The sequence below is a fragment of the Rhipicephalus microplus genome, unplaced genomic scaffold (assembly GCF_043290135.1).
Source record: "Rhipicephalus microplus isolate Deutch F79 unplaced genomic scaffold, USDA_Rmic scaffold_24, whole genome shotgun sequence".
Taxonomy (NCBI): domain Eukaryota; kingdom Metazoa; phylum Arthropoda; class Arachnida; order Ixodida; family Ixodidae; genus Rhipicephalus; species Rhipicephalus microplus.
The window spans coordinates 1,214,106-1,502,463 of NW_027464597.1; the positions used below are offsets into that span (position 1 = coordinate 1,214,106).

At 46.0% G+C, this 288,358-nt stretch overlaps 1 protein-coding gene across 5 annotated transcripts; it reads left to right on the plus strand.

Annotated features, from left to right (window-relative positions):
• The first annotated feature begins 45,615 nt into the window (after nucleotides 1–45,615).
• LOC142786438 (ELAV-like protein 2) lies at nucleotides 45,616–240,569 on the plus strand. Of its 5 annotated transcripts, none has more exons than XM_075884113.1 (6): nucleotides 45,616–46,056; nucleotides 145,755–145,985; nucleotides 195,480–195,503; nucleotides 200,564–200,667; nucleotides 229,862–230,247; nucleotides 239,783–240,569. In XM_075884113.1, the coding sequence occupies exons 1-6, from the start codon at nucleotides 45,999–46,001 to the stop codon at nucleotides 240,105–240,107; spliced, it is 1,128 nt and encodes a 375-aa protein (XP_075740228.1). In that variant the 5' UTR covers nucleotides 45,616–45,998; the 3' UTR covers nucleotides 240,108–240,569. The 5 variants fall into 5 exon arrangements, with proteins under 5 accessions (XP_075740228.1, XP_075740229.1, XP_075740230.1 ...); XM_075884114.1 differs by having other exon boundaries at nucleotides 195,483–195,503; XM_075884116.1 differs by lacking the exon at nucleotides 45,616–46,056 and adding an exon at nucleotides 89,939–90,200.
• The last annotated feature ends 47,789 nt before the right edge of the window (nucleotides 240,570–288,358 follow it).

The following is a 288,358-nucleotide window of genomic DNA, read 5'->3' on the forward strand; positions in this document are numbered from 1 at the left end:
ATAGCCGAAGCATCAAAACCAATAATATGGCTTTCATTCGTTCTAACAGCCAGAACATTGTTATATCTTCATGCCACTCTTATTATATACTTCACGGGAGAATGCATTCCGCACAATCGCCGTCTGTTGGCGAGTGCTCTTTATAAGCAGAACAAATTGCCAGCAAGACAATGTGAATATTGTGGACTAGATCGTCAAGATGGCATGTTTTCGTCATAATTTTATTGTAAATCAGATTCGAAGAATAAATAATATGGGGACAATGAAAAGAGGTTCTGTAATGCGATTTCAAGTCGCTATAGAACAAGTGTGTTTGTTGCAGCTCAAGATAGCCAAGCTCTACTCTATTTCTCCTTGGAACGAACGTATGCAAGGAGACTCTTTGCAATGCAGCAAATTGGAGGAACCTGTCTAAAGCATGCTTTTGTAGCTGCTTCCTTGCTAAGCATTGACGTCAGCCAGCTGTGCCTAAATATGCTGCTCTTGAGCATCCGGAAGACCAGCTACTGTATAGCCCTCACAAGAAAATGAGTGCTTCAACAATCATGTTATTCACAGTCGCTAACAGCTGTAGAGAAGCTAAATATGGATACCTTCTTTGCGCCTTGTTTTTTAGTGTTTAGCTGATTTTTGTACAATAAAAAAATGAGCCTGATTCACTAATTCTTCAGCCACTGAACATCACTGTGTGCCGTCGAGCTGAGCGCTTACTCCCTGTTCTACGCTACAGCGCGGGGTTTCATTCGTGCTCCATGGGCCTGGGAGAAGTTGGAACAACGTTAGTTCCCCAGGAGCAAATAAATACACTCAGTGACCCCTCATGTGATCTAAAAACATCACAGCTTTGTTGCAAAGGCGAAGCAACGAACGCGATACCTACAAATTGGAAGGTCACGCGCAGAATGGCAAGCAGATCGAAACGTGTCCCGCGTTTCTCACGCACAAATCACGCACTAAACGTACGCACAGGTAAATGTGAACGTGAATAAGCGTATCCGTTGTACCTTCGCTGTGTCTGAAAAGCACGCCCTTTTTCGCAAACTCAGTGATTTTTGTGCGCCCCGTAAGTACAACAGAATCGTCCCAGTGCAAGCCCAACGCCAGCCAAGGCGTATCATCCTCACCACCGGGAGATAAGGGCACACAGAGATCGTCCACTCCTCCGCGTGCCAGAACACGTGGAGAGATGAGAGCTGACACGCGCTCATTGCAGCTTCTTGCTGATAATGCTGAAAACGCGATAGTCCCCCCCCCCATCCACGAAATGCCCACCAAGAGCGGTAAGTGGTAGATATAAATAGCTTGCCTTTAGAATGTGAATAGGTGCTCCTTGGTGGCTCAGTGGTTAACGCCCCGCGCTCACGAAGCGGAGGTCCTTCGTTCGATTCCGCGCGCCGGAGTCTTTTTTTCTGGATTTCTTTTTTCTTTCTTGCCTTTACTTTATATATATATATATATATATATATATATATATATATATATATATTGTGGGCATTTGTAACTTACATCGTCCTCATCCCTGCATAATCACAATCACCATCATCCGCTTGTCTCTTTGCCCTCATTGCCACTTTGGTTCATCATCATCGTCATCGTATGTGTGCTGGCTCTGCCCGTTCGTTTTGCGAGGTCTTTCCTCAAATAAACGCTGTCGCAGCCAAGACTACCAAGACTTCATACGTGGTGGAGGTGGATTTTCGGTCCTCTGACCTCCCGCAGCCCGCTATACCCCCTGGAGCTTCGTTCAGGCCGCCGCTTGCTCCCACAGTCAGACAGCATGTCCCAGACCGAGCCTGCCGGCACTGATGTCATCAACCACGCACCGCCGCAAGCTGCCCCTCCTACTTACATACACAGACATCAGCGGGAACCCCCGCTCTTCGCTGGTAGTCGTGGAGAAGACGTAGAAGACTGGATCGACGACTACGACCGCGTAAGTGTCGCTAATCGGTGGGACGAGGCCGCCAAACTGCGTTACGTCCCATTTTATCTGACCGGAGTCGCAAAGACATGGTATTTTAACCCCGTCATTGACTTACCCGACTGGACTACCTTCCAGCAGCAGCTGCGGCACGTCTTTGGGACACCAGACATTCGATCCGCCGTCGCGAAGAGGACACTCGATACTCGCCGACAACATCGCGGTGAATCGTACACTTCATACATCGAGGATGTCCTCGCACTCTGCCGGCGTGTCAATAAATCCATGCCGGAATCGGACAAAGTGCGCCACATATTGAAAGGCATTGGGCCTGTTGCCTTTAATGCCCTCGCTGTGCAAAACCCAGCTACCATCGCTGATGTCGTTGCGACATGCCAGCGCCTTGATGCGCTGGACTCCGTCCGCCTTCAACCAGACATCGGCGACCACCACTCCACGTCAGATGGCCATCTGCGTGACCTCATCCGGGACATTATACGCGAAGAATTGCGGTCCATGGGCTTCACACCTCCTGCACCGCGACCTACTCAGCCTTCGGGAATGCCCTTACGTGACATCATCAGGGAGGAACTTACATCCCTGACTGGCTCTGCACCCGTACAGCCACCTGCTTCTCACCCTTTAGCCACGTACCCTCAAGTTGCTGCCGTGCCTCCCAGCGACGCCCACGCGACATTGCCACGTCCATCCTACGCGTCAGTTGCTGCCGCTACCCCTGTGAACTACCATTCCGTGCCCCCTGACCCTTCGGCCCACCTGACCGTGCTATCTCCAAGTGCCCCGAATGCCTTCTATTCTCCACCGTGGCGCTCGTCTCACCCTGTATGTTTCTACTGTGGCTATCGCGGCCACATATCCCGTTTCTGCCGGAAGCGCCAGCAAGATGAGCGTCGGAACGATGTGCGTGAACGGGATTTGTACAACGGGGCGTCTTATCAAGGTCGGCGTTATTCGTCTCCCCCGCACCGGTCTCCATCTCCTCCTGCATCGACTGCACCACGAAACAGCCGAAACACGAGACGCCGCTCGCCTTCGCCCTTCCGCCGTTCCACTTCTCCACTTCGGCCCGCCTCATTCGCCTCTGATATTCGTTCGGAAAACTAAGTGATGCAGTTTGTGGAGGAAAAACTGCATTCGGAATTAGAACTGAAATTCCTCCATTAGGCCCGTGTAACATGGTTTCTGTGGAAGTGGAAGGAGTGCGAGTCGATGCTTTGGTGGACACAGGTGCGACATTGTCTGTGATACGTGCTGATTTGTGTGAACATTTAAGGAAAGTAATGACGCCTTACGATGGTCCCACGTTAGTTGCTGCCCAGGGAAACATCATTCGCCCTTCCGCGCTTTGTACTGTGCGTGTTTTCATCGACGGCATCCGCCATCATGTCCAGTTTGCTGTCCTGTCCCGCTGCTCTCACCAACTAATTTTAGGGTGGGATTTTCTATCATCTGCTTCCGCGGCGATTTGTTGTGGACAACGCGTCGTTCACCTCGCTGACACCGACTACATGCTTGACGACGATAATCAGAAGCCACTTCGTCTGGTCGCTGCGAAAGACATCGAACTCCCGCCACTACAAGAGCAAATTGTCACCATTACGTCCAACGGCATCTATCACGGGGATGTATTGGTCTCACCGTCACCACTTTGCGTTCGCAAAGGTATAGTTCTTCCGTCCGGTGTCGTTCGTTTTTGCAATGGCTCGGCACTTGTCACCGCTGTCAACTCTACACCGGAGAAGATCTTACTGCCACAGGGCACTACTGTGGCCCGTGTTGCTGACTTCGAGCCTGTACTCGTCACGCCACTTCAGGCCATCGCATCTAAAGAACCTTGCCTCGGTGAGCATGTTTCTTCCTCCGCCTTTACCACCACTATCAGCAGCGAATTGACATATTCACAGAGGCAGCAGTTGCTCGCATTGTTACAGAAACATGCAAATTCTTTCGATATTTGCTCGTCTAAGCTGGGCCGCACTAATACTACAGCACATCGAATTCAAACTGTTGGGACATCTATTGTACACCGCCGACCCTACCGCGTGTCTCTAACTGAAAGAAGAATTATAGAAGAAAACGTTGCGGACATGCTTAAACGGGAAGTCATCCATCCCTCATCTAGCCCTTGGTCATCTCCTATTGTTTTGGTCCATAAAAAGGATGGCTCTGTGCGGTTTTGCGTGGACTACCGGGCGCTCAATAAGATCACACGCAAGGACGTGTACCCTATGCCACGCGTTGACGACGCCCTTGATTCCCTACAAGGCGCGGAATTCTTTTCAAGCATCGACTTGCGTTCTGGGTACTGGCAGATCCCCATGCATGAAGACGATAAAGAGAAAACGGCATTCGCAACCCCCGACGGGCTATATGAATTCAACGTGATGCCTTTTGGGCTCTGCAACGCACCCGCGACTTTTGAGCGCATGATAGATACCGTGCTGCGTGGCCTGAAATGGAAAAGTTGCCTTTGCTACCTGGACGACATTATTATCTTTTCGTCAACGTTTCCTGAGCACCTAGAACGATTGGATCAAGTTTTGACGTGCCTTGCCGGCGCCGGGCTTCAAATAAACACGAAGAAATGCTCTTTCGCTAGCAAATCTATCAAGGTCTTAGGACACGTCGTTAGCAAAGATGGCATCCGGCCCGACCCTGACAAGATTTCTGCAGTCCTTCACTTTCCGCGCCCCGAAAAACCAAAGGAGCTTCGCAGTTTTCTTGGCCTTGCCTCCTATTTTCGCCGGTTTATCCAGAACTTCGCTTCTATTGCTGCTCCATTACACCAACTACTTGCTTCCAACGTCCCCTTTCTGTGGTCTCAAGAATGCCGAACAGCATTCGACCTGTTGAAGCGGGCACTCACGTCTGAACCTCTGCTCTGCCACTTTGACGAAGCCGCACCAACTATCCTCCATACCGACGCTAGCGGCCTTGGTATAGGAGCCGTACTTCTACAACGCGACAAGTCTTCCCCAGAGAAAGTTATTGCATATGCCAGTCGCGTACTCACCGCTGCTGAAAAGAACTACACTATAACTGAGCAAGAGTGTTTGGCTGTGGTTTGGTCGGTTCAGAAGTTCCGTCCCTATCTCCACGGGCGTCACTTCACAATCGTTACGGACCACCATGCCTTATGCTGGCTTTCTACACTGAAGAACTTGTCCGGACGCTTGGGTCGGTGGATACTACGCTTGCAGGAGTACGACTTTGATATAACTTACAAGTCAGGCAGAAAACTTCAAGACGCCGATGCTTTATCTCGTTGCCCGCTTCCAACTACCCATATGAGCGTTGGTGAGAACTCAACCACCACATCTACCAAAGTTCATACGCTCGCACCAATAACGCAACCCTTTTCGGATGACGAGCCAACATTTATCTCCCGCCAGCGGTCCGATTCATACTGCAGACGCATCATGGACCACCTTTCGGGAGTTTCTCATCCACCAAACGCGCGACTCCGTCGTCAACTCCTGCACTTTAGGCTGGACAATGGGGTTCTCCACCGCCACGTCTACCACCCTGACGGTCAGCGCTGGGTTCCTGTACTACCACGCTCTCTCCGACTTCAGGTGCTCGAAGCCTTCCACGACGACTTGACTGCTGGTCATCTTGGTTTTAAAAAAACTCTTGACCGCATTCGATGTCGTTATTACTGGCCTGGCCTTTCTTCTAGTGTAGCTCGGTACGTCGGTTCCTGCTACCCATGCCAGCGTCGTAAACTCCCCACGTCGGCACCTGCTGGACCTCTACAGCCACTTCCGTGCCCTTCAATGCCGTTCGAGGTTGTAGGTGTTGACCTTTACGGGCCTCTCCCCGTCACATCTGCTGGCAAACGATGGATAGTGACTGCCGCGGACCACCTGACACGCTACGCTGAGACTTCCTCTGTTATTACAGGCTCAGCTGTGGAAGTTGCAGACTTTATTCTTCACGCAATAATATTGCGTCATGGGGCTCCTCGTGTACTGCTTAGTGACCGCGGCAAAGTGTTCCTGTCACAAGTTGTAAATGAAGTACTGCGCGCATCTGGAACTACTCACAAGACAGCTTCAAGCTACCACCCTCAGACAAATGGTCTCACAGAAAGATTTCACCGAACCCTTGCAGACATGATAGCCGTTTACGTCCAACCCGACCACAAAAACTGGGACACTCTTTTACCATTCCTGACATTCGCTTACAACACCGCCGTTCAGCGAACAACTTGCTACTCACCGTTTTACCTCGTGTACGGACGCACCCCGACTACCTTTCTCGACGTCTCCTTCTTTAGCAGCCATGGGAATTCATGTCAGTCTTCTAGCGAAGAATACATTTCCCGCCTGGCCCAGTCTCGCCATCAGGCTCGCATCAATGCTGAAGCGAGACAGCACGAGCGGAAGATCATCTATGACGAATCCCACCGCGTTGTGTCTTTCCAACCTGGTGACGAGGTGCTGCTTTTGACACCTATTCGCACTCCTGGTCTCTGTGACAAATTCCAACCACGCTTCATCGGGCCATACATTGTTTTAGAACAGACTTCGCCGGTTAATTATCGTGTGACACCACTCGTCGCCCCAACAGACCGCCGCTACCGCAGCACAGAGATTGTACACGTTTGTCGCATGAAACCTCTCACGCGACGTTCCCCATCACTTTGACTTACGGCGGCCAGGGTGTCCGCTTTCAAGTGGGGGGGAATTAGTGTGGGCATTTGTAACTTACATCGTCCTCATCCCTGCACAATCACAATCACCATCATCCGCTTGTCTCTTTGCCCTCATTGCCACTCTGGTTCATCATCATCGTCATCGTCTGTGTGCTGGCTCTGCCCGTTCGTTTTGCGAGGTCTTTCCTCAAATAAACGCTGTCGCAGCCAAGACTACCAAGACTTCATAATATATATAAATTGTTAAGACGTTTATTGGCGGACAGTCGTTGATGATTCACGACAGCGACAGTCAATGCGGGGACCGACTCTCTGCACGAGCTGCTCTTCTTCTTATGAAAAGGGTGACCCACTAGAAGGCACTCGAGAGGACGACCCACTGTTCGAAGGCTTTGCCACAACTACCCCGGGTACGAAAAGGGAGCCGGCTGGCGACCTAACAGGTGGTTACAATGAGCGGGTCATGGTAGGCCTTGAGGCGCTCCACGTTAACAATGTCGCGTCCTCGACGGCGCATGTTCGAAAATGGTTCGATTGGTTCAATCAAGTAGTTGACAGGGGAAGTGCGTTTGACGACACGGTAGGGGCCTTCGTGTTTGTGCAATAGTTTTGAAGATAGGCCAGTTGCAGTGGTAGGGATCGAGAGCCAAACGAGCGCTCCAGGTAGGAACGTGGGCGCAGGAGTGCTGGCGTCAGCGCGAATGCTTTTTTGCCGCTCTTGATCGTGCGCAGTAAAGGTCTTTGCAAGCTCTCGACACTCTTCAGCAAGCTTGGCTGTAGCAGAAATAGGCGCCCACTCAGACGGATCTGGCCTGTACGGAAGTATCATGTCGATGGTGTGCGACGGGTGCCTTCCATATAATAAAAAGAAAGGTGAAAAGCCAGTAGTGCTCTGAGGGGCGGTATTATATGCGTAGGTGACGAAGGGTAGAATAGAATCCCAATTTGTGTGATCGGCGGCGACGTACTTGGAGAGCATGTCGCCGAGCGTACGGTTGAAGCGTTCGGTGAGGTCATTCGTCTGCGGGTGGTAAGCGGCAGTTTTGCGGTGAACAACGTTGCACTCTTTAAGAATGGCTTCAACGACTTCCGACAGGAAGACGCGGCCTCGGTCACTGAGCAGTTCCTGGGGTGGACCGTGTCACAAAATGAATCGGTGGAGCAGAAAGGAGGCCACATCGCTCGCTGTAGCCGCGGGGAGAGCGGCCGCTTCGGCGTATCGCGTGAGGTGGTCCACAGCGACAATGGCCCAGTGGTTACCAGCCGACGTCAGTGGAAGTGGCCCATACAAATCGATGCCAACGCGCCCAAAGGGCCTAGCAGGGCAATGTAGAGGGTGCAGACCTACCGGTGATAGGTGCGTTGAAGCTTTTCGGCGCTGACAATCTATGCAGGAGCGAACGAATTTCTGCCCGTAGTGGTACATGCCGCGCCAAAAGTACCGTTGGCGAATGCGGTGGTAAGTCTTCCATACCCCGGAGTCCGCACATAGCGGATCGGAATAAAGAACACGCATATGTCAGAGCGCATACTGCGAGGTATGACTAGTAGCCACTGGCGGCCGTCACCGTTGTAATTGCGCCTGTGGAGGAGGTCGTCGCGAATGGCGAAATGGTGGGCTTGACGACGCAACGCGCGAGTGGATGGAGTGGATGGATCAGCCAGCAAGTCGATCAATGAGGCGATTCATTGATCCTTGCGCTGTTCAGTAGCGATGGTATGAATGCTGATGGAAGAAATGGCAAGGTGAGACGCGGAGTTGTGGGCATTGTCGTCAGGCAAGGGAGAGCGCGACAGGGCGTCGGCGTCAGCATGTTGCCTTCCATTGCGGTACAGCACACGGATATCATAGTCTTGCAGGCGAAGTGCCCACCGGGCGAGACGGCCTGAGGGATCTTTCAATGACGACAACCAGCATAGTGCGTGATGGTCGGTGACGACATCAAATGGGCGACCATACAAATAAGGTCGGAACTTCGTAAGGGCCCAGACGATTGCCAAACATTCCTTCTCGGTGACGGTGTAATTAGTCTCGGCCTTAGTAAGCGTACGGCTTGCATACGCCACGACATATTCCGGAAACCCTGGTTTGCGCTGCGCAAGGACAGCGCCAAGGCCGACACCACTGGCATCCGTGTGTACCTCTGTAGGGGCCGTAGGGTCGTAGTGGCGGAGTATGGGAGGCGACGTCAACAAACGACGGAGCGTTGTGAAAGCGTCGTCGCAGTGTGATGACCACGAATGGAGAGGCCCGTTACTTCCAAGAAGCTTCGTCAGCGGCGATATGATAGTCGCGAAGTTTCTAATGAAGCGCCGAAAGTAGGAACACAGCCCTACGAAACTTCGCAGTTCCTTGACGGATGTCGGCTTGGGGAACTCGGCCACGGCCCGAAGCTTAGCTGGATCAGGAAGAATTCCGTCCTTGGACACGACGTAGCCGAGTATTTTCAGCTGCCGAGCTGCAAATCTGCACTTCTTGAGGTTCAGTTGCAGACTGGCGTCACTCAGACGCGTTAAAACATGCCGTAGGCGCTGAAGATGCGTCGAGAAGTCCGGAGCGAGAACGACGACGTCATCGAGGTAGCACAGGCACGTGTGCCATTTCAGGTCACGCAGAACAGTATCCATCATGCGCTCAAAGGTGGCGGGCGCATTGCACAGCCCAAACGGCATGACGTTGAATTCGTACAAGCCGTCGGGGGTGACAAAAGCGGTCTTCGGTCGAGCGTCATCAGCCATAGGTACTTGCCAGTACCCTGAGCGAAAATCGAGGGATGAAAAGAATTCTGCTCCTTGCAGGCTGTCAATAGCGTCATCTACCCGCGGTAGTGGGTACACGTCTTTATGAGTGATCTTGTTGAGGCGTCGGTAGTCCACACAGAACCGCACAGAACCGTCCTTCTTCGTAACGAGAACGACAGGAGACGCCCAGGGGCTGCTAGAGGGTCGAATAACATCACGGCGAAGCATGTCGTCGACATGCTCGTTGATTACATGGCGTTCTGTGGGAGATACGCGATATGGACGCTGTCTCAGTGGTGGCTGTGTGCCTGTGTCGATGCCATGCGTAATGGTACCCAGCACCTCCACCAAATTGTTAAGACGTTTATTGGTGGACAGTCCTTGATGATTCACGACAGCGACAGTCAATGCGGGGACCAACTCTCTGCACGAGCTGCTCTTCTTCTTATGAAAAGGGCGACCCACTAGAAGGCACTCGAGAGGACGACCCACTGTTCGAAGGCTTTGCGGCTTTGCCCCAACTTATATATATATATATATATATATATATATATATATATATATATATATATATATATATATATATAAGTTGTGGCAAAGCCGCAAAGCCTTCGAACATATATATATATATATATATATATATATATATATATATATATATATATATATATATATATATATATATATATATATATATATATATATATATATATATATAGATACGTATACATATACGGTGCATGACGGCGATGCCGGCGACGAAATCCAGCTGAGAGTGTTCATATGATTGCTATCGCAATAAAAAAAGTTGAATAGGCTTACAATCAGGCGTATGTTGCGGCGAATACGGCAGATGTGAATCTCCCCTGCATCTGGGACACTCGGTCGGACAAATGGCGGATACCTAGAGCCAGGCGCAACGCTTACTTTTTTTCAGCCTACTAATATTATGCTCCTTGTGTTTCATCTGTCATGATATGGGCTTGCTTTCCACACTTCCAATGAAAAGTTAACTCATTGTCAACACTCACTTCATTAGACACTGATTACAAGTACAATAAACTCGAAAATAATGTGCCCTCAACAAACACAAATGGCAGCGTGGGCTTCAAACTGTGTGATACAGCGAGGTGCAGCTGTGAAGGTGGAAGTCAGTGACGGCAGTGCATGCTCATTGGTTATCATTTCAGCGAAGCACTTCCAGCGCCGCGACGCGTACGATCTCTGGAACGTTCTAAAGAGGACGTTTCGGCGACTGTAGCCGACAGCGTCGACGCCAAGTGGTGCGACAGACGCCAGGTAGGAAAATGCCGGCAAAAACACTGTGGCCTTAGGTACTGTCCTAAAGTTTGTTCCTCTCAATCGAAAATGCAGCCGGGATTCGATGCCGTCACTTCCTGGTGACCAGTGTAACACCGTAACCACCAGGTCAACGTAGCGGATACCACATAATAGTGTGCAACGTAAAGGGTTCGAGCAAGCTCCCTAACTTACGTGAGCCCTGTTTTCAAAGGTGTTACTCAGTGTGAATGGTTCGCACTAGCGTGGTCGTTGCCCTTGTCCCATTTTAACATGTTCTTTCACTCGTCGTGTCACTAAGCATCGAAGTGACCAGCCGGCGCGTATCTCTCAAATTGATCGCCATATGTATAGGGGGATCCGTATGGTGGACAGGCGCCACCCGAACGCGGTGATGCACGCAACTGTAGATGCTGCTCATCATACCGTGACCTGCGCACGCGTGCAGCGAGCCGGTAAATGCGCACTCGTGCGTGCAGCCTGTTACGCCGCTTGCCGGAGGGGGCATCTGTCGCGAACAATTACCGAGAAAGCTTTCATAGAGCACAGTATACGGCCGACGCTTGTCATTCAGTGGAAAGAGAGAAGAGGGGGGGGGGGGGGACTGCTAAAGAGGTCGAAGCGAAAGCGGTAAGGTGGAACCAGCCGAGCAGCCGGGACACGAGAAGCCGAGGAACGGACGGCCTGATCACGCTTTAGAGATATGCTTACTCGCTCTGCCGCGGTTGTCTAGTGGCTAAGGTACTCGTCTGCTGACCCGCAGGTCGCGGGATTGAATCCCCGCTGCGGCGGCTGCATTTCCGATGGAAGCGGAAATGTTGTATGCCCGTGTTCCCAGATTTGGGTGTACGCTAAAGAACCCCAGGTGGTCGACATCTCTGCAGCCCTCTACTACGGCGTTTCTCATAATCATATGGTGGTTTTGGGACGTTAAACCCCACACATCAATCAATACCATGCGTAACGCTAATTTTCAGGGTAAAGAGAGCAATGTAATCGACGTCGTTTCATAGATCACGGGTTAAGGTTGCATTCTCGGGTAAAGGACACCAGCTCTCTAATTTTAGAATGTGGACCTTGGAATCTCTCATTAAGTAAAGGCGCACTGTGAAGTCGTCATACATTTATCACTCACGGCTAATCAGTCAATCTCGAGATTTCTTGTAAGTGGTCGTAATCTAGAAGACTTGATGAATATAAGCATATATCGGCTCCAAAAATCGCGAACGTGATTTGCTCTTCATTGTTAGGCAAACATGTTCGTTTTCTTCACTAAATGATAAAGGGTGATGAACAAAAGCGAAGTCACGGTGTAAAAACACTAACTTCACGTAGAGGCTATAGAGCTCTAATCTTCATAAAGTTTGATCGAAGAATACGGGTCATGCTCACAAATGATTGTCGTAGAAAACTGGCTAATGAATACAGTCGGTCTAAATTCGGACATGCTTGGCTTAAATTTTGGAAGTTTCATTTATAAACAGGTAAATAGTTGACCTCCTCTTGAAACAAAAGCATTCCGGGGGCCATTGTTTTACCTTAAAGGGGCAAGCTCTAGACTCAATGTCTCCAGAACCAACAGCGTGCTCCGCACAAATGCTGTCTTCATGATTCTGAGTAGGTTGCCTATTGCACTAATAAGTGACGGCAACTTCATTATGGCTTAACGATGCTCAGTCGTCTCTGCAGAAGAAATTTGTGAGGACCTCGAGACTGTCGGGAATCGATGTTTCTCTGAATCAGGTTGGGCTCGCCGAAGACCAGAGCAGCGTTGTGAGCGCTTTTGAATGACTTCCGAAGAGTTAGGCTGTCTTCTGATTAAGATTCAGCACAACACGGGTACGCAACAATGTTCTTCCACTCTTCACGTGGTGCGAATGTTGGCAGTACTTTTGTTTTCACTGTAGTCATCTTCACTGACCTCAGCATTGGGTGGCCGGTTTCTTTGATGTTAGATGACGCTCTCTATCGGAAGATGCGACTTTTCATGGTGCTCTTAGGTGACGATGACGACGTTGCCTGACAGTAACAGCTTGTGTGAGCGCTGAATTGTCCCCTGCCGTACGTTTGAGTACCACTCTGATTCCGCACTATGGGGCAGTCCTTACATGATGCCTCATGAGCCCCTTGACACGCAGGCCCGGAGGGAAACAAAAAAGCCGAAGTTTTTGCTTTTGCTCAAGAGCCCACGAACCAAGCAGAGCTTCGAAAGCACTCCTAATCCTTTGAAACAACCTAAGAGGAGTCCAACGAGGAGCATAACGACCCATCCAAGATGCACCCTCAAGAACTTTTTGCTAAACAGTGAGGCACGTACAAAAACACAGCGTCCCCAACAACTCATTAGAAGGGGAGAACGCAATGGAAATTTGCAGAATCCAAACGGGAGTCTTTCCCAACTTTGAATGAATAAACAAAAATTTTCCAACGCAGTATGAGCACGCCTGTCCGTGGTGTGGTGGCACGCCATCGCTCTACCATATTTCGTGGGGATGCCTAAAACAACCACCAAATGTAGATACCTTTTTAGGTCAGTACACGCTCTCTAATACTTTCGAGCAAGGGGAAGCACAGCTCACCAGCACTGTCCCAGAAGTGCAAGCTGTACTCCTGGGTCACGTCAGGCAGGTCGCGGCAGCCAGTGGAGCCCCAGACTTCGGCCCCCACTCATCGAACACCCACCCCTGACCCCTGTCCCAAACCCTCGTGAATAAAGTTTTTCCTTCCTTCCTTCCATGACAGTTTGGGCACTTCTGGGTGACTTCCGAAGAGTTAGGCAGTTTTCTGAAGATGATTCAGTGCACCGAGACCACACAACATATTTCTCACAGATGCGCCGTGCGTGTTCTATTTTGAGCATTTTTATCATTGAAGAAGCTTCGGCCTGTATGGACAGACTGAGAGTCTGACGTGATCAACTTTGACGTCAAATGGAAGGATGTCTGCTTCAAACGCTTCAAGCATCATGAGTGACTGCGTCTTCGGATGTGCGTGCTGAGGCCCCCTTATTGATTTGGCTTCAATATTACCGAAAATTTGTCAGTTTAATTAGGAGTATGGACAAATTAGGAGTAAAATTAGGAGCATTAGGAGTAAATTATTTGGGAGTTCGGACATATTAGGAGTAAATATTAAGAGAATTAGGAGTAAAACACAGCTTTCAGCAAGTTTATCTACTGCCAGAAAGAAATACTTTTTGACCACGTTGCCAAATTTTATAAAAACACAACCACAAAAGTTCTGGCGCTCTCTGGACGGCGGTAAAAAACGCTTGGCACAAATTGAACAAAACAACATCCTTATAACTCAACCGAAGACCATTGCTAATACAATGAACGAGTATTTCCATTCGGTCTTCTCTCCCCAGACTGAAACAAACGGGCTGTTCACGAATGTGACGGATATCGATCCTGAATTTATATCTTGCGAAGGCGTTTTTGCACTTCTGCTGGATATCAATGAAAAGTCATCAGAAGGGCCAGACCTAATTCCGGATGTTTTTTCGCGCCGTTATGCCGAGCCGATATCGCACATTTTGACCACCATTTTTCGTTTATGCTTGCGCCACTCAGTCTTGCCTGATTATTGGCGCCTAGCTCGCGTTGTGGCTGTCTTTAAAAAAGAAAATAGCTTGAAAATGGAAAACTATTGACTCCTCTCGCTAACATTAACAAGCTGAAAAATTTTGGAACACAAAATCGCCTCTTTTATTAACAAATTTCTGGAAACAAACAGCGTCCTTTCCGAGCTCCAACATGGGTTCCGCAAAGGCCTTTTTACCACTACTCAACTTGTTACAACCACTCATGAAATCGCACAAGCTTTAGATTCATACAGCTAAATAGATTTAGTCTTTCTTGACCTCAGTAAAGCCTTTCATTGCGTACGCCATGATAAACTACTCACTAAGCTTTCTTCTTTGAGCCTTCCTGCGTTTATAATTAACTGGATCAAATCATAGTTAACAAACAGAACACAGTTTGTGGAAGTCGACGGGTGTGCATCTGAAAGACTTGGTGTGACATCTGGCGTTCCACAGGGCAGTTTTTTGGGACCAGTTCTTTTTTAATGTACATCGAGGACATAACTTCTGCTAATGACCCGAGAGTTTCCATAAAATTGTTTGCAGACGACTGTCTTATTTTCAAGAAAATCACGGGTACCGACGACCAAGTCTCGTTAAATAGCAGTTTGACGGGAATTGGTCAGTGGTGCACTACCTGGGGTATGAGCTTGAACACTGACAAAACAGTTCTACGTCGTGTAACGAAGAAAAAACAGCCCTTTCAGTTTTTCTATTCATTAAATGATGCACCAGTGGTAGAAAAAATCCAGTACAAATACCTCGGGATAACGTTCACCAATACTCTGTCATGGTGAAAGCACATAGAAAACGTCTGCGCATCTGCCACACGCAAGTTAGGCTTTTTACGGCATAAACTCAAAGCGTCACCAACTCATGTCAAATTACTGGCCTTCAAAATGATAATAATTTCTAAACTGCAATACGCTTCGGTCGTATGGGACCCCTTTTTTAAAAAGATAAGCACCGGCTTGAAATGGTGCAAAGACGTGCTATATGCATGCTTTATTTTCAACAAATATAGGACCACCAACTTCTCTAATGCTGGCGAAGAGCATTTCAACCCTGGAAGATAGACAAAAAATCGATAGGCTGAAACTGCTGTTTGCTCTTTATACTGGTTTCACAAAGGTAAATGCGTCGGTATACATTCAGCCATTTCAATCGCGCCCCACGAGACATCGGCACACGCACAATTTGCTTCCGTATTGAGCCCGCACAAACATGTTCAAGAATTCGTTTTTCCCACGTACGGTATCGGAATGGAATTCGCTGCCTGAAGTGGTTTTCACATCTCAGTCTATTTGCCATTTAGAGCGTGCCATATTGTCTGTACTGTAGTCTGTACTCGACTTTCTTTACTGTTTATCACAATTGTGAATGTATAATAGGGAGATATACCCATCTCCGTTGTTCTAAAGGTCGTATGAACCTGTGTGTAAGCTCATCTATATATCACTGTATAATGTACTTATCTTCTGTATTTTGTGCACATCATTAATCTATCACGATTACGTGTGTTTTTCACTTATTTTTGTGCCTCTCCTGCTTGGTCTTTTCAAGACCGCAGTATGTTGTAAAAATAATAAATCATGCCGACACTGCCATCGCAGCTTGTGGGGGATCAGTGATCGCATTTTGACAAAATCGATTTACTTTACATTTCGCAGACTTCGCAGCGCGTAAAATGCAGAACATCTACTGCCAAGACATTTTTCTGCCAGTACATTTCCAGGTCTTCCATCTCATTCGGCATAATTCCACCGAGAAATAGCGAGGGGATTATTGTGTCGCAGCACTTTGTTGGGCGCATGGTCTATGCGCATTTTAAAAGCGTAGCGCGTGGCCAGAGCTGTGGTGGGTAGCCTTCAAGATTGATGCACTTCCCGACCATAATGTGGGGAGCAGTCTTCGTTTCGTATTTCAGGTCATGAAAACCGTGAAGTCATCGTCCGACGAGTCGAAGCTGTCCGTGTAAAAATGCGTAGCCTCACAGCCCGTCTCGCTCGAATTCTTCTCGTCTTTCCTGGACGATACCAGAAACGACTGTTATGCGGCACAAAGGTCCTGGGAGCCGTCTTCGTCAATTACCACATAAGGGCGTTGCAATTCACACAATTTGCACAAAAGCAAAAGGAGACAAATAAATGCAACACAGGTACGAGCGTCCTATAAAAGAATGCAGATGGAATCATCCAAATAAATGTAAGACGAAGTATGCTCCATGCTATCTCAGTTGGTAGAAGGAGACGCATCCTCTGAAGGTTTTGTGCTCGGGCCCTGCGGGCGAGTAACGTACTCTTTTGTCCAACTAATTCATTTTTATTTGAGCAATAATAGCCAAGCTACTTCTCAACACCACAAATATGGCTTCTATTCTTTCTTGGGCTTCATCTTCTGGTGGTTTTGTTTGGCAACATCATTGAAAGAAGCTAGGGTATTTTCAGAACAGCTGAGTAATGTCTGGTATTCATTTTTAGTTGTTGCAACGCCATTACTGCCCGAAAACGCGGCAGATGAAACTGAAGATTGAAAACGAAGTAGAGTGGTGTTGTTAATGCTGTTAACGGTACTACTTAAGCCCTAATCACATGCACGCGATGTCATAGCGACAGCGACAAGCCGCAGCGACAAACCTGCTCCAGCGCGCCATCACGTCCCGACGGCTGCATCCGTATATTGGCGACAAGGTGTCAGTGTTGCTTGAATGAGAACTGTTGCGTGCATACCAGTAAATTGCAAATAGAAGCTTAAAAGTTGGTCGATGGCAGCATGCCAAATTTATTACTGTCTTGCATGGCATAATGAAGGCACAAAAGCATTTCACGACCTTCCTTTATCGCAATCTTTGATTCAACCACAACAGGCTGCCGAGAAGCGTTCGCAACGACGGCTACGTCACATTTCAAAAAATGGTTTCACGTTGTAGAAAGCGACCGTATATTGTCACAAGCTACCGTCGGGACATGAAAAAAAAAAAAACCTTCTGTAACGAGATTTAAAACAAAAAACGGCCGCTCTCTCACTCTCGGCGTGAGACGTGAATGTAAAACAGGTAGTCGATGTATGCCTTGCATTCATTGAAGTAGGCGCGGATGAAAAGCATCGAGAGCAAATTTCAACCAAAGCGATGACCAGGGGTGCAGCCTTGTTGCGAGAATGCGCCGCGCTGGCTTCTGGGCAACAAGCGATCTTTTCCAGTTTTCCAGAAACGCGCGACGCGACAAGCGGCGGCGACGGATGGGCCTCCGTGACAGCAAATCTTGTCGCTCGTCACTGTCGTTTGGCGCTGTCGTAAAGAAATCGTGTGCATACGGTAAGGGCTTTACAATGAATATGATCCACAAATGATACGAGTGCAGTGACAGTTAGAATGGTGACAGTGTAAATGAGGCCGTAGTTCATTCGCTGTTTTGAAAATAAATGAAACGGAAAACCAGCCACTGCGAAGGAAGAAAATTTACGCCTGAGAATGAACGCCTGTAAAACGCCTGTGAATCGAGTAAATGGAGATGGATCACTGAATATTCGCATCTTACTTCGCTAAGAATCTCAGAAGATACCAGAAAAGATCACTGACTATTGATAACTCAATTCTCTCTAGCAAAACTGTACAAGAGCACGCCCCTGAGTGTTTTTCTGATATTGACAAAGAGTACAGCCAGTTTGCATTCTATACTCTATATAGTTGGCCCTAAAATTAAGTTTTTTTTAAGTAAGACCTACATAGTGTGACCTATAAAACCACTAGAAGCCTCCCATGCGGACAGCGCATGCATTATGAACACTTGTGCACTACGAAGCATCTCCTACACAAAATATAACAACCTAACGTTCCGAGAACACCGATAGTAATCTCGGCAGCAACTGGGCAGATCATCATTACCGGAATATTCAACAAAACAAGACAGATAATGAACGACATGCATTTAGAAGTAAGGTCACTGTAGAATCATATTTCAATATGCTACATAACAACGGTGGTAATTAGGTGGATGTATGTATTATCGACAAGAAGCCATGGAGTTAAAAAGCCCAACACCACTAAACAACGACATAGGAAGTCAACATAACCATCCATTTATTGTTTTTAGTGGGAGCTTCTACGCATTTGTTGCTTATCGTCTCCATTTAGCTTTAATTACTCGGCGCACGTGCGTATTCTCCTGAGATTTCGCCAGGTTTTGCGCGCACAAATAGACCACGTAATCTGCGTACCAGAGCTTCGTCGTTTGCAAGAGCAATTAGGCAAATGAGGACCTCCGGGGAAATACGAATGCTTGGCCTGGCTTGCAGAATGAGGGCCTTTCTTGTTTTGGCATTTCCGTTATTTTGTGCAAACCGTATCGGAACCAATTTCCCGGGTGTGATCTGACTGACGTGTATATCATATGCGTCAATCGCAATGAACGATCTGGTAAAGGTACTAGAAGGAGCAGTTGGGCGAGTTGGCTGGAGTTCATGTTTGATACAAGCACAAAAAACAAAAACAGCACGGAGACACGAAGTAGACAGGTGGACGCCTTACTAGGAACTGAAACTGCGATATATAGGTACTTCGATGGAACTTATTCTTTGGCCCAAACGACCCTGGCTGTTTTTTTCAAATTATTATACCTACCTTTGCTTTTTTTGTAACATCTCAGTATATTTTTCTACGCTTTTGAGTAAAACTTCGTTTCCTAGTAGCGCGTCCTTCCGTCTTCTCAGTGATGTTCCGTACTACGCCGAAGAATTCTTATTCAGAGACATGAAAATTCTCTGTTTCGGTGATTTTTCTCTCCCTGCAAAATGTGACGAAATTCCCAGAAAAGTTCTATGCGCAACAGTTCTAATTCCCGCCCCCATTCACACACACACATATTATATTTGCACGTATCTCATGTACTGGTGACTTTTGAATTGATGACTAGTCCCTCCCCTGTCACACAACAAGAGCATGATTTGAATCATTCATGCGCTGTTAGTACACAGGCTCCAAGTCTGACACAATTAGGGAACTAAAAATTGGTCCACGTAAATATCAGAAAACAAATTTCATAGGCCATGCTTGCTTGGCTCATGCGTCAGAACCAACTAGAGCAGATAAAGGCGCACTGTGATCGTAAATTATTGGTCGTCAAAGGAGAATTTAATCATTCCGCGAACTCCCTACAATATTAGGAATATTCCCTTTTGGTCTTCGGTTCAAAATGACGGGCCGAAATTCCCCGAAAAAAGGAAAATTCTATCCACGGAACATCACTGCAGTTTCCTTCGTGCCTCTATGTTCTGCTTTCTTCGCGCTTTTTTTTTCAAAGCAGTAAAGGTAGTTGCATGCAAAACGAAGTTGCCTCAAAATGGGCCTCTATTAGCGTATTGGCCAACCGAAGGCATTTGCTCAATGAAAAATGTTGCATACTTTGTCTTACTTTATAGAGGTGGTAAACGTAATTCTGTTCGAGCTGCGTTCTAATATACACTTGCTTACGTTATCCTCTGAAAACTTGAAGACACGTGCGTAGGATGCAAGCGAATGGAGCTCTGCACGCATAAGTGGCTTTTGCAAATATGTTTACTTATTTTTATTTTGATATTTCTAGCACTGCGGCTATTGAGCTTCTCGCTCGCTTTTATTTTGCTGCCTCTGAATTTCACTACTATCAACAAAACGAAATGCTCAGTACGCATTTTGTTATTTTCTGCATTTTTTTATTCGGATCACGCACATTCTTCTAGCTTACAGTAGACCCGAAGGCAAGGTAGCGCGCACCATAAATGACTATGAGATAACGTCATTCGCTGTCACGCGCTTTCTTTGTCATTTTTACACCTATTGAGTAATGCTTACTTCTGCGTGCGTGTGTGTGTATTTGTGTGTCTTTGTGTTTGTGTGCATGTGCGTTTTTTGCGCTGTATCCAAGAAAAAGAGCACCCATGGTAGTCTAGTGGTTATAGTGCGCGACTGCTCACCCGCAGGTCGCAGGGTCAAATTCCAGCCGTGGTAGACATAGCCTCCGAGATGGAAGGTGGGCGGCCTGTTTCTCTCCGGCCGTCCTAATCACCGCGCTTCCCAGCAAAACCAACGAGTATCGCCTCGTGCCCCCGGCTACCGCAAGACGGCGCATTGAGTGAGGGTTCCGGTGGTGGCTGAGACGATGGCATGCAAAAGAGCGCACAGGATTCCAGCATGCGCATGGTTTTTTTTATATAGACGATAGTCTTTATTGGGTACCTTCGACGCAAGAATTTCGCTCTTTCTGCCTGTGTGCCCAAAATTTTGGTTTGACAAAGCGATACTGGAAACAGCCAACGTCCAGCCACATCCGCAGTGCCCACCAATACTGCTCAACTTTCGGCGTTCATTTTTGTGCGATTGTCGAATAACAAAATTGGCCCCGTACCTGCATCTGCATGTTTCACTGCAAATCTCGTCGAAAGACGATAGTCTTGCGTCTGAAGAGAGTGATCAAAATGTTTATTTGATATTCTGTACGAGAAAATTGGTTAATTGTACTCTGGGGCTGCTGCGTAAAGTGCTTTGATGCATGCAGCGGAAGCGAACGAGCACATCGAGGCGCGTTTGGTCCCTGAAAAACAACTAAAGTAGCGCCAACCACACTCCCTCACCTCTACCTCCTCTTCCAGCTACCACAGCAGTGCCTCTAGAGCATCCACCAGGAAACTACGAACGCGAAAGCACGCGGGCGCACTGGACGTGCCAGACACTTGGGCAGCTCGGGCACTGCTGCGCCGTGTGTTCATCGAGCGGCCGTGCCTCAGATATGTTGAAAGGGTACGTTTGTAGCGTATGTTCGTGGAGCGCGCGCTCACGAAAGTAGACAAACAATATGGCGTTTGCGAAAGCTTTACAAAAGCTAGTGCGTCATGCTGCAGACTCATAGCAACGCGGGGCTTACACGAACACAAGTGGCGCTGCCATCGAGAGCGTCCCCGCTGAGCGCGTCTACACGCAAACGGTGGGCTATCGCATTGAGTATTGCGTGCTTGCGGTTATAATTTTAAATGCGACGCATTTCTTAGCAAACTTCGGCGACTTTGCGCGTATCTATCTATCTATCTATCTATCTATCTATCTATCTATCTATCTATCTATCTATCTAGCCACCTACGACTTTTAGCTCTCCTGGCCGTTTCGATAATGGTATCGATACCAAACTTGGTATGGCATAACATGACTGTATGAAAAACATGTTTGACTAGTCATATTATGAAAAGCAGGATATGTATGTCATGAATGCCATATATAGATTCTATGGTCCTGCAGCTCTTGCGGTGCTTTCGTTCACATGGCATGTTGCAAACCTAGTATGGTATGATGTGATTGCATGGTGAACACAAGCGACAGGCCCTAACAAGAAAATCATGTCATGCGTGTCATGTAACAACATGACTACATGCCACGCTCATAATGCACTCGCGGCCGTTTCGCTGGCGTCACATATACCAAATTTGGTATCATAGTACATTAATAGATGGCGAAGGTATGATACTGGTGCAAACATGATGAACATGAGATGCGTGTCACGTAACAACATGACTGCGTGCTACGCTCATGATGCGCTCACGGCCGTTTCGCTAGCTACACATGTATCAAAATTGGTATTACGCGACGCGAACGGACGACATAGGTAAATCACACATCTGAGCATGATAATCATGACATGCGTGCCATGTAAAAACATCACTACATGCCACACTGATGATGCGCTCGCGGCCGTTTCGCTAGCTTCACATATGCCAAATTTGGTATTACGTGCCGACAATGGATGAGAAAGGTATATAACTGGCGCAAACATGATAATCATGATATGTGTGTCATGTGAGAACATGAATACATGCCACAGTCAAGGAGCCAATACATTTCGACGTGACGCGGTGCGCGTGCTCGCCGGCGTTCATTTCATCGCGTCACGCTGGCGTTGCCATGCCAGGCACCGGTCCTCCCAAATACTTGCAGGCGCGCGCCGCGCTGCGTTGCTTGACGCAAGTGCGTTTCAGCTCATACAGCGTCCCTCCCTCACGAAAAGAGCGAGACGCAATGTTGTCTGGGTAACGCATCCGGCACGAAATGCCGCATGTCGCATTTCGCGTTGGTTGCCGTGGGGCCGCGCTGACGGACGCTGGTCACGCTTGGCCTCAGACTATAGAGTTCTCGCGTTTTGCTAACGTAGCGTCACTGTGCCCAGGTGCACGCGCGTCAACGCTATATTGTAGTATATTGGGCCCTTCTTGATGCGCTCGCGGCCGTTTTCCTCGCTACACATATACCGAATTCGGTGCACGTGACGGCAATGGATGGCGAAATATATGACTGGTGCAAGCATGATAAACCTTACACACGTCTCATTTAAGAGCATGACAACATACCACGCTCATAGCGTGCTCGCGGCCGTTTTGCTAGCTCCACATATACTAAATTTGGTGTCACGTGACGTGACTAGACGACGAAGGTAAGCGACGCCTCCAAACTTGATAATCATGACACGGAAGTCATGTACGGCATCATTTATCTCCACCTCGTAATGTCATACTGATTTTAAAGTGACATATCAACATTTCTAATTCGTGCTTCGCATATCATCGATACCCACTGCACGTGAGATCTGCCATTTTTTTTTTTTTTTGATTGAGGAGGAAACCCATGCACGTTATTCATAAATAAAAAGGTATATGTTTCTGATGAAATAACTTACAGAGACGAGTATTGCGGACTGAATCTCAAATAAAGTTCTCCTCGCATTTGATGCTAACTAAAAAAACTAGTATCAGAAGGACGCACTTTGAGCACTGTCTGACAAAAAAATGGCAGCATATCCATGGAGTGAATAATGGATAATGGGGCGAAGCATCTGTCCGTCCATTCGTTCTTGCTTCCGTCCATCCATGCGCGCGTTTTTGTGGCCGCCCGTGCATCCATCCACCCGTCCGGCGTGCGTCTGTTCGTGCGTACGCACATTCATCTGTGCGTCCATCCCTGCTTTCGTCCATGCATCCGCTCCTGCGTCCGTCCATACGTCCATCCGTCCGTGCAGCCATCCGCGTGTCCGTCCATGCATCTGTCTGTGTGTCCTTTCGTCGACCTATTCAACACTCCAAGTACCACCATCTCGCATCTTTTCATCATATCGTTGCGCACATGCATGAAGACGAAGAAGCGTATACAGTGAACGCACTTGTCACCCGGAGCGAGAAAGGAAGAAGAGGATCAGGAGGATCTTTAACCAGTCGACCGCTTCTCAGCTGCCCTTCACGACCTAATAAACGGCCCCTTTCAACCGCTTCCGGTCTCTTTCAAACCTAACAGAGTGGTGGAGGAGCAGGGTAAGCGCTTCAACTACGGAACGATCACTGCCACAGCTTCGACGAAGCCGTCGACTTGCGGGTCTCCCAGCATCTGCCGTGAGTGACTACGACATGCACGAAGAAGCAGGCGTTTCCAGGATGTCACCATCTGGTGCTCTTCCGTACTACCGAGTTCCACCGCCTTTCGGAGGAAAAGCCGAAGAAGATGCTGACGCCTGGCTCACCAAGTACAAACGTGTGGGCAAGTCCAACGGTTGGGATGCAGCCGCTATGCTAGCCAACGTGGTGTTCTTCCTGACCGACTCCGCACTGGTATGGTACGAGAACCACGAGGACGCACTCACGACGTGGGATCTTTTTGTTGAAGAGCTCAGGGCGTGTTTCGGCGACTCGGTTGCTAGAAAGAAGCGGGCTGAGCAAACACTATCGCAATGGGCACAGCTACCTGGTGAGACATGTGCCACTTACATAGAAGAAGTGTTAAGGCTGTGCAAGGTGGTCTGTGCTACGATGTCGGAAGAGGACAAAGTTGGGCATCTGCTCAAAGGGATTGCTGAGGACGTGTATAATTTTCTAATTGGAACAAAAAGCCTCAGTTCTGTGTCCAACGTCATTCAGCATTGCCGAACGTTTGAAACGCTCAAGATGCGTCGTATCGCGCCCAAATTTGGTCGGCTTGCTAACGTTACAACTGTTGCCAGTGTGGACACGAATCCTGGCCTCAACCTCTTTTCTACCATTCGACAGATTGTTCGTGAGGAACTGTTCCACAGAGAAATGTCGTGTTTGACAGCTGATCATCCCGAGTTGTGTCTGCCAGGTGACGCCATGGATGTGCCTCCTTTGACCCCATGGCAACCGACGATGAGCGTGGCAACTGTGGAGTACAGCCCAGCCCCACAGTCATGGTGACAACCAGAATTCTCGCGTGGCGGTATGACTGACGCTCTCAGCGCATGCCTCCTCGACACCCGACGTCTCGGTATGACGTACCCGACCAGTACATCCGTCACACAAGAGCAGATGATGACGCTCGATTCTTCGACGAGCGATGGGCGTTTTGCCCTCGGCTGGTGTGCTATTCCTGCGATGTGCCAGGCCACATATCGCGATTTTGCAACCATCGGGTGACTCCTCGGTATCACCAACCATCCGACTTTTCACGACCCTTCGAACAGCCTCATGGTGTCCGGCGGCCGGCACACATACCACCTGATGACAACTATTGGCCCAGCAACCTTCGCAACCACTCCCTGGCATCTGACAGGAGCTTAACGCCCCCACCACGACCTCGTGCTCATCGTTCTCCTTCACCACTGCATCGCAAAGCGCCCTCTTCACCTCCGGAAAACCAGCCAGCGCGGCCCATAGGGGTGAGGTCGCCGGAAACATGCTACTGACAGAAATGCCTCCTGCGTGTATGTTTAAAAACAAAGTGCGTGTTTTGGTGGATTATGTGCCTGTGTTGCCCTTGGTGGACACAGGCGCAACGATTTCCGCCATGAGTGCTTCCTTTAAAGACGTGTTAGGACGGAAAGTTGTTTTTACCTGGGATGAAACTTCGACGTTCTTTGGAGTGAGTGGAGAGCCGTTGCGCCCTATTGGTGTGTGTACTGCTGAAGTATTTTTGGGAGGCCTTATGATAACGACAGAGTTTGCAATTATTCCTCGGTCGAGACATGACGTCATTCTCGGCATGGACTTCTTGCGAGAATGTGGTGCAACTGTAGACTGTCTCACGGGGAAAGTATTGGTGAGTAGCCAGATGCCGTCAGAACTTCTGGAAACATCAGTGGATGACCAAACTACGCTGTGTGTCTGTGGCGATACGTTGATACCGGCATTGTCTACCGTAAGTGTTCCTGTTGTTTGTCGTGGCACGGATTCCGACAGCTTCGATGCGAGCGCAGAACCAATGCACATAAACTGCGGGAAGAAGAATGTGTTGGTTCCCCATAGTGTGGTGTCGATCGATGGTGGACAAACTGGCCTATGGACTGTAAACAGTTCCTCTGAGCCCGTGACACTACCCAATAGTTTGAAATTAGCTTCGATCAGCAAAGAACACGCGACCATATCAGTGTTCGAGCTCACAGACGTACCGGAAGAAAGTGACGGAACTGGTTATCAATATTTGGACGGGGCGCTTTTGGCAACGATAAATAAGTCGCTTAGCTCAAACGAGCGCCGAACTTTAATGAATGTGCTGTTGAAGCTCGTTTCGGTATTTGACTTTGCGCAGAAGGGCAAAGTTATCCCTATCCCCCTGTCACGAACACGCCATACCATCAACACTGGCGCGGAAAGTCCAATTCGCCAAAAACCATATCGTGTTTCCCCGTCAGAAGACAAATTATCAATGACCACGTGCAGGAAATTTTATTTATTTATTTTTATTTATTTATTATACCCTCAAGGCCATGGGCATTGAAGAGGGGAGTGGGAGTAACAAGATGTACAAAACATAGAAAAAACAGAGCATGTGTTTAAATAGAAAAAACATAGATTATCCTGATTATACAATATTAGCTAATGCTTGATGAAACAGGTGATTAACGCGTATGGAAACAACATCGGCGGGAAGGTGGTTCCACTCTCGGGATGTTTTTGGAATGAAAGACTCAGCAAAATATTTAGTGTTAGATGGAACAACTCCAACTTTATGATTATGGTCAATTCGACATGATATGTACTGAGGTTGTGAAAGCAGTTCAGCATGGAGAGAAGCATGGTAATAAATCTTATGAAATAAAGTTAGGCGAAAAATGCGACGTCGTGATGCTAAGGATGGGAGGTCAATACTACTTTTCATTGCCGTTACACTTGCCGTTCTGTTGTAATTTGATAGTATGAAACGGGCTGAATTATTCTGAACAAGTTCAAGTGCGGTGAGTAAGTTGTCGTGGCAAGGATCCCATACTGGTGTTGCATACTCTAGTTTTGATCTGATTAGTGTTTTGTATAGAAGAAGTTTTAAAGAAGACGGGGCTGAAAAAAAGTTTCGACGTAAATAACCTAGCATGCGGTTTGCCTTGTTATTAATGTATTCGATGTGTTTCGTCCAAGTTAAGTTGTTGGTAATATGAACACCTAAGTACTTGTAAGAGGAAACGATTTCAAGTGGTGTATTGTTCAGGTAATATATAGGCATACAACTAGTAGTTCTCGATACACGCATTACTTTACATTTGTTGACATTAAGTCAACAAATGTAAAATGATGCAAAAGGGAGTGGTACAAGAGTCAGCTAGCCCGTGGGCAGCACCGGTAATTCTTGTTAAGAAGCAAGATGGATCTTCGAGATTTTGCGTCGACTATTACCGACTGAATGCCATGAATAAAAAGGACGTATATCCGCTGACCCGTATAGAGGACGCAATAGACTGCTCACATTCGGCCTCTTATTTTTCCTCCGTAGACGTACGATCCGGTTATTGGCAAATTTCGATGCACCCAGAGGACAAGGAAAAGACTGCCTTTGTAACCCCTGATGGGCTCTTTGAATTCAACGTGATGCCATTTGGACTTTGCAATTCACCAGCAACGTTCGAGATGTTTATGGACACCACTCTGCGTGGCTTGAAGTGGAACATCTGCATGTCCTGCGTGCACATGCAGATGTGCACGCAGCACACGCAGCACATGTTCATGCAGAAGTGAACATCTTCATGAACATCTGCGTGCGGCCAAAGATGACGTCGTCATCTTTGGCCGCACGTTCAGTGAACACAACTCTCGTCTGGATACTGTTTTGAACTGCATCCGAAACGCTGGCCTAGTTTGAAACTCGAAGAAATGCCACTTCGGAGACCACCAGACGCTTGTGCTCGGGCATCTCGTTGACAAGAATGGCATCCACCTTGACCCCCAGAAGACACCAGCAGTTGAGGCGTTCAATGCACCGCGTTCCGTCAAGGAGCTTCGTAGTTTCCTGGGGCTTTGTTCGTACTTCCGCTGATTTATTCCGAAGTTTGCCGACGTTGCGTATCCTCTCACATGCCTCTTACAAAAGGGCAATTCCTTTGAATAGACTCCAAAGTGCGATTCTTCATTCCGTCAATTGAAGTTTTTGCTGACGTCACGACCCATCCTTTAGGACTTCAGTCCTTCTGCTCCAACAGAGCTTCATACGGATGCTAGCGGCGTAGGTATTGAAGCCGTCAACGTCACGGTGACAGCGAACACGTGATCGCATACGCAAGTTGCTCCCTAAGCAGGCCGGAACAAAACTACACTGTTACGGAACAAGAATGCCTAGCGGTAATATTTGTAATTCAGCGGTTTAGGTCTTGCCTGTATGGACTCCCATTCACAGTCGTAACCGACCACCACTCATTGTGTTGACTTGTCAACATTCGTGACCCTTGTGGCCGCCTTGCGCGCTAGGCACTCCGGCTACAAGAATACAGTTTTACCGTCGCTTACAAGAGTGGTCGTCGACATGCTGAGGCGGACTGTCTTTCACGTATGCCGCTTAGCACAACAGACTGTGAATCCGATGACCTTGACCAGCTTGTAGCGTCTGTGTCGCCTACGTTCCCGGGCTACCCCAGTTTCAGAGCAGAACAGCGAAAGGACGCTAAACTAGCACCACTATTCACTCTCCCATAGTAGAGTACCAAGTGCTCTAAATCGTTAACCTATTTTTCTAAACACTATTCGCCGCTGCATCCGCTTCCACTATTCCACGCCGTCTCTGTATACGTGATGGATTGTTGTTCAAAAGGAACCTCTCTAGCAGTGACACGCGTTTTTTTTTCTAGTGGTCCCGGAGAGCCTGCGAACCGTTATTGTGAGTGTCGTGCATGACGACCCTACATCTGGACATTTAGTTTTGGCGCGGACGCTTCACCGGAATAAAGAGCGCATTTATTGGCCTAGTATGCAAAAGTTCGTTGAGAGTTATGTGGCAAGTTGCATGCAATGTCAGCGTCACGAACGTCCATCAACTGGTCCAGCAGGTCTTCTACAGTCGATGCCAACTCCAAGCGCACCTTTTGAACAAGTGGGGATTGACCTTCTGGGCCCGTTTCGAAAATCGGCTAAGGGTTACTGATGGATAATTGTTTGCGTCGACAATCTTACATGCTACTGCGAGAAAGTGACCGTCCCCTCCGCAACTGCCAGTGAAGTCTCGTTGTTTTTGTTACAGTACGCCATCCTCCGACATGACCCACCTCGCCTGATTATCAGCGATCGTGGACGACAAATCACAGCGGATGTCGTGGAGTAGCTACTTTATTTATGTGAATCCCGCCTGCGTCACTCGACACCATATTATCCCCAAACTAATGGGCTGACGGAGCGTACTATCCGCACCATTATCAACATGTTGGCTATGTATGTCTCGTGCGACCACAAGAACTGGGATGACGTACTCCCGTTCATTACTTACGCGTTCAAAACCGCGAAGCATGAGATTACAGGTTTTAGCCCATTCTTTTCGCTTTATGCACGTTCGCTCCGGCACGCAATCGACACAATATTACCTTCCTGTGATCACGACAACGTCACTGTCGCCGAGACTCTCTGCCTCGCCGAAGAGGCGCGTCGCATAGCTCGACTACGCACATTGGCATCGCAAGACAAAGCGAAGGCACGCTATGACATTCACCATTGACGAGTGATTTATCGCCGTGGTGATCTGGTGTGGTTGTGGACTCCGATGCGCAAGGGCGGGTTATGCCAATTGTTTTTGGCCACTTACGATGGACCTTTTGTCATTGTCGACAGACTGACAGAGGTCAACTATGTAATAGCTCGTCTCACGGCGAGTGGTCGACGAGCTGCCAAAACTCAAGTGGTTCATGTTGCCCGCCTGAAACTGTACACTCAACGACAACTCGACTGACTCGTCCGGCAGCCTTCGTCTGCGCGGAAAGGAATGTTGCGCACATGCGCGAAGATAACGAAGCGTTAACGGTGAACGCACTTGTCGCCCGGAGCTAGAAAAAAAGAAGAGGATCAGGAGAATCTCTAACCAGTTGACCGATTCCTAGCTGCCCTTCACGACCGAACAAACGGCCCCTTTCAACCTCTACTGGTCTTTTTCAAACGTAACAATATATTCCTCATGTAGAAGCACCGCCATCAAGCGGACATTCCAAGGACTGAACGAGATGGGGCACACGCACACTTTCTTACGGCTTGCGCTTCGTGACTACTTCCCACCTTTAATCACCTCGAGTTCATGGTATATGGTAGTTCACTGTATTAATGGCACTGCGGCCCAACGCTCGCCAAACCTTTCTAAAACTTAGGAGGTTACGCCCAGCGAGTATTACGTAGCAACCATTTCTTGTCTTCTGTGTGTTGTAGAACAATAACAAAATTGCAGCGTGTGCGTTAACTAAAAGCCGAATTCTCCTGTCTCTCATTCCCCTTAGCAGCCATTGGCATGTACATTGAGCACTATCTTTTATTGTTCAACAACGCACAGAAGAAATCTCACCGGCACCACCTTGGAGGTCAAACTGTTATACTCGTTACACACTACTACAACGGCTACGAGGGACGAACGGGTGCCGCTGTTAAAAAACTTCGCCCCTAAAAGAATTGCCACGTTAAGCTCGCTGAGCGCAACCTCCTTGGCTTTAGCAAGGTTTAGCGAAGATTGAGCCACATTGCCATGAATATAGTGAACTATTGTCAGTTACAACCTAAGCATAAATATAAGCTCCACCTACAACCTTAACTTTGCCGCGCCAAGGAAATTAGCATCAAATCACAATTATTCATTTGTGTGCCGTCAAGTACCGTTATCGCAATTTACAATGGTGGTTGCTTTATGAAGACACAGGTAGGTGCCACTGGTTATTAGTAAAAAAACTCAGGCTTTTTTTCATAATTTACGCAAAGATTCCGGCATCACTCTCTGCCAAACATAGTTCTTCAAGCAAAGACGTCGAATTTTTAAAAATTATTGGGCGTATTATTTGTGTTAGCAGCAAAAAAGTACTTATCGTTGCAACGGAAGCCACGTAGCAAGACTATTGCACAGATGAATGGCTGGTGACCCGTGGTTTTCGGGGCGGCACTTGTTCTTTTATTTGTATTCGAATTTTTATTTTTAGGTTGTCACCGACTATATTATATAGCCATGAACTTGAGGCGGTCAAAGATGGGAAGTAGACACGAAGAGCAGGCCGCAAGAAAGTGCGCGAGTGCCACCTCTCATTTAGTCCTTGGAATGTCCGCTGGATGGCGGTTCTTCTATATGCTATATGCTGAAGAGTTTGGGCTGTCAAGGTGGATGGACGTGTTTTTTGAGCGCTCCGGATCGACTGCGCAGATAAGTGTTTTTGCATGTTTTGAGCTTGTCTTTATAATTATAAGGCAGCGGTTGAAATCTTCGTAGCACTTATTTTATGGTACGGCTTTTTCGGGGGCCAGTCACCAGGTATTTATTAGTTAGTGCGGGTGGGTGTGTTTGAAATTTTGTGTTGGTTTTTTTTTCTTTTGCCACCCCGTGGGGGAGGTGCGCGTACATTGAACACGCAAATTTTTGTAGTAGAGCTTAGAATTTTTTTTCTCGAAGCACAGGGCTCGAGTTTAGTAATTATCGAGTATGGAGACAATTAGTGTCAGAAAGGCATGGTTAAAAGACTGTAAAGTGTTCAGGATGTGGAGTGGGTTTGAAAGTGGACCCAAGCGTAGAAGCGGATGGAGAAGAGGCTGACGCGAAGTGTAGGCAATGTGAGGTCGAGGAAAAAATGGAGAAAATGATGGTTGCCCAGAGTCAACTGCTGATGAGAATCGCCAAGCTCGAGACTGAGTTGGCGACAGAGCAAGAGAAAACGAGGGCAATGGGAGAAAGACTGAAGTCCGCCGAGGAAGCGCTAGCGAAGCTGAACAAAGAAGCGACCTACCGAGAGAACAGTAGAGAACCGGCAACCAGAACGGTGCAGAAGGAAAAGCAAGCAAGTTTGGAAAAAACAGGTTTAGCCGGTTCAACTGTCGCAAGGCCCAGCTTCAGCGAGGTAGTGGTGGGGCAGGAAGGGAACAAAGCAGCCGGCGTCACAGGTGCAAGTAGCCCCCAGGTGCAGAACGCTCCAGCTGAAAAGTCGCAGCATGTGATAATCGCCGGGGACTCGAATTTAAATCGATGCACAGAAGCCATCAAAGAGAGGGTAAGAGGTGACAAGAGGGTGGCAGTAGGGGCGTTCCCAGGACGCAAGCTGGAAGCAGTCATGAGGCAAGCGAGCGCAAAGCTCAAAACGACAGCTGATAGACGAAACATAGTGATAATTTCAGGCGGTTTAAACGATGTCCTAAATGGAAATGCAGCAGGACTAGCAGCCACACTGGCGAAAGGCGTCGATGACATGCGCGCCACTTCTCCTAAGGTACAGGTAGTGATATGCACAATACCGGAGGTACCGGTGCGTGATAGCAACCTGCAAAGAGCGGTGGTCAACGCAAACCAAGAGATATGGCGGATGAGTCGAGAGAAAGGCTTTGAGGTGGTGGAAATAAACAGAGAGGTGCATAGGTGGGGGGGTTTTCAACGAGACAGAATTCACTTCGATGGGCGGCTAGGTCATGAGGTGGGTTGGCGACTTGCAGGACGCGCAGTAGCTTTTCTGGGGGGCAAGCGAGCCCTTCGGGGTGCAGGATAGCTAGTAACGAGGAAAACAACCAGACAGACTCTTCGACAGGTGGTATGGACAGATACGATTTCAAAGTGGCACCAATATCTAAGATAGGTAGAGTCCGGGGCATAAATAGACGTAGCCACGAGCGCCGAGCCAATTCAGACATAGGGTATATTAACATGCAGGTTGGTAGGAACAGGCTGAAGTGGGAAGAGATAGAAGAACAGCTAAGGGAAGAGAGGCCGATGGTATACGGTTTTGTAGAAACACATCTCAGGGACATGGAACAACCTCCGAACAATCCGGACTACGCGTGGGAATATTGTAATAGAACAGAAGGCAGCAAAAAGGGGGGTGGTATTGGGGCATTCATTCATAAAAGTACAGACTGGCAAAGGGTCAAGCAGGAGTGCAAGGAACATTTATGGCTAAAAGGGAAAGTGGCAGGTCAAATGACACTCCTTGGTTTCGTGTACTTGTGGACGGGAGCAAAGGCCAGAGAGGAAAACCAGACAATGGTAGAGTGTATATCAAAGGACATACAGGAGCTAGGAAGAGAGTGCGAGATAATTATACTAGGAGACATGAATGCGCACATAGAAGATATAGATGGGTATACCGACCCGACAGGCAAAATGATCATGGATATGTGTGAAAGGCTTGATTTGATCATTTGCAACAGTACCGAGAACTGTGAAGGGCAAATAACATGGGAGGTAGGAAGGCTTCAGTCGACGATAGATTATGCACTGATGTCACATAGGATGTATGATAAGCTCAGGGGAATGCACATAGATGAAGGTGGCTCCAGAAGTCTGGGTAGCGATCACAAACGTATCAGGCTAAGTTTTGGAAGAGGAGTGAAAGTGGGAAGGAGACAAGATGAGCAACTACAGGAAAATTTTTATCCAGAAAGGCAAATTGAAATAGCCACTAAACAAATTGAGAAAGTAATCACGGAGGATAATAAGACAGTGTGGACATACACGAATCTAATTAGACTCTTTGAGCTAGAGCTTGCTAAGACACGTGACAAGTCACCCCGGAAAAGAAGACACAAACCCAAAAGTTGGTGGGATGAGGAAGTTAAGAGAGCCATAGCAAAACGTCAGGAAGCCTCTAGGGAACACAGACATGCTAAGCAGCGGGGTGAACCGACAGATGATGTTGAAAGAAAATGGGCAACTTTTCTAAGCTGTAGAAGGGATGCATCCCTTCTGATCAATGAAAAGATTAGAAGGAAGGGAGCTCAGTGGCTGGCAGAAGTACATAAAAAAGATAGAAAGGCAGCTGCGAAATTTGGGAACCATCTAAACTCGCTAAGAAATGAGACGAGTCTAAAGCAGAGATTTATAACTACAGCCCAAGGTGCTAGGCTAGAAGGGGACGAAGCTATTGAATATATAAGAACAAAAGTGACAGAAAAATTTCAACAAAGAAGTACTTTATGCACCACAATAGACGAGGACGAATCAAGTGGTGCAATGGCTCCATTTTCACAACAAGAGTGGGAAAGGGCTGAGAAAAGGGTTCCTAGCAGTACATCAACAGGCGCAGATGGCATTCCAATTAGGCTGATAAAGACATTAGGTCCGAAGTCTTAGCAGGCTTTGAGAGAGGCAGTGAGCACAATAATAATCGATGGTGAAGTTCCCGATGGATGGAAACTTAGCAGGGTGAGCATGATCTATAAAGGAAAGGGGGACAAAGCTGACATAAACAACTATCGTCCTATAACAGTGACATGAGTGGTCTACAGGTTGGCGATGCAGATTATAAAGGAAAGACTGCAGGCGTGGATAGAGGATGAGGGGGTGCTGGGGGAACTGCAGAATGGGTTTCGGAAACACAGGAGGTTGGAAGACAATCTGTTCTCACTGACGCAGTGCATCGAAATAGCAGAAAAGGATCACAGGCCCCTGTGGCTAGCGTTTTTGGATATCAAGGGAGCGTACGATAGCGTGGTTCAAGAGGAATTGTGGGGAATACTGGACACACTAGGCGTGGAACATGTAGTCACTAATCTTTTAAAGGGTATCTATAAAGGTAACAAGGTAGTTATAAAGTGGGAAAAACAGGTATCCAAGCCTGCAGAGGTAAAACGGGGGCTTAGGCAGGGGTGCCCCCTGTCACCCTTATTATTCATGATGTACCTACAAGGATTAGAGGCAAAATTAGAGGGAAGTGGACTGGGCTTCAACCTCTCTTTAGTCAAACAAGGAAAACTTATTGATCAGGCACTACCAGCGTTAATGTACGCAGATGATATAGTGCTAATGGCCAGCAACAAGGAAGATTTGCAGAGATTGATGGACATCTGCGGTAATGAGGGAGATAGGTTAGATTTTAGATTCAGTAAGGAAAAATCAGCAGTCATGATTTTCAATGACAACGAAGGTAGTGAGCTTAGAATACAGGAGGTCACGCTAGAGATAACAGATAAATACAAATATCTGGGCGTATGGATAAGCAATGGGACCGAGTATCTGAGGGAACACGAAATATACGTGACGACTAAAGGTAACAGGAATGCAGCAGTCATGAAAAATAGGGCACTGTGGAATTACAATAGGTATGATGTTGTGAGAGGAATATGGAAAGGGGTCATGGTTCCTGGGCTGACGTTCGGCAATGCGGTCTTGTGCATGAGATCAGAAGTTCAAGCAAGATTAGAAATTAAGCAACGTGGAATAGGTAGGCTTGCTTTAGGAGCTCACGGGAATACACCAAATCAGGGAGTGCAAGGTGATATGGGATGGACATCATTTGAGGGCAGGGAAGCTAGCAGCAAGATAAAATTTGAGAAGCGATTGAGAGAAATGGGGGAAGAGCATTGGGCTAGGAAGGTTTTCCGCTACTTGTACATGAAGAATGTCGATACAAAATGGAGGAAGCGAACCAGGAAGTTGACTGGTAAATACTTAGAAAACAGTAGGTGGCCAAACCAAAAAGAACTATCGGTTAAGAAGAAAGTGAAGGAAACGGAGACTGACATGTGGAGAATGGGCATGATAAAGAAGTCTGCACTAGAGATCTATCGAACGTTTAAGCAGGAAATTGCCAAGGAAAGGATCTATGATAATACTCGGGGTAGTTCTCTACTGTTTGAGGCCAGAACGGGAGTACTGCGAACCAAGACATATCGGGCCAAATACGAAGGGGTAGACACAGTATGCAGTGCGTGTGGAGAGGAAGAAGAAACTGCCGAACACTTGATAATGTTCTGTAAAGGGCTTCACCCTATAGTTCAGGATGATGACGCAGAGTTTTTCAAAGCACTGGGGTTTAGGGACCGGGAGGGCAAAATAAACTTTAAGCGAGTAGACTTAACTAGAAGGAGGTTATCTGATTGGTGGCTAAAGTCAAGGCACGAGTGAAAACTAAACTCTTCACTGCAAAGTACGAATCCTCAAACTCTTTTTTTAAGGAAAAAAAATATAGTTTTTGGTTCATTAGGTATTACGGCTTGGTGGCGCTAGCCACCGCCCGATCTAAAGGGTACAGCCATATCCATCCATCCATCCATCCGAATCAAAAGATGTGGGATGGCAGTACTGGGAGTGTTCACTAGATCAACGGACGGATGGACAGACAGATGCACGGATGGACGCACGGATATACGGACGGACGAAGAGACGAAAGCTGGGACGGACGCACGGAAATATGCACGCATGGACGAACGGAAGGACAGATGGACGCAAGGACGCTTGCAGAGTGGGATGCATGAACAGATGAAAGCAAGAACGAATGTACGGACGGACGTTTCGCCCCACTCCTCATCATGCACTCTGTGGATATGCTGTGATGTTTTTTTAGGGTCCATTTGTCAAGGCGTTAAATACTTTGGTTTGATAAATATACAGGCATTCTAGTATTTCTCCTTTCGTCCACAGACTTGTATGGAGAAAGACTGAATTAACTATCGCTGTTGCAATCTATTACTCTCATATTCCGACTCACAATTTTAGTATTATATCACGCATGGATTTTTATGAGGTGGTCAACCGAAGCACAGTTAACAAATAGTGCAAATTGTCGCTGCAATTTATTAGCGCAGTTTTTCATACCAGGTGCTTGAAACTCTGAATGCTTGTTGCGTACTTGTTGAACAAGCAAAACATCTCCATGTTCGTTCTTACGTTGGCCATCGTATTCACTGAACGCTGTAAAATTCACATTGCGAGTGGGCGACCATAAGTCATCAGAACGTGCCTGTAACCAGCCCATGGTCGTCACAGAACCAGCGACGTTCAGTCTAGACGTAGTGTAAACGCATGGCGACCGCCTGCACCTTTCTTCTTGTATCCTGCTTCTGCGGCTCGACGGGAGGAATGTTTAAACGTCGTTACAATGAAAAGCAGTGATATTTCCTTCAAAGGAAAGAAGAGGCATTCCTTTTAATCGATTGAAACCCGTGAGCGTAGAACGCGGCACTCTTCTGACTTCGCTTGTTAATCAGGTTGTCATTTTTTTCTTCGCCAGTGCCCTCCAAATTATAGAGCCTGTAAACTTCTAAGTACAGTAAGTTTCCAGCACATGCAGATTTCTTGCGGAGGTATCGCACTTATAAATACTCTAATACTGGCGGCACAGATCTACAGTAAAAAATTCATTTAAGAATATATACGTCCAAGCATTGGCTTTGCCTCTCGTACACCTTGTCCCTACATTCTTAAATGAGTTCGAAGTAATCTAAAAGGGCAAAACCATTTTTTTCTTTCGCCACACGCAAGCTCCGCCATCAGTGCGGTAGCCTTTTCGACCATATGAAGCAGCGCCGCGGTGCGGAGAAAAGAGGTGGCCACGCCCACCTCTGGAAACACGCTCTCTCTGCGCGATTGGGACGGCCGGAATGAAACCCACCGCGTGCCCGCCATCTCGGAGGCCATGCGGTAGACATTGAATTTCCTAACATTAACTAGAGAGACTCTGGCGCTGCGATTGTTCAACGGTCATTGAAATGATGGGTAGTACATGAAGTTTGCCTAGTCCTCGTTCTTGCAGGCATCGAACGCAGTTGCGGCTTCGTTTCCTGTAGCGTGTCGGTTTTGTTTCATATAAAAGAACAAACCCTTTTGAACTTCGTCATCCAATTGGAATTTGTGAGCCTAGAAGATTATTGTGGTGAAGCGTAGCTGATAAACTGCTGCAGATTGTTCTTTCGTGAGAAAACAGCTTCAAGCCATTGGAAGTGAAACGAAACGCAAAGTAGGAAGGTTAGGCAAATCCATGTACTAACAATTATTCCCATGCTCGCTGAAGCGCCATGCGTTGCCGCTCTCGTATGCTGTAGTGGCAGAGAGGAAGATATATATATATATATATATATATATATATATATATATAATATGCAAGGAAAGGCAGGAAGGTTAATCATACGCACGTCCGCTTTACTACCCTGCACTGAGGAAGGGATGAAGGGGAGTAAGGAGGTTGGAGAGAGAAAAGAAAGGTACACACAATCACGAGCACACTCGGTGGAGCACACGCAGTCTTCTGGCGGTCGCTGAAGTTTGTTGTAATGTAAAATGTAGTAATGTAAATGTAATGTAATGTAGTAATGTAATGTAATGTAGTAATGTAATGTAAATGTAGTAATGTAAAAGTGCTTTAGTCGCTTTTTACGCGGTTTAGGCAGATGCCCAAGGTCCCATTATTTTCAGCCCAGAGAATAGTCTAGAGTCCAGTTGGTTCAAAACCATACGGAGCTGGTATCGGTGCACGTAGTAGCAAGCGCGGCTGCACAGGACGTGTTTGATTGTTTCTTCAGCTCCGCAGAAGCCGCATGTAAAGGTGTCTGTCATATCGATGCGAAAGGAGTACACCTTTGTGAATGCAACACCCAACCAAAGCGGCATAACAGTGTCGCATCAGAGCGGGAAAGTTGCAATGGTAGCTGTATCTTGAGCGAAGCTGGTAGACGACCAGAACGCGCGTGTAAGATCTCGAGGCAGCAAGTAAAGTTGTCTTGTTACAGCAGTCTTTGCGGTGGTGGTAACCGGATTGCTGATGGAGGCGATTATAGTCGAGGCCCATGTGCTTAGATAGAGGTGCACGTTAAAACCCCAGGTAGTCCAAATTTTCGGAGCCATCCACTACGGTGCCTCTCGGGATCCCATGACGGTTTTGGAACGTTAAACCTCAACAAGTATTGACAGCAAAAAGAGAAATTGTGCCTTTTATTTAAATGTACAGCATTAAAATAGGCGGCAGCCCCTGCGGCACTACTTCTCGCAGACTAACGAGAGAGTTCGTTGCCTTTTACTAGAGTTCAACGAATAAATTTATAAGCACGACACACTAAACGCAAAGAATAATTCAACCAATGATGTGATTGGGACGGCTTGCCATATTGCCTGGTTAAATACAGCTGCGAATAGCTTCTTTTCAAAATTTGTCACGTGAGCTTTCCGTCATGACGTGACTGAGATGTCGCAATACCTGCATTCCCGGAGTATTCAGTTTCAGTGTTACCTGGACTGGGGCTCTACAGTTCGAAGATTAACAACTACGTTTGTTTTTCTAGACGTTGAAAAAATGGACATGTCACAAATTTTCACATCCTACATCCTATGAATATGAAAACCGCACTCATGTTAAATGAATTCCAAAGGCACCTATTAAGCCGACGTTGATTGTTGAAATAGCAGTCCATAAACCTCGTAGTGTTACTGTTGTGCAAAGGACGCGCTTATTTTGAAATAAAATCATGTTTTAGTAGTCCGCATCGGGTTAGCGCAATTTGAATTATCCGCCTCAAGCAGAACGTCTCACGTCACTGTTGCCATGAGCAACGTTGCCCGGACTTACTGCGTGGTGCTGACTTGAGTAGCAGCAGGACTATCTTATCGGGAGCCACAACAGCAACAACAGCCATCCAACAATTTTACACGATTGGCTTCGAGATAGTAAACATGCTAATTCAACTGGGCCACGCTAGATGGCCGTACCTGTCTACTTTAACCAGGTGAAAATTGAGCGTTTGAAGTACCCACGTCATTCCCTATAGTAACGTCCGGTGATTATTTTTTTCATGAATCAAACAGAAATAAACACACAGCGTTTTATTACGACTTTTGATTCACAGAAGGTTCTTTATTTTGTACCACTAGTTTCGTTACTAGTGTGTAGTGGAAGACTGTAACTCTGACATCACTGGGACCATTTTGCGATTGTTTTACTGCGGCTCATGTGTTCTAGTGCACTTACCTTAATTTCTCGGTAAGTAGGGCACTGCTGTTGATAATATATGATACAAGTCATCATTAACATCAACGAATGCACCATAAAGGCGACGAGGATGACAATTGAACAAAAGCTCGTGTGGTTGATAATGATGACTTGTATCAATATTGTCGTTTTAGACATTGTCATACATTCAGCTTTCCCTTTTACGCAAATTGTTCTTTGGCTTAAGTTCCATTTACCAATTATGAAGTTAATTATTGAGTTCTCGTTCACTGCTTTCATCAGCGTAACTTTATGTTCGGCAAACCTTTTCCGCCTCGGCGTACAGTTCCTTTGTCAAGACGACAAAGACATGACTGCCATAGCATTTTAAAAGAAAAGTGGATTGTAAAAAGACAGGGAGACAACCCTGCTTACCTTCTCTTTCAGTAATACTGGTAAACTACCAATCGATGCGACCATACTTGGACATCTGAACCAGTCATTTTGGCATTCCAGAATCAGCGGCGAAAAAAAAAGTAACTCTCAAGTAGACTTACGTTTTATTGATGCCGATACATTTTTACATTTGAGGCTTAAATATGTCATCGTTGGATTTTTTTCTAGTTTTTTTTCATACAGCTTGCTTCATTGGCTTTTTACGTTTACTACCTGAGAGTAGTACCTCAGATATTGAAATATCGCATGCGTAATCACTAATCTTTCTATTTCTATAATTTTTATGCATCAGTGGAGAGAGGAAAACAGCGTTCGCCATTTCTAACGCAGAAGAAGCGGCCGCACAGAAGAAGCAATCGGCGCTGGAAATTTCACAGAGTCGGTCTTAATATCCGCGGAGTTCAGAGAACGTGGTACTTTTGAGTATTTCCTAGAATAATGGCTTAATTTTTTTTCAGTTGCTTCTTAATAATCTGCACCAATTCTTTCTTTTTTTGTTATTTATAAAAAAAGATGCGATGCTAATATAAACTGTACTTTATTTTCTCATCAGACTCGCGGTAGAGACGGTTTTGAATGAATCCCTCTGAAATATCGCTGTTTCATGAAGGACGCGAGTGTGTAAGCCTTAAGGAATTTGCGGTAAAATCTAACACACACGCAAAAAAACTAGTTTTCAAAAGTCTCTGTCGTCGGTTTATCAAATTGATATTTTGAGTTCCTTCCTTGGAAGTTAAACTACTCCTTTGAGCTCTCCAACCACCGTGACATTAAATTTCCAGGTTATTCAGATGCGAAATTTTTAATCGAACTGTTCAGCAGTCCGTGAGCGCCGCTTTCTCTTCCACTTCTACGAGTCGTGCTCCTTGCACGCCGGTATGTGATTACTCCCCACCCTTTACTTTTCTTCATAATTTCTTCTTCTTCGCTGCACCTCTTCGGAAGTCCCTTCTTTCTGGATATCATCTGGAAGCACGGCTTTAGGGAGCACATATATGTAGTCTGGGCCCTGCAAACGCGTAATTACTAGAAATCAGTTTAGTAATCTACTCGATTCGCCTTACTTTTTAAGATGGTACAGTTGTCACGGTGCTCGATGGCTGACACGAAGGACGTGCGTTCGATCCCGACCGCGGTTGTCCCGTTTGGATGGAAGCGGAATGGTAGAGGCCCGTCTAGTTAGATTTAGATGCACAGTGACTTAGTTTGGATTTACGAACTGATTGATTTGATTGATTTGTGTGGTTTAGCGCCCAAAACCACCATATGATTACGAGAGACGCCGTTGTGGAGGGCTCCAGAAATTCAGACAACTTGACGTTCTTTGTTGTGCGCACAAATCTAAACACACGGGCCTACAACGTTTCCGCCTGCATCGGAAATGCAGCCGCTGCAGCCGGGATTCGATCCCGCGACCTGCGGGTCAGCAGCCGAATACCTTAGCCACTAGACCACCACAGTGGGGCTAGATTTACGAACTGTGGTCTCAGAACCCTTATGCCCTATGTTCCAGTATCATGAGTGCGTTATTGGCGGAGAGAATCAAGGGTGAACGTCATTTTTAAAATTCACGCCGAAATCGCCATGCGTGACGTCAGAAATTGAACATGCATTTTTTTGTATTTTTGCGACATTGGCCTGATGAAAATTTTTGAAACTTCGCATGATAGCTCTATGGCACCTACAGATGACAACGTACTTTGTTTCGCTGATCAGAAGCCACGCAGGACCCAGTGTATGGCTTAAAATTATGTACTATTACGGTGTTAGGTGCGACGATCTTGAGGTAGTTTCTCAACCCACATTTTCTTTTCGCACGTTTTCTCCCATCCCTAGCACCGTCCAGCGGTAAGAGTCGTATTTTCGAGACTGTTAAACAGTACTCCACTTACTCGCAAAAAAAAAGAGATTTTATCTTTAGCGTTCCTTCAAATAGCACCGGCTAGTGTAAATTTCCGAAGCTCTCCACAGCAATAAGCCTCGCACTCCTATCGTGGTTATGGCTCACAGAAGCCCAGATATTGCTGTTATTCCTGAAGCCAACTCCCGCCGTTTTCAAAAGGGAACAATTTATGATTATCTTCATGATCAATTGTCCGCTTTTTCTAGAAGAAAAATTTATGTATGGCGCACAATTTCGTGTTGAATCACTTTCTCCGTTGATATCCCAGATGCATAATTTTTATACGCTTAATCCCAAGGACACTTTGAATTACGTCGTGTTCACCTCCGGGAAGCTTGTACTTCTGAGCTTGAAACACGCAATTTAGCTAACAGACGACGCTTCATCTTCATGAATAGTGAGGCAACGGGGGCGCCTTGATATGTCTGCCAGCACCTTTGCATTTCCCCCATTTCCAGTATCTAACATACCTGTCCAAGCGTACCGAACAACCTTATTTAGTTTATATGCCACATTTAGGTTGCAAAGTGACTGGCAACTAGCGTCAGGTGGAAAACCCGAATTCCGTTTTCACCTCGATAACTAGGCTCAAATCAGATCACTTAAGCGGCGGCATCGACAGATACGAAAACTGGCCCGTGCGTCAGCTTCTCGGCAGCACATCCTTGTCAGCGGAATTTTAAAGGCGGACGTGAAACCCCGCTACTGAAAGGCACGGTATTCTGTAACTCTACCAGTGTAGCCTATGGAGCTTCCTAAATATACACTAGAAGCAACTCCGGTGCTAGTGTCTGTGGGAGCTACAACACGTTTCGCGTCAGCGAGCATGAAAATTATGGGCTCTAAATATATATTCGCCTAGTCTTCGTACTTTACGTTCCTTCTGGCTTGGCGTAGCTGGCAGCTGTTTTGTCACGAAACATTAGTCGACAAATGTTAGGCAGTTACGGTTCACCACCTTTACCTTTTAGGAGCACAAATCAGCTCACAATGTTCAAAACCTCCTATTCTTTTATCTTAAACAAAACCAAAACACGGCAAAAAAAAAAAAACGAAACCACAAGTGCGTTTGCCGCCCGCAGGCATGAATACTAGTTAAATCATCTCATAACCAGAATTCCCATTGTTGCTTAACGATCATAGAATCAGAGTACTCTCCAGCTACTTTTAGGCAACTCAATGGCGTAGCCCTCCCCGCACCTTCCGTGGGAATAGCTGCGTCAGCCAACGCCTCCTTTATTTCAATGCTAGGGCAAACGCGCGCTCCTCACCGGGAGCAGTAGGTCCGCCTTAATTCAGGGAGTGGTCGTGATGCGGCACTATATGAGGGGTCGCGCTAGAGTTACTGTATATGCTACCTTTAGGTAGCAGAGTTGCGCCAAGGTATGCCATTCTGCAGGAAAGCTACTCAGGAAAGCTACTCACCACCCACGTAGGAGCAGCGCTCGCGCTTATAGCGTTGCTTTACTTTTTGCTTTCGTTTCTTTCTATTTTTTACGAAGGTAGGAGACAAACTCTGTTGCTCTGGTCACGCCGAGAAGCCGTGATTTTATGTCTACGTTTTTGGTAAGTAATAATGTAAAAGCGTGCGTCAGCTCATTGAACCAGCGCTACGTATGTATATTAAGAGTAGGCCACACTCTACCTTCGGCTTCTTTTGAACTGGTTTTCCCATTTACATATACAACATTATTTCTCACTCTTGATTGCTATTGAGCCAGGAGTATAATAGTTTTATCCTGTTTGGCTCATTTGCTAACTGTGTCAGTTGTCCAGCTAAAAGTTTGTAGTCTTCAGCTGAATCGAGCTGGATAGCAATTGAGAGTGGCCATTCGACACCCACGTTAAGCGCGCATATCGTACTGCAATCTTCTTACAATCGCGGCTCACGACAATTGATGTGAATCGTCGTTCAACAACCCTGTCGTGTCCAACATTCTTTTCGCTTAGGGTTTCATAGCTGCATTCTATTCACGCACTAGCAGCAACACCTTGCCGATTCAAATAGTTCTAGTTCAAATTTTCTCTTTAGTTTTAGCGTTTTAACCGCCAGACTAATTTGAACGTTTTCAGCTGACACACGCTGCTCAACTCTGCATGTATAACGTATTCCCTACTGCATCTGTGGTTAATACAAATGGATCAACTTTGCAGTGCCACGGACAGATTAAAAAAAAAAGGCCAAGCGCATGGGCGTAAGCAGAGAAGTGGAAAAGGGGCCCTTGCCCCCCTCAAGCCACAGCAGCACTTGCCCTCACCCAAGCTAGACTTGTGATCTCGTTATCCCTAAGCCATAATGCAACAATGGTTTGCACCCCGAAGAGAAAATCTTGCCGGTGACAATGGGCTATAATGTCTATTCCTTCCGACTGCACATTAATGTTTGTCTAGCAACACCCGCTGCACCCGCGTCTAATCGCATTCGCTCTACGTAGTACAATTCAGCACAGAATGCATTTGCTGCCGCATTTCTCGTGACTAACGGGCAGCACGGCTACACTACCGAAGGAGCGCGGCGAGAATGACAACAGCCGTTGCCAACCCTGCTTGATTTGCCCGGAATCTTCGTAGCGTTGGCTTCTCCACAGTGCCAATGAACCACTTATGACCACATGATGGCGATCGGCGAATAGGGACACTGAACTCCTGTAGGGGGAGCGAGCAGCACCCGGAAAACGGTGGCGCAACTCTGCTACCTAATTGTAGCATATACAGTAACTCTAGGTCACGCTGCTCGCGTCACACGTGCGTCCGGATGCTTTCCCCCGACGATTCAATAGACCTGTTTCCCACACTAATATCATACGTCTGTCAGATTCACTCCTTCATACTTCTTCTATCTGGCTCAAGACAATGCCGCCACCATGTCACAGAGCAGCGCATGCAGAAAAGTTGCAGTTACGCTTTTCCATTGGTTGCCCGCATAGCGCCACCAACGGTGACACGCTGTCTCAAAATACCGTATATTTCACAAAGCCAGCGTGACTGCTATTATTGTGAACACGAGGAATGCAAGGCGCTACTGCCATGGATCTGTACATAGCTGAACAAAAAATTACTTTATAATATTCCCGTCATGAGGCACTGCATAGGGTGATACTCTTCCCCATGACCGCGAAGCACACCCGAAGGCTAAGTGATATGAGAGAGGGGGAAAAGGCTAAAGGAGAGAGTGGTGAACAGCTGGATCGGGCGCATCTCGCTGGCATCGATGAAATAAAGAAGCCCTGCGCCAGCAGTTTTTTTTTTTTAAGAAAAAAACACACTGAGATACATAGTGTCACGAACACCATCGAAACAAGCGTCTAGTCGTTGAGCATTTCCGATTAACACTTTATCGTGGTTCGGAAACGCAAAGAGAGGCAACGAAAAAAAAATGTTGTGTTTAGCACCTGAAACAACAATTTTTCTCGTATTATCAAAATATAAAAGCTTACTTTATTCTGGCAATTGAATGCCCTTAAAGTGGTGGTCAATTTGTGGCGCAGCAACCACAAAACTACAATATTTAATTTTAAAAATGCGGTTGTAATTCTTCAGACGCACGCCTTACCAACATCACCAGATACCTTTTTTTCTTTTAATTTAAAATGTTCCCTTAGCTTCAACCATTGCACACGCAATCGTCTGGATTTGGCGCGCCGTCCCCATGACGAAGCAGATATCGGAAGCAGACGACGGTGAACAGACGGCTGTCGCGCATCCGCGCGACCGAGCCAGGCCGCAAGCTGCCTGCAATAGTCTGCAGACGAAGCGCTTTTCTCTCGCATACCATCACCGCTTTGTTCTGGCTCTTTTCTTTCTTTCTTAATTTTATTTCACCCGTCTCCGGCAAAGAAGCGTGCCTCGTGCCCAATTCTACCACTTATCGACGCGATCTCGGTTCAGTACGCAAAGCTTGCTGGGTAACGACGCGATATCGGCGGCCGCTCGCAGAATACCGCCACCCGTCCCACCCGCGCGTGTGTCCAGTTTTAGCGTCGTCGAGCATTTTTTCTACCTTTTGTTTCCGCATTCGCTTTAGCGAAAAACCGCGTACTATCTTTTAAGCTTCCATTATTAGTTGTGGCTTTTAAATCCTTTCACCCCCTCGCCATTACGCACCTTCTCCTGGAACACGTCAACTTAACTAATCTCATTATCGCCCGCGAGCTGGGCACTAATTGACGCCGGGACATTAGCCTCCAGCCGCACTCATCGGGAGTGGAAGCCATTTTTCTGGCGTTAAGCCTACCAGTTCCCACCGCAAGCGGCTTACCCCAAGGAACGTCGGCGACAAGGAGGCTTCTTCTGGGACTACGTGTAGCCTTCGGGTCGTCTGCTGTCACGTCGTCTGCTCCATCACCATGTCCTCGTGTCTGCAACAGCCTGAGGACGACGGATGCATCTTTTTCATGGATGACTGTGAGTTTTTTTACATTTCACTGTCATAGCTTGCACACTCGTATAAGGGCTACAGAATAATTAAACGGCTGTCGTCTAATAATCCTGGTTTTTACATTAGGCCTTTGTTTAGGGACTTAGTTGCCATGTACGGAGTCGAGATACATTATAGCGTGCAGACGCCGCAGTTGAACTGCACACGACGTCTCTACCGCGGACATACAGCCGTTGTCGATGTGAAGATATCGAATGTGATGCTCCGTAGCGTGCCCTTCCTTATATTACCATGGTTTAGGACAGGTGTTTAAGCAGGATAGGTTACTGTCTGTCATGTGACAAGGTCTTTTGTCAGTCATGCACGTGTGTTTATGCCTATATAGTTTCAATTTTGCGCGTGGCAACTACGGCTCTTTCTTTGTGTGTGTGTGGGCATATGTAATTATCGCGCTTGGTATTTTTTTTTTCGGATTTCGATATCGTATTGTTTTCAGTACAGGTGACAATTTACCTTGACATGCATACTTTATAAGCGGAAGATTGAAATGCGGCTTTTATTCTGTTGCATACTACTTCGCTTACCCGGCTATGTTTCGTCACTGCTCCAGATATTTTACGCCAGTGTGTGCCGCATAGCATTACCATATCTCTTGAATTTACTGAAACGTGTTTTTTTGTTGTTGTTGTTGTTGCCTCTATGACTTTTCCTTTCGCAGTACACGACATGTTTGGCCCACGAAAAGGCATTCTTTTGTTCCAGAACCAAATAAGAAAATGTGAAATATTTTGAGAGGTCCTCGCAGCGAATGCGATAAAACCTGATTTGCATAATCTATAGCATGTTGGTCCACCGTCATTAATATTCATAGTCAATGAGCTTCACTTTCATTTTTAATATAAACACACGGAGGTAATCGTGGACGTCATTATCGCAGAAAACAGGCTTGTTGTTGCCCCCTATTGTTTTGAATTTTTTGAAACGATCTTCTGTCACTGTGAAAGATAATTGAAATTCTAAACTCTGTGTACTCAACTCTCTCAGTGCTTGCATGGCTCATATAGGAGATTCTCATTACTTCAGTTGGCCTTTGAGTTCTATCAGATTTTCACACTGAGAGCCTCCATTGTGTGACGTACCTCAAGAAAAATTATTCATAGATTTTCTTTTTCCAAAGTCAAGAAAAATCGGAGTTGCCTATGGCGTGGTAACTAACCTATCATTGATTTCGGTATCTTTTGCACGTGTTATCACACTCTGCACATCCTATCAGATTCTAACAACAAGATTTCCCTTCTCTTGCTGCCGTGACAACCAGCCAATGGTAATCACGTTTAATAACGCTGACATTTGAGAGTTGGTGTTGGTTCATAGTTATGAACGGCGCACAAACACTTGGGACACAGATGGAAAAACACACACACAGACACGGGGGCTGGTGTCTGTGTGGTTTTGTTCATCTGTGTTCCATGTGTTTTTTTCTGCGCCGTTCATAACAGTGGTAATTACGTTTCGTTCCTAATCACTTGGGATAAATATTAGTTCTCTCCTTCTTATAGTACATTGTGTTTGAGGAAGGCGGAGGGTAAGAGAGCAGTATTTACAAGGTAATTTACTTTCATGAAGCCTAAATCAAATACAAACCATCAATATACAATACAAATCAGTGTTTCCCGCATGCAGTTGCACACTACATCTCCTTTCAGAGCGGGATAGTGTTTCGGTAGAATTACAACCCACTGTAATTATGTGATTCCGTCGCGAGCACGCTTGCTGAGGCGACATGTGCGTTGCCGATGTGGATGGAAATGGTCGAGCACATGGTGGTGCCTTTCCCAAATTCGCGAGCTCTGCAAAGCTTTGTTAAATAGTCTTCTTTTTCTTTTCTTCTTCAGTTAAAACTAATCTTCTTGATGATGGATGGTAGCGCAGACAACGAACACGGACAAGAGAAGGCACATAGACACAACACAGCGCTAACTTTCAACAACAGTTTATTACACGCAGATCTCCGTGGTGTATGCGATCCACCATACACCACGGAGTATTGGAACACGCGCGTTGGTTATATTTGATGGTTTTTAGAGCTACGCACGTGCGACGTTGGCGTGGTGGATCGCATACACCACGGAGATCTGCGTGTAATAAACTGTTGTTGAAAGTTAGCGCTGTGTTGTGTCTATGTGCCTTCTCTTGTCCGTGTTCGTTGTCTGCGCTACCATCCATCATCATGCAACCATACCAACAAGCCCAAATCGCCACCCTCATTAATCTTCTTGACTCCCGGTTTCTTATTAGTGACACCTGCACCTAAGTGTAAAGCTAAGGTGGCGTTGCCTTAACAAAAACACCGCCTAAATAGGAAGAGCAGTTGGTATCATCATTTCGTACAGCGTAGGAGTCGCTACCCGAAGGTTGTTGCTGTGGGACGGCAATGATACTGTTTTGTGACACTTAGTGTCATGAATATTATGCTGCAGTTAAAAAGATCAAATTATGGCAGGCTTCATCTTTGAATAAGTCAGTGTAAAGGGCTGCTCCGGAATCACTTACGAACCGTGGTAGAATGATTGATTGATTGATTTATTGAATAAATGATTGATTGATTGATTGATTATTTGATTGATTGACTGATTGCTCAAGGCTGAAAGATGTCGTAGGCCACTGGAATCTCTGTTTCGGCTTGAATGCCTTTCAGACTCCTTCGCATGCGTTGCCCCTAGGGCAAGAGCACTGCGTCTATTGGAAATGGTTCTCCATAAACCAGTATCAAACCCGTCAAGGTCGCGCATTTAACATTCACTGCTTCTTGCTTGTTGCCATTGATACGATTTTATTTAGATATTTGTTGCGATATTTGTGCTTCTCATACGGTGATCGGGAGCCTAACGTTCCATGAGTTTTTTTTCATCTTGTTTGCTTTTTTTTTGCTATTTGCTGTTTGCTATTTTACCAAGCAATGTGAAGTGGGCGGTCGCATCTACGTCCCCCGCAAGTGCGTTCTTGGTGAAACTCGTGTCTTCAATACAAGCACACACGTCCTTACATTAACGCACGCATACACAAACGCACACACTCGCACAAAACTCGTATTCCAAAACTGCAGAACGCGCGTAGCGAAACAACTGCCCGGGCCACGCACTGAATTTTCCCCTGCGTTGAGCGAAACCTACGCGGAGCATTAGCGCCTCGCCCCATATGCGAACCTTGTTTGCGGATGCGTGCAGTGTACGGCCACTGTGCCGTTGGCTGGCAGCATTCGCGTGTTCACGCCGCGTACACAACGGAGCGAGTTTGTTCGAGCGAGCCGCCATTTTCTGGCGGCGACGCGCGGAATCGCTTCGTCACCGTCGCGCGTAGCTGCACTGGCGAGCCGCCTGCTCGGAGCGCGATAGCGCAAGTGCCGATATGCTGCCGGAGCCAGTCGTCCGAGCGTCCACGTTGCTCGGGCCGAGAGATAATTGCGTGCACTGCTGAAAAGGGCAGTAGTTTTGAGGCGTACCTCTTCCGTAAGGGGTTCTGGGCTGCGCATGCTACTGTCGCAGACAGCCTAGAACTACGGGAGCACGCCTGATTGCCTCATTACAACTCAATACTAACAATATTTGTGGTTTGGCCTGCCAGAACAAACCGCGACGCGATCGCCAGCCACGCTGTACTGCAAGGGCTTCGAAAATTTTCACCATCTGGTGTTCGTTAACCCGCTCTTACATGACACAGAAGTACACGTGTCTCTGTCGCTTCGCCTTGATCGGAACGTTACGGCCACGGCAGGAATCAAACGCGCGACTTCCGAATTGCTAGCCGAACTCGGTGACCGCTACTGCAACGCGGCAGGCGGCTATTTGTGAAAGATGTGCACGAAAAAAAAAAAAAAACATATTTCACGCACGTGCCATCGTACGATCTGGCATATAAAGTTTCGGGAACCGATACTTTATTGCAGGCACCCGACTTATATTACCGTTGCATAGCCTTGTGTAACATGATATAGGAGGGACATGGGAAAGAAGGCAAATGAGGGTAAGGAACCCGGCAGGGCGTGAAGCATTGACTAGTAATGAGTAGTATATTAAGACAATGGGCGAAGAAGCGGAGATGGGAGCGTAGCATATCTATCTAGAGTTTAGTATACATAGCAAGAGGTGATAAAGGATAACGAGGGCATGGAGGAGGGTTAGATCATTAGCATCGCTGGATCCTCATTATTCGGAATAGTGTGTAACTACTCCTATTCGTATTACAATGATGGTTTAGAAACCTTAACGGGACTACCGTTTTTCGAAGCGTTTTTGGATACCGCACACTGAGTGAGCTTAACGGAAGTTCGCTGATGCTCTAGTGCCCTGTTAGGAGCCATAAGCAGTCTATGGAAGCACATCACCATTATCAATTAGCCTTGTACTACGTGACAGCGTTAGATCTGCGAGGAGGCATGAACGGAAATTGAGGGGGGATCTGAGTTGTAAACAGATAGTGTAGATTGGCGATCTTTCATCATATATCTGTACGAATACATTGTCTCAAAATGAGCATTTATTCAAAACGCAACAGGTGGAGTATGACATAGATACTTGACATAAATTTCATGAAGGAGCACAGGGTAGTCGAGAAGCACGGGTAGTGTGATCAACTTGGTGAGTTTTTTAGTGTAAAATTACACACTATTAAGTTTTGAGTAACGGGAGTTCTGATGGGGCTGGATGCTATCATTCACCTAGTATATCGAACACGCTAATTATGACGATTACCATCTCAATTGCAATGGCAGTTGCGCGCAGCACTGTCAGAGAAACGCATACGGTATACACAATCTACAGGTATAGGCAACGGGTGCGGCGCTGCACGCAATTATTGGCTAGGTGCCTGCGTTTATACGCCAGCTCTCATGTTTATAGGCGGTACAACCAAGTGAAACACAGTGCTGCCGCGCGCGCGCACGCCAATCTTGGCCGTCCGCATGATTCATGGCGGACGCCGTTCCGCGAGAAATTGAATCAGTTGGACGGCGCGCCATATGGCAGAAGTAAGAGAATTACTTTTTTCACTTCCTGGCCGAAAATGTTAAATATGGGTGAAAGCTTTTAGCGAGACACGATTCTTTCTACTTTCTCGCGCTGCTATACTCATGCGCTTGGTCTTCAGTGTTTTCATTCTTTTGACAGGGAAGTCTAAACTACCTATGGCTAGGCAAAACGAAAAAAAAAAAACGCCTGTGCCATGCGAGCAGGTTCTCCAAGCGCGCAAAAGACGCACGAATTATTTGGAGTCCTGCGCTGCGCTGTTCCTCATAATCGCATCGTGGTTTTCGCACGTAAAACTCCATGCAGGTACGAACATTAGGGCAAAATTCTCAGATCCCTCATCGTATGCAAAAACTGATAAATGGCGATGTCGGCGTGCCACGTTAGCAGCGTTAGCACGAGAGACAAAAAATGCATTCAAGTGATGATGGCCCCACATGACGTCGTCGTGACGTCGAATATCGCGACACTTTGGCACTTAACTCTAGCGTCGGCATGAATTCGGAGAACGTGACGTCACCACTTAGCCAAAAGTGACGACGACAGTCTGAAACCGCGTTAGGGGCTGAAAGCTTTCTCCGGGGAGGGCAGTGAAGAGTCACCACTGTCTTATCGTCTTAGGGGGATGCATAAGGAACAATGGGAGTAGACAGACAGACAGACAGGCAGACAGGCAGGCAGGCAGACAGACAGACAGACAGAGAGACAGATAGATAGAGAGACAGATAGATAGATAGATAGATAGATAGATAGATAGATAGATAGATAGATAGATAGATAGATAGATAGATAGATAGATAGATAGATAGATAGATAGATAGATAGATAGATAGATAGATAGATAGATAGATAGATAGATAGATAGATACCAGAGATGCAGTATTTTAGCAGTGTTTTATAGACCTAATGAAATGAAACAAAAATTATTTCTCCTCATCCAATTAAACTGTTTTCTGAAATATGTTTATTTTGTTTGTGACTTGCATGGCATATAGTTTATAGACTAACCATTGAAATCTGAGCAACCGCCCGATATTTTCCGTAGTTATTAGCGAGATATTACTCGCACACTGGAAATCACGTGTCTCGCTAGCGCTTTTGAATATTTCTTTCCTTGTTTCTTTGCGTGCTTCTTGAGGAACAACGAACTTCACGAGTGCTTGTGAATGAACACCGTGAGTCTCTATCATGTAGCTCCCAGCTGACTACTTATCCATCATTTACTTACTTTTTGTCTCTTCTTTATCATTTACTTTCTCTTATTCCCCCTTTCTTCCACCCCAAGTGTAGAGTAGCTAACCAAACGAAAGCTTGGTTACTCTCCCTGCCTATTTTATTTTCTGTCTCTCTCTCTCTCTTTGTCTCCTTCACCAGATTACATTTTCTTGATGTTGGGGCAATCGGCAATAACGCAGCCTGCCTTGCCGTAGCTTTCACGTTTAAGTGAAAATAATTTGAACGGTATACCCGATAGACACACCATACCTTTTTGATGGATGGTGCATAATTAAACAACACAAATGTTCTCGGGAAGGCTCACCCTCCTTTTATGTTACGCACAGACCTTGCTCATCAGGGATTTCGCCAATGGTTTGGTCGTCAGTTCGCTAAACGGCAGCTCAGAGAAGATTGTATCAATGGCTGCTCACTGGGGCTGAGCTCGAACAGGGTGTTTTATGCCACGATGGTCTTGCGATTATGGCGCTCGACGGCCGTCCCTGAGGTCATGCGATCCCATCTCGGTCGATGTGGCTGAATCATGAAGAAGGCACGATTCTAGAGGCCTGTGTGCTTAGACGGTGTTTACGTGAAAGAACTTGAGGTGGTGAAACTTTCTGAAGTCCTCCACAAAGGCTTTCCTTGTAACAAAATCATGGCTTCGGAACATTAAACCCCAACAATTTCTATGCAGGCTAGCCACAGAAGGCTAAGCGAAAGGGACTGTCTGTGGTCTACAGTGCTCACGGAATCCAATGTGCAGATATTCTGCTAAGTAGTGCCTGTATTTGCGTTTCCCGTTGTCTTTCGTTTGTGTCGCGTTTACGAAATACAACTTCGTACATTTACCTCTGCACCAGTATTACCTTTAGTGGACTGATTCATAGTGACGTGACGTCATTATTTTGAGCAAGTATGCCTAGCATTTGTTACGCTTAGTCTACAGAATGAGAACTAGGCTGACGCTTGACATTCAGCTTCAAGAGTAGAACGCGATTGCGTAAACAGGCCCCGTGCTAATCACATTCGAGAGTGCCGCATGAAAGCGAACGCTTGTGCCTGTAACATAGGCAGTTTCGAAGAGAGAAAGATAGAAACGAGAAAAAGGGAAGGCAGGGAGGTTAACCAGATGCTAGTAACCAGCATGCAGTTTCGAAATATGCTAAGCTCCACCATGGTGGTCCCGTGGCCAAGGTACTCGGCTACTGACCCGCAGGTCGTGGGATCGAATCCCGGCTGCGGCGGCTGCGTTTCTGATGGAGGCCGAAATGTTGTAGGCCCATGTGCTCAGATTTGGGTGCATGTTAAAGAAGCTCAGGTGGTCAAAATTTCCGGAGCTCTCCACTGCGGCATCTCTTATAATCATATGGTAGTTTTGGGATATTAAACCTCACATATCAATCATCAGTCAGTTTCGAAATATCTTAGATTGCCTACATACTGCACGCAAAGTTGCGAAGCGCCAATTTTGGAAATCAGCGATGGAACCACCTACTCGTGCGTGAGTTACCACGCACACCTGCACGGCAGCACATGCAGTTAGTAATGGCTGGTTAGGCGTGAATACCCCACTCTAGAAGCGGAGCCGGAAATTGCTTTTTTGGTGGGGGTAGGGGGCGATGCTCACGAAACTTTATGTAAGGCCGTGCGTGCGTTTGTATGTGGGCGTGTATATAAACGCAAACAAAATTAATTTCTGCAGGCAGTTGCGTTGAACTATCGCCCCCCTCCCCCCGCCACCTATTTGTCTGGCTACGCCCCTGCCTTGTTGTGCAACTTTTACGTTTGAACGCCTGGTGCAATTCTGCCATGTTGCCACGTATTACTACATGTGATAGGGAGGATCCTCGCAATACATAGAATTGAAGTGGATTTTTTTTTCTTTTTTTACGAACGAATTTCTGGCACTGGCATGTATCTGTGAGGAATAACCTCCTTGCCGAATATAAGGCCTAGGATTTATTTTGACTGCCATTCAAATATTTTATAACTTATGCATTTCCACTTATTTCAAATTTCGGCTCATGTGCGGCACCAATTTTAGCTCCCAACCAATGTAACCGACACCGACACAAGAATTTCCTTGAAATGAGCCGTTTAAGGCCGTTCTTTTATAAATGCTGCTTTTTTTAAGTCTGAAAGCCCGATATGATTTTAGTATGTGAGGGTATATCGTAGTCGACGGTTTTCGAAAATCCCACCTCCTGCGGTTTTCTAACGTACGCTTTAATCTAAGCACGTGGGCTGCTTTAATTTTGCTTCCAGCGGCCGCCACGGCTCAGAATATATCCCGTGACCTTCGGGTCAGCAATTGAGCATTGTAACCCCGAGGCCATCGCGGCGGGTCTGCTTGTTTTAGGCACCTGAGTATAAAGCCAGGGAACAGTGATCGAATGGCGAGTTTGACTTCTTCGTATACGGTAATTACGAATCTTTAGTTTCAGCCTCTGAACCCCCGAACAAGGGCCCTCGGTCAGAAAACAAGGTTCCCCTTGGGGGATACTTTTCACCAAGTTGGTTACTTGTCGTCCCCGTTAGAAGAGGAAAAATGTTTGGTCGGCTCTGTGGCTATTACAGCGAAAGCTGTTATGATATCACAACGCGGGTCACGTGCATGCCGTAGTTCTCCACCGCCGCCGGTATTCGTAAGCACCATAGCACAAAATAAGCAAAAAAAATTGTGGACCCTAACGCTTCGCCTTTAGGAGTTGAACGCGATAGCGACATGCTGTTCCTGTAGTGCGTACTTCAAACACTTAGTGCATGAAACCTGTCCGAATTTGCTATGCATGTGCACCCACTGCGGGGCTCTCAAGTGAATAGGCGCCGTAGTGTGTGTGCAATTTGCAGTGTGGTACCAGCTCTCAACCACGGAGTCATTATAATAATCACATATTTTGACGCCCGTTGCCAATGAATGCTTGTACCACGCATTATTAAAGCAATATTTCATGTTGCATTGCGAAGCATGTATACAGGACGCGTGTATTTTGTGAAGCGTGAAAGCTACTTTTACTGCATTTCCAAGCAGAGGAAGTTATTTTCATTGTTTTTACATTCATAGGCATAACTGTGTGGTAGGACACCCACTTGCCACGCAAACAACCCGGGTTCGATCTCCTTTTGGACGCAAACAACCCTAGTTCAGTCCCCATTCGGCTCTAGGATTTTTATCATTTGTTTATCAAAGACGATAGTCTTTCTTGGGGACCTTCGATGCAAAAATCTTAGTCTGTCTGTCTGTCCGTCTGTCTGTCTGTCTGTCTGTCTGTACATTTGTCTGTTTGTCCACTTTTACCGGCATCGGGTACTTGAAACGGCTGACCCCATCCAGAGCGACCACCAATGTTTTTTTGTTTGCATCGTTTTCGATTTTTTGGTCACGCATAAGATGATTTTTCGCTCACGACTAACGACGCCGACAGTAACACTGACACCGACGTCGACGCCGGAATTTCCGCGAAACGAGCTCTTGAACGCTATAACGGTCATTGAAACTACTTTGAAAAAAAGCTTTAGGCAGGCTTGGTGTCGAGAAAGGAATAGTAGCGTTAATACGAATAATAAAGCGTTTTAGAACAGCGAACGAATAACCGAATTGCGAAATGCGCAACGAGTTGGTCGTCGAATGCTCCAACAATTCATAAAAGCTTGCTTTTTTTTTCACCAAATTAAGGTCGCGCATACCCATTGCGGAGGATTGTGGGGATCGCAAAACCTTCTGGCATTATTCATCACCTTGAGACACAGCACAAAACATAGCGCAATGCCCCTTGCAAGTGTACAGCAGGTACCATGCATGTGCGAAGAATTTTGAAGAATTGCATAGTGAGTGTCCGCCTACTACCCAATCAATAATGACGTAGTGGGTACCCTGCAGGTGTGCTTGCAGCAGCTATCGGAAGTGGTAAAAACAGGTTCTGAAAGGCCAGGTTGTCTGCGTTTCGCGAAGGCCTGGCGGTTTTCTGGCTACCTTAAGCTTCCGTTTTGTGGCAATAGGTCGACAATTTTCTGATTATTTTCCTTAAAATACGCCTCTTTTTTTTAAGCTTCTCAGTAGTTTCAGACTAGTTGAGTGCGTATCCTGCCCCTGCTGCCCCACCGTGGTGGTCTAGTGACTAAGGTACTTGGCTGCTGATCGGTTGGTCTCGGTATCAAATCCCGGCTGCAGCGGCTCCATTTTTGATGGAGGCGAAAATGCTTAGGCCCGTGTGCTCAGATTTGGGTGCACGTTAAAGAACCCCCCGTTGTAAAAATTTCCTGAGCCCTGCACTTACGGCGTCTTTGAAAATATTATGGGGGTTTAGCGACGTTAAGCCCCACATATCAATCAATCCTGCTTCCGCTAGCAGGCGGGTACGCATTTAGGCTGCCTTAAGCAATGCTTGGCACGCTTGCATATCTAGCTGTAGGGAAGTAACGTGAATATGATGAAGATACGCGCAAGTTTCTACTATTGATTCTGATGCGCAGGGCATGTTGTCGTTTACACTTGATAAAAACAGGGACCTGCAACAACAGTAAGTTGGTACGTTCATCTTAAACCATGTTTTTATGGGAAGGTAGACTTGTACTATGAACTATCTACTATACAATCAAACTTAGTCTCATAAAGCAGAAAATCAAGCAAAAAATTGACGAAGCCGGCGCAGTTAAATATTGAAATAGCTAAACTGGATGTACACTAAGCTTGTGGCTGATTCCCGTTCTTAGAGCTAGGTGATGCTAGGTTGCTCGAGCATTGATTTTCAACGCAGAGAGTTTCCAGTTTAACCACATCCCGTCAGACACGGCATGCGTCCGTCGTCGTTTGCGTAGGCTTTCCAACGCTCCAGGATCTTACCGCAGTAGCCGTGGTGTTTCCCGCTCCCTACAGTATTCTGTCGTTGAACCTGTTTGGAATGCTCAGCTCACCGCCATCGTTTTTCTGCCATTTGCTGGGCTAACTGTCAGTCACTTTCTTCCTTCTTAGTGTATAGTGTAAGTTGTGAGTGTATAGCGAGATTTACCTCATTTCATTGAAGCATACCCGTTTTTAATAACGATAGTTTCTTTTGTGATAGGCCACTTAATGGCTAATATCTGACAGGCCACCAAACTATGGCTCGCCTAAACAGCTGCTCTGTTCAAACTGTTGGTATAGTTAATGGTCCTGTGCTGACTTGCCGGCTGAAACGTTCTCTGTTACTCTGTACCAGGCAAGAACTCTTTTTCATATAAAGTCTATGCGTGCTCGAGGCAGGAGCAGTCGACGCTGCAGTTCGTGTGAGAACAAGATGGTGTCCACATTGCGATATTTGACGCTAGGACGGACAAGTGAGGCGTTATGCGATTTCCGACAATGAAGGGTCTTAAAGCGGCTACTAGTCATCGCCTGGAATTTCCGCGTTTTTGGTCTCTTTGAAAATACATCTGAAATGGGAGCGCTTCGGCTCGGACGACGGACTCAATGACGGTACCTACCATCAGGTTCCGTCAGGGCCAAATGAATTCTAGGGACAAGATAGCCTTCGGCTCCATCAATTGGATTGTAGTGATGAGGCACATAGTGTACGCTTTGAATAAGTTCTTCATTTAGGCTCGCACCTTTGTTTCGTACATTTGAACACCCCTGCATTATTTATTGATTGATGCAGAAGACTTGACTCATATTATCGCTTCATTTCTTTTTGACGACTAAGTTCGTTGATGATGCAAAATGGCATGACCATTTTACTGCGGCAACCCTGTAGTACGGTCCCTGGTTACAAGAGTATGTTATATCGTAGCCCAAGCAGGCGTTGCCCCCCCCCCCCTTAAGTAACAGTTTCCAAAAGAGTAGACTGTTGGGTGAGTTGGTACTTTGAGATAGAAACCATCGCGAGAACGCAACTAAACCTGACACACAAGCACAAAGAGACGGTGACTGATGGTTGGTATATAGTGTGCGCCTGTTCTCGTCTGTTTATCCTTGTGCGGCGTGTTGGGCTCTAGCGATGTTTTCTATGTCAAAGCAGTTGCCAGCTTCCTCTTTCCTTCTTTTCCCTATGTGTCGGTGTATGCGAATCAAATAATTGCTCTCCAAGCACAATGCTAAGTGTGCAATGTCGGATGACTAGCTTTCACATCCAATCAGTAGTTGAATGCATTGTTCGTTGTGTTGCGGGCACTCTAAGATGACGTCCTGCTATGATGCGTCTGGCTTATGATGGTGGTTGCACTGTGGGAACTGTATTCGTTCAGCGTGGCGCGAGAATGGGAAATAAAGTCACAACTTATGCAGCACCTCATTTTCGCGTTTTCCTGAAGGCGTGAGTGGAGGTTGGGCTGGGGGTATCTATTGTCGAGGTTACGCTGACCCTAGCCTGTCACAACCTCTGGACGCACGATTACGGCAGCAATTATGGTGTACGTTGCCCTGCAAGAGTAGAAGACGTTAGAACGATATATGGCGTTCAGTCTGGCTTCTTCGCCAATCGACAGCCTTTTTTACATTTTTATTTCTCACAATTATAGATTATTTTCCTATGTAAAGGTTCCAGGTGCAGTCCCTGGTTTCAGTGCCACAATGTAAAGAAAGCTATTGATCGGCGAAGAAACCATACCAAATGCCGTTCATCCTTCCAACTTTTTCTTATCTTCCAGTGCTTGTCTCCACGAGTTCAATACTTTATCTTTTATAAAGCCCACTTTGCGCCGCCCAAATCATGATTGGTCTCTCCGAAGCACGTGCAGTTTGCTTGTAGGCAACAAGCAGGCATACGCCTTATTTGCTTCCTCCGGGCCTTAGGCATCAGGGCTAGCCGACCAGTCAAAGATGACCGCTGAATTAGCAGACTATTTAAACGCACACTTTTTTAACCAAAAAAATTCTGACGACGCCAACCACCATTACGAATGAGCGAAAGGTGAAAGCGTCACTCGCAACCTTCCTGAAGACTAATTTCTTGGTTGTTTGCAATTGTCCAAACTTTTTGTAGGACATACTAACTGACCGAAAAACAGCTTCTACTGTACGCTGTTAGACCTTCATAATAAAAAATTGTATGTTAATTTATGTCGCCACTTTGCACTATGCCTGAGGGCAGGCTATCCTAATTAAAAAAGAGAACAGTTAGACATGCCTACTATGCTCCTAAACATAAACGGTCCAGGAGTTGTCAAGCGTGCGGCCAATCTTCTTAGGCTACAAGCCTAAGAGGCCTTGCTGCCTTGACAGTGTTTGAAGGGAACTTGTGAAATGAAGTGTAGGTTGCACCCTATAACGTTCCGAAAGCTCAATTTTGCCGGTAACATGAATACTGGTCTCCAGCGGTGCTCGAAAGCAAAGTTTGAAGTTAAATGGCATTCGTATAGGCACCAATTAAAAAACTGGCATTATTGGGTACGTATAAAAGTTTTGGCAGGAACGGGAAAAATATAAAACTCTATAGGCACTATAAAAACACTAATAAATTTCTACTTCACCTCTAAGTCATGCTCATATAATAAAGTGGCACTATACGAAAGAAACAAAAGAAGCACTAACCTATAATCCGATGTTCACTAATGAGGCAATAAACTCCTGTACTAAAGTCATTGCATGATTATTAGATGCGAAGCCGCTCTTTAGCTAGCCTGTGTAACGATGTTCCTCCGTACGAACGCGCTGCGCGCCGGAGGTGTTGGTGCGTTGCTGAGTAGGCCACGACCCTGCTGCGAGTTGACGTCATGCTCCCCTCGCAGTGCGTGCTGACGTCACCCTCTTTCTCGCCTGTCACCCGCTCGCAGATTCGCCCGCAGCTGCCAGCTCGTCTGTTCGCCCGCGACACCTACCGCGACCGCCGCTCGCTACACCACTGACTCGTCGGTTCATGCGCAATAAACCTGACGAGCGTCTAACGTACACGTTGAAACATGTTTGTACGTGTCACCTTAAATACCTACGCCAGCCATCGCTTCAAACGAATCTTCCAGCGCTCACCGCAGCACCCACGTTATCGCCGTTCGAAACGTGACGACACCCGTGCGCAACGCTTCTGCTTCGCATCCCGTCAGGGTTCTCTTTCTGGAGATGGCCCAAGTTTTTTTTTTTTCTTGAGAAAAGTGTTGCAGGGCCTCACTAAGTAATCATGTTTAGGAACTGCCACGTCGCAACACGCCTTTTAGCCCCACTTTTTAGTACGAGTCGCATCTTAAACGATTCCTTCAGAGCATTTCTTGTGCGCACAAAACTGTGTTGCGTGAAATTCGGCAGTTAGGTTGAGCATGTTTCGTTCTTGCGAGCGGCGCTCTAAGAGAAGTGTTCTTGAAGTTATAGTTGCGTTGGCAATGGGATACAGGATATGCGAATATGGCATCATAATACGAGTGGCTTAAAGTAGTGTTCTAGTAATTTTAGTGCTCCACCCCTGGCCCGAATGTTGCGGGATCAAATTCCTGCCAGCGCGGCTGCATTTTCGATGGAGACCAGAATGGTGGATGCTTATTTACTCAAATATACGCGCACAACAAAGAACTCCAGGTAGTCAAACTAACCAAGCACTACCCTACTACTTACCTCATAGTGGCATCTTGGTTTTTAGACGCTCATCATCAACAAATATTATTAGGAATGACACATTGAAGTTCGTAGCTCTCCTTTCAGAGCAAAGACATATGAGCTTATTTCCCTAAAGAAGCGGCGAAGTGCACTAAAAGAGAGATAAGGACTCAGCCATATCTCACACACTCCGACTGACGCGAGCTTAGAGTGATAACCTAATGATAACGAGAAAGCTTACAGCGTGCAAACGCCACTCGCTGCGCACTCTTACAACGCGGACCTGCAAAGCTCCGACAATGACGACAACGTGGTGACAGTCCTGTTAATTTCCCGCCTCGTCGCTGCCCAATTAGTACGCCCATCCAACCGTTTGACTCCGCGCCATTACTTCTCTTGCGCGCGCGCCTCGTCTCTTTATTTTTCCTTTCACTTCTTCGCACACAGTCTCTCTCCATGGTTTTTGACAGTTCGAAAAAGTGATTATTTCGGGCTGTTTCAGGCACATTTGACCACGCTACGCATTGTCGCTGGGCTGTCTGCAGAGTCTGTCCTCGTTACAACGAAATTTCGCCGACGACACAACGATGATTCAGCCGAGGGATTTGTTTCGAGGGAGAGGAAATGACATTTCGTTCGCGGATAGTACACGGCTGACGTAGCACTTCAAGGTGCACGTTGGGACTAGCGTAAGTTAGAAGGAACGAAAAAAGTACGATGTAACATGAATACATAATCAGCAGATACAACAGAAAAAAAAAGAATCAACAGACAACTGGAATGAATTACGAAGGAGACAGCGACGGTCGAATCGAAATCAGCGCCATATATGTCACTACAAAATGAAAGAGAGAAACAGAGTGAAAGCATAGCCGGAGAGTCACTAGGAGACAGCGTGCCCTGTGCTCAGCCTTAATGAGAACGCGATAATGAAGTTTTCTCTCTTCTTCTCCTCCCCAGCCCGTTCCTCGGCACGCTGTGTCCATTTGTAAACGTACAAAGAGCCGTCCGTGGCTCGGGCTGTCTTCTCTCGCAAGGGGGAGCACGTGGGAACAATTCCTTATATGCAGAAGCAGTTCTGTGGAAACGCGGTAGGGAAATACTGATTGTGATAAGGGGGAGGGAGAGAGCTCAGCATTTTCATTGGCGCCAGCTGTCACTGCGGTGTCGTTCGGCTTTCCCGCTGGGCACCCCTTGCGATTTCGCTTGCGGCCGTCGCGACAGAAGGCTGGACATATAGAATTGCATCGCATGGAACGGGCGAATAGCCGCAAGGTAGCAGGAAGAAAAAGGAAAACTGTTTTTCTTTTCCTTTACTTCGTTTTGGGATTGATTCTCGACGATATAAAGCTTACAGAAGGTGGTTCTGTGCCGCGAGGTTCAATTTCGGGTCAATGAATGAAATCAAACGCTTCTTACTGAATTGTGTCAACTATAGAGAGACTGCCCGAATCACCTTGAAGCATTGCTAAAGACATTGGATTCTGGTCGTAATACGCTATGGAAATGTTGAACGCGTCTAGCAATATTTTATTATTATTGGCTGCACTAGCCACGAGTGCCACTCTTCTTCCTCCTCCAGGCACGTCCGGTCCAGCACTTAATGCCGCTTTTCCTGATATTCAGAAAAGGTCCTTTCGAGAAACAGAATTGGCAAGAAATCAATAGTTCTGGTTCGGGTGAAGTTATATCAGATGTGATACCACAGTGTTAATTTACTTGAGGTTCAAATAACTGTTAGAATAATAAATGAAACACTGAATGAGTTCATTAAAAAAGTAGACTGATTCAATTTGAGCAGCTAAGTTCAATGCAGCACTTGATATATCCCATCTTCTGAGATCTGCTATATGACAACTGAGATCATCTTAAAAATTACGACAAAGCCCAAAGTCAACTTAAGCATCACACCAGAAAATGCGAATGTTGACGTGCGAATACTGCTTCCAGTCACTGAGGTCGTTGATTATAGATCACGTTTTACTTTTCCTATTGTCTATCGCGTCTGCCTCTATACTGCGTACACCTCCACCACTCATAAGTGTGTTTATCGAATGCTGTTATAAGCGTGCACTCCGAGCAGGAGCAGCATCCATGAGCAATGCGTGGTATAAGCAACGTTAAAAATGCTGCAGTGCAAGCACCCGCAATGCTTTGCGAGCGAAAATGATGCTTGCTTTTGCCCACCAAGCATGCTCTTGTCTGGTGGTGCGCAATTGGAGTTCAAGTGGCTTTGATCTGGTAATGCAAATGGTACGTTAGTAATCCAATGAAGAATAGTTGTTCTCGACGAAATACTTCACCGAGGGTATATTTCGTGACTTAATCCCTCATAAAATTTGCCGAAAATTAGAAGCGTACCGAGGAAATTAGTTACAAAACTACATACTTCGTGCAGTATATCACCCGTAAACGTTGACAACACTTTCTTTCATGCCAAAAAAACCAGAGAGAAATCTGGCGCTATAGTTATACGGGCTACTTTAGCGGCGCTTCTATCATCATGGGAAGGATTAGAAGTGCATGCTTCGGATCTCTTTCGGAGGTATTTTGTTCTGAGATTCGCCACAGTTATTCTCCCAATGTAAAGCAATGTAACATGAAGTTATTTCAAACTCAAACTCATTTCATCCACTGTTACGTAAAACTTACAGAAAAGCCTTCCTTGAGCGCGAGATGAAAGGGAAACTTGGGCAAATTCAACCACCTGAGTATGCATTCTTCAGCCATTGGGCCTCAGTTTTGGAATCAGGTTATAACGAAATATGTTTTGCAACACTTGTAAACAAACACACTTGTCTATCCCTTGAAAGTACGCATTATTCATTTATGGAAATAACAATGCTGTACTGAGTTACAAAAACTTTACGTATCGTCTGCGGCGAAGCCAGGTGCGTCTGTCCCAGCGGCCTGCCCCGACACAGCTCTAGCTTTTTTTTTTTTAGGAAAAGAAGAGTCATGCGAGCGTGATGGCGCGTCTACTTAGGTTCGCCGTCGTTTTCGAGAGGGGAAGGAAAAAAGCCACTCCCAAACGTTCTTGACAACAATGCATGATTTCGCTTTGGTGACCCTCTTGATACCGCAGTTCGTGCTATACCAGCATTATAATTACAGGGTTTATAAGAGTAAATTAGTTCCTTTATCATTGGTCAGTTTCAGTTCAGTTTATAATTTAGTCAAACACAATGGGTGATTGTTAGTACTACTAAATGCAGAGATATTCCTGTCTCTGCATTTTAGCCGCTAGCAGAAACTATGTCCTTGTTTAATTTTATTAGCATATCTTCAGCAGCCCTTATAAGAAAATCTAATTTCTTTCCATTATATATTGCTCTATAATGCGGCCATTCTTGTTATTGTCTATGTACCCGCCATGGTTATCCAGCAGTGGTCACTCGGCTTGGCTGCTGACCCGCCGGTCATGGGGTCGAATCCCGGCCGTCGTGGCCGCATTTTCAATGGAAGCGATAGTAATCGATGCTCTTGTACTTAGATATCTATGGGGTCACGTTAAAGAACCCCAGTCGGTCTAAATTACTCAGAGCCCTCTATTATGACGTCTCTCATATTCGAAAGGCTGTTCAGAGACGGTAAACCACAGTTATTGCTAGTGCACTCGTTTTATCCGCTGCTGAATTAGGTTACTTAAGAAGAACGCTAAAGGGCGCCACAAAGGAATGCAAGCTTATAGCCTTCAAATCACTGGTCAGGCCTCTTCTTGAATATGCGTCTGTTGTGTGGTCACCACATCTTGCAATTGACATTATTAAACTTGAGGCCATCCAGCGAAAAGTGATTAGATTCATTTTTAACCGTTATGACCGTGATTTCAACCCTTTTGAGCACTACCATGCTTTATCGCTAAACTGTTTAGAACATAGACGTATGTGTGATCGGCTTACCATGCTACATAACATCGTGCACAATTCCGTCCGCATAGCCACACCCATTTCGTTCACCAATCATCCTACGAAGGTGACTCGCCGATACAATCCGTTGAACATTGTGCCATTGAGAAGTTTTATTGATTGTTATAAATACTCTTTTTTCCGTGCACAGTTCACACTTTGAATAATCTTGACGCTACTTTGAAACGACTACCGCATGCGCTGTTTGTTGCACAAGTGTCCAATTATGTAAATTGATGTTCTTAATTTTGCCGTTGTTCCTTTTGTTTGATCATTTATTGTTTGTTGAACAGGTGTCTAATTATGCAATTTTATATATTTTTTATTTATTTGTGATGTTTTTGTTTGTTTATTGTAACCACTCCTGCAATGTCTCAAACATGAGACAGCAGTATCTGTAAATAAATATATGGATGGCGCAAAAGGTAGCGCTCACATACACACCGTCTACACAACTGCGTCGTATTTGACCAGCATTGGTCTATGAAACTGTGTCACTACACAGTGTTCTCGCTCTTTCGTGGCAAGGGTGATGATTGACACTATCGTTTCAAACTCAAGCACTTCCAGTCGAGCGGTTACTTCTGTTCTAAACTTTGATCTTAGCCAAAAGGTCGTTGAAGTTTCTGTGAGCGACCCGGCTCGTCGAATGATGATGATGATGATGATGATGATGATAGTGATGATGATGATGGTGGTGTGTGTGTGTGTGTGTGTGTGTGTGTGTGTGTGTGTGTGTGTGTGTGTGTGTGTGTGTGTGTGTGTGTGTGTGTGTGTGTTTGGTTTCCTTCATTCCTCTCTTTTCTATGCCCCTTTCCCCAGTGCATGGTAGTAAACCAGATACCTGTTTCCGGTTAACCTGCCTGTTCTTGCGCATTTCGCTTCTCTTCTTTGCTCTATCGTACCTTCCGTTATTTTGAATATTCAGAACATGGAGTTAATACAGACCTTTGAAAAAAGATCTCGAACACGCAACAGGCAGACCTTCTGGCAGTGGCTCACGCCCACACATCATTGTCTTCGTTCGATCTTTTTATCACTTTGATGTGACTAAACTTTGGTGACCTTGCTCAATTGCGCTTGCATTATGTTCTCGCCTTAGTTTGGGTATGCTACAGAGACGTGATTTACCTCAAGCGGTCTTTTCTTTTTTATAAAACATTTCATGCGCCCGAGCCAGAACTCTTTTATTACAGTGTTCGTGTCTAGATTTTAGTCATTGTGCCGATTGGTATCGAAATGCTGTTCAACTTCTCCATATATGAGACATGAAAAAGGTCTAGCGTCTTTCAAATCTTTCGTTCAATCCATCCCTTCTAAGACAAGAATTAAGAGCGTTGACATGAATTTAAGGCGCCCAAAGCTGATTTTTTTTTTCGCTTCCATGGCGTGCGCTATGAACTCATACCGGATCCATACAACACGCATAAAATATTCCATTTCAGTTGAAATGCTCTTTTTTTACCCGCATCTGAAAGCCGGTCCCACTGCAATGGACATTATCACGACGAGTCAACGCACTTCACCGGGTTTGGGAAATCTTAGTCTAGCATGCCACCTAAATTGCAGAAATTGCTGTCAGTCTTTTTGCACAACCATCCACTCGTCGCTGTTCACATGATTCACATGCGACTGACAATGAGCTGACAGCTGTTGCTAGCATGTCGCGAGTTTGTTTTTTCTCGTGACGTCAAACTTGCGTAGGCACGTCATTGAGAAGCCGCCCCTTTGATGCCGAAATCAAAACTGCTTTTTTTTTTCAAGTTAGCAGTGTCAAAAATTTATTCGATGCATTTCCAAGCTATTACTATATCTTTAGAGTTCTCGCCACCCGTGTCTCGGGACCCACGCGACAACCCTAGAATATTTAAAATTGGTGTCAATACTATATTGGAGGTTGCCTCCTTGTTTTTTGAAATTAACATTATATTTACTCTGGTTGTGTAAATGCTTGTTACGCTTTGCTATTATCATTCAATATACGATCTTGACGACCAACATTGTAGTTACCAAGCTTCTATGTATCAGGGTTGAGATTTCGCCATTAGACTTCCCTTTTTCATACACTCGTAGTCAAGGGCATGAAAAAAAATATTTGAACAAGTACTTCGTAGTGGATGTAAGCGATGTGGAAGGGGAATCGCTTACATTGTCTTCATTGCGTCTATTAGGGGGTATTACTTTTCCAAGCTTCTTTCGTGTCAGATAACAGGTTGGAAGCTGTCGTCTCCACAAGCGTGCGTAAAAGCTGACACGTCACATTCACACTCTTACACTGGCGGACGCCATACGATAAGGCTTTCGATTGGTCTTCTTTTAAACGCCAAGGAAATCGACAAATAGTTCACGTACGCAGAACTGAATTCTGCGCGATATTCTCTCTCTCCTTTTTTTTCACCCGGAAGCGTGAAGGACTACGCAGTAAATGCACTTAGTCGAAATTGTCAATAATAAAAAACGATAAAGAAAATAGCTCTAAAGTTGGAGGGTTGCCTATTTGAGATGATAAAAATAAGCAAGAGTGTGTGTAAAGTCAGGCAGTATATGCTGTCAGCGATAAACGAGCCGATGCAGAATCGATGGTGAGTGCGGCAGCAACGAATCACTCCGCCTGCGCCATCTACCCTCTGTGCTCAATGTTTTTCTGGGCCACGTCTAAGTGACGCTCTTCAAGGCCGAATCTGAACGAGAAGAGCCCATCGAGAACAACGCCGCCCTCCACAGAAAAAAAATGCTATGCAACGAAAGAGTACCCCGAATTTCCCGGGAAAGGGACGAAGACTGCTCACACACACTTGGCTCTGCATGTCATTTGCTGTCCGCTATAAGATTCACATCTATCACACGGTGGGCCCGCTCTCTCGATAGTCTCGTGCAAACGATTTTTTTTTTTGGCTTCTTTATCTTCGATACCTACGCGGTACAAACTCCGGCTAGCCTTCGGGTTTCACGCCTTTTCTCACTTTTCGAGTGCACAAAATAAAGGGTAGAAAAAACGTTAACGGGGAAAAGGGGATGCGAGGAGGGGGAGGGGGGATTTAGACTCGAAGATCGACATCGTCCGGCCAGCGGGCATCTGCCGCCTTTCTACAGTCATTTATTTCCTTCCTCGTTACTCCATCCCTCCGCCCCCTCCCTCACCTCTCCACACACACACACGCACACACGCACACGCACACACACACACGCACACACACACACGCACACACACACAAACACACACACACGTTTCCTTTGGCCAGTAAGTCCTCGGCAGTGGTCGGCTCTTCGCCAAACACTCCACGTATAAGAAGCACATCTTCAGAGAGAGAAAGGGGGAGGGCGAAGACAGCGCTGAGGCCTCTGCTGGCCCCCGAAGAACTAGAACATTCGACAAGCCCGGGCGAAGGAGAGGCGAAGGGTGTTTCGAAAGAAGCGACTCTGTGCTAGGAAAACAGGAGAAGGCAGTTAGTGTGTGCCGAGAATGTGTTAGGCTCCGTTTCGGAAGAAGACTAGATAGGAGAGAGGGAAGGGAGGAGTGGGCGTGACGCCCAATCCACCGATATTTCACGCGCCGGACAATATCTCTCGCGTCACGCCCGGGACACGGTCTCCGTTTGCCCTCCGGCCAGACGTAAGCTTGGCACATCTCCCCTACCCCCTCATCATTCTGCTCCTCATCCTCCACACTCCGTCTTTACGCACTCTCATACTTGTCTTCCTGCTCCTTTCTTTTTTTTTTTCTTTTTGCACTTCTCTCCTGCCAAGCGCGCCATCTAGGAGAGTGAAATCTTTAGCGGCCTGTACCACTACAGCTCGCCTGTCTGGCATTACAGGCGTGCGGGCATTCACTTGGTAGACCCTAATGCAGGGTTGTTTTATAACTTGGTTACAGAAGTCAGGGCCAGCTGGTTCGCGCCCAAACGCTAAGAGTGTACTAAAAGCTTGCTTTTGGCATATTACAGTGTTGTGATGCAGCAATCCGACAGCACATTCTATAGAGAGCACGCAGGTTTTATTGCGGCAATAACTATACCCAGTAACAGAAAAAGACAACTGCTATAATTGAACATTTCGATACAACAGCGTTCCCAGACTCCGCTAGAATACTTTTATGTATACATTAGAAGTTTCATACAAAGAAGTCGGTAAAATGTGCAATTAATTTACTTCACTTTGTTTAAACGTCTATAAATCAAAACTCGATCTTTCATGCAATGTGTAGTCGCCGATAGGTTTATTTCTACACTGAAAGTGCCCCATCGCTACGTTAGAGTATAGAAAGCGCATCGAAGCTTAAATTAAGTACCGACTCTAGACGAAAAGCTGCGCTTATGGCCCATGCAGTAGGATTTCAAAATGAATGGCCGTTGCCATTGCCGCCATTACGTTACGTTGCGACCATCACCAGCCCGTAAAATGTGAAGCCAACTACACATAGTTTTGAGTTCTTCAGAGCAAATAATAAAACAGGGCTCATAAGTAGAGGCGTAAGTACGTGTCAATAGAAAGCGTGGACGATCACGCACTGCGACTCGTAATTCAATGAAAAGACGCGCAAGTGGCCTTAATTTCGAAATCAATTGGGTATGGAGGTGGGATCTAGCAAAAGTACCTGCAGGCCCACCTTCCTGTGCCACGAGTCTTATACACAAGAACACAGCGAGCTCACTGTTTGCCGCCATATATAGGCTTCGTGCCATCTACATGTCGTGCCATCGGTCACCAGCGCAGCGAAGCAACTCCCTGAACTGCCACGCGAGCAGAAGCTGCGCACATCAAATGCGAAACATTCCACCCTGAGTCCGCCTGTAAGCATGTTTCGAGCTTTTCCACTTGTGGAATCGCGTTTGGTTTTCTTGCGAAATGCTGTGAAGACCTTCCTCGACCGACCAGTATGCCTATAACGAGTGCATTGTAGTCTGTGGAAGAAACTTTATCAGCAGTGTACTATCCCGATGGAAACAAACAAGAACAGCGAAAAGCGAGGCTTTAAACATGGTTTTACTGTGACATGCCTTGACTGTCGCTATAGGCATAACTTGTGCTTTCTGTGGGTGTCACTCGTATGGTGGTTTTGGGACGTTAAATCCTACATGTCAATCAAGCGGGCGTCACCACAGCACTAAAATCCCGCTCCAGATAGCGCTAACGCACTGCGCGTAACATTTAACATTCATGCCGGGAACTATACTGTGCAAAAAACTCGCTGTGTGGGAGTGCTATAGCCCTAGCACGATTTTAAAGTGCTATGTTGGCGCCACCTGAAAGCACAGGTTCGCCATGTGACAGTGAAAACATTGAGTGATATGTGAGGTTTTACATTTCAAAACCGCCATAAAATTATGAGAGGCATCGTAGTCAAGGGCACAGTCAAAGCGTAGGGCAGTTCGATTGAGTCGAAAGTCATGCATTGTGGTGTTCATGTTTCTTTTCATATATAGTAAGTCGTTACATTTGTATATTGAACGTGAACAGTGTACCACTTGTCAGTCGTATTATCTCCTATTATTAGCGTGCGGCTTTTGGAAAAGTTCGACAATGATTTGGTGCAGTATATTACAGGCATACTGCACGAAAATTGCTGCTGCAAAGTGATATAGCTGGCGTCGCGCTTGAATATACGCCGCAAGTGTACTTGTATACTTTTCCTGGCTTCGTAGTATTTCCTGTTGATTTCAGTTATCCACAGGCGGCGGAGCGCAACGCTTTTTTGTTTCGGATTGAAATCTGTGCATCCTGAAGGCACCACACCAACACAATTCCCGCATCATGTTGTCGTCATCACAGACTTTGCTAAATAATATCATCCTGTAGCGCTTATTGTTTTCTCCTTCAGGGATGTCGCAATCGTGCCCAGACGTACGACTGGTTGCAAGCGCCAGTGGCGTGAATAGGCGCTTTCTCGTATTCTAAGGTCCCAGAGACACCGCTTGCCAAGTTAACTTGGTGCTACTGATACACGCCTTAGCAGTTCAGAAGCAAATGACCCTCTGAGCGCGAGAGTATTCGCTGGTTTCATAGGCGCCCGAGTGCGGGAAATGCGAGTTCAGAAATTATCCAAGTGGCGTAAATTAATGCAGAGTTTTTGTCAAAATAAACAAGAACGACTGCCGACACGTTTCCGCGATGCCTAACAATTTGCGTGTTTGAATTAAACCACTGATATGACTCGCAATGAATAACGCAAATTGAGCGAATTGTGAATATTTGCAAAGCCAACAATGACAACGTGGTATAATGGCGGCACTCCTGAGGTCTCGACGTCTCGGTCATTATTTCACTCCGATGTTTTACCTAACACTGTACAGAATACATCTTAGATAAGTATATAACTTTCTTTAAATGATGTGTCTGATAATTTTTCAAGCAGTGGCACCCGTACATCTTACATTGTGGGTTTGTAGATATCATTGTGTGGCCTAGGCTCCACCTTGTTGAAACAGTGGCTACGATGCTCGGCTACTGACCCTAAGGTCACAGGTTCAACCCCAGCCGTCGTGATTGCATATCAATGAAGGAAAAAAAGTGCCAGAGGTTCGTGTGCTGTGTGGTGTCCATGAAAGGCAGGAAGGACGTGAAAGAACAACAATTGAGAAGGCGGGGAGGACAACCAGGCACATGCCCGGTTTGCTACCCTGCGCTGGGGAAGGGGGAGAGAGAGTATAAAGATGAGAGAAAAGGCAAATGGTAGAAGAGAAAGAGACAAATTGTCAGTCAATCATGAGTATGCAGTGATGGCAGTACACAAAAGTTAAAGGCGTTCTCATAGGCCCGTAGTCCTCAAAAAGCGCAAGACGGCTTTGACGTCCTTTTGAGCCGAGAAAAAGCAAGGACGGTGCTATGGCTGTAGAAGGTATTATTTACTGGATTCCTGCTGTATAGCCTACCTGTAATACCTAACACGTGCAAAACTAACCTGCGCACACTCCAAAACATTCAAGCTCAGGCTTTTAGTATATACCTTGGTTTACCGCACTGTGCATCGACAGCAGAAACAATTGTCATTGCAAAGGACTAGCCGGTCAGGATGCACATCACCCTTGAAACGATGCCTACGTACCTTAGGCACCATTCTAAGAACCCTTACGACCACTTGGCGGGTGTCGCTTCTGAGAGGCCCTGCACGAAATTCAGTGCAATTGACTGAGCACATCGTGCATCATTTACATCGTGCATCATGTAGCTTTTGCCTCTGCGGAGAAATTGGTGTATGCTCCGTGGCGCCTGACCCTTCCACAAGTACGTGTTACCATTCCAGGAATACAGAAGAAAACAAATGTGCCTTCATCAGTCCTAAAACAATTGAGCCTGTACCTCATGCACGGAATGTACAATAACCACGTGCACATTTACATCGATGGTTGAACCACACTGTATATTTCAGGTGGTGTGGTGGTGATATCAGCTAGATGAATCACTCTGCAAATCATGCTGTCACATGCCACCACGTCTACAGTGGCAGACCTTGCGGCTTTGCATGACGCCCTAAAGTACATCACAACTCAGAGACCGAGGTAATGGGCTGTGTTTCCCGACTCGAAACCGGCCTTACCTAGCATGCAGTCAGTACTTCGATGAAGTTGCCACGAGCACTTAACGTACGAAGTTGTTAAACGTGTTCACCTTGTCACAGAAACAGGCCACAAGGTCAATTTTTAGTGGTCACCTGGTCATTGTGCGATCATTGACAATGATTCCATAGACAACGCGGCCCGCACATTCCACCAAGAAGAGCATACACTTCCGATTCCTTTTTCAAGGACAGACGCTGCTAAGCAACTTCGTCACCTGGCACGTATCCTGTGTCTGCTGGAGTGGGAACACCCCAAGCATAAGACATACGAGACTATACCAAATAAACCCTCGACTGCAACATCGACCTCCTTCCAGACTTCGTCTACGTGAAACTTCGCTTCTTTGTCGCCTTTGGTTGGTGTTTGCCTTCACAAAAACGTATACGATCCGCATTGAATTGACCGAAAGTGCAAAATTCGATATCCGCGGCAGCGAAGAAGACAGCGACCATCTGCCATGCCGTTGCCCTCAATTTGCCGCTGAGAGACGAAAACTTTCTCACGCCTTACGACAATGGAGGATCGGCCACACTCTGTGCGATGTCTATGCAGTTTAAAAAGCACCAGGTGGTCGCAATTTTCGGGAGCCTCGTCTACGGCGTCCCTTATAATCATATCACTGTTTTCGAACAGAAAATCACACAAGTGCTTATTATTGTGCCACATACAAAATTCTGACTTCTTTGACAGTGGGCATGAATGAATTCATCTCCAAGCCATAGACGACAAGAATAGTTACCTGGCGTTGTGGTAACTAGTTATCACAGCGGTAAACTATTGTGGTAACTAGTTAACACAATGCTAATCCTCGCGGAAAGCAGTGCTTAGCGGGGGTTCAGGGCAAGAATAAGTAAATTGCACCGGTTTCTGAAGTCCGCTTAAATATATTGGGCTAATGCAAGCTCACGAGCACGTTGCACCTCCCCCTCACCAAAAATGCATAGATAAGGTGTAAACCAGTCATTAGTCATCTGCTACAAAGCAGGCGCTGATTGCTGCACTATCATGAGAGATAAACTCGGCGTGTGCTTGTCACTTCGACAACGTAAACCGTCGTGGCTATGTGTGTAGTTTGAAATTTTTTGCGCCATTTTAAAGTTCTTTTGGTGGACCTAGAGTTTCGTTCATCATGGGCACCTTGCCCGACGTTAGCGTGTCATCGCAAGTGAAGCACATCATGAATTCATTGTAGTTTCTGTTGCTGTTACTCGTTCTAAACACTTTTTGGAGCACGTCATGCAGTTTCATCGCCATGCCACGTGGAAGCACGTGGGTTCATGCGCGTCTGCAAAATCTCGTTCTCCGACGCCATCACGTGATCACGGAAAGAGTGTAAAGGGAGAAGCCACAGACTCTTGCACATCCACTTATGCAGGTCCTAATGCGGTAGCGTGTGCGAGTGCGTTCTAAGATACAACGCGTTGGTGGTCGAAATTTCCGGAGCCCTCCACTACGGCGTCTCTCATAATCATATAGTGGTTTTGGGACGTTAAACCCCACATATCAATCAATCAGATACAACGCGTTGGTTCATCGCGCGTCTGCAGAATGTCGTTCTCTGACGCCATCACGTGATTGCTGAGGGAGTGTTATGGTGAGAGGCCACAGTGTGTGACCCAGCCCCTTACACACACCGAAACGTGCTAGTGTGTGAGTGCGTTTTGCCATTGATTGGGCCAGTTGTTGCGCATGCGCAGTAAGGGTGGCCACGCATGCCTGATTGAACTCCACCATAAGCTGCTTCGCATCTATAGAAACGCTTTTGTGACTGTAAGGAGGCCTGCCCTGAACGTGCGTGGTCCCCATCACCCTCTTTTTTGCTCTTGCCTTCAGCCTCTGACGACTGTCGAATTCCCCCATCTTTTTCTCCAGTATAGGTACTGCACACCGGTAATTCTAGACTGGTTAACATCCTGGTTTTTCGACTTTATTTTGTTCCTCGTTCCTTCCTACTACTCCGCACGTATGTTTCACATTTTCTTCCTTCCTGACTCCTTTCTCACCTTTCTTTCTCCTCTGATCAGTTTCCCATTACGGAATAGCGAACTGTATATTGAACTGGAGAATCAACTCTTTGACTGCAGCGGATCTTTCATCTGTCTCTTCATTTCTCTCCTAATGCAACTGATGTGGACATCTTGAAATCGAAATGAGCTCAGAGTAAGACGAAAAACCGACAAAACACATGACGACATCACCGAGGTCAGTGTGAAATGAAGGGTTGCGTGAAAAGCATTTATGAAAAAAAAACGCGGACGAAACAAGAAAATAGGGGAGACAATAAATGATCATGGGAGCGCAAGGTTATATAGCCTCTGAAAGCGGCGAGACTGATAAAAGATTAGGTATATCCTGACGGCGGTGAAGAAGGGCCATCGCTCGTGGAACCAATAACGCGGGATCCCCATATAACTCGTGCTGACGTTCTCGATGGGCTGGCGGGGCCACGAATAAGGAGGAACAGTGCACCGGGTCAAATCAATAGGCACAAACGGGAGGCTGCAGAGTCGGTGCCACACCTTCCAAGAAGACGTAGAGAAGGGCAACGGGGGCGACAACTGGCCGCTGCACACACACACACACACATCTATCTATCTATCTATCTATCTATCTATCTATCTATCTATCTATCTATCTATCTATCTATCTATCTATCTATCTATCTATCTATCTATCTATCTATCTATCTATCTATCTATCTATCTATCTATCTATCTGTCTGTCTGTCTGTCTGTCTGTCTGTCTGTCTGTCTGTCTGTCTGTCTGTCTGTCTGTCTGTCTGTCTGTCTGTCTGTCTGTCTGTCTGTCTGTCTGTCTGTCTGTCTGTCTGTCTGTCTGTCTGTCTGTCTGTCTGTCTGTCTGTCTGTCTGTCTGTCTGTCTGTCTGTCTGTCTGTCTGTCTGTCTGTCTGTCTGTCTGTCTGTCTGTCTGTCTGTCTGTCTGTCTGTCTGTCTGTCTGTCTGTCTGTCTGTCTGTCTGTCTGTCTGTCTGTCTGTCTGTCTGTCTGTGGCTTCAGTAAGTTCGCGCATCACTTAACTGGAACACAGATAGGGACGAAGTAAGCGAAAGTAGCGCCTCCCCGGTTTCACAAGACCAACAGCGCTGGTGTCGCTTTGCTTTGTCCCTACATGTCCAAGTGCTTGCGATTACACTTCGACAATGTCTTCGCTAGCTACCGTGTTGGCTCTATTGGTGCGGTACTCTGCTATGAACCCGAAGACCGCGGGAGTTTTCCCGGCTGCTAGGCAGGGTTGGGTTTGGATGGCGGCGGCATACTAGCCCTTAATGTGTGCCATCTCAGTGCACTCTAGAGAACGCAAGAAGGTCAAAATAATGTTCTCTCTACAAAATACGGCATACCGCATAAATATATCGCTCTTCTGTGGTGTACAAATTAAAAACACTGTGGGTGATATTATTCGCTCGGTGCCCTGGGAACATGCACAATTGCTTTGAACGAAGTTATCTTTGCTAATATTGTTAAAAGCATGTAGTTGCAGCAACGCGATGCTATAATTATATGCAGCATGGCTCCGTCCACGCGTAAGCAGTTAAGGACTGTCTTTTTCGCGAAAGAAGGAAGGAAGCAAGAGCGACAAGAGAGAATGCAGGGAGGTGAACCAGGCACATACCTGGTTGGCTACCTTACGTTGGGGGAATGGGGAAGGGAAGTATAATAAAGTAAGAGGAAAGACAAAGAAAAGAAAGAAACGAGTAAATATTTAATACAGATGCTGACGAGTATGCAGTGGTGGTACTATGCAAAAGTCAAAGGCGTTCACTTAGGTCAGTAGTCCTCAGAAAGCGCAAGGGGGTTTCACTGCCCTGTGAGCCAACGAAATGGCGGTGATGGTGCTCCAGCAGCATCTGCACAGAGCGGCCGGTCGTCCAATTGCCGCTAGGCATGAGAAAGTTTTAGTCGGCAGAGGCAAATAGAGGGAAATGTCACAGCAGATGATGGTGGATGTCTTATTCGGTGCCGCAGACCTTGTATGCCGCACTGTCGGTCACTCTCATTAGGACTGTATATGCTTTCGTGAAGGCAACCCCCAACTAAAGCCGACAAAAACGCGAAGCTTCGCATCGATGACGTCCAGATGCAGGTTGAAGTTCCAGTTGAGGGCTTATTTGATGCAGTTTTGTGTGTCTTATGCTTAGAGTGTTACACTCCAGCATATATGGACTTACGTCTATGCACTTAAGAACGGGTGACACCTGAATATCGGTGCAACAAGTATACGTTGTAAGGCGTGCCGAAGCAACAAAAAAGAGCGAAACTTGCACTAAGTCACACGTAGCTTGGAACAGCGAAACTACGAAACTATTCTCGTTTGTTGTTGGGTGGTTGTTAGGCTGGTGGTTGTTGGGCTCTGGTGGGGTGGTAAATTGGTAGATTATGCGTTGATTTTCAGCGAAGAGGAGTTCTAGTCAAACCAAACACAGTTACAGACACGACACAGATATGCAGTCTCCACAGATAGCAACCGGCTCTGAAACCAAGCTCGCCCACCTCTCGTAGATCTACGGGTGCGTCGTCGTTGGCATGGGCCTACTGTCGATTTGGAATCTTTAAGCAGCCGTTGTCATTTCTTTCGTTCCCCAGTGTGCTCTCGTTTTACGTACTCGGGGTTTTCAGCGCACCGCCATCGCTTCTCAGCCATTTGCCGGCTAACTACTGCAGTCTTCATATTCAGTGGACCAGTGGTCACTTGTTGAATTTACAAAATGTCTTTGCAAATACCTGAATCCCACGCATATTACGGCTAGCTTAAGCAGTTTAGATGTTGTAAAAAAACATGGCTGACCCTCTGTATAGGAGTCAGTACAACACGAAAGTGAAACATGTCGTTACATATGGTATTTTAGCGTTTATTGTACATTGTTTCAGCAACAGCAGCAATTTGCGAAGACACTTTCAAAATGGCAAGCAGCTCAAAACTTGCAGCGCACACCTCAAGCAGAACGCACGCACGAAATCTGCCTGCACAGGACAAGCACGGGCTAACAACTGTTACAGCTCCTAACTTAAAGCGCGCTGTTCAAACTGGAAGAAAGACGCACGAAGCGGGTGCAAAAGTACAGGCAGGGCAAACGCGAACAACTTCCATGATCCTTTCTGCGTCGTGTATCAGCAGCGTGCTCTTTTCGTACATGCGGCCACGGCAGCGTGCGAAGCGACCTTCGACCTCCCTCGTGTTACGATTCAGATAAGCGTGTGCGCAGAAGAGACCACGACTCTTCATGAAAACGACAACCTTAGAGCACGCCCAACGCGAGGCGTTCACGCCATGTAACCACTGGTAACAAAAAAACGCTAAAGTTTCGAAGCTCTCAGGACTGCTGAACGGTGTATGGTGTGTATATAAATGGCTCGCCATTATCACTCCAGGCAACGTACGTTTTGTGGCGTAGTGGTTATGGTCATGCGCTGAGAATCGAGAGGTTGCCGATCATATTACGTGTGACGAACGCTTGCCTTCTATTTTTCTTTTTGCAATCCCTTAGCAAAAGTTTTCTATGACACTTCCGTGACGGAAACACGTTAGTGGTGCCGTGGTGAACCCCGGCTTAAAACACTTCCGTGTTCCAAAAAAATTGCTTACGCATGCCTTTTTTTACGAAGTTGCACATATATATTGCTCGACTTTCTTGCAGTGCTCTCAGAATCAGCATAGATCTTCTAAGAATGGCGGACTTCATCAGTGAAAAATTCGTAAACTGAGTGTTGCTCTTTGTTGTGTACTGGACCGTTGTGTATTATTGAACAGGTAGGATCACATCAGTCCGTTCGCAGAGGCGAGGGAAGGGGGGCAATCTAAACTGTAGGGTTCCGTCTGTTTTCTTCATTAACACTACGGGTGACGCCTATGAACTCTTAGACGTCTGGGTTATGTGGTCACGTAGCATTTCGTTGACTTGTTTTTACGACCTCACATTCTCACGTAGAAATCTGTAGGAATCGGGCATGGAGATCTTGCTCTTTACTCTCTTATGAAGCGATGTTTCGCGGCTATATGGTTTGCCGAATTGTCGATGACGACTAAAACAGTCCTTGTATTGCGGTAGCACGCCCTTGGGCTGTTCTTGCTTAGGCTTCGGAAGGCTCGGATTGACGTCGAAAACTGCGTGAGGAGCTTGGTTCCTCGGAGTAGGCTCTGCAGAATCGGCAATGGGGAAAGTATTGGTGGCTTTCATAATTTCATCGATGTAGGCGACCATCGTACTATCGTTGAGGTGCTCTTGCTGAAGTTTGTCACTATTACCATCACTTTCTCGTGCTTCTGACAACGCAAATATGGCGGCTAAGGAACAAGTGCTCGTTGCCCTCGATGACGCTTAAAAAGTCTGTGGGTGTTTCCGTGCCGCCGAAAGCGATGACGCTTGAGCAAAGTGGAATGGTGACTTCGTCTTCCAGCACATTCAACACGCGATTCCTTGACGTTGTTGGGGTTGGCAGCGTGTCGTGGGATTAGTGTTTTTGACTCGGGCCTGAGGTCGATGACAGCGCAGTGTTGACTTGGGAAGTTCATCCCAAGTATCACATCCCTGGAGGGATGTTGTAAGACTACAAAGCTTGCAGGATAGGTTTAGATATTGATGGTGACTCTTGTTGTGCTGACTCCAGTCATCGTTAAGTGACCTCCAGTGGTCCGAATTTCGGGGCCCTGCAGTCCTCACGTTCTTCAACTTCATCGCGAAAAGCTTGCTGACAACGGAATAATCAGCTCCAGTGTCGACGAGAGTGGTGACGTGGTGGCCGTCGAATATTTTGTAGAGGTCGCTGGTTTGTTGTCATTGCGTTGCGGTTGGGTCGTGGCGTCGGATTTAGGCTAAATTTGTTTGCTCCATTGCTTCCACGTTGCGCCATAAGGTCTTCTTCTAGCCGGGAGCGGCGTACGATGTTGGAGCGGCGTACGAATTGGCCTTGATTGGTTATTGACGTTTCGTTGCGTGGTCTTTGGCGGCGGCGGCGGAGGATCTTCGGAAGTTCGTCGTACAGCAACCGCAACTCTCTCGTTTGCTGCCCTTAGTTCTGCGAGTAAGGGCTCGGAGTTGAGCGCCGAGCAGGGGCGGTGTACGGCCCACGGTTCAATGAGACGTAGCGGCCTCGCGGAGGTGATCGGAAAGGTCGTCGGGGCATACCCTGCACTCCGGTGAGGTAGTCGGCGATGTCGTGGCGTCTTGGCGCAGCGGAGGCGGTGCGCTTTCGGTGAATCCACGTAGGCCATTCTGGTGGTAGGGGCAGTGACGGTAGGTGTTGCCTGCTTCCCCGCAGTGGTAGCAGAGAGGGCGGTTGTCAGCGGCACTCCAAATGTCAGCGGTACGCCAAGCGTGCCAGGGTTTTCCTTGGCACGCTGCGCTTTCATGCGCGCGAACGGTATGGGGGTGGGGGGGCGCAGTGTCGTGTAGTGGCAAAAGCGGCTGTGCGGCATCTTCACGTTGTCGTGAAGGGGAAACGGCATGGCAGACTGCAGCAGCGCAGCTCACGGCTTCCAGTTAAGCTGGCAGTTCTTCGGAAATTCTATGCGATTGCCGAACTTCCTCGCGCACAATGTTGGCTATCGAATGCTCCTGGGGCTGCGGTGATGGGAAAAGTTTCCGTAGCTCCTCTCACACGATCTTTCAGATGGTTTCATGCAGGTCGTCGGAGTGGTTGAACATCTACGTACCTTGCGTCGAGCGGCAATGCAATGGTCGGGTGTGCATCTCAATTCATTTTTTCAATTGTTGTCACTTCGGAAATGTATTCCTGGGCAGTACTCCATGGTTTCTGCATTAAACCTACGAACGGCTCCTGCTTGACTGCTCGCATGAAGGAGCGAACTTTCTTGTCTTCTTGCGTTTGAGCGTCGGCGTGGCAGAAGAGTCTGGTCATCTATTGCCGGAACAGGACAGGTGTAGGCGGCACACGGGCAGTCATTGTCGCTTTGGTTGAAGTCAGGGTCTATGTCTTCCTGGTCATTTCAGGTGGAGGCCCGTACTCCGGAGGAAGCCTTCGCTACCGGTGGCTGGCTCATTGTTCAGCGTTGGTGTAGATTGTCCCTTCGATGGTGTGGGCTCGGCTTCTGACTTGAAGGGGGCGTTCGGTACATGGGCCGGGAAGTACCTCCACCAGATGTCACGGGGTCGCGACGTGGACGAAGGGAGCAGAGTGTAGGTCGGACATGCAACTTTATTTCGGCGAAACTTGTGGCCGGGGAACGAAAAGTCAAAATACAGCGATACAACTGGTGCTGATAACGACGAACGGAGCATCAGCCGTCAATAAACTGACGAGTGGCAAAGTGCGTCGGCATCTATACATATGCCATTGAATATTCTAGCCTTGTTCCTGGTCTTTGACAAGCTCTGGAATAATTTTGAGTGTTCATGTCTTGACTCGAAATCTTACAGAATGATCTACAATAATCGACAACCTTCTGGAACAATGATGCACCGTTTGCACTGAGCATTCAAGACATGTTCCGCGGGCGAAAACTGAATGAAACAAGAGTGAAAATAAGGAATGCGAAACTATGAAAGCGAAAAACGTATATGTAAGCCAGCTGTTTGTGGTCATTCGAAGCGGTCGTTTTAAGGGGAAAGCCGCTGCAACCTTATCTTTAAAGGAAAAACGTGGTAGGGTGTTCCCATTGTTCACAAGGGCATATCATCTAGCATGCGATTTTTATACTCGTTTTGTGATTTCCTTCATTAAAACGAATGTTGAACTCTCTGGTGTATGCCTGATTGCAAGAAAAACTGTGCTGTTGCCCTGCAATCGTTGAAGGGCTCCTAAACAAATTACAGGTCGAAATTCAGTTGTGGCATAGCAGTTGTGCACGAGTCTACAGTATACGCCAGAACACACCGAGCTGTTGCTGCCAAATTTATAATGGCCGTCACGCCATCTGTGTCAAGCGCGGTGAAACAAAACACTCTAAACTGCCACGTGAGGAGACGCTGCGCAACTCAAGCGTGAAACTTCTCACCCCGAGTCCGGCTGCAAGCATGCTTCACGCTTTTGATCTTCAAGGAGTTCGTGCTGTTTTCCTGTGAAACATCGAGAGACCTTCCTCGACAGACCGGAGGGCCTACAGCGCGTGCATTGCAGTCAGCGGAAGCAATTTTATTAGGTACTTACTATCGCGATGGAAAGAAAGAACAGCGCAATGCGAGGCTTTTGACTCAGTCGAACGGTGACATGCCTTAGCTGTGGCAAGATAAAACTTGTGCAGTAAGCCCGCGGGAACGTAGTGCTGGAATCCCGTTTCGGCTTGTGCTCATGCGCCGCAAGAATTTATCATTTCGCCAGTCATGCCCACTTGAAACACACACGCGTTACAAAGTGTCCGCGAGAGCAAGGTTTTATAGTGCTATGGTAACATTGGCTGAAAGCACAGGTTCGCCTAGCGACAGTCGAAGCAAGTCGCAGTCGAAAGCCACGGTTTTCAGTGTTCACATTCCTTTGCATTGCGATAGCACGCCATTACATTTGTACAAAACATGCACAGTGTGTGCCTGTACGCGTGAGTTGTAATCCTATACTGACATGCGGCGTGCAAAAAAGTACGGCAATCATTTTGGGCCGCAAACTGCAGGCATACTGCAGGCCCTAGAGTTTCATACAATACTATCTAGAGAGGAATCTGGCGCCGGAATCGTGTACCCTCATGGGAATTATGAGAAGTACAGGCTTCGGATTGGATGGCGTTACCAGCGAACTATCTACGGATTTTTTTTTTACAGTTTCAGTTTCGTTCTTCGCATAGAGTGGGTAATAGGTGCAAAGCACTGCAGCTGTGCCTGTCTTGTTCAAAGGAAGTGAAAACTGCTAGGCCTCTCAATTTTCTGGAACATTGGAGCTGTATAAGTCGTGTTTCACAGTTTAAACGAAGCATTGTCTATTCACCACTGCGCATAGATGTAGCGTCCCATGCCAGTGCAGGGTATTACATCGAGTTCACGTTGGTTGTTAGTACGTCTTGCCAAAAGTAATTGAAATCATCTGCAAAACGACGGCGACGCCAAGTAGGCGCACCGCCATGCCCTTCTGACTCTACTTCACAACAAAACGAGAAGTGCGTTGGGGGCGGACCACTTGAACAGACGCACCTGGCATCGGAGCCGACGAAACGACAAGCGTTTCTCACCTAATACTGTGCCGTTACTTTCGTAAATAGATATTGCATACTTTCGAGGGTAATACAACAACGTTTGTGTTGAAATTTTGTAAAGAATAAGTCATTACATCTTTAACGCAATCTGCAACGCAACGGGTGAACAAGGCCAACGCCTCTTAGAAAAAACTATGCCTGAAACGTCACTCTCTTTTCAATTGAGAGAATCCTGCCAGCACGCAATCTCAGAGGCCATGCTTCATGCCTTGTGATGCGACCAGCCGCCGCATGAGACCGCTCGCCTCCGTACCACTCAGTCACATGACATAGCCGTACCACTCCATCACGTGACATCACGGCTGCTCGGAGGCAACTGTGAGAGCATTGCTGTGTTCGCAGGGGGCGGCCGTCGGAGACGCTCGCTTTCGTACCGAAGGAGGAGGGTAAAGTCACAGAGTAGGGCACCGCGTTCGCGGCTCACGTTCCAGGCATAATTTTTTAGGAGGCGTTGGCAAGGCATACCCTGGTGGTTTCACTTCTACCACCTAGTCACAAAAACATTTCGCAATAAAGTTTCCGTACAAAAAAAAAAGGAAGCAAGTTTCAATTAGACATAACTTCACTCAATGGAGGCGGAAATGTTGTAGGCCCGTGTGCTCAGATTTGGGTGCACGTTAAAGAACCCCAGGTGGTCTAAATTTCCGGAGCCCTCCACTACGGCGTCTCTCATAATCATATAGTGGTTTTGGGACGTTAAACCCCACATATCAATCAATCAATCAATCAATCAATCAATCATAACTTCACTCATTTTGTTTTCCATTCAGCAAACAAGCGTCACGAATATCAAGAACGTGATCCATCCGAAGCAAATCCGAAGCCTGTACTTCCCAAATTTCCCATGAGGGTACAAGCACCACTGAATGAGCCCGCGCAGACACTATTGCGCCAGATTCCCCTCTAGTTATTATTGTTTGAAACCCTATGCTGCACACAAATTACTTCTGTAAGGCGAAATAGGTGGCATCTTGCTTGAATACAAGCAATAAGTGGATTTACTCATGTACTCTTACTGAGGCTCGTAGATTTTTTTTCTGTTGGTTGCACTTATCCACTAGTGTTTAAGCTCTCTGTTTTTCGTTGCGGACGGAAATCTGTGCAATCTGAAAACATCATCTGGCAAGATCCTCGCGTCGAGTTGTGATCTTTAGAGAAAGTGCTGAGTAATATCTTCCTCTTCCGCTGATTGTTTTCACATTCAACGACGGCACAGTGGTGCCCAGACGATTTCTCGTAAACTGGAGGAGCGTGAATAGGCGCTTTCTCGTATTTTAAAGCCCTAGAGACGCCGCTTGCCGTGTTAACTTGGCGCCATGAATATACGCCTAAGCAGTTCAAAACAATATGCCAATCTGCGTGCGAGAGTGTGCTGCTGGGAGATTGGGCGCCTGGGTGCCAGATAGGCGCGCTGTGGTCCGTACACTGAAGGGGTTCGTCTCCATCTCTGTGAATACGCTACCTCTGCGTCCAAGATCAGAACGCATGGAGCACCCACATTTGCTAGCAAAGCAGGACATTAGTGTTCGCGTCTGTTGGTGATTTATGTGCCTGGCGTTTTTTTTTTTTCATGACGACAAAATCATTATGAAGTAAAGGCATGCAGCTAAGTAGTAACAAGAAGTGGTTACTCAAGATAAAAAAAATAAACAATAAAAAACATATAGCAAAGTGAATCGAGTTGAAGATAACATGGTGATTTACAGTCCTTTTGCCTCGGTGTGCATTGTAATAGGGTGCACAGGCAGTCCTGTCTAGACTGTACGGACTAACACTTGAAGATATTTAAAACTGAGTGAATATTAAAATCATTCATCTTGCGAACTTGTTGACCTTCACTTTGTAGCTCATACTGACTGGAGGAGATTGGCCGATAATTGAGGGGTCCTATAAAATACTATTCTATTTTAGAGTAAACGAAGTTATAAAATGAAAACGTTAGAAGTTTTAAAACGCTTCTCTTTTTGTCTTCTTCTAGTCTTTCGCCCATAGCGCCTACTCATTAGAGAAGATTGGCCGAGTAAACGGTGAATTATTCGCTTAATAACAGTAATATGTTAACTAGTAAATACTGTAAATAGTTACTGACTTGATGTACCAACTAATGTATTGCGTGCATGACTTTAGCTGGACATTCTTTTAATCTCCGTGATATATAGGCCTGAGCGGCAAAGAAAACGTCCCTGTGGCTGTACCCCGGAGAAGTGGGCCCAAACGAAAGAAGAACATCTTCTGATAGTTCCAGTCCCAGTTTTCGAAGATGTGGTACTAGTATATTCGTCCTCAAAGCATTGAATCAGCGCCGGTATATTGAAAATGACCAATAATTTCATCCTGAATACAGAAAAGACACAAAAAGGAATTCAGTAAACCTGATCTATGGAAGTGAAAATTTAGGGTGGTAACGCGGCAACGACATTTCGTAATGGTAGCTTCCATCATCGTTGAATTAGCTCATCACTGCGCCAGGAAAATTAAAGTTCGTAATCCGGAGGTGTAGTCATGCACACCTAGGTCTGATAAACATTGCCTCTTCTCCATAAATCTGTTCTTCTCCTTTCCTCTGCCCTTGTAAGCTGATAGCTGTACAGCTAAGATAAAAAAAGATCGCCGACGATTGCGATACTTTTACTGCGAATTCTGAACGAAACTTCTTGATGGATCTAGGCCAATGGTATTTCAAGATTTGGCTATCCGAAAGATATTCGCTACACTACAAATCATAGTTTTCGTTTAGCGCGACCAGCCCCAATACGCAATTTTTCGTCTTTCTGCGGATAAGCCGAAACCACTTCATATTTGTACGTAGCGTACCTTGTTGATGCTTCAAGTGGCGGGTGACGCTGAAGAATCACGGCTAGGTCCTCCTTGACACTGGATGGGAAGCATTAAGCCCCACACTCGTGTAGCAATTAGCAATTGTGTTCTGACTGGTCATTACTTTACTACTTTGCCGCAATACATTACATAGGTTAGGGCGATTCCTTGTTCCACATGATGCCTATATATGGTCTGTTTGCAAATAAATTTCAAGCAACAGTGTTTCTTTGTGGTAGGATAATCGAGAGCAACGCAGGGGACCCGGGTTGCAATCGCGCATTATCCTGGGTATTCTTCCTCGGAATATTTGCTCATGTTTATCTGTTACTATTTTCATTTCTGTTGGTTACGCCACCAATCGTAACGGCAATGGTGAAGATGATTACACTAAACGAAAACGGCTGCCTGAACCCCCGTTTTTTTAGAACGCCCCTTTACTAAACGCTTCAGCTCGACTTGATAAAGACAAGAGTGCCACCTCTAGGCAGAGTAAATCACCGCATATCAGCGATAATATGCAGCGATTTTTGAGAAGCGCACCATAATTTTCAGCCGAGCCACGGCTCAGTGCTCAACACTGCCAAGTGAAAGAGGGAATTCGAGTCCGTTTATGAACACGATAGTTTCCACCTGTGCACTAAAATTTTCATCCAGTTCCGCGTTGTGGAAACCATCGGTACAGCGAAGCTGGTTTATTGATTGATTGATTGAATAATTGGCTGATTGATTGAATTAATGATTTATATTCAGGGTTTAGCATCCCAAAACCACCATATGAACGTGAATTTGAGCACACTGAGGCACGTGTGCTCAAATTTGGGTGCATGTTAAAGAACCCACAGCACAGCATTTTCGCCACGACTAATCGAAATATGCAGCTGCCGCAGCCGGGATTTGATCCTGCAACCTGCGCTAGACCACTGGACCACCACGGCGGCGGGTACAGCAAAGATCTAAGCCTACGATTGTATGTGGTTCACCAGCGATATCACGTATTGACGTAAATCCGCCGCTAGCATGGAGTTTTCTAAACACACTCTAGGGGAAAAGCTGGCGCTTAAGAGAGCTAAGACGAATGGTGCTACAGCCAGCACGGGAATAATGAATAGTACGCAGATTCATCAAAACTTCATTCTTCAGGCTTCGTTCCTTTCCCCGTGGACTTTCAGCTTCTTTCTCGCGAGGCGACGTTCAACAAAGGTTATGCAGTTTCCCTTTACTTCTTTAACTTTTATGGCACACAATTACGATCCGTTTCACGAAGTTTACAACGATGTGTTCTTTTATTCGAAGCAAACGCAAAAGCACAGCCAGGAGGAATGCCAAAAGTGCATTCCAATCTCCTAAGCACGGAGATTAGGCAAATCCGTGTACTACCCATCACTCCCATGGTGGCTCAGTGATCGCAGCGCCAGAGTTCCCTCTAGTAAACATCGTACGAAGCGTTACGCCCTTGCGCTTGCAAATTTTTAGCACTTTCTTAATTGAAGTGTTTCAAATGTTTATCAACTTCCACCCGCTATTCACGAGTGCGACTTTCGTGTGACGCTACACGACTGTTGTGACGATGGTACGAGTTATGGCAAAATATCTTCGCCGTAAAAGACTTTGGATGCGCTGAGACTTATACCTCCTTTTGGTCAGATAATTTGGTTTTGGGATATTGCAGCCACCTGATAGAAATGTTTCTTGTCTTTCAGACAGTTTCACGCACTTGGGCACTGGCGATATCGAAAGTAAATTTTGGTTTCTTTTCTGTGACATGTTGGTACCCCTATGTGAACTCTAAGTTTTTCTTGAAACAGCATTTTTGGAGGCTTGTGTGCTTTATGTCAAGAACTATATTACGCGATCAAACAGAAATTGTTACATGTTTTTTAGACCAAAATAAAGTGTTCATCATCTTGATCATTACCATGTTTTAGTTAGTGGGGTTTTACACCAGTGGAACTAGAAGCAGTAGCCCGATTGCATTTATAACTTTTAGTTTAAAAACAATTATAAGCGCAATTATACTACACTAGTCAGCGTAAAACAACATCGTAAATATAGTTGTTGTTTGGTTGGTTCCTATATTAGTGCCAGTTTTATAAGGCGTTTGTCACTATATATCTTCGTGCTAAATGTGAAAGCTCTGTAGAGAGCGAATTTTGAACGAAAGCTACCCATGTATAAAAACTAATAAAGAAGAATGCAAAAAACCAAACGCAATTCCAAACTACTTTTAAGCTCCAACGCAACTTCCGTATACAGTTCAAGGACCTTGCTCATTTTAAAGCGACAGGTTTTGTTACCACTGCAAAAATTTTAAATGCACGTTGAAAATATCCCCACCATAAATGTCTTAAAATGCCTGAGTAGGAATCGATAGTGTTCTGCAATGGCGTCTAGAGTAGGTCTAAATTTAGCAGCAGATAAACAATGGTAACCACACTCTACAGCACGTGGGAGTCTGTAAGCGCTAAAGAGGATGAAAACACACTTAAAGGGGCCATCTAACGCTTGAAAATGTCGCTGCTGACTTCATAACTCGTACTGGCGCCCGCCAGAACTTCTACGAGCGGATATGATGCCGGAAGGTTGTCGCCATGTGATTGGATAAATTTAATGTTAATTGTGATCGTGGCATTGCATCAGAATATATATTACTATTGGATTTATCTTTTCGTTAGCATGACTTTTCACTCAAAGCGAAAGAGAAAAAAAGCTCTCCGACTTTTCCAGCTTGAAAGCTGCAAAGCTGGTCAAAGAATGCGCCGAACGCCATGTGCTGGAGAAAACACGCAGGCGACTCTGGGTGCCGGTATTTGAAGAAAATAAAAGAAAAGAAAATTTAAGAGCGTTGATATATATACGTAATTGTAAAAAGAAAGATCAGTAAAGCTACAAAACATCATAGAAGCGTTCGCAAGCTGGCTCGTTTCACACGTGTCGGTCCCTCTTCAAGTATCACATTGTTTGTTACCATCGCAACGGCGTCCTTAATACGATGGACGTAACAGGCAATATGTCATGCGAGCCTCCTGTACGGTGGCTTTCAGTCATTTCATTGGGCAGCCTTCCGACGTCACAGTTGAGGGTGAGCATTAATTTCATTCTATTTTGATATCTCTACGCTGAATAACTTTGCACTGCGTGGCGCTATCGCTGCCGTTCTTGCGGCACTTATCTCTTAATGTACGCAACCAACAAGAAAATCATGTAAAACTATGAAGTCGTGAAAAGTGTTTCAGGGCCCTTTTAAGTGCTTGAGAGTTTTGTGAGTCCAATTTGCAGTATTGGGCAATGAGAGCTTTCGAAACACAAGGCGAAGTGACAGCCATAGACGGACCTCAGTCATAGCCAGCCGACAAGTAGTGGTCTCTATGGAGTCCGTCTAGTCGAGCGAAAAGGAAGGAACCACTCCTACCGCAACACGCGCTCTTCCGTCGTCTGCTTCGGAAGTAGCAGACGACGAACGTGATGGAACGACGCTGATGAAAAGAACTCCGAGAGGGCGCTGCGCCAGGACGGAGAGAAACGGGGGATGAATGGCGCAGGAAAAAAAAGGTGAAGAAGAGGAGGAAGTGACCAACTAGAGAGATGAGAGGAGAAAGAGCCCGATGGAAAGAGGATGAAAGATGGACGCGCGGTAGAGGAGGAGGATTGCGGGCGCGAGCCGCGGCGCGCTCTTCACCCTCTCCCGGCTACGGGCCGGTGATGCGCCACTGTAAATAGTGCGCCCGTGAAACGCTTCGCGGCTCTCACAAAAAGCGCCGTTTTCGCAAGTTGACACCTCTTGAACGCTTCTTCGTGACCCTCGGGACACCTGGAAAATTTGGCGACGAGACTTTTTGGACCAGCGAACGCCGCCACACACGCTAGCGCGGAGGGCCACCCGTGTGGCGGTGAGTGAAGCGGCTCCCCTTTTATCGGACGCCGGGCTCTCGGGTCCCGTCATTTAGTTGGTACGGTCGACGGAACGTCGGTTGTGTTGTGTTCTGCAGTAGACACGTCGGGGTACACCGGTTTCGTTTTTTCTTCTGTTTTTTAGCTCCGTTTTTTCTCTCTCTCTGTCTCTCTTCTAATATCGGCTTTTGCGTTCTTCCCGCGTGTCTGAGTTGCCTGCCTTTTTGGCGTGAAGTTTTCCACCAACATCATCAGCTCCGGGAGAAGAAGATTCAACTGAAGAAGGAAAAAAAAAAGAGTGCCCTCATCCAACCTGCCTGATTAGTTTGTCTTCGTCACGTTCAAGAAACAAAAGAAAGGAAAAAAAGAAGCAACAGAGAGCAGGAGAGAGAACAACATCGCCCGTCCTCCCCCTTCCAAAGTCCTTACCTCCTTTGAGTGCTGCTACGGTGTGCTTTTTCAGCGTCGTCTGCTACACAGAAGAAAAATCGTCTGCTTCCCGCGCAGGACGTGTTTTTTGTCGTCTGCTTTTCGCTAACCACGGTTGGTGATTGGACGCGTGGGCCTGCTTCGTTGACCGAGTGCGGCAGAAGGCCTTTCACCCGGACCACCACCGTCCCAACCACCAACTTACTACGAGCACGTCGCTAATACAGCGCGATCGAAAGAGTTTTGAAGAACGTACGCAGCGCATAGAGGTCCAGCCTCCGTCAAATCGCTTTCGTTGCACAAGAGAACGCACAAGTTGCGCGCCGCGTGGTCACTTGCCCCATCCCCACGACAGCCCCAACCGGAGGTGACAACGTAAGAAGCAAAACAAATCTCAAGCCCCTTGTTTGGCTCGCTCAGAAGACGACACAGGTCGCGAAAAAAAAAAAGCCCCTTCAACCGGGATTTTTTTCCGCCGTGAGACCAGCCGCTTGGTGTTTCGCGTGGCCGAACTTTCGTTCCTTTTCCTTCAACTGGTGATCGCCGACTCAGAAGATAATCCGCGTCTCAACAACTGTCCCTTACCCTCTGTATTGGCTACTCCAAACACCTCATCACCACGACGACTTTCGCTTGGGTTAACTCTTCGGAGAGCGGTCTTTTGAACCAAGGTGAGTCGCCTGCTCTCTCTCTCATACGCACGTCCTTTTGTTACATGTTTACGTTCTTTTCTCTTCGTGAAAATCACTGTGTACGACAATCTAAGTAGCGTTTGCAGTAGTTACTGCATTGTATGCACCCATATATGAAAGCTAGGCGTATGGCTGGTCGAGACCAAACTGTCAGCATGCGTTTTCTTCAAGCGAACTTTTCCAGACGACATTAATAGGGGCGAAAAATCATTCCGATATCTGCGCATCTCCTGGGAGATGCTTTTCTGTCGGGCGGTGAGTTTATGTTCTTCCATAGCCCTGTTCACCAATCGTGCGGCTTACCGGAAATATTTTTGTCTGCATTTTTCATGACACGCCACGCTCCCAACTTTCACGATGACGCCTACTGTACTGTATTCTGTTCACGTGTTTAGATTTAGCCACTGTCGCAGCGCCACTGTGGCGTCGTCAGCGTCGATTCATCAACTTCACTGTCACCTTCAATACAGTTATCGCTTACACATTTCACCGTTGTGTAGCAGATGGCAGCAACCGTAGCTTCACAACGATATTAAATTAACAGTCACATCGAGTATTTGAGGAGACAATTTTCCTGAGCCGTCCGACACCACATACGACATACATGCGAGGTTCCCGAGAGCTCATTGGGCCGTGCAGTCAATGCGAGAGATGCGTCAGCCTTGCTAAAAGAGAACGTTGTAAATAGTTATCGATTACTGTAGCCTCGAGGCTGTCGTGGTGAGCGGAATAACGATGCGGCCTGTCTGCCGCTATAAATATCTCACTTTCAAAGGTGCACATACCAGCTCATTACACACGAAAGCACTCGTTTCGCTGTCACACAGCCAGCGTAAGCCGACCAGTATCGCACCACGCCACGCGAGCCGTTCCATCGAACCACGTCGGCGGCGTCGCTGAGTCAGCGTGCAGCGCCCCGTTCCTTTGTTCCCGAAAAATCCCGCTATCTCCCTCCCCACCCCGGCACGCGTGTCGGCCGCGTGGTTCGCAGCACGACATCTGTCCCCGGTGGTCTGGACTTCCACGTCCTTCGTCGAAAACGACGCTGAGCGATTCGAGGGCGTCCCCGTTCATCCGCTTCCCTACGATTGCCGGCGTGTTGACGAGAAAAACACGGCGCGACCACGTTTTTTCGGGTTGGAGCACCGGCGGATCTCCAAGATGGCTTCTCCGCACGGCGTCGCTGTTGCGGGAGGAAGCGTACGCTCCCGTTTCCCTCCTGCTTTTCGCGGCGCGGCGCCAGGGACGACGGGAAGGCCGGCCGGCCACTTGCCATTTCCTCCTTTTCTTTATATTTCATTCGCATCTTCCCCTGTTTGCTTCGTTGCTGGGTCGCCTGCTTGTCCCTTTTTCATTTTCCTTTCTCCCTATTTTATTCGATCGTCCCCCAAAGCGAAGGCGCTCCCTTTTTTGTCGTCTGCTCCTGGCCAGTCTGCTTTGTTTTGACGTCCGCTCCTGTCGATCGTCTGCCACGTCCAAACGCGTCACTACCGAGAACCGGGCACTCAATTTCACCTTCTTTCTTCTCTCTTTATTTGCGCCTACGAACTTAGTTCGCTTCTTTGTTCTTCAAAAAAGCCAACAGCCCGCGCGATTATGTAGGCTCTGCTTAAAGCCGATGCTGTGGGCTATTTGTCATCCTTCAACGCACGCGAGTCTGGAGCGCTTGCGATGCGGCCCAGGATTGCATTTTCCGTTCTCCCTTGACTTATTTGTTTGTTTGTTTTTTAGTTTTTGCGCGTCAGGCTTTTTTAGACGATCGGGTGTTTTTTTAAGCGTGGTATCGTCCCGCGGGCTATATAGAGTGCGGATTCGACGCTGTCCGCCAGCGGAGCTCAAAACCGGGGGCCTTGGTTTTATGGAAAGCACACACACGGCCGGCGGCGCGTGCTCACTTTCTTTTCGGCCGAACGTTACGCGATCTCCCCCATCCGCGCCCGCGCTCTCTCGCGTCGATGATGAATTCGCGGCGATCCTTTTCTTCCCTGCCCCGCCACCTCTACCACCCCGAAAGCCCGCCTCCCTTTTTATATCCTTATTCGCAACCTACAACTAAAGCTCCGGCTATTCCTTTGTTCGCCACCAACCCCGCTACGTCGCCGCCAGCTCCCCCCAGCGGGCTTTCCGCGCAGTTTCTGTGTGTCTTTCTCTTGCATTCCTTTTATTTATGTATTTTTTATATGTCTGCTTGCTCGAGCGCGTTTGGAAGTGTGCCGCCGCCTTTGTGTGTTCCCCCTGAAAACGTAAAAAGACACACAAGCGAAGCTAAAGAAACGAGCGAGTTTCCTAAAGGTTGTGCGGCTCGTTGAACGACGCTTGTTTCGCGCGTACGGCGTACGCGCGATCTTTGAGTCGGCGTGTTTTTACTTTCTTCGCTGTGTGCCGGGCCGTTTGGTCGCATTTACAAGTTTTGGCTGTCGTTTCCACAAGCGGGCAGCCTCGGCCAGGTACCGTTAGTAGTCTCTTTGTGATTCGGTGCAAACGCGAAGCCTTATAGTATAGAGAGAGTGGGGGGGGGGGGGGGCTTTTTTTTGTGACGGCATTGCCCTTCGATGGCAGTTTTGATTTCTTTTTCCTTCATCTCGGTATACGGGAGAATTTACGAACCGGCGCTGTTGAATTGGTTGATGGGGAGGAGCTTTCAGTCGAAGCGCCGACGGTGACTCTGTTTCCTCGCTGTTCCTGTCGGAGGGAGCATGATGAAGTGCTAACGCGAGCGTCGAAAATTTCGCGTGAAGTCCCACTGGGACAGTGAATTTAAATAGGCGTTCTGTCGCAGTTCATTAACCTCTGTATATCTTTTTTCGGGTCTCGTGCGCGTGAGCGTACGCGCCAAAATAGCGCGTAAAAAAGTGGGACTAAGTAATTAAAATTCCTTTTGAACTTATGACACACGCTCCGAAGAACACTGAGACACTCAAGAGGTCTTACGTGTAAGAAAGAATGAAATAGGGCCCATATTAGCAGAAATCTCTTAGGCTAAAGCTTTCCGTACGAGACTACTACAGCTATTCACGATGCGCCCTCTATATTCAGTGTAGCAGGTGAAACAATAAGAAAAGCCACTCACCACAGAGAAATCTCATAGCATAACGAACTTGGTGCCACAAGAGCAGGGGGCAGTGATGTTAACCAGAGCAGCTCTCGCTTCACTACCCCATATTGGGCCCCAGAAAAAGGGCATAGAGGGAAGAGGGTGGATGAGAAAGAGAGAAGGCAGGAAATTCAATGACAAGTGTGGGACTGCACCACACGTGCCACCGCAAATGCGAGACTCGCCGTCCTCAAAACAAGGAAAGTGAACTACAATACAATTATAGAAAACACCACGGTGTGGGACTCGGGTGCCGAGTTTGTGCACTTGAGGAGGTTTAATTATCACACACTTCATTGCAAACACTCAAAATCGTAATTTTGAAGATTTCTACGCGTCAAACAATACGACACGAGTCGGCAACACATTGCTCCACCCTACTTTGTATATATATATATATATATATATATATATATATATATATATATATATATATATATATATATATATATATATATATATATATATATACTTGATAAACTACTAGGTGCAATCGCTGTCGTGTAATTTGGCGGGAAATCGCCGATCGATTCATTCGCAAATTAAGGAGGTGCGGCTACTTTCGGTTTTGTCATTTTATTCATTTTTTATTGCAATACTAATTTGAGTTGATTGAACACTGTATTGGTTTCTGTTTTCAGCTCATTCTCACTTTTAATTAGGCCATGCGCTGCACGACCGCTTCAGTTATAATATTATGGTGGGGCCGTTCAAATTTGACAGCCGTCGTGCTCGCTATCTGGCGACCTCCAGCTAAGAAAAAAAAAAGCACAGCTTGAACCATTATTTTCGGTTAAGAAAATAAACTCCTCCTTAGGCTCATGGCCACTGCCATCCGCGCTGCTCCTTCAGCAGGGCGAGTTCTTTTATGCAGCCGGGTCGGTTGTATATATAACGCCTTTGTTTGCTGTCGATTTTTTGTTCGTTCATTCTTCTTCAAGAGATGCACCAAAATGTGGAATTTGGCCGTAGCTATTTCGATGCACTTGATGTGCGTTAAGATTACTGCTTATTGGTTGAAACCTCACGAGTCCTACAAAACCTCTTACGCATTGAGAAAAGAGAGAGAGAGAGACAGAATTTCTTTCTTCAGTGTGTGTTTTATAAGCGATGTGTCACAGGCGTAAAAGCGCTGGCCCACTGGCTCCACGCTTGACCCCCCGATTTTGTTTTTGCACCCTGGTAAACAAAAGAGAAAAAATAACCGAGTTTAGGGTGCCCCCCCACCCCCCCAAAAAAAGAGGTTTTATGCCCCCACCCCTCCTATGACAAAAACTTTTCTGCGCGCCACTGCACTGAGTACAACTTTGTCGTCTTGACATGGCGTAACCCTGACAAAATAACGTGTAGCATAGCAACCTCAGTAACGTTCAACTTTTGCCGAGTTGGTGCTTTGTCTCCATGTGCTGCTGAGTCACAAGTAAACATAACAATCTGTTGCATAATGAGCGCGCGTTCACACCGAAGAGAAGTGTTCCTCGTGTTGTCTCTCGAGTGCCTCGGAGACGATATTAATATGCGGACACTACTACTTTGGCTAGGGAAAAATGACAGCACTAGGCAGGTATAAAAAAAATTAAAGAGAAACAAAGCGAGAAATACAAAGAGAGAGAAAGATGAGGGAGAAATTGGAAGTGACTGGAAATGACACAAAAAGAGAGAAATGCCGGCAAAAAATCTAGCAAATCAATTGGGAAAGAAAGAAAAGGAGAAAAAAAAGATAACAGAAGAAACAAAAAAAAAAGACTGCCTAGCTCCGCAATTCAGTCAGATTTAGTAACGCTTGGACAAAGCGGCCTCATTTTTTTTATATTGTGTTGTGCAGTGCTCCATCCGAACATTTCTATTTTTTTTAAGTTCGAGCTCAGTCCCATGAATTCTAAGCTCATTCACGTGCCTAGAAGCGCGATGATTGCGTTCTTACTGGCAATGATCGGCTGTGCGTGAAGCACTACGAAGCAACAATCCAATTAGCTGCCATGAACTGATGAATGACTGATTAAAATGGATAGATTAATATACCAGAAAGGACTGTTCTCCGGCGTGCCTGCGATCTACAGGGCATCCATTATTGATAAATGGAGCGGAAAAATCAAAATGGGAACAACGCACTTTCGAGGACGTATTTCTGTAGAACCCCTTTTCAACGGATGCCACACTACCAAGTTATTTGGAAACTATGCCACCGCGGCATTTTTAATGTGTAAGCCACACAACTTCCGCTTCAAAGAACACAAAAGTCATACCGTGACGTTATTTAGATTGATGAACTGTACTATGAAAACTGTAATGTCACAAGTTTCACGATCCTTATTTCAATATAGAGGAGTGAATCAAGACTGAATATTCATTTTTGAATTTCGCGCCAAAATCAGCCTTGGTGATGCCACTAAACAATAAATATATTGGTTCTGAAAGAAAGCTTCTCAATGAAGCTTTCTGAAACTTCGCATGGTACGTCTATGGGCCCCACATATGACCATGTACTTCATCTTTACTGATTACAAACTAGTGTCATTCCGTAGACATGGTCGAAATCTATGACGTCATGGTGTTTGGTGCGGACACCTAAATGTGCTATCACCACCCAAGTTTTTTTTCTCACTCTCTCTCACACGTTTCATCGCTTACCAAACGTGGTTTCGTGGTAACAGTGATGTTTTCAGGATTATGAATTCCTATATTGCTAATACGCGAAAAAAATCGTATTTCTCTTGAGAGTGGCTTTGAATAGGATGAAGGTATAATTTGGAGTACCATGTCGGAGTATCGCTACTTGTACCTTGTGAGGTTGTCTCGGTTGACCTAAGTGTTGGATTGACAAAGACTCCTCGAAAGAAGAACAAGTAGCACCAGAAGAAGCTTTTGAAATACTACTTTAAAAAAATGTATGTCCATAGGTACTAAGTCCATTTATTTTGCTTCGGTATATTGTATAAACACTGGACACAAACTGCGATTGTTACACGGTACACTATAAGCCGACTACACAAGTTAAAATATTTGTCTGTTTCTAACATTTTATTGAAAAGATTAAGTTTTCGAGGACTCGTTTCTTTGTTCGACGCCATGTTTAATGAAACCTAGAAGAAAAATAGGTCAATGAAGGCATAAGTGATGTTAACTGTGCTGTTTTGAGGATAGTGACATAGCCCCGCCGCGGTGGTCTAGTGGCTAAGGTACTCGGCTGCTGACCCGCAGGGCGCGGGTTCGAATCCCGGCTGCGGTGGCTGCATTTCCGATGGAGGCGGAAATGTTGTAGGCCCGTGTGCTCAGATTTGGGTGCACGTCAAAGAACCCCAGGTGGTCAAAATTTCCGGAGTCCTCCACTACGGCGTCTCTCATAATCATATAGTGGTTTTGGGACGTTAAACCCCACATATCAATCAAGGATAGTGACATAGATGGGAAGACTAAAACGGGCGACAAGACAACTTGCCACCGCCACGGACCGAACCTGCAGCTTCGAGGCCTGAACACATTTACGCGTCGCAGCGCGGCTACGCGAAGATGCGCGCCCTCTCTGGAGAGGGCGTGGCGCCGCGTCAAGAAGTGATGCGCTGACACGCTGCAACGCGTACGTGTGTGTGTTCAGGCCTTTAGGGTAGCGCGGATGAATAACTCGTAGGGTTTGCGTGCGCATATCCGATGAAGAAGACGAGGAAGCGACTACACTCTAAAAAAGAGCGAGTAAAAAGGGTGTCTTTTTGTCCCACTACAGTAATCATCAATATTGCGTTCCATCCTTGCGCTATTGCCCCGCGCCCAGTACATTCCGGTCACGATCGACATGCCCATTATCAGGGTTACATTACATTCTTGATAGGAAAGTGGCCAGCCCCGAGTTTTCAAGAAAGAAAGCGCACGCAAGCCTGATGACGATAATTGTTGTGGGACAAAAAGACACCCTTTTAATAGATATTTTTTTAGAGTATCATGTTGCTTGAATGCTGCAGCATCGTGCGAGTTTTCTGAAGGTTGTGGGTTCGGTATCAGCGGGCACCACTTAGAAAAACCAGAAAAAAATTGGGGGACGGTGGAAGTGGCTTGCGCGATGTAATAAGTGTACCTGTACACGCCTAGGTCTTGACGTCTGCCTCCGTGATGTCATTGAAAGGTCTACTTGCGAAAAGCACGTGTCACGTCTTTTGTTTTCACTGTGACGTGTTTAACCGTTTAATTCGTCGTAACTCAGGGGACGAATTGTAACTCATGATTACGGAGTTAGACAAGGAGAGCAGAAAGGTGGGTCTTAAAGTTGATCTGCAGAAAACAAAAGTAATGTACAACAACCTCGGAAAAGAGCAGCGCTTCGAGATAAGTAATAGTGCAATTCAAGTTGTAAAAGACTATGTCTACTTAGGGTAGCTAATTACCGCAGAGCCGAACCACAAGATTGAAGTAACTAGAAGAATAAGAATGGGGTGGAGCACATTCGGCAAGCACTCTCAAATTATGACAGGTAGATTGCCACTATCCCTCAAGAGGAAGGTATATAACAGCTGTATCTTGCCGGTACTTAGCTATGGAGCAGAAATCTGGAGACTTACAAAAAGTTCAGCTTAAATTGAGGACGACGCAGCGAGCAATGGAAAGAAAAATGGTAGGTGTAACCTTAAGAGACAAGAAGAGAGCAGAGTGGATTAGGGGACAAACGGGGGTTAAGAATATCATAGTTGAAATCAAGAAGCGGAAATGGACATGGGCCGGGAACGTAGCGCGTAGACAGGATAATCCCTGGTCATTAAAGGTAACAAACTGGATTCCCAGAGAAGAGAAGCGGGTTAAGGGGAGACAGAAGGTTAGGTGGGCAGATGAGATTAAGAAGTTTGCGGGTGAAAATTAGCAGCAGCAAGCACAGGACCGAGTTGACTGGCGGAACATGGGGAGGTCTTTGTCCTGCAGTGGACGTAGTCAGGCTGATGATGATGATGATGATGATGGTGGTGGTGATGATGATGATGATGATGATGATGATTTGTCGTAATGTGTTCCTCGAATACACCTGCCGCAGGGCCTATACAATGGTTATGACCATGGTGTTATGATGCTTGACAGCTGACCCGGAGGTCACGGCATCGAATTCCATGCCATGATGCCGACGCATTTCGCATGCTGACGAAAGCGCTCGAGGCCCGTGTGCTTAATGTAGGTTTAGGTGCACGTTAAAGAACCCCAGGCGCATAGTCTAAATTTGGCGGAGCCCTCCATTACGGCGCCTGTCGTACTCATATTTTGTCAGGACAACAAACGGCAAGAAATGTGTAATAAATACTATTCTTTCATGATAATTGCAGGGATCTCTTGAGGGTTCTTCCGTATATAGCCATGATGCATCAAACACTTGTAATCTCTACTGTTATTTTTTAATGGCACGAGAACCGATTGGCTACTCCTGCTTCTCTTCCAAGCATAATCGTGCAAACACACTTCTTGTTATCTGTTCAACATCCTCAGATTCCTCATAAATAGAACTGGATGGTTTTTCTTCGAGTTTAGTCCATATGTTGAGCGTAACATGACTTAACGGCCAATGAACAATCAGAGAGTCACTCAAATTCACTAAGTGCGTTGAGAGAATGGGTGCAACTGGTAGCGTTGCGGCGCAAAATAAAGCTGATATTTACCAAGCATAGCTTCATGTATGGCTTCTTAGATGAATATCACCAGCGCGGCGAAACACAATGTTAACCAACGTCCATGTGTAGGTGCTTTAGATGCCAGATTCTTTTGATGTTACTTTTCTTGAATTTATCTTTCTCCACTTCCTAATTACTTTGCTTAGACACGGAAGACGTTTCCTTTCATGTCCCAACAGGCGGTCCCGCTAAGGGCCGAATTGCTTTGGTGAAGGTTGGCTACTGGTGTGGCCGTCAGCGTCAAGTGTAATCATCAGTGGTGTATGATATATTGACTTTAGATTATTTTTCAGATATTCCTTTTCATAAAGATAGCAGCAGATGTCTGTGTTTCGCCCAGAAAGATCTGTGTTTTCTTTTGCACAACTGTTCTTTACGCTCTTTTGTTCTTGAGGAAAGGACTAGAGAAATATATAATATACCATTCTTGTGTCATTATGCTATGAAGGTAATATTTAACTATAGTATACTAAATCCATCGGCACAGTCTTTTGTATCTTGACAATATGTTACACTTAGGACGTGAAATTCGCTCAAGCTCTCTTTAACACGTATGCTTTTTTTCAGTAGATCTAGTAGCACTAGTCATAACGGCACTTATTAACGAAGCTTCAATTATTATTATTATTATTATTATTATTATTATTATTATTATTATTATTATTATTATTATTATTATTTCGACATACTACCCTTGGTCTTAAAGCATAACTCTCGTATTTTATTGAAGTTAGCACTGATTTCACGTTGCCGCATATAAATTGTTGCTTGTTCGTTGCTTGTGCATAAACTTGTAACTGGCGTTGTTCAAGTCGGGTGACCAAGTTGAGAATGATCTCTCCTATTATTCTAAACAAATCCCAAAGCACATCGATAAGCGAAGGCACGAGTGAGTTCCATGTCGAGAGTACGACGATTAGGAAAATCCGTGTACTACCCTTAACTGCCTTGTTTGTTGAACGATTGCCGAGTCCCCTCTAGCAAACATCGGGAAATTCTACGATCATGGTGCTTTTTCTCATGGGTAATAACTTATACGGCGACCACTCGGGGGAGTCTCGCGATGCTGCTGAGAACTAACCGAGTAGCTGACCGTTCTAGCCACTTCGTATAAGCGCAGCACTGCGGCGCTCGCTATGCGGCTCCGTAACGAAAATGTTTACCCACCGGCCCGGGGCGACTAAGCTAAACATCTCCCGCGGGGAGGCCGCCCTTTTCGTTCGCCGTATCTTTTTCTAAGTGGCGAAGGTGTGCGCGCTAATGCGCAGTTTCGTCGGCGCAGCTGACGTCATCGACCGAGTTATTTCTCTCTTACGCCGCGTCTATATTGCTATTTTCGGAGGAGGTCCTCGTCTCGCCTAACGAGACGGTCGGCCTCGCGTCTGGGGTGTTTTCTCAGGTCGAGGGTTACGCAAGCTTCATATCGAATACCCAGTTCGGTAAAGGCAGGAATAACACCGACGAAGTCACGCGGCTCCTGCCCGAACATTGATACAAGCGGCCACGGTAATGAAACGTGGGTTGCGTCACGTTAACCTTTTCCGTGGTCACCTTTGTATCTTGATTGAAGGAGGCCTTTAAGTATAATTATTACAGTATATTCACGTTAACTGGACTGATTGTGTGAGTCCACTTTATAGCTTTCATCATAGTGTCGAAGTTTGTTTAATCTACTAGCTCCGCCCTGGGGGGAGGGGTTCGAAACCCTGCTACAGTTTTTCATATGCGCATATCTATGATAAAAGCACACATACAAACGCACGATTGATAATACAGCAGTTGTGGAAGGACACCCTCCCTCAACTTCTGAAAAACATCGAGGCTGTGGCCCTCGTGTTCAACCATTGCAAGTCCTCCTCTATTTTAATAGTGCCAGCCAGATGCGCTTGATCCAGCTGTTCACCACCCTGTTTTCTAGACCTTTGCTGCTCTCACCCATCGCCTATCCTTCGCGTGTGCTTTGATGTCACAGAGGAGGGAGCTCCCTCATGCAGTACCTCACGACGGAAATCATACGAAGTAATTTTCGTTTAGTTGTGTATACACATCCTTGGGGTGGCGTCTTGCATTCCTCGTGTTCACTATGTTGGCGGTCACACTGGCAAAGATACGGTGTTTTGAGATAGCATGTCGCCGTTCATGGCGCTATGCGGGCAACCAATGGGGAAGCGTCACTGCAACGCTTCTAGATGCGATGCGCCGTGATGAGGGGGTCGAGCCACAAAAAAAGGAGCACGACGGAACGAATTTGACAGACGTACGATACTGTAGTGGGAAAACACGTCTACCTCGTGCATCTATGGGGGAAATCACTCGGAAGCGCGTGTGGTGCAAGCATCGCGATCCCTCATCAGCGTCGTATCAGGACCGTTACCTGAACTTAGACGGACCAACAGTTCCCGTTGATAAGCGCGCGTTTTCACTGGAATCGAAATAAAGGAGACGTTGAGCATTGACCCAGTATGGCCCGGGTACGTGTTGGTATGGTTGGTTCCAGAGGTGGTTGCAAGTTATATGTACTAATAATAACGGTGGCATAAGGTGAGAAACCGCGTTTTGGTGTAAGGGGGGAGGGGGGGGGGGCAGATTTACTATTCCACTTAGTCTTCCTAAGCTATACTGGTTACTTCGGTCCAAATTCTCAATCAATGTTGGCCGCTCTTGTGATATTTTCACTTTTAGGGGACCGCTGATGAGTAGAAGGGCATGCCCGATTCCTGTAGTTCCCAAGCGCTAGAAATCTTGTGCACACACGGAGGACGAGTCCTGGTATCACCTATAGCCGCAATAAACGTGCCCTTCAAAATATTTACCGCGTGAAATTCCTTGAACACGCTTCAACGGGCAATAAGTAACTCGGAGTTATCAACGCAATCAGTAATAATAATGTGTGTAGGACTATATTTTATTTAATCTCCTCTTACTGTTTTCAATCCGGTTAATGCATGCCTTAGGAAGCTTAACTAAAATAGTGACACAGAGAAAGGTACACTACAAAAATAAAGCTGTGTGGGTTCGTCAACGAGCATGCTTTTTAAAATATACCGTATGGACAGTGACTTCACCGAGGAGTGTGTTTGGCTGCCACCTATAGGCACCAGTTAGAACTCTCGCGACGCATCTCGCTCCCAAAAATACTCACGTTTAATTGTCATATTCAGAAACATACGCAAAAGATGCAGACGTACCATCAGATGCATGACGTACAGTAAGTAGTGGTCACATGACAAAGGTACAGAGCCCCGGAAAAGATGAAAGGGCCAGCGAAGGCCAGAGAGAGGGAGAGCGCTCCGTTTAAAGAGGTTCGGGCACGCGCTTCTCATAAGCGACTTTCACAGGACGCGGACAGAGTGTAGCAGCGACACAGATAAGTGCTCCATGCAGCGCACGAAGCCGCCTCTTGCGTTCCTGCCGGACGCAGACAGCGTTTGAAAGGTTAGAGTCCCTCGCAGGCAGGGTCTTTTTGTTGCCGGCTATAACAACTGGCATATTACAAACAGTGACTGTCGTTTGCTATTTTAAGTTCGAATGCACTTTAGCAGCGACCCTGAATCCGCCGTCTGCGGTGCGCCTCCTCCGCTCCCCTAGCAACGGCGCGAGGAGTGGAAAGGAGCGTCTGTAGCAACGGCGCAGCGACGTCACACACCACGTGATTGCGCGCGCTCCGCCCTCCGTCCCGTGGCTGCGCGCGCCCGCGCAGATACGATTTGCTAGAGATCGGGAAGTCGTCATAGGTAGTCGTCATCCATCACAGGCATCAACCTTGACTGTGATAACTCCAACAACGAGTACAACGCAATCAAATACGATCATTGCACGCGTCGTTGAAGATGTCGCGCCGGTTGAAGACAATGCAGCACGGCGAAGGTCCCGTGATGCCGAGCGCAAGCGGGTGAAGCGGGCCACAAACATAAACATCATTATAGTGCGAATTTACTCTCACATATACGCGTAAACTCACCAAGATTTCCCGAGAGGGTCTAATGGTTCCTGGGGAAAGCAATGTGATCACACGGGGGAGTTTACGTTAACTCACTGGCGAATGCCAACGGATTTTAACTTTACTCCCCCTCATAGCATCACCTCGTGCATTCGCACTTAACCATGTTCACCCTCGGGGAAATGTTCACGCTCGGGAGTTTTTGGTAAAATATTTATTACACGCAGACGGGTATTCTATGCGACGAAAGCTAATTAGCTCACGTTTCTTTCAACGTCACCTTTTGCCACTAGCACCATGACAATCTTGTATTGGTGCACAAATGTTTAAATAAATAAACTCGTGTTTTCCGTTACCAACACAATCTTAATCTTGACGGAAAGAAAGAATACACGGACATAACTACGCGTGGACTTAACGTCATGGAAACTTGGGGACTTTTTGCTGTTTAAAATTTGCCACTGGAAATTTTAATGATATTCTATACCTACTCTTTTTTTTTAAGTGAACTGTCAGAGAAATGGCCTGTTTCAGTGTGGTTTGAAAGTCTCACTTAACCCCGCAGAGGACATGAGTGCCCCTTGTTCAATAAATGTCGTTCCATCCATCCATCCTTTAATGCAACCACATGACGTGACCTAGCTTCCTTCTCTTTCTTTTTTTTTTTTTGTTGCCGGATTGGAGCATTTTCTGACGGTTAAAACAAAACGGAAAGAGGTTTTTTTCTGCGTGACTGTAGTGCGTGCGAAGAAGCCTAATCAACGTAAAACGCTCGTTCAACTTCGAGCTTTTCTTTTCTTTTTTTTTAATCTCGCCTCATTTTCGCTCCGCTTCTTTTATTTTTCTTTCTTCCGCCCGGCGACAGATGGCGCATTTGGGAGGGGCTCTATCGTGAGAGCTCGCCGCGTACGGCACCACACGCGATGGCGCCCCACCCATTTTGTTAATGTCACGGTCATACCTTCTTTAAGTTTTGTGTAACCCTCTTTGTCTCTTCAAACGTTGCTCTTTTTTTTTTTCGCGCAGCTGTACACAGAGAACCCGTTTTAGCCTCCCATGTTCGTGAGTGCGGTAGGGTACGAGGTGAATGCACGACAAGTGACCTTCCGAGCACTGTGCCACCGCGACCTATTCCACGCACGGGGCGCTGCGTTGCTTACTGAAACCGCGATGGCAAAAAAAAAAAGGGTGGGGGGGGGGGGGTGTGGTTTGACGCGAGCAGCTGTTTTGTGGCACTGCTATTTTTTTTAGACTTCTTGCGACGGTCAACGACTGACAACTCTCACTTCTTGGACAGTCACTTCCGGTCGACCACTGACTTCCGGTTTCTGTGAAGCCGAACTTAGAGAGCGCTTGAGCTTCACCAGCAAATGTAGAACGTGACGGCGTAATCGGGAACCGCGAGCATCGCCTTCTGAAATGCTAGCCTCACTTCCGTGCTCGGTGGATGGCTCAGCCGCGCAGCAAGAAAAAGGACTTTTGCGCGTGTGACATCGGTCGCTTCAAACTATATCTTTCAGGTATAGCTAGAATCCTTTCTTTCGGGGGGGGGGGGGGGGGGAAGGGGATACTTCTGTAAGGCAGAACGCTGACCTACGTAGATCTTCGCAATTTTGATGGTTCTGGCCCCACCGCGACGGTCTAGTGGCTGAGGTACTCGGCTGCTGATCCGCAGGTCACGAGTCGGCTGCGGCGGCTGTATTTTCGATGGAGGCGAAAGTGCTGTAGGCCTGTGTGCTCAGACTTGGGTGCACGTTAAAGAGGTCCAGGTGGTTGAAATTTCCGGAGCCTTCCCTTACAGCGTCTTTCATAATTATATGGTGGTTTTCGGACGTATAACTCCACATACTGTTTTGATTAATCTACTCGTGATGAATAATAAATTTTGAACTGCGGTGTAATGGTAGGTATTTAAAACACCGACTCACTGCTTCATTCACAGGTTTTGACGCCTGACGCGATTCTGCGGTTCTGGCACGCAACATTGCATACGTTCGGGAGACTTCCCTCACCACGAGATATTGGTGACTTTTTTTTTTCTTGTCCAGTAGTTTCAAGCAATGACGGGGCCCCACAACGGCTGTGCGACCCAGGTACAGGCACACAAGAACATTTTGGTGGGACTAAAAAAATTAAAAGTATTTTTAGAACTACCCTGTTCTTGGCCGACCTCCTTTGTGGGTGTGTGACACAGATTGCAGGGTCTACTACTACTACTACTACTATTACTACTACTACTACTTCTACTACTACTACTACTACTACTACTATTACTACTACTACTACTTCTACTACTACTACTACTACTACTACTACTACTACTACTACTACTACTACTACTACTACTACTACTACTACGATGACGACAACAACGACGACGAAGACGACTTTCACTCGGGCGATAAATTTTTAATATTTATTTATTTGTATCTCTCTGAATTGTTCATGCAAAACGCTGATTTGTCGCTCACAACCAACGATGCCGACAGTGTAATTCAGGCGACACACTTTAAAAAATGCCTCTACATTAAATGTAAGACACCACAATATTAAACCAATGTGCTTAGAGTTCTTTTGTAAAGGAGTCTGTATTATGTGCGCAGTTTTGCGCGTATCCGTTGCGTTTCGTCCTTATACGTAAGTGGCTAGGACGGTTGCGTGAGTGCGCGACCTGTAACGGTCTCTCCTGCGCTGATAAAACGCGGCCGGTCTGAGTGTGTGTGCACAGATCTGCCCTACTCCGTCGTGTCCGTTGCAGCGATCGACCGCGTATGGCACGTGCACGATTACGCTGGAGAGGCCCGCAACATCTGCGCACACTTCACGGGCCTGGCTGGTAGAAAGTTTTAGAGACAAGCTTCACGTGCTTAGAATCCCTCGTTGCACACGTGTATTTTTTTTCTTCTGGCGTCGTTCTATTTCGCACTTTTGTTGGATTGGCAATGTGCATACAGGATGATTGTTAAAGCTTCACGTCTCTGAGGCAGGGCATGATGATTATCAGGGACGAGGTAGTGGAGGTCTTCAGAAATTCGGACCCCGTGAGGTTCCTTAAGGTGCACCTAAATCCAACTACACTGCTCTGTAGCATTTCACATCTATTGAAACGTGGCCGCAGTGGCCGTCATTCGATCCTGCTACCTCCGGATCAGAAGTCTAGCTCCGTATCCATAGGCCACTGGGCGGTCCACTGCCTCGGCAGTGCGCCACCGGGCGCTCTTTCCGATGCGTCCTGTTAATTGGGTCGCTCCGTTGAAGAGCACAGGCACTCCCTCTGCAGGCCGTCACTTAGGGGATACTACACGGCGGCGGTAATACATCAAGGAACGCAGGTGGACGGCCTCAGTTTCAAAGCCACAAGCTCAAGTAAGGCGGAGGAGGTGGCCATTGCACTGGCAGTATCCCATCCAAACTCAAAACAAATAGTTACAGACTCTCGAAGAGCCTGCGAGAGCTATCTTGCAGAAGAAATCTCTCCATTGGCTAACAAACTTTTACAATTCAGCATCAGGAACCGCGATCCTACCCCAAAACGTCTTATGTGGACTCCGGGACATCAGGGTCTACAGTGTAACGAGGCTGCACATGCAGCGGCCCACGTGCTTACTTCCCGGGAAATTCCCCGTTCCCCTGATAGACCTGAACGTCCCACACCTTTAACACGGTTTCGAGAAATCAAAGAATTCTACATTGAGCAACGCCACTTGTATCCCGCACCAGCGATGGGACTCTCGAAAACGGAGGAGCGCGTCCTGTGGCGCCTACAGACAAATACGCTGCTCTGTCCAGCCATACTCAAACATTACGGCCCAAAAATAAGTGGGCAGTGCTAGTACTGTGGGGAAGTGGCCAACACTTACCATATGGTCTGGGCCTGCCAAATCAACCCAAAATGAACCCCCTTTCCCAACCCCACCAAAGAGGACTGGGAGACGACCCTATACTCAATAGCTCCACACTAGAGGAACAGCGAACTCTAGTCCAGCGGGCTCGGGTGGCGGCCTCGACTAATGACTTCCCGGACTAGGGATGTCAACCAGCCCGGTGGGGATAAAGGCTATCTGGCACAGCTAGCATCAATAAATGCCCCCCCCCCCCTCTTCCTCCCTCTGCAAAGCTGTGCTTCTGTTCCATACTCTACATTGCAGTACTGGTTTTATGACGTTAAATCTAGCCATGCTCTTCACACCCACTGGGGCCCGATATTCACCCGTGTTGCCACGGCCACCTTGGAGGTCTCCGGGATTCACCGTGTGACTTATTCGCGTCTTGGTTTCATTTCTGAAGGGCATCACCATGAACGCTTTTATTTCGGCGTTGTCCCCTATATGAAAACTGGATGGATGAGTGTTATGCTGGGATTACACCTTCCACCTCACTCCCGCTTGACGTGAATGCAGTGTGTCCGTATGCGGGCTGAATTTTTACTTACGTAACATTACTCTATTACGGAGGTTCAGAATAGTGCACCACAATGTTGTAGGCCCGTGTGCTCAGATTTGGGTGCACGTTAAAGAACCCCAGGTGGTCGAAATTCCCGGAGCCCTTCACTGCGGCGTCTCTCTTACTCAAATGGTGGTTTTGGAACGTTAAACCCCACATATCAATCAGAATAGCGCGCCACAAGTCCTTGTGGTGTGGTCGCTGCCACTGAGCATGCGTCGTAACGCGAGCCGCGGTTCGCGTCTCCTGTACGCCCGTAAAAAATAGGGAGATTTAAAATAGCGCATCGCAAGCCCTTGTGGTGCGGTCGCTGCTAGTGCACATGCGTCGTAACGCCAGCCACCGTTCACGCTTGCGGTCTGCCCGCAGGAAATGCACAATTGCGTGCATCGCGTGTGTCGCTGGTATCGAGGCTACGGTGTAGCTTACGTGCATTTGGGCTTGCAGGGGGGTCAAAGTCCCTAGATTTTTCCCCAGCTAAAACTCATATGGTGCCCAAAACACCTGCTAACGAATTTCTAAATATCCCAATTGTTCCGAATCGCCGAGGACAGCGCGGGTTCATACGGCTGGCGCTAAGTTTGCGTTTAGCTTCTCGTCGAGCTTGCCGCGACGTTACGGGGTGAATAAGGATATCGTGAGCACAGTCGATTAACGAGTACAGCGTTAGTACAGCTGCGTTTGAGAGAAGTCATCAGACAGCTTTGGTCGGGTGTCCGCCCGGAGAGCGTTGGAACGGACTACGTTTCGTGACACGCTGAATGTCTGTAAGCTCAGCGTTGTTAAAGGACGCACGATCGTTGCATGAATCCGCAGAATGTTCTGAGACGTGCTATCGTCAGTTGTACGTCGCTGGTTGCCACTTTTTGTTTGAGCAGTACTACGGAATGATTTTGTTAGGTATATATAGTGTGTCATTGCAGTGAACTCTGATTTCATTGTGCTCATTCTGGTCTCTCTGGTCAGCTCTTTGCTTGTTCGCTCTTTTCCAACGGGAAGAGAAAAAAAATCTTCCTGGCAAACTTAACGTGTTCTCTCCAGAATAGCCCGTGCTCTTCTGGACAGTTCTAAATTTTAGCGAAGTCAGGTGTTTGACCTTGTCTCATTGTTCCCATTTCGTCAGTTTAATTTCAGCTAAAGGCTCTTGCATTGCCTCGACCTTTACTCACGTGTATTGATCAGCTTCTAGCCGTTCGTGTATTGGCTTTCCGTTCAAGTTGGGCCATTATATACTTTCGGTATTCTATTGGTTTGTGCACTCCTGTTCACCAATGGTCAGCAAAGGTAAAATAAGTCTCAGTTCATCTTCTGCACAATTCTCCTTCACATCATTTGCCCAAGCGCAACGTTTCTCGGTGGTCACTAGCGTTTTTCCTCGCAATTGCGTTAATCCGGTCGGCAGCGTTTACGATAGCTCCGACGTTTATTACATGCCGTCAGCCGTCATTCCTTCTCCGCCATCTGCCGCGAGTGGAGTATTCCAGGTGACTCCGGCGGGCGCGTCGACGGGTGATCGTGGAGTGACTTGTTGGCAAGGCGTCGGTTCGAAACGACCAGGAATCGAGCCGCCTCGCTCGTCGCTTGAGTCGAACCCTCGGAGGCTTCGACGTGAGGAAATTCCGCTCACCGCCACCTCCCTTCAATCAACGACGCCTGCGGTGCCCGGTTCCGCGTCTCGGTGGTTTTCTTACGAGGACATCTTGTAGCGCTGCGATGAAGCCTTGCGGGAGTCGCGCAGTCGACTCGAGCTGTAGACGACGACTTCGACCCTTCTGCCAACGTCCCGTGCGTGGCCATTCGCAAAGTTGGTAAGTGGGCGCTGCTGCTTCTCGCTTGAACGTTCGCGAACTTTTCTGACGGCGCTTCTAGGAGCTATAATCTTGGCGAATTACCTAAAGCCTGCACCCGGGCAGTGCTCAATTGATGCATCTCTTTGGTCATAGAGGGGGTGTAAGGCTACACTGTCAACTGAACTAACTTTCCCATTGTGCCAGCTTTATATCCCTGTGCGGGGGCCGAAGCTAGAATTTGTCTTTCTTCTCTTTAGGGGTGTGGTGGCATTCTTTTCCATCAATCTTTCAAGTGGCCTGGGTTGGACTCTCGCTCGAGCCGAACTTTGCATTTTCCTCAACTTTTCAGTTATGAGAAACAGTGATCATTCGGTCACAGCGTAGCGATGCCGGCAGCGTTATTCCTGCGACACGAGCTCAATGACACTATATACTTTGAGGTCTTAGCCAGAATTTGACTTTTTTTTTTTCTTCAAGGTAGAGTTCACCATGTGCTTCTTTGTTGTCTATAGTTGTCTCCCATTTCTCCTTTTGTCGTTCGTTGTGTTCATCTTTCCCACGTCTTCCGCGATGACTTGAGCGCCTCCCTCTTTGGTCCCGAGGAAGGGGCCCTATGAAATGGCGATAGTACAGCACAACGCGCCGAGCTGCTGCGCACTGTGGCCGAATCGATGGCTCCACCAATAGGGAGCGTGCTTGCTTTTCGGGTGGACGACCTCCCCTTCGTAACCGGCCCTTTCTCGTCGTGTCACGGTGGTCGTATTGGCGTGCGAGGGAACGACACCCTCCGAACCGTGGGGATCAGAAATAGCAAGGGAAAACGATGGGAAAGTAAGGGGTGCTCTACGAGGTCGTTCGATCGCCCCGTTTTCCCGTTGCGTTCCCTGGCAAACTTTTGTACGTGTGTTTACTGCGTTCTGACAAACGCCGCGTAGTTTATTTAATTAGCACGCGGAACTATATAGTGACTTGACATTTGATTGCTAATGAAGCACTGATACCCATTTTAAACATTTTCGGGTTGTTGCTCTGAGAAAAAACGCGGTCGTCTAGAATACCATAAAGTTTTGTGGTGCCTGCGAATGCATCATTCAGAACTTAGGGGAAAACTCAGTCGAGCGGATGATCGCTTTTATTCTCAGAACCTCCATCAACTTTGTATTAGTAGAAATGAAAATCATTATTATCGGTTTTATATTTTTATTACCCTTATCTAAAAATACATTTTGGGTTTTGCTTTCAAAAGAGGATGCCTTCTCAATGACGTGTCATCGCAGCGTGACGTCACGCGGAAGCCACATTTTTCGACAAGCTGGTGCCAGACCCGACACGTGCTAGTGGTGCTTATACGCAACGATGAATAAATGGTCATCCAGTGAACGAGGCATCGATTTTTTGCAATGTAGTCCGCAGGCTGGACGCAGACTTCGCAAACTCAGTGCTACTGCGTTGGATCGTCGGGTTAATGTTCATTACGGGGGAGGGGGGGGGGAGGCTGGCTGGCACTTGCAGATTTTTGGCGTGGCGAAGTGAAGTGCTTTTATTACCTGTTCTATGACTGCGATTTGGGCAGAGCGTTGACACCGCGAACAGAAAAAAAAAGGTCTCTGTTTTGATGTCTCAAATCAGTGTCAGTATTCTTTCAAACTAGGAGCTTGAGATCTGCAGAAATTCTTTTTATGAGACAGCGACCCCACTTGTTTTTACGTTACCTTACTTGTGCATTTCACAGAGTCGAATAGGAAAAAAGAACCGCAGAATATTTATACGTCTGAACGAACACAGATAACGCAGTGCGAAACTTCCCGTGAGCAGGAATCGAACCTACGACCTTCCAAGGACGTAGGTTCGATTTCTGCTCACGGTAAGTAACTTTTTCACTCACTTATTTGTCTTTTTTTACATAACATTGATTCTAATAAATTTCCATATACATTACTTGGCATTATTGTCTGTTAGATCTCATACCATATATATATAATATATATATATATATATATATATATATATATATATATATATGCGCAGTTGTATTGCTTAAGCAATCATAATATTTAGACCTCCGTTTCAGAATATATATATATATATATATATATATATATATATATATATATATTAAGAAAACAAGCCTGCAGTTCACGCCCATCAGTGTGTCCCTATACTTCCGAGCGCAGAAGCGGTCCCCGCGCGAGTGTTGACTCGTTGCCATGGCGACGCGGCGATTCCCAGCGGCCGGTGCAGTTTTCCCGAGCCCCCACGAGCAGATTGCGGGCAGCCGTACCGGACAGGGATCAAACTGTAACGAACGCGGCCCGCGGGGGCAGCTGCTGAGTGTGCCAAGCACGTTGCCAGGCTGGGTTCTCGTGCGCCGCTCTTGAGCGGTGGAAATATATGGAAACAAAGGGGCGTGTGTTATCGTGAGCGCCGGCAGCACAAAAAAAGAAAGAAAAAAACGCGGTGGACGTACTGGCTGGCCAGCTGCAATGAACGGCTGCATTTGGTCCTACATATAAATGGTGTACTGAATGAATCGCTCGAAAACTTGTACATTTGGATCGTGACGAATGTAAGTAACGTTGAATAACTTCCAGGATACGCATCTCACCCCGCCGTGGTGGTCTAGTGGCTAAGGTACTCGGCTGCTGACCCGCAGGGCGCGGGATCGATTCTCGGCTACGGCGGCTGCATTTTCGATTGAGGCGAAAAAGCTGTAGTCCCGTGTGCTCAGATTTGGGTGCACGTTAAAGAACCCCAAGTAGTTCAAATTTCCGGGGCCCTCCACTACGGCGTCTCTCATAATGGCGGTTCTGGGACGTTAATCCCCACATATCAATCAGGATAAGCATCTCAACTTTGCAAGAAGATAACATGGAGGTTGATACAGCATACGGCTATTCAAATTGGAGCATGCACTGTTAACCAGCTGTACTTTACTCACTTCAATTCAGGGGCCTCCAAATAGTTTTTTTTTTTCAAGGGAACAGGTGGTGGGGCTCGACCGCTCATTGGAGGTGTTTGTGAGTGCGTTCGTTTGAGGGTACATCTTAATTTACTGTTTCAAAATGTTTGGGAGGGGACTGTTCAATCCCCTTCGAATCTTGCTTCAATAGTTTCAATTGGGTTCATCTCTTGTTTTTAATTATAAAAACTCTAATATGAACCAACTCCATTATATCGAAACGTAATGAACCTTCGGTCACCCACAAACTTGTCCGAGTAGCCTCGCACTTTCGTAATGTCGACGTTAGTTTTCTAATCTGTAGTTGTAACCAGAAGTAGGAAAAATTCGTTTGCATACGTTATCTCAGTGGCTACGGAAACTGCGTGTTTGCTCAGCACGAAGTTGAAACCTCGCTTTTCTCTTGACTGAAATGGAATTGACATTGATCTTTAGGGCGTTTAGTTTCAACATATAGGGATGTGCTTAAAACAAAGAACTTCACTGATTGCCATGTCACGGTCGATCCCAAGGATAATCGCGATTTTATGCGATGTGGGGGTCTATAGAGTGGACATTCTAATTAATGCCAAAGTTAGATATAAGCATCAAGTACAAGATTCACGAATATATGCGCTCACCGAGGTGGCTAACCACGTCGGCACCTGAGTCATCTGACACAGCAGTCGCGAGTTGCAAGCTTCCCTCACCGCTGCTTGGTTTCTTCTGCCGACCATGGCGGAAGAATAGCTGCCATCGGGCTCCCCACGCGTGCGCAGTTGGGCTTTTTTTTTTGGGGGGGGGGGGGAGCAAGGGCACGCGCGTCATGCATAATGCATGGTTGTCCAGCCAAGGTAGCTCTGGTTGTTCTTTATCGATAGTCGTCTCTTTTACGTTTACTTTTTTTTTTATTTGTGCGTACATATTACATATATGTTGCCGAGAATGTCTGGTATATTGTTTCACAATAGCAGCATAATTGCCAGTGGATGTAGTGTGTCCGTCCACTTTTGTTTTTTGTGTTTTTCTCTCTCAGTTTACTTCAGTCTGCCTCGGAAGTGTTGCCATGTGGACGGTTACTGAGTCGTTGTTGACCCACGTTGTTTCCACTCGGCAACACTCGGCGGAGCTGATGTTCCATACCTGAGCGAGAAACACAAACACCCGGGACATGAGTGCTATCCGCCCGAATTCGGCGCACTTAAGGCCCGTGTATGAGTGTATTTTACGTGTATATACTGTGCAAGCCGTCGCACTGGCTTCGCTTTATTTTCGATTTTCCTTCAGACTGGCATAGTAGCATGGCCTTGATATCGAAGTCTTCAAGATCGATATATTTTTTTTCTCTCCTGGTATTTCTCCGATGCCTCGAGAACGGAGTCACCCGAACTGAAGATTTTTTTCAGTACCATCTTTTTGCGGAAAGTTCGTTCCTCCGGCTTCGACTCCACGAATGGTGATCTCTGTTCTGTACCTACGTTTTTGAGAATGGCTTTAATCAATAATAAACTTTTACGCTTCATTCGTCATTGTTTTCTAAAGCAAACCATGAAAACGTTCAAGTGCGATCTACCATCGCATTGTGATTATTTTCTGCTCGTCCGTCCTTATTTCGTTGTTTCTTTGCTTTTTACTTTTGATTTCTTTAATTTTCGTAGTTGCTCTAGTTTTTACGTCTGTTTTTAAGGTCGGCGCAATCCTCCGTTGGCGAATTTCCCGAACAGCGTTACATGTTTCGCAAGCGTGACAAGTTTCGCTTGCCTAACCGTTATTTCGCACATACATCAACGCCACCTTAGACAAGACAGCGTTAGAGAAGCGTGCCTTCCGGTAAAACACGTTTATAGATAGGCGGCCTCGCATTTGGTGTGATGTGCAGTTTGGGATGCCGCTGCCTGAGAAGCGTCTCGCGGCGATATCGAGCGCATAGACCGTCATTTGTTTCTTCTATCTGGCTTGTTGCTTTTGTGCCGGGCCCCAAAGAAAAAAAAAAAAACTAAGAAATACCCGTTTTACCAAGCTGATACACTCGGCCTCCGATGCACCCTGTACCCTTAACCGTGCATGCAAGGGCTCATCTAGTTCAGCTAATAGGGAAACCTTACCAGCTCTAACCATGAGTCGCAACAACCGTGGTCTGCATTGTCATCGTTTTGTTGTTTTCTTTCGTTTCTTATGCACCTTACTCTACGTAGCTGTTTTTTTATCTGTCGCCGTCTCGCTCCCCGGCTCACGGGATGTTTGTTCGATACCGTGGGGCGAGAAATCGATTCATCGTCGATCGATTGTCTTCGGTGAGCGAAGCCTCGTGAAGAGCTAGCTCGCTGCACGACGCGTGATGGGAGCTGCGCCCGGGAACAAAGGAAAAAAAGCTGCGGCCCCCTTCGCTTCTGTAAATGAGCCCTCTTTCCATGTTCCCGTCTCTCCTCATCAATTTTTCACATCACGGGGGGTGTTCTTTCGCATGATGTTTTGTTTTCTCTGCACTCCCACCCCCTCCCGCGTTTTTTCAAATTTCTTCTTTCTTGTTCGGAGTCGTCGCCCCTCTTGTACACCTCATACGACAAAGGTGTTCGGCCCGTTCACTGTATTCTGATTTTTTTTTTTATGGGGTCTCTGTAAGAAAGACATGGTGGACAACGCGCAGCGTGCAGTATTTTAACGCGAACGTTGAAGAGCCCGTTTCGCAGATGTTCTGGCGTTGGTGTTGGTGTCGGCAGTGTTGGTTGTGAGGGGAAAATAATCTTTGCGTGACTGAAAAAAAAATGAGGACGATGCAAATAATAAATGATAAAACATTCTGGGTTTGAGTGGGGATCGAACACAAGTAGTTGGCGTGGCAAGTGGGTGCTCTACCACACAGCAACGCTTATGCTTGAGAATTTATTCAAAATAACTTCCTCTGCTTGCAAAAGGCAGTGAAAGCAACTTTCATGCTTTAGAAACACGTGTGTCCTGTACGTGCGTCATAATACACCATGAAATATGGTCCTAATGATGCGTGGTACAAGCGTACATTGTTATCGTGCGCCTGAACATGGGATTATCATAACGACTTCATAGTTTGAAGCTAGTCACCCTCGATAAAAGGCACACACGCTACTGCACCCCTAAGACCACGTATAGTGGGCGCATAGCAAGGATGAAACGATTTCATAAACAAGTGTTTGAAGTACGCACTAGGAGCAGGATATTGCCATCGCGTGTTCGGCCCTTGTAAAGGCGAAGCTTAATGGTCCCTCATTTTTTTTGTTTCTCATTGTGTTCACCTATTTCTTTTGTGTGTGTGTGTGTGTGTGTGTGTGTGTGTGTGTGTGTGTGTGTGTGTGTGTGTGTGTGTGTGTGTGTGTGTGTGTGTGTGTGTGTGTGTGTGTGTGTGTGTGTGTGTGTGTGTGTGTGCATGCTTTCCTAACGCCATTCCACCTCTACTGGCAATTGTGTGTTGACGTCAATATACAAACTCATATTCAATTTACCCTTCACTCGCGTACTGGCTCCACCGGCGTACACCCTCGCAGAGAGCTTGACGCAGATGTAGGAATCGAAAACTCAAGTGTCACCCTCTTTGCATTATTCATAGCATTTCGTTGTCTCATTCAACTGCCCTCCCACGTACAGTACTCATGGACTAAAACACACAACAAAGTTTCTAGATAATGCGCATACTTTCGTTTTCAACATCTACGCTTCGTGTCATACGGACGCATTTTCGATTCCGTTAGCCGAGATACCTATAATGACTTGTATTTACAGCGGCATGACGTAGTCGTATCCAGTGATTCCTCGTAATGTTTGTTAGACTAGAAAAATTAGGCACCACATTGCAATCTGTGGGTACTGTTAATGCCTACCTGAGATGCCAACGATAGCACGATAGCATATAGGGTGCGACTATTACCACAGACATAGTCGGTGTTTTGAATTCCAAATGTACTATAACAAGTTCTACTGAGGTCCGCAGTTCGTGTCTCAATACTCAGCGGGATGCTTCTGTAGCAGCAATACAATATCTACAACTTGCAAGAATGCTCGCATGCGTGTGGCTGCCTTCGTAGCCTTTCTTTATATATATATATATATATATATATATATATATATATATATATATATATATATATGTATATATATATATATATATATATCAGCAGCATGAGAGAATAATCACATAAACCACACGTCGATCAATCAACAAATCAATCAGGCTCTTCAGCTTGCAAACTGATCAAAGAAGTTATATCGTGAAAACGGATCCACAACTTTCGTATCTTTTATGGTTATTGTGCGTCTATTTATATGTTAAACCTGTTGCTAAGTTATATGTATCCATGTTACAGGACCACGCTGTGTTTAAACATCAAGTCCGTTAGCTGAGGTTGCTTTCTTAGCAGGAGTTATGAAAAGCGCCTATAATACAGCTTTTTTCAACCGCGAATACAATTACTCGCTTTGTGGATCTAAGGTTCAGTTGACCATTCATTCAGTTGGTCGGTGAATGAGTGAGGTGAGTGAGTGAGTGGTAGTGAGTTAGTTAAAGAGATATTCAGTGTTTCTATACGATGATGAATGTGGATGAGGGATCGCAATGGAAGGTACAAAAAAAAATACGTGCTGTTACACTTGGCACGCAAAAGTATAGTTCAGCAGCTCAGAAGGCTAAGCAAGCGCATCCCATGCACGGTTGTCCTCTCGGGGTGCTTAATGTTGAGTGACAACTGCTCGGTGACGTTCCTTGGCGTGGTGACACTGTTACACGCCGTACTCCCGACCGTGAAGGCATACAGCTTGTCAGCCGGTCGCCGCGTCTTTTAAAATAGACATCCACCCCTCCACCGCCGCCGCCTCGGCCGCGGAAGAAAACTGGCACGCGGGCTTGGGATTCCCCGGCGTCTAGCTCACTCCTCTGCCGAGCTGCGGTGAGGCAAGAGGAGAGGTAAAAAAAAAAGTGGTGAGGGAGGGTAGGAAGAATGGCATTCGGGTAGGAAGCCTGAATGAAGGAACATCCCAATTTGTTAAGCTATACAAGACGGAAGCTTCGGTGAGTTGGCTCACTGCTAAATTACGAGAAGCAGTGCAAGAGGACGGAACACGGGTAAGATGCGCATGCTTGGCGTCCAGGGGATCGGGGGAGGGCGTAGCTGTGGGGAGGAGGTGGCTGCCGCTTTTCTTAGAAGTTGGAATATTGTCCCATGCAACAGCAGTAAATGCGCAGCTTGATTAGCATACCCAGGTTCCGAATATCCATCTGAAACGGCCTCTTCGATTAACAGTCTTAACAGCCAACCTTGCACGTTGCATTCTATTGACCAATCTTGTTGATGATGTAACGGCAGGGTAAGAAGAGCTGCCGATGCTGAATACCCCTCTTCCCACAGCCACTAGAGCTACTCGCTTCCTGCGAAGGCAGCCACTGGTGAAAAAAGAAAAAGTGATCTAAAATGATTGCTCACTGCTTGGAAAACAAATGAACTAACTTTTGCGGTTAGTAGTGTCCCACGATATATGAGTATAATAGACGCCGTAGTGGAGGGATCCCGGAAATATATAATGGTGTTTTTAACATGCACTTATATCGCAAACTACACAAGGCCTAAACCAATTTCGCCCACCGTCGAAAATGAGGCCATCATGGCCAGGATTCAATCTCTCGACCTTCAGGTCATCAATCGAGTGGCATAAGAACTAGACCACCGTAGTGGGCATGGAAAATAAATCGCGTGCCTACTAGAGTGATAGTTCCACCCCCCCCCCTCTCCTATTTTTTCCGTATGTTCACACAATACCTTAATCAGTCTCGCATTACATTGCTGATTACTTCGTTTTACCCTTCCTACTTTCTTCGACTTTATGCAACAAGGTTTAACAGGAACTTGTCGACCATGTCGTTATAGTTGATTTCACCAGTTCATCCTGTTGAGTGCCAATGCCGGTGTCATAGCTCTCGGGTGAGCGCCGTTATCTAAATTCTACGCGTCAGTTTTACACCACCCACATGTGCACGGTGCCGTTAGTGTCTGACGGCGCGTAACGTGAAACTACGGCACTCACTCATGGCATGGCTTATCTAATTAATCATGGCCCAAGCTACACCATTGCTCGCAACGGCAAGGTGACCCGATGGCGCATAACTTTGGCGACAGCAGGCGGCCGACGGTGTATGCCCGCTAATTCGTGAAAGCGGCTACATTATTGGGTCGACCTGTGTTTACGTAGTTGTGCGTTTGTTTTTTTCTTTGTTTGTAATTGTCGTATCTTTTTCCATTTTCGCATATGGTTGACTTGCGAGAGCCTAACGAGCCCACCAATGCGGTCACCGCAAATGTGCCCCGACCGGCCACCGGCCAAATTGCCTTGACTCGCTGGGTTCGTGGCAACGACCCTTTGAGTCAAAAAATAATAAAAAAAAGACTAAAGAAATCTCGTCCGCTCTTTGCGTGTGGTTGGTATGCGCTGTGTGCGTTACGGCGGTTACGCATAGGCGATCTCGGACACCGGACTTTACCAGCTGTTCCTATTTTCTTTATTATGGTATTAATCGCTGGAGTTGCGCCTGCCTATTCGAGGCAACCAAGCGGGTCTGCCTCGTCTGTCCGCGAGGCTTCGTCTGTTACGTGCCTGAGCGCGTCGTCTGTTACACGTCGCTCGCATGCTGCAAGCGTCGTTGTCTGCTCAAGCGTGCGAGCGCAGCGCCGCCCTACTCTCGACGGCGTGAAATAAAGTTGCGCCGGTGGTCTTGTTTCTTTGTATACTGCGTCGGCACAGGCTGTTTAATCAGCGCAACGCTCGCAGTACGTTTCACTTTTGGAACGGCCGAAACGAAAACTTTCATAAACCCCCTTCCCTTTATTTCCTGAGTCGTGCCGCGCGTGCTGGCGCTCATTGTCTTCTGCTACCCTACCACCCGCCCCGCGCCGTCTGCTAAGCGCTGCCAGCTGCCATCGCTCGTCGCGTTTCTCACGAAGCCAAGCTTGCACCGTGTACCGTTATTATTCCGTTATCCCTTTATCCCCTCCGTAACACCCCCCTCCTACCCCCCCAGCCGGCCCACGCGCGAGCTTTTTCGCTTTTTAAAAACTGGGGTTGCCTTATGTATTATTCGTTTTGCGATCCCTCGCCTGGCGAAGCACCCCCTGTCTGATCGTCTGCTTCACCGCCTCCCAATATCGCAAGCTTTCTTTTTTTTTTTCACTTGCCTGCTGGCTCGCGTTCGTTTCGTATAACTCGTACATCGTTCGGAGGAGAGCCCGGGTTCCAGAGCCAACGCACGGTGTTTTACTAGATCGACCAGGAAGAAGCCGGGCCCTTATATTACCGCTTACATCTTCTTCCTCCTCGGCCTTTTGTCTCGAAAGTATTCTTCCCGCCTGCAGTCATCCCATAACGTCATCTGCTTCTAAAAAACTCGCTCCTCGAGCAGACGACTCCCCACTCCTCTTCGATTTGGCGCGGTTCGCTGCCCTCGAATCCCTCCTTCCTTTTGCCGTTGCCTGGTGCTTCGTAGCCTTTTTTTTTTCTTCCCTCCCCTCTCTCTTGCGTTCGGAAGTGCTTCCTTTCTGCTACAATGAGAACGAGGCAATCCAATCCAATTCCGGCCCGACACGACCACCTTCCGTGCTATTTTTTTTCTGCTTCTTCTTTTTTAAAAAATCTTAGTGATGTTCTTGCTCGTGAAACTTCTTACAATCATTCTTTTCTCCGCCGCGAATTCCTCCGGCCCTCGCAACGTTAAGCGCTGTTGTTCTTGTTCGATAAGAAGCTAAAATTCGAGTTGAGAAATAAAAAGCAGACGACACACAGCGCAGGGTTTCCGAGTGGACGACGCCTTACGCGAATATCCCCGATACAACCATCCCTTTTCTGCGCCAAAGCAAACACCGGCATTGCAGGCGAGTTGAATTACGGTAAGACCCTAACGGGATGGGGGGCCCCTTGTGGTTGTTCGGCCGCGCAAGGATCTAAACCACACGGTGCTGCGTTCGGGTGGGAGAAGGTGACGTCATCGACAGGTGACGTCAGCTCTCCCGCTATCTGGTCGTTCTGTATATACTGCCTTTTTTTTTTTCCTGTCGAGCGTCATACGAGCGGCAGTATCTTTCACTCGCCTCCCTTCGTAAAAGAGCGCCCAGCCGTACTGTACCGCTCTTTGCGTGCTCTACGCGAAAAGCGTACCCCACCTCACCGCCTCCCCTAACCCGAGGGAAATCCCGGCAGCGCTGAGATCACTGGAGCGTGTCACTCCGCCATGTTCCCCCGCGGCGAGCTCGCGTGCCCTTCCTTTTGTTGCTAAGCCTTCTCTATAGCGCTTTGTTTTTACCGTTTATCTGTTTTATTCGTTTATCTTTTTCGTTCGCGAAGCTGTTAGCGTGGAGTTCAATGCCACTGTCAGCGTCTCTGGATAGTTCTACGAGCGTTCTGCGTCTGAAACACAGCTTGCATCGTTTCTGACTGTTTGAATGCTAGCGGAAAAACTATCGCTGCTGTACCGTTTATGCCGACGACAGCGAAACAAGTTTGCGAATTCCTTGCGAAGGTACTTCACCGGATCTTTAAGCCGACTTTGCGAGGTTGAACTTTTTTCTTCTTCAGGTGTCGATCGTGTCGTAAATTTGCAAACTACTGAAGAAAGGAGATGGCATGGCGCCTGTCATCCCCGATAGGAATAAATGAAAGCAATGGTCTTTTTTTTGTATAGTGCACCTCCACGTTTTGCGTCCGTGGTGTAGCTTTGAGTGACGCCTCATCAGCTATGACGCTTTCGAATCTAAACGCAATAGGTCTAGTGTTTGCTTTCCGTCCGGTACTTTCGGTTGCTGCTTCAGACCAGATTTCACCGTTGGTAGAATGAGCGAAGAAAATTGAATGAAGCATACATCTAAAATTACTCGTTGCGTATAGGAAGGTGACTGTTGTGGGTGACGCCTATGATGTATTCTTACGGTTTGAACCGCGCAAACGCAGATATTTAAATTGTGCTCGTCGTTGCGAAATTGGTGGTACGGGATGTCACGTAATCCACTCAGTCGTTTGATAGAGCTCGATTGCAGGTAATGTTGCTAATTTGAGGCACTGTTCAGCCGATATTAGCTGGCATTTGTGAAAGCTAGCAAAAGGTTGCATATTGGCGGTAACTTGCGAGTAAGACCGCTATGCTAATCAAACGATCGTGAACAACTACGCGCCTTCCCATACGCTGAGCAGGGCAATAGTGGAACTTCCGGTAGTTGTGACGTGCGGAACAGTCACGTGGTTGGCGGAAACGTGGCCCAATTGGTAGAGAACGAAACAATGCCAATAAATCTAAAGTGTCTCGTGTTGTTGTTAGACACAACTTAGTAAAAAGAGAAGACTCTGCAGCCAAGGAAGGTATAGGGCGTATTAGTCATTAGTTGTAGTGTAGTATTCATGATTGTTAATGTATTTATGCTAATTGGAAGAAAGATATTTAACTGTAGCCAGGGACTGATTCCACGACCTTCGGAGCCGTCAACTCATGATTGGCGCGTCGCTGTCGACTCTCGTTCTGGCAGTGGGCGATGCAGGCAAAGTTTAGTGTGAACCAGCGAAGCTCAGCTGGCCTATAGGTCACCTACTTCCCCAGTGGCGCGGACCAACCACTAGCCTAGCCCTGGCGAAATAGTTATTACTTATACGATGACGCCAGGCAGAACCGTTCTCTTTTGAATCAAACTTTATGCCAGTGGCATGACGTCACGTCACTCTACAATATGTGACAGAGACCGGAAGCCTTGGTAATGTGTCATTGAGGGTACCTCATGTTCACGTTCTGTTTCTCTGATCTATCGCGCTGATTTTGTGTACTTTACCTGACGTTTTCATGCGACTAAGTGACATTGTCTGAACACCTTTATATTATTTTCAAGTGATTGATTTGTTTGGCAATTACCTATTTTCCGCTTTACGGTCTCATTTCATCTGTTTGCTGCCAAGAGCGGAGGGCATTTAACGCAGGGCACTAAAACGTTCCTACACTCTTAAATATAAAGGTCAGGATATTCACTATATAAATATTGACCCTCGACTTGTCACGTAAAGCACTAGCCTCTTAGTAAATGAAGCTGGTAAATTTCAGGTAAGCGAAATTTACTACTTTGTGAGTAAGTGAATAGTGTTGACTCGGGTGGTTAGTTCATTAGTAAATCATTAGTAACCCCAGCAAATAAAAGTTTACGCGTATTTTGTTAAACATGGGTGTGCGTTGCCATATCAAAATGATTCTACTGCAAAAGTATAGGATGGAAAACGAATTGACATGGCCCTTGTAAATGATATAGTTACTTCTATTTCCATTAATAATTAAACCGTGGTAGGTGCGCATCATGGCTACTTACCTATTTATTTTGTTTATTTATTGAAAGGTTCTGCAGGCCTATACTTGGCTCCTAGTAGGAGGGACAACAACAACAACACAAAAATAGAATGTTGTACGCTGTCACAGCACATAATCAGACGACTTATAGAGTTCTTAGCCAGTAGTGCTATGGCAGATAAACAATGAACATACGCAGCAAAACTATACAAATAATTCACTCGGCCACGGCCGACATGCAATATTCATACGCCATTCAAAACTAAACTAGGCAAGAAAGCTTCTAGTTGTTTTTCAATATATTCTGATTGAAAAGCACTAATTTGCAAGGAGTTGGTATAGGTAAGGCAGAGAGAGAGAGAGAGAGAGAGAGAGGAAAGGGAGGGAGGTTGACCAAGTTTGGCTCGTTTGGCTACCCTAAACTATTTTTGAAAGCAGTACAAGCAAAAACAGAGAACTTACAACATGTTCATATGATCAAATCAGATTCACAAGTGATCACCATATGATAATGATCATCATCATAGAAGCACACACTATGCTTATTATGAGTTCTTATTCTCATATGATTATATGGTGATATGACTAAGAAATCATATGAAGGGGTCACAAGCGAGAACCCGCACGAAAACGCATGCACAAGTAAATCTTAGACTAGTACAAAGCAGATTTTTACTGTAGCAGCAGCTTGAAGGCTGTATTTACTCTTGCTTTGGGATCGAACACCGCGTACTGGTTGGCAGTCATAGAATTTATAAGATAATTGTTGTTTTCCACACATCATCATGTGCCCTTTTTCACTCTACAATATGTGACAGAGACCGGAAGCCTTGGTAATGTGTCATTGAGGGTACCTCATGTTCACGTTCTGTTTCTCTGATCTATCGCGCAGATTTTGTGTACTTTACCTGACGTTTTCATGCGACTACACATCATCATGTGCTTATGTGTGTGCCATTACGTAGCACGAAACTTCTATTGCAAAGTAGTCAATGAAAACATAGCTTGCTTAAATTTTGCTTACGGTGTCATCATTTTGGCAAAATTTATACTGCGGCATCTACGAAAGATCTGGCAACGTAGGTGGCTCAGTAGTTGCTTAGTTAAAAACACTAAGAAAGGTTACCTGGTTAGTAACGGCTGCACTTACAAGATCTACTACCTGCTGGATAGTATTAGTATGCCGCGAAGGTAGTAAAATACCACGGAAAGAAATAAGCACACGCCCCTACTAACTGAACACTCTTTTTTTTTCTTCTAAGAGTGTTGCGTTTCGAGGTCAGTTCGCTGGCTCAAGCAGACCGATTAGCTCTTTGGCGACGATGGCGCATTTACAAGCGGGCAGGCGCTGACGTCACGCGTGTGCACGCGGCCTTTCTGGGCTTATGTGTGCCAAACGTACGGAAACGTATGACGCCAACGCTATAGACACGAGACTGCGTTAAACCAACGCGAAACATGAGACAACTGCGCTATGTACCAAACTGATCCACGGTTAAGAAGTAAAATGATTAAAAGTCATACCAACGTCTCTCCTTAGCTCACCACGAACACGGGGTAGTCTATATAAAATATCCTGTATATATGGTTAGTGATTATAAACTTTCTTCGGCTTGTTTAGTCTGGCTGCGGGCGTCTGTGCTCGGAAAGGCGAAGCGGCCGTAGCCTAATATAGCGCCTGCCGCCGTCAGATATGGCTCCGTGTGATTTCGGCCAGTCGCTAACTTATGCAAATTGGCACTCTTTGGCCATCGCAAGGCCCTTGCGCCACAAAATACCAAATATCAGCAAATAACTTATGTAAATACCTGTACCAGCGTGCCGAAATATTACTTGATTGTCATGGGGATTTCGTTCACTGTGGAACTGAAGCAGATATAACGAGAAGGCACGCTTCTCTCGTTCAGCGTGTGTCTTGAAGCACTTTGTTTGCATGCGCTGGTAACATGATACTGCGTACACACCCATTGAGCAGCGAATTGTCAGATGCGCGAAATTCAAGAAAGTGGCGCTATCGAGCAATGTTTGAGAGCCAAAAATACGCCAACTCTCAGTCAATCGCCAGTTCTGTATCAATATTTAAGGGTTCACTTTTCCGAATCACGATATAATTATGAGCGATGTCGTGATAGGGACAGCTTCGGAAGTTTTGATGACCTGGTGTTCTATTACTTGCCTCTCAATTTAAATACACGAGCCTCGAGCACTGCGTGAGCAAAAGGCCACCATAACAAACGCAGCACCACGGCGTGTTAGAAACATATCTGCGGTTTAAAGTCCGACAACCACAATACGATTATGAGAGACGCCATAGCCGAGGCGTAGTAGAAATTGCGACCACCTGTCTTTAACTCTAGCGGGTTTAAAAAAATTAAATTAGTAATCGGAAGACATACTTGGGAGCGAGAAGCATATCCTAATATTTATTGTATAGACGACCTAATAGACATGTGTAGTTGGTTTTGTTTATGTCTTCAGTTCTGTGAGCGCTAATGAAGACTGCAGGGTTCTGCGCTCGATGAAGATGGTTTAAACTAGAAGATACGATTGTTTATAGGCAGCTGCTGTCCGCTACGGCGGGATAATTGTTTCGGGGCTTGGATGCTAACCTGAAGGTCGCAGGTTTGATTCCGGCCGCGGTGGTCGACTTTCGTCGAAGGCGAGACGCCACTAGACAATGTAGCGTGCTACGTCGTTAGCACACGCTACAAAACACAACATATTCAAAATTTTCCCAAGCCCTCCACTACGTCGCCCCGTGTAATCATATCGTTGCGGTGTCACGTAAAGCCAAAGATATTCTATAACTTCAATGACTATAAAAATAAACGTACGTTGCAACACCTTTCGCAGTTGTCATTATATCGTGGATTGTTTGGGCATGATTATTTTTCACTGCTTATTTCAACTGGCCAAGCTCCGGTCGACAGATACCGTACTTAGAACTTACAGCCGTATGTACTCTGACCGTTTCTGTTGCTACGCAATGGCGTTAGGGACTACCAGCTGTAATGTAACCGATCCTTCCACGTAACAGTGGCTAGCAGCATCCACCACCTTTTTTGCCTAAAGTAAACGAAAAGGGACGAGCGCCCCGGATAAAAGCCGTGTTTACAGTGTGCTGAAAGAAGGGCCCGTTTTACGAGCCCGTTTTGCGTGAGACAACTGTCTTCCACCGGCGGTGCGTTTCTTTGATCTTGGTGCAGCGAATCGACACCTTTCATCGATCGCCACCGAGGTAGAACGTGGACGTTGCGGGAGAGGAAGAAAAAGAAAAACCGGTATTGCCTCCGAACGGGACTTGTGTATACTGGCGACAAGTAGAACGCAGGGGAAGGCGGGGGGGGGGGGGGGGGGGGTATGTGAAGCGGTTTATGGTAGGGCTGCTGTACAACTTTTTCTTTTTTTTAATTCTTCCTTCTTTTCAGTCTAACGGTGCACTCGCACGCAAACACAAAGCCACCCCCCACCTCCCGGCGTATGAAACGAGGGAGCAGGGGGCTGAGAAAGAAGAGAGCCACTAACGCGCGTGCCCGTAAGCTTTATGGGGGAGGGGGTTGTACGTGAAGGCCTTTCTCCAGCTCCGGCGCGTGCGCACACAAACGACAGCTGGTCGCGTACACCCCCCTACCCCCACCGACAACCCCTCCAGTGCCCCCACTCGCCGCCTGTTACCCCACCACCGCCTCTTACGGAACAACGAAAAGATATTAATAAAACAGTGGGGTAAATCCCCTCTTTTGTACGGTCGTCGCTGTTGCGGTGGCTTGCCCGCCTGGCGCGGTGGCTCGCGCGGGTCGCGTGGTGCGAATCGGGCGTCTCCTTTATTTTTCTCCCTCTTTGTGTCTTAGTTGTTCCCTTTCCCCCGCAACACCAACTGTGCGAAGCCATTCCTAACGATTCGCACACGTACAGTCTTCTTCGTTGTTTGTAAAACCCTCTCTTACAATCGTGACCCTCCTTGCACGGCATCCACGACGCTGCCTTCTCCTTCTCCCTCTTGTTCCTTCCCCCATTGTCCGACCTATTCGATTCGCAGTGTACGCTGTTTCGCACCGGGAGTCGCTTCGCGTGCTCTCCCTTCCTAAAAACTGAGCTTGATTTCGGTGGGCACCACGTGTGGGTCACTATATGGGCTTTCGCCCCTCTCTCCCTTTTTTTATATCTCTCTCCCCTCTTCCCTCCATCAGAGAGTTTCGTTTTTGTCTGCGTATCTCGGTCTCCTGTGAAGTCCTGGTCGTTACTCCGCCGGCCACCCCACCTCCTCTTACATGATCTCTTACTCTCCTGTCCGTCGCCGCGTTGGCGATCGGATATCGGGTCGCCGTCTCTTTCAATCAATCGCTGCCCTTGAACCGGGAGTAACGTGGTTACCGCGTCGCCGCTGCTGGTGACGGTCAGATTACTCCCCTGTTCGCCGAAAGATGCAGCGTCCATCCCTGCTCCGCTGACCTTATCCGCCGGCGTCTCGATGCATAGGGCCGGAACCCGAGCGCATGAATGGCCCCCAGTGCTCCCATTTCCTATTGAGTTTCTCTGTTCATTCTTTGTTTTCCTCGCGAACGCGGGTTCGGCGGGGCTGCTATGGCGGTGCGGTGTCGCGTTGCGCGCCCGCATTCGCGTACCATGCTCTACTCTTGGCCTTTGTCAAGTCCTGTGATTGTGACATGGCTTGCCACTGTCGGACGTCATCACCGTCCACAGAATCTGTTTAGTGCGGAACCCTTTAAGAATCCAGGCTGTCGTTGATGATCGCTTGATATGTGGGTTATAAACTCACAAAACCACCATATGATTATGAGAGACGCTGTAGTGGAGAGCTTCAGAAATTTCAACCACGTCGAGTTTCTTTCTGTGCACCCAAATCTGAGCACTTTCGCCTCCACCGAAAATGCAGCCGGGATTCGATCCCCCGACCTGCGGGTCAGCAGACGAGTACCTTAGTTACTAGACCACCACGGCGGGGCACCCAGGCTGTCATATGCTGTAATCGTTTCATGTAGCTTTGCGTATACCGCATGTAAAACCCGCCATTGCATCGTGAAGCATATTGAGGGTGCGCTCGCACCAAGGGAAGTCTCCTTCCTCTTCTTCTTCTAGTGCTCTGATGAGCATATCAAGTTCGTTTCTCTTGAGAGGCTCGGGCTGTCGTGTGCTCTGGTCGTTTGGCGTAACGCAGGCAACACCTAAAATAAAATTTGGAAAGAGAAAAAGCAAGTGATCAATTGAAAGAAAGAAAGAAAATACACGGAGGAAAAAAAGAAATTAACACAATAAAGAGTGAGGAAAAGGCAGAAAAAAACTGAGACGCAGAATGAAAAAGGACTCGAGGCCGCTTCGCACCTTTGGAAAGACTGGGAGGTGGGAAAATGGGCTGGTTCGTGATCGCGCGGAAGCAATCATGAATGAGCAATGTTATCATGTTCTACCTCGAAGGTTGTCTGCGCTCGCACTATAGTTTCTCGTAACATTTTGTCCACATTTTGTCACATCTCTGGGAGTATGACTGAAAAGCCACATAATTGTAAATCTTCTTGGGCAACACCATCATAACTTTTTTGGAGCAGTGGGAGGCACACTTTGCCAGCTCGAACCAAGAGGTGCAATTAGCGCTTCTGATTTATATTAGTTAAATGGCGCAAGCCAGTGGAGCCCTGGACTTGGGGCCCCAACCAACATGCTCCTGAGTACCCCTTTTCTAGCCCTTCTCTCAAAATAAAGTTTTGTCTTTTTCTTCGTCAACATATACAGCTAGTGTGGGTATCCGTTCAGTTAGAAATAAAGAAGCGGTGGCAAGTCGGGGCTCGAATTTGTCGGTTCCTTGTACCGTCGTTGCCAACTAGCGCGTGCAGACAACCTACACTGCGCCATTACCCACTACTCACAAAATCTGTTTCCATGTCTCGAATGTCTCTGAAGCCAGAGGTGGGTCACCTTTTGAGGCGCAAATTCAAGTTGCATGAAACCGTGACACGCGGAGGTTGGGGGGGGGGGGGGGGTTATTTTTAACGCGCATATCCACCGTGCTGGTCTGGTGGGGTTACGGCGCTCGCTTTTTGTGCCGAAGCTCACGGGTTCGAGCCACACCACGGTGGTGGTCGCGTTTCGGTGGGGGCTAAATAGTAGAGGCCCGTGTATTCTGTGTTGTCAGCGCTCTTTAGATAACACCACACGGTTTAAATTTCTGGAGCCCTCCACAGTGGCGTCTCTCATAATGATATCGTCGATATCGGACGTTGAACTTCACAACGTTATTATTATTATTATTATTATTATTATTATTATTATTATTATTATTATTATTGTTGTTGTTGTTGTTGTTGTTGTTGTTGTTGTTGTTGTTGTTGTTGTTGTTGTTGTTGTTGTTGTTGTTGTTGTTGTTGTTGTTGTTGTTGTTGTTGTTGTTGTTGTTGTTGTTGCATATTACCACGCTTCGAACAGGAACCATGGCTAGGCGAATAAGTTTGCTCGTAATTTGTGTTCCGAAGCCTATACCATCGCAGTAAATAATCGAGAAAATAAAAGTTAGAGACGCGCAAGGAGTTCAAACTCTCGAGAAAAGCTGGAAAGGTGTTGAGGGCGCCACCATAAGGTGACGTTCTCCTGAACAAGTCTCCAACATATCAAGAGCCCAGATGAGAACGTTTCGTTTAATACTTGTTTAATATTTCAGAACTTCGTGTCATAGGCTGTTTAATGTTTATAAGGCGGGCCTTTGTGTTTCCAATAGGCGGTGTTCAATTGCCGCGATGAGCCACATGGTAATATGATAGGAAAAGAAGAACCAGTGAAAATCACACAAAAACAGTGAAGAACAACAACTACACAGTCCTGTGTGGTTGTTGTTCTTCACTGTCTTCATCTGGTTTTTCGCTAGTTTTTTTTTTTCAATCACTATGAACCAACTCACCCAGAGAAGTGCATTACTGAACTTGTGCAATGTGATGCTGCAATTGTGTCAGTGTTCCAGAGCGCGTTTGCTGCACATGACTGGGAGTGGTTTCCCTGTGGAATGGCATTCGGAGAAGGACCTGACCACACGCACGCGTTACAGCGCGTCACCGCGTGACGTTTAGACTGGGTGCCACGCGCTCATCCTATGAGGGAACAGGGCGAGTGGCCACATACGCTATACGTTTAGGTAGCATATATACATAACTCCTGTAGGGAGCACATACAGAAACTCCACACGGACCTGCGCGCTCTTTCTTCTCATAAGGAGAGGGCGTGACGCCGAATTCACAAGCTATATACGCGCTTACTGCCGCCCGCCCTCTTTGTGAATCGGCTGCGTCATGTGCCGCTGTGGTGCAGAAATGCTGCCGCTCGCACACGCTAAAGTCAAACGATTTTTGCGCTTCTACAATTAGCTTGACATCACAGCACCACGTTTCCGTACGTTGTTATTTGTGACAACCGTCCGGTGCGTACTCCCACGTACGACGTAATCCAAGGCTGATATGGCCTTCATCCGTGAAACGGCCGTCTGTATACACGCCTTATCCCTCAACGTCCACGGGGCACTGCCTGATCGCCTTGTGTAAACATGCGTCTGTTATCACACCAGGTGCAGTAATCTTTTTTTTATTCATGTCTCTTTTACCGCGCCGTTATGCCGCCAGGGATATGGCTTGATTTTGTTTGTCTAGCCACCTTTGTTATTGTTATTCTTTGATTTGTTAAGTTCATTCATCTGATGCTTAGTCGGACGGTTATCTTGGAACAGGGTACTTTTTTGTTTGTTTACTTGGTGGACAGTATCGCATTCCAACAAATGGAGGAACTTGGTAATAGGAAGTATAACGCGAGAAAAACAGGAAATTGAGCGATAGTATGTACTAACGAGCCAGCCGCCCGTTCCTGCCTGAATAAACAAGGCAATCATATAGTCTGCACTCGAATCTGATTGGATCCGCGCTCGCTTTGTAGTGATGTTTGCTTTTCTATTTGTTTATTGCTTCTTTTTTTCTGGGTCACCCGGTCCGCCCGCTTCGCATCTGTCGTGCCATGTTTGCGCGCGAGGTCCCGCCCAGCTTCACGACAAAGGGAGCTCCAGTTAATGCGATTAAAAGTGCTCTGCATCGTGTATCGGTGGATGCGAGGCGCTTTAATCATCGTAACGCCTTCAGTCTTTCACAGCGACGCTATAGGGTTGCATCCTAGCGAAGCTGTGGAAAATTGATGGCGAAAACTGACATTCGCTCGGTGAAGAACAGGCTGCCACAAGAGTCTAGAAAGCAATAGAAGATAGACTCTCAGTCCATAAGTTTGGTTGGTTGGGAGAGGGGGCAGTGCGATTGACAGAGAAAAACCATCGTCTGGATTGGGCACATCAGTTAGTGTTTCATTACCTGCAGGATCGGTCCATGCCACCTAGACTATCAGGCCAGCTCACTGCCACCGTGACGTCACTCGTTTCTGCCCGAGTGTGCGCTCGTATACGGGAGGCAGTGAATGCATTGCCTCCATCGTCTCCCAGCAAACGATGAAGCGTTGGCAGCATGTTTTACACGCTTAATAGCTTTATTCTGCCTTTTGGGTCAAAAGGGGTGCTGGTTTAAGTAATGTTTTGTAGTTTAAAGCGTTTACAGATTCACGTGCGAGTCATTTCTTCGACAAAAAAAGTCAAATATTGTACGCTATCGAACGTGTGGTCGATCTACAAGAGCAAAACTTGATGAACCAACAAAGTGAAGAAATATATAAGGTGAATTTTATTCATTCTTTATTTATTTACACACATGCACAAATGCACTATGCAGAGCATTGCAAGAAACTGTTCCTAGTCATTTGGAAAGTTTCTGCTGTCTTATTTATACCCTTTTAAACAACTGTCTTCGTAGACATGTAGTTATTGAAAAGAGTGTGCTGCTGCTACAAGTATGTTATTCAGCATATTATTATGGTCAGGACCATTGCGAGAGAAAACAACATCTTTCGTTTCACAATAAACATCTTGTAACCGACACTAGAAGCGACGCTCCCTCTTTTGCTCTGGGCACTCCGTCGGTCATATATCTTGGGTCCTGAAAAATGTTAGTACTGTGTCTACATTAAACCATGTATCTATAGCCCCCGTGGGCGCTTTTACTTCACTGTTGGTTATTCAATCGGTATATTTAAGCAGTGGTTCCTGAATATTCTAGCATGACGTAGAAATTGCTCCTGAAAACCAATCAAGAAAGCGCCTTACCGTAAGTGTCTTCAAGCATCTATACGTCAAGAAAACATATGCTAAAGTGCTGACCGCAACAAAGTGGTATGAATACTGGCAAAAAAATGTTATGCCCAAAAGTAATTCCTGTGATTTTTATCATCCAAGTGAACAGAAGTAATAAAGGTCCGAGGCGCTAATCGCCAATAGCAAAATGTTTACCGACCCTGAAGGAAAAAACGCCTGTTCTGAAAATGTAAATGCGCGTTTATTATTTTAATGCCAGGACTTACGCCGAAAAATTAGCACACATGACACCTTTATCTTAGAGCAAGAACGAAACATGGTGGATTTGGGGCCATTGAAACCAATTAGAAATATGTAGTATGGACACACGTACCTTCAGGTCACGAAGAAAACGGATGTCAACGTCAGCTTTAGAAACTACTCACTCCCATTTTCTTCTTCGGTTGTTCTCAGGAAACGAAAACACTCGCAACTTCAGTCTCTTTTCCGTGACTACTCGCCACGCAGCATCGCCCAACCGTTCGGATTTGCAGCCGTACAGATTGCGAATGTCCTGTGCACAAAACACATCACATATTCACGCTCCAGTTCACGGACACAGAAAAAACTGCGGTCTTCTCGAGTCACCAGCAAGTACACCAGCACGCCACGAAAACGTTCGTCGGGCTTGCCAATCCATGTCTGTCGGCCCCGCCACGTTGGTCTAGTGGCTAAGGTACTCGGCTGCAGACCCGCAGGTTGCGGGATCAAATCCCGGCTGCGGCGGCTGCATTTCCGATGGAGGCGGAAATGTTGGTAGGCCCGTGTGCTCAGATTTGGGTGCACGTTAAAGAACCCCAGGTGGTCGAAATTTCCGGAGTCCTCCACTACGGCGTCTCTCATAATCATATGGTGGTTTTGGGACGTTAAACCCCACATATCAATCAATCAACCTAAGACGTTATCAGATGACGTTGTCGCATAAATTCGCGATCTTATCTTAGGATATCATCCGTTCATCACGTGAGTTTTTGTATAACATTTTCGTCCACGTCGCCGACAGATGCCGTATTTCTATACTAGTGATACATAAATAGAAGGCTCTCATAATAAAATAGCCAGAAGGCTTTGAGACAAAAACATGGTTTTCGTTTGAGTCACTTTTATATTCCAACCACACCCTTACCTTCCCTCAAAAAATCTTTCTGCACTGAACGTGTTTTTTTTTATTCTCTCCAAAATCGTGATAAGCCTACGACCAAGTGACGTCATGCGATGAAGTTGGGGGCTGTGTGTAGAGTTACGTGACGTCATGAAGTTTGGTGCCCTATGGCGTAACGGTGACATTATGGGGTGACGACGCCACGGCGTTGTAGTCGTTTTGATCACTCGTGTTGCCACATCATCAAATATTCAATGCTTTCGCCTTGTAAAAAAAACAAAGTAAAAACAACCACCCAAAGGTTCGGTTTTCACTGATTCAAAACGAAAAAAAAAATCTATCATCTTCGCCTGTTGCGATCCATGCTTATCGGCCCATTCGACGCGCTGCACGCGCGCCTCAGTCAAGTCCTTCCGGAAACGTTGGTTTTTCGAGTGTCCGAGTCTCTTTTGAACCTAACAAACTGAGGCGGTCAGATGAAGGGCCACCAAAAAGAAGAAATGGCTTGAGTTAGCGTCGTAGTCCTCGCTTCATCGAGTGAGCAGAAAATGATAAAAAAATAAAATAAACTCGGTTTCTTCTCTGCGCTTGGTCGATTTCTGCCCGGCGTTCGGCACGCTCTCCGGCCGCTATGGGGTACGGCACGCTATTTCGGGAACCCCTTTTCGGCCAACGAAACCCACCCATTGCCAGCACGTTGCCCGCGATGCCGGGCAGGGGACAGAAAAACAAGAGGACGAAAAAATTGATTATAAATCAAGGAAGTAAAATAGAAAGCAAAAATCTGCAGGCTTGCAAATGTGGTTAAAAAATTAAAGGAAAGAATTACAAATAGGAAGGAGCTGGCCGAAAGGGGGAGAAAAGTAAAAAAAAAAAGAAGCTATAGGGTATTCGAAATGCTGCACCAGGAATCATGGCAACGAGAAAAAAAGAAAAAAAAACAATAATAGTGGATCTAAATTGCTGCAAAGAAAACAGAAAAGAAACGTGCATTACATCGCCACGTTTGCTTCACAGTGTATCCACCCGGTGAAATATCCAGCGGTCGTATGTTTCCTTCCTCTTTTGCTCATACTTGCACGGGGAAGTCTTTTCGGGGAGGAGGAGAAAACAGGGGGTGGTGTGAAGGGTCCCGTTAGCTATCAAGGCTGCGTTCTCCCGCTTTTTTTTTGTTTTGTTTTGTTCCGCGTTTGCTGTCATCAATGTCGATGTTTCAGAAAGTTGCGTGCTTCCCCTGTCACCCGCTCTCTGCCTGCGCATTGATGCCGAGGGTGGTGCAAGTTTCGGTCGATTGTTGCTTTACTTTGTTTTTTTTGTGTTTCCAGGGCATCAGTTTTTCTTTTTCTTTTCTCTTTTAGCCTCCGTAACTCAGCAGTTTGCCGGGCAATGCCGCACACTGCTGTGGTTGCCAACTTATTGATTATTTTTTCTTTGCGTTCTTCGTTCATCCCACTTGCTCATCGAAGCTCTGCGTTCAGTTTTCGCCGTGAATACGTGTTGTAGGCTTCACAGTTTACGTTAACTCGCTCAGTTTTTACGCGTGTTTTTATATACGTATATTTTGGGCGGTGGAGAAGGGGAGGGGGCATTACCAACAAAAAAATAACATCTCGCAGATGGAAACTCTCACCCACTTTTCTTTCGGTTTTGCAAGCTCGTCTGCCTGCACTCGTACCAAAGGTTGTATATTCCTTCTTCAAGAAAAAAAAAACAAAAAAACTTCGTGCAGGTGTTTCTTTTTTCTTCATCATTGCGTGCGGCCCAAGAACAGAGGGTACAAAGAGATGCCGTCCAAAGCTGCGGGGAAGTGGCCCCAACCTGTGCTTCAAAGTAAACTTCTGCGACAAGTTTTCACATATCTATTTTTGCGGTTTTTGTTTTTCTATATCTGCATGCCTTTTTCGCTTTTTTTAAATTCATGCCTCTGTTGGCAGCCTCACTGCGTTCCGTGAACTCGACTTTGAACAGCTCGTATATTGTAGAACGTTTATTTTTCCTACCATGGTTCTAGAAAAAGAAAAAAGAACTAAAAAACAATACAATTTTAGTTTCGCCTTGTTGCTGATTTTTTTCAAGTTTGCTTCATATGAATTGCATAATTCGGCGGCCTTGTCTGTACAGCAAAAAAGCAGGCTTCTGCAAGCGTACAGAGATTAGCTCTGTCCCAGCTACACCGGTTAGTGTAGTGCGTGTTTGTGCGTTTCGTTTCACAATAATCGATGTTCTCTAGATCACGGACTTGTCGGCGATGAGCCGTTACTTATGTGACAGTCTGATCTGTGATCACGGACACTTTTTTTTTGTTTTACGCTGACCCATTTCATTGCTGAACCCATGTATGTGAACGCGTTACCGTCGTTGTTGCATGTATCAACCTGAGGCGTTCAATGCTAGGAACATCGATGAAGGTTCGATTTAACGCATGAGCATAGAGTTAGCAGAGGAAATTGCACTCTACGACAGAAACAAAAAAAAATGAAAGGAGAAAAAGAAAGATAGAAAAAAGGAAGCGATAGCAAACGCCTCGAAAGGAAGACGGAAACTTAGATGATAGATAGATAGATATATAGATAGATAGATAGATAGATAGATAGATAGATAGATAGATAGATAGATAGATAGATAGATAGATAGATAGATAGATAGATAGATAGATAGATAGATAGCTAGATAGATAGATAGATAGCTAGATAGATAGATAGATAGATAGATAGATAGATAGATAGATAGATAGATAGATAGATAGATAGATAGATAGATAGATAGATAGATAGAAAAACATAAAAAATCATAGCGGTACGTCAATCACTCCCACGATAAGCTTCGCTTGCCCCAATTTCGGTGATACGTGGAAGGCTTCTGAATTTTTGAGTAGACATCCTTACGATATCTTGATTTCTGCACTTGTAACGCGTGAAAACACGGCCGGATATGTGTTCCTGCGTCGTTCCTCCAGCAACTGCGTTCATCAAGCACGTGTCCCCAAGTTGGCCCACAATGATTGTGAGAGAAGACCATCAGCCACAAGGTACCGGCGTGTCCCCAGGTATGCACGACGTTCACGAATAAATGCACGAGTTTCAACCCTCTCTCACTCTGTTGCCGCGGAAAGTTGTCGGCGAGCTTGTGGCGCGTTTGGTGGCTTTTAAACGCGGAGCTTTTAGCAACTGCCCTACAGACGAAAGGCTGCCCTGTCTCTTAAGGGAAACCCGTACAGCAACCTGCCTGGGCTTCGAGAACGCCACGCCGTCCGTGCTTTTACCGCGCTCCATTTCCGTCCGTTTATTTACCCTGCACCGTCCACAGCTCCCACGAGAACGAACCCTCCATCCTCGCGTGTATTTTTTTTTTTATTTTTGGAGCTCGCTGAGCGCGCGATCGCTCCGCAAATACCCAGGCCGTGGTGCGACCTGGTCTCGCGGTTTCTTCGAAGCTTTCTGCCCGGCAGGATCGTTTTATTTCGCTTTCTTCGGCATCGTCCTCTTCATTTTCTTGGCTGCTCGAGCGTTTTTGGTTCATTTTTCCTCCTCTCCGCCAATGAAGGATGAGCACGGGTATCCCGAAGAGAAGCGCGTGGAACGCGGAAGCTATATGCCCCTTCGGCGCCTATGCGTTGCCTATAACGGGCGCGTTCGAGTGCGCGTGCACGACAGGGACGCGCATTTGCGTTTCGCAGAACGCTGGAACACCAACTTTAGTGCAGGGTATGCAAAGCTTTGCATTAGCGTTCCTCGCCCCTGCTCCACAACCGCGCCGGACGGGAGACGCGCGCGCGCGTCTGGTGCAGCCGCTCTTGTTTGTCGGCCCGCGTCGAGCAGACGACAGTCGGTCGAGCAGACGTGGAGAAAACGACACTTGCGCTCATCGCGACGCCATGTTTGCGATGCAAGCGTACTGCGCGTCTGTTTGGGGTGCCTCGCTCTCGTCGGATAAGGACTACTGGAGTGCCCAGTTTGTGCCTTCGATGGCGTCGCAGATGTCGTCTCGTGCATTAGCGTGGAATGTTGCCCAACGTGAGTACGCTAGTTGTAGCTTGACTGAGCACAGCGCTCGTGTGTGTCAAGCCTCTTCATTGACTTCGTCTCTTGTCCATTTACCTTGTGTCATGCTGCACAGAGAAGCCCAGATTGTTACTCTAGTCAGCTCACGCACTTTCTAGCCGCTAGCAGCAACTAACGTTGGTGAAGGAGAACGCTTCCTTTTTAAAACCCTGCACTGTCTACTCATATCATCAAATCTGGGTTGGGCTAGTTCAGCATTTTTCGAGGTATTCATAAGCAGAGCGAAGGCAACAAAATAGTGCTAAGTCAGCACGGGGTTTTGCCTGGCTGCTGCAGCCAGGAGGTTGCAGGATCCAATCTAGGCCGCGTCGGCCGCATTTAGATGAAATTGAAATGTTCTATGCTCGTACGTTTAGATTTAGGTGCAGGTTAAATAACCCCAAGTGGTCGAAACTTGCGGGGCTCTCCGCTGTGGCACCCGTGCTAGTCACTCGTGATTCGAAGGGAGCCTAAGTGTGAGCGAACAATCGCGACTGACTACCGATCGATTCCTAATTCTTCATCCGTGATTTCCTCTATTCGATGGCTATGGCTAGTGCAAATGAACCAAGCAGAGCAAGAAAACACTGCTCCAGTCGGTCTCGATCACTATCAAAAGAGCATCGCGTGACGCCCATTTTTTAAGTCAGCGTTGTACACAAAAGAGGTGATGAAATGCTCCAATTGTCGGAAGCCTATTAAGGACTTCTTAATGGAGTGTTGCAGCAAATACCGCGCTTTTATGTCAAGCGATATTGTGCTTTCTTCATGCTTCGAGCCATTTAATGAAGTGAATGTACGTGTGGATAAACAGTTTGAATTGAGCGACGCTAAGGTTAATTAGTGGAATTCCTGCGGCGCCTTCGCAAAGCTGACCAGGCAAGCTTTGTTTTCTTCAGCCTCTCCGTTCTTGTTCTGCACATCTCGACGATAAAGGACAAATCATGGCTTAAAACGAGACGAGATAGGGGAGGCGCTGAACTGATAACTAAGGCTTATTTCAAAACAACCACAATGTATAGGAAGTATGTTTATGCGCAGTACAATTAAATATAAGCGCGAGTGCACATACGTGTCGTGCACGACATACAGCAATGATAATTAGCTCGAGCATATTATCATGTCACACTGCTAACTGCGAGATTCTAATTTCACTTCACTATATTCACACAAGTATTGTTGACCACAGAGAGGAATAGCTATGGAAATAAGTGAAAGTAATTGATTCTTGAAGTTGTGGCGGTTATTACAGCTTTTCTGTAGTGAAAGTCGTCGTTGTAACGATTAGAGCTTCGCTGTTCTATGGTTTGCATGGCTTGAGCCTTGCTGATTTTTCCCTTCCTTTCTTTTTCTTTTTGGAGAGGGGGAGGTGTTTGTGTGATACTAATTTTGTTTAGGAGCAGAGCGCAGCTGTGTGTGGATTCACTGAATAGGACTACCGAAAATAGAAAAATAAAAAATTGACACGATCCTAACAACACGTGACCTGGGAAACCAATTTCGTCATCGCGAAGACTTTAAAGTTGTAGTCGCAGCAGTCGGTTGGCTTCGTTTAGTGAAGCCACTTTTGACGTTGAAACTGAACTGCGAAATTGGGTTCTTCGAATCTTCTTTGAACTGTAGAAGGTAATCGTTTGGACTAACTCCATGAATGAACTCCTTTTCAAATCAGTGATGCACGACGCAGGTCTTCGCTGGGCTTCCTTTTTCCACCCCCCTCCCACCCCATTTATTAACAGTTAGCGAGCGGCTGTGGCACAGCTTAGCAACAACTTTTAACAGCCACTCGCCACTTCGTTTGCGAGACGGGCTTCTGCGTTAGTGATGGGCCAAGGATGTCCAAGGATGTTTCTGTGCTGTAAACATATCTAAGCGTTATAACCCTAACAGGTCCTTACGTTTAAATTGGTCCGCCGCCTGTGGCGATGTTTCTACGTAATAGCACGTCGGAGAGTCGGAGAAGGTTCCACACAGAGGACACCACTGCCCAAAGCGCTGAAATGGTTTCTCGAAAAATCGGACGGTTTTCTTTATTTGTTCCGAGCTGTCTTTGCCACATTTGTGTGGTTGTAGTAGTAGTAGTAGTGGTAGTGGTTATACTACTATGTATATGCTACTACTACTACTACTACTACTACTACTACTACTACTACTACTGCTGCTGCTGCTGCTGCCACCACTACTGCTGCTACTAATAGTAGTAGAAGTAAAAATAGCAGCGGTCGTCTTCTTATACAACATTCCATGAGCGGGTAGGTCACGTGATCTTGCTTTGACCAATCAGGAGTAAGCGCGTGCACTTCGAATCTGTCGGCCGATCGACAACACCTCGTCACCACGGTAGACAATCCTGTAGTCTCCCGCACTTCCATTACGACAAGCCATCTCGCTCTCCCATGATAAGGACTCGCGCGCCTAGACGTCACCCAACTTGAGATTGGTATACCTCGAGTACTCCGAACCGCCGTGAGACACCGAGTAGCTGCTTATGTCCACAGTGTTTCCTACTCGAACATGCTAATCGCTGATAATGGGCAATGAGAGACAGACTGATCGGACACAGGGAACGGAAACGAAAATGACGTCGCCGTCTCGAGACTGGGCACTTTGTTAAAGGGCCAGTCAACAGGCTTGGTTTTTTTGGGGGTCCGTGTGACTGCGTGTCGCCTGCACACGCTTTGCCGAAAGGCGACGTTCAGCAGATGTTTAACAATTCCGCTTCACCACTTCACTGCCTTTAGGCTCAGAACTCAAAATTCATTCACGAAATTTGACAAGGATTCATGTTTTTAATCAAAACAAACGCCAAAACGCGACTATACATAAGGCCAAAAATTAGTTCGAATCCCCAAGCATGAAGATTGGGTGAATTTCTGCACTCATATTGGAGCCCCTTGGCTAACGATGGATGGATGGATGTGGCTGTACCCTTTAGATCGGGCGGCGGCTAAAGCCACCTAGCCGTAATACTTAGTGAGCTAACCATTACATTTATCTTTCTTTTCCCTTTAAATAATGAAGTTGAGGATTCGTACTTCGTAGTGAAGGGTTTAATTTTCACTCGTGCCTTGACTTTAGCCACCAATCAGATAACCTCCTTCTAGTTAAGTCTACCCACTTAAAGTCTATTTTGCCCTCGCTGTCCCTAAATCCCAGTGCTTTGAAAAACTCTGCGCCATCATCCTGAACTGTAGGGTGGAGCCCTTTACAGAACATTATCAAGTGTTCGGCAGTTTCTTCTTCCTCTCCACACGCACTGCATACTGTGTCGACCCCTTCGTATTTGGCCCGATATGTCTTGGTTCGCAGTACTCCCGTCCTGGCCTCAAACAGTAGAGAACTACCCCGAGTATTATCATAGATCCTTTCCTTGACAATTTCCTGCTTAAAAGTTCGATAGATCTCTAGTGCGGACTTCTTAATCATGCCCATTCTCCACATGTCAGTCTCCGTTTCCTTCACTTTTTTCTTAACCGATAGTTCTTTTTGGTTTCGCCACCTGCTGTTTTCTAAGTATTTACCAGTCAACTTCCTGGTTCGCTTCCTCCATTTTGTATCGACATTCTTCATGTACAAGTAGCTGAAAACCTTCCTAGCCCAACGCTCTTCCCCCATTTCTCTCAATCGCTTCTCAAATTTTATCTTGCTGCTAGCTTCCCTGCCCTCAAATGATGTCCATCCCATATCGCCTTGTACTCCCTGATTTGGTGTATTCCCGTGAGCTCCTAAAGCAAGCCTACCTATTCCACGTTGCTTAATTTCTAATCTTGCTTGAACTTCTGATCTCATGCACAAGACCGCATTGCTGAACGTCAGCCCAGGAACCATGACCCCTTTCCATATTCCTCTCACAACATCATACCTATTGTAATTCCACAGTGCCCTATTTTTCATGACTGCTGCATTCCTGTTGCCTTTAGTCGTCACGTATATTTCGTGTTCCCTCAGAAACTCGGTCCCATTGCTTATCCATACGCCCAGATATTTGTATTTATCTGTTATCTCTAGCGTGACCTCCTGTATTTTAAGCTCAGTACCTTCGTTGTCATTGAAAATCATGACTGCTGATTTTTCCCTACTGAATCTAAAATCTAACCTATCTCCCTCATTACCGCAGATGTCCATCAATCTCTGCAAATCTTCCTTGTTGTTAGCCATTAGCACTATATCATCTGCGTACATTAATGCTGGTAGTGCCTGATCAATAAGTATTCCTTGTTTGACTAAAGAGAGGTTGAAGCCCAGTCCACTTCCCTCTAATTTTGCCTCTAATCCTTGTAGGTACATCATGAATAATCGCAGCGCCAGAGTTCCCTCTAGTAGATATGGTAGGAAACTTAAAACAGCTTGTCCAGCCTTAGTTCCAGTGAGAGTGCGGCTCATGAACGACAGATTCTTCTTTAGCAATGGCTAGGCTGAGAAGAAAATAATGAGGCGTGACAACCACACCGTAATGTATTGAAAAAAAAAAGATAACATGTTTGATCTCTCCGTCATAGGAATTGGTTAAAGACCAAAATAAGACGTTTTCTTACAGAAGTAGTTTAATGTTTACTATACATTCACATGAGAGAGCTTGCGCAATGTGTATTTGTATTTGACATCTATAACACCATCTAAAGTGGGTGCAGTCATGTTAACGCTTAGTCACATGTCTCCATTGCTAAGACTGACATCCATCACTAATGATTGAACCAACCCGTTCGGTCATAGGTGAGTGCGGAGCCAGAGAAAGCGATGGGACATCCAGAAGAACGTGATTGAATGGATGCCGAATTTGGGTTAAGGTCATCTACTCGCGGCGTGTTGGGTTATTGAACGCCACGTCCCGACCATAGGGAACTGCAGTGCGCGTTTTGCTTGGTCTTCTGGCCAGCCCCGCTTTTTTACGGGGTGAGCGTAAGTGGAGTTAGTACATCTATATAGACGAAGCAGGTGCCTTGCTGTATGCGCTGCATAGCTATATTTTCGTATGGATGAATGCCATAAGAGGCACCGACGCTTTAGAGTTGCTGCGCTACCGAGGTAGCATATATACGGTAACTCTACTACCCTTGGGGTGCGATCGCCCTCTGGGGGTGTGTTTGGTGGTAACCAAGTTGCGCATACTCCTATTAGAAATGCGCCGAATGAGACGGACACCTAGAAACGGTGCGTTGGAGGAACTAATCGCAGATACCACGGTCATGATGGATTACTGCACTTTACCAAAAACGTTGAGAGGGCTTCGGTAAATACAAAAGGCGTAATGAAGGGTTCGAATTATGTGGCCATGCGTTGTGCAGTGGATAGCATGCCCGGCATCTGTTGCCATGGACCCAGAGGTCACGGGTTCAACTCCCGATAACGGAACGTTTTCTTTGAGTTCTTATCGCGTATTTTTGACGTCATTTCCGTGACAGCTATACGTCATTGAAGTCTTGGTGGGCCCCGGCATAAAACACTTTCGTGAAAAAAAAAAAAGCTGTAAGGTTGCGCAGCCGTCACTGGAATTACAAGCAGAAAGACTACAGTGGAAAATAAGGGTGGAGAGTTGGGTACTAATACCGTAGCGAATCGGCGTACTGCATGCATGCTCATAATGAGCTAAAATACCCGAATTTTTGAAGCGCTCCAGGTGAATATCAGATCCAACTAAGGCAAATAAAGCTTATTTTCCGTTCTGTCGTTCAGAAAGATAGGACTGTGAGAAATGTGTGTTTTAAAGAGCTTGACTAGTTCCCATCGACATAAAAACACTAAAGGAAAATAAACACAACGTAAAAGTCGGAGTGGTAGCAGCATCGTGGTAAACATTGAGATATAGCACCTCACGAGCAGTTCGCCACAACAGGGCGCACATATTGTAGTTGTGATTCAATACATGTATCAACTTTATATTGAAATCTAAGCTATAACACTGTGTAAAAAATAAACATGATAAGCGATTATTATCTGGAAACAAAGCATAAACACATAATACGCAACATAAAAACGACATAAATTACAATAATGTACACTATATAGATAATAATCCCAGAAGCATCTACATGCAATCGAGAAATGGGAATACAATTCTGAAAGGTTTATTTAGTGACTGAGAGAAAATGTATGTAATTGGGCTGTGCTAACGTTTTAAAGATCAAATGCAACATTTGCAAATAATACATAGATTTCGTGCACGAACAGTTGAATAATTAAGTCAAAACCTTTCAGGTCAAGGTGATATGAAAAAGCTGGAAGTGTGTAATATAAGAACTGTAAGCCAGAGTTTAACTGAGTTCTCTTAACCATCATATCCCCTAAGTTCTGGCTGTTCAGTAAGCCCACGACAGAGCTAGGAGGCTCGACCTCCTAGCCCCAAGATGAGTTTAACGTGGTTGTGAACAAGTCAAACTGGTGGCTGTGGGCCAGGCTGGTGGCCAGGCAGGTGGGAACACCCTGTACAGGACGTACAAATAAAGTTATTTCCATCCACACATTCTATTTCTTTCCATGATAGGTGGGGTAGTTTTGATACCTTGCACGCAGGTTGGCTGGAATGTGTAGACTTTTTATGCGCTTTAAAGTTACCGATCTGGATTTTTGGCTTAGCGCATAAATGAGCAACAACATCGGTGGCCGGTGCCAGCCGAACAGGATTTCCCAGTTCACGAGTGTTAAAATCACAGCCGCAAAGTGAACGCCGTGAGTCAAATCGCATTCTGCGAAACGGCGTTCTCACACCGCCGTCCTGATGCGCAAGAGTCATTCATACTATACTGGGATTAGTCGAACGCTTCTGCGGCCACGTTGTTTTATCATCCAGTGGAAGCACACGGGGCATCCGGCGACTTGGCCAATCACGAATGTTAGATACGTCTATATATAGACAGCCTGACCGACGCCTGCCTTCGGCATACAGGAAGGCGACGGCGCTTAGGCCACACCGCCATCCGAGTGCCAGCTCTCCAATGGCCGGCAGCTGCTGTAATGATGATGACGCCGGTAATCCTCGGGCGAGCCTAGACCTTGGCCGCAGCGGGGGTCGGCTCTCTGAGGCCATTTGCGTCTCTCCTATCTTTTCTTTTGGTGATATTCTCTTTCTATCTTGTGGTGTAAGAGGGGTCAGTCTTTTTCGCTTTCTTTCCCGTTTTCCCGCTTTACCATCGTCTCTCTCGGGGACTGTTTCGGGAAATGAGGAGTGCTGGCAGCAACAGCAGCAACACCATCTCTGCTGCGGCGTCAAATATAGATCGCGGTGAAGGGAACAGTGGAGTTTCCGACTGGCTTGCTTTTTGGCCGTTCGTTTTCTCGGTGGCGGCTAGAGAATGTGAGAGCGTATACTGTACGCTATGGCCCGAGTGAATAAGAAAGGCAGCGTTGCTTTATTTACGCAGCGCCCATTGGCTTGTTCCATCGTATTGGCTCGTCAGTTACTGCCCCGTGTTCTGTTCGCTCTCATTTATACTCAGCTGCTTCCAGCAGGAACTGTTCTCCGCGCGGTGGTTGCTGATTGCGGTCACTGGTTAGAACCGGATAGTGGAACTTCTTTTTTTCTACTTTGGAGTCACCATCTTTCCACGATGAGCCGTCGATAGTGATTTGATTCACTTTTCTATGTTGTTGCGGATACTCGGTGTTTAGTATTATCGGCACGTACACCCTTGAGCAGAAGTGTACGGACCGTAGAAGCGCGTGCCGGTATCGCTGTCTGCGCCGTCTACTGGCATGTCATCTGCTGTCGGGAGCATTGCTCTGACGCAATTCATCAAATAAATGTCTCAACAGGATATGGCGTGCACTGACAACAACGATTCGTATATATTGGCTCACGGATGTAATATCAACAGCAAAATATTGCGGGACGTTGAATCCACAACAAATGCGAATTTCTGCTATATCACTGCTTAATGCTTGTAATCAAGCTGGTGATTGTATAGGTTTGAATGCCAAGCGCAGTATGGAACATTTATTTCGGAAAACATTCCAAGAAAAACCAAGAATTTAGCTTTATTCAACATTTCGCGTCCCGCAAAATTTTGCTGTAGATAGTACGTTCATAAGGTCTCAAGTTTTCAAGCATTGGCAATTGCGTGCAAATTGTCAATTTCAGCGTAAGAGAATATTGGGCGGCCAGTGTTATTGTGATCTTGATTAAGTTAACCAAAAGGTAGACGGGCATTTCGTTGCGCAGTCATGGCCCCCTCAGCGGGCTACGTAGAGAGCGTGTTTGTGGTCACGTAATAAACAAACTTGGAGTGTCTTGTGTGCAACACAGATACAGAATGGCAAATTCCACAAAAAACAGGTCTAACCCGCGAAGGGCTCTGTTATGCACGGATGAATCGACAAGCCTGTTCGTGATTTTGACTGCAGTGAAATCAACCGATTAATGTTTGCATCATCAACATTGATTCATCCACCCGTAATTAGGAACGCAACACTTTCAGTGTTAGCGGTATGAACTACAAAGACGAGTGGCTGCAAAAAATGCGGTGACCATTAGTGTTGAGTGATGGAATTGACGTCGTTGTGTTACAAATTAGTTGGTTGTGTATATAATCCTAAATTGAGTGTGTGAAATGTCAAGACTACTAGTGAAATAGGCTGTTGTCGAAACTTCGGTGAGTTGGTGACAGATTATATAAACCTGCTAAGCAAACACAACACAGATTCAACGAAATGACTCGACAGGGCAGGCCTTGCACTCGGAACTTTCGTATGTGTTAACAAAAAAAGGGGGGGGGGGGATAGGAACAAGATAATACACATAAGGAACAGCAGTACACCATGTGCATTGATGACTTTTGAATAGGAAGGAATGAGAAACGTTTAGGGCGATCTTCAGAAAAAAAATATCCAAAGTCTGTAATTCAGATTGCAGGTCATCCTGTATGGTCATGTTCCTATTGCGTCTCGTTTCTGTGCGCTAATTCAAGCGTTAAGACGAGTGCTTATCGAGTCTAGTAACGTGCGCAGTGCTCTGTGAAGCTACTTGCCCCGGTGTTTCAGAGTGTGTCCCACTCTCCTCTTTCCTCACAGCTTCCCAAATGAATGGCATGGACACCGGTCCGTCGGTGCAGTCTTCGCAGCAGAATGGAACGCTGCATGGCTCGTCGGCGCAGCAGCAGCAGCAGGGCTCGGCCGAGGACTCCAAGACGAACCTGATCGTCAACTACCTGCCGCAGACCATGACGCAGGAGGAGATCCGCTCCCTCTTCTCCTCCATCGGAGAGGTCGAGTCCTGCAAGCTCATCCGCGACAAGGTCACCGGTATGTGCGGCTTTTGAGAACAGCCATCTAGTTCTTTTAGAGATGAAGATCCTCGTAGTCTAACCTTGTCATGCATCCCGCGTAACCGAGAAAAGAGACGAAAAAGAAAAGAAGGCTGTATCTCCAGAACAGTATAATAGACGACGCTGTCTTATAGAAGTACATACAAACTTCAGTTGAGTGAGGATATTCTACATGGCACTGTACCGCTACTCTCCGACTGGCTGCTGCGTGGGCTGTGCCTGAGTACGCGAAAAACGTGGGCTTATCTCAATCTCCTGGATAGTCGCCGTACGTGGCGGATCGTTGGTGTGGCGTGGACGAAGCAGAGCGGCGGGCACGTTCATGGCGTTGCGCTCGGCTTCCTTAGATCGCGTCTCGTCGGTGTTACCCACGCGCCGTCTGCATTCTCGAACGCGATCGGATGCATGGATGCCTGCACGGACAGATGGACACACAGCCAGATGAGCGGGAGGACGTTTCACTTTCTTCATCATTATTTACTCCGTGGATATGCTGTGATTTAGTTTTTTCTAGTTACTTTCACCCTCATTCGAGAGGGTTCAACTTGAATTGAGGACGGCGGAGCTAGCGATGGAAAGGAAAATGGTAGGTGTAACCTCATGTTACAGGAAGAGAGCAGAATGGGCCAGGGAACAAACGGTGTTTAAGGACAACATAGTCGAAATCAAAAACAAACAATGGATATGGGCAGGGCACGTAGCGCGTAAACACGATAACCACCAGTCGTGAAGAATTACTTTAACTGACTAGAAGGTATACGCGACTGGAAATTAGGTAAGCAAATTGGGTAAGCAGATTAGATTAAGGAGTTTGCAGGCATAGCGTGGAAGAAGAAAGCACGGGACTTGGCTGATTGACGGAACATGGGAGATACCTTTGGCCTGCAGTGGGCGCAATAAGGCTGCGGCTGATGATGATAATCGACTACGTCATGCATGAGCAGTAGTATGCTTATTTAGTCGTAGAGTAAATTTTGGTCGTCAGGTAGAGCGAACCGTTTTTCATGACACCAAGAAATACCAAACATAGTTCGAGAAGATGCTCGGTAAGCGACACAACTCATGAAAAAGAAGTGCAGGCTGCCACGTCACTTTGAGGTTCACGCACCTGTCGTCTTCACGTCGTGGGTGCTTGGTGGTGTTCACTGAAGGGCCTATGCAGTCCCGAATAAATAAAAACGAACTAAGTTGTCTTCAGAAGGAGCTAAATAGTTTAAGAGCAGACGGGCAGTCGTGGCCGAGACTCGGTGGACTAAAGATGGTTCCCTGTGTGTCTTGGTCTCGTCTTTTGAGGGTTTGGAGGCCAGCCACAGCCCAGAATCTCACAATGTTTGACCCAAGTTTCTGGAAATTTTTCGTCGCCAATGCGGCCAAAATACGGCATGCAGCCTCTGGTGACTTCTGCGAAAATTTTAATATAGAAACTTCTGACATTCATTTTAACATTTATTGTAAACCTTTGGCTGTGCAATGAACTGCACTTAAGTTGTCGGAGAATAATTTATTAGTCCAAATTAATGCATTGTTTCACTTCGGTCACCCTTTCTGACTATAGATGCCTTACACTGACGCCTCTGCAACCAACTTCTTAGAGTACCAGCACGGGGGGAAGCGATTTTAAAGTGAGCTACCTTCTAGCCCACTTTAGCGATGTTTGTAATGTTAGTGTTATCTAAATGACACACTCTAGTTATTTCGTTATTCGCGCACAGAGACGTTGGCAATCATGAGCAACCATGCCCAGGCCACCGGCTAAGGCATGGCTGTGTCGCGCAGCGCTCAATGTTCTATAGGAGCATGATCCCGCGTTGCTTAAAAAAGACCGTTATAGTTTTCTATTACCAGAAAAGAGGAAACCGTGCGGGGCAGTTCCTACAAATATTGCAAGGCTCGATCGACCAACACCTGCGACATCCTCATTCTAATCCCAATCAGATGGTAGAGCTACATCATTAATTTGCATGCGAAAAGACGACATTAAAAATGTTTGCCGATTGCAAATTTTCCGCTCTACAATGGCTGTTTATTGTGGAGTCGGTTGCAGCGGCCTCGCAAGTATCTATGGACACGCCATCTTCGAAAATCCGGTGTATTTGCTGTTCGTCAGCCGTGGCTACTGAAGTTTAAAGCCACTCATCATGTGCTTAGTTGCGTTTCAAGTATCTGAGTGCATAATTGTGCGTTATTGAAATCTGCTGAGCCAGTTTACGCAACAAGGCCAGCTGCTCACAACAAAGTTGTGTGCCTATTCAGTGTATTCAGTCAACTAATTTTATTGATGATGCTCAATGTAACTGCCATTTATCTTTAACAAAGGTGTGCTTCGACATCAGAAGCGTCCAATGTAACATTTACCTTAAGTCATAACGACCATTTTTTAGCATTTTTACTAGTCTTTCACAAAAAAATTCTCTAAATATGCAAAAATCTGGAAAAAAATGCTCAAACAGAAATTTTGCAAACGCCAAAAAAAAAGAAAAAAAAACAAGCACGCTTTTGTCAATAAGGCGATAATAGAGAAACATTTACGACTATCATTTTATGAATTCCTACAAAAAGAGATGTATATGCAGGCTATCTTGGCCTTCTGAAGTTATTTGTCAATTTATAAATCGCGCATAGTGAATGTTTAGACCCTGAAAAGATGGTAAGTTGAATGCATGCAAAATTTGCTTCGATTGGTTGCGCGCCGTCAAAAGGTATCGGGGTTCCTCCTGGCATTCGTGCCTTCTGGAATACCTCCACCCACGCGGGAAAAACACCTCCGTAATTCACACTACACTTTAGGGTTACTACCTTTCCTCATGCAGTGTATTAAAAAAAATAAAAAAATTGCGCGCCATTATCGTTCGTTGCCTCCGTCGCCACTGCGCAACGCCGTTCGAACCACTGGTCAACCGAATCCCATTTCCTGCTCGCGGTGGTGGACTTTCAATACTCCCGTCTCGCTAGAAAGCTTCCCCGGGAACTAAATCTGTTTTCGGTCGTTTTGTTTGCTCTTTGCTTTACTATTTGAACTTACGCTTTGAAGCTTATGCATTTTACTTCTGCCTGTTTTTCCCAAGCGCTTCCCACTGCCTATCTCTGTCTTTGTTTTTGTTTGTCTCTTCTAGTGAAGGTAGTATAGCAGCAACATCCGGGCTCCCGATTCACCCGTCGCGAAGGGGTTGAACGCGAGCATATTTTTCCGCGTCCCGTGGTGGCACACTGGAACTCTCTCGTCTCCGGTGTTGAGCATTGGGTTTCTCGGCGTTTTTCGCATTCGCGACGGCTTCGCAGACCCCAGCGTCGATTGGTTCTGGCCCCCTCCGGTGCCGTAGTCTCCTTTCCCCGGGGCGGAAATTGGAAATCGGAGTGTCTTCTCTGCAGCTCATGTCAGCGGTGGCACGCATGCGTGCATCGGGTGGATTGGCACAACTTCGCGCCAGGTCTCTGTCCTTTTTGTCGATAGCTTCGAGCTTTTTGGGGATTCGTATCGTAGGAGCTCTCATTTTTGTTTTTCCAAAGAGTGGAGATCGCAAATGACGTTGATCGCAGTCTCACGAGGTAGACTGAGAAGCATGGAGAGCTGAAGAAAGCATTCAAAAGAGCGGGACGGTTGGAGTGAGAGCAACTAATAACTAACCGGATAGTCCGGCGTGTGGGAGCAGCGTTTACGGAGATTGGCTGCTTACCCGAAGGTCTCATGTTCAATCCAGGCCATGGATTTTGATAATGGCGAAGTTCCAGAGGATCACGCACTGTCCGATGTCAATGCACGTCAAAGAACACCAAATGGTCGACATTTCCGAGGTCCACCACTACGGTGTGCCTCTAGGTTAAATCATAGTTTGGTATGTAAAGCCCCGGATATAATTACTGCAAGATGTATACATAGGAGCTTAAGGGAGCGGATGAGTAAAGATAGAGTGAAGATTGGTGGCCAAATATATTATTCTATTTGGTCATTCTGTTAACTCTCTATGGAGGCTTGGTACAGGGAGGGCGGAATGAAATGTTTTCAAATACACATGCGTTTCACACCGGTGAGGTAGTAGGTGACTGCGTGGTTGTTGAACATACATAGAACGCTTACCGTGGGTATGCATTTAGGGCAGTACGAGTGCAAGAATTTGCAGTAGCAGCACTGAGGTGGCCAAGCAAGGTTTTACGACATTGTCAGAACTTACCCGAGTCACTTTAATCTTGAATACGATCAAGCTTGCATTCAATGTAATTGTTATTTCACTCTGAAAAAGCAGCATGCTGCATGGCACACTTCGTTTTTTTATTATCACCATAAACATTTAAATTGATATGAGTCGGAGCGCGTCTGGTTTCTGGACACGATAACGTTTTTCTGCAACCACGACCACCTTGGGATAAGTGCCTCGCATGCTCGCACTACAACCTATAAGGTCGATGGCGCATTGCTGTGCAGTGTTAGGGTTATCGCAAGCTACGGCTGCGGTCTACACCACGAGAGTGGAAAGGAAACACAGCCTTCACCTTTCGAAACGGCCCTACACCGATGGGGTTTTGATGACCTGCGTGGAAAAGCAAGGCGTCCTCATCCTCTCGTTATGATGGAGTGGTCGCATTTCCGTGACGGGGCTATAGTGTTGTCCCTTTCGTGGTTTGCTGTGCCTGTAGTCATGGTGATACGAGGCAGTGGTGGGAGGGGTTCGGTAAGAAGCCGGGTCTGGCCGGCTCTTCATCGATTTGGTGGTTGGGAAACAGCGAGCAGCACCGCATCGAGCCGAGTATTTTCTCCGGAAGTCGGGCCGTATTAACGCGGAAATTGTGGGCTTTATTTTTATCTTCTTGCACTTAAACACAGTAGAAGTAGTAGTATGAGGCCTTGCAGACTCTGTAATTGATAAGAAATGGCGAAATTCGAATGCGCGGTCCTCTTCCTTTGTTTCTTTGAAGTCAAAGAGTTCACCTTCGTTTTTTTTTGTTGAATGGGAAGTGCACTTTGTGGATTACAGAGGTCAATTAAGGACTCGAATGGTAATTTCGCGCGCCGATAAGGTCTGCTGAGGTCGGCGTGTGTGGATACTTTAATTAGCTAATTAGCGTGAGAGCCTGCTCGGGGAGGTCTGGGTCTGAAGGTTCCAATACCTAGTCTACGGCATTAATATATCTATCGGAAACGACACAAGAGAAACGACAATTCAGGTGGACGGGGCTTACGATGCCCTCCCCCTCCCACCTCCAAAAAAAAATGTTTGTGCACAAAACTTCCTGTAGATATAGCGTTTCCGCGACGGCTTCACATTTTGTGCATTGTAAATAGTGCGTACGACCAACACACTGAGAATGTTCAGTAAAGATTATGTTTGTGCGTGTTGGTATTTTATCGTGCAGTGAGAGCCATAATTAGAAAGTTAGTGTAATATTTCGTTTTGATACATAAACAAGAATTGACCCAGAGGAATCATAGCAGGCCCGTAGCTATATTTTTCGGTGAAAGCGAAAGAGGAGGCACTTGTTGAAGGTCTTGAATAATGCCTATTTTGACCACCACTCGGTGAAACGCCTCCTTTCATTCGAACTTCGGTTTGGGGGGGGGGGGGGAAGAGTGAATGGGGCACCCTTTTGAATGCGGGCCTGAATTATGTGGAAACAACACTAGAGTTTGCGCGGTGCCCTGGCGGCCAAAGCGCGCACTTCTCAGCTGGCGGCTAGTAGAGGCGGTGCGGGCGCACAGCGGTGAAACAAAACCAAAGGGCGCTGGTATTCAAGTGCGACAATAGGTAGACATGAGGGGCGACGTGTCGTTGTACGGTTTTCCTTGTTTATGATATTGCCACGTTCCATTTCCAGCGTTCTTGTTATCGTCCCGAAGCACCACACGATTCTCAGCGCAAACCGCGCCTGCAGTTTTCTAGAAGGTTCCGGACTGTAGTAGATCATTTCGACAAGATCACGCCCACTGTGCGAACGGCACAGTTTGTTCTGGAACCTACGCCACCGCCAGCGATAACGCTAGAACATTCGACGGCAAGAGTATAAATGCCGACGCGCTTCGCCGCTTGTCAGTTTTTGATCGAAGGCCGACGCTCCGTTCGCCGCTATCAGTCCGAGACTGCTATCTGTGCGAGACTGCTGCTGTAATCGGACTTTCCTTTTACCGGGCACAGGTTCGCCCAAATAAAGAGTTAAATTCCAACACGAAGTCTCCTGTCTTCGGCCACGTCACGACCCCGTGACAATATGAATAAGAAATGAGGTGGCATTGCATTCAAGCGATCTGACGAGAAAAGTATATTATGCTCTCGCTCTTCTGTGTACAGGTGTCGGGCTGGCTTCTAAACCAAATTGTGGTTCCTCAATGCAATCGTATATCTTGGGTCACTATTGTTCTTCGTATTTCGACCCGATATAAATGTGGCCGCCATGGTCGGAAATCTATCCCATGCCATCAAGCATGGGACCTCCAAATTCTCGGTAATTCAACCATAAATTGTGATAAAATGATTTCTTTCTTTTTTGAGGAAAAACTATTAGTTCCATTAGTTCGTCCCTACAGAGTCACTTCCTCCCATACAGGGGTAACTTTTACTCCTTGACATTTTGTCGCTCAATGCTGCTGAGGACTAAACAGTTCGTCCAAAGACAGTTACTCTCGAAAGGACAAATCGTTCATTTTTGGGGCATAATGGTTGTGGCAATGCAGTTACTCCTGAAAAGACAAACCACATACTCCTTTTTACCCTCTGCGCCTTGGAGTGTAGTCATTATTAAGCACGCGTACTGGCATCCAGATTCTCCGCTCGCGCCATTATCTCGGCATGGTATCTGCGACTCTCGCTAGAGGTTGTCAGTTGCGTGTTACGACACTGGGTGCAAGGGATCTTGGATTTTTATATTTCGCCTGCGGAGAGGGCAAGGTAATTGTTATTATGTATGCCTATGCTTCCGCCCTCTTCACACCCTAAACACCACACACAACAGGAGCCTCATTTTAGAGAGAAGCTTTGCGCGGACCCTCACCCTCTTGCATGCGTAATCATGCGGTAGACAAACTATCGAGTCACATACCTCGAAGCACAATCGTGCTAAAAAACAATCTTCCATCTGAAACTGTGTGCAAGCACCACAGCCTACATTTTCCCAATTTAAACATGCCAACTTACTACAGCCAGTAAAAAGTTAATTATTAAATTTTAGGCAATTGGGCGGCTGACAGTGACTATTGTTATCTGTCTCCCTGCCTGCGTATTTGCACAAGTGGTTCTCACATGCTTTCGAGCACAATTCAAATTCAAAAAGTCATAATATATATATATATATATATATATATATATATATATATATATATATATATATATATATACTTTGAAAGTCTTATATTGGCATGAGTATAGTCTATGGACATAGTTCAGTGCATACAGCGTCATCACATTATCTCTGATCGAGTCCGTTCTGATAATGGCTGGGTGACAGAGGCTGGTATAGCACCTAATCAAACTTAACATCGAAGCCCCGTGCATTATTTCTTACACAATATGTCATATTTAGCCAAATTGGTACAACACTAACAATAATATTATTAATCATAATATTGAAATTATTAATATAGTTAATAATAAAAAGTCACAGCTTTGCCCCAAAGGTGGAACAACGAACGCGATAGCATCAAATTGGAAGGTCATGCCCAGAATAGAAAGCAGATCGAAACGTCGCCCTCATTTCTCACGCTCAAATGAGGCATGATACACACTCGCAGGTAGAAATGCACGGTACTAAGCATCTGAAGTATTACTTAGCTGTGTCTGAAAGAGCGCGCTTTTCGAAAACGGAGGGTGCAGTGATTTCAGTGATCTTTGTGCGGCACTTAACTACAACAGAATCATTCCAGGTAAAGCCCGACGCGAGGCAAAACGCAGGATTCTCCCCGCGAGATAAGGGCGCGTGAGAGAGAGTCGCCCACCTCCTCAAAGCGGGGCAAAGTACGCGTGGCATATAAAAGTGCGTGCCGTAGCGCGCGGTGTGGTGACGCATTCGCATTGCGTCGCCTTGCTGGTAAAGCTGAAAACACAATACCCCCCACCCCCCGAGTCCCGTCAGCAGAGGTAAGGGGTGGATAGAAATAGCTTTCTGCTTAAATGTGGACGGACGTGCTCCTCGGTGGCGCAGTGGTTAACGCTTTACGTTCACGTCGCAGAGGTCCGACGTTCAATCCCGCGCGCCGGAGTGGTCTTTTTCTGTATTCTTTTCACTCCTTCCTTCGTTTCCATATATATATATATATATGCTCTGGGCTAAGACAACAATGCCAGCAGCGGAATCTAGACAAAAGTGTCTATATAATTGCTATCGCAATAGTAATAATGACGATAATAATCAGTGATGCGGCAAGGAACGCTGAACAGTTGTGTTCCTCTTGTGTTGGCTTCTGTTATCTTTACTCAATATATACCTTTTTCGCTCAATTTAGTACATGGTAGATGCCTTTTTTTTTCTACAGGGTTGTTGGGTCGCCTAGAGCGTCCACCTTAATTTGTTCTAGGGGAAAAACACCAGGAATGAAAACAATAAAAAATTTGTCGCTAACAAAACGAGATAGCGCGACCTGCATCCGTTTCATTGAAAGAAAAAGAAAAGGGGAGGAACGACCCAACATGCGTCATCGCCCTGGCAGCGGTAGCGTTATACCGTAATATTTTGGGCGCGGGTGCGGTATATAGGGAACTGAAGTGCGCTACAGCGGCAGGGTAGGACGCGTGCACGCTCCCACGTACGAACTGCAACTTTTTTCTTCTCTTCCCAACTATTCTTTTATGCGTTTTTCCCCTTCTTAGTCGCTTCGGCGTAACTGTATCGTGGTGTCTAATGTATTTCGGGAGCGAGGAGTCTGCCCCCCCCCCCCCCCCCCATGCCTCGCGAAAGCGTGCAATCGATTTTGCCGCCCCACTGAGCCTGCAGTTTCGTCTCTCTTCCCAACCGCGCTTTGTGCAGCTCTGTGTTTTTTTTTTTTATTTTCGTTTGCCACATCTTTCCATTCCTTCCATTCGGGCCACCGAGTGGGCACTCCGATCTATATTTTCGGGCTTCTGCTATACACTGTGTACACCCTAGAGATATAGCGCTATCTTCGCAACGGGCGTTTCTTTACACGGGCAAATAAAGTACGACTCGCTCGAGTGGGTACCACTTCGTGTGGCCTACGAAACGGTGGCCATGCAGACGGGAACGATACGAAATACGGAGTGGCGCTTGTAGCGTCGAGCTTTTTTCACGAGTGGGAACATATGTACTAATCTGTCGAGAAGCGTACCACTTCGTATCGTATTTTATGAAACGGTGCGCATCCACACAGGAGAGAAGAAAGCCGGCACGAGGCCGTCTGGTGCGTGGGCTTCAGTGTACACCGTTCTTCCCGCTTTATGTAGTCGTTCTCTATTACGTACTATGAAAGCCGCAGGATCAACTACGTAAACTTTATTGACAGTAAATAATTTCTGTAACTTTGCGGACCAGATATATGTTATAGTTATGAGCAACGGTGTTGTAAAGGGTTTCGAACATTTTGACCAGCCATGGTCACTTAGCATGTGCCGACATGATACAGTGCAGTGAGTTTCAAATATCTAATTCACCTCCATCACCCGGCAGCTTGATCTAATTGTCATGGAGTGGAATATAGTGGTTATGAAGTGCTTATGGAATGATCTAGTAAAATTTTCTACGCAGGCGAAAATTCGCGAAGCCCGTGTGCTTACATATAGGTGCACGTTAAAAAGTAATCCAGGTGGTCGATATTACTGAAGCCCGCAACGCGGCGTCTCTTGCAATCATATGGTGGTTTCGGTATGTTAAACTTCAAGTATTACAATTACTAATGGAACTCAATCAAAACACAATCACCGCACGTTAAAGGACCCCAGGTGGTCGAAATTTCCGGAGCCCTCCACTACGGCGTCTCTCATAATCATAAGGAAGTTTTGGGACGTTAAACCCCACATACCAATCAATCAATCAAAACACAATCGCCGCGGCTCGTATCGAACATGCGACCTCCACAATTTAGAAGCCGGGCTCCGTAACCACAGTAAACACCCTGGCAGTCAGCGTGATTTATAGTTGGACGAGTTGTGACAGTTCACATTTTCATGTGAAGACTGGGCTTTCGCACAAAAATAGCAATTGTCCCGTCGAATCCCTTTTTTTCGTTTTATGCATTGGCTCGTATTCACAAACCAACCTCATTGTTATCGCACGTTTCAACCCCCTTTGTGCCATTAGTATGGTTACCAAATAAAATTGGTCACTATTCAAGAACACATATAGTAGTCATCCTTTTTTGCGGCTACCGTTTTTCATGCCCTTGTAACGCACGCATAGTGTTAAGAAACTTAAGGAAAAACACGAGATAAGTTTAGTATCTGAATACGGGCTGTTGTTTCTGTGCGCTACTAGACGTGTAAAAAATAACCGAGGTTTCGGTGACCGTGTTTTGGTGGCACTTATCAGCGATGTCACCTGTCTACAAAGGGAGCGGGTAATTGCCGCCACATCGCATCTATTTTTTGCGTGGCCACCATGCAGCCACCTTGTAACCATGGTGAGCTCTCGGTGTTTACCCGTTTGCAATCTAGATCAGTATGTTTGCCCTTCCCTAGTGTAAAGTAGCAGGCTACAGCTTACTATCACTTAGGTTGACCTCTCAGTCGTTCTGTCAACGAACCTCTCTCTCTCTCTCAATTCGTTTGCAAAGAAGTGCACGCGATCATCTGCCAGGCTTTGCACAGACGCTGATCACTCGTTAGAGTGCATGAGCACCTATCATCCCGGGTGTCAGTTCTTGCTTGTAATGTTGAATACACGTCCACCGTTTTCGCGGTGACGCGCTCAATGCACACCTCACGTCTTTGGCCGAAGATTGCCAAGTAGACTAGCTTTTGCCTGTACCCTTATTGAGGTCTGCCAAAAGAACTTTCACAGGATTGTGACCTCTACTGTTGCGAGTAGGCACGCGTACGAAGTGGCGGTCGTCGTTCGCGCTCCTCCGACGCCAGGGCCATGGAGGTTTTTTTTACTATTAACCTAGTTTATTTATTCGTTTACCATCCTCCTACTCTCATTTGAAACCATAGGTGTTGGGCAGTACAGGAAGTTTTTGCGGAAATGTACACAGAAAGGAAATGTATGAGTAGAAAACACGTGCAACTATAAAACCCGGACATGATGATCATTAACACAACTGAAGAATACAGAAGGTAAATGTTGCCAGTAGTTGTAGCACGCTGTAGCTGCCGTAATAATGTGGTGAATGGGCAAATGGCTTGTGTGGTGAATGGGCTTGTGTGGTGAATGGGCAAATGTAATGGTGATAACATCATTGCGAACTAAATTAATTAATTGAATAAAACGAGCTGAAGATTCAAGCACTGAATTCAGATTTGAACGACCAATGAACCACCGTAGATAAGGTTTAAAAAAACATTCTGCTGTTATTTCTGACTTCCAGCATTCGTTTCATACGTATACGCTCAAAATGGTCTGCCCGGGGCTGTGTTTCGCTTTTTTTTTTCTTCTTCGATGGGGCTCTGGAATCCCACAGCCTGGCCCAGTAGCGCCTCCCACCTCCGCTTTTACATCGCCGTCCCCATATAGTGTGGGAGTGTGTGTTTTTTTTTCCTCAACCCGGCGCTATCTCCCTTCTGCATGGTTGTTTACGACCAACACTTGCGCAACGATCTGGCTGGGCGCATTCGCAAACCTCCACCCCGCCGATCTTTTTTTGCCGCTCAGCTGGTGGTTTTTCTGTGTTTTTTTTTTCTTTTTAAAAAAAAGTTTTCTTTTTGCAGAACGCATCTCGCGTTTGCGTTGCTTATATTTAATTGCTGTGGAAACCGGAACGCGCTTTTTATTAGGAATGGTAACCTGTGGTGGTTCATCGGTAAGGCTACGCTTAAAAATAGAGTGAAACTTTGGGTTCTGTGGCATCCATTGAGGACCAACTAGTGCCACTCTGGAAAAGCAGAGAAAAAGAAACATGTATTATCTTTATGGCGAGGCATGGCTAGAATAAAAATAAATTGTCAGATCCCACGTACAGTGGGAACCGACGATATGCGAAGCATGAATGAGGAAGAGTAATATGTCAGTTTGAAATCGGCACAGCGTTATGAGGTGGAGGTAAATGATGCCGTACATGACTTCCATGTCGTATTCATCATGTTTAGAGCTGTCATTTACCTTCGTCGTCTATTTACATCACGTGATACCCAATATGGTATATGGGGAGCTAACGCAACGGCCGCGAACCCCTCATAAGCATGGTATGTTGTCATGTTCTTACACGAGACGTGTGTCATATTTATCATGTTTTCATCAGTCATATACCTTTGTCATTCATTGACGTCACATAACACCAAATTTGGTATATATGGAGCTAGCGAGATGGCCGCCAGCGCATCATGAGATTGGCATGAAGTCATGCTGTTACATGACATGCATCTCACAATTATCAAGACTGCACCAGACACATACCTTCGTCATCGATTCACGTTCCGTAATACAACTTTTGGTATGTGTGAAGCTAAGGAAACGGCCAACGTGCATCTTGAGCGTGGCATGTAGTTATGTTCTTACATAACACGCATCTCATGATTATCAAGTTTGCACCAGACACATACCTTCGTCATTCTTTCACGTCCCATAATACCAAATTTGATATATGCGAAGCTAGCGAAACGGCCGTGAGCGCATCATGAGAGTGTCATGCTGGTACTTGACGCGTATGTCATGATTTTATTGCTAGGGTCTGTCGCTTGTGTTCGCCACGCAGCCATGTCACACCATACCAGTTTTGCAACATGTCATGTGAATGAAACCACCTCAAAACCAGCAAGACCGTGAAAGGTGATTCATGACATTTATAATATACTTGTCATAATTTTCATGTTATGACTAGTCAGTTATGCTTGTCATACAGTCATGTTATACCATACCAAGTTTGGCATCAATACCGTTATCGAGACAGCCAGGAGACCTAAAAGTTGTATACGGCTAGATAGATAGATAGATAGATAGATAGATAGATAGATAGATAGATAGATAGATAGATAGATAGATAGATAGATAGATAGATAGATAGATAGATAGATAGATAGATAGATAGATAGATAGGTGGATAGATGGATAGGTGGATAGCTAGGTGGATAGATGGATAGGTGGATAGCTAGGTGGATAGATGGATAGATGGATGGATGAATAGATGGATAGATGGATGGATAGATAGATGGATAGATAGATGGATAGATAGATGGATAGATAGATAGATGGATGGATAGATAGATAGATAGATAGATAAATAGATAGATAGATAGATAGATAGATAGATAGATAGATAGATAGACAGATAGATAGATAGATAGATAGATAGATAGATAGATAAATAGATAGATAGATAGATAGATAGATAGATAGATAGATAGATAGATAGATAGATAGATAGATACATAGACACGCTCAATGTCGTCGAATATCACGTAGGAATGCTTGGCTTTAAAGAAAACACAAGGTAATTGTTTTTTTAGTCTAACAATTCACTGACGAGAATATATAATGATCTTCAACGATAGTTAACGGATCTCCTTATATAGAGTATCATTCTTGGTGAGTCAGAACTGTAAAAAAATAGTTAAACGACTCCTATGTTTTTTTTTCTTATAGTGAACGAGACACTACAAAGAATAGAATCCAGATTACGAGGAATGGGGAGTTCACAGAAAGAGCATAACATAAGTCTCGTGTGTCGTCGGTGCCTAAACCGTCGTCACCTAAATTTTTGATTTAGTACCCCAGCCAATATACATTTACAGCGAGAAGGCTGCCGAAAAAAAAAAACTCTCAAACTTTCTTCGGTTTGTTGTATTAAGGTGAGCGTCCGACATAAAAATTATAACATGAGATTTGCGCGTTTAATTGATGATGGCCTCGTCACATTAGTCTCTTATCGTTAGTGGTAGTCTGCGGAATTCATAAACTTTACGTAACAAATTGTTAGGAGAATAGATATGTAGAGACGCTTCTCCGGCGGGGCTTTCTGCTCCAACGCCATTCAACCTTTCATCTTCAGTGTTACGTAATATAATTTTCGTAATATATGAACCACAATGTCTAAAATGATAAACCTAGACTCTTTCGCGCACACGTTACAAAAGAAGGTGAGACGCCAAGCTGTCACGCCACATTTCATCTCCGTTGCTTGATAAACAAAGGCTAGGCCCTGCGTTGGCTGCCCTTCCCCTAGTCCCGTTCGAACCATCGCTCGTGTGTTATATAACGTGGCAGAGACATAAGCTACTTGTATCTGCTACGCTGCCATGAGGTACGGTGCCTCTCTTCGCCGCTTCGGGTACCCCAATGCTTGAACGTTCTCGCGTCAGTATGCTTGAGTGAGTGTAGGGAAACGACACAAGACTCGACAATGCAGGGAGGTTTCTTCAGATAGACCTAAGAGACTGTTACTTGTTCCGCCTTTTCTGTGTTCCCTATTCTCCCATTTTGTTTCCTCTCAGACTCTGAGGAGCCCCCGCATTTTTTTTCGGCCATCTCACGCGGGCATCAAGCGTTGGCGGCGAGTACTTGCCCTATATAGCGCGCTCTGCCTCGTCTGGTGTGAGGCTTGAATTGTTGCTCCCTAATATGTTTCGTTGCTTTTCGGCTTCTTTCTTGGTCGCTTCCTTTCGTGCATTTTCGTATTTCTCGGCTGTCTTTTCTGCACACTGCTTCCTCTCCATACATGAAGAGCTTGTTCGATCTCGCCGGTAATGCTCACTCATTTCCTACTTGCCCGCAGCGTCTGCCCAATACGTACAGCTTTCTTTTTCTCTACTCTCACCTTCCTAGACCACCACCATATTCTTCTTTACTGCAATACTCTCATCATCGAACCATAAGCTAACAATGTTTCATAAATCTTATCATTCCCGTAGCACTCTCCCTACACTGAAACTTGAGATGGCGTGGTTATTCTCGTTTTGGGTTTGTACTTTCCGCAACACATTTCTCACCCCAACCTCACGTTTCTATATTTTGCGAAGCTTCTCACTGCCGGCTGACAAGTCCCCCTTCAACACCTCTTTCCCGTACCACATTCCCCATTAGGGAGAGAGCTGCAACCACCTTGCCTACCCTGTCGACCTTTCAACTTTCTTCTTCCTCGCGGCACTTTTCCTATATGGGAGATTCCTTCCAATTCTCTCGCCCTCTTGTACCGCTCTCACACTCAATTCACTTCAATACGTTTATTATATTGTGATCTGCCTCAGTTTTCCAGCATAACGCTCTCACTCCCGCAACGCTCTCCTCACGTGGATAGGTGCGTTATCTTCCGATATTTCTGCGTTCCCCCATGCCTTTTTCACCCCAATCTCGTCTTTCTCTCTTTGTGAGGCTCTGTAATCTCGAACTAGCAGCTCCCGCGGCCGCGCCACTTTCCCGCACCACATTTCCCATATACGGAGAGCTGTCTCAGTCTTCTCCCGGGGCATTCGGGGAGTTCCTCGGTGGAGTGGGCTCTTCTGCCACCCCACCTTTTTTTCGTTCCCGTGTGCCTTCTGTCAAGAAAACTTGGCGGCAGCCTGATGCGCGCGGAGAAGAGCGTGGCGCCCCGGTGACGTTGACGGGGAAGAAATTGTCGAGCAGCGCGCTTGAGTGTAGTAGCGAACTTGTTTCTCTTTTTCTCTTCCTGATTTTTCCCCTGCGTGCACTATTTCCCTAAAGACGGCACTGCGGCCGAAGTGGAGGGCGAGGGTGTGTCTTCCCTCCACCTAACCCCTGCAGGCGTGTTCTGATTATGCGGCGCACCTGCTGTTGCGTTCTGTTCAGCCGTTCTAGGGTGCCCCGCGTTCTTTGCGCTTACGCTGATGACGTGTTCCATTTTCTTCCTTCAATTTTTCCTTTTTCCCCTGAGGGTCATTGAGGCAGAGCACTCAAACTGCGAAGACGATGAATACGCCGGGTTCGCTAGTGCAAGAGCGTTCAGTGTTTAATTCTTGCCTCTGTCGCTGATAGCAGCGGTGTGATGAATGGGTTCCCTGCAGTGAATAACGTCTACCTTTAGGGAATGTGGGAAGATACAGCCGGCTGGGTGATTGAGGTTGAGCATAGCTTTGCCTCGTAACGAAGTAGCGGTGGAACTCGAGTTCCTTTAGATGAAAAGAAAGATAACGTGGGTGTAAGATTGGAAATTTTGATGGCAGGGGGCTGCTCCTTTTTATTTTCAGCCTGTATGTAAAACACTTGCCTGAGTGGTACTGCGTTTTTAACAGGATGAGTACTAAAGATATAGTTGATAGATACTTGTAAGGGGAACAAGCACGCAAAGAAAGACGAAGGAGAGAGTCGAACACTTCCTCTTAGTTTTTTAATATTTTCTTTCTTTTACATTTTTGTGTTGGTAAGCAGTAGTGCAACTACCATCCATAAGCTGCTGCATCTTTTCTTGAACAATCCCTGAAAGTGGGTACGTGCCATAGTGCCCAGGCTAAAGCAAACAAACAAACAAAAAAAAACCGAGCAACTCTGTTGTTTGTCCGTCTTGTACTTGTTCGCCTTATCTTGTGGCTCGTACCCACTTTGGGGGAATGACCGATAATGAAGTGGTCTTAAAACTTTATAAAATTTTAGAGTAATGGAGGTTATAGAATGAAACATCACAAATTTTCATGGTCTTGGGTCTTTCCGTGCTTCTTCCTTTTGCTGGTTTGACACTAAAAAAGAGCGCCCTTTCACTGTTCTTTTCGTATTTGTGAGAGTCATATGTGTAACTCTTTTGAAGAAGTCACATTTACTATTCTTAGGGATGTTAGTCGTCCGAAGACTTTCAAATGAGAGTGCTACCCATGCGACTCCTGCATGGACAAAAAATTGACCCCGTATCCGCATGTTTCACTGCAGATGTCATCGAAAGACGATACTCTTCCTTCCGGAGTGAGTAAATGAAAGGTTATTTGAGGTTCTGTGCGAGAAAATTGGTGAATGAGATTCTGGAGACGCTATTTGAGCCATGAGCGTCATCTGACAGTAAAGTTGGAAAACGAAAGGATGGCCTCCAACATAGCATGCGCGCGGCGTGCGCGCGCCAACTCGGAGGCCATAGGGTGTAGAATTCAAGGCGGCGGGCAGGTGGAAACAGCGTATCGTCTTAGCGAAGCCTATAGGAAACACCCGTATTTTCGTGCACAGCGTCGCATTGTCAGCACAGCGTAATAAACGATGCGGTCCTTATATTTACTTATGGATGCCTTTTCTAGCATGGAGAAACACACTACAGAATATTAACGTGTTGATACTATGCCTTAGGTATGTGTAATATTCACTTTTTGATCGACAATGCACCCAAATATGAATTCAGAAACCAGATAAAGATCGGTGGGCGTTGAGGAAGTGGTTGAATTTCAGTCTAGTAGGTGAATCGTTTCGGTCGACAGATAGACACATCGAACGAAAGACGCACAGACAAACCAAACTTTTTGCGTTGAAGTATCGCAAGAAAGCCTATTGTGTTTGATATAGCATTGAAAGTGAGCTTTTCTTCTTGGAGTGTGCAGTCATTATACGCCACGCTCTTCTTCTCCTCGCATTGACGACAATTGAACACTGGTGTCACGTGATGATTTGGGGGAGCGCGGCCCAAGTAGTTTCGGTATCGTCGCGGCATTCTTTGTGTGAATGTATGGGACTATGGTGTGAGCCTGTAAGCCTGACGTTCAGGGCAATATGGAAGCTTGAATAGACGAAAATTGTTCGAAACGGGCGATGTCGCTGGAGGCGTCGATTCGAAAAGCAGACTTCTATCTGTCGAGGCAGCAAGCAATGCACCCATGGCGTTGCTCTGCTAAACTCGAAGAAGCGGGTTCGCCTCCCGGTAGAGAAACTCGAAACCACTGAGTTGCCCAGATCTCTGCTCACCTTAATGACGCCCGCTGGTCCACCCCAGTGGATCAATGGCTAGGTGGCTCGGCTGCAGACTCGAAGGTCTCGGGTTCGAACCTAGCCGTGGCGGTCGCGTTTCGACGGAGGCAAAACGGTAGAGGCCTGCGTACTCTGCAATGGCAGGGCACGTTCTGGCGCCCGACGCTACGGCGTTTCTCATATTCATAACGTGGTTTTGGGGTGCAAAATCCCGCTTGTTATTAACAAGGACTTCAGCTTGTCAAGATTATTCTATAGTTTCCCATTATTTAGTGCCTCGTGTTCATATCTTGTTCGAAGAGCTCGTTTCTTAGACGTAACTAGGAAACTCAACCGCGGGGGTTTCGTTCCGGCAGACTGGATGCCTTGTGTAATATAACAGGGTTTAGTGGTCCGCCGCCACTTCGCAACAAGGTCACGGGACATGCTCTGGCAGAAGAGATTTCCACGTTCACACCCTGGCCTACGTTAGGCGCTGGCCAGCACTCCTCTCGAATAATCGCACATTGGAGCGAGTGCCCTTCGTCGCAGCGGAGCCGGTTGAGAAGCGTAATTATAATTCGAAGCTTGTTCGTTCGCATCCCACCGGCAAAAAGAGCGGGCTTTGTGTACACTTTATTTCATTTGAATTCAGCTCAAAACCAGTGCAATATTTTAGAAAAAATCTCAAATATTGCCTATTTATATATATGTGTAATTTTTCCACACCCAGAGCGCCTCACGGCAATACAAAATCTAAGCACACAGTGTGGTTGCATGATCTAGCAGCATCAACTATTTTATTTCTTCATTGGCTTCATTATTTGTTCGTTTCATTAGTTATATAATATCGTTGTTTTCGCAAGTGAAGCTTTTTAACTTTACCCGTGGCACACGTGGCGGGCATTGACATTATTTTTTGGTAGGCGTTCAAAGTACGCGTGGTCAGTGCGTTAATTCTTCGTACGGGGTGCGGTACACGTACTCTTTTTGTGTAGGTGCTGCCTCGAAAACCTCATTTCTCGCATATTCTTGGGATGCCCCGGTGTCCCTAGCCTTTCAATGGCGATTCGTTCAATACGCACGGAAACGTTTCGCACCGGCACTCTAGCGACAATCTTGGAGCGCCGTACGGCGGTAACAAAGGACCTCTCCACGCAAAACCCGCCGCCAGAGTCTAGCGGTGTTTGGGAACCCCTCCGAATGAACCCGTCGCGGTTTGAACACCACCGCCACCGACGCCTTTTGCGGCAGTTCTAGGCCGCGTATGAATAATGCATATGTGGGACCGCCGTGTCTCGCTTGCAAAAAAAAACGCACGGTCAACCCCGGGCTGCCACGAGCCCAGGGTTGGGACGCGCGCGTGCGTGTTCAGCCAGCCATGGATCGTGGAGTACAGCGCGCAGGCCAAATTTATGCAAATATCCCTCTGTTTCCTACGCCTCCTCTTCTTCGGGCCTCTTGTGGTTTTGGAAAACAGGCGAGAAGAGGTTCTGGCCGCCCTTTACGCAGAAACATTCCTTGGTTGGAAGACTCTGTGGGCGACGACGGTGGTGCGATTCGTATAAGTGTCCCGTGAAACAGCTTCAACTGAATGGGCATGTGTACTAAGCGTCTCGTACACGCAACGGTGACGCTACGTGCACAAGCCCGCTCTATAGGGCGAACAATGGGCCGGCACAGTCGGGACGGCCCTAACTTTTCGAGAGACTACTGGACAAGCACCAGTGGTACAATTCGCAGGTGCTGCTAACTTCGTTCGGAAGACAATGCAGTCTGCTAACCTGGCCGACTCGGTATGATATACTCGCTATAAAAAGCAGCACAAGAGACTGTGGTTGTGTGGAAGGAATGCACACAGCTTAGTTCTCTGCGTCTTTATTTCGCTTGTCTGCAGCAAGCATGGGCGGAAATCGGAGGGCTTCGAATATTCACAGGCATATCGCAGAATTCTGATTCGCTTGGACCTGAATTGAAGTTATTCAAAGCAAACGAAGTATATGGGACCAGATGTGCCGCTCCCCCCTCCCCGACACGCTCACCCTAAATCTGCTTTCAGAGAAGCTTCTAGCTGCCATGCCATGACATTGCGAGTTTGGTGAAAGTCTGCCCTGCCATGAAGCCTCCCTTCAAGGCTAATTGTATTTATAATATTTACTGCGATTAACCACTTCTTAAAGTTCAAAAGCGTCTATACAGGTATATATACTCACAATATAGCAAATTTTGAAAGTTACGGCTTTTTAAACTTATAAGTTGCACCCTATTACTATTCAAATTTTGGCAATATGGGAAGTTGCTATCACTTCATATTGAACAAATAAGCTACACGCGCATGTTCGTAGTTCCCAATCTTAAAAATATTCCTCAATTTAATCGAATCATCGTACAATTACTCGCCTTTTTTGCAATGCCTAGTATGCACTATTAGAACGGTCCAATTTGAAACTTTCACCAAATAACTATATATTTAGTGTATCTTTTATTGCTCAGTATAGTGAGTATATTCACTATAGCAACGTTCACAATCCCAGACACACCTTAGTCACAGCTTTCACTTCTCAGTAATGACACTAGCTGGCAAGTGGTAGTTTTGAGCCATTTCGTATAGGTTCCTTCGCACTTGAAACAGCGTGTCTGTTTGCAGTCTTTCGCGTTGTTTCAATATACAAGTTTGAGCCAAAAATTAACTAAGTCTAAAAAACAGATTATCGTCTTGTACACTCTGGTGAATGTGCAGCAGCTACTTGCGTATGCGCCGGCCGAAGAGGAACCTTAGGTGTGCAAGTAGGACCCTTTTCTAATTTCGAACCGCAGGACTTCCTCCACCATCCTCTTCATACTCGGTATTTGCATGTTGAGCACTCGAGTGTGCGACGAGCCGCTTCGAAGGCGTTGCTGTAATTTTGGTCCTCCGTCGGATACCGGGGCGTGGCCCTTCACTTACTCGTCTGAAATTAGCGCGGGAAAACATCGTAGAGTGCCCGGGAATGGAGGCGCGTTGGCTGAGCTTCAGGGAAAGCAAGGGAATGCGAGCAAGGGTGTAGAGAAAGAGGGAAGGCTTTGTGACCGGTGCCACTATGTTTGGCCGAGGAAGGGGGAAAGAAAATTGTGAACAATGCAAAAAAAAAAAAAAAACGTAGGATGCATCGAAATAAGGGGGTCGTTGACCGCCGCGTGGACAAACCACGGCTTCTTGAGAGAACGGGCGTGTGTTTGTGCCTCTTCGTTAGTTTCTATGCGAGATAAACAAAAGTAGTTTGCTTTCGCTTTCGAGCGTCTTCTCGAGTGAATGCACTGGGCTGACATAGTTTTTTTTTTTTCAAGTGAAGCTTGTTATAACTTAGACTTCCCTTGCGCGCCGTACGTGTAAAACCTAGCGCTTGTGACCGTGTAGAGGAATGCGGCCCTCGAACGTGTACCTTTCACGTGCGTATTCATACCCATTGTTTTCGAACAACCAACGTTACCACGATTGCTGGCTTGCCGATGATGAGCAGTTTCTTATATGGATATCTGACCTCGTTTGTCATTTCACGTGGCCGCACTGTGTGGGCCTTTTCGTGGGCTGTTGTTGCTTGTAGCAGCTTGAAGCGTCGCCCAGTTAAGCATGCAAATGAAAGTCTGTTCCTGACACGGAGAAAGTAATTCATTAGGAGAGATTGTTGTACAACAAGACGGACGGACGGACGGACGGACGGACGGACAGACAGACAGACAGACGGACGGACGTATGGATGGACGGACGGACGGACGGTCGGACAAAGACATAGAGATGGATAGATTGCAGGCTTACTTGCTTGATTTTCCCACATTTCCCCAGTATTACAAAGCCTTCCCAGTTTTTTTTTTGCAATTTCCACTGCAAAGAGGGATTGGTGAATTATATGTAGAGCCACCGTCGATGCCAAAAGATAAATGTCTTGCACGGCAGGTCTGAATGTCTTGTATACGTGATTCCCTAAGCTTATCCCATCTTTCCACGGTCATCATCTGAACTGAACGACCTTACCCACAGGATTTTTTTATTTTTTTATTTATTTTATTTATTTACAGTACCTTACACAGCCCTCGAGGGGCATTGCGTAAAGGGGGTGATACAGATATGTTAGAAAAATACATATACGTAATTTGCTGCCATTACTTGCCCGCACTTATTAATGCAAACTGTAAGACATTACCTGTCTCGCAAATAACAAAGAGGGCTACCGTTTTGTTCAATTTCTCTACGTTCATCTCTTATGTAACAACCCCGCGAGGGGTCTTTAAGGTAATAAAATGAAATAAGACGACTTGAGATAGCTTATCTCAAACGGCAGGACTTGCGAGGGTTGGCGAAAATTCTAGCACGTGCCTACCAGGGTAATCGCTACCTGGTAAGGTGGGAAACGCTTAAATAATTGCTACATTTCGACCTAATAACGGCTTTTAATAAAGATGCGATCGGTACATTGAGTCTGAGTTTCGAACTTGATGTACCGGTCGCATCTTTGATAAAGGCCGGTACCCGGCCGAAAGCTCCAAGTAAAGGTTGTTAATTTTTTTCACTGTGACTTTCACGCATATATAACCTTACCGGGTCTATTTTGCAATCAAATAAGACGGCTAGAACACTAAAGCCATCTTCTTTTTTGTCTACGTTTTTGTACCAATGCTGCCCGACCATTCTTCAAAGCTGTTTTCATCTAACGTGATTAGCCACTGCGTCCAGCATCGGAGGCATCTCGCCTGATTTTGCACGGCCTTTGCGATCGGCACACTTTTTACCAAGCTACGATGTCATGCGATAGCACCATTCGAAGTTACGTCGTGTGACGTCACGACTCTGACGGGCAATAACGTCATGGAAGGCCAGTCAATTTTCGCGTTCGGTGAGGCATCTCTCTCTCCCAGCATATAATGAAGTTCTCCTAGAATTGAGCTTCAATTCTCCGATGGAAGTTCCCTGAAACGAGATGGGGCAAATTGCTCGCGAGTAAAGTAGTTATATTGGTTTCACGTTATGCGTAGTCACTTGACATTTTCGTGGTATGAGAGAAATTTACGCTTTTTACTCGTGCCTCAAGCGCCAAATGACATCTGTGCCTTCTGCTGATCGTCTATCTCATTCAGGCCTTTACGTATTCTCGCGCATTGGCGATGAACTTCACTCACGAATTTATGTCTAATACGACAAAAAAAAACAGCGAGAGAAGCCCCCCTCCCGTAGAGTTTCCTTCGGTGCCAAGAAAAATTGTGTGCAACTATATCGCTAAATGCGCGGTAGGGAAAATGGATACTGCTAAAAAAGTTCATATTTTGTCTTTGGTTAGCATGTTTCACCGCACGCACTGCAGCGTTGCACAGAGCACGCTCTACAGGTAAAGTGAAGAGTAGCGCGTAGTCTGCCCGGGTTAGTGCAACGCATCAGCAGCGGCCGAACTACCTCGGCACTTTTCGCGGAAGCTGGTGTCAGCAAGCATTCAGTTATTTATTTTTTTGGTAGCGTTAACGAAGATTGATTACTCCTGACTGCGCTGAATGCTTGACGCGTCCCCAATGGAAAGGTTGCTCAAGGGAAGCACTGGCCGCGTGTATTTATCTTCGTTAGCAATTGGCTCTTCGTGCCTCTTTTTCGGACAGAAGTTGGTTGCGTCTATTTGCATTACTCGTGCACATTTTTTTCATAATTTTTACGTATTACCTTTTACACTAATTAGTGATAAAACCTTAGGCATTTTTTTGTTTATTTTGCTGACTGATGATAATTGTCGTGATAAACTGCATGGGTTTTGTGACATAGGGGACGTGCCTGCTGCATAATGAATTAGCGTAATGGGACTGTGGTTACTAATTAACAATTTTTGGAGCGCACCCGGGAGTTTATTGATCCATAACCACGATGTACGTCCCCTTCAGGTGCGAATTATAATGCAATGTCTACAAACTTGTCAGATTACCGTACCATAGATTTTAATGCACGCAAAATTAGATTTCAAGTAAAAAAATGAAGTAACGTGTCGCTTCTGTGAGTTTCACTAATTTTCACAATCATCAAGTAATTATAGTCGTCGTCATTCAGCAGTCGCTAGCATTTCATTTTTATATAGGCAGAAGGCTATTATAGGCTCTAAATGTTTACGCAGCCAGTTTTTGGTTCAATTAGGTTCGAGAACAAACATTCCTTTGGACGTGGCTCCTGGATGACTGGTACATGTTGAACGACCCATTGAACAACGCATTGTCTTACCTAAAGCCATCAACCACGGCCTTACGCAGCACGCTGGGATTACGTCAATGCATATTGAGTGTGCTGACGATTTAAATCGTCATCCCGGCTGCGGCGGCTGCACTTCCGATGGAGGCGGAAATGTTATAGGCCCGTGTGCTCAGATTTGAGCGCACGTTAAAGAACACCAGGTGGTCGAAATTTCCGGAGCCCTCCACTACGGCGTCTCTTATATTCAAATGGTGGTTTTGGGACGTTAAACCCCCCATATCAATCAATCAATCGCTTTAAATCGTCGAATGAGGGATGTATCTTTTTGTTTTTTGGCCACAAGTAAAGAGAGCTAGCATGAACGTGTTGCGTACAGAAACGTCACCATCGTCGCTGAAGGGGATATATTTGTCACGGATGCTGTAGTGAGATTATCCTCGACACCACTCTTCGCTGTTATTATTACTGTTCCTATCATCTCAATTAACCGTTTTGTATGGTCGCCTCTTTTTTTAAAGAAACACACCTACAAAAACAAAAACCACAACAACAACAACACAAAAACTGGCGTGCAGCTAGAAACGGGAAGTACAACTAGAAAAATCAAGGTGTAAATGTGAACGGGTCGTTGGAGTAGGACGTGACACTCGGATGAGTAATCCCTCGCGCGTCCCCCGGTCTGTTCAGCAAAGAGTCTCGGAAATGGTGGCAAGTCAGAAAATCGGATTTGCCTGGCTCTCCTAACCTCTTCCTGGATACATTCTGACGATTTTGTTTCCTTTTATTGGTGTTTGTAGCTAAGGAGAACGAAATAGTGCGTAGCCGAGAAGCCAGGAAAGCCACGTTCTTACGCACGAACAAAGAAAAAAACAAAAAGAAAATCAAGCGATGGTCGTTTGAAATAGTATTGCTCGGCCCTAAATATTCAAACAATTACTGCTTTTATATTTATCAAAATTTTTCATGTGCGAATTGCACCTGCGTACCCCCCCCCCCCCCTATACATGTTTGCTATATGTTAAACTGTCTCGCCCAACTCAAAATTTTCTCGCAGTAATTACAAGACGTAACAATTTTGAAGCTTTGGAATTCAGAAGCTTGAGAAATTGCTTCAGCACACGGCCTTAAATCATGTATTCATATTATCGGTTAAAGGAGGTGTCAAGTGTATGTACATTTCTTGGTCCCTTCAGTTTCTTTCTTTAGCTCTCTCTAGTGTCACAATAAGTCGCATCGAACTTTTAACTCGGTCTATTTTCTTAGAGTTCGCGTCGCGACACCGAGTGAAATTCTAGTTTCTATAGTCAACGTGCCCAGAGTTACACAACGTAACGCAGGTATTCAACTGTCCGTCCGGCGTGGTGTTGTAGCGTTTTTGGCGTTCAGCTGCTGAGCTTCAGGTCGCGCATTCTATTTCGGTCGGGCGGTTGCATTTTGATGGAGGTGAAATGCTACAAGCCCGAGTCAGTGCACGTGAAAGAAAGCCAGATGGTGGAAATTTAGGAAAGCTACGGCGTTCATTATAGCAATATTTCTGCACGTTAAACCACAGATAATACTATTACATCAATTTCAAGGCCTGAATGTCACATTACAAACGAGCGTAGTGGCTGTTTGCGGCCGCGTTGTGGTTTCAGCGCCAAGCGACGCAAAAACGCTAACCTTCGGGTGATGACGTGATTGTGACTTCACGAATCACCACAAGGTGCGAGTTTACGTCGCGCTGTCATTTGGTTGTACGTAGACGGTTCTGGGAGGCCCTGAACTCAAGCGAGTTGTAACACCTCTGACCTGGAAAGTAGCGCATAACTACGTTAGTTACATAAGGTACTTCAATGCAGAGAGAAATGAAAGATGTATATTTCACCATTGAATTGCCTCAGATGGATGCATAAATAACCACGTGATCAATCAATATTTAGAGTAACGGAAAGTTCGAGCTTCCTACCAAAAAGCGCTGAAGTTTATGTGGTCAAGCGGACTCCCTGAACGATTATTCCACCCCTGTGATTAAGTGTGCGTGTCTTTTTTGCTCGCACGTTTCTCACTTTCTTTCCTTTTTTGTTAGATTTCTGTTCCTTCTTACTCCTTGCCCACTGCAGGGTAATAAACCGAAAGTGTTTAGCCTAACTTCCTCGCCTTCCACTCAACATTTCTCTCATCTCTCTTTTTTCTGGTAACAGGGGTAAGCTGGCGTTTATATTGCGCCAGCTTCTTTTCTGTAGCGCTCGTTTCTATTAGCTGTTTATTAAAGGACGTGGCTTCAACCAAAACATCTGTGCGAGGATGGAAATTGAGCTGCCTGAACCGGTATGCAAGCTTAAGTTAGGAGCACCACATGCTTGGCTGGTGGCGTCTGCGTCGTCGTACACAGATAGCATGTTCCATCTTTGTTTTGCTTTTCGCGAACATAGAAGCGCGCTTCCGCTTTTCTTGTAACAAAAGAAAGAAAAGTTAGAGAAAAGTTTCGAGGAGAAAAAGAAACAGCAGGCGGCGGCGACGCAGATATGAGCACGGCGGCAGCAGCCGTTCGCCTTTGTTTCGGGACATTCCTGGCGAGAGCCGGGAGCGATTCGTTTCTGCATTTTACCTCCGGCAATATGTCGCTTCTGATTCAAGTGTGTGGGAGCAGTGCGGTACTTTAGCAAGAAGCGCAGCAAAGAGGGAATTCTTTTGATCAGACACCTGGAAACGGAGATGCCTCTTGGAAAAAAAAGTGCGCGTGGGGGCCTCGGAAGCCTGTTTACGTTTATCTCGACGGAGGCAAAAGAACATGCAAACTAGGATTGGCTCTGTTTTTTGCCGCCAGGCGTCTTTCTCGCGATCTGGACGCGAGCAGTGGCAGGACATGTGGAGGGGAAGGACGGAAGTGGCCCCGGAATTTTCTTCGCTTGCAGGTTGAGCGCGTCGTTGTTCTTGTCCTGCATATCTTTTTTTTTTCTTCATCTTCTCCTTCACTACTTTTTGACTTCTCCGTTATTTTTGGTGAGATAGTTTCGTAAAGCTGCTCTGCCTGCGTGGCTGGTTTTCAAGCACTCGCTTGAGAAGACGTGCCTTGTTTTCTCTCCTTCGGAATTGTTCCTCGGCGCAAGGCAAGCCGATCACGTAGATGCGAGAAGCTTATTCGAGTGGAAGGGGTAGAAAAAAGAACTATCTCCTTCGGGATGGAATTGGCCGGCAAAATGTTTCTAGGGTACCGCTTACGGGAACTTCTTGTCGGCATTCGGCTCGCTCTTCTTTCTCTACTTTCGTACGCGAATGCGAAAAACAGATCCTTCATTGAAGTTTGGCTTCCTATGAGGGCCCGCTGCAATACCCTCTAAATGTGCCTAGGCGGGACAATAATCGCTCACTTGGGTTCGTAAGGAGTGGTATCTAACTAACTAACTAACTAACTAACTAACTAACTAACTAACTAACTAACTAACTAACTAACTAGCTAACTAACTAACTAACTAACTAGCTAGCTAGCTAGCTAGCTAGCTAGCTAGCTAGCTGACTAGCTAACTGACGGACTGACTGACTGACTGACTGACTGACTGACCGACTTACCTGTGAACTAACCTGCGAACTAAAGAAGCTATATATTTATTACCCTTTCAAACTACTCATTAATCCTTATCGCCAATTATATATCCACCTAATGAATTGGAGGCATACGCGTGGTAGAGTTGCCATAGACCCAGAGTGCAAGAACTCTGAATTTCATAAGAGTGTTTAAGACGTATTCGAAAACCATGCTATTGTTTATCGCGTGTCAGCATATGAACTTAACGACGTCTCACTCTGTCGCTATTCACTGAAAAACGCTACTCCTCTAGCCAAGGCGGCCCTGCCGCGGTGGTCTAGTGGCTGAGGTACTCGGCTGCTGACTCGCAGGTGGCGGGCTCGAATCCCGGCTGCGGCGGCTGCATTTCTGGTGGAGGTGGAAATGTAGGCCCGCGTGCTCAGATTTGGGTGCACGTTAAAGAACCCCAGGTAGTAGAAATTTCCGGAGCCCTCCACTACGGCGTCCCTCATAATCATATGGCGGTTTTGGGACGTCATACCTCACATATAAATCATATCAATCTAGCCAAGGCGGCTGGCCACGTAAATACGTCAAGTCAGTAAATCACCCCTTGGTCTGTGACCTGTATTGTTTGGTAGGTACGTCGGGTGCGATGATGTATACGTCACGTCTTTAACCTCGACGGATTTACTCGTGTATAAACAAACAGGTGACGGTGTGATACACCACTTGATGTGCCTAAAATAACGAAGTAAATGAGACACATCTATTCACATCAGAAAAAAACAGAAGAGTTGGAGCAATTCATCTTCAACCCTAACAGACTACATGCTCCACAAGTTGAGGGACAGCGCCGTCTCGCAGCAATTCCTGCTCCCCATCTGTACGATAGCGTTTTTGCCGATACGTGGTGTTTGCCACTGCAGTTTCGTACGATGCTGCTTTTAAATATGAATTACCATCTGTGCGTCAGCCATCAACGTGTCTGCCCTGCGGGGGGGGGGGGCGACACTGGCTATTGATGTCTCAAACAGGTGAGATTTATATCGGGCACCGGCTTTCACTGAAGGCTATCTTCGCATTAATATTTGTCAGCAACAGCACACAGGTCTCTCTTTTCTTTTGTGTACTACCCGTGTTTCCTTCGTGGCAGGTTGCTTGTGCCAAGAAACTAAGACTGGCCACGGAAGATAAAGAAAAGAGACGGATGAGGGGTTCAAGCAACTTTGGGCCGGATCCGCAGGCGCTAGCTCGGAGGATTTGTGTCCTCATCAATAAGCGATGACACTCCACTCAGAGGTAGATGGGTGGAGCGGGGGAAGGTTGGCAGGCGCGTTCGTCCGAAGGGATATCGGCAGGGGTGTTAGGGGAGAGGGTAACCGGCACCTTCGACGCATAGGCGTTAATCATCGGGCTAGCTTCTCACTCGCCGCTCCTGTCTCCACCATTAAAAATGAATGTCCATTCCAGTTTGGTGCTTCCTCCGTTCAGTCTTCTCTCTCACTCTCGTTCTCTGCCTGGGGCGATGACAGGGGAGAAAGAGAGGCCAGGAATGCCGACCTATGCCGAGTCACTTGCGAGGCTGTCTACCCGAAGCGCGCTTTCTGCATTCCTTCAATTGAGTTTACCCTCTGATACTATTGCCCGCCAGAGCTCCTGCATGTATACACGTATATTTTCTGACCGGAACGAGCAAAAAGTGGCCCTCTTCTTACACTGCAAAGCAATCCCGGTTGAGAACTTACAACCTGTTTTCTGAATATTCTGAAAAAGTCTTCTGAAAAGAAAGCTCGTGCCTAATTGGTGGTTATTGACATGCTTTGGCCACAAATAGCACACACACACAGAGTTACTTTATGTGTGTGTTATTTGCGGCCAAAGCATGTCAATGAGCAAGTACCAACTAGGCCAACAATCAGTATTGTAATAATTGGTGGTTCTGGTTTAAAACAAAAAAGTATACTGTATTCACATGGTATCAAAAGATATGTTTAATTAAGGGTCAATTAACCATTAGGATAATTGCAGAAAGTTCACAACTCATCGAAACACCAAACAGCTTTTTCTTTCTTTATGGGGAATGAAAAAAAGGTTCCCCAAGAAAGACGCGGAATATATAAAAACACCACAGGTGAGTGTGAACTATCATCCGAGTTTATTTGAGGAAACACGATTACTCATACACGATAACAAAAAAAAGTATGAGCAGCAAGTTTCGATTACGCGCTTCTTCCTAAGTGGCCTCTGCGATTCCGCTTCGGCAGTGCTATGGAACGCGAAAGTTAACCCAAAGAATACGACAGAGCGCACGAAGGCCCAATGTTAGCGCCGCTACGATAGAACTAATTCAAGAGTTGAGATTGCCTCTACTTTTATTTGTACTTCCATCCTGAACAGTGGGCAGACATCGTACTGCTTTCTAGTTGGCATTCCGCTGTAATCCTTTCGGTGCGGTGTCGGTTGAATTTCGCCCAGTTTCTTCAGAAAGGGACTGTAAGCAACTCAGCCTTCAAAACGTTTTTTTTTAAATTATATTTTCTGGCTATTTTGATTTACGTATTTACGTACACCTATACATCGTCCTCCTTGCTATATCCTTGGCTGCGGTATTTTCCTGCCATGCGTTCGGTAATCGTCTGTCTCGGAGTTCTCTGCACCATGGCTGTCTCTTTGGTGTTCGAGACGTTTCTCGTTCTCCGTTACGAACATAAAAAGGTTGCCTCGTGTTTTCGTTTGTACATATTAACGTGTTATACTGTTATTGCCACTGACACGCCATCCACAGAAAATTGGTGCGCAAGTTCGGGCTTGTATGTCACTTTTCTGACGCATTGACGACACGCTGCGCGCGACAGATCGTGACACGTAACGACGCGTTCGAATGAAAAATTTCTCAAGTTTTGTGTGAAAGAGTTGCGGCGTGCTGAACAAAATAAATAGGTGATTAGAATTGTAAAGTTCACAGGAAGCAAAGTTCTTGTGGCGCACCAATGCAGGCGAGGATCATAAATGATGCTCAATCGCTGTTGTCGAAACAGTGCTGTTGAAGACCTTGCTTTAAAGCTTCACCACAACGCGAGAGCGTATGTTGATGGCATACACATTACGTTACGTCGATGAAATGTGATGAAATCAGTGGTCTCAATGTAAGTGACCGATATATTTGGTGTTCATTAGTAAGTTTGTAGCAGCGCCCACGTGGACAAAAGGGGCGACTAACGAATGCAAGCGCTCGTCGTCATTTGCGCAATATCCTCGTTGGCGATGACATATGTCACGGATATTTCAATCGAACGTGAGAGCGTTAAGTATCGTTTTGCGCCGCAATTGATAGTTGTTTGTTTTTACCACAAGGAGGTATGTTAGCAAGCTTCTAAATTTTGCTTCGAGTAACCATTATGTTGCGGACTGTAGAGCTCATAAAGGCTTGTTAGTGTTGGAGGTTACCTCCAACACTGTTTCTAACAATATTCGTCACCTAGTGTGCCTGTTTAGCACAATAATTTAGGTGTCCGGGAGCTCTCTCAATAGTCGCGGGCTGGACCCCTGCTCTCCTTTGTCTTGGTTCAATGTAGGCAAAATGTTCAACGCTTATGTACTGTGAAGTCTCAGCGCACGTTACAGAATACCAGATGGTAGAAATTTCTGCAGACCTCCATTAAGGCCTTCCCATAACCGTATGTTGCTTTTGGGACATCGAATGGCAAGTGGGTGTCTGCTTCCTTCTCCCTTGAAGCTTAGAATGTCACGTATTATTAATAATGGTCCCCTGCCTTGCGTGCGTCTTGATTCATTAACACTTTTCGCCCGGTAATTGCAGGTTCCCAACGGCGAAAAGATTATCATCGTGATGGAAGCATGCTTGATAGAAAACTCCTGAGTTAAGAGCTTCCAACGCAATGAATTTGAGAATGGTGATTTCTCAGGAGAAAACAAAAGCTAAACCGCGGAAAGTGTAAAATGTATGTGGTTGTCATGGTTACTAATATTTTACATATGCCGCTTACTGTTAGCGTCCCTGTGTTCATGGGTGAGCGAAAGGCTATTATTCATGGGGCGGTCTTTAGTGAGTGTCGTCCTTTTAGTCTGTGGCATCATCTGCAACGTTTCCCAGTCGTGTTCTTTCAAAAGAAATGTCCTTTGTCACTGTTCTTATTTTCTTATATTTCTTATAGGTAGGTGGCTACAATTCGCCTGTTCTATGTTATCAGTAGTTGCAGCAGTGTTTAGCGTAGTTCTACATTGTCTTGTGTGTGCTTCTACTAGTTCTCGGTCGTTAGAAGCGCTTTGATCAAACTTTTCTCGTTGCCAGACTGCCGCAGCAGCTGTAGCCATTCGGAATTCATTGTCTTTTAGAAAATGCAGTTATGTATGTCAGCAAAATTGTGAATTTCGCTTTCAATGACCAATATGGTGTGAACTAAAGAGTTCACAAACGCTCGTGATTATGTTTTGCGAAACGTTTCTCTACCGCTGATGCTTAATACAGGCAGTGTTTCGGTGGCTGCGCACTTAATGCGTTAAGTGCGTCTTACCTAAAGCTGCTTACACGATGTTATTTCATCATGACTTCTGTGTCTGTCCAACTGTAGTTCTTGGTATATCTTTCAGAGAGGGCATAAAAGCCGTATTCTTCAGCTTGTAGTGCACATAGGCCTTTGAATAGACCGCACTAGTAAAGCCCCAATACTGGTATGAAAATATGAGCAGAAAAAAATATTATAGTGAAGCTATGTACGGCTAGATTCTGATTGATCGCGTCCGTGGACAGAACGACACATAAAATAGTTATCGGCATGCCTCATCCCCTCCGCAAAGAATGCCCTCGCCACTGCCTCTTTCCTAAGTGTCTTCGTGGACCTATTCGCAGGAGGCGGAAAAAAAAAACTCCTTCATTCTGTGCAGCGCACGACAGTGTAAATGCTGACTTGACGGCCTGAGCAGTGCAAACTGTGCATCGACAGTGCACAGCCTATCTGTTTGATGCAGCCTAGAGGGAACTATGCTGGCATCCAGGGAGCCGTCGGTGAAAAGGTGTATACCAAGTTGTAGTACTTCCCATCAGTCATTGTGTCTCGGGGAGCGCCGATCGCGATGGCGTTATTATCAGCAGTTTACCTTTAACTTCTCTAACCGTAAGAGATGAAAGTAGAGTCGGTCAAGGAAAAATTGGTGGTTAGGACTGTCATACTTGAAACCATCAAGAAAACATGGACATGGGCCAGGCACGTAGCGCGTAGGAAGGATAACGGCTTGTCATTAAGGTTAGCTGACTGGATTATCAGAGAAGGCAAACGCACGAGGGGTCGAGAGAAACTTAGGTGGGCCCATAAGCTCAAAAAGTTCGGAGGTACAGCATGGCAGAAGAAAGCACATGACCGGATTGATTGATCGATCATAGAAAAGGCCTTTGTCCTGCAGCGGGCGTAGTAAAACGGATTATTATGATGACGTTTAGGTTCGCAACGGGACGGTGACCCGGAGGAAGAAGAGCGGCAATCGAGAGTGCGCCGACGGGCACAGCAAGGTGAATGGGTGGGGGAACGACGTGAAGCTAAGGCCGCTTAACGTGCAGCCGCAACCGCTGGCTTTGCAGTCTTCCGCACTCACATTATTTGACCAGCTCTGTATATTTTTCGTTTTATGTGAAGTGAAATTTTTGCGTGGAATTCGTATTATTTTTTGTGTGTGCGCGAAAATTTTCCGGCCTTGCGTAATTCCGCACGAGCGGTTTGCTCACTCGCGGACTTTTCTCTCTGCCTGAAGTCGAACGCGCATAGAGGTGCCTTCTAGGGAGGGTGCTTGCCTCGTGGCACCATCTATCGTCAGTGCCGGCAAGCACCGAGCGTCGCGTCGATTTGCGAAAGGCGTGGTCTCTCCGTGCTAATGTACTTCATTCCAGGTAGTATGGCGTGCTATGCTTTGAAGGCTTGCATGACTAGTTAAAGTAACTTTGCGATCACGCAAAGAAATGGTTTCGTGCTTCTGAGGCTCGTTTCTTTCTTAGACAAGCTGCGTGAGAGATGAAAAGATTTTGCACCAAAATTAGTTTGCCACCTTGAAAATGTATTACTTAAAATTCTTTACATAAAGTCAGTGATTGATGGAAGCGTATTGCGCCAAAAAGTAGTTTGGTGCTTCGAGCGGTTATTACTTGAACTTCTTTCAATTATTCAGAATGATATATGGAAACGTTTTCTACCTGTCTGATAGGCAAACGACTGTGAAGAGCTGTTATTGCCTGATTTTAAACTGCAGTACGCATAGTTGGTTTCCTTGTAGGTCCTCACTTTCTATTTCGTCGTGGCCTGCAGCGTACGCGTGTAGCCAAATCGCAGGGCTCACGCAAGTATTATAATGAAGCTCAACACGAAATGAGCATTGGTGTGTGTACCTTTCGATAACAAAACGGCTTCCGTAACTCTCACCACGCTGCCCGCCATATTTTCCCTGCCGCAGGATGAATCAACCTTTGTCAAAGGCGCTTTGAAGCGGTGAAAATAACTTGTCAGAATGGTTCATCGGGCAAGTTGGGAAAAAAAAAACACTTCCGGGGCATTTTTTCAAAAAAAGAAAAAAAAAATCATCAGTGGCCTCAAATTTTTTCGAATGATTGACCCGCCAAATTTGAGTGATTAACAGCAGCTACTCTGTTCCAGCACTGAATTTGTTTTAAGGCCAAAGCTCTTAAGGTGTAGGCTAGTCCATCATTGTCCATCGTAGGCACCCCTAGTACTACCCTAGTACGCTGGGATCGGCCCACGCATGGCCAAGCAACGATGTCTCATGATGTCGTCACCATGCGGCGTCACTATGACGTAATGATGGCGTAATAAAATTTGAGCTACGGGCGATACGTGGCGATCACTTTGTGGCTGATGATGCATGGAGGGCTTTCTGCCTGTACAATAACATATAGGCATTTACGGACCAAATCCACAATATTATCGCAAGGCATGCATGGCGGAGGCCTCCGCAAATTTCGAGTGTCTGGTGCAGTGACGTCGCACAGTGCATAAGCTTATAGCATTTCGCCTCCATTTAAATGAGCCTGCCATGGGCGGGATTGGACCTGTGAACTTGGAGTCGGCAGACAAGCTGCTTAACCAATGTACCAATGCGGCGGACATCAACGGTGAATGAACGCTCCTAGGGAGTTTACGTTAAGCGAGTACTTCTGCGAACGTTTTCGGAGAATACTATATGCAATGTGACATAAGGTGCTGAAATGTTACGTGGTATCAAAACACAAGCGAACCCAGCTACATGATTGTAAGCCGTGTAATCTTTTTTTTCGACTACGATGGGAAGGAAACGTTAATATTTGCGTTGTAAACTATGTTTGTTACCATGAGTACGACCCACAAGCCTGGTAAGGGGTACCTTCTCGGCCTTTTTAAATTAACTTGGAGCAGAGTGCGTAGAGATGGCTTATGGAGGTCGTATTTTATCAGTGCCCGTAAGGTAGGCCGGGCCGCAACTTTCGTTACGCACCGCTCTCATTGAAAACAGCGTTATACAAAACATTAGTTAGGTCAAAACTGGAATACGCAGCTTCAATTTGGGACCCCAGCTCTGAAACTCTCATTATATTTTTAGAACTAATCCAGAACAAAGCCGCTCGTTTCATTATTCACAATTAATGCAGAACAGATAGTGTTAAATCCAAGAAAGAACCTTTGCAATTAACTCATCTGGCTACCCGTTGAAACACAGTAGGCTTTCCTTGTTCTATAAAATTTATTACCACAGCTCAATTCCACGCACAGCTTTCATTTCCCCACCTTCATATGTTTCGTCCCGCACTGACCTCCCGACGTGCCTCACTAATACTTGTTTTCAGTCATTCATTCCTCGTACATCGAACCAACGGAACCACCTTCCCGGGCCAATTGCTGGCATTCAAGATAATGATCGCTTCCGCACTGCATTATTAACAATGTAACAGATGTTAAGTGTATATGTTCAGTTGTTGTTGCTGCTGTACTTTATTTTTTGTTGTATTGCTCCCCTACATGAACCCCTCTGTAATACCCTTGGCCTTGAGGCTAAAATAAATAAATATATAAATAAATAAATAGATAAATAACAAATAAATTATAATTAAATAAATAAATTACAAACTTTGTAATGACTTTATTTGTGCCCGGACTGTACGGTAGCGTGAGCTGTGGTGGTAGCTACACTTTCCCACTTACTTTCAGTAGTAAGACTGCACATGCATGCAGTAGCATGCCAATGAACCGTAACGCCCTACCTTGTCGGTGCGCGGCTTTCCGCCGCATGCAGCCCAACTTATTAACAAACAAAAAAAAAACAAGCACAACCTATTCGCATTTCTGATGACTGCTAGGGCGCTTTAAATCCTGAAAGTGTCGTGCTCATGTAGAATATGCCACATTTCTACAATAGCAATTACACGGCTTTAAGCTTCTAGCATTTTACTTGGCACAACCCAGCTTTAAATGACAGTCTGGAACAATAATTGCGAAAGCACAACTAAAGGTCGCTCTCAGTTAAGCCGCTGTCTAGCGCTATTAATGATTAATTTGTTAAAGCCTTGTTCTGAAGTAATCCCATTTAATGGCCTTTTCATCAGGATTCTTTGAGCATTGCCATATAGTTCTAAACGGCGGCCCAGTATTAAATAAGCGTAATTGCAGGCATGTAATATAGCTATGTAGATATATTTTTAACAAAACAGGGTGGCGTAGATTATGTTTCGATCACAGAAATTCACTTACCAAAAAATAAGAACTCATAACTTCTCCTTTATACTTAATCTTCTCACAGCAAAGCACGCTTTAGAGGAGCAAAAATTAGTGGGCGGTCGTTTGTGTGAATAATGCCGAGGCTTTTTTTTTTTTTTTTTTAGCGTGAGAATCGAGAGTTTTTAGCCTGTCTGCATTTTATTGGCGTGCAATATGATAAAATATTGACTATAGTAAGAAGAAAACAGTGCTGAGTTCATTATAATGCGTGCGAAATGTCTTGGTTGTTCCTTAATCACTTGGCTCAAAAATGAAGTGATGTACGATATCTACTTGCACGAATCGTAGCTCACAAAAAGGGACAGACATAAGTATAAAGCAATTACATGAGAAGCCTTTGCGTTACGAAGCTTTTGTCTAAGCTATGTTTTCTGTTTGTCAGCGTAAAGGAAGACTCGCAAGCCTGGCAAGAGGGTATCCTCTCAACTTTGTATAAATTAACCTTGACGTTGGAACTAGTTGCATCCTTGAAGCCTTAAACACTCAGCTAGCTTTTACTTTCAACCCTTCTGGGGTGATCATACGACTGAGAGGGCACGCTGATTACGTCAAGAGTTGTTTGGGGTATCTGAACTGTACTTTACAAAATTGATGTGTTAATTTAACGTTGAACTGAATTGCTCGAATTGCTGCGAGAACCACGATTTTTCGAGCAAACGTGCGCTATAATGTTAGAGTTGTTTGATATTCGTAAAAATACTCTAGATTCAAAGCCAACAAGCGCTTTTCTTATTCCGTGATCAAACATCGTTGTGCGCTCGATTGCACCGAATTTGCTTGCAAGTTTGGACAAAGGTCATAATTAAACAGCTCCCACACAGTGTTTCGTAAATAATTCGCTTCATATCGCTGATGATTACTTCACTCAGTCACTTTCATTGTAATGTTGTATAATGATTTATATCAACGTTTATGTTCGTAATGTAGAAGAAGTTATAAGTTAACATACCGGATTCCACCCCGCTCCAATTTATCACGGTGCGTGCAACGAGTGACACTCATCCAGGCACTTCGGGTTTCACAAATATTCAGAAAAATGCCTTAAAAAGCAAAAAAAACTGGCAAGAATGGTAGTTCTGGTTTAAGTTAGTAGTTTCATAGGTGGCATATTTTGTCCGGGCGTAAGATTATCTATATTATCGGTGAGATAACCGTCAGGGAGACTAATGAAAATGAATGAATCGAGTTGATTGAATGATTAGACGCTTTGGTTTCTCTCTTTGCCTATGAGCAGGTGGTGTTGTTGCGACACATGGTCGAGCACATCTAAACCACGACCTTTTTTTTTTCCTTCGTGAACTCTGAAAACTACTTTGGCATTGGGACGAAACGAGGGGTTAAATCGATGAGAAATTCGAAAACATGGGCGTGACTGATGGAGCCTTTATACGCTTCGACAAGTGGGCGTGTCTTCTTCAAGGCGGAAACTGATTTGCGTAGCGCTTGTGCGTGTGTGCTTCGTCTCCTCTCCTCTCCTTCAAACAAGGGAAGACGATAAGGCAACTAGTCTCCGTCTCCTCCTCCTCTGTTTCTGATTATAGGAAAGGATACGACGCTACACACAAGCGCCAAAGAAAGCAGTTGCCACCTTGTAATAGAAAAGTCTACCTATCAAAACGTAGAAGGGCACCAGCATCCAACCTTGTGTTTTCCGATTACTCATTTGAAGCCTCCATCTTCCTCTGGTTTTTTCAAAGGTTAATATAAGAAATACACCGGAGATAAGGAACACCGAGAATCAATTGCGATGAGCAGACAGCCGATTCAAGAAATTAGGGCCGCCTTCAACACTTTCCCGTCCACCTTTTTGTTCTTTCGACCAGCCGTTTCAGCATTTCCCTTTGCGTACTGCTTCGCTAACTGAGCTTGCTAAAACTCACGAAACTCGGTGGAGTCATACGCGAAAAACCCGGTGCCGGTAAGCGTAAAAAAAGTGCGCTGGTCACGTGCGTGTTTCCACTACGCGCAGATTTCCTGTAACTGATGCTCTCGCGACCGTGCGCTTAACTGCAGCCAGTCGTTTTCCTTTATGGCAATCTGATCTTGCCATTTCATGTTACCACATTTCAGTGTTGCTCAGAGATGAATGCACGGTCTTTGTTGTTGTTGCCTGTATAGTAAACGAAGTGTTCCGCTGCTAAGCGCGCCGAGGAAAGTCTTATTCCCGGCATGTATAAACCAACAAGTTGGGAACGGTGACAACGCAATGTGAGAGAAAGCGGGGAGGAAATAGGAAGAAAACTGTTCTAGCAAACTAACAATCTAACGAAATTCTGTTCGCACTTCGCGAGGGCGAAGCAATGGACACCTTGTACTGGCAGGAGGGTGCTCTCTATTGCTCCAACTTTTCAGGCCAGCTTAGCCGACATCCGCCGATGGAGGAGAAGCAAAATGTGTCAGGAGATCAAAAAAAAAAAAAAGTCCCGAAAACTCGTTCACCGCATGAAGCGCATGCGCGCTCAGAAACTCTCAGATAACAGATACTCTTGCCCCTTGGTAAGAAATACACCGTTATGGACATTGTGATATCTTCTGTCCAGGTTTGTTACTTTTCATCACTTTGCTATGCGTTACGGCGCTGTTGTCGCAGAGTGAACTATTACTGTTTTGAAGATAAGAATGGTTAAGTTAATGGCTCGCTTTCTTTCTTGAAAACAATATTATTTAGAACTGACAGGCTATATATATTCCAAGGAAAGTATTATTGATATTTTTAAAGGAATTTTTTCGCAAATGCAAAGAAAGTAAAGTGAATCAAAAGATAACTCGTCGTAATCCAGGACTGAACCTGCGACGGTATATATATGCACACACACAAGTATAATGTGTACGAAACTGCGTTCGGACAATGACGATAAAGACGAAAACCTTTAGTGAGTGTGCACATGATTGCTACCAAGATAAAAGCAACCAGAAAAGAAAAAAAGTAGAGCATCACGCAAAATGCACGTCAAGATTGGCTTACCCCAATTCCCCGATAGAAGATGGGTACCTGAATTTTCTTTTTTTTCGGCTGCTTTTCATACTTCCTGACCCTCTCTTTCTACGGCTTCCGGGATGACTCGATCATAGGTCTTCGTAATACGAGCCACGGTCTTGTGTGTTTTTTTACGCTGGTAAAATTAATAACAATTCCCCGATCATCGAAGGGCTTCCATCGCGGTCAGGGTAAGCATGCTTCACCGGAAATTCAATTTCGCCTTGTGCCTCACGTGGTTATACCATGGGAGCAGCAGCCTTTCTAGAATATGAAGCTGTTGGGTACAGCTTTTCTAAATGCTCTAGCCCATATCCTGCGCATATGTACTTTTGCGAAGTACTGCTCCCCCGAAACATCGTTTGCTTTAACTGAACCGCGCACTCTTGATTTTGAATCGTGATATTGCGCGGCGTAAAGAATTCGATTGTATTCATACGTGGGTGTACCTTTGCATACGCGGGCGTACATGTAATCTTGTTGTGAAAAAAAATCACCCCTCTAACACTTCATATAGAGATGGTTAACTGTCTCAGTTGAAATGTACGGTCCCCTTATTTATAACTATATTAACCCCGATGGTTCCTTAGGGGCTTCGTTCCTTGTTCGTTACAGTCTCTCAATTATTGCTCGACAACGACGTTTCTGTGCACGGCCAGGTGACGTCGAGCTCGCAAGGTACGAATAGTAGTAGTAAGATGCATCGCTTGTCTAAATAGAAACCTGCCGTGGTGGTTCAGTGGTTAGTATGCCCTGCAGCCGACCCAAAGGCCGTTGGCTGGAACAGCGCCACGGTGGTAGCGTTTTCATGGATTGCTAGAGGCCCCTGTGCTGTGCGATGTCGTTGCAGGTAAAAAAAAAAGGATGGTCGAAATTTCCTGAGTCCTCTGCTACGTCATCTCATGTTTGGGATAGTAAACCCCAACAATTCAATGAACTAGACAGATATACAAAATGACGAAGACTGTATCAAATAAGCTCCCCCGTTTTTTCTGACACGCTTCACGCTGACACTTCATTTCGATGCAATGACCTAGCCGAAGATGGCTGCCATGATGACTTCCGTGATCACCTCAGAGGAACCATCGACTCATAGGACGAGAACTAAAAGCGTGGCTATATAGCAATATCTGCCCAACCAACCACCGAGGTGTTGCGGTTATGCTGCTTGAGGGGCGATCCCAAGGTCACGGGATCGCAACCTGGCTACGGTTGTTGCACTTCGATGAATCGAATGGCTATACGTGGGTGTGCCTAGGTTTAGGTGTGAGCAGAAGTAGCCCAGGTGATCAAAATATCCGCAGCCCTCCGCTACGGCGCCGCCCATATCATGGTTTCGGAACTTTGTTATCGTCGATGTCCGCCCTGCATTCGCCATTTTTTTTTTTTGTCACGGGTACTAATTTGAGTGCTCGCTAGTTTCCATTCCATTTGCCGGTACAAAAAGGTTTGTGCACTTCCAGTTAAGGGTAGAGAGTAAACAAAAATATAAAAAATACAGTTTTCTTTCTTCTTACGTTATTTAAAATTTGCGACCTTTTCTGAGCCAGAATTAGTGATTTGTTTGCCTAAGAGCTTTTTTTTTTGTGAAAACGACATGCTTCATAACTAATGCGGGGGCGCGGGCCGTGCTCATTCTTATATAGCAAGAGATTCCTTGCAGTTCAAGCATTATAGCCCTATGGAGAGATCACAGTTTGCAAGCTGGAGTGAATTTGGCACATTTGGAAAGGAATGGGTCGATAACTGCGGAAACGAAACAAAGCAGGTGCATCAAGCTTTCTGTCGGGAAACCTATATCTGGCCGGGGACGTCCTAATAGCGACATCATCGGTAAGCACCAAAGCTATTATCGTTTCGCTATTACAATAAATAGAAAAGGCTCGGAGGACATGCGAAAAGCTGCCCGGGCCAGACATTTTCACGTTGCATCAAATGAAACTCATTCGTTCCATGACCTTCACCAGAACGACGCCTAAACTTGGCGTTAGTGTCACAAAGCACAGTTGAATTGTGAACTATTTCTTCATAAAAAACACCTTCCAGAATTGGCTATCGAGGCAGTTCAATCATCTAGAATCACCTGCTAAATGTCTTTATGAGAGAACTCACAACCCTTACGAGTCATTCGTTAGACTGTCGTGTGGGAGAACACTCCGAAAACGTTTTTCACGGACATCAAACACTGAATATATGTACTCTTGATTTTTTTCATGGTGGAAATATAGCCCGTGTGAATGTGTTGAACTCCTTCATAATTTCGCCAAAGCACTGCACGTGCAGGGTCTACGCACTCTGGACTTGCGTCGACAGTACATTGCTGATACAGCAGGCAACAAAAGGGGCTCGCTAGGCAAAATGTTTTGGCCCAAAAAGAGAAAATTGTATTGACGTTGAGTATCTGTCTAGTGTCTATTGAACGGACCTGTCAATAAGTTATCTTGTTGTACGTTTTAAATGATGCATATTTTCAACTTGAAAGGCAAATACCTCAAAACGTGCTTTTCTCTACCTATGTTTCTTCATCTCGGCAACCACAGTAATTATAATCATTAGTGTCAGCCTCTTATTTAGATACGTAGTAAGCAACATTCTGAAGCAGAATTATTGTTGTATGTCAAAGTGCTTTAGTTCAACACATCGAATAACTATTACCGAGTGATAATTAGGTACGTGATGTAAGAAATTTACAAAACAATAACGTTACAATTTTCAGCGCTGAATCTTCTTCAGTAAAAAAAAGGAATGACTCGTGATTATAACAATAACAAAATAATTACTGTAACTTTTATGGTTATGAAAAAAACGGTACATTCACTTCGCCTAATATACATCGGAGGTATGTGATAATCCTGTTTCATCAAACTGGGCGCTGAGTAATCCGCCGCTGGCACCGAGCTGTAGCTGCACTTTGTAGAAAGGTCGGCCGGCAGCCACACTCACGCGCGGTTCGTTATTAGTGAAGCAATTTGTCTCCATTTGGCGGCGGGCTACCCCAGGGCCTGGACCCTCCACGAAAAACTCGCCGGTTAGCCGGCAGTTCAGCAACTGCTGGCGTACCGGGTCAGCAAGTTTGCGCAACGTGCTCTGCCATTATGGGGCACTGGCTTCGTTGGCCGAACTCCTGACTTCTGTCATTTCTGTTGTCTGTGAGCCAGTGGCGCGGTTTCATTACGGGCCCCTGTACGGTTGCCCTTCGGCCCTCCCCGTTCTCGCCTGGGCTTCCAATTCGCCTTAATTAAAAAGTGCCTCGTCGCTCGCGCTACGCAGCGCGCCATCGGTTATGCAGGGAGAGACCCCGGGAAAGCTGACGAGGCGACCGATTGTAGGAAGGGAATGGTATGCTCCTTCGCCGTACGGGAGAGTTCACGAGCTTCCCGGCGTCATTTGATTGCTTCGGCGAACGAAGTCCCCTCCTACATGAATATGGCTTCGTTTCAATTCATGGCCGTTGGCCTGTGCCCTAAAGGGCCTCGTTAATACGGTGGCCTTCAGTTTCGTAGAGCACTGGCTTACGCTACAGGAAAATCGGGGGGTCCCGGAAATACTTGTGGCCGAACAATATCGTTTCTTTTAACAGCCTGCTTGTGACAAACAAAAAGAGCGGTACGGTAACCGAACTTCAGAGCTTGAAGTATCCTAAATGTGTATTGAGGTACAGTTGCCGAACATTGAATGGCGCGAAGGTCAACATTTTCAGACCGATTCCTGATGAAGACAGGTCAAAACTCTGGATTTAGGAGCATCTTTTGTTGAACTAATTTTCATCACATGGAACCTCTATCTCCTGCTGAAATTTCATGTTTTCTGCAGTGAAAACAACGGCACACGTGCACCCTTCGAGGAATGCTGGGTTTTGCACTGATATATTCCCCAAAATCTCCATTGCTTGTTCGTGCTTTCTTCAAAACTCATTGTTGCCAATTTATCTCTCCACATCGCTATTTCATGCTTTATACACGCATAATATTCGGGATGGTAAAGCCGCAGGGAAACGACTGGTCACAAACAAAGATATTTTGTTCTTTATAAAAAAACCCATTAGTTCATAATGAAACCAAAAAACCGCAAGACAGCGGGCAATGAAAAGGCTATATAGCGTGTATGTATCACCGCGAGATAACTTATATACAGCACTGTATCTCTGCTTTCTGGAATCCTGTCGTGTAGCGCTAGTCTTTATTTTAGGGACGAAGCTCCTCATGGTCTAGGACAGTCCCACGTCCATCTGGCGTAGCCAGCACATCATATGGACAGACAGACAGACAGACAGACAGACAGACAGACAGACAGACAGACAGACAGACAGACAGACAGACAGACAGACAGACAGACAGACAGACAGACAGACAGACGGGCAGACAGACAGACAGACAGACAGACAAAGACGAACAGACAGACAGACAGACAAAGACGAACAGACAGCCCCACCCCAGTTATCATAATTCGCTCCGCTGATATGCTGTTATTTTAAGGGGCGAAGCTCCTAATAGCCTAACCTTGTCACTAGTCACGTGTAACCGAGAGGAGACGAGAAAGAAAAATGGATGACCATTTCATGTCTCATTTCCTAGATGACGTTACTCTTCCGCTACTCTCCGATTGGCTGCTGCACGCGCTTTGCCTGAGTGCGCTAACGAGTACCCCCCTCAGTCTACTGGATAGTCGCCGCACGTGGCTGATCGTTAATTGGGCATGGACGAAGCAGAGCGTGGGCGCATTGAAGAAGCTTGAGCACGGTTTCCGTAGCTCGCGTCTCATCGGACAACCCGCGCGCCATTTGCATTGTCTAATGTGATCGGACGCATGGATGCATCATGCACGGACAGACGGACACACGCACAGACGGATAGAAGGACGGATGAATGAATGGACGCTTCGTCCCACCCATAATCATTATCTCTGTGGATATGCTGTGATTTCTTACTTCGCTAATAATGAACAAACTAGCCTGATTGTGTGCCCTGCCCGAAAATATCCCGACTTTTCCTGAGAGCGCCTGTACTGAAATGAAAAGAATTAGCGAGAGCGGGACATCTTCTGTCCAGCGGCAATAATCACCGTCTGTATCATGTTTTATGTTCTGTTTACACGCGTTATAGCAGCGAGCCAGGTATTTCCAAATCACGAATCCCCTGCACGTTTTCAGCACGACAAAGCATTTGTGTTGTGAAAGTGGATAGAGCAGAGTTTGCGACAGAGCGAGCGCAAGCCAGCCGGAAGTCAAACACTAACACAAGCGCAGCTACGCGGCATTGGAACTCCGGCCTCCTCACGGAAGCACACACAAACTCCAGTCTCTACAAAAAAGTGTGGACCTAATTGTATTGCAGCCTCAAGCTGGCAGATTGGCGAGTGTTGCCTCTGCTTACTCAGCAAGACTGTCGGTGACACCGTTTTGGTCGGCCTTGCGCTGATGACTCGCGAAAATTGCGGCCTCTGCAGCCCCACCGTGGAGTTGAGACTGAATCAGCAGAATAGTTACGTTAGTGGCGGGGGCGTTTCGGCTGATCCTCGTGAAAAAGTGGCTGTGCCGCCAAAAAATAGAAAAAAACTCGCACTGAGCGGCGTAAGGCTTGAAACAGCAAAACCGGATTACTTTGTAGACTAATATGGTTGCTTCAATGTTTTCCCTATGCTTTAGCTAAGTGATGCAGGTTATTCCTAGGATTACTCGAGGTTGCTGCTAGTCCTTAGCTGGGCGATGATGGGTAGCTTCTGCGTTCATTCTTAGCGCAGGTAGGTTTGAGTTAAACCGCGGACGGTCACATATGTACGACATGGATGTCTAATTTCGAGAGAGAGAAAAATGGTGCTGAAAACAAGCGATCACACCTCTTATTATAAATATGCGGGCGCGACGTCATCGGCGTAGACCCCCATCGCTTTAGGGCCTTCCAGAAGCCGCCATTGATTTTCCTGTTACGTTCCACACTCCCCTCGTTGTAGGCACTACTCGGTGCTAATTGCTGCCTCCTTAAATTTTAGCGATCCTGATAAGGTAATGATATTTACCCAATTTTGATGATGGTGGCAGTTTTCTGATAGACCGCGTCACTTACTCGTTTTTTGTTAAGTGTCACAAATAACGGCTACTTTGAACAGCCTCGCTGTTCAAGTTTCCTATCACCACCCCAGCCTCCACACACACACGCACACACACACACACACACACACACACACACACACACACACACACACACACACACACACACACACACACACACACACACACACACACACCGTGCAATACATTTGCAGTACGCTTGAACTTTGACCTAATGGGCACAACGAGATAGTTTAATCCTCATTGCCATGTCAATTGCTAGCCTAGCTTTGCTGCTCGGCGTGCACAATGTCACAAGGAAAGGAATGCCTATGTGAATTACGTATGGCTGTTTCAGACTATCATGTAATGCCTACTGCGAGTGCAGTTGTGAGGTGCCCTAATGTATACTGTTGCATTTCGGGGAAATTATTTGGAATTGCGTGGCTCACGATAACGTGTCTTAGATTCTAAATTTCGTTTTCAACCACATTGCTTATTCAACGGTTTATGATCACAAACCCTTATTTCTCTCCTACATTCAATCTTGTTTGAAGAAAAATATTTAACGACATTCGCACGTATTCCACTTTTACTAAACATTTTAATTGACTTTACTTCACTGAGTTTACGTGTACTGTGCAATTTACTGTTGCTTTTTTGCTTGCCTGATAAGTACCCTGGGCGCATTAATATAGGTGGTATGGCACATTACATCTCCGCAATAGAGAACATGCCGCTCCTGCTGTAGAATAAAACATGTATGGTGATGCGTCCCAAAGTCATGATTATAAGAAGCGCCGTTGCGGAATGCTCCGGAAAGTCCGACCATACCGTGTTCTTTAACATGCCCTGGCATCGCTTCGTACACGGGCCTTCCATCGAAATGCGGCTGCCGCTGCCGGCAACGAACCCACGACCTCCGGGTAAGCAGCCGAGTGCCATAACCACTGCTCCACCGCGGTTGGTTCTACCTATGACGTGGTAACTCTTGCTGTGGCTGGCATGGCTTGCTAAGGCTTGGGACTCTTGCTATGGCATGTTAAAGTACGAATACACGAGACACTGCGACAGAACGTTTTTTTTTTCTTTGTGATTTTAGCCCACTTGATGATTCGGTACTGAGATCACACAACATAACGTATCCATTCTGCACTGCGAGACTTTTGCCCATGCCTGGTGAATTACAGAACACTTATAATACTTGGCCGCCTAACCCGTTGGTACCCCTAGCTCTTGCATATTTAGTTGTAGGCGGTTCTTGACGAAAGAGTAAAAGTCACCTAATTTTCGTCTGCCTAATTACTGACATGGCGTAGTTCCTCGTAGGGTGGGGGGGGGGGAGGGGAACAGTGGATTAAAAGAATAGACGGAGCACTCGGTGGACACGAGCGAAGAAAAAAGAGAGAAGAAATATAGGAAAGATGGGGCACACGGTCGAAGGAGTCCGAGGAGAGGGCTCTGCTAGGCGAGAGCTTCACTGGCGTCGGAGATTGCGGGCGACGCAACCGTTCATCATGAAATCGGCCAAGCGAGGCCTTGCATTAGATATATTTCAGTGGTTGGGATAAAAGGATGTTCGGCACCCAAGCTGTTGCATCCTTTGTGCTCTTGTCGCCATCTTCTATTCGCAAACCACACGCAAGAGGTGTACAAAAAAAATGGCAGCATATCCACGGAGTGAATGATGGAGAGTGGGGCGAAGCATTCGTCCGTCTATGCGTCCGTCTGTGTGACCGTCCATGCGTCTGTTTGTGCGCCCGTCTCTGCGTTTTTTCATGCATCCGCCCCTGCGTCTGTTCATGCGTCCATCCATGCATCTGTTTGTGTGTCCGTTCGTTCATCTATTCAACACTCCAAGTCCCACCATCTCGCATCTTTTTATCATATATTCCCCATATAGAAGCACCGCCATCCAGCGGACATTCCAAGGACTAAACGAGAGGTGGCACACGCACACTTTCTTACGGCCTGCGCTTTGGGTCCACTTCCCACCTTTAACCACCTCGAGTTCATGGTATATTCTAGTTCACTGTATTCATGGCACTGCGACCAAACGCTCGCTAAACCTTTCGAAAACCAAGGAGGTTACGCCCAGCGAGTATAACGTAGCAAGCTTTCCCTGTCAGATAGGGCTCAATTTACATGCCAATGGCTGCTAATGAGAAATGAGAGACAGGAGAATTCGGCTTTTACTTTCTTACGGCTTGCGCTTCGTATCTACTTCTCATTTTTAACCACCTTGAGTTCATTCATGGTATATACAAGTTCATTGTATTCATGGCACTGCGGCTCAACGCTCGCTAAACCTTTCTAAAGCTAAGGAGGTTACACCCAGCGAGTATAATGTAGCATCCCTTTCTTGTCTGATAGTGCTCAATGTACATGCCAATGGCTGCTAATGGGGATCGCAGCGTGCGCGTTGACTAAAAGCCGAATGCTCATGTCTCTCATTCCCCATTAACAGCAATTGGCATGTACATTGAGCACTATTTTTTATTGTTAAACAACGCACAGAAGAAATCTCTCACTGGCACCACCTTGGAGGTCAAGTGTTATACCTATTTCGGGTATGTGCCACTGGTGGTTCCATACGAGGGACGCCCAAGCCACGCCATAAGAAGCTTCGCCCCTAAAAAAAAAAAAAAAACGCGCGGTAAGCTGAATGCTTGAAGCGTCACTACTAAAGATCACTTTGTTTGTACGTCTCTTGCATTGTTCTCCTTTGCAGCCGGAGTGCAACAGAGCACAAGAGCTTACGGTCCCCACGCTTTGGGGAGCCCCGTACGAAATCCTTAATATTACGAAGCTTCTGCAATTTTTTGGGCAACTTTCTTAAATTGCACTCCAAATGGCCACGTGTATCCCTTGCATCGGCCTGTATTTAGGTGTATTCACTTGCGTTGAGGTGTAGTAAATATGTTTAAGTAATTCATGTTAACAAACAACGCTAATTACCTCGAATTTTCCATTATAAAGCTCATTAGGATTTAAATAGACTGGAGGCTGACGTGTGGCGTCGCAGGGTAGTTTCTGTATTAGTAAACTAACCGCAATTGTGTCTGCTGTCGGACACTACAAAAAAATATTTCAATTTATGGAGATCCTGTCTGCCAGCCTGAGAATAGAGTTCGCTCGCTTAATCGCAGTGATAACGCCGTTTAAATGCTTAATATTTCATTTTTGAGCGCCGCTCCCCTGTTTAATATTCATGCGTTTCTTCACGTCTATGAATGAGCTTGCGCGCCGCAATAAATGCATCCCCATTTTTCCCTAATGAGCGTGTGCGAAGCGTATCTGCATGAAAGGGTTAATTCATGCAAGCAAAGAATCGCTGCTGTCTGTATGTTTTGCTTTTAGTTTTTTGAATGGTTACATTTTCTTGTTTTATTTTCTCCTGCTTTATTTCGTGCATTGCTGAAGTGTACAGTAAGTTATTGTGAGTGTAATTTTTACTTTCTAATTCATTACGTTGTCTTCTTTTTTTTTCTCCCAACTCCCCCACCCATTTTCCCCTCATTTCCCGTTCTGCTACTTGCCGTAACACTTAATAACCCTGTTTTTTTTTTCGGCTATGCTTTTGTTTTTTGGTTTTTTGACGCTCCGCACACCTCACTTTAATATTTATGACACACCTAATTTTTTCCCGCATGCCGTTCTAACGCACTTCTCGTCGCTTCACTAAAACACTCGAATAATTCATTGCCCCTTTTCCGTGCTTTTTTTTTTCTTGCGCCTTCCACGCTTCCCTTCTAACGTATCTTCTCTTCCCACGTACTGCACGTTCTCGATTTCGAACGAATTCACTTCATCGCCGATCGCACGAACTAACTTTGGCTACATTCTGCCACGCTCTTTACTGCTCACTCACTTTCACTAACGCGCACCTCGGTCCCCCTCTTTCCTCTGCCTTATTTTTTAAATCTCACTCGCCTCCTCTACATTAACCTTTCTTCAACGCTTCTTTGACTTAACCGAACGCTGCCTCTCCCAACCTGCCCCTTTAACCCGGATCTGAAAAACCCGCTCCCGATTTGGTGAATCGCTTCTGCCTTGGTTCCGGTATCTCTAGAAGAAGGCACCTCACCACCGATCCGTATGTAGTCATTTTCTTTCGTTTGTTTCGAACCCACTGCTTTTGTTGTTTTGGTTGAGTTTCACAACGTAGCTGTTGTTCTGTTGACCTTGTTTTGTTACAGCACCACCTGCTACTATTTCGCTGTTGTTTCTCCAAGTGGCTCTGTGTGGCGTTGATGTACACCTATAGTCTTGCCGTTTTTGTCATGTGGTACAACATATTGGTTGCTATACGTAAAATTCTTGAAGAAGAAATGTTTTGAGAAGTGATCTGGAAGTCTTCAAGGCAGCCATGCAGCAACACAAGGTGTGTGTGCAGCCTTGAAGAAGCGAACACCTCTCATCAGAACCTTGTCTCTTGTGGCACTCCTTCTTAAAGGATTTCTCATGTATACACACATCGTTTTCATTCTGTTGAACTTCGTAGCATATAAGCCACATCGTCAGTTTCCACGTATTGATTTGTTTTCCTATTGCAGTCCTGAACAAACAGGCTGGCGGAAATTTATAGCTTATTTTTTTTCAACATTTGTTGTTTAGGACTATCTTTACAGATTATTTTTCATTACCTTTCTCTGAGTCAGTGATTGATTCCTATTTCTTCCACAAGTACACAACCAGCGCTTCTTTAGTAAATACACACCGTATTAAATGGTGTAGTTAATGTAATTTCAAAAATAATGACCACGTCAATACGTATTTTTTCTACATGCTTTGATGTACTAGACGGTGACCTTGTCATCGTCGTGAAAACAAGTTACAATGGACAAAGCTGTGCATTCAAGTAGCAAATATTTAGGTTCAGAATGTGTGTGCAACATCCCTAGAGTTATTTTCAGTTTACGCTACGGTTAGATAAGCTACGCATAAAAATACTTACTTGACTTTTTTATTAATGGCACGGGGACGAAACCTGCATACAGTCTTTGAGTCCATCTTGTCTAACACCGGTGCAAGTTGTCCAAAAACAGCAATAAAAATGAGATATTTAGAAGCTATTGATTTTGTTAGGCTAACAGTTGTGTGTTATAAGCGGTATATTAAGATATGTCTTAACCTAAAATTAGTGTTACATTTTGTAGAAATTAGCATAAACAGAAATTACGTCTTAGAACCACACAGGAAGGTACTCGCTAGGCTATTAGATGCGAATGTGAAAATCACAAGTATACCAAAAGTGTACCCATACAACTTCAACACGCACAGTTTACACACACTGTATCAAGATATGCTCGTGTTCATCCGGTATACCTAAGTTTACCGAAGAACCACTGCCAGTGCCACTTTCAGACCCATAGGTCTTGCATTTGTGTCGCCTGACGCAATTTTAAAGACGATGACTTTCGACGCCAAGTTTTTGATCTGTCTGTACATTTGTCTGTCCGCTGTAACCATACCTCTAACGGCCCCAAACGGCTCACCCCATCCACAGCGCCCACCAATATTGAAGTCTCAGCGTTCATACTTGTGCGATTGTAAATTAAAAAGCAATTACTGAGCATTTTTGAGGCACCATAACAACACGTCGATGTTTTGTACATGTGCTTTTATATTAGAGAGGGCACTCATAAGTGTATTCTAAGGACCGTAGCGTTTATCACGCTGCGCTCACAGTGCAACGCGATGCCCAAAAAGGCAAGTGTTTCCAGCGCTTTGCTAAAAGGACACGGTGTTGTGGCACCTGCCCGTTTCGTTGCGTTCTACAACTTATCACCTCCGAGACAGGCGCGCATCTTTGTCCTTGGGCGCGCACGCTCCCCTTGGTTTTTGATGATTGATTTGTGGGGTTTAACGTCCCGAAACCACCATATGATTATGAGAGACGCCGTAGTGGAGGGCTCCGGAAATTTCGACCACCTGGGGTTCTTTAACGTGCACCCAAATTTGAGCACACGGGCCTACAACGTTTCCGCTTCCATCGGAAATGCAGCCTCCGCCGCGAGGATTCGATCCCACGACCTGCGGCTCAGCAGCCGAGTACCTTAGCCACTAGACCAACGTGGCGGGGCGTTTGGTTTTTGAAGATAACTGCCAGATAGCGGTCCTCTCTGATGTTTCTCGATGCACTTATTCGCCTTTTTTTATTAATGTTTACTCTTGAAATATGTAAATTTCTTGCAAAGCACACGTTAACGCTGCTTGGAGGTATCTGTGTTCCCATTAGAAAGTCATCGTATGAAGCTCTTTAAATAGTTACATATTTGGCAGGCCAGCACTGAGAGAGAAGTTGAGGGGTGCTCTCTCTCTCTCTCTTCGTACTAGCAGACTTTTTGTTCTTGTGTACGTAGCGTTTGTTTTATTAGTGATGAATGTTAGTTGTTTAGTTTTAGCCCCCTTCACGTGGTTGGGTCGTCGGTTTTTGAAAGGCACAGGCAATGACGGAGTAGCATTAATTTGCAAAAAAAAAGCACGATATGGATGAAACAAGCACAGTCCCATTTGAATACATTGAGTCAAGCTCACTTCTTTTAGTACAGTATTACTTCTTGGCAAGGCACGTCAAACACATTATATAGTGTACTAACAGATCTACCAGAAACAGTAGTATGTATACAATTATATTAAAAAGAAACGAAACTTGTATACAAGTGGTTTTATTTGTGAAAGAATGTGGCAATAAAGTAAATAATACAGTCGTATCCGCACATTTCTAATTAAATCAGACTTAATACTTTGAAAAACTTGCCGTATTTTTTATGGAAATTTCACTGTATAAGCCGGCTTCGTTGCATTGCTCTACAATAGGGCAAAGAAGGCGGCCAACGGGCATACACGAGATATATGTTTTATTTTTTTTTACATTTAGTTGTGGGTGCGGGTTCCTTGAAGGTGTGGCTTTTAAGGCGAAAAAAAAAATGTGGCACCCATGTAAGCATTAACTCTGAATATTCCAACGCAGCTGCACGTACGCGTCGAGTATCGGAAGGATGACTGCCTTGGGCATGATGTTGGCGTTGTATTGCAGAATCATGCTTAACGTGCTTTTCGGGAAGCTGTACGCTGCGGCGATGTCGCAATTTTCTCGATAGTGAAGCTGAGCTTAGTCGAGAGTTTCATGCCCGGGATCCGTGGTAGCACTTGTAAGCATAAGAAAGGGGTGTGCGCCACAGGTATTAGGTAAATTCTACTACTCATTGATAGTGGTCCAGTAAAAATAGAGCCAACAGTTAACAAAACGGAATGGTATGCACCACAGGAGTATTTTCGGCCTATCAGTTAAACTATATTCTACATGAACGCGTATGTGTGATAGAAATCACACAAGTTCCACTACACACAACTTTCACTAAAGAAAAGGAAGGCAATGACTAGCCCAACAAATGCCAAGTGCATTACCACAATCACACCACCGTCACGTACTGCGGGAGGGTTGATTGAGAGGTGGTGGCTACGCTACCACCCCTCATAGCATAACAAAGAGTGTTTAATAAAAAACAGTGAGACACCGCAGTGAAGCATCTCAATTGACGACTTTTTAATAAGCATGTATATAAGAGGGGTATACTCAAGGTGCAATGAAAATATACTTCCACCTCAAAGCTTACCAAAGAGTATTTATTGAAGTGTAGAGGCACAACATAACTTGAAGACTCGCGAAACGTAGAAGTTTGACAGCGTCACGAAGGCGATGCCACAAGCTTCGCGGTTAAATCGGTGCACGCGAGGCAGAGCTGGTTTAATTGTCTGCTACAGTCAAGTGTGTAGACTATCTCCAGCTTCGCGGAGAAACAGCCATATTGTTCAGTTGTACGGCAGCCATTGCGTCAACAAAGACAGTTGGAGAAGCGAACGGTAACGCCGCACGACGGCCCCAACGTCGATGAGTCGCTGGAGAAAGCTCGCGATGGCAAGCGATGGTTTGAAGTCGCTCCGCGCGCCTCCTTCAGACGACACCACTCATTCTCTCAAATGCAAGTTTCGTTCCGCGAGCAAAAGCGAACTTATTTTGAGAGAAAACCAACCTATTGGGGTGTAATGCACTGCCCGACGTTCTATATACCAAGTGCTACAGTTGTTGGAGCGCAGCTATTAGGCGGCCGTTCCTACATTTAGCGGTATCGGCGTGGTCGTAACCAGCGGAGCGAAAGAGGACGAAAGAGAGCGAGCACGGAGAGCAGTAGAGGGTGAGAGGCGGCAATAGCAAAGAGAGCGCAAGGAGGAGAGAATGACAAACAGTGGCGAGGCGGCAGGTTCCGCGGCTTTACAGTTATGCGCGCCGTCATGTGGTCGTCGATTATGCCGTGGCTGAGGTATGCGGCAAGGGCGTCCATAAATACCGTATATGTAAATGAAGTGCTGCATGATTGGAGGCCTGTCTGTGGCGGCTGTTGTGGAACGCGTCCACGCGCTGCCTGCCGTGGTCTCTCGGTTAGTGAGGCAGTCGCCCCTCAACATATTGCGAAACGAAAACACCTACAGAGCAAATGTTTTTAGGCTGTATTGTAGTCGTCGGCGCTTGGTTCGATGTGGCTCGTGATATTTCCTATGTCTGAATGGTAAAGAAGTGTCGCCTTTGAGAATTGCTCGATATCAAGAACAATTTGGTTTACAGGAGTTTGATACAGATGGGTTTCAAGGAACGACGTATATAAATTAGATATTTTGGGAGTGTTCCCGCGCACAACTCAAAATTTTTACGTATATCACGTGCTTTACTTGCGTTATCACCGGGGTTCCGCTCTTTTCCCTGTCAAGGAACGTCTCTGGGCTATCAGTGTGGCATGTGTTTATGGCAGAAAATAGGCGAAAACCAATTAAAAAAAAAAAGGGGGAACAAAGACCAATGACGATCATGGTTTTGTGGTGAAAATACTGCCCGCATACTCTTTTTGTCTTGTTTCGTGCTTCATAACATGCAAGAAAACATAGATTGAATTACTTACTGTATTAACTTTTAAGATGCTCATTCCATAGAGGTTTTGGGGGGCTAAAATTTAAAATAAAGATATATGACCCTGTGTTTTTTTATGTTTGCGGTAGTCACTTGTCGTGGCGCTGACTTACCTCGCGCCTCTTCTCGTGTCCAGTCTGTGTTTTGGCCTCACGTGGCTCATGCATCTCTTTTGTGCGCCCTCACAGGTCAAAGCTTAGGCTATGGCTTCGTGAACTACGTCCGGCCCGAGGATGCCGAGAAAGCAATCAACACGCTGAATGGACTGCGATTACAGAACAAGACCATAAAGGTGAGCTATGCTGTGCTCTCCTTTGCATGACCGAGGGCTATATAGCTGGTCTCATGAGTGCCTTTTACAAGCACTTTGAATTCAATTTGATGGAAGGATCACTGATTTTGGGGAACGTATCCATCTGGAGGGCTGCTTGGTTTGCTATAACTGGCCTCCAGAGAGAGTGCAGGAAAAAAAAAGTTGCTGACATTACAGATAATTAGTAAATGTCCAGCGACATAGTTTTCAGCTTAAAAAGTAAGTGAAGAGATGAGGAGCTTTTTTGTCACCGTATTCATATAAACGATATGTACGACCTAAATATAAACACTTATCCCCGTATTCACAAACGCCCCTCGACTCGATTTCCACCCTTCACTTGACAGAGTTGAGCACTGCGCCACCGCTCGGCTGAAAATGACGCTGCGCAACTCAAGAATCGCAGCAGATTATCACTAATATGCAGTGAGTTGCCTTGCCTAGAGACGGCACTCCCATGGGCTTTCTAAACTGAAGGTGAAGCGTTGAGTGAAGGAACATTCTAGAATACGGGGGTTAGCCTTTGGTTAGAGCAAGATTACAGACTATTCAGAAGCGAAAGTTTTTAAATGTACGATATTTGTCAGCTACGTTGCACCACAAAGGTCAGGAATAACAGAAAATGTCGCTTATCAAGTAATGATCGTAGTTAATATTAAGCTAGTCTTCTTGGCTATTTATGCAAAATTCTAACATTTCTGCAGTCGTTAGAGGTGAAAAGCAGATAAAATTGTAGATACGATACTTGAACGATCGGAGATCGCCTAACACTCAATTTTTGCCTTCACTAACCTTTTGTGTCACTCGAGAATACGATTCCTTGAAAGTGCCTCGCCTGCACATGATTGCTTAGCCACGTCGCGCGTTAAACTGGGGGCTTTCCGGAGTTTAATTACGCAGAACTTCGTGTTTAGTCTTCGTTCACAATCAAAATTCTACTTATTTAAAGCGGCAACAAACCGAACAATGTGCTTCTATGTACGGCTAACAATTGATGATAATGACTAATGCGGTAATAACACTGTGTAAAGTAAACAATAACTACTGCGCAGAATGACAGGCTTTTCAGGAGAGGTGCGTCTATTTTCATTCACGCATACGCTATAAGCATTGAAAGATTCAGAACATTGTTTTCTTTGTTTGTGACTGCCATACTAAAAAGAGAAAAAAAAGCTGCTGTTTTTATGACACCTGGTATGTGTTCTTACCTGACTACCTTGGCTACGTTTCCACGCGAGCTGATTAGTTGGCAGGCCTGTGCTTATAGGGTGCAGTCACCGCTGCAGTTCATTCGTGGCGCTGAATCACGTGGACCTTCGCGCAAACGTTCTAAAGATTGTGTGAATAAATGATGTGTCGTCTCTTGGGAGCCAGGAAGTGGCAGACAAGTTAAGAAAAGTAGCAATTATCGGAAAATATACGTCACCACCGGCTCATCATACAGTTAAATGTTTTCTTGTGGTGCATCACGATAAAGTCATAAAACATCAAACGCCCTACCGCTTTTTTATATGGATCTACCGTAGCACTGTTAATTTAAGCGTAGACTGCAAACGGCACGGCTGCAGCCCATTATGGTGGTACCAAGTCTTCTGTAAAGTGGTCTCAAAACGTGCCATGAAGAGCGCGCTGTTTCGTATCTGTATTGCGAAATTCGCGGTACCCACTTTTTTTCTTTTGACGGCCTCTTCGTGGCTGTCGCGCACCGATACGAACGGAAGACGCCGCAGACCCCGGTTGGACTGAACGCTGTAGTTTCGATAAAAGACGTCCTTGGGCAGCAACTCGCAGAACGCCCAATTCTTGAGAGACGGGGACACCGACAGTCTTGCACGCCGCCGTTAGACCTACCCCCTCTCTTTTATATGTGAGGACGGCGATGCTGGAGCACATTTGGTTCACGAAGTGCGCGGACCAATGGCGAACGGGAAACCGCCCGGCTTAATACCTAATGAGCCGCCCCGCAGGCATGAAAGAGAGCAAAACAAAAGGATGAGACGTTCGCTGGCCGAGACAAAAGGACTCGCCGACAACCGAGGATCGAGTGCGACAGATTCTCAGTTCGCAAGGTTTCTTTCTTTCTTTCTTTCTTTCTTTCTTTCTTTCTTTCTTTCTTTCTTTCTTTCTTTCTTTCTTTCTTTCTTTCTTTGCGTGCCCAGCCTGTCCATATCGCCGTCTTCTATTCGTACTCTTATATTTCTTCGTTCTCTACACAACTCTGCAACATTCGTCCTTTCCAGCCGTCTCTGACGAAACTCTATTCTTTTTTTCCGCGCCATTACTCCGCCTGCCGTAGAAATCCGCGGCTTTGGTTGGCGGCGCACGCCATTTGTCAACGGGAGTTCGCGTGATGAGACGCGACTGTTTCTCGCTATGCGCTAATTTTTTTCTTATATCACTCTCTCGGTTTTTTTTAACCTTCTTTGTATTGCGTATGTACAGTAATATTCAAGTTCCCCATTACAGTCATGCTTAGTTTGCCTTTCCTGTTTACTCGTTTCCTTGCTTTCCCTGTTAGGGATGAGTAATCGGTCTCATGACTGTAAAGTAGCCCATGTCATGGACCTCTGAACTGGATGAATATTATTGTAATGAGAACTATGCGGACAGTCTCAGCGTGTCACTGCCGTCGCCATCATGTACCGTATAAAGTTCCAATTGGTCATATTACCGTGATCCTGAATATACTGACTTCATCACGTGGAGTGGAGTACTGATTGCCAAGCTTAATTCGTAATAAACAGTTTTCGTATGGTTTCCGCACCAGCTTTGCGCACACAGGTACCAGCCAATATCAACGGGCGTCCGCAGAGCTGTTGTAGGTGCCCAATTAAAGCTATCTAATAACTGTGGTGCGTTACCTACAGCGGTACGCATTTTGTGGGAATACCGTGATTCCAGAGAATAAAACACTTTGTTTTCACAGTGCAATGTGCTTAGTTTTCTAAATACCTCAGGTCCTGGTGAACGCTCTTGATACTTCATATGTATTTTACAGCTAGGCCAAGCCTAAACGCGCGCCCCGCCGCGGCGGTCTAGTGGCTAAGGTACTAGGCTGCTGACCCGCAGGTCGCGGGTTCAAATCCCAGCTGCGGCGGCTGCATTTCCGATGGAGGCGGAAATTATGTAGGCCTGTGTGCTCAGATTCGGGTGCACGTTAAAGAACCCCAGGTGGTCTAAATTCTCGGAGCCCTCCACTACGGCGTCTCTCATAATCAAATGGTGGTTTTGGGACGTTAAACCCCACATATCTATCTAAACTTAAACGCGCCTTTTATTGCCATGGCAATTATAGGGAAACTCCGCTGGATTTTCCCACTGGCGTCGATGTCGATTGATTGATTGATTTGTTGCAGTTGCTGGTCGGACAAATGTCACTGCAAGAGCTACACGGTCTTCATTTGTAAAAAGGGCACTTTTTTCAGACACAGTGAAGTAACAACCATGAAACTTATTCGCGTGCATCTGTGAGTTCATTTGTGCGTGGGAAATGCGGGGCACGTTTCGATCTGCTCCCCATTCTGCGCGTGACCTTCCAATTCGTTGCTATCGCGTTCATTGCTTCACATTTTCAGCAAAGCTGTGACTTCTTTTTCGTTTTCCTTAAATATTTTCCTAATTGATAGCTTCTGAACTGACCTAGATCACATTCGTAACATCTGACTCACCAGCATGCATCACCACCATATGTTGCTTTTGTTGTTTGCGCTTTATGTCACCTGCTTTCTTCGGCCTTTGTGACCCCGCTCGCCCTCTATTCACTGAGTAGTTTCTACACCACCTAGATATATCCTGGTACAGCAACCTGTATTTTAATGAAGTACCGATATTTTGCTGCAAGGATGAAGTAATAGTTGCGATAGCAGTAAATTGCAATGTTATGCAATGTACGGCTAGACGCTGACTTCAGCAGCAAAGTAACGTTCGTGCTTTCTGGGTATTCAACGCTATGTTTCCTATAAGAACACAACACGTGCAAAGGTATACGTTATCTGGGTTGATCCCCTCTAAGTATCCACTGCGTGCGACCATGCCGAGTCGCTCAAGGCACGCGTCTGCTTCCGAAAGCTCGTAGCACCCCCCCCCCCCCCGGTTCACCGGTTCAGCTGTTATCTGCATGCGACTATGCGACTTTTGCTTTATGAAAAGCAGCTATAGTACCTTCCTAGCATTTATCGGCGGCAGCCCACGAACCTTCTACCTTGCGGGGACACATACTACGCTCAGGTTGATTTGAAATATTTATACTTCTTACAGAACACAACGGTGACGGCAAATATGCACTATATAACTCTATCCGTAGTGTTGACGCAGTCTTCTCTCCCATTTCTCATATTTTTTTTTGTATTACAGCCTTTCTTTACTTAATATTCAGTTACATAGCAAACTCTATGGTGACTAGACAAAGTCACTGAACCGGAGTCGCAGACTTCTCTTAGTCTCAGTCGTTGTTTTCGGTTGCTTGGCGTCGCTTTACTCCAGCGTTTTGTTCGTCGGCTCTTGGAAACATTTCACGCTTCATTAGGCCACTTTTCTTTCCCGCCATTTTCGATCACTTGAGTGTTCTATTTTGTTGATTGGATGTCGTTTATCCAGCTGTCCATTGCCGGCGTTCGACCGTTTGTATTTTTTTGTTTGTTTGACAGCCGCGCTAATGACATCAAGTGTGCTTGAGTACAGCGGTTGGTTCAGTTTCCGTGTATTTCAGAAATTCGAGAAAAAACAAAAGAAAAGATGAAACAATAGGGTGCCCCCCATATCACGCGTATAAGCGTGTCATGCGATTGCACTGACTGCCTCACGCATTTGCGTTTTTCTTCTTGCTGCGGGTGAGCCATAGAGCTACAGCAGGGAGTTTTCGAATAGCGCACGAAAACCTTGCGCGCGTAACGTTAGCGTTCGTCACTCTGTGGGATCTCGCAAGGGGCGAGCGTACGACGCATGCGCAATGCCAAGGCAAATCATTACATGCACTATTTGAAAACTCGCTAATACTACAGCCTCGCTTGTGCAGGTAAGTATAATGAAGTTAGTGCATTGTTGGCCGCGGCTTATTTTATTTTATATTGGTCCAAGTTTGCAGACGACAGATTCTCTGGCTTTTTCTCGTGCCTTTAAATTCCAACTCTTCAGAATGCCTGAAATTTGTTGACGTGGTAGTACCAGAGCTCCACCTATAGGGTTGGCCCGTCACACAAAAGAGTGGCTGGTGACGAAGCTCACAGCAGAACTTCACAACTCTCTATAAGAGGAGTCGTCTCTCTCTCTCTCTCTCTTTGGCCGTGGCTTTGTACATATAAACTATTTTTAAAGATAGGTGTAAACTTCACAGTCATTATACCCTGGAGCGTTGTGGGGAGTACACGTCTCTCTAAGAGGGAGTTTTCGTACCTTATAGCAGGTGCAATTTGTTTTCGTTTTCTTATGAGTGCGCGTGCGTTTTTTTTTTCTCTCTATCTACGCCCCCTTTTTTGCCCTTACTTCCCCGCCCCCAGCACTGGGTAGCAAACCGGATGCCAATATCTGGTTAACCTCCCGGCCTTTCGTATCTCTCTCTCTCTCTCCGTAGCAGTTATATACCAGGTTACAAGCCAGGAGCGCATTGTATAGCACATAAACCCTTTCGCATATCTTCGATAGCATAGTGATCATCCCATGCCAAACGTCCCAGCCATTTTATCGAGCACTTAAAATATCATCATCATCATTGTCGTCGTCGTCGTCATCATCATCAGCCTGACTACGCCGCTGCAGAGCAAAAGCCCCTTCGAAAATCCGCCAATCAAGGCAGTCCTATGCTGTCTTCTGCCACGTTGATGATGGTGATGAAATAACTTTATTGAATATCTGGCTAATGGAAGGCACAGGCCTCGGGCCGCCTAGATGGCCACTTGGAGCTGCTGCTCCAGCGCTGCCTTCAGGGCTCGCTGAATAGTCCAAAGTTGGTCCGTGAGTTCTGAGCTTTGCAGCGTGGCCGACCATTGCGCCCACAGATCTTCCGAGGAGACCGCCATTTGATCTTGCTATACTCGACATGCACACAACGTTACACCTGAACTTTTTAATCTCATCGGTCCACTATCTCTCTCTCTCACCTTCGTGCGTTTTTGAAGACTACAGGCCTATGTGACCACCTTTAATTTTTGTGTAGTGCCACCGCTGCACACGCGCCAGCCGATTGACTGACAATCCTCCCTTTTTTTTCTCTCTCTTTCTCTTCTCTTTCCTCTCTCTCTCTCGTCTTTATGCCCCCTTCCTATTCCCGCAGCATAGGGTAGCAAACCGGGCATGTGCCTGGTTAACCTTTCTGCTTTCCCTCTTGTTGTTTATCCCCCCCCCCCCCTTCATGCGTCTTCCTTCGCTGGGAATCCGGTCAGTTACCCTTAATGACCCCGTGTGCTCAGATTGTGGGGCATGGTAAAGAACCCCTGGTGGACAAAATTTCTGGAGCCATCCACCACAGCGTCTCTCATAATCATATGGTGGCAGATTGCCATAGCTGAATTGAAAATGCATGGTGAATGTTATCCTCCCCATCCTTATTTTTCTAATTATTTTACTCTCATGGTTCAGCTCTACGGTTCATTCCGGTCCTAAGTAAATATATTCCTTTAAGATTAATAGCGTTGCCCCCCCCCCTCGAAATGCTGTTTTCCGCCGAGACTATTTCTAATTAGTTATGTGCATGTTATTTTCAGATCTACTCTTCTGCTTTTCGTGTCCAGTTCAGTAATCATGAGCTGTGATTCGTCTCCTCAGTTAGTCGTCAAGGCATTATCATCAGCGCATCGCCGGTTACTAAGATACACTCCATTAAATCTCATCTCCAACTATTACAAGTCTAGGGCCCTGAAAAACTCTTGTAAACACGCGGTAAATAGTATTGAAGAGATCATGTCTCCCTGCCTTACACTCTTTTTTATAGAGATTCTGTTGTTCTATTTAGGGGGATGTGTAGTGGCTGTAGATTCCCTGTCGATATCTTCCAGTATGTTAATGAGGGTTCTTCGATGCCCTGATTCCGTAGTGCCTGCATTACTTATGATGTCTCGACTCAGTCAAACGCCTTCTCGTAATCTATAAAAGCTATGTAAAGGGGTAGCTTGTCTTTCGCGCATTTCTAGATTACCTATTTGATGGTAGGAATATAGTCTCTTGTGGAGTAGCCTGCACAAATTCCTGCTTGGTCCTTTGGTTCACTGAACTCCAATGCCACCTTAACTCTATTAGCTCCATTCTAAAAGGAAATACACAGTTTTTTATAGGAGAAGTTTATTATTGCAGTTAATGTTTTTAAAAAGCTTTTTGAAGTTTCCCTTTGACATATATATATATCTTCTCATTCGGTTATATGGCAGGTTCCGCCTTGAAGTTCCCCATCAAAGGAAAACTTAAAAAATGATTTCATTCCTAAAAGCATGATGATTTGTGGTGTTTAACGTCCCAAAACCACGCTATGATTATGAGAGACGCCGTAGTGGAGGGCTCCGGAAATTTCGACCACCTGGGGTTCTTTAACGTGCACCCAAATCTGAGCACACGGGCCTACTCCTTCCTAAAAGCAAACGTTATAATGATGAAACTTGCCATACAAAAAGAACTATCTGTTTGCTTTCGATGAAGGTATAAATATGATTTATAATTAGACTGCCACGTAGTTGAAACTTCATGTCAATGTGGGAAAAATGACAAACTTTGAGATGCGTTGCATGTTTGTTTTTCAAGTCTAGCGACTTGAGTGGTGTAAAGATATTTTTCTCACAAAATATACCTTCTGTGTGTTTGATTCATCGCTCAGATGAAGTGCGGTATTGCAATAGACAAAGTGCAAACATAGCAGAATTTCGTTACATTTTTAACGGTATTTGTGGCAGAAAAAATGCGCTATCATTACTGAGCGTCAAACAATTTACACAAGCACCTTTGCTAATCATGTAAACCAACTTTCGTATAGAAAGAAAAACGGGTACTTTCAAAATAATGTTTTTCACAGACAACACCTATACGACATTCGGGAAGTTCAGAAGGCACCCACGCGACCCCCCAAAATTTTTTTTCTCTGAAGTATTCTAAATATACGCTCGCTTTCCGATGAAATAATATATCGCATTTTTTTTCGAATACACTTGAGATGGTCACCAAAATGTCTAGGACGTTCGGCGTGGAAGACCCATACACAAAATTTCGATTTGTCTTTCCTGCGGAAGCTGATTACTTAACAATAGTCCTTTTACACTTGGGAATTTTAGCAAGAACTTATTAGTAGCCGAACACTGTTATAGCAATGGTTTCACACTGAGAGGTCTTTTGAAAAAGAAAAAAAAAACATCGTAGCTGTGTGCGCACGACAACTTTCCAAATGATTCTTGTACCTACTCCCCGATAGGCTTCGTGTGGCACATAAGCTTGCTTTTTCTGTCCTTTTTTTTCCTGGCCGACTCTTCGACGGGCTCTTTTGATCTCACGTAGCTCTTTTTGAGGCCCTTTTGTAGGGGGACGTTGCTCGTATTACAGAAGAACACGCGTACGAAACCCGTTGTATACGGCAGAGTACCCACACGGTAATGATATTCTTTTGTGCACCCGAGTAAATTTATTCGCCTGCCTTCTTCTTCTTATTTTTTTCTCAGCGCATGAAATGATTTCTTTCGAGATGAAAATGGTGAAGGCCACTCTCGAAGTGAGTAGATGTCGGCTATTTTGGTAAAATGTTCGAATAAACGTTGAAAGGACAACACATGCATGCTCCTCTTGTGAGACCAGGAGTGGTTGGCGTTGTTCGACGAAGAAAAAAAAATTTAAAAAGGGGAACCAGTAGACTTAAAGGTTTTGTAGAAGTAATGAAAAAAATACGAAAGAAATAAATACGGGAAAACGAGGTGACCTCTCAGCGCAGTTAGAGCGGGCACGGAAGGGTTTAAGAGGTAAAGGAGGTGGGTAAAGCGGTGGCGATGGCCCGAGGGCGATGAAAAGAACAAAGGAGGAAAAGAAAATACCCAGACGTCGAGTCTCGCCGTCGCCGGGAGCATCGAAAAGACGCGCGACACGACGCGCATTGCCCACGCCTTTGCTTGCCTCGCGCGTCAGCGCTGAGGGCGCGCCCGTGCGTTCGGTTCCAGGGTCGTTCCTTCCCTAATCGATGCGTCTCCATGGAAACCCTTTTCTCTTCCCCTCTTTTTCTCCGTCCGTATTTCTTTCCCCATTCCCTCGTTCTTTCCCTAACGGTGCTTCTCCTCTCGAGGTCATGTCGTTTTGTGCCGTTCGTTTTCCTCTTTTTTATAGCCGATATGTCTGAGACCGTGCTTCCCTTTTTTGTACCTTTCTTTTCTTTAGGAAACACCGAGCCCCCTCTCGGCTTCACTCGCATCGTCGTTTGCTTCCAGATACACGTCTATACCGTTCTGGGGCCCCGTGTCATCGCACGCCTCTATCCCCGATGCTCGTCCCTCTCGACTCGGAGCACGTGGCGAGCGCCGGTGTGCGCCGGAGCACGCCTCCCACCCCATCCCATCTTCGCTCTGCCTGTTTCGCCCAAGCCCCCCCCCCCCCCCTCTCATCTTGGTGTTTCGGATTGACTCCCCCCGCGTGTGACGAAATGAACGATTGGTGCTTCTGGCGAGTGCGTGGTTAGGTACGCGACGCGTGAACATTTTCTCTCTACACTTCCTGAGAAAGAAATGGAAAAAAAATTCCTTTGAATACTTTTGCAAAGTTTAGACCTGCACGTATGTCACTCGTTTGATTCTCTGTGAGCACTGACCAGGGTGAGCGTTGGTGGCTACCTTGGTAATATTGGCTGCTCTACAACCCCATCTAGTGGCGATACATAAGGACTGTGCCGTAAGGCTACTTTGAACTTCGGTTCATGTGCATTTTGCTGCCGTTTTTATTAGTAGTAGCGCATAAGATACTGAACATGCTTAACGGCTTCCCTTTGAGTCTGACCCCTTCTGACGTGTCAGCCGATGCATGTTGCATGTCCTCCCGCTGCCAGCGGTCTGGTGCTCATCGAAACACGTCAACACAACGTGCGGCGCGCCTGCCAGGACGGAGTGTAGAAGTGTTTTTCGCCTATGTGACTCTCTCACTGAGGAGTAGTGGCCGATAATTCAGTGCTTTCAAATTCAAGTAAAACTAAAAACAAACTCACAGTATATATACGAAGTGAGTGATGACGAGTGTGTGAAGCTGTGGGGATAATAACCTCTGTACATTTCCCGCTCAATCACGCAAATACGTGACAACACGAGTATACATTGTATACAAAGCTCTTTATTGTGCACAATGTGCATAGGGTGTTGAGATGTCCGTATGGATATACATGAGAATACCCATTTGGATATACATATGATTGATTTGTGGGGTTTAACGTCCCAAAACCACCATATGATTATGAGAGACGCCGTAGTGGAGGGCTCCGGAAATTTTGACCACCTGGGGTTCTTTAACTTGGATATACATATGGATATCCATTTAGATATACATATGGATATCGATAGCGTGTCACATCGACGCACAGGGGACATTACTCGAGCCTCGGGAACTTCGTCACTAAAATGGCATTATAGCTTCTGAATAAAAGATGAAGTTTCAGGGCGCACATTGGCACATTTAAACTCAGATCCAACTGACGAAGTTGCGCGCCTGGTGGCAAACACGGTTCCAGCACGTTGCTGATGCTGCCCGCCTTTTTTTGAGCTTTTTTCACACGCTGATACACAGAGCGTGTTTTTGGTTTGAACTGGACAGAAAGAGAACCGAAAAAAAACACAAAAACTGTTCACCTCTTAAGCGGATGTCGCTACTTGAAACAGAACCCACATAATGGCAACCACTAATCAATCTGGTCGTTATTTAGGCATGGCCTACTTCCGTGATTAGTGCTACTACTGACTAGTTAGCTGGAGTGTTTCAAACTTAAGGCTTGACCATACGGAGCCGTTGCATTGCGTCAGCGCATTGTTTTTTGACGTGACGTCGTGCCCTTTCAATAGGGAGAGTGGCCGTCGCGTAGCCACGTGCCCTCTCTCTCTCTATAGGGAGACAGAACGACGCCGCGTCAAAAAGCCCGGCGTGTGGTCAGGCCTTTACTATGGCTGTTACTGAGGATTACTCTTTTTATTCTGCATAGACTACAGTGCATGAGTGATGGAATTTATATTTTTTCATTTATTTGTAACTGCTTTTGGTTCGAATACCAAGCAAGAGTTTGAAAAAATGCACTCTTACTTTTGTTTCGTTGCTTAGTCAAAATGACAATAATCATTCCTCAATCACAAAAAGACTAAGTTCAAAATACCGCCTATATATATTCTGGCTACTAATTTGTCGATACCTTTAAATATCGCAGCTTCTTTTTGTACCATTACCTTAAGTTCTCCTTTCGATCAAAAAGTATTCAATTTATTCTGTCCCTGTGCTGACCCTTTCAGGTGTCATCGTAAGAATAGACTGTTACGGGCGGAACGTTTTTTATGAGCACTTAGAGAGGAGCTTCACAGTAACTGGTGGCAACGCTTACGTAGTCGCTTTCGTGTTTTTTTTTAAAATTTTTTTATTGGTGCCGAGTGGCGTGGTTTGGTTGTCTCTGTGCCGCGTTTGGCGTTGCGGACTTGTGGCTAACTGATGTCACGAATGAAAAATATATAAAATATAGAAAATCAAACAAACTTAAGGGTGCTATACTACACCTAACTATCCTATATATAAATTACCCACGTAGTATGCTCGATACTTTCAGAAGCTCAAGTGTAGAGTCTCAGGGACGGCTTTAGGCTCTCCCATAGTAAAATACACATTACTCTAAATCGTTACTCACTTTTTCTAACCCCCCCCCCCCTTCATTTCGCTAGCATACAGCAGGACAAATGGTGCTGTGAGGCCAACGGGACGGCTCTATGCTCTTGCATAGTAGAGTACCAAGTACTCAAAATCGTTAACCATTTTTTCTAAACACACTTTTGTCAAACAGGAATATTCACTCCTCTTCAGCTTACTGCTCGGTAAGGAGGTCCACGGAACGGCTTTCAGCTCTCTCATAGTGGATTGCTAAGTACTCTAAATCGTCAACCACTTTCTTCTAAACAAACTTTTTCTTGTGCTTTTTGCTAACATCACTTCTCTTTGACCCCACTTCCCTTTCCCACTACTTGATGTACTATATGTGCATGGCTACGCTTTTCTGGGAGATGCTTGGCTCAAACCTGTGCTCAGAGGCGCATAGCCGCCCACTTTTTTGCGAACACTATGCCTTTAATGAGCTCCGCTGTTAAAATTTAAGGACACTTCGTAAATTTTGAAGTGTGTTCGGCGAAAGCCTGTGGCGATTCGATAGACTACGCCTTGTCTTTTTTGTTCAACTTTCATTTTTATTTTTACTTACTGTCTCTGCAGCCACGGAATTATCGAGAGAGTGCAAGGGGGAAAGGCCATAGCTGTGGTGTCGCAACTGGTGCTGTGCAGGGTGGTGCCGTCGCGTGATTGTTGAGAGAATGTGAGGAGAAGTGTCCACAGCTACAACCGTTGCAGGGCATGGACGTTAGTATGCAGGGATGGACGCGAGTACGGGAAATCAAACGATTTCGCCTGAAATGTTGAAATGAAGGCACGCCATCGTTGTTCTGCGTAAATGCCGCGGACTCGCCGCTTTCTGGTGCACTAAACGTTGCTAGTTAGCAATTCGCACTTACACTCAATTGTTTGTCTCAACTCTTCACAAAAATGGGTGGCGTTCAGACCTGGGCTCTGCACTGAGACGCCTCTTCGGCTCAACGAGCGATATTCGGAGGGACGTATCTATACTCCGAAGAAAACTTACCAGGTCCTCCCGTAACCTCACTGATATTTTGGACTGTTGTCAGAGATGCGATGACGCCTTGCCGCCGTGACCTTGTGGCTAAGATACTCGGCTGCGGACCCGCAATGCTGTAGGCACGTCTGCTCAGATTTGGATGCATGTTAAAGAACCCCAGGTGGTCAAAATTTTCGGAGCCTTCCACTCGGGCGCCTTTGGTGACGATATTACCCCACATGTCAATCAGAGATGCGATGACGCCGTGTCCATTGTCCCTTTACCTAGTATTTTTAAGCGAGGCGCTTTGCTGGGGCTCTGCTCAAGGCGTTTTTTTTTTTTTTTGAGAAGGAGTTTCTAAAGGCACTATAACGTGAAAAAAAATCAGTTGTAGAAGTAAATGACCATTCAACTTTAAAATCAATAGTACTGACTTCGATTTATACGAAGGAGGTACGCTTGCGGAGATAGAAACGATGCTAAAGACAAGGTTGAGGGACGGGTTACGTTTCAGTGATCTTCTTGTGCCTCCGTAACCTGTCCTGAATTCCGACGAATGCTCACGGGGCCAGTATGCCTGTTTATTTGAAAAACTGAGTTTAGGATATGTTCATTGTATAAGCTACGGGGATTGCTTTATTAATATGTGCGGTTTAATGTCCCAAAACCACCATATGATTGAGACACTGTAGTGAAGGGCTCCAGAAATTTCGACCACCTGGGGTTTTTCATGCGTGCCCAAATCTGAGAACACGGGCCTACAACATTTCCGCCTCCATCGGAAAAGCAGCTGCCGCAGCCGGGATTGAATTCCGTGACCTGTGGGTCAGCAGCCGAGTACCTCCACTAGACCACCGTGGTGGGGCCAGCTACTGGGAACATGAACGATTGCTGTAGGACGAGCTTCACCACGTTGCCAATGGCTTTATTACCAGTGCATGACGCCACCCGGCGGCAGGCTTCTCTGCATGCATGCACAATACGCCGAACCGTACACACGGAAAAGCTACTGCGCGGGCACGTGAAAGCCAACATGCAAAGAAGAAATTCAGTAGACTAGCTGGACTTGTTCTGATGTGTTGAGAAGTGGTTGTATTTAGCACGCTCGCACGCGCCCACGCACACACACACACGCGCGCACGCGAACACACACACGGACACGCACGCACTCACACACACGTGCGCTCACGCCCGCCCGCACACGCGCACAGACTTACACACACGCACACACGCTAGCACTCACACACAACATTGTTCGCTTAGGCTTTCTTTACGTTGCGCCCTTTGGTATGTGAAAAGCCGACCGATGACTACGCGCCGGATGAATTCGGCTCTTAATTGGGATAGCGGAACCAACGGAGGGGCGACGGTTTCCGGTACATCGGAGCGAAGCTGTGCAGGCCGAGTCTTTCCTCCATTCACTGGCTAGCTCGGAGCGGGCGCGCCTCGGCGAGAGATAACGGATGACGCCGTCGGCGACACAATGACGCCCTCGCGGGACCCGCAGGCGTAACTCTCCCCACGGACCTCGGGAATGGAGAGAGCTGGTGTCGTCGTGTAGAGCTAGGGCCCTTGGTGAGGCCTCTCGGGACCCACAAGCGTAACTTTCTCCACGGACATCGGGTACGGAGAGTTGGTGTCCTCTTTTAGAGATAGGGCCATATGCTGAGGCCGCGCTATTGATGCAAGATGCTCCTTGTCGGTTTTTGCTGCCGCTAGTCTAAAGAATCAAGGCCGATGAAAGGAATCAATGAAGACTATGTGCGTCAGCCTGGTAGGGGAGCGGGTGGCTCGAGAGTGCACTGCAGGATATAGATTGTTTACTAGCCCGCCATCGAGAACACATGCGCGTACTTAGAAACTCCAGGCTTCGCTACAATACCTGGATTCTAATGTAACGAAACTATCATCGTTTAAACAAAGAGGTGAAAAAATGTCGAAGGGGTTGTTGGATAGCTTTGCTTACGGCGGAGTGCAAGTTCAGAAGTGGCCGTTAGTGGTTTCGGCCTCGGGATGCATATTGGCGTTTGTTGCTATGCATGTTTGAGGTGGCCGCGCTCTTCGGACTTGTACTTCAAAATGGTACCCTTCATTAGCCACTGTACAGTTCCTGCGGGAATCCAGCTGGTTGAGCGCTCCTGGTCCTAACTTGAGGAAACTCGTTTTGCTCTGGTGATTTCTTTAGCAGTGTACGAATGAGAATCTTCTGGGTGGTATCTCGTACCCTTGTGTGTCTGTTTGGGTTTTGAACGTTCTGTTCTGACGAAGAGGCTCACGCGCGCTACGCCAAAAGAGTTCTATCGTCATCTACCATATGGCTTGTTTCTTGAGAAATGAACGAGGTGCAATGGAACGTTTAAGAAGCCAACAGTGTTTTTCGGTTCATGTTATAATACCACTGGCTTATTACATCAGGGGGGGGGGGGGGGTCAATTCAGAACATGCTAGTTATTTTACCCCTGGTTTCGGCATTTTCCAGTACTTACGTCCTGCACTGCGGTGTGCAGAGTGGCAAAACTAATGCATTTCTCGCTATGCACACATTCTTCAACAATGGCTGAGTGCATGGCCGTATCACACTGGCTAGTACACATATATATGAAAAAAACGCTTGCTGTATCTTGTGCAGTTGCTGAACATGGCTGGAAGGCAAAGACACCTTAGTTTTGAGTGGATTGTAATGATTGCCCCCCGCCGCCTCCCCCATTCCCCTGGAATTCAGATTCAGATTAGCCTTGACTGGATTAGCTGAACACGCAATCGTCCATATGCTGAGTTGCTGTGAAGCATAGATGACATAGACGTCCCACGGCGAGCACACGCTGACTTTCCACGGGGCTACTCCGATTTCTCGTCCTGTGGTGTCCTCAAAATCACGCTTCTTCAAGCTTTCAGCCTGGTTGCACAGAAAGTTGAGCAGACCATGCAGTCTCGTTGGTGTAGCGTCACCTTTCAAGCAACGTGCCACCTGAAGGGCACACCAATAATGGAACTGCACCATTATGTCCCTGTGGAAGAGCACGCAGTAGAATACCTCAGAGCATAGATGAGAATCATGACTTTTGTACACCCAGAGCCTCGAGAACTTGGTCGTACAGTAAGCGTGAAGATTTACTGTCATTTGACGAATGAACAGGGCTCACCGTTCGTAACTTTGCAAAATATTCTTGCTCAAGGCGTTTCTTGCCAGCAGTCTGACTCCAGTTGCGTCTAGTAGGGCTGCAACTGTTTGGGCGATCGTTCCTCCTGTTAGTGTCTACGATGCTTCTGACTGATCTCTGCGAGACCACGATAAGCATTAACTTCGCATTCCAAGGTGGCGCTGTACTTGGCCTCGAACTCTTCGTTCGGAATATGCCATTCGATTTCATTCTCCAAGTTCTTAATCTCGTCGCTGTAGGCCTTCAGGCTATCATACATTGAATCGAGCTGGTTATAAAATGTGGACTCAGAAAGGAAAGAGCGTTTGTCTTGTTTGTCATTCTCGTGTTCTGTACTCGTCACAGCGTCAGATTCAACTGCAGTCAGTTCATGCAGGTGCAGTTGATCGGTGACAGTTCGTAGGTTTCTGGTTTTCGGTGCTGGTTCTTCCTCTTCAAATGTTTAAATGATCATGGCACGATTACTGCGATCTCTCAACTTCGTCATAGGGGGCAGAAGTCGGAAATAAGTCATGCTCCTCACTCAGGCTCACTCTTAGACTATATTTTGCGCTTCAAGGGCTATATTCGCCAGGTTCCACAATTTTGAGCTGACAAACGCAGTGTGTAGATGAGGTGTTTACGATTACGTCTGCCAAAATTTGCAACGCTATGCGCTGCGAAGATGGTTCAAATTTGAAGTTGAACGCCGCTCCCCCGTCTTTTTGCAGGCGCGCGCCCAGATAATGACAAAAAACTTCAGATCGAAAACCTCCGACCAATATCCCTCACTTCCTGCATGGGTAAACTCTTCGAGCGCGTCATCACTAATCGCGTGCAAGATTATTTCGAGGACAATGACCTTTTTCCGCACTCAATGTACGGGTTTCAGACACATCTTTCAACGCAAGATGTACTGCTACAATTAAAATAAGTCAGTGATAACGCCCCCCAGCAAGGAGAAAACATTATCTTGACATTAGACATTATGGGCGCATTTGATAACGTTAGCCACCAGGCCATACTTGAGGGCCTCGAGGCCCTTCATTGTGGGCAGCGCGTCCACAGTTATGTTCACGCCTTCTTGTCGGACCGCACTGCCACAGTCGGTCTCGGCTCCATCCGATCAGATGTTATCAAGGTTCCGAACAAGGGCACCCCGCAGGGCTCAGTGATTTCCCCGCTACTCTTTAATGTAACTATGGTTGGCCTGGCACATGAACTCCGCCGCATCGATGGCATCCATCACGCAATCTATGTGGACGATATCAGTATGAGCCACGTGGGGGTCCCTTGGAGAAAAGAATATAACCTGCAGCAGGCAGCCACATGCTTCGAACAATACGCGCAGGCATGGGGCCTGGCCTGTGCAACAGAAAAATCTTAGCATCTACGAATTTATCGACGCAAGCTCCCACCATCGGCGCAGAAAAACCCAGGCTCCCGCCTCCAGGTCGTCCTTCCTGGCAAACAAATGCCAGAGAAATCCACCATTCGAATATTAAGCATGTGGGTACAGTCGAACCGCCATGTGAATCACACACTTTGCCTTCTCCGCACCACTACACTGCAAGTGGCCCGAATGATATCTCGGGTAGCCACTCGTCGCCATGGCATGCGTGAGGAGGACACCCCGAAACTCATACGTAGCCTCGTGGTCAGTAGGGTGACATACACTTTGCCCTACCAACGCCTCACCAAACGCGAACAGGGCCAAGTAGATGCAATGCTCCGCAAGGCCTACAAAGTGGCACTCAAGCTACCACTGGGCACCCCCTCTAGCAAGCTCCTCGCATTGGATCTACACAACAACTTTGAAGAACCTTGTGAAGCGCAACTCGCCACACAACTGCGGTGGTTCGCGCAAACACCTACAGGCCATGACCTGCTCCTACGCCTTGGCTACATCAGCCAGTTTCACGAAGCAGCTCGCCGCAAGCCCATTCCGGACCAACTTCGTGCCACTTATAAGGTCGCTCCCATCCCCCACAATATGGATCCCCGACTACATCAGGGCCGGCGGGAAGCCAGAGTGGAAGCCCTCGAGCGGACTTATGCGCACAAGAACACTACGTACTATGTTGACGCCGCCAACTACGACCATTCAAACAATAAGGCTGTAGCCATAGTCGTGGACTACACACTCACAGAACGTACCAGCGCTTACGTGCGGTGCCACATCACCGAGGCTGAAGAAACTGCCATCGCGCTCGCTCTCGCCCTCAGCTACAGACAACGAAGGTCAATGACAGTTCTGACGGACTCTCAAACAGCTTGCCGCAACTACCTACAGGGGCGCATCAGTCAACCCGCTCTCAACGTCATCTTGAGCGCTACAGACACTGGCGAGCATTCCATTACACATCCACTCAGAATTTGACATCAGATTATATGGACTCCGGGACACATGGGACTGGAGGGGAATCAGGCAGCGGATAGGGTAGCTCTAGGGTATGCGAGCCGAGCACCTTCCAACTCCACACCTGAGGAACTCGTTCCGGTCCCTTGCGACTATTCAGCCATCCTAAACCATTACAGAGGACTTAGGAAAGCTTATTCGCTACAACCCCGAACACTAAATAAAGAGGAATCGTCAGCTGGAGGCAAATTCAAACCGGCACGTTTCCAAATTTGCACATCCTGAGTAAAATGCACCCCTCGGCATACTCTCGTCTCTGCCCATGGTGTTCAGCTAAAGCCACTATGTACCACGTCATGTGGGAGTGTCAGGCCATTACAGCCTTACAACCAGTACAAACTCCGACAGCGGTGCGATGGGAGGAGCTGCTGGCCAGCGAGAACGTGGAAGATCAGTTGAGTCTGATCAACCGGGCCCGCAAAGCGGCTGCTGCAAGCGGAGCCCTGGACTAAGGGCCCCCCACCGCAAGCCAAGCATCTCCGACTACTCGGAGCTTCTCCGCAGAAAATTTCCTGTATATAAATAAATAAATACGTTTTCACCACCCAGATAATGAGGGTATGACGTGCCCATATAAATGGCGCTGCTTACACGCAAAGCAGTGACATTGGTCCTCTACGTAGACGACTATGCTCTGACGTTGCCAACAGTGGCACGTGACATGGCGAAAATTATTTAATTTGACACATGCAGTTTATGTATTTGTTGCTTGAAGAGAATAATTAATCTCTAGATAAATAATGTGACGCAATAAGAAAATGTGAGTGTTATTTTTTTCTCCCCCCGTCAATGCCAACGAGATGCGGGGCTAATGTGCCGGCGTCTCACATGCATTCGTGTCCCCGCGGTCAGCGCATGAAGCAGACGACCACCGTAGAACGCTCCTACGCGTTCGCGCGCTCATTGTGCTCATCTATTCTACCACGTCTAAGCCACCATCTTAAAACCATTCCGCAGAAACAACCTCAAAACAACGCTGGTCAAAAAAAAAAGTGCTGTTCGCATGCATGGGGGTTGGGCCTTTTCGGGTACGTCATGCGAACATGACCATTTGGTCGGATGCCGGAGAGGGTAGGGAAGAGATTTGGCTTGCGAAGGCTACGCGTAGGAGCGGTAAGGGTTTCGAGCTCGTTTCCTTTCATACTAGTTTCGTGCCACTTAAAAAAAAACAGTTTTCTCTGCTCGTAATGAATGGATTAAAACAATTTTTGTGGCAAAACGTTCCTCATCGGACACCCAACAACTTCCATGGTCTGAGCTTTGGTATGGGGCCTGATGAGTGGCCCTTCAAGGCTCACTCGGACTAGGACTCACGCCAATTTCTTCAACCAGACTCGCTTGGAGCTAACCAAAATATTACTCACCTGGACTAAGACTCAGACTTGGGGATCAATCTAAGTGAGTCTGAATGGGTCGACCCGTGTACAGAGTTTCCTCAAATTAACTAGAGGTGACTGTGGCGCTGCGATCGTTCAGCGACCGTGATGATTATGGGCAGTACATGGATTTCCCTAGCCTTCGTAGTTTCGGGCCTTGAATCGCACTTGTGGCCTCGTTAATTGCAGTGTTTCGTTTTTGTTTCGAATAAAAGAACAAAGAGCTTTGAACTTCGTGACCCGATTTGAGATGGTGAGCCTAAATGTCTAAGATGGTGAAGCGCAGCTGATAAACTATTGCTTGCTGATTGTTCTTTCATGATAAAACAGCTTCAAGTCATGGGAAGCCTGACGGAACGTAAAGTACGAAGATTAGGCAAACGCATGTACTACCCATAATTCCCATACTGACTGAAGCGCCATGCGTTGAAGCACCCATAAACACTAGCGACAGAGTTCCTACTAGTGTAAGACTATTTCTGCAGCTGCTTTGCTCACTTATATATAGATGGTGCCACAACATTGAGGACGTCTGCTTACCACGGTCGTTTTCCTGCCGTGGCCTTCTGCAACACTGCTCAACAACCGCTTCGCGTCAAGTGCTCGGCGTCCCCATAGCGTCTGCACACATGGGAGTAACAGTCAAGCAGACGCTTTGGAGACGCCGAGCACATGACGTGACCCGGATGATAAGCAGTGCTGCTGGAGGCCACAGTAGAACGATGGTGACAGCAGGAAAACTCAGTTTCCTAAATATACACAAGAAGGAACTATGGCGCTAGTGTTTATGGGAGCTGCAACGCACGGTGATTCAGCGAGCATGGGAATGATGGGTAGTACACAGATTTGTCGAATATTCGCACTTCTGGCTTCGCGTGTGTTCGTATGGCTTGAAGTTGTTTTCTCACAAAGCGAAAATCATTAAATGTTCAGCAGTTGCGCTTGACCACGTTATTCTTTTAGGCTTACGATTCAAAAGCTGGTAATGAAGTTCAAAAGGGTTTGTTCTGTCCTTCGAAACAAAACCGAAGCACACCAATAAACAAGGCAACAAGTGCGATTCGCCGCCAACAAGTACGAATTCTAGGCAAATCCGTGTACTACCCATCATTCCCAGGGTCGCTGAACGATCGCAGCGCCAGAGTCCTCTCTCGTTACTTTTAGAAAACTCTATGGAAAAAATCAGCATGACGGCACCTACGCGTGCAGTATCCTTCCGCCTCGATCTTATCATATCGTTGTCCTGTGCTGTGTGGCCCGGAATTTCGCCACGCACACGCTTATTTGCTTTGTATTTAGTTTGTGAAGCTTCAAAAACAATGCAATCGTCGGCATTTTGCAGTTTTTGTTAATTAGTTCTCAAGTTCTCGGAGACAAGGCTTAACCTTGCAAAATAAACACGGCTAATATCCTTAATAAAGACAGTACATACCTGATGTATTGTCCTCAGCGTGAGATGACCCCAAGTGGTATTTGATTTCACCGTTTATTTATTGCTGTGACGACAGTGGGCGACCAGAAAGCGTGAGTTTGGATCGAAGTGGGTGGCCACGTCGGCACGGGGGCTGCCATGTTGGCTTATAAAGCCAGCTACCAGTGCTTACGGCCACGGCCGCTTCGATTGCCCAATGCGCTCGCTTGAGCAACTTGCTAGGAGAAGGACAGTTTACAGTCACGTGATCAAACATGGCAGCGTGCAGGCGCCGCTGGAGAAAACTATGTATAAACAGGAAACTCTACCGGCTCATGAGTGAGTTCGGCGACCTATAATGGAGGTGTGAGACTAAATATATTTCTTATTGCGCGGATCTTGGAAGCACTCCACCTCGTTCAGAACGTCTCCTTTTCTCCTGCACGTCTTACTGCCTGGTTCCGTGGCCCAGCCCCGAACCTGGAAATAAACAACAGACCTAGCTTTAAACACGCGACGTCAAATTCTGATTACCTCTGAAGTGACGAAAACGCCAAATGATGACATCAGCACAATGATCATGATTTCTTACAACGAAGCTGGGTAAACACTTCGAATAAGAAAGATGAAGATTGGATTAAAAATCATCGTCCTAATAGACTGTTTCTAACGTTCTATCCATTAAGCATTATTCATTTTGCACATGTACTCACTACTGAATAAACTTCGAACTTCAAACGGAACTATGAAATTGATCACTGAAAGCTTTATTGTTTGGCCCCATATTCGCAAGCGAGATGTAAGGAATGATGATCGAGTGTAGAAAGCACCGCGCGGTGGCTGCTGACACACTGCGTTGCAGTCGATCGGGTGATATGATACTGCTACTGAATCATTGCACGGCGCACTGAGGTGACAGCGGTGCTTCTTTCTGCCCTCCCAGCCGCTTCCATCAACGACGACTTTGCCAGGGCAGTGTTTGTGAAAGCCGGGATCGTTCGCGCAGCAATTGCTTTTTTTCTCCACCAGTGCTGATGACGCCAGAGGGAGAGAAAAAGGGAGAATGAGAAATAGTTTACAAAAGAGGAACAATAAAAAAGGAGAAGCAATGAAAGAAAGAAGGAAAGAGAAAACAGCGCAAGAAAGAAATAGAGAAAGAAAGTAAAATGTAAGTGAAGGTCGTAAGAGCTGACAGTGGCGGGCCTGCACGGTATAAAACTTCAGCGGCAAGCGTAGATTGTATCGTCGCGGACGAAATAGATAAGAGGCAGGAAAGAGATGATCGGAAGCAGAAATATTGTCGGGAAGCCTGCCCTCTATGGCTTTGCCCGCAAATGGCCGGGCATGCTTCATCATTGGTCGTGGTGGCTTCCTTATACGCCTTCTGTCGACACGAAAAGAAATATGATGGTCGTGCTTCGTTTAGGAAACTAGCGGGCGTCCGTGTGTACCGGTGCTATGTTGCGTTGAATTGTTTATATATGGGGAAGGAAACTAGCAGGTAACTTTGCAGACTCTTCTTTTTCTCACGGGCTTCTGCAAGGCAAACAAATGGAGGGTATACAGGGTCCAACTTTTCGAGCCATTTTGCCAGGCGATGACGTCATGTAGCGCTGCATCGGGGGGCACGTCGCCGCACGAAAGGTCTATATGTCTCCCAATAATGTAGCCAGGCGACGGACAAAGATGGTAGTTAGGATGCGATTGGTAAGTTTGCGAATTCGTGTACGATATGTATTAAGCTAAAAAAAACACAACTTTTGTTTGTTATTGCCACGTGGTATGACTTCGTCTCGATGAACATAAACTTACGCGTCATTGATCATTTCTTCAATGTGGGCCTGTAGACTATCAGCCGTTCCAAGTATGCCCACCAGGTATTGGGAAGTGAACTTGTTGGTGAGGGCGCGGTTACGACCGCTAGCGCGCACGCGGTCGGGCAAGCATTAGAAGGCGGCTCACATACCCTTCTACGGGATGACTTCTTTTTGAGGTCACTTCTCTTTTCCCGTCGACAACTTTTACTCCTGCCTGCACACGAACGCATGACAATTGTTATTGCCTGTAGCAGCAAAAGCGTCGTTCCGCTAACTCGTTGATTACGGTCATGATGAGAAAAAAAAAATAAAGTAGTTGGTCAGGGACATGCATGCTATAGCTCCGCAGTACCGCAATTTTTTTCTATAGAGGTTTTCTAACTTTCTTTTTTTTTTGCTACTAAGTGCTGTTTGAATTCTTTTCAAGCATTAGCAGCGCCATCGGGTACACTATAGCTCGTTCTGGTCGATTTATCCACCGGACATATCAGTACCGATGTTGCAGAATGACGCTTATCAGTGCGAGTGACGTTTCTTAACGTTGCATCACCGAAGCCGCGCGTCCTTCAGCCGTTAAGAAAGGCCGCCTACATCGCCACTATAGTTTATTCCGCCATAAAACACACAACACAAATAAAACAATGAATAAAATACAGGGAAATAAAAGTGGAAAACTGTTGAGTTAGTCTTTCCAGCAGCCATCGCTTTTTTGAGGACTGTCCAAAGACACCCAAGTCACCGAGAGAAAAATGCTCTTCGGCTCGGGTGGCAGGTTTTTAGATCCCCCTCTTTTTTTCGATTTTTCGTTCTGTTTCTTTATACCATCCCCAATTCCTCAGAGCGCGCTATTTCTGGCCTCCTCCGCACTGTATATACAGCGCGAAACGAGTTCTCGAACCGTTTTCGTCGCGGTACCCGATTCCTTCTAGCTGAGCAGGCCTCTGCTTCGCCGCTGCTTCCCCCCCTTTTTTTTTTACTTTTGCCGTTTTGAAGGAACAATGAAGAACGTTAGCTGAGCTTCGCGTAGGGATGATGGTCGTGCGAAAGGAAAGAAGAATGATGGGACGGGAGGGGGGTTGAGATAGGGGACGACGTCCTCTTGTTCCAGCTTGCCATGTTCCTTCCCTCCTTCCGGTCCACGGCAGAAGTGAACTTCCTCCCGGGGAGAGAGAAAGGAGAAAAGCGAAAAATTGAGGCAACAGAGGAGAAAGACGCGGTCGCATTACCGTCCCCGGGAAGTTTTTAACGGGTCCCCTTCCGAGGGAGGGAGGAGAAGGTGACGACTCGACTGATGGCGGCGTGGACTCGTGGCTTCGCTCGCAGGTCCTTTCTCGATTGTTTCTAGGGACTACTGTGTTGTTCTGCCTCGCTCTCTTCATCTACCCGTCCACCCTTCGCTCCCTAATGTCTTCTTCGTGGTCGTTCCCTCGGGGACGACGCAGCCGCGTTGATGCCTCGCCTCGTTTTGGTGCCCCGGGCCTTCCTTCCTTCTTTGGTTGCTATCCGCCTTTGCACACAGCGGGCTTTGCCCCGCGTTCCACCGGCGTCCGTGCCTGCAGTGCGTTTCAACTGCGAGCGCATTGTTTCTGCACCGCGGTGTCATCGCTGTCGTCTCTGCCTGCTGTCTTGATGACCGCGTGATTGTGGATGTCGCGGTGGTCTCTGCCGTCTTTTCCCGCAGGGCAGATTGCGACCTTTTGTAATCCGGTTAAAAGAACACTTCGCGGACCGCTGTGTTATTTCTCCCTTTTAACCTCATCAAAAACAGTTAATAAGAAAGTGTTGTGTCTGTTTTACATTTTTCCTCTCTCACTGAATGACGCGGCAGGTTACAGAGGCACCCGGGATTGGTGAGATTTTTCTCGAGAAGTTGTGGTGGCTATGTTAATTGGGCCAAGTGTTTTTATTGCGATTGCTGTTTTATGGAAACTCTAGACAAGTTTATGCCATCGGCGTCACTGTCACCTTCCGTATAAACTCCGCATCGATAATATCCCCTCGCGCGTTGCATATTTCATCTGCAGCTGAATGAACACAAGTGGGGCCGACAAGCGCGGGTGAAGCGAACCCGACCTATCTCAGTAGCGCTGAGTACGCATGCGATGGCATTATCCCGCGTATGAGGTCTGCTGTCGATTGGTGCTCAAGAAGACAGAAAACGCCCCGCCCGTCTTGCAGAAGCATGAAGGAACACGTGGGGGCAAAGTGAATTTTGAGGTTAAGGGCGCGGTCACGACCGTTAGTGCGCGCGCTATCTCGGCAGGCATCAGCGGACAGCTTAAATATCCTTATACGTGCTGTGCTGTCCGCACAAGGATACTTTGCAGACGTGGTTCTCTCTCCGAAGCGCCGTAATATCTTACTTCAGCGTTTTGTAGAATTGCATGACATCGGCCCAGAAGAGTTACTTACCTACCGGCATTACTACGTATAGCATTATAGTTTGTTGCAATCGCATTGATTGCTTCGTCCTTGCAGCAATGTTTTTCTGTTGTTGTTTTTTGAGCACTTAGTGACCTTTGTTTTTCTACCAAGCGCTTCTGCTAGATCGCTCACTTACGTTTTTCTGAATATTCTAACAAAAATTGTTTTAGAGGATGAAAGGGGTACAAAAATTATGGTAATTTTGCAAGTCATATCAAATACAGACGGAGATTAGGTTTACTCAACATATGGCAAGTTAACTGTAATAGTTACAATAAAGTTCATTAGGAATACAATACCACATCTCCAATAGCCCGGCCACCAAGCCGTGGCATTTAAAAGAAACGAGAATAAGTAAAAATATAGGCCTATAGTGAAGAATTGTGGAGTCAGTGTGTCAATGAATACAATCGGCTGAAAGCTGGCTTTCTCCCTTGAGTTGTTTTAGGCAAATGTGCAACGGGCAGCGGGATAAGAATATTTACTTTATTATATTCTCCCTTTCGCGCGAGTAATGTCTACCGCCAGAGCTAGTCACTCTTCAAGAACCACACTTCTATATAGTGTACCTTCGAAAACGGGAAAGTCTGCACTAAGCCACGCTATGCTGGAAACAGTCATGATACTGAAGACTCATGTGGCAATTGATTCTTTTTTCTAGGCTTTAGTCAGGTTATGCAGGTCGTTTCTAGGTTACTTATACGTTGTCACTGAGCCCTAGCTAGGGGATGCCAGGTTATATCTACACTGATTGCCAGCGCGCAGAGAGGTTCCAGATGAGCCATATAAAATAACAGACATGACACGGGCACGCCATCGTCACCGTATAGGCCTTCCGGTGCTTCGAGGTCCTCTCGCATTTGCCGTTGGCTTTCCCGTTTTGTACTAGCACGTACGCCCATTTCATTGTTACTGTGTCAGGGGTGAGCGATAGCAATTACCCGATTCCTGTGACACCTATTCGTTTATGATGAAAGTAGCTTTCTGACAAATGACACAAATTACAACTTGCTTGAATATCTTCGTGGTGAAAAAAAATTGTTTTGTGTCAAAACTGACAAAAAAATTACAAGATATCGCTACAGATTTCATTTAACTCGCACGCCATTAAAAGACTGACAGCATCATATATCAACTAGACGAGCATCGTGAATGAAGTCGTAAAAGCCTTGCGCCACTTTGGCGCAGTTTGGCGCACATCATTTAAGGAAATTACCTGCTTGCGTGGCTGGACAGGAAGGGTAGCCGGACGCGAGAAGTTTCAGGTGGAGGGGAGGTGCGACTGCTTTAGAAAGGCGTATTACTTTGGGCAATCAATCTGTTGTGAACTCTAGCTATGCGTGTACTTCCTTTCACACTCCTCATTTAAAAAAATCTTCGACGCTTTCTTGGCGTGTTTGCAGATGCTTCATAACCGGTCTAAGGGCCCACTAAAAAGTGAAATAGAAAAAAACAGAAATTAGAAAAATAAATAAACGCGGGATTTCAATGAAATAATACAGGCATCTAATATCTGCTAAGCCAGATCGAGTACAATGCTAGCGTTCTGCATAACAAAAATTAAACAGAAAATACGTTAAAAGAAAGTGGTCGGGCTGCACCGAGCACTTGGCTAATAACTGCAAAGTGAATTTGTAGCTCGATGTCGTTACAGAGCTTGTTTCACTAATGCGCTTATATGCGCGCGCCTTTGTTTTTTTTTTTCCCTCTGCCTTGCTTGGTTATCTCTCTTGAGCCTTCCGCTGCAAGTCTCTTTGTCATGTTTTGTAGAGTGTGCCCCCCCCCCCCGTGCCTTACCTCACTCTTCTTTTTACCTTTTTTTGAGGCGAGATTAAAAATTTGAGCCGGTTTCGTTCTCGGCGTAAATTCACTTTACCATCGTCGTCGACTTTGTTGTCAACAACCGTTTCTTGTCTTTTTAAGTTTTTTTTACTTGTTGATGTAGCTGCTACGTTCTTATACGCTTTTTTTTTAGTAATCCCGTTTTTGTCGTCTCATCTTTCGTCGACAGTATGTCACGGAACTCGTCCGAACTTGTTCCTTTTTTTTTCTCCAAGAGTCTTTTACTTCTTTCATAAAAAAACAAAAAAATATCGTGGTGCAGGGCGCCTTCTGGCGCACGCAATTTCTTTTTGCTCCAACGCCGTGCTCTCTCTTTCTTTCGATTTTTTTTTTGCAGTGTTGACACCGGGAGTCATGTTACGCAAGCCGAGATTTTTTTCTCTTCATTTATTTCATAAGCTATTTCTTGTATTGCTGATTCTTATTCACGCTTTATTCCCGCACACTGTCTCCCAGCGTAAGCATTGTCGGGCTAATTAGATTCCTTTGCCGCGTTCGCGTAGTCTGAGTTATCTCGAGTTTTACGTCATGTTTTTATCAGTCCTGCTATTCTTTTATTTAATATTTCCCTGAGCTCGTGCGATAGATGGCGAACGTAATAATAACGAACGCCTCTACTTTAGGATCCACCCACCGCTGTTCTCGTTGGCAACACTGGTGCTTCAAAAAAAAAAAAACTTTTTGTCCGGTTAACTGTTAGTTTTTTTTTTCCTTTTCGGCGTTTCCATGAACATGTAACGCTATTAATAACAGCACTCTTCGCTCGCTGGTAACTTTAAGCGTGAATGCCTCTTCACCCAGATTTAACTTTCTTCCAACTTGCCGTGTAGCGTCAGGTAACACTGACACAGTACGCGGGGGTGAGGACAGGTGTGCTGTTCTTGCATTGATTTTCTTTTTTTTATGTTTCTGCGTGTTGCCGTCCTTCTTCTCCGAGATAAGCACGTATTCGAATATCTCGTCCTGAAAGATGAAACTTGTTATATTTTTGCCTGCGCGTCTCTGGTCGCTGAAGCGCACTGTATTTCATGTATATAAAATGCAATCTGAAACTTTTGTGGCTATGTAGCGCTTTATAAAACATTAGATTTAGAAGAGTGACTCGAATAAACTTGGAATACTGTATGTGTGTGTTCATAAGAGAAGGCCACGCACATACACATTTTTTTAGTATCGCCTAGTGCGCGAAATATCATAATTTTCTGTGCTCCCTCCGCTCTAAAAGGTGGTGGTATACAGTCGCGGATAGAGTGTGTTGTTTTATTTGTCAAGTCTGTTCAAATGTGTATGAAATGATCTTGGTGAGTTTTCTATCAAATATTGTATCATTAATTGTGGTTTGTCCTTACTGTGTCTTCCACTCAAACCTTTGCAACCGTGAAAACGCTGTTTGATTGAAAATAACCTTCATATTTTAAAGGGTGCAATACGTTTTTATGCAATTCGCAATCATAACCTTGAATTTCGTAAGGTGTATACTCTGCACCCATTCCAGCCAAAGTGTTGTTCTTTCAGCTTACGAAAATAACCCATGCTACCTCCCTTATCAATTGGTGTCAATGCAGAGGTGTAAATTTAACAGAAAATTACTCCAAGATGGGCGGAGGGACCACTAATTTTTGTCTCTAACTGTGATTTAGTAGTCATGACGTCAAATGAGTCGTAGCAGACGAAAGATAATCATTTCTGTCTCTTGAATATGAACCCAAGTCACGTAATTCAAAGAATATGAATTTGAATTCCACTGACGGAATCGAAGGTCTTTCGTCACTTTTAATTACTTGAATTTACGTCGTAATTACTACATTGCACTTAGAGACAATTACTGGGCCCGATTATTCCTTTGACGTAACTGTTTGGATCGTTCTTCTTGTTTTCTAGTACAAAGAAATGAGCCCAATATCTTAGAAGGGTGCTAAACGGAGAGAACTTTTTCAATCTTGCTTTTGCGCAGGTGTCGTATGCCCGCCCTAGTAGTGAGGCTATTAAGGGTGCCAACCTGTACGTCAGCGGACTGCCCAAGTCCATGACTCAGCAGGATTTGGAAGGGCTCTTCTCTCCCTATGGCCGCATCATCACTTCGCGCATCCTCTGCGACAACATCACCGGTCTGTCCAAGGGCGTCGGCTTCGTGCGCTTCGACCAGCGCGTCGAAGCCGAGCGCGCCATCAAGCACCTGCACAACAGCGTGCCGGCCGACGGCGGCGCCACCGAGCCCATCACCGTCAAGTTCGCCAACAACCCGAGCAACAACGCCAAGGCCATCGCGCCGCTCGCCGCCTACCTGTCGCCCCAGCGCCGCTTCCCGGGGCCCATTCACCACCCGGCTAACCGCTTCAGGTACGGCCGTCATCTCTACTGCCTGTATACTTATGAGCCTGTATAGGTATAAATCTATTCGCAGCCAGGCTAACCGAATAATCTATTCTGTACACTATCTAGAGCCTAAATATATGCAATACTACTACGTACGTCATACTATCTGAAGTTTCAGAGTGGCATCCCAGATGAAGGGTCGTAACAATCTGGCGCACCAACGTGTCAGCTTTGATGGCGCAAAGGCAGCATATTCACATCGTGGTTAACCTGCTTCGTTATTACAACGATGTAACCGCTATGTTATCAGCCTCTGTGGGTCAATAACGAAATAACATGTGAGTCACCGAGTTCTATGCAATAAGTCCTAAAGCGGAATCTGGCGCAGCGATTGTTCTACACCCATGGAAATCATGGGAAGAGCCGGCTTTGGATTGGGTGGCGTTAGCCAGCGAACTGTCTACGGACCTTTTTCTACAGTTAGTTTTGTTCTCCGCGCAGCATCGGTGATCAGAGGTGGCGCAAGTCATCGAAGCAATGTTTTTCTTGCGCAAAGAGGCTGAAGGCCATTAGGTCTGAGATACGCTGCCACATTGGACCTTTACAAGTTAGATTTGATAGTTTAAGCAAAGCGTCGTTCTCTTACCGCTGCGCATAGATGTAGCGTCCCATGCCAGTGCAGGATATCGCGTCGAGTTCACGTTTTTTTTTCATTATCGCTTCTTGCCAAAACTCATTTAAATAAACTGCAAGACAAAGTCGAAGCTTTCTAAACTCACCGTGACGCTCCTCCGACTCACTTCACCACAAAACGAGAGGTTCGTTAGGGGCAGACCACTTGGATAGGCACACCCGGGATCACTGCAGACAATACGTCAAGTGGTTCTAACATAATACTGTACGCTTATTTTCATATAAATAATGCATTCTTTCATGGGTAAAACTGGAATACTTGTTTTCAAGTGTTGGAAAAAAAAATTATTTATATCTTGATGCCAGGTTTGGAACGCAAGGGCAGAGCAATGCATATACCCGATGGTCAAATTTGTCAGGTGTCACTTCCACCTCATGGTCATGGAACTTTTTTTGCCGTAACGTTAACGTAGGAAAAATGAGCAAGTTTCAATGGGGAATAACTTATAACACTTTGTTTTATACTCGGCAAACAAGTGTCGCTAATAGAGAGTTTTAGTACTGCGGAATGGTGCTACGTACGCATCACGCAAGCGCCTTGCGTTACGTGGCGTCCTTTGCCACAGATCGGCTTTTAGTACGCCGTAGTACCCGCGTACGTAACGAGCGTGAAGCGTGTAGCGTCATCTGGTAGATCAAAATAGAAGTACGTGTTGTTGACAGCCAATGTGAGCCAATCCAAGTGTTATAGCCAGATTATGGCCATATTTTAAGCCACAGAGCCGGTCGGTGCTTGCCTTCGATGCCGCCATTTTGCAAAACGAAGTCTCGCGCTGTCGCGAACTTGTTCGAGAGCTGCGCGATCATCTCATGCGTGCGTACGTAGCGGCTGCGTACGTAACGCGATACGTGCGCGTTGCGGTCCGCGCATGCGCACTACGCAGAACGTGGCGTTCTTACGTACGCAACGCCGCCACGTACGCAGCGTACGCAGTACTAAAACTCTCTATTATCAAGAACGTAATCCATCCGAAGAACATTCAAAGCCTATGCTTCTCATAATTCTCACGGGGGCACAAACACCACTGAAGGAGCCCGCGTCTATATTAGCGCCAGATTCCCCTCTAGGTAATACTTTAGGGAAACCGACGTAGTGAGTTATTCAATTATGATAGCAATTTGACGCCACGAACTTAGTGGGACATTATTATGGCGGTTTCACTGATGTCCGTACTAACCATCTCTATAATCGTGAGTTTATCCCTGAGCCCCGGGCTTATAACTTTCAGTGATATATATTCTATGAAGCTAGTATGTAGTTGTAACTGTCATTGAAACAGTAAAAATGAGGACTCGCTCACTGGATTTCGCGCCAACCGGTTGTGCCTTCGCGATCTCCGACGACAGCGCAGCTCTCGCCGACTGGGCTCGCCCTACGCCATTTCCTGACGCCTACAAGAGCTCTCGCTAAGTGGTGCCCCGTCCGGGAACTCTTGCGACCGTTTCAATCTTTCCTAACTTCTTCTTATTTCCCTACGTGAGTCTCTCTGTGCATGCCCCTATCTCTATCTCGATCACTTTAATCCTCCCTATCCCTTTTCATCTCTCTTTACCCCGATCCCTCGTGAGCCACTGTTGAAGTGTCGCACTATGATGCAGACAGTTACGGGTCTTAGTTTTATCTTTTTTTCTCTCTTTTTAGAACCACTTACAGTAAAAACGATTGCTGCCGTTTTCTATCCCATGATCTGAATACGGCTTTGAGAGTCGCCGTCGATCAAGGAGGGCACCGCCAATTTGAAACATTTTCTTTCTTGTGGATCTAAATCTGTACGCGATTGTGGCCTTCAGCTTTTCGCCTCCTTCAAAATGCGGGATACCACTTCGGCGGATACGCGTCTACCCCAGATCCCTACGCTCGTGTACACAATGGCGGATGTCCACTACTGACAGAAGCCGGTTTCTGTCTTGCAGGAAGAAACAACGTGAACATTTTAATTCCAGGGACCTCAAGCCACTCGCACTTGCACGCTCTTGCGTTTATTCTTTCTCGCAGCCACGACCATCGCAAATACAACAGAACGCAAGGGCTTTCGTACGCAATCCGCTTTGGTCTCCGGCACTGAAGCTCTCTATTTCGGGCGAGTTGCTTATACGCAGCGTTGGAAAATCGCGTTGTGTAGCTTGTCAAGAAGAGTTCGCACGATGTTGCTTGTTCAATTACATTCGCCCTTTCGCCGATTTCATTAGCACGGCGAGAAGCAGTTCAAATACTTCGCGGAAGCCATTTATCTGGGCGCTCAATTCTGCGAACCCGAAAACGCGACACACCGGATGGGCAGTGCTACCTAGCGCGATAGAGACGAACCAGGAAAACAAATTGCCATTGCATTACAATCGCGCACTGTACTTCTCTAATGACGTAAATTCTAGGCTGTGGCCTTACACCGAATGAGTTGCTTATTGAACTCATCTACCCCGCAAGGGCACTAGGCGGAAGCGAACAATCCTGTATCTAGTTTTGATTTACACGAAGGGCCACAAGATATCGATACCATCGTTGGTTATCCGTTATTTCTCAAACCTCTTTGCGAGCACCGGAATGTCTGAGAAGGTAAAAATTTATATCTGGTTATTGTACGCCATGTTTGTCAGATATTACGTTTTAATTCTAAGCTTTCTAAACCAGGGCTGCACTAAAACGGTATTGATATGTGGGGTGTAACGTCCCAAAACCACCATATGATTACGTCGTAGTGGAGGGCTCCGGGAATTTCGACCACCTGGGGTTGTTTAACGTGCACCCAAATCTGAGTACACGGGCCTACAGCCGTTTCGCCTCCATCGCAAATGCAGTCGCCAAAGCCGGAATTCCATCCCGTGACCTGCGGGCCAGCAGCCGAGTATCTTAGCAACTAGACCACCGTGGCAGGGTGCGCTGTAACGCTAATAGAGCTTTCTATTGTGGCCTTGGCCCATTACACGCGCCCTTTCGCCCAAAACTCCCATTTCTGTCACGCGGAACAGAAGCGCAAGCGTCTTCGTCATCATCATTTAGGGTCATCATCGTCATTGTTTCGTTTCATTTTATAAATCAGCTAGACGGCACCTTTGTGACGCCTTATAGTACTACGCCTAGCGCCATTACTGCTATTACTACTACAAGCAGTATTGCTTAGGTGGAAACGGCACTTGCTTGACTAAGATAGCTCCACGGTTGAAACCTCTGAGATAATGAGCACCAATCGGGGAATAGCGAGAGGTATGGGAGGGAGAAAGAAAGGCGGGGTCCGTTAGATGGCACCCTAATGACGCTAATTGCGGTGAGCGCGGCAGAGTCATGCCGAGATTCGCTTCGTTCCGTTTCCGCTTTCTCGTGGTTCAGTGCGGGAGGATTACTCCGCCTTCCACCGTCGTCGTTGTCGCTCTCACCTCCCCACTCTTGGCGCTCTTCCTCCTGCTTTCCAATGATCGCTTTCCTTGAGCTCCGTAATTGAGACCCGGTGATCGCCGTTGGCGAATCACGTGTTGTGAGCTCGCCCGCCCATCACGATGAAAGCCATCCTTACGTATACTTGCCAGTAGAAACTTTACTCGGAACGTGGCCTGTTGGGTACTAAATGCTCGTTGGCATGTCATTGCCGACAACTGTACGTAAAGTCTGCAACATCGAAATTGCTTTCTGAAATCGTGGTCGTCCAGAGGACAAGCGTGAGGGCCGCTATAGGTTTGACCTGATCTGACGTTCCCCGAGGAGCCCAGTCAGATGACGGTGAGTTTACTTGCATCCATTCTGAAACGAACAAAGTGTTTCTTTCACTTGACGCTTACTGATGTCTCTGAGAGGGGGTGAAAAAGGAGGGGGTACTAAATGATCAAAGTTTAAAAAAAAAGTCGTGTGGTTACTTATATATTTCCCTAAAACGACTCTATGGCAAAAGCAATCTTGACTACATCTCTTAAACGACGCCCTTTGACTACATCCCTCTTGACTACAGCCCTTAAAAGACGAGAATACTGTGAGAGAGACAACCGGGCAAGCGCTTTCTGTCGTCTTCCATGTCGTTGCCTTTTGTAGCGCCAAATAATGATATCAATCGTTTACAGACTGGCCCAGCATCTTGCCACATTCTTGGCTTTTGTTTTTCAGTTGACATTAGTGACCCTAACGCTTTTCCGGAAGCTTTGTGTGCGTGGAAGCTTTGTGTGGTGCAGCACATCCTCGGGGATGGACCTACTGTTGACCAGGTGATTTCACGCGATTACGTCATCACGTGATGTATTTGACCACGTCACTTTTGGGAACCTCTGGGCTCACATCCTCACTGCTGATGTCCACTTTTCGGGTTTCGTGAAGAATCAAACGGTTCGCACTAGCAAAAGAAACCCGAAAGTTACAAAGTAGCTGCAGTAGACTCTATCTCTCTCTCTTTTAAGTGTGAATACATTTTATAAGCGACCCCAAACCATCCACCGCCGTCGGCGGCGTCCGCAGTCTTCTCTCTATCCTTAAAAGAAAGAGGACTTGGCGGGCCGCAGCGCGACGCTCTACCGAATAAGCCACGGACGCGACGCTGATATCCCCCTTCGCTCGCTCCTACGCTCTCCTCGCTCACTGCAGCTGCGCGCGCACCCCACTCTCTCGCGCGCCCGCCTTCTCTCTCAGTCTCCCGTCGAGAGCGGGTCGTGCGATGGATGTCACGGAGGCAACGCTACTATCAACAACGAATGCAGTACAACCGAATGCCAGCACTGCACCCGTCGTTGGAGGTGACGGTACCGCGGTAGTTTCGCCGACGTTGGAAGACAAGGCGGCGCTGTGAAGGGCTCGTGAGACCGAACGTAAGCGGGCGAAGCGTGCAGCGGATGCCGAATGGCGTGCTCGCGAGGCCGAGTGGAAGCGGGCGAAGCGTGCAGCGGATGCCGAACTGCGCGCTCACGAGGCCGAGGACAAGCGGGCGAAGCGTGCAGAGGATGCCGAACTTCGCGCTCGCGAGGCCGAGGACAAGCGGGCGAAGCGTGCAGCGGATGGTGAACTGCGCGCTCGCGAGGCCGAGATGAGGCGTCAGCATCGAGCCGCGAACGCGGCCCAAGAAGCAGAACGACAACGCAAGCGTCAGGCGGAGAAGGGCGATGAAGGCCGGCTTCAAGACGCCGCTCGCAATCGTCAACGGCGAGTGGACGTTTCCGAAGCCGTTCGAGCCAGTGAACGTGCCGCGCGGGAGAGGGTGCGAGCCCTGGACTTTGCTCGTCCGGGGCTCGCATGCTATGAGGGGGAGTAAAGTTAAAATCCGTTGGCATTCGCTAGTGAGTTAACGTAAACTCCCCGTGTGATCAAATTGCGATTCCCAGGAACCATTACACCATAAAGGCACCATAGTGTGATTAATAAATATAATAGTGCGAATTAATAAATACCCCTCATAGCATCACCCCGTGCATTCGCACTTAGCCATGTTCACCCTCGGGGAATTGCTTGGGTTTTTTTTAATATAACCACGATAGGGTCGACTGACTGTTCATTCAGTGCTTTCGAACGACGCAAATCCATGACAAGAGCAGTGATGTAGGGCTTGCACACCTAGTTCACCAGTTCACTTAAGGTGCTTGATTAGTCTGCTATACGCCCTTCCCTTTCGTCATAACAATGAAGATTAATGCCGTTTACCCTATTCGGCTCGAGTGGAACATTTATCGGAATACTGAATGGTCTGGGTGATGTTTGGTTGAACGTAACCAGTGTGTCACACACTGACCGCCTAGGCCTTCCCATTCACTGCTCCGCTATGTAGCGCATCACTTCCTCGCGACTGAGGTTTCAGTGCACGTCTAATGTATTCGGAACGAGGACGCGGTGCGGTGCGAAACGACCATGGTGAAAAATTTTGCCTGTCGGCGCGCTTCCCCGCGACACACCGTAAAGGGTGATAAGCTGCCGAGGCCCGTCGCTCGGCCGCTCACTCCGCCGCTCATTGGGGTTAATGCCAACGTCGCAGTCGTAAACGTGAGCGACGCATCAGAGCACCGCCGCTCAACCTTCGCGAGCGGTGCGCCGCTCCTCGCGCCACTGAGCTTTCCAGCAGGGTCGCCGCCGCCGCCGCATTAGGGGGTCTTCGCGCTTGGTCGACGCTGCCGGCCCCGGGTCTTTAGCCGGCTCATTTCGGCCGTGCTCTCGAGACCCTGTGGAGTTGGCGGCGCTGCCTGTTTTCCTACGCGCGCTAAAGCTCCCGGAGATGTTGGTAGTTAGGTGGATTGCGCGCTGTCGCGAACGGAGGTCAAACCGGCCCCGTGGTGTGTACTTGGCTTCTGTTAGGCTGCGTTGTTTTTGACACCGACATTGTTCGGCTGAGGGCGCAGTATGCGAGGAGTTACCGTCTCGTCGGAAAACTTGCAAGCGGGCGTACCACTTTGTCAGAGTTGTTCTCGCGACAGCTGCTAAAGCTTCTACGAGAAATTCGGGTCGCTTTTATCCGGGATGAAAACAGGGTTTCCGCGTGACTTGAACCGCGAGGTGCGGTAACCAATTTTCGCCGCGAGCGCTAATCGATGGTCTCCAAAAGGGTAGTGGTCTTACTGCAGGTAATTAGACGGGCCTTGCGTAGAAGCCCGTTGGGGTGGTTGCTTTGTCTGTTGGTATATTTAGTGTAACAATGAAAGAACTCTGATTGGGAAGAGTAAGCACCGTGCCCCCCCCCCCCCCCCCCAAACGAGAAAAAAAAAAAAAACGCCGACACGAGAACGCAAAACGGGCCAGGGTTTTCTGTGTTGCTCCATTGCTGACCCCAAGGTCGAGGGATCGAAAGCCCCGCCGCGGCGGTCGCATTTTCAATTGGGGCAAAATACTGTAGGCCCATGTACTGAGATTTAGGTGCACGTTAAAAATCTCCAGATGCTTCAAATTTCTGGTTCCCTCCACTACCACCTCGCTCACCATCATACAGCATATAGCTATTTTGGGAGGTTAAAGTCAGAAGCTGTTAATATTATTATTAATATTATTATTATTATTATTATTGCTGCTGCTGTTGTTGTTGTTGTAATATTATTATTGGAGTAGTAGGCCTAGCACTAACTTCAAGAACGGATTTTTCCATATACTCACCCAAGTTTCAGTTCTAAAAGGCACAGCGCCTAAAGTGGCCCCTTTCTATAAGCTATTATACACAATGTGCTCCAGGAGGCCACATGTGGGGGCACCGCCGAGTCATGTTATTAAGGCGCCCTTAGCGTTTTGGATGTGAACTGGCTGCCGGCCGTGCTCTCGCGACTGATCTGACTGGCTGCGAACCAAAAAAGAGGAAATCGCCAAGGGCTTGGTTTCTTTGTGAGAAAGAACCTACTGAAAACAAGCTAAAGCGAAGCCAAGGAAACTGTAGGAAGCAGTGGTTGTAGCCTAGTCAAGTTCATTTTAGTAATTGTAATATATATATATGATAACCTGAAGTAAAAAAAAGAATAGGTACTGGTCCCAGGACCTTCGAAAACACTACATTATGCTGCGGGATGTCTACAATGGTAATGTCTATAGGCTCCGTCAATAATGGAGCATCTGGGCTGTCCGTGTGGACACACACGGGATGGAAGAGCCAGCGAGATGAGTTCGCCGACTGATTAGAGCCGTGGATTTTAAGAAGTTCGAATCGGTGGACCATCTTGATGACATTTAAATTATAAAGGTATTTCTAATCATATTCGTGTTTTTTGTATGAAAACTTCTCCAATTGTGATTACAAATATGAATAAAATTATGAATTGTCGTACAAGTATGCACGCTTACTTTGTCCGTTCACTATACATCCATGAACGTTGCCAGTTGCGACGAAGAGTTGTCGTTCCCTTCAGTGTACTTTTAACGTACCTAGTAGCACACCTTTGTTACTTGTGAATGCGCTTCTCGACAAGTTGAAGAGCACTGTTGGTCATTGACTGTTTGATCGAGTCAGGCTGGTCTGAGAATTCGGAGACATGCTGCAAGAAGTACATGTCGCACTTGTTGCAACAAATGCATGCGTGGTTTACTGCTAGAAGGAACAGAAATTGAGTTCCCATCCAGCAGCAAGCAGACGAAAAGGGAGGTGGTGGAAGCCTGCGTTATAAAAACGTCTGCGGGGGAGGGGGAGGACTACGTGTCGAGGCTAGATGGCGTTGGTAGCCAGGTCACCTCTGCGCATGCGTGTAGTTTTCATATATACCTAATGTCCCTTACCGTAATATACAGCTTGCATGTTAAATACGAGTCCTTGTCTGTGCATGACTCTTTCAGATTTTTGCACAGGATGATCACACTGTCCGAAACGAAATCATTAGGTTTTGCCATTTTCAACAACAAATTACTGCTCATGTCGATATCAATACCAAGTGTCTTGGGTATTAAATGTGTTGTATTCCTGAAAAACTGAGTTGAACAAGATGCGTTAAATTCAAACCTTTTAAATAAGGGTACAATTATATAGATATTATTTGCCGATTTTAAATTCATGTTTTTTTTTCATTTTGTCTCTTTTTTCTATGCTGAATCGCATGTATGTGTGAAAACTGTTGTATGTGAATAGATGTGAATATGTTGTGTTAATTTGTACAGGGAAAGTGTTCAGATATTGTTTATACATGGATATGTGCTTTCTTCCTCCTTTCTCTCTCTCTCTCTCTCTCTCTATATATATATATATATATATATATATATATATATATATAATATGCATGCTGTCTGTTTTGTCACCGAGCCAAGGGGGTAGGAACCTCGTTAAGCTGCTGCTGTTGTGCAGCTTTTTGTTTCTTGCCCCGGCGTTTTTTTTTTCTTGTAAAAAGGAATCGGGAAACAAACTCGAAACTTGAAAACAAAAAAAAACAACAGCGAATAGCCCATTTTTCTCGTTGAGTCATTTCCGCAGTATACGAGCGACGCTTTTTGCCTGTCCTGGCGCAGCCGGTACTCTCCGCTGGCGGGTGACCTGCTGGCCAACCCGCTGCTGGCCGGCTCGGCCATGAACGGCTCCGGCTGGTGCATCTTCGTGTACAATCTGGCGCCGGACACGGAGGAGAACCTGCTGTGGCAGCTGTTCGGCCCGTTCGGGGCCGTGCAGAGCGTCAAGGTCATCCGAGACCTGCAGACCAACAAGTGCAAGGGCTTCGGTTTCGTCACCATGACCAACTACGACGAGGCGCTGGTCGCCATACAGAGCCTCAACGGATACACGCTCGGCAACCGCGTCCTCCAGGTCTCCTTCAAGACCAACAAGTGCAAGTCTTAAGAAGCGGCGGCCGCATCCCCCGCACACACCCACACTACACTACACCACACAACACGCTGCACCGTCCGATACAAGCGCCCGTAAAAGACGAAATAATTGGCGTTCGCTAGGACCCCTTTAATGTAAACATGGCGGCATTGTACCGGACGGTGTGCACGATATACACTCTTTCTTTCCCTCTTTTTCTTTTTAAAGAACCTTCTACCCCGTAACCAAAAATGGTGACTAGAGTAATTCTCTCGCTTTTTTTATTGAAACAGGAACCGGAAATGAGACAGGCAGAAAGAGCAACTACACAAATACGCGAGTACATACACCCGCGGAACAAGAGACACATTTCACTCATGGAGATGCTGGCACAGACCGATATGGAGACCGCGGAGAACTCTTGCCCCTAGCCCTTCACACCGAACGACTCTTTTTGACAAGAACGCGCAGATGACCTTTGACGCTGAAAGATGGGAAGCGAAGGAAACGAGAAACATAAAAGAAGCATCCCGGGGCACTGGAGCTTAAAGAGCCGAACGCTGAGGGCCCTGCGAACGCGATACGCTATGGATGTTTGTCGATAGGAGTTAAAAAAAGGCGACGTATTATTATTTTAGAACAAGCTAACTTGCCCACGCATCTGCGAACCTAGTTTTATTGCAAAACAAAGAAACAAAGACCACGTGTTTAAAAATGTCAGAGTGGGAACCAGTTTCTTCAGATTGTACAAATTATTTCACGCGCTCTTGATTGGCGTCCTTGGGCTACCGCAAGATACGTAAAATTTACGCGTACTTCACGATCAAGCATTGTATACCACTACGAAACTGCCGTCTGTGTTGTCGAACATCTCTTCAGTAACTGACAAAGAGCTGGAAATCTCACAGGAGACAACTCTCATGAAAAAGCGTGAAGTTGCGTGTTTTGTACACAAACGCGGCATGCCTCTCAAAACTCCACGTTTTGCGAAGGTTTTCTGGAGTGCATCGCTGAGCAGGAATTTTGGGTATGTCGGAATGGGGTTGCACTTTGGATTCCTTCGCCAGAAAAAAAAACTGAGAAAAAAAACTAAAAACGCCGTACCACTCGTTCATTTAAAAGTGTTCCATAACGTGGGCTTGAATGAATATCGACTTAAACCTCGCAAGAAGAGCTTACGTGCCTTCTATGAGAGCTTTGGAACTAGTTTTTGAAATTGCGAAAGCAAAACAAGAGCAAAAAGAAGGCGTAGTAGGACGCGAAAACGTAGGTGCCCGAGGCTCGTGCTTCACACGCACACACCAAACATACACGCACCAACCACCCTCAAAACACACACAAAAAACAAAAAACAAAAACGACTCGTTTGATTAACCAGCCTATGATGATATACTTACGGTACCGTTGTGTTGTCGAAAGCAGCCCAAGTCGTGATGACGACGTAGCAGAGACGGAAAAGAGAGATATACAGAACCGTGACACCTTCATTTATCGCCTGCGAAGAGCTTCTGACACGCGGGAATGATCTCTCACTCGTTGCCTTGGCATGCCGGAAACGACTCGAGTATCGATGATTGCCATTTCGTACGTTCAAACTTAACGCGAGGTCAGGTACGAATTCAGATGAGGTAAGGGGCATTATTTGGTTTTCTCGGGGTATACATCGACTAGAACTGTTTAATACTCTTGACAACCTAAAAACAAAAACGCAATTTTTAGTTCGGTGACTCAGCTATGGGAATAGCGCGTACCAGGCGCAGTTTGGTGAAACAATTGGAATAACTTGGGGCTCTTGCGACAAAAAATGCTAACATCAATGACTCCAGAATGAGTCGAAAGAGGTCACACTTTGTATGTTTTAATTTAAAAGCATGTCGTCATTTGCGGCGGCGCACCGGAAAAAAAACACAAATGACTGAGTCCAGGAACAGTGATACAAACAGAAAAAACGATCGCTGATAAACTTACTGGGTTTTCTTAAATCGGCTAAATCGCGACACTGCTAATGAGTAGAAGAAGCACGGGCTAGTCAGTTCACCATGCGTTGTATGTAATGGACTTATTTATCTATTTATGAAACTATTTATAAAATTAGTGTCTATCTATATATTTACCTATTTATTTATTTATTTAGGCGCTTGGCTCTGCCTGTGTAGATCCTAAGCACCAGTCGTCTGGTGAGCGCGGAGTGGTGTCGTCTGCAAAGCAGATCGTAGCACCGTCCGCTACGGAACTTATAGCTCGCTCGCTAGTACTCCTGCGGCCAAGGTACTTAACGAATCACGTCACATGTCATGTGACCCCCGGGCTTGAGAGTTTACACGTGGAGCTTTTATTTAAACGGCGAGATCACGACGAACATCCAGATCACTCTAGCATCGATGAACCTCGATTGTTTCCATCAAAAATGACCACTCAAAAGGGTCAATTGGAGATTGAAGTGAATTTTTGAAGCCACAGGTTAGCGAAAGCTGAGAGCGTGGTTGTTAAACTTTACTCGGGAAGTCCTTAATATGATCCAGTTTCTATTAGCCGTAAACCTAAGTCATTTACTTTGTATGTCGAAGAATAGTTCACTTTTTTCATTTTCAGCACTTGGCCCTTTGTACTTAAGCCTTCCATATTTCATTTTGCTCCCTCTGTGAGCTCTCGACGTAACGTATTTGTTCTCTGTAAAGCGCTTCAACTCAGTTTGAGGTTAGGACATTCAAAGGTTGCCCGTCAAAGTGTTGTTAAATATGTAGTACGTAACGTTTGACATTGTGCTGTGTTGTACACAATGTAGAGTGTATGCATGAGTGTAGCTCGAAAGAGGAACGAAAGGGGTGTGTCACCCTTGCGTCACGCTGTTTTCTCGTTGTAGCACTGTGCACTGTAAATTGTCGTACACTTCTTTGCTATCGCACCAAACTTATCTTCATACACGAATCAGCCCGGTTATCTGTAGGCTTAGCATGTATCGATCGTCCGACGTGCTTTGCAGTGTGCAAGCCGTTTCGTGTGCGCTATTTCACTGTCTTCCGTCGCGTTGCTTTTCGAAAGCAGCGCAAAAAACTTGTGTTCATCGCGAGGAGCTCCCAGGTAAACAATAAATTGTCACTTTAGCGAGTTGTCGTTTTTCCAGACATAACACGCACGCCAAGTCGGTTATAATAAAATATTGACGATAGCAATTCAGTTAAACACAACGTCAAAAAAATTCTTCGATTTCATTTCTATCTTTCGCGATGAGGGGTTCGTACCCACACACATCAATTTGTTGTTAGACGTGATGCTCCTGGCGATGTGCACGACTTCGTGCGGTTTGTGAGTGTCGTCAGCGCCTGGTGAATAAAAAAAAAGTCAGATGCCGTGTCTGCTGTACAATCCGAAACTTTGAGGTTAGCGTGCAGATTACGCCATGTCAAATCGTTTAGATAGCCCTGAAATGCGCTGTACCGCTTGACATTTTCAAGCATAAAGTGGGGTTCCACATTAATTGACAGCAGGTAATTGTGTAAAAAAAGATAATAGACTATAATATTTTTCGTTAGCTTAGGGAGTCAATTTTCCTTCGTTGGTACAGGGGTAGTTTTATAAATGAAAAAAATAAAGAGCAGCGTTACGCTGTTTTCAGCAACAAGGGTCGATTCTAATTGTTTCTGATGGTTTCACTGAACAATGATTTGACGAAACAGGCGCTGTCTACTCACACAAGCCGCTAGATGGTTACACTCATACTGTCTTCATTCTCGAAAAAAGGGCCGCAGGCAGCCGTCGCCGCCGCCATATTGAGTGAAACTCTAGTCCTTTCGCTGACTCACAAAGAATTGTAACAGTAAAAAAAAAAGAAGTCACGCATCCATTGATTTGTCTCGTCCATGAGTGGCCCGCGTCAAGGCGTATACACTGCTGATCTCAGGTCTTCGTCACTCGCGTGTGTTCGAATCTGTGTACAGTATACTATACGGTCGTCGTAGCATTGTACATGTCTGTAGGCATCCTTGTGCAAAAGCACTCGTCTTGTATGTCTACTAGCACAGCTCCGGGCAATTACCGACACGCTGTCTGTAAAGGCCATTGTTTGTATATTCGTCCCGCACACAGCCAACTGACTCTCCCGAGCAGGGCGAGCCCGCTCGTCGACACCAGTTGACGTTAACAGCGCCGCAAATGAATGCAGTCTCCAGCGTCTTATGCTTCGTCTGTGTACGTGCGGCGTTGCTTCTCGTTGTAGCTGCACACCGATTTAATGCGTTGACAACCCTGTATGCACTAACACTGCTCGTGATTATTTTTTTTTCCTTTTTCTCGAGTTAAACTCTGATTGAGGGATAGGTTCGACATCAAGGTTTTTTTTTCATCTTCTTTTTTTTTTCTTTTGTGACACTGTTGCGCGACACTTGATGTTGCAGCGCGCGAACAAGCGGAAATGTTTGCACGTGTGAATATTACTTTCCAGTTCAGCACCCTCGGCTTTGTGCTTGCCACCCTGTGATGCTTACGTGACGGTTGTGGTGAAGTTCGTGTTTGTACTTTGCTGCCACACTGTTTGTATTTAACTTCGCTGGTTTTAAAGTGTACCACGTGTTATGTACCACGTGTTATGTGCTATCAACATTTTGTCGCGCATAGCTTTTGACGATGTGACCCGGTGTGATAACATCTCTAAATATTGTCAGTATGTTCTTTATTTACACAGTGACGTCAATGCATGCCTGTGCGCGCGTATTTTGTGTTGCTTTGAAGTGTCTGTAATATTGCTTTCCTTAGGGGTGTGGGGAAGGAGGGTAACTTAAAAAGAGAAATCTGTCCTCTCGGCTGAGCCCATCCCAGTCTTGAACCTATGCAGCGCGAGAGTGAGTGAAAAAAAGAGGGGGTTGAGAGGGTGTTTATTCGTGGTTATGACGCTGGCGCGACGTCACCGACTTGCACGGACCAATGGGAGAGCAGCAGGCAATGCGTTCTCGAAGAGGGACTCTATGCCGTCGCGTTAATGAACACGAAACTAAGCCGAGGCAGAGGTAAAGACAAAAAAAAAAAACAAAACGAAAAACACACGATTACTTTGGGAACCGGGGGTTAGATGAACAAAACAAGAAAAAAATGTGCATTACCGAAAGACAATGGCGGTGCGCCACTTAAAACGCTTCTCAGTTAGAAAAGCAGGCTTTTCTATATGGCTGAAATCACTTTTTTCAGGCGGTAACCTTTTAAAGTGAACTTTTTAAGAAAAGCCCCACGGTGGCACAGGAATAACCAGAAAGAACTCGGTAAGCGCTTAGCGCAGAGAACATTCGACCGATTCCTGTTGTCGAAGCGTTTGTTTTCGCAATGGATTCGATAGCGCTGTCTTTTTACAATCGTGGCCACGCTGCCGACTTTTAGAAAATCTAACCGACACAAGGTCTAACATTGCCACTAAACACACGTGTAGAGTGCAAGCCGATCGACCACGTGGTCAGGTCGCTACACTTAACTGGTAACTTGACTAGGAGTATCATTTCTTGCCTTACTCATGCGTTAAGTTACATTTGTGTTTGTCTTTTTTTTTTCATTTGATGTATAGCTTGTTTGGAAGAGAGCGATAGTTTCGTCCCGATATTTACGTTCGCACAAAGCTAGTCGCTTCTGACGTGCACAATGTCTTTGTTTTATTTTTGTTTAATTTCATAGTGATTTTTGTCGCTTAAAATGTAGATGTGTTCTTTTAGTTGCACAAGCCCATTTAGAGTATCACCACTGCTTTTTTTTTCTCGCAACGTTTGACCGAGAAAGCATTGCTTTGTTTCATTTGCCTGAGTTGCACATTATCCCGCCTGTGTTTGTTTGCTGTCATGGACTGACGTGCATTGCAGATTACAATGCTCTCTTTTGTTAAATCCTTGGTTCGGGTTTGTTTTGATTGGTTTATTTGATTTTTGCTTTGCGTTTGCTTCTGTTTTTGATCCTGAATTCTCTTAGCATCTCGTTTGAAGCATGGAAACATCTCTCAATGCAACATTTATTGCTTTTTCTTGAGCGAAGATACAACAATACTGTCAGTCATTCCGCTTTCAATGTTCACATATTGTCTGTCAAACCAGTAAAAAAGTATTAAAAGTGTGTCTCATGTTTTAAACTGACTAATGGTTTTTCCTTTGTTTCCTTGGGTTTGTTTTTGCATGCATGTTTATTTTTATTTACCCCATTTCATTTTTATTGTGTTGGTGCTTTTTTTTTCAGCCCTTCACGAACTGAACGCCGCTCATGAGCCATTTTTGCACCTAAAAACACAGAAGCAAATCTTTTTAGAGGAACATTTACATTCAATTTTTTCGTAATTCCCTACTTTTTTTTCGCGTTTACTTAATAAGATGCTAGGCAGAGCTGCTGGTTTATCTGCTCGATAGTGGCGGCAGGGGATATTTGACAAGTTTTGCGCAATAGGCACTTCTACACATTGCACGAAAGCTGAAAGAAATGCTTATTACAAAGTGCGTTAGTGTGCGAGCTAGCTTTGTGGAACATAGTCTGCTGTTGCTGTTGTCGAGGAAAGGAAACAGCGTAGGCGCACTATCGTCGTCAGCGATGCATCATCGCGGGTGTCAAGAGGTTGTGTCCCGAGTAGCAACTATGAATTCAAAGGTGCTAACTTGTTAAGTACTGTTACCACGGTTTTAATGGTCTCTGAGGTGTTTTCATTAGAAGTCGTCCACGCCATTATCGTACCTTGCATGCTGTAAGTGCTAAGGGTACTTCTTTAGGGTTTGATAACTACTGATGCAATGCTATTTTTGTTCTGGTCTATTTCACCCGATCAAATCAGTAATTGCAAATCTGACAGCTGCCCAAAAGGATCAAAATACCATAGCGACTAGGCCTCTCGTCATACAATGACCGGAATTCAGGGATCAATGTGAGCGAGTTGTTCAGCCATTTGGACTTTTTCAAGTGGAGCCAAGTGTACTGAAAAATTGTCTCAAAGGGCAGTGCTGGTAATGGTGGCCCAGTTCACTTATCGGCCCGCCGTAGTACAAAACATTTTAGCATATATATGTGAACACAGGACGGCAACTTCATTAAGGGCCTCGCACTTGAGTTCTGAATTGCATCACGATCATAGGCTTTACACATTGGCTAGGCCACGTTATTTAAACACCTAACAAAAAGCAACAGTCATTCGACAGAAACCGTATTAGTATGTGCTGCGATGTGTTTCTGTTGTTTTAGTGTTCTGAAAACCTACCAACCGTTAGTTAGGGCCAATGGAAAGTCACTGCTACCTAGATACCTATATGTGATTGAATATTAGTGGCCAGCCCAATTTAACTCTCAGTTACAAAGTCTGCACATCAGAAAATGCTGCCGAAGATAAACCACAGTTGTGAACCATGTTGAAATAGTTGCCAGGAACCCCAGAAAAAAAAACCAAAAAAACTTGGGAATATTCCACGCACATTAGCGCTGAAAACTCGAGCAATACGAGTCGTATTCCTCTTTGCTCCTCCTTTCTCTCACTCTCTCTCGCTACTCTATCTGTCTATGTGTTGAAATGCGTCTATCGCGATGGACAGGTTATACCGTTTACGATAGCGTTGTCTTGTGGTTGTCCTTCTGCAGGACTGGGCGTCGATCCTTCACCTAATTGGAGTGGCCCCGCGTTACACATGTGGACTTGTACTAATAACAATTTGGTTGTACGAGATACGATACCAGCAAAAGGGCAATGAATTCTGCGTTCGTCGCCGTGGTGTTGTTGCGGTTACAGGGCTCGGCCGCTGACACGAGGGTCGTGGTTTCGATCCTGGCCTTGGTGGTCGCATGTTGACGGTGGCTGGATGCCTATGTGCACACTTCAAGAACACCAGATGGTCAAAATTTCTCGAGGCCTCTACTACAAAGTCCCTCATATTCATATCGTGTTTTAGGGACACCCGAATACCAAGCACAATTATTATTAACAAATCGTGCGTTAGACTGAAACTCCATGATCCGGAAAGGCGAGTATTTCGTATATATGGTCGCAACCTGACGTTGGGGATCACATTTTCTGAAAACTTTGTCTACGTATTGGCGCCCAGTTTTCAAGGAATAAGGTTGTAGTGCTATAGTCGAATGTAAGTCGAGTTGGTGCTTTAGATAACTGTTAAGAAAGGGCACGTTGTTTGAAAGGTTCTAATTTCTTGGCTGAAGCTCCGGGAAATTTATTACGGTTCAAGCCGCCTGAAGCTGTCTAGGCAAGGTCGACAGAGGAGACGCCCAGTCCTTCTACAGGTATCAATGCAACAGCGAAATTTTCTAGTCCTTTGAGGGCAGCTACTAATTGAAATGACTGTGCGAAAGCAAGTGAACACTGATTTCACGTTTCCCGCGTGTTGGTGTTACTATGTTACCCCGTGTGTGCTCGCGAAGTGATCTCTCAATATTGGAGCCATTTTCATGTCATTACGTCATTTTTCTTCTGCCTATAGCGACATCTTCGTTTGTGCAGTGTTGTTTCAAGTGAAGCGTTTGTATGCTTGTTTTTTATTGACTGATGTTTCTCGTAACACAGACGTCTAATTATTAGCTAGTGCGGTGAATGGTAACCTCACTTGTCCTGACTTCTTACTGGTATAGAAGCTACGTTACCCTTTATTTTTTTCCGTAGCCTCTTTGGCATTCGACCGTTTGATTCACGCAGTTCATTCTGGGTGGTTTCCATTTCCTTGACACATTCCTGTTGTGATATTTCAGCGCCATAGGATACTTTTCATCCCAGGCGATAAGCTGGCGTTAGAAATCTAGTACGCCTTTCGTGGATAAGTTGCACATTCCGGTTGTAACAACGACTCTAAATTTGTTATGCCGAGTTTTTGAGCATCAAGATATGCATGTTATAAAATTGAACATTCCAAAGCTTTATACTGAAACAGTGTTGTTAGATTGTCAATTTCTCTATAAACACTCGAAAGTGCAATAGCCAAATCAGTCATGCCAATGCAATGTTAAACATGAAATGCGTTCTGCACGAGCGAATAGGAAAGAAATCATTGGCAACGTTATTTTACCGACTGCATTTGAAATATCAGCGCTCTTGTTCTCATGAGGAAGTGCTGGATATTGCAACGTTGCCGCAAATACATAGGGTCATCATCAATGGCCCGTTATCCTCGCTTTTAGTCTGAGCAGTGTTTCCGAACAACAATATTAATTTTCGCTAGCTGACAACACGCATCATTCCAGATACACTGACATGCATAGTGGTCCACTGTTACAGGGAACATCGAAGTGTGTGGCAGCCTTTTAGCGGCTGCGCGAGCTCTGATAGTACTGCAACGTGCTCTGACGATCCCCCTCACAGTGTAGCACTGCGTATGACGTTTCTCTCTGTACTTCGCAGACATTCCATTGCCACTCGTTTTGTGGATGGTGAGTTATAGAAAACGATTTTTTTTTTGCTACGGACTCATACGGTGTTCAGGTTAGGGATAACAGGTCACGGCAAAACACTGCCCTCCACCCTACACACCGGCTGGGAACAGCACTGTTCGAAGCGATAAGTGCTTTTTTGATGAAACTACAGCACGAGCGAGAGATTGTGAAGCGGGACTGCCGTATTCCACAAAAAATATTCTGATATATCACATTAAGTATAATATATACAAATAGTATTTATGAACAACGAAACGCTCTTTGCCACTCCGACCCCCGCGCGCCTGTTTCCCATGCCCTTGGAACGACGAACGTTTCTTCTGTGCGGATGGACGAGCAGATAACACTGAGCCAGTTCTCCATTTTGGTAGTCTGCTGCGAAAAACATAATACAATTTCATCAGCTCGTACAGCGTTATCTGCTCGAAGAACTGCCCCTTCGTCTTGGAGCGTGGTGAAAATTGGCCTCTGGGATGGATCGGGGTGTCACGGTGTTTTGCAACCCAGAGCACGCGGTGACGTGATTTGTGGGGATTAAAACGAACGCGCTGTGCGCAAGGCATGTGCAATAGTATATGTGTATACTAAGATAACTTCGCGTTCGGCATGGGCGGGTGCTTTTTTGTAAAGCCGTACCATGAGGTGGAAGCGCCTGAGAAAAAATGTCAGTTACTAGGACATGGACGAGAGTCTATACGGTTTCCTAAACCGTACACTACGCGGCGCCATGGTGAGGTGCGCGTGAACTAAAAAGTGTTTTTTGCTCACTCGGTCCCAAAGGCTTCGAGCCCCTAGCACCCCTATTCTTGTTGGGGTTGTGACAGGGACAGTTCTAGACGTGCTTCACTAGCACTTGCCACCACGCTCACGCGTTTACAAAACGCGCTGTACAAATGAATAAAAAAAATCGAGAAATACGTTTCTATATCCCTTACAACCTGTCTGCCGTGTCTCTTGTGAATATCTTCATGGCGACATAAAAGAAACCAGAGAGGCTTTTTTGAGTCCAGTTTGGTGAGAATTTCAGTTCGGTTGCATCGCAACTGTTTCATGTGTCTGGTGACCATTTGTCTTGACAAGCCACTGCGTATTTCGTGCGTTCGAGGTCCTTACAGACAACTCGTTTGAGGTCCTTACAGACAACTTCATTTGGCGTTGTGAACATGCCTGAACGTGTGTGTGTGGGTGTTTTATTTTTTTCGGAGGCCGCTTTCTTGATTTTGGCAGCAAGCGTGGAGGTTACCGGGTGCTCGACAATACACGAACTGACGCTGAAATGCGGACGGGCTTCAACCGGATATACAAACACCGACCGCGCTACCACGTCGAAGAAATGAATGAACGAAATTACTCGGGTAAATGACGTCACTGGTGCCTATAATCACGTCACGTCGGGTCGTCACGCCCGGTCCTTCCGAAACAATAAAGCCCATCTTGAACTTACCGAGGAAGCTGGAAGCACTGAGAGCAGTGAGGTAATCGGTGTGGAACACTGGTTTTCAAGCTTGAACCTCTGGGAATGGATATCGGTGACGTAAGCATTTTACGTCACGAGTGGTGGCGCTCAATTAAGGAAGCTCAGCTCGGCGAAAGGCTTACGAGTGGACGCACTTTTCGCACTTTTTACGCGGGGAGGGTTTTTCGTCGCTGACAACAAGCGCAGTTACAAACGAAAATCACTGCACACATTCTCTGCATGCATCCTTCAGCTGTTATCCTAATTGCAGTTGCAGCTTTCCGCGTTATTATCGAGGCACCGTGCCCAAAATCGTGCTCTATTTTTAGGCGCCGCCCTTTGCTTGCAACTACATCACGCTCGTGCGTTGCTTCTGCTTGCACAGATAAAACACACTTCATCGTACCTCTGCATCGATGACTGTGCCCTGCCATCTTCGCCGTGTGTGAACGCGTTTCATACTGTACCCTTGTTTCTCAACGTCTGAAGCCGAGAAATGGTGCACTGCGTTAGAAATGACATTGACCGCTTGATAAAGGTCGAGCCGTGGTGTACTGCGCTAACAAGACTCGCGCATATTGAGGAAGGTCGACCAGTGGTGTACTGCGCTAAGACGCCCGCATGGTGAGAAAGGCAGAGCACTCGTATAGTGCGCTAAGCTTGAAATTCGGGAAGTTGCTGAAGGCCCTTCTAAAGTCGAACAGTTCGTCGTTCGACATGCTAGAGTGTAGGAATGCGATTCAGTTGAGAACGACGTACTCAAACAGGTATAGAAAAAAATATATATATATGTATACATGTATACACAAATACACAATGTTTATATATACACGAGGGGGGCGATTAAGACGAAGGCGTTCAGACCGGTAGTTTTTACTGCGAACCACGCATGTGGACAACTGAAACCTATTTACACATGACAAAAAAAAATGAAGGAAAGGAAGAAGAACCTCTCCACGCTGCTGAAGCCGCCCTTATTCCACCTCCATTTCCACTCTTTGTGACATAGCGTACGCTAAGCGACTATTATATTAAGCATAGATGTCTTTTTGTATTCAATGGCCCCGAACACCGTTAGCAACCGGCATCCTCTTTATCCGTTGTACGGAAGCTGCCCTTTTCCTCTACATCGTGCATGCAGTATACGAGTATTTTAGTGGCGAAGCGTTCGTCTGTGTGCGTGAAGCCGTGTGCGTCACTGTCTGGAAGTGAGCAGCGCCCTCACTACGACGTCACTTCCTGTTGCGCCTATCCTGTGACCCGGCCGCTGTGCGGCAGCCCGGTTGTCTAGGGCGCGCCGCACGTGCATCACTTCAGCGGGTGTTGCGTATAATTAAGCCCTTGTAGGAGTTACTTCGCTCACCGCATACTGTCCAGGTTTGTCTGTCCATCTGTCTATTTCAATATCTTCTTTCGTAGTATAGTTTCGTTCTCTTTCATCATTTCGATCGTCGCCACTCTCTGCATCGCCTTCTGAAATCATCACTGATGGCAGGAACCCGTTCACGTATTGCTTTCTCAAACGCAAGCACTATGCCGTGCCTTTCAACATCTCGGCCCAGCGAGGTTATGGTGGTGTCCTCATGGGGTACGGGCGAATATATCGGAGATTGACTGAAACGGCCTCACCAACAGGAGCGAACCACATTTTGGCGTCTTCTGTCTTGCTGCTCGTGAAAGTTTCCAGCGCGCAGGGTCGTGGGTTTCCTAACACTTTCTTGCCATCGTCCAAAAACGTGCGAGCGATTGCCAACTATGATAAAGAATGATTACGAGTAGATAATCTGATTTTTGAATTGTTACGCGCTTGCAATCAGTCCAACCAGAACAAGACAAACGCGGAAAAAAGTTATGAACAAGCCATATTTGGAGCGGTTCCCGCTAATTAACTTCATAGCTTTCCCGTGATCCCGTGCGCCTCGGCTTGCTCGGGAAATGTTTCGGAACGTAGCCATCTTCTTTGGTTCTTACACTTGTACCTCGGGTGCCCAAGGAACTAAAAATTCCGGAAACCCCATCCTCGCTGGTTCGAAGGCAATGGTCAATTTCTTTCTTATTTTGAGAGGGGCGAGGAGATGATCTGACAAGAATAGCTGTGAAAACGAAGTGAAATAGTATTTTGAGTCACGCTGAACGTAAAAAAATGTTATAGAAAAAAATAAGAAGTGTCTCGAGCTGTTTTGAGATTCCTTCGAGCATATTATTGCCATCTTGTGGCTACGTCAGTCCCGACCGCTCCGCCCCCTTTCGTCCCTATGCTACAACCCTCATCCCTGTCTCTCCGCCTCCTTGTTCCTTCTGGCTTTCGACCTTCGTGCAAAGCCGCTAGCGTCTCATAAACTTCGCATCTAGAATTATATGTATGCTTTTTAGTCGTGTGTCGAAAGTAATCTCTACTAACTATCTTTTTGATGTCCACTATGCTTATTTAAACGATGGTATACTCTCGTAACTCTGTGTTCGTTGAAGTTTACGCTAACCACAAGGAGGCATTGTTTCGTCGGCGTCACTCTTCATAATAATTTCTGGCTTACGTAGCTTTTTTTGTTTGTTTGCTTCACTTTGTCTCACTCTACTTATTTCTTGGAACTTCGCCTTTGGAAAACAAATTTCTTCTGGTAAATAGAATGATATTTTTTTAACAGATATGTCCAAGGTTGGGTTTAGTTGCTGTTTCTTTATGCCACATCTTTTATGATTTTTCTTGTTTTACCACGATGCCCTCGGTAACTCTGCACTTCTTAATACACGGCTACCATGGAAGTGTCATCACGTTTTGTCATATAATGACTTATAGGCGTGACCCGTTATCGTGTGGCTTTATATCTCTTCCTATCTCTTACAGATAAAACTGTGCAGTAATACTGTAAGCTGAATTTCTTTTGTTTTCTTACTCATCGCCATTTTCTTACTACGCTTGACGATCGATGCCTCAGAGACTTTTTGCTTGTAATACTGTTTATTCAATGTTTAGTAGTAGTTAGTTGGATTGCTGGGTTTCCCATTTCTTGATTAGCTTACGTGGGTTGCCACTTCCGGGTGGTGTGATAATCTCGGCGGAAGAAACTTGTGGGAAGATGTCGTTTCCTGCCGAGGAAACGGAAGAAAGCAAAAAAACTATAGGAAGTCACAGACGTATGGTTTCTGAAGCCGGAGCTCGCGAGGCTTAGATAGCCTTAACCCACGACCAGTAAAAAGTGTGAAAACAAAAAAAAAAGCGACATTCAGGAAAGTAAACGCCATTGGCAGCGTTTTTAGGCTTCGGTTTAAAATCTTCTTTGTGCTTTCGTCATGATTCTAAGCATTTAAAGCGGAAGCGCATGAGTGTTTTGCGCATGCGTGCACTGGTTGACCAACTTACAGATCGACTCGCCTTCCAGCCAACCTTTGCAAAATTGGTGCCAAGTGTACCTTGCAAATTACGCTTACTCACATCAGGCTCCCGAACTTTGGCTGAAGAAACAATGCCAGTTCTCAACATGGACTTGTTTCACTCCTGGTTGTTTTGGACCAGATCTCTCTTTTATGCGTCAAGAAAATCTCGGAAATGTCGGATACCTCCATTGGAACGTACAAACACATGCCTGATAGTCATTCACGAAAATTATATGATTTCGTGACTGATTAGCCTGAGTGGATGCACCAAGTAATAAATCTTCAAGACATCATTGGCTCGACAAATGAAGTGGACATTGTGAGAGAGGTGTTACAATCAGTTCCCTGACAGTGGTGAGCGGGGCGCACGTCTTCCTTACCGTCCATATACCGGAAGGCGAGGTGATTCAGTGCTCCCCACGTGTGCGCATGCGCAAAGCAATCGTGCACAGACCTACAAGCAGATTTCGGTTACCGCGGTTGATGTCACCAATTCGTCGTGCGGTTTGACGTTTGCCACACTCCTTCTTCCCGTACTTGTGCAGCTAGATCTCTCCAACAGGGAGCCACCAGTGTGAAGAGACACTAAACAAACAAAATATGGCCGTCGGAGCTGCGCTGACTTGTCCCAACCTTTCGATCGGACGCCTCGCATTTTGATCGTCGTCACCGATTTGTTTGAGGGCCGGCTTCTCAGGCCGCGCAGTACCCTGGACTACAAACGCTTAGCGGTCGTATCATTGAGTCATTCGGCGTGGCAAACTGCGGCATAGCGTGTTGTGGGGGTCACTACCGCGTGGACAACTACTCATCACTAGTCAAAATTACTTCTTGAGGGCCTAGCTGGTGCATGATGATAAAACATGACTAAGCCGAAGGAGAGACGCAACACACGAAGAAGGTGCACGTGGGACGGGCGCCTAAGTAAGCGCACGTCCCATGTATAAGTTTCTTGTGTATTACCTCTTTTCTTAGGCTGTTAAGCTTTCATTATCACCACGTGTTGCTGACGGGTTTTTTTACCATTTGTTGGCATGAAATGGGGCGTTAAGCAGTGTGAAATGATGAACGTGAGTGAATAGTTACTTAGTTTAGAATACATACTTTCATGTTCGTCGCTTCGCATTGCGTCGCAGCCTAATTTCTTTGCGACATGGGTGGAAACAACGTTGATCTCTGGCCTTAGCGCTGGAGATATTCGGATAGTACAAACAATCGCTCTTTGAGAGATCTTTCAACCACAGAATTAGTTCAGAAAGTTGATAACACGCAAGCTTAATGTTGCAAGCAAGACAAGGGTTCAGTCCAGTTGCGTTGATTTTGTTTCTCAGGGAGTTGACTGAAAAGGCCCTCATGCACCGTAAGGTTCTGATAGTAGCCACCAATCACAAATATTATTCCGACTCTGACGGCTGTGGCTTGTTCCCACCGTTGTATACTGGGAGTCTAATCATGACACCTATGACAGAACTATTTTAACGCATTTATTATGGCAACAAGGATAAACTTCACGCCCTCAGGTTGTGCGAACACTTCGTGTGGCCATTCGTAACAACAATGGATCGGTAATATATCGCAAAATTTGTGTCTTCAACAACAAATCCTGCATAGGGGCGGGCACACATGCGACAATTCTCACGCGCTAATTCAAAATGCGGACTTGCAAAGAAGCACGTCTCCCACTTCGCATTGGCGTCGGATATATTGTCAAACCAGTTTATGTAATCATGTGAAAGTAGAATTAGGTTTTCCCCATTTATCCCACCAACGTTTTAACGCTTTACTTGAATAACTCGACCACTGAGAAGTTCGAAAACGCCAATTAGGGCTCGGTGACGACGACCAAAACCCCGCGTTGAGGTCGCTTCCGTTTTCACATTTCAAGCGCGTCTCCGGCGGCCGACAAGTACAAACGGCAAACAGCGTGAAGCGTTGGTAACACTCTGGAGCCAAGATGGCGACCAGTGGCGGTGCTCTGAATCAACTAGTGGGGGAAAAACAGAAGATTTAAACCACGAGTGCTGCAACGTTTGAAACTCCCAACACTACGTGTGTTGTGTTGTTTGCGTTTGCGTTCGGTTATGCAGAAGAAGAAGTAAAGCCGTTAAACGTGATGTGCTGGCTGAAAAAATAGGAAAGCTAACTTAATATTTGTCCTCATTGTCGTATTTACCGTTTCTATATAAAATTTTAGAAAAAGAAATACTGTGAGAGGAAGCCTACAGCGACTGGGTTTTATAGTCGTCTCTTATTTCGTGTTAAACCTATATATTTCTGGAAATCGTAACGCTGTGTTTGTTGTTTGCTGTCTCTGACTCTTATCACTTAGTGGTGTCGTCTTGTCGGAATGGAGTTTTTATTCGCTTTTTATGTCGCTTTTAACGACGAGAAAGAGAGGAAAAGAACACAAGTACTCAATGACTGGAAACATTGGTTGTGTAATAAAAGTGCCGATAACGCCAAACGAGTGTTTAAAAGCAAGACTCGTCTATAAGAAAAAAAAACTATCCTGTAAACAGCTTTTATAGGAAAATGTGGAAAAGAGATAATATAGGCCACAAATTATGCAGTGACACCGGTGTTTCACCCGACTTGTTTTTTTTTTTACTCGAGCTGGGAACAAGTTTGTTTATTTAAGTTTTAATTGGGTAATATCTGTCACTCTAACGTGAACGCCTGAAGGTAAAAATTTTGCATATAGGGTGACAATGACGCAGGAAAAAAAGGCATCTTCACAAACTGGAATATTTGCATACATTTGAGATTTAGTTACTCATCGCCAGTGACTGTGATGAAAGTCCAGCCAAACGTGGTCTGGTCTAGCTGGCCGAGCTATGAAATTTCTGGCCATTCCAGCATTTCACGGCGTTCCCCGGAAATGGCGTTCCCAGCCGATTCACAACACAACCGGCGTCCCACTGTTCATTGGAAATAAAAAAATATATATATATGTATTTTGTCCATGCAGACACTCCTCTGGCAAATTTTGTTGACCGGCGACATAAAAATTTGAACTCACTATGGCGTCGTGACCTTTTTGACCGACGTTTTAAAATTTTCTGGAAGTTGCAATGAAATGAAAAAAAAAGTTGTAATTTAAACCAAAGACCTGTAAACAGAGATTATCTACTTAATAAAAGAAAATAATAAAGAAGAATGTTATTCCTGGCATATAGTTCTGATTGTACTGCAATATTTGTACTTTTCCATGTTAATAAATTTCCAATCTCTTGGAAAAAGAGTGCTCATCGCTACCATGTGTCTCATTTTCATTCCTCTTCCTCCCTCTTTCCCGTCTCATCCTTAATTTCGCAAGGAAGTGCGGAGTGAAGACTATGCCTTCTTGCGGTCGTTATTTATTTACTCTCTATTATCACCTCTCTCTTTGCTCACACTTACTTCGTCGGTATACTGAGCGCTGTCACCATTTTGCTGCACTGAACGTATACACTGCCGCTCCGCCAAGTTTTTTTTTATATATTGCGTGTGCCAGCGATGCGCATATTTGGTGCACGCAGCCACATTGTTTGTTTATTCAATATTACAGTTATGGCACTGTAGAAAAATAAATTTCACCATTCTCGGTACTAACGGGCTTCTTCGTATCTAGAGTGGAATCATGGGTGCTTGTTCATTGTTTAGCGAACGTATTATTTTTGAATAAAATGAGGCGCAAAATCTTCGAAAGCTTTGATTTACAACAAAAACAGTTTCGTGAGATTCCTTTTAGTTAATTCATAACAGTACGTCGAGGAAGGAAAGCACCACAATGAAAAAGAACTGGTCGCTTTTACGTGCCACACTTCGAATTTTTTTCTAGATACACATTACTATTTTTCGGGCAGTGCAAGAAATCTGGCAGTAGTTATTAACATCGTCAATGTTTGTGCTTAGCAATATCCTTTCACTGGGTTTATACGGATGAACCTTGATTTCATTTGCATTGAAGAAAAAAAAAACAATCCACGCGAAGTGAATTATAAGTGGGTGAGGCTTGGTCTTTAGGTACATAATGCGTAAGTTGAAGTCGCCAACTACTACAAAAAGTTTGCGCTTGTAATTCATGTTGTTCTGTCATAAATAACAATTGATATTTGTCAACTGGTGAAACTATTTTTGAGTCTCACATGTGCTTCGACTACACCGTACGTTACACTAACGTTGTTTCATACAATCTAGCAGTGACAACAGACACCAGACAAGTCTTGCCCCTAAAAGAAGCACAGATAGTTCAAAAGCGTAATTCTACATATATTAAATTTATGTATTCATCTTTTGCTCATTACGTATAATAAGCTGAGGGGCAAGCTTTATTAGGCACAGGACTTTATACTTACAAAAAAATCAACGAGAAGAAACAATATATGTATAAAACAGCAAAAAGAGTATTTAAAGTTACCAGAAACGCTCTTTAGACATACGATCAGTCTTGTATGAAAAATTGCTTCAAGAGTCGAGTCCAATTTACGCAGAGTGGAAATGCTGGTTTTGCAAGCCACTGCATAAGTATTAAGTAAAAAACATGTGGCCGAAATCATACACGGCTGCCTGAGCCTAATCAACACTTGCGAATTATCTATATTCTAGGCATTAGGCCAAACCTTATCCACTGGGTGCATCGGAGGCTGTGATATGAGAGCTGAAGAAAGTAATCCTTTGGAGGAGAACTGATACAAAGGTTCTGAGAGATCACTTCTTCGCGTCCCTCGAAAGGCCGAAACCTCAGGAGCTATAATGTGCTGGTTAGCGTTAGTGCACCTTGAAAAAGCTATTACAATGTGTTTCTAAATACCAGTTTAGGTTCATACGGCAACGCGACGGTGCAACATGGCGTCAGCTTTTTAGCACGTGACGTTTACACGGCCGGAGGGTTTAGTTTCGCATATATGAACCAATCGAAAGTATGTGCACGTAGATGTCACGAAAATCACCGTCTCCGTCATGGAATGGGCCCTAAAGCGGAGAAATGCAAGGAGCGAATAATGCACGTGTTTTTCTATTTCGTAATTTTAGAGCCGGGCCAAAAACTTTTTAAAGGAAAGTGCCGAGCTCTGCACAATAACGATGCGCGTGCGCATTACGTACGAAAACTTTGTACACGCAATGACTTGTTTCGCGAACACAAGTTAACCGAGCTCAAACGAAGGTGCCTTGAACCAGCTGTGAGCTCTGACAAGCAGGCGCGAACTGATCACGATACTACGTGACCCGCTATAGGTTTCATAGGCTGCGATTCAAGTGAACGATTCAAACGCTGTCACACTGTTAGAAGGAGAGTAAAGGCAAAAACATCGGGGAAGGAAGCAAACTGGTGCTCAAGCCGAGTCGGAACGTCAGCGTTGGCTACTTTGTTGGTGTTTTTCTCGAACTTCAACACAGCTTCCGAATCACGGTAAGAATTTTTCTTGATACGAGGTGATAACGGGAGGAAAAAACCGTGTTATATTTATGAGTTAAAAGAAAAAAAAGCCGTTCATGCAAAGACTGCGAAAAAAAAAAGAAGGAAGCTAACGAAGAAAAAATCGACAGAATACGACGACGATATAAAACGCCGGTGACTTGTATTACGGTACAAGACATACTGTTATCATGTCATCTGTCGCTAGGCGCTGTTAGTGTTTCTTGTGTTGACATGCCTCTGAAGCAATATACATAAAATTTTACGCGGTACTTCAGTGACATTTATGTTGCCACAATTTGTTGCATGTTGAGTCACTAAATTTTTCTGTGGTACAACGAGCATTTGTTGGGGGACTTCTGTTATCTTCGAGCACAACAGACAATATTTATTCGCAAATTTTTACGCTTTATATGAATTTGTGGTAACTATGAATAAATTTCAAAACAAGATCTATTCTCGTTACTCCCTTGGAATATGCTGTTGTCATATGCATGTGGGAGCAGAATGACAGGCGTTATGTATGTAGAACGATGACTTCCCACTGTTTATACCACTGATGATACCAGTTATATCCTCGAATTCAAAGCGCCGTGCCACCGCGGTGATCTTGTGGCTAAGGTACTCGGCTGCTGACCCGCAGGTAGCGGGATCGAATTCCGAGTTCGGCAGCTGCATTTTCAATCGAGGCGAATATGCTGTAGGGCCATGTGCTCATGTTTGGATGCACAATAAAGAACCCCAGGTGGCCGAAATTTCCGATGCGCTCCACTACGGCGTCTCTCATTTGGTGGTCTTGGGACTTTTGCCCCACATATTGATCAATGAAAATGAAGCGCCAGCAGGTAGGGAAGAATAGTCTTATGCAAAAGAAGGAATGATATCAGTCGGCATGATATATATGAGGTGATATCAACATGGTCCTAATCTTCAGCCTTTTGAATACTTTAGTTCATGTTTGCTCAACATAAGTGATGGCAGGCTGACACACAGCTATCCGGGTTGATCGATCTCTATCACCTTGAAAGTTGGAAGTCGGCGCTCTTTACTTTCTGCCTCTGTTATCGCCGTTTTTTTTTGCTACTTTTATCGTTCTACTACGTAGGATTCAATGAAACATCTAGCCCAGCAAGTAACTATTGCTGCAAAAAAGAATGATTTACAATCAAGAATGTTGATATGGCAGACGACAAAGTCGTTGAATTTAGGGTCCAGGAAGTAAGTGTACGAGATTGTCATTGTAAATGAGCATCAAAAGAAACCCGAACAGTGGCAAGCTTTCGCGACGGTATACAGAAAGCTCTACAAACTCAACAGTAGTTTCCATTTCAAGGACCATACACGCACGTAGCGGTTGCCGGGCATCCTAAGATCCAGCTGAACAGAGTGACGTTTACGTGAATGTTCGAATTTATCGGCTTTTGCATGTTGTTACAAATGAAAAAAAAAATCGATACCACTGTAAAGAATTTCTCTTTTAAGTAGGATTGAGAGCTGGGCTACTTTGTAAGATATCATTTTTACATATGGTGTAGTAGCACAAATTCGATGGGGACACAGATAGCGATAAGAGTAGTGAGTGTCATGTTCCTTCTCATCCTCTGTGTCGCCTTCGAATTCGCGCTACTACACCATATGTAAAAATGAATTCTATTTTGTTGATATGTTTTTTTTAATCCTTATATTGTGAATTTTAAATCAGGCGAGGCGTGGGAAGTAATTGACATGCGTTCATAGCGCTTGCCTCCGCTCCTTCTCGTCCCTCGCTCAGCGGTATTAGAAGTTGAATCGCGCTCAAGTGTCTCGCTCGATTAGCGTGTCAACTACGAGTAAAGACAGCAAGTTGAGGCGGGCAGAGGATGGAAGCCACTGTGAAGTATGCCGAACAAGCCAACCATGCATTCGTCGAAGATGGCTTCATTGGGCAACACATGCTCTCCCCGCAGCTTTGTGGTGTGCTAATCCGAGTATTTCTAGTTCCGCGAAAAATTTTCAGCCTTTCCTAAAGCTAATGAATGAGCACAAAGTTTTCGACACCTTATTGGAGCAGGTAATAATTTTGCACTGGTACGTATGCGTAAACGAAGTACTCTTCAAGCCCGACTGAACTGGCAGAAGTGCAGTGTCACTTTAAATTGATTGGTGAAGTGCAGTGTCACTTTACATTCATTGGTGAAGACAGCAGCTAAGCTCCTGTCGAGAAAAGATGTCTATTGAAAAGCTTAAATTCGAGTTGGCTTGGCTACACAGTTCCAGTTTCTGTTACTTCCAGCATGTAGTTTAAACGATGTCAAGTAATTAATATAGGTTGCTTACAGCTCATGAAATTCTAGTAGCAGTGGTTGGAAAGTTTATGAGTCTTGTCTTATAATATAGTGCCACTCAACTACATGTGACGTGCTAAATTCTTTAAAAAAATATTACAGGGAACGTTCATGGAGCCCACGTTTTCACAAGCGAACTTTTCTTCGTCACGGCAATGCTGTTGCCCTGACGAAGACAAGGCAACTTGCGGGAACACTGTTTCCAGTGACGTTGTTTCTCGAAAATCTTCTGATAGCTTTAAGCCTATCCGTGCTTCTGAACTTCAGTCTGCTTTGATATTCAAGTTCTGTAAGAAAACTATGCGCGCCACCATAATAAACGTGATTGAGTCAAATACGCCGTATCCTACTCACGATTAACGATAATTTTCGCAATTTCTTTGGATAATGGGTTCCACGTTTTCTCATAGTTTGAACATAATTATGTCTCTATATCAGTTGTAAGTTAACGCTGCTTCTAGAGGTTGACACTCTCACACTATGTGCATTTCTCTTTTTTATTATAAAAAAAAGTACAACAAAATGTTCACTTTATTTGTGCTGATCGAGTTGCGTCGTACTCAGAAACCAGTGAGCTTAACTTTCGCCTCATCAGAAAACAAGAACAAAAAAGGATCAACAAAGTTTTACGAATGGCCGCATCATCGAAGTGGCAAGAAGACCTGAAAGAAGGCACGACCGCATTGCGCTTGCATGCGAAGTGGGAAAGGAGGGCTTCTGCGGCAACCCTCCTCCTCTTGGTTTTAGTCATTTCTCTTTATTTCGAGACATCACCAAAGATGTGACAAGGAAAATTTCCTGTTTGTAAATTATCTCTAGTGGGATGCCCAGCGAATACATGAGAGGTATAGGGAGTTTCTGCCCCCTGAGTTCTGCGCACCCTCCGCTTATCACCATAGACAGTCACGCATATAAGCGCAGAGCTGCCGAACAGGATGCGTGCGCATGTCAGTCATGATAACTGGAAGGCGCGCACTATACCACCGCGATGGCTTGCGCTGTTCGGGTTTCATTTGACGCTGAGAGTACACTGCAGAACAATCGCAGGAAAAAAGAGTCACACACCCATTTATGTCTTCGTTCAACACACACACAAAAAAAGCGAAAGCAGTATTTTTTTTTCGAATTTTTTTCTTAGTGAAATGCAGTGATGCCAACCGTCCAACCCTTCCGCCACAGCTTTTGCTACCAGAGTGACTTTGTAGTGCCCCCGAAATCAAATCATCTTCATCTAAGATTTTTCTCCACTGGGCAAAAAAACTGAAGACGAAGGATAATACACTGGGCGGGCACAAACTTGAACTGTAACAAAGAAGGCCAAAGCAGCTCTAGAAGAATACACGTCAGCCTGACTCGTGCTGACAGATCAAAACAAGAAATCAACAAAAAAAGGAAGAGGATTTATTTGATTGACATCTGGGGTTTAACGTCCCAAAACCCCCATATGATTATGAAAGATGCCGTAGTGGAGGTCTCCGGAAATTTTGACCACCTGGGGTTCTTTAACGTGCGCCTAAATCTGAGCACATGGCCCTACAACATTTTTGCCTCCATCTAAAATGCAACCGCCGCAGCCGGGATTCGATCCCGCAAAAAGGAAGAGGAGGAAATAACAAAAAGTGGGAAGATATATAAAACATAACAATCATCGGCAAAGGTCTGCGCACACTACGCGAACTGAAAAAATGCATTACCCAACAAACCGATTAAGTCTGATCACATAAAACCATCTAAAATTTGTAGCTGTCCTTAAGAAGCAAAGTAGGAGGCATGCTTTTGCATATGTCACCCGTATAGCAATGAAGAAGGCCTCTTTCATTTTCCTGACGATTTGTTCGTTAGAGTTGTACAGTATTACTGTCTCCCTTAGGTTTGCAGTACATGCGCATCACATCCAGGGCAAATCTAGGTGGCCAACCACGTGGGAACTCTCTTTTATTAAAACAGCGTCCCGCCTGTCTTATCTAGCAATGGACATAATGCCACGGACATATACATGTATACCTGTTATACACGCAGCAGAAGGATCAACATGCCCTTTACACGCACTTGTTTCCACAGGGCATGCACCTACTACGTGTTCAAAAACGCACCAACTAGCCCAAACGAAAGCGGTACTGTCATCTTTTACCAAGTATGGTGACGTCATGGCGGTGCAAAAGGGTGACACCGCTAAAAGATAATCTTATGCACCATTACTATTGGTGTAGGGGGTCTGTTTCAACGTTTGACGAAGAAATACGAGGCTTTCGCCGTGATAACGGTTGTTCCACAGGACCTAGAAACACACTCCTTGCCGTTTGTGGGCCTCAAGCCGTCTAATACAGCACTTCCTCGATGTGCTACGCTAGAAGACAATAATGTATAGTCTGGGAAATGTCCCGACGGCCGCGGCACAAGCACAGGTGAAATGCGCCCCCCAGCTCCGTCGGAGGAGGAAGCATAGAAGGTGGCCGTCGAGGGGGCACGGGGTGTGCTGCATCGGACGAGCAGCAACTGAAGATTTTGATTCACACTGCCAGCAGAACGATGATACCCTCGAAAGTGACGATTTCTTAAAAATCATTTCTGCAGCGCAAAATACAAGACGGAGGACAGAGCTGTCGGGTTGTGCTTTGTCTCCTGTCTCGTGTTCTGCCCTGTACATAACCTTTTGTTCTAAATCAATACCAAATAGCCTTACCGTCTGTTTTATGACGTGTTCTGGATTGATCGATATGTGTGGTTTGACGTCCCAAAACGACCATAGTAATACGAAAGACGCCGTACTAGAGGGCTTCGGAAATTTCAACCACCTGTTGTTCTTTAACGTGGACCCCAATCCAAGCCCATGGGCGTACAGCATTTTCGCCTCCATGAAAAATGTAGCCACTGCAGCCGGGATTCGATCCCGCGACGTGCGGGTCAGCAGCCGAGTCCTTTTAACCACCAGACCAACGTAGCGGGGCTCTGTGACGTGTTCTCACCACTCACGTCGCAATGATGTGACTGACGCCATTAAATACGCTCCACTCGCTGGAGCACCCATCCTTTCTTGCAGCAAAGTTTCCTACAGTCACTCGAGACCAAACTCAAAAGAAGTAAACTGCTACCTTAGCTTCATATATAATCCCAATTATTCACCAGCACATCACAATTGCTTCGTCCTTAAATCAAAACTCCTTATTTTAGCCTGCCCACATCGCAAAGACAACGTGAAACCCTGCAATTGAATGCAATATATCGTACCTTGTACACTATAATAAATCAGACATCGCCGCCTCCATTATGGCAATTTATAAAATGTCCCGGAATAAGATGAAAATCCTTCGTGCCTCTTCACGCGATGCGACTCTGTGGGTGCGCTGAAACTCCGATACCGATGGCACTCGTGCACGCAGTTGCACAGGCTTAAAATTGAGGCTGCTGCCTGGTATATACTATCACCTTCATTCAGGCTAAAAAAACTATTTCGTTACCACGCCTATTCATATCGATCACCTGTGATCAATGCTTTTGGAACATCAATTTTTGCATGTTAATTTTCTTTCTTGTGCACAGAGTACGTTCCAGTAGCTTATCCAGCCACTCAACTTACAGAATCAATTTCAACTTGCCCTGTTAGGCAATATTGTGACTTGTTACAGACATTCGGGCAAAAGAATCAGAGTGCATTGTTGCGAAAGTGCACAAGGCTTGCGAACTTGATAGAAGTGCGTTCCTCTCGTCAGTTTGCTACAGAACCTAATGTTCTATAATGAAAAGAACATTTGCAAGCCAAATATCGAATTAAAGTGTCAGCTTCTGAATTTTACTGTGTTGAACAGTAATATTTGCCAGAAATTTATGCTGTTTCTTTCTTTAGTTTCCGACAAAATTTTGCGTTCATCACAGAAACGGCGGCCCCGGTATCAATTAACGCTAATGTGGCGACTCCCTCAACATCGACATCAACAACATTTTGCGGCGGAAACGGAGGCCTTGGGAATTGCGCACAAACTTCAGTTTTTGCCTCTGGAACTACACTGATTAGTTTCCCTCCTTAGGAGGTGGTCGACGACGCATAGGCGATGGCGATTGGCGACGAGGGGATGGGAAGCGAGCAGTCGATGGGTGGCGATCCGAGTCTGAGTGCCTCTGTTCATATGCAGACGTGGTGGCCTGCTGCGGCGCGTAGGTAGGAGTTCCGAAGTATGCCTTTGCAGGTGTGGGGCGACGGCGGCAGAAGCGTGCAATGTGGCCAGCAATGCCACAGGCGAAGCAAATAAGACGATTGTCTTGGGTGCGCCACTCATTAGATCGACGGAAAAAGCGAGGTGGGGGCCTGTAAACTGGGGACGAGGCCGGAGGAGGCGGAGCCGATAAGGCGACTGGATGCGGTGGGGGCTGCGCGACCACAGCTGCGCAGCTTAGAGGTGAAGGTGGTGCAGGTGGTGCGTAGCCGACAGCTGAGAGATTAGGGGTGCTACTGAAGTGCATGGGTAAGGGGCCTGCACTGTAGGGAGGACATCGCAAATTTCAGTGCGTATGGCCTGCTGCAGTGTCGAAGGCAGGCTTGCGGTGGGCGCGTCGCTACGCGGCAGCATGGAGAGCTGTTGGGCAACTTCTTCCCTGATGAAGTCTTGAATCTGGTTGGACAGACCTTCTTGGCGAACGTTGGCATTTGCGAGTGCGACGACCGAGATTGAATCCGGCGGTGGCACACTCAGTCGGGTGATGGAATGCTGTGGGCGCGATTCATTAAAGCTCTGGCAGAGGCTTACGAGGATTGCCACCGTGGTCGGGCTTTTCGCTAGCAACATCTGGAATGCGCCATCCTCGATTCAATTCAATTCAATTCAGTTTATTCCGACATCACAGGAGACATTACAAAAGTCACAACAGTGATGCTGTGGGGCGAAAGCAAAAAGCCATTAAGGCTTGACGAAGGCTTTCGCACCATTTGACAACATAGCAACAGCAACAGCAGCATGAGATCATCAGTTATTATACAATATCAAAACATGTACTTCAAGGTCATGCCGATTTGCATTTTATTAACACGTTGAAAAACATTTACAGAACGGAGCAGTATAAATGGTTTATTGTAAGAAACTGTTTAAGGTTAGTGGCAGTAAGTAGCTCATCATCTGGCGACCATAGTTAGTACGTGTGTAAGGAATTTTCCAGTCATCGGTAGCTCGTGTGCTATAGGGGCAGGTATAGGGTGTCAAACGCGCTAAATCAGTAAGAAAAGAGTCGTGATTCTTTAAGGAAGTACGATATCGCTTCATTAAAATTGTATTGTATATCTCAGGCATTGGTTGTAAATTAAGGGCTTCGAAAATGGGTTTGGAATGTTCATCGCGAGGAACACCTGTAATTATGCGCACAGCCTTTTTCTGTAATCTATATATTCGGCCTAAGTTCTTTTCCGATGTGGTGCCCCATACTAGATAGCAATAGCTTAATGTAGATAAAAATAGCGAATTATATAGTAAGAGTTTAATTTTTTGTGGCAAGAGAAAACGTAAGCGCGATAAGATACCTACAGTACGAGAAAGTTTAGCATGGACAAACTCAGCCTGATCCTTCCATAGCATGTTTTCGTGGAAAAAAACTCCCAGAGTTTTCACTATCGGTTCAATCCTTATAGATTCTGAGCCAATCACTAATGATAAATCGCAGTTTACGGGCTTATTTATTGGACGAAAGAGCACAGATTTTGTTTTTGAGGTGTTTATAATTAGCGAATTTCTTATGCTCCAAATGTGCAGCAGTTTCAAGACACTATTTGCTTTGTCAACTAGTTTATGCAAATCGCAGTCTTTAAAAAATAAGCTGGTATCATCTGCATAAATAATAAATGTTGTATTGTTATCGATGTTTGTCAAGTCATTCACATACAGATTAAAAAGCAGGGGACCCAGAATACTTCCTTGGGGCACGCCATGTGACAGTTTTTTAAAACTAGATGCGTAGCCATTTATATCTACTTTTTGCTGTCGGTATTTCAAATAGGTTTTTATGACACTTATAAAGTTCCCCCGAAAACCGTAGTGTTCTAGTTTTTTAATTAATGTAATGTGGTTGATTCTGTCAAATGCTTTTGAGGAATCTACAAAAATTCCAAGTGTATATATTTCCTTTTCAAATGCATCGAGTATGATTTCTTTTTGCATTAGTAGGGCAGTTTCTGTTGAGCGCTGCTTTGTGAAACCAAATTGAAAAGGCGTCATAATGTGGTGCTTGGTTAAGAATGACACTATTCGTTTATGTAACAACTTTTCAATTACTTTAGAAAATACAGGTAAAATAGAAATTGGTCTGTAATTGGTCATGCTATTTTTGTCACCACCTTTGAAAATAATAGAAACTTTGGCTATCTGAAAACGACTAGGAAACGTGCCCAATGAGAAGATTAAGTTAATGATGTATTCTAAAATAGGAGATATGACATGAATAACATGCTTAACTGGACGGATTTCCAGGCCGTCTACGTCACAACACCTGCTATTCTTTAGTGACATGAAATCTGCCGTAACCTCCTGTGTAGTCACTGGAAATAGAAATGCACTTTCGCCTACTTGCGAACCCATGAATCGCGCAAAATTATTGTCGTGTGAGCTCTCTCCAATAGAGGTAAAGAATTTATTGAAAGCTTCAGCAAGGTCATCACCAGTTAGAACGCGGTTGTCTACAATGAGTTTAGTCGGGTATGTGCTATCATCCGAGTGTGGGTGGAGCAACATGTTTAACTTTTTCCAGATGGCTTCGGACGTTTTGGTTTTTTCAGGGCTGAAAAGGTTGCTAAAATATTCAAGTTTGCTTTTCCTTAATAAGGAGTTTGTAGTATTTCTATGTTTTCTAAATGTCTTCAAGTCTTCTTTGTCTCTAGATATTAGAAATTTCTGGTAAAGTGCATTTTTTACTTTTATAGCTTGAAGGCATTCCGAAGTAATCCAAGGCTTTCTTGCCTTGCGTGGTCTGCGTTTTGCTTTGAGCGGAAAGCACTTGTTGTAGGCTTCACTAAAACGTTCGATGAAAACATTATACGCTGTGTCTGCATCAGTTTCACGGAAAACAGCGTCCCATTTTATCTTGGATATATATGCAGCGAACATATCAATTGTGCTAGGACATATGTACCGGAATGGGGTAGGCGGTGGCTTTGCATCCCTAAGTTGAAGCTTCTTTTGACTTAAAATTGAGTAAACAGGCAAATGGTCGCTAATATGTGTCTTAAGGACACCCGAGCAAAGAAGTGCACTTGTGCTATTTGTTATAATGACGTCGATAAGTGTGCAGGATTGGGCATGAAATCGAGTGGGGTGTTTTATAACATTTTTAAATGCGTTTGATTCCATGATATTGCAAAGTTCAAGACGTTGGGGGCTGGAAGTTAGCATATCAATGTTTAGGTCACCCCCGATAGTAAGATTGTAACCATTTTCATTGACCCACGACAGGAAAGTGTCTAAAAACGTAAAAAAGTTGCACATGTTACATTTGGGGGGGCGGTATACCACAGAAAAAATACCCGAAGAACATTTTACAGTCATAATCTCGTAATCGTCAGTAACCACAGAAAAAGCCTCGAGTATTTCACACTCAAACACATCTTTGACCAGGAGCATAACACCACCACCTAATTTATCACTGCGGTTCAAGAAATACGTGGCATAGCTAGGTATACGAAGAACGTCGGATTCATGGCGATACCAGGTTTCAGTAACCATGATGACGTCAAAGGAGAACTCAAACGATTCAAGCAGTATTGCTATCTCATCTGCCTTGTTTCTGGCTGATTGCGCATTTATATGAAGGTAGGAAATGTGGTGTTTTCTACCAGATACCAATAGGCTCAACTGGTGTGGCGTTAAGCAGTCTGCAGCCATTTTCTTTTTGCCCTGTTTTTCTTCTAGCTTTTTTTGCTAAAGGATGAAGCTCAACAAATTTAAACAATCTTTTCGAGATCGCTCTCAGTAGTTATCTGAAGCACCCTCGACTTCTCATCCTTTCGCGCAAAAATTTTGCCGCCTTTCGTCCAGGCAAATCGCCATTCGGCTTCCTTCTTGCGCGCTACAGTTTGTCCCAGTAGTTTTTTTAACTGTGAGCATAGGTGTTCATTGACGTAGACAAATGTCTTTCCTGGGAAACCAATATCAGCTGTCGTTAAGCGCAACTTTTTCGCCTTTTCCAGAACTGCGTCTCGCTTAGACCGGTTGTTGAACTGCACAACAATATGAGGGCAAGATGCATCCTTAGCAGTCACGCGATGGCAAATTTCTATGTCATCTTCTTTCACTGATTCGCCGACAGCTTCACCAATCTTCTGAACGACCCTGGTCAACCGTTCACCCTCCACGAAAGGAACATTTTTCACTTCAATATTTCGGTTTCGCGAGTACTGTTCTAGGGCGGTAGTCCTACGTTCATTGTTGAGAACGACCTGCTTCAGCTGACTGCAATCAGTCTTCAGAACATCATTTTGAGCCTTTAGCTCACCGTTTTCTTTTTCAAGCCGCGAGCACAGAGCCGAAATTTCTTCAAACTGCTTATTAAAAAAGTCTAGACTTGTTTTCACATCACGTATTTCCTTACGCAGCTCTCTCTCCAGGGCAGTCCGCATTTCGCGAAACTCTTGTTTCAACTCTTTAAAATGTTTTTCCATTTCGGCTGGCGACATCAAAAAACACTAAAAACACTATGGCAGCAGCAGCAGCAGCAGCAGAAAGCAACAGAACACTAAGGAAAGAAACAACGATAGTACTGACATGTAAAAACAATATGCAATGGTTCAGTAGGCTGTGCGCAGATCCGCTGCTGCTGCCAAAGTGTGGTTCAGTACACCCGGAGATGCTCCGAGCTGAACAGCTATCCAGGTGGCGCTCACAGCGGGGCACAACAAAAACACGACCACGATGATCACAGCCGTGCCCTGATATGATACGGGGCGATGCGTCGAGGCTATTTGAAAGGTCAGCAGTCACTCCCACGATGACCACCGTATTTCCCTTGACACGGGGCAGTGCACCGACGACATGCGCTGCGCGTTGAAAAAAGCACACGCAGCGATGAAAAGCGATGTCAACCTCCAAAGCAGCTGGGACGTTCCGTCAAGAACCCACAGCAACAGCAGTGAAGAACTTTAGTACCTGTAAAAACAATATGCAATGGTTCAGTAGGCTGTGCGCAGATCCGCTGCTGCTGCCAAAGTGTGGTTCAGTACACCCGGAGATGCTCCGAGCTGAACAGCTATCCAGGTGGCGCTCACAGCGGGGCACAACAAAAACACGACCACGATGATCACAGCCGTGCCCTGATATGATACGGGGCGATGCGTCGAGGCTATTTGAAAGGTCAGCAGTCACTCCCACGATGACCACCGTATTTCCCTTGACACGGGGCAGTGCACCGACGACATGCGCTGTAAAAACAATATGCAATGGTTCAGTAGGCTGTGCGCAGATCCGCTGCTGCTGCCAAAGTGATGATGACCTTGAGAATCCGCTGAATTTTCTCTTCTTCAGGCATAGATAAATTCACATGCCTGCAGAGGTCGAGCACGTCCTCTATGTAACTAGAAAGTGTCTCGCCAGGCTGCTGGGCTCGGTGGCGCAGGCGCTGGTCAGCGCGGAGCTTGCGGACCTCTGGTCGGCCGAACGCTTCAGTCACGAGTGTCTTAAAGGAGGACCAGTTGACGATGGCAGTTTCGCAGTTTGTAAACCAAAGCTTAGCTACGTCTGCTAAGTAAAAGATAACGTAGGCGAGCTTAGAGTCGTTGTCCCACTTGTTGCTGGCGCTTACGCGTTCGTACAAGGAGAGCCAGTCTTCGACGTCTTGCTCACCACTGAAGCATCACAATGCGTCAACACAATGCGAGTAACTCAATAAAAAGCTGTTCCTAGAAGTCAGGAAAAAGTTGTTCTACAAAAAAATTTCGTGAAGGCACGCCACCTGTTTAAAGTGTTGAGGTGTCCTTCTCTGACAGTTTCCAGCAGCTTCGGTTTTGCTTGCATAGGTATATCAGATACAGGATCGCATCTATTGTCACTAGTCGCTCCTATGCCATCGTCGTCACGTGCGCATGGGTGTGCACCAGCGCTGCAAAACACATGCACTGCTCGAGACTGTCTCGTGACTCCCCCTGAGCTGAGTGGGCTTAGAGTTCAAGGATGACCACACATCCGCTTCAAGTTTCACGGCAAAGATGGTTTGCGTCAGCCTGAGACATCCGCAGCCGTTCATGTGTTTGTTTACATCTTCAAGTTGTCTCCTCCACCGGAAGTGTGCATAGCTTCTAACCATTGTGCACAATCCTACAGCTACTCTAGTTACGTGTGTGGTCAACATTTCAATGACGCGTGATGTGCTGGCGCTGGCTGCAGCGCTTCTCCTAACAAAAAGGCTCCCGGATTACATCCTTCCTTTGACAACGGAGCAGTGCGAAAACTTTTAGAACTGTGCGTGATATTGAATTTTTCATTTAGATGTGCACAAAACGCAAAGAATTATGTTTAAATGCATATATAGGAACCTCAACCTATGCGGAGTGAGGTGGCTTATGGAAACAGGTGAAATAGCAAAGTTCATTGGAGATCTCTGTTACAGAGGCATTATTCACACGACGGTTATCCATCTATATTGGAGACACTTACCGCAACACAACCAAATTTACTAAAAAAAAGTGTACGAGTGTTTGTGTGTCTCACAAAAAAAATGCCGCCACCTCCCCAAAGGGGATCGTGAGAAAATGCGAATGCAATTTTTTTGCGCCGAGAGTGGGTACCGGTGCGGTCAAACATTCGCCTTCACCGGCTTCTGCCATCACATTGAGAGGCGCCCAGCCAGTGAATGGTCGAAAGTGAGGAGTCAGCGGACGGGAGAGTGAGGCGTCAGCGTTCTCGGCTCTGCGTTGGCGTTTCGCAGCGGCGTCTCGAGCACACGTTTCCGGATGATCTTGAGAGGCGCCCAGCCAGCGAACGGTCGAGAGTAGGGTGCAAATAGGAGAGAGAAAGCGAATTGCAAAAGGAGCGATGAAGCACAGTACTTACCCTCTCCTGCACTCTCTCTCGTCAGATGCTCTGGTTGCTAAAGGTGAAAATAAGCGCGTGCGCCCGCAGCTGTTGTAATGAGAGAAAGAGTGAGAGCGGAAAGATAACTGCCGGTGCACTGACGCGACCACGGACAACGCCGCATGTGGGACATATTCCGACTAAGCAATGAATTCGCATTTAAAACTATGCAATGCTTCACCGCCTGGCACAAGTAATGAAGCAGAACCTCGGTTGAATTTTCTTTTTGTATGTAAAGAAAAACATTTACACAACATTCATTATTATTATACTGTTCCTCACTTTTTTACCTCCAAAATGCATAGTATAATTTTTTTCAAAACTTTTCCATATATAGTGTTTTTTTTATTGTACGCTTTACCAGCTGATGACGAAAAATAACGCTCTTCTAAAATATTTATGTTGTAGCTGTACAATATATAGTTTTTTGAAAGAGCGTTCCATTGCGCGAAGTTTTGTATGCTATCATATGGTGGTTTTGGGATGTTAAAACCCACATATCAATCAGTCCAAGTTTTGTATGCTGCAATGCGTGCTGGAGTGCTTTTCAGATTGGCAAAAATGATCTTCTAGAGACTCATGAAAAACAATCATTTTCGCGCGGTAACAAAAGAGTTAGGTTTCGGGCATTACGTACATGCAGATTATTCTCCCAACGAAGGTGCAATTGGGGTCTTTAAAAACATTTGCCCCAAATCTGCATGTCACACTGCAAATGTCGTCGCAAGATGATAGCCTTGCGTCTGGAAAGAGTGAACAAAGCGTTTATTTGATGTTTTGCGCAAAAAAATCGATGAATGGCATTCTGGAGGCGCTGCGTTAGAGCGCTTCGATCTGTAGCGGAGGTGAACGAGTGCATCAAGGCACATTAGACACGAGCGCCACCTGGCAGTTCCCTTCAAAAACGAAGGCGTGTGCGCCTGCGGAGAAAGATGAGTGCCTGTCTCGGATGTGATGAGGTGTAGAACGCAAAGCGACGGGCAGGTGCCACTACAGTGTCGTCATGGCAAAGCGTTGGAAACACTTGTCTTTTACATGTGGAGCAAGTTATACTAGGGGCTAGTCATGCGCCGCCGCCGTCCGCAGCCACCCCTCCTCCTCCGCCAGCCATCTGTGCATCCTTTCCTCCTCTCAAGACAGCGCGCGCTGCGCTGGCTTCTCCCCTCCGGGCGCCGCACGACCTTTAGTTTTACGTGCGCCAGCTGTATGCTAACGCGCGCATGCGCAGGCTGGGGCCGGCGCTCGCTGTAAATAACCGAGTGTCGAGGCGCGCCGCACTTCGTCGGTTGGTTTGTGCGGTCTCTCCACGTCTGATGTTACTGGTGAAAATGTATGCTAACGAATCCGCAAACACAATCTGACGTCCCTTCCAATAGCGTCAGCCAATGTGTTGGCGGAACCGCAAGAAATTCTGAAGACACTTCGTCCGTGGACAAGGCCGCGCTGAGAAGAGCTCGCGATGCGGAACGCAAACTTGCGTTCCGTGAGCAAGGCCACGTACTCATACTCGTATACTCATAAACGGGAGTCGTCAGCGTCGAGCCCAGTGCTCAACAACGCGCCAACGGCGAGCACTGTGTCGCTAGCGTCTGCGGAGTCGATGTCGTGACGATGTACCTAGGGCCCAACCTAGCACGTGCCGCCATTAGAAGTACGTCGACGAAGCCGTGAAGAATAACTGAAGCAACGACCGCAACGACGACCCTTCGTAATAGTTGGCGACTTCAACGTCAACTTGATCAAGGACGATTGGGTGGTCGACTGCATGGAGTCGCGGCACTCGCTGAAACGAGCAACGCACGACGGCAAACATCATCTGACAACGGTTCGCGGGACGTGCATCGACCACGTCTTTGCAAATTTCGACCTTCGACCGCTGCAACCAGATCCACTCACCCTTCACTTTAGAGACCATAAAGCCATCTTGCTCAAACTACCCAAAGCGTCTCATCAATAAACATCGTTTTTCGCAGCATACGTGCGTGCTTGTTCATTCGTGTTCACTCGTGTTCACTCATAACACACACGCATATCGCAAATTACAAACCACATTTATCGCTGTGCAACATACATGCTCCGCATGCTAACCAGTGTTCCCACTCGACAAACTGCGGTCATTTTTTGAGCATCCCATTGCTCTGTCAGTGCAGCGCGATAAACGCCCCAGTCCTTAGACTTACTTGTGTGTGCCTCTTCTAGTATAAAGGCAGACATACAAAACATAAACCTGTTGTTATGGCACCTCAGATATGCGCAATAATCGCTTTTTAATTGATAATAGCAGAACTATGAACGCTGAACCTCAAGTAATATTGGTGGGCCATGCGGATCGGGTCGGCCTTTTGCGGTATCGTTAAGGGCGTACAAAGAGACAAATGTGCAGACTGACCGACAGACGATATTTTTTTCGTCGAAGGTCCCGAAGAAAGCCTATCGTCTTTAAAAAGAAAACTCAAAGGTATGATAACGACCGCCATGGCGCGTGTTCGCCACTGGAAGGACCCGGGCTGCTGCCACTTCGACGTTGTAAAAGACATCCCGTGACTCATCGTTGGTGCTACTAGAGCGGCTCGCTGGCTTCCATCCGCAAGGTGGTAACTTAGTCATCAAGGCATGGTTTACTGCTCGGTGCTCGCAGTTGCGGTCATATTTCACCGAGCCAGGCGAGAATTTTTCACGCGTGCCACAAGACGAAGGGACAAGCGAGATACTTAGCGGCTCAAGGGAAGTTTACTAGCTGAGAGTGAGGAAGCAGCCTGGCATACATTACCGCTGTTTTATAGTTTTATTCATTATCGAGTGTGGGGGGGAGGGAGACAGCACTTCACCGATAAGGATATTCTGCACGGTCTTGTAGCTGAACGTTTCGCGTCAATAGCGTGCGACCGTCCGGAGTGCTATGCGTTGTAATATGTGATGTTCCTTTAGCACCGCTATTTGTTGCTTAAGCAGGGGCCCCGCTGAACGTAAAAGGAGTACTGACACAAACTTTCATGGCCGAGATAGCCTGCGGGGTCGATTTCTTTGAACATGCGTATATCATATGCAAAACATTAATGGCGAAAATTTAAATTAATTTTGAAGATTGCGTGAGTGATCGGATATACTGCGCTATTGAACACTCAAAAGGGAACCTTGGGGATCAATACTTCACCCACGTGACTATGCTGCAGCAAGTTATGAAGACGTCCTAGCTGCCATTTTTTATTACATTGGCTTCAGCAAATTATTACACGGCATGCAGCCACTCGAAAGTTTGTGCTTGCGGCGAACGAGTTGAACATTTTGTGTTTGATGACACTGCTATCGCATTTCCTGTTCTAAAAACTTCTAGATGAGAACCACGTTGAAGTGCAACGCAGTTCTTTGTGCTGACATGGTCAAGCGTTGCACCAGCTAGGTGTTTGCGGTGCTTGTAGCGAGTGGCGTGTCTTGTCTGTCTGGGAGCCTGTTATGACTAACAGGCCCCCAAGAATACGTTAATTAAAATAAAAAAAAACGCAAGGTTAAAATGTTTCCGTCAGTACCCCTCCAAAGAACCAGTGACACCGAACTTAAAACTTGGGATGTGGTGTTCATTAGGTTGCTCGCTATACATTAGCTTTTTTTTAACAAAGTATGATTTAACAAAGTTTATGATAACAAAGTATGATGAAAGTATGATTGGCATTGGTTATACGTAGCAGTTATTCTATTTCGAGCGTAAAGACAATCCAAAGGCTCATCGGCACGTTCCCAGCTACAAGACATCGACAGTTTTTTTATGCGTTCAGCGAGCTCCTAGGCCACGCCTATAGTGCACTAGAACGAATTAGAATCAGCCACCCCTCATACGTGGATGGACGACGAGCGAGCAGCGATGACGTCGACAATATTGGTGTCGCCATTGTGATGTCTACTTTTTTTTCTTTATTGTCACATACTGACACAATTTCACACCACAGCAAATTCGGCAAGCGGCTCATATTACCAAGCTTTCATTTTCACAAGAGAGTTCATCAATGTCAAGACTTCTTCTTCATATTCCAGTTTCCGAAATACTTCCCGTAGTTTACATGTGTTACAATCTGGCTGTGACCCCTGGCTGCTTAGCGATGGCTTCAGTTGCTCTGTTTTGCTTGGTTCGTGCAGCGCGTCCGTGCGTATCCTGCGTTTTCGTTGTGCCGCTCCGAGTGTTTTGTCGCTGAGTCGAGAGCGTGATTGTGATAATTTTAAGGTACGGTCCTCACGAACAAGCAGCACGCCAGCAGCGTTCATATGTCTCAACAGCCAGCGCAGCCTAAGCATGCGTCTCCACCTGTTTCGTCGCTGCTCCATCCAGCATCGCTTCAAGAGTTACTGTTGAGAAGAGGATCAAACCGAAATACGCCACGCTACGAATCACCTTGATTCGATATTTTTCTCAGTGTTTTCATTATCACTTGTGGACACTGATTACGGTCATCATGACAACGGAGGTGGCGAAGACATGCCTATACACGAGCACGCCGAACAGACGAAATGCCTACTAAAACTCGCGCCACCATTTCGTGTGAGCACGTATATATATAATCAGGCGGAGAGGGACCGTAAAAGTTGACCGCCTGTCAACACTGGCACCGTGCAAAATTAGCGGGCTTTGCACCACGTTTTGAATAGTGTTCAAGGCTGGTCATGCAAATAATAATAATCAAAACAATTCATCTCTCTGTTTAACAATTATTACCAAATTTTTTCGAAATACTACCGATTCTAGTACATCGATAGGTATACGTGTTGACTAAAAAAGAACGAGACATGCGTCAAGTTGATGTCGCTGCTATTTTAAGGTGACATCACAGGCATACGCTTGAGCTGAGGGGGGAGGGGGCAGCCCACCCTTAATCATGTACGACGGGCGCTTCAAGTTACACCCAAATTCATACTCAGTACCGTCCTTGTTGAATGCGCAAAGTTATGACAAACGATGGTTCTTGACGATAATAGTGACCGGAGAAGCCTGAAGTCAGGCGAGGAACTCTAAGAAGTGGTCATTTCCACCTTCACCTCTGGAAACCAGGGATTAATAATGGTAGATAGTTGTGAGGTGCTGGACTTACTGTACCCAAGATATGTCCAAATGCCCCCTTTACAGCACCCACGTTTTAGTTCAAACCTTCTGCCACTAGAGACGTAACATATATAGTGTCGTGGAGCTAGGTAGTGACTCTTCGCTGACGTTAGCGTCTGCGTTCGTAGAAAGCACTGATATTGTCTACATATTACACACAAATGCAAAATACTTCGGACAAAATTATGCCAGGAGATACTCAGCAATTCTTTCTTTTGTAATAGACCCCTAATAATAACACCACACCACAAAGGCCCTCCTCAACTATGCAAGTCGGCGGCTTCCAAAGTTCGTCAACCAGTGTGCACTAAATACTTAACCACACTGAAGCACTCAACGGACCCTCCGTCCAAGATGGCAGAAACAGTCACATAAGGAACTTCATGACAAAATGCAGGCGTTCTTACGTGAGCGTCGTTCAAACTGGTGCGGTGTAGTGGACGAACAGGTTACAGATGATTTTCCGGAATTGCGCATGGGCGTTGCAATGTTTGACCACACGACCGTAACTGGTCTTGCCTCAGCCAGCTGCCCCGAAAAGTTGCCTCAGCCAACGCAATGGACCAGCGAAGCGGCCGTGGCTGTCAGCGCCACTAGCAGGGATTAGAAGCCCACGTGGCAGCACTCATGCAGACGCGACCACCCACTTAAATCTGAACTTGCGCTTTCTAGTCGCCTGCAGTCTTCACAGCAATAAAGAAATGATGAAATCAGCTATCGTTTCGTGTCATTTCACACTCAGAACAAGGCATCAGGTATGTTCTGTCTTTATTATTAGGATCAGGTTAGCTTATTTAGCCATAACTGTTACGCCTTGTCTCTGAGGATTTTTGCAGAAAATAATCTTGAAAACACGGCAAAATACCGATGCACAGATTGCTCTCGAAGCTTCAAGAAGTTTATATAAAGCAAATAAATGCACTGCTTGCTAACTCGCTTGGCAAAAAGTACCGGATGATGACGGCATCAGTTCGAGCTGATGCCGTCGTCATACCCAATAATCTAGCTGAGGGGATGGCTGTAATGGTAGATTAGTGGTAGAGCATCAAACGCGTTATTCGAATGTCGCAGGTTTGGTTCCTGCCCACGGCAAGTTATCTTTACACCCACTTTTTTTCGTCACACTTACAATAAGATTCGGCCTAATGACTTCCCTTATACTTTTCTTAGCATTAGCGCCTGTTGTATTTCATTAATATTGCACGAAAACATTAAAGTACGAGCCACTAAGCATACACTGATTCACCATATATATATATATATATATATATATATATATATATATATATATATATATATATATATATATATATATATATTTAAGGTAAGAAGTGTATGCTTAAAGGCTCGTTTTTTCATGTGTGACACAATAATAATGCGATCTAACAAATAATATTGCCAAGATATATATATATATATATATATATATATATATATATATATATATATATATATATATATATATATATATATATGCTAACCAATTTTCATATTTGCACTATGAAGAATTAGCATCATCTTTGTTATGGTGTAATAAAACACTATTGTACCAGTACCATTTCGTGCGTTCCACAATACCAGGAAAACAATCGGCTCTCTCGCGCAGCTTACGAAAACGTGGTTAAAACTGCTTCGGTCTAGATGCCACGGACAAGTTTTGGAAGTGCAGAAGCGTGCTACTTTCAATACGAGATGACGCGGCAATTTAGGCCCATACAACACACGAGTACGTGCTTTTATGTTCGCTGAATCCTTCCTAGAGCTTCTACCCGATTTCACGGCAAACTCCTGATATTAGCGGCGCCGTCGTGGTGCGAGAGTACCCTCCTGTCTTCTCTGAAAACGAATGACGCTTCCAGCAAGCGTATTTAGGTCATGCGGTTGGGCATCTCTGAACGCAGAAGCTTTTTAAAATATTGCTCGCTTCTTGTAAAGCAAAGTTGAGAGACAATTATTTCAAGACTTGGTATCAGGCGAATATCGTTTCCCGAAGGACCCGAAGGCATCGTCAGCGTAGGAGTACGTATTCACCTCAAGGCACGAGGAATCGTAGACAGGCGTCATGCTATTGAGCTAGAAAATGAATAAAATGTTTGCTAAGCCTGATATTCGTGACTAGGTTCAGTTACATTTTTATCTGAGGAAAAAAAAGTTGCATGACACACAGTTACAAAACTTCACTTTTCAAAAAAGTGACTAAAAAGTGTGTCTTTTTTTCCCACATCACTAAGAATAGTGAGGATTGCTTGCGTTTCCTTAATATAAACTTTACGCTCGTCCCCTCGCTACGTAGAGTAACATTCCGCACCGACAGCGTACTTTGTGCCATTCATGACCCGCAAATATCGGCAGCGTTATGCGCGAAATGCTTGAGATATTCATGGCGGGTATTGCTGTGGGGAAAAAAATGGTGGCGAAGGAGCATGTAGTAATAATGACTGAACGATTGAGTGATTGAGTGAATGAGTGAGTGAATGAACTTTAATTTGATCCAGCGAAACGCGGCAAAACGTGAGACCTAGCTAATCCCACGATGGGACCGACAAGTCTAGCCTGCCGGCTCGATCACGGACACGCTGGACGGCCAAGATCGGGTCCTCGAAAACGGAACTTGGCAGAATTGTGCCCCACTATTCATTGCTGGTCGTCGCGCCCAGTGACCCGCACTCCCAGAGCCCGCAAGGCAATGTAGCAGCCTTGCCATAAATCAAGAACTATTGATTTAATGGTTGAGATAGATACCTTATTAAATAGAGATGCCTTATTAGATAGAGACCTTATTAATACGAAGTTCTTAAAAAGTACTGTTGTGTATTCCTCTATTATTTTGTGCAAAATATTCCAGCAGACCCTCGACACGAGCATCCTGCCGGCGGATTGGGAAGTCGGGAAGGTGGTGCCACTCCATAAGTCCGGTGACAAACACACGCCTAACAATTTCCGACCCATATCACTAACAAGCATTCCATGCAAAATTCTCGAACATGTAATTTTTTCCCATCTGGTCAAATTTCTTGAATTTAACTCTTTCTTCTCACCCACGCAACATGGTTTTCGAAAGAAGTTCTCGTGCGAGACCCCATTGCTTTCATTAACCCACAAGCTACACTTAATTTTAGATCGCCGTTCATCCGCTGATTGTATCTTCCTCGACTTCTCCAAGGCTTTTGACAAAGTGTCTCACAAACTACTCCTTTACAAACTAAGCAAGTTAAATCTAGATCCTAAGTTGTTTGCATGGATTGAGTATTTCCTTTCTAATCGTTTCCAGTTCGTCACAGCCAATAACTATGACTCTCCACCCAGTTCTGTTCATTCCGGCGTTCCCCAGGGCTCTGTCTTGGGACCACTTTTGTTTTTGATATACGTTAATGACCTACCTAGCTGTGTTCTCTCTAATATTCACTTGTTTGCAGATGACTGTGTTATTTTTCGAGAAATTAACAACGATAACGACGTTACGGCACTGCAATCGGACATTAATGCAATTTCTAACTGGTGTGAGCAATGGTTAATGGAACTGAATACAACTAAATGCAAAGTCTTACGCATTTCAAGAACAGCCCTTTCGACGGGTTCCTATTACCTTAACAACACACTTCTTGAACCTGTGACGTCGTACCGATACCTGGGAATTCACATAACAACTGATCTTACCTCGTGGCTTCATATTAATACCATTATTAATAATGCTAATCGCCTGCTTGGCTACCTTCGCCGCAACTTCTTTTTTGCACCTACCTCTTTAAAAACACTTTTGTATAAATCATTGGTTCGTTCTAAACTCGAATATGCATCATCCATTTGGGACGCGAGCCACGACTATCTGGTGACATCACTTGAGCTCGTGCAGAACAACGGAGCACGTTTCTTTCTCGGTAATTTCACCCGTGCGGCAAGTGTCACGTCCATGAAAAACTTGCTTCAATTACCCACTCTAACTTCGCGCCGCAAACACTCTCGCCTCTGTCTCTTTCACAAAATTTACTACCATAATTCGCCCCTATTCAGTGAGTTAATTACTCCTCCTTCATATATTTCTTCTCGTATGGATCACCGACACAAAGTAGGAACAATACCATGCAACACCAATGCCTTCTTTCAGTCATTTATTCCTCGGACGTCACAAGATTGGAACCGCCTTCCCGGACTGACCGCCGCAATCGAAGACAACCATCAGTTTCGTGAAGCACTAGCTAACATTGTATGATTAGGGCCCATGTATGTTTGTACTTATCTGCTTACTACTTTTGTTGCTGCTTTTAAGTTTTTTGTATAACCTTGTAACCTACTACCCTCTGAAATGCCTGTAGGCCTTGAGGGTACAAATAAATAAATAAATAAATAAATATTAAGGAACGCAGGATTTAGGTAGGAGTTGGTTTGTAGGAGTCTGAGCGTGACCGCCTGCAGCCTACTTAGCCTAGGATGAGGTGGCAAGAACACTCTTCCTTCTATGTGAAATATATGAGTAATTTTATTGCTCGTGCTGGGAGTGTCCCTGCGTCCGGAAGGAAAAAAAAATAAGTGACCCGTAAGTCACCCGTTCCGCGGGCAGCGCAGTCTGTAAAGCGACGAGCAGCCTCGTGGGTAGACTTGTTAGGGTTTAGAGGAACCACCTCAATTGTCCCGACGTGACTAGAGAACGAGAAAATAAACTTTGCGGAGCTTTCACTATTCCTGGTGTCTATCAAAATATGAACTACCTGCCGGGCGACCCGCCTTTTACGAAATGCCCTGACGGCTGTTTTTGATTCGCTATACACACTGTCTCTCCAACAGTATTGTATGGCCAGTGCAATGGCCACTTGCTCACCCATGTCGTTGTCCGTCGTTCGAATCGAGGCGCATTTGATGGCCTTTCAGGGAGTGTCCACTATAGAAACCGCACAAGCCTTTCTATGTCGGTACGTGGAGGCGTCGATGAAGCTTGCTTCGATCTTGTTCTTGGAAATTTTTCAAGCATCATCGCCGCTCTTGGCTTGCGACAGCCTGCACTGTGCACCAAATGAATTTTGTGGGGCACCAGGGTGACGACGTACTTTTTCGTTATTTTTCTGGCGATTTGTGTGTTAATAGCAAATTCCTGGTGGGGGCGAGCCCAAGTGCTTCGAGAATCCGCCTACGGGCCAGCGTGGTGGATAGCCGAGTTAGGTCGGCCCGTTCCTGATCCTCGGCTATTCACTTCATAATGTTAATGCCGAGCCAAACGAGGTACTCGGTATGCGTTCGGAAGAGCGGCATGAATTCTCTTTTGCAGATTTTCTCCAATGAGAGCTTTAGGCTTGTCCCGCTCTGTTCTGATTCAGTTGTGCATGGCCACCGTGTAACTGAAGTGACACAGCATAAAGGAGTTGATGAGCCGAAGCAAGCTGTTCTTGAGGCTTCGAAACGTGTTCGCGACTCTTCAAACAAGGTGAAAAACGTTGTTTGTCTTTGCAGTGATCTTGCGCAACGCAGCGCCATTGCCGTCACGCAATTCGATAATATACCCAGCACCCCGTTGATGTCTATCGTGAGAAATCGGTCGATGCTCCTAGTGAAGAGGCGAATGTCGCTCTGGGAGGCCGGTTTCAACCCTTGGGTCTGCCCTATTTTCTTCACGGTAAAGCAGGAGTTTGGACATAGTCGGTGAGCACCAGAATCCAAAAAATAGTAGGTACTGTTTCGTGACATCTACGGCCTCTTGCATGGCGCTTTATACTTTCTCTTCACTACCACTGGTGCAGCAGATCGTAATGTCATTGGCATAGATGGTGTGGTTGTTACTTCGATATCAGCCAGTTTCCTTCTGAGGCCGACCTTGCAAATGTTGAACAAAGTGGGCAAAATGACCACGCGTTGCAGCGCTCAGCCTGGGCCCAGCAGCACCTCGCCAGAAACATAGTCGCCAATCTGCAGCTTCACTTTCCTCCCGGTCAAGAACGAACGGACGTAGCTAAGTTTGGCGCCCAAATCGAGGTCGCCACAAAAGGCAGGATGCGGGTGTGGAGAGTGTTGTCAAACGCCTTCTCGAGGTCAAGTCCGAGCAAGAACCTGGTTCCCTGGCACGGACGTCAATTATATGATGCTTGATCAGCTTCATGGTGGCCTGCGTCGAGAATCCAACTCTTAAGCAAATCATGTGAGTATAGATATCGTCATCCAGATATCTGCTTGATCGGTGGAGGACAACGTCCTCCACCACTTTTCCGATGCAGGACGTGAGAGAGATGGATCAAATGTCAGTACTTGAAGATTTGCCTGGGGTCTGGGGATCAGCATGGTGGTGGCAGTATTCTATTTTCTGGGACGCTGCCATTTCTCCACATCTCGTTGATTTTCTCAGTGAGGTATTTGATTGAACCACGATTAAGATTCTGCAGCATCTTATTTTTGATGCCGCCGGAACCCGGCTCTGACTTGTAGTTGAGTACAAAAATTATTGCCTGACTTTCGCCATAGTGAAGTCTCCGTCTAATTCCAGACGGGCCGGGCCAAGACAGTCGGCAAATAGGACCTCCTCGTCTCCGTGCTTTAGGGGCAAGTACTTCTCTATGAGCTTGGCAGCCAGCTTATCTCCGAAACAAGACCTGGTTGCTACGTGGAGAGCTTTGGCGAGCTTGCGTCTGTAATTCAATCTTGTGTTGCCCTTGTTGAAATCTTTCAGCAAGCCCCATGACTTGCTGTTGCGCATTTTGTCATCAATCGAATGGCAGCCCTCGTCCCATTGCTGCGTGCATAGGCTTGTACATTGATCTTCGATAATTTTGTCGAGCTCTGAGATTTTTGTTCTTTAATCTTCGGTAGAATCATTCTGCCTTCCATCGTTATGAACAGTCTTCCAGGTCTCTTGGGGTGGGAGGTTGAATTTTTGTTATAACGAAGTTCACGAAAGGCACCCGAAACTGTGACAGTGAACTCCTTAGATTTACCTCGGTTGGTGTCGAAGCGGGTCTAGAGTACGTAATGATCGCCGCCAAGATCCACTGTGGTGTTACTCCACTCTGCTCCCTCCACGTTTTTCCCAAACGCCAGATCGGTGGTGGTGTCCAGTGTCACTGAGTTGCAAATTCCGGTCGAGAAAGCTTTGATTGGCGTGAGGTTCATTTCCTTAGCATTTTACCGAAGCCCTCGGCCCTTGCTCGTGTCGTAGACGTACCTACATAGTTTATAAGGAGCATAGAAGTCCCCGACGATGACGAGGAGATGGGTGCTGACCAGGCCGATAGACTTTTTTAGTATCATCTGAATTAGCTGCCGGAAGTCCCTGGGACTGCTGTAAAGATTGAGTATAAGTATTCTGTTTCTTCGCTAGTTGCAGTGTCCCGTGTTCAGCAGAACTTCCAATGTGATTTATTCGATATTGAAACTCTCCAGCTCCCGGTCATGAGACAAGTGCGTATATTTCTTATCCACCAACGTGCAACCTCCCGGCCACCTAGCTGACTGTGAACGGTTCGACAACCTTGAAGAGATGGGGGCAACAAGTAGGGTTTTGTGTAACGGTATTATCTGTGCTTTATTACCTAGTGATCTAAAATACTGATGTAGTGGAGCCTTCTTCCTGGAGTATCGGCAGAATTTTCATTGCCAAAGGCTCAACCTTTACAGCGAAAGCTGTTATGAGATCACAGCACTGGTCACGCAGAGTTGCATGTTGTCTGCCGCCACCACCACCACCGCCGGGGTCAGTATTCACATCGCGCAAAATTTGGAAAAAAAAAATCTTGCGCTAATGACACAGTGAAGCTTCGCTGAACCTGGGTCCACTGGGTATCAGCCTACACTGAGTTACACCGGGGCTTGTAACTTGTTGTCAAATTTGCCTTAGGCAGGCATGACCTAGCACCAATGGCACAGTGGGGCTCGAACGCGGGTCGGCTGGGCGCCAGCCCAGTGTTTTACCACTGAGCTTCTCTGTTTTTTTCCTTTATTGTCTTCTTTACTACAATTCAACCTAATCTGACAATCACTATCACACTTGTTTTATGCGTGATAACGCATCGAACGAAGATATTACATCTTCAACACAGCCGGTAGTCTTATACACATCTCGCACTTTTATAACAGCTTCCACAAAACACTCATGAACGGATAGAACTTTCACATCACAGTGTCTCTACGATAGCATACAACGCCAAACCAAAAGAAGACAGAGTAAAAATATAACAGGCAAATTTTGCACAGAACTATCACAAGGCAAAAAACGAATCCCATATGGAGTAAGAGGTAAATATTTTTTTAAAGTCCTCTGTAAAATGTCCCAAAAGAAAATAGCATTCTTACAATCAAAAAACACATGTTTAGTGGTCTCAGGTTTGTTACACAGCAAACAGCTATTTCCCCATGGTACATACACCCCTCTCTCTTGAAGCCACGTTTTTACTGACAAAGTTCCCGTATGAAGTTTAAGAAAGAAGGTTTTCACATTGGGTGGTATACACATGTTTTTCACCCGCTTTAGTACGTCATGACCATATAATTTTTGATACTTTGAACGGTACAGGGGCACAGAAAAAACATTCTGTATTAAGTCTTTCATAAGGCACTTTCTTTTCACATTAGTTAGGTAATATATTGAAAACCTTGCCCTTAAGAAACGATAAGAGAACACAACTTTGCGCAAGAACGGTGACAAGGTGTGTCGTTCTCGCCTGTCTGAAGATACAAAGAAGTCAGGCATGTGGTGTAACAGCATTGTTTTAAATAAAGAACATAAAAAAGAGTCTCTCAGGTCTCTAATAAGCAGGAAAGGTGATATTACTTGGTTATGAAACAGATGGCACAGAGACAGCCCTCCTTGCTTAACTCGCCGAAACAAGTTCGTTTTAGATGTTCGCTCCCACGTAAAGCTCCAGATGAACGTGGCGAATATCCTGTGGACTTTGTGAATGCTTTTACGCGTACAACTAAGTACTTGCAAAAGGTACATAATTTTAGTAGCCAGAAACACGTTGCATACCGCTGACCGAGAGAAAATTGATAAGCCACGACCGCCCTCCGTCGGCGGTCGCGCGCAGTTCTTCAGCCTTTTCAAGCCAAAATGCTTGACTGTCTTGATACCTGTCCAATGGTACCCCTAGGTAACGACTAGGTGTCATGAGCCACTGAATATTTCCGAAGAAACTGGGCGTAAGGTCCCAATTACCATGCCATAAACCAACGCTTTTCTCTTTGTTCATTAAACTTCCACTCGTGTCACAAAACCTTTGAGCGAATTCTAATAAAGAGGTGACACTCTCTCTATCAACAGCAATAAATGCAATGCCTGTGACTTGTTGTCAAACTTGCCTTAGGCAAACTTGATGTTAATTGGCAAAGCAATCATGTTAATACGACTTATCAAGCATTTGACAATAGCGAATGAACCACCAGTTGTCGCACAATGTGATTAGCGTACAGAGTGGGCCATCCAATGGGCCCATTACAAAAGCTTGTTCTTGTTTCCCTCTTAACTGTGGCGCATACCCACTTCAGCCATAATTCCTTATCGTCACCAGCCACTGCATGGACAATTAGCACAAAATTCCTAGCAAGTGTTTAGCGGATGCCACGCTTCTCTGAAGGATGACGAAAAACAGCATAGCGAATGCCGGCCTACCACCTAAAAGTTTATTAATAATGCCCTAGTGGGTACTCAGCAAGTGTGCTTGCAGTAGTTACCCCATGAATGTTTTGAAAAAAGGATCTGAAAGGCTGCTCTTCTAGCTTTCGCTGTGACTGTGCTGCGTCTACCGCGCAGGCCTGGCATTTTTTTGAATTATTTACGATTAGGCAGATTTTCTGTACAGCTCGCTGTAAGCTAACGTGCAAGTAAATATTGCCCTAGTCTGACACGCCGATGTGCTTGTAGCCTTGACCGCATTCTCCAACGCTCCCGCAACAACTCTATGCAATGAGTTACCGACGTATTCTTGGAATAACAAGACACCTGAGGGCGTCCATACGATCAGCCAGCACACCTATGCTTCTCTTCGGGTAACCTAGGGTGACTTGAACCTGTGTTAAACCCTGTGTGAACTGCTTTATGCTTGCAGTGAGCTGAAGACTTGAACTCATTGAAGTGCGAGACGGATTCTTATTTAATGGAGAGTGCCCTGCGCTTTGGTACCCCGGCCTAATCGCTATCTGGATCGTTGTTCTGGTGGTGGTGGGCACGAACGTGTTCTCGGAGGCACTCGGACATTTCGTTAGACATTTTTAGGCATTTGTTTTTTCCTGCGTTTTCCTTTTGAAGACACGCTACATT

Bases quoted from the DNA above. Each gene is read 5' to 3' on its own strand.
- LOC142786438 (XM_075884113.1), top strand. From the start codon at position 45,999: ATGTCCTCGTGTCTGCAACAGCCTGAGGACGACGGATGCATCTTTTTC. The intron at 145,986-195,479 runs GTATGTGCGGCT...CGGTATCTCTAG, and splicing joins CATCCGCGACAAGGTCACCG to AAGAAGGCACCTCACCACCG. The intron at 200,668-229,861 runs GTGAGCTATGCT...GCTTTTGCGCAG, and splicing joins TACAGAACAAGACCATAAAG to GTGTCGTATGCCCGCCCTAG.